At 37.0% G+C, this 288358-nt stretch overlaps 2 protein-coding genes across 2 annotated transcripts; both read left to right on the top strand.

Moving 5' to 3' along the window:
* The first annotated feature begins 84810 nt into the window (after positions 1-84810).
* On the top strand, positions 84811-88116 carry LOC125687411 (uncharacterized). The gene is made up of 2 exons (XM_048932539.1): positions 84811-86385; positions 86428-88116. The coding sequence occupies exons 1-2, from the start codon at positions 84811-84813 to the stop codon at positions 88114-88116; spliced, it is 3264 nt and encodes a 1087-aa protein (XP_048788496.1).
* Positions 88117-88424: 308 nt separating this feature from the next.
* LOC125687410 (uncharacterized) lies at positions 88425-212630 on the top strand. Its single transcript, XM_048932538.1, is given in 4 exon segments — positions 88425-88619; positions 212151-212227; positions 212229-212548; positions 212551-212630. Coding segments are annotated over 4 exon segments (672 nt in total).
* Positions 212631-288358: the final 75728 nt, after the last annotated feature.

The raw sequence follows: 288358 nt of genomic DNA, 5'->3' as shown, positions 1-288358 counted from the left end.
TTTTAAAATACTACATACTGAAGTAGAGTTATGGAGATCTTTTGCTGTTACGTGCTTTCATTTACTCCCCTTATCATAGTCATTAAATAATACAATTACATTTCATATTCAAGAGCACCACAATATTGGTATTACTATTCTGAATGTAATTCTCATTCAAACCTTGGAATGAGTTTTTTCCACCCAAAAAGGTACATTATATTTCAGGAGCATGGTCTGGGAAGATAAGGTTTTCAGACCCAAACAGAAAGACTAAAACAGTATTTCTTGATAGGCTTTCTGGAAAAAATGCTTTGTGATTTATTTATGGTAATTAGTTCATTTAACTAGAACAATGTGCTGTCTGCTCCAGCAAAAAATGAGACCAAATATTGCTCTTTACGAGAGTCAGGTATGATACCACACTTAAGGGCAGCTGCCACCCACCACCCATTGACATAGGGATCACTGTCTGCACATCATCTTGTAATAAAAGTAGAAAGTAAAGAAAGACTCAAACTGAAGGCAAATGGATGTTCAGATTTAACTGAGATGAAGTCACAGTATATAAGTGGTTTTACTATAGTATTGTGTGTCCCTTTATTATGGAAACCTAAACTGAGGTAAATGCAAAATAAAGAGGGAATCTACAACAGCCAGCACAGCCTTACCAAGGGTAAATTTCATCTAACTGATCTGGTGGCCTTCTCTGATAGAACAAAAGTCATCTGTCCAGACCTTCAATACAGTCTCACACCGCATCCTTATCTTTACATTGAAGAGAGATGGATTAAAAGGATGGACTAATCAGTGGATAAGGAATTGGTTGGAGGGCCACTGCCAGAGAGTTAGTGCCAGCAGCTCTATATCCATGTGGAGGCTGATGAGGAAACAGGAGGAGTAAGGAAGTGATCAGCCCTCTGTGCTCAGTCTGTTGAGCCCACACTGCAAGTACTGTGTTCAGTCTGGGGCCCATCACTACAAGCAAGACATGGAGGCCCTGGAATGTGTCCATAAAAATACAATGAAGCTGGTGAGGGGTCTGGAGCACAAGTCTCATGATGAGCAGCTGAGGGAACTGGGATTATTTAGTCTGGGTAAGAGGAGGATCAGGTAAGATAAGTGATGATAGAATGAGGCAGAATGTAAGGAAATATTTCTTCTCTGAAAGAGTAGTCAAGTGCTGAAATGGGCTGTCCAGGGTGATGGTTGAGTCGCAATCCCAGGAGGTTTTCAAGAAATGTTTAGATGTTGTGCTGAGGGATACAGTCTCGTGGGGAAATACTGGTGGTAGATGGATGATTGAACTGGTTGATCCTGAAGATCTTTTCCAACCTCAGTGATTCAGTGTATCTGTCTAATGTGAATGGTAGTTTGGACTCTTACAGTTCTTTTTGCAAGCCTTTGTATGTACTTTCTAATGTAGGTATGTAGATATTTCAGTTTATCTTCATTCATTTTTCTGTTTTCTTCTACACTCTCATATCTTTAACTTTTGTCAAAAGGGAATGGATAATGCAGAGCCACATGACTACCATCACAGCATATAATGATACATGTGATCTTTTAATTTTTTCCTCAGCAGAAATGTGGATAGAGATATCTATTCTGGAAAGCAACAAAAGGATACACATGTACAAACCAAACCTATAGGGGAGAAGGGAACTCATTCCCACTACTTGTGGTGCCCAAGCCCTAGCTTGTGGCCCTGACTTTGGTAACTCCCCGTAAGGTTCAACCCCTAGCACAGTTTTGGAAACTTAGTTCTGTTCTCACCTTTCTGCTTTGTAAATTAGACCTTTGATTAAGACAGCGGTTATATCTTTGTAATATAGTTTAACACTCCTTGTTTCTCTGCCCATAGAAATTTAGCTCTCTTTTAATCTGTACTGTGTTTTTCCCTTCTTTATTCCTACATATTCAAACTCCATCATGCTGGTGTATGTTAGCACTGGATAGAATCAACTGTAAGTGATTCTTTATTTCTTCTTAATTCCTTGAATGATACCTACCTATCTGGAAGAATTAATTTGAGGCCTGTAACAACTGGCGAAGAGACCCATAATTATGAACAAATTAGTTAATGTTTTAATTTATTAATACCAGAACAGGTGTATTTAAGGAGTCTTTAAATGAATAAGCAAAAACTTGGACAAGGGCAAATTATTTATGTGACTTTAAGGAAACACAAATTAAAAGATTAATTTTGCAGATAGAGCCACATTAATGAAAATAAAACTAGAAATCATATATTTTGTCATAACTACCATGTGTTCCACAGAACTGGACTCTATTCAGTGCACATACACTGCTGAATGTCAGCAGCAGTTCAAATTTACAAGCAATAATGCAGAACTGGGTCAAGTTTTGCACTGCCTTGCCATTTTCAATATGAAACTCTTCCCCTATCCTTAGATATCTCAAATTATTTACAAATTATTTTCTGTTTTTAGAAATATTGGCTTTGCCAAGCCTTTATCATAAATGGAGTCATAAATTATGTTCCAACAGCAGTGTCATACTTTTTCACTACTATTTGCTGATGTCTCGAAGTGCCTTCCTTAAAATATATTTAAATTTCAATTCATTTTATTCACTTTGATCAATTTATATATAGAGAAAATATTCTGTGGATAGACTCTTGTGACTCTTAATATGAGAGTCCCTAAAATAACTCCCTTCCTCCATGTACATATAGACAGAAGTTTGCAATAGAGGCAATTCCAGCAACTCTGTAATGCCCTAGGTGTGGCATGCTTATCACAGAAATGAAATACAGAACACACTTGTCTGCTTCCTAGTAGAATTAAGCACCACTTTACTTTATCTCGGTAATTCTGAAGCTCCTGCCTTTAAATGTAGCTCAGACTGAATGTATGCACATGAGTGTATATTGTATTTGTAATATATTTTCTACCAGACATGTATTTTCAACAGATTAAATGTTATACACAAACAGAATCCAATCCTTATGCTAAACAAAAGTAGAATATTCTTTACTGTATCTGAATTTCTGATATATTTCAAAAAACAATGGAATTATGTTGCCTCATTCAGTTTCATATAGGAATCTCTATAGGAGTAGCTTAACTGATGGTAGCCTCAAATTTTGAAGCAGTTTTATTACTTGGGACAGGAAGTCAGGTTGTTATAAAAGTTTCTGAAGAAACAAGTAATTTCCTATGGTATGCTTTTTTACGAACTCTCTAACATAAGAGCATGATTACGTTGTAGAACGTGCACATTAATCCACTACACTCTTCTTTGTTTTTCCTTCCTAATAATAATAATAATAATAGTATTAAAAACAACAACCGCAATATAGCACCAAAAAATGGATGTAGCTTCTTGTTCCAGATGGCTGACTTCTATCATCCAACTCACCGTTTCCAGTGTCTGTAAGCAGCTGTAAGTGGACTGATCAAACTTGGAGAATCTGCTTCGAAACGCTGAGCTGCAGCTGAGCAGATGGAAGGACTGTTGAAGCAGATGTCTCAGTCCCAATTGCTCTGCTCAGTAACATCACTGCCTAGAAGAGATCTCACTGCTTACACAGAAATCCTGAATCCTGCTTTGTCCATACGCAGGGCAAGAATTTCATTACAGTTTGGCAGCCAAACACAAAAATATCCATAAAAGCATCTCAAGCATTCATGAAAAGAGAACCTGCAGAGACTTACTTCTGCACGGAAGTAGTTTTGTGATTTCAAAGCATGAAACAGTACTTTCTAGTTTGCTTTTGTGATTTGTAATTTTTTCAGAATTTGGAGACAGCACTAATTTAACAATTCTCTTATTCACTGCTATTTTTTACTGTAAGGAACCAATTCTTAACTTGCTGTAAATAGTGCTAGTGTTATCACGTATCAATGGTTTTAGATTATATGCAATTATATGCATAATTGTTGTATGAATAAAATTAATGAGGATTTATTTATCTGCAGTCGTAGAGTTTTAATTAGGGTCATTTACATAACTGAATGTCTAGATTCCTTTCCAAATGACTTCATAACCACAAGCAATAATGACTCATTTCTATTTGTTAATTAACAAAACATTCTGATTCAGAATAGCATTTATTACTTTTTTTTTATGTGTGTTTGTGTGTTACAGTGATTTATAATCTTCCTGCCTTTGTTTCCCCAGACTTCAAGGTCTTCAGATTATCCCAGACCTGCCAGACAGATTACCAAAAAGATACAGCTATATATAAAATAGATGAATGATGCTGTGTTTGTCATGATTGCTACTGTTATTTTGATAAAACTGCAAGCATTCAGGGTAACCTTGTTACATAGGAATGCTTGTGTGAACAAAACCATTGAGGAACTGGAAGTCACTGGTGTAAAATGATTTCTAAAACATTCAGAGAAAAGATTTTTTCAATTATCCTCCAATTACAAGAACTGTGTGGAAAAAGAAATACAGAGAACTTATAGCCCAGATATGGAATCAGACCACAAACAAACAAAAACACAAAATAAAGCACAACAATTCAGTCGTAACAGTACTGAGGAAAGGGGGAAAAAGAAACAGTCCTGCCACCTGAACATATTAAAAGAAACTCTTTGTCTACCTTGAAGCTCTGACAGCCTGTAATACAGCATTTCACTTTTGTAGTATAATTTTGTGTTTTCTTCTTATGTAAAATCACTTGGCATAGGGTTGTAGAAAGAGACAGAGAGGCTCTAAAGACAGGAGAACAAATGGAAAAGATTTGATGATTCTGTGAGAGCTGCTGCTTTCATGATAATTTCTTAGTGTGAAGGTTCTTGGCAAGGGCAGAAAATAGGCTTTAAAACAAGGGGAATTTTAGTACATTCAGATGATTCTTTGACATATGACAAACATACACCTTTTTTCCTCGTTCAGTACTGCTACTGGGAAGGGAGGAAATGGACTTGGTAGCTGATGAGATCAGGCACTCCTCCCATCACGAATTGTGTGTTTGCTGACTTGCAAATAATACCCGAACCTGAACTCTTACCTGTCAGCTTCAGCAATACAGAGTGGTTTAATACTACTAAGCGTTCAATTTAATCTCTACGTGTAAAGAACTATAACTAATTTATGTGTAATCTAGTGGTCTTGAAATCATCTCTTGTGAGCATTCACAGACCTATCAGGATTTTCACACTTGTGCGATAAAAGAAAAAATAAAATGTTCACAGAACAAGAATTTTCCCTTTCATTACTGTAGTACAAGCACATTACAGTTTTTATTTTAGCATTAATGGGATAACTCAGGTTTGTTAGTGATAGATTCATATTCATCCTCTCAACAAGTAAAATACATAGATGCATAAGTCTGAAGAGCAACTGGAGCATTTTAGTCCCACTCTAAAAAAGCTGAGGAATGGACGATCTATTTAAGAAGCATAACATATGCAGTCTCCAAGAAAATCCAAGCCCCAGATCCTCAATGAAAATAGTGCAATTCTACAAGTTCCATGAAATCTGAAAGCTGAGCAGTGTTCCTATAACAACAAGGGAAGAAAAGAAACTGAATCAAGTAGGGTACTTACAAAGGGAGCCATGTTCCTGCTACATATTTTATCAAGCAGAAGTACCAAGCTGCCCCTTCTTACACCACCCTGCTTTGAAGTGGTGATTTGGCAGTAGTTTGCATTGACATCAAAACACATACCATATTATGCTATTTTTATTTGTGTACACCCAAGTAAAGTGCATCCAACAAAATTTGAAGAGGAGGCTTTCCATATAGGCACTGCTAATTGCACAAAAATCATTTATGCTACTACTCTAAATTAGCCTGCATTCAGTGTAAAGTTTTATGATAAAAATCAAAGTCTCCTATCATTGCTTATTAGGTTTTAATCATTTACATGTATACTTGGGCTGCAACCTGTGCATTATTCAGGGAAAAGCAGCTTATTTCTCTCTCCTAATTTCACAGGCTTGATTATTTTTCTTTTTTTCTTCAGTTCACATTACTTTGTTATTATATTCATTAACTCATTACCAGAACCTAGGATTTGAAACATCCATTAATCAAGGACTCTAATTGAACGTTAAACTCTGTATGCAGGGAAGAGAAGATTTTGCAGCAAACTTTTTTTATTACAATCTAAATTAAGTGAGATGCTAGCTAAAGAGTTGCTCAATTCCTTGTGAAATGAAAAGAAGAAAATAAAAAAGGAACCTCTGGTTCCTTGAGACTGCTAAGTCAAAGCATTTACATCCCTTGAGGTCACTGAAGTTCTGATACTAACGACAAGAATATTCAGTTTTCTTCCTGGGAATAGGCCAAAGGAGATGCTTACACCTTTTTTTTCTTATCACATGGTTTTGATTGCTATTTTATGAAGCGCAACTTCAGATTAGTTTCAGACCAGTTTCAGATTTCGTGTATTATAAGTAGTGCAAAAGAGTAAAACCTTTCACAGTATGGAAATAGTACCTTTCATCCACGTGAGATTTCAGTGATCTAACACAAGAATTTTTAAAGGCCAATTTAGCAAATCCTTTCTAAAATTATATATTTTATTTTCTCCTTTTTTGTGTGTGTTCTTCCTCTCCCCTTAATCATAACATGCCTATGCTGAACTCAACAGCACTCTGAAATTGGAATACATCAGTCCTATCTAACCATCAAGCACAACCTATTTCATGATCTCTTAACCCACTGACAGCATGGACTTATTTCAAAGCAGATCTGAAGTCTATTTCTGGTTATGTGAGAAGGAGAACATTCAAAGTTGCCAGCAACTTGGACATATCTGGAGAAAGACAGATCCTGGTCCCTCCTGTCTCCACCCTTTTCTTTCCTTTTTCATCCACATTTTCTGATGTGAGCCACATTTTCTGATGTGAGCCTTTTAGGAAAAAGCCTGCAATTTACAACTTAAAACTGATAAAGCAACTTAGAATAAATATCCCTTATGATCTACCTCCGCCAGCTGTAATCAGAAGTAAAACCATTTTTCCAAATAATACAACTCACTGTTTGTATCTCTTAATTAGTGCCTGCAGAAAGGATGGTGCAAATGAGATGGGAAAAGAAGAATCCAGCACATGTGCTGCAAAGCAAGAAGTGAGTCACTATCTCATTACCTCAGTAGTATGACAAGAAGCATTTGATTCAGTAAAGGGAAGCACTGTTTTCTTCACTTCTTTTGTTGATTCTATAAATCCAACAACATATAGGCCAGAATCTCTGTAAAAGTTTGCAGAACTATTATTCTGCTGTGAAAAACTTCGTTTTTGAGAGTGGAAGAACTTATAGGAAAACACTTTGATTGATTATTAAAGTTCTGGATGTCTGTAACCACCAATTGCAAATGCAAATCCTTTAAAACTCCAATCCCCTTTTTCTGAATTATAACACTGTTTCTCTCCTCTCCTCTCCTCTCCTCTCCTCTCCTCTCCTCTCCTCTCCTCTCCTCTCCTCTCCTCTCCTCTCCTCTCCTCTCCTCTCCTCTCCTCTCCTCTCCTCTCCTCTCCTCTCCTCTCCTCTCCTCTCCTCTCCTCTCCTCTCCTCTCCTCTCCTCTCCTCTCCTCTCCTCTCTCTCTGCATTAAAGTGCTGTAATTATGGAGATCAAATACTAGTATTTGAGCTGTTTTGTAATGATCTTGCTCTAATACTGTTTCAAAATGAATATTTGTTTAATAAAAGACAAAGAGCTTTCAAAAGATTGATAAGAGACCGTTCGGTCTTTTTCTAAAAAAGAAATATAAACTAAAAAGTGCATATATAAAAATCCTTTTTGTAGTCTGATATTTGCTATTTACTGTGAACTAACAGTGATCAGTGTCATCAGATTCATTTGACTTTTCTGTTTTTAGATAATGGAAATAGAGTGAATTGAGCAGCATTAGCAATCTCTCAGAGCCAGCCTTTATCTTTTTCTCACAACTAATGTTCATTGAAGCAATGGTTTTTTTTACAGAAACTTGTTCTTATGCCACTCATCTGTAATTGGAGTGGCCACTTCTGTGCTGCTGTGACTCACCATCTTCTCTGTGATGGATAGAACCATGATATTGCTCTGATTTGGTAGTGTGCTATGTTGTATTCAGGTGCACAAGTGAAAAAATAGCTCATGGATGGGACTGAGTTTCTTGAAAGTTCATTGCAGTGTTCTTCCCTATGCAATTGCAAATATTTTCTGACATTCTGCTGTAAGTATGTAGCTGTACTGACAGTATAATCCCAAATCTCCTGATAGAAAGAGAGGGGAACATATATACCTAAGCATTTGAACAGACAGAACAATGATCATTAATTCAGATGACAAGCACCCAATCATGAGGATTAATACAAAGGCTTAACTCTAATGACAAAAGATGACTTTAAACTGACAAAACCACTATTATCTTTGAAAATAAAGAAGAAAGAGACATTTTCAGGAGGAAGAACACACTCAGATATTTTCTTTTCTTTAAATTCTCACATAGAATATTTTCAGAAAATACTACTGTAACATTATTTTTTCAACACATCATCCCTGTAAATGATATTCTTATATATAAACACCAGTGGTTCTAAGAAAAAAAATAGTACTTGAGGGCTAAGTATGTTTAACTAGATCTATGTATAAAGCTGGATAAAGAGAGTTTACCCAACATGCATTCATGATAGTGCAGTATCTTTATATTCTGTACAAAGCTCTATATTCAAATGTTATAAAAAAACATTAATTGTATGCATCCTCTCTGAATTTGTTGCCCAGATCTGCAAAACTTCATCTCCACTTAGATTAGAAGTAAAACCATTCTTTGTTGAAGGACTTAAGTCAAGATTTGTTATAAATGTTTTATGTATGTGGAATATAACTAAACAATATATTACTATAAATTGATATTTTTACTTGTGACTTTTTTAAAGATACATTCTGAAGGAATATTAGAAGTAGAATAACCAAATCAACTTTCTAAAAATAAAAAAGCAGTAAAAATAAATATTTTTGTTTTGTAAGCAATTTGTTTTGAAGAGTATATTAAAAGTATTTAGTTTTTTAGGTATCCTCACCTAAATAAAAGTAAACATTGATGTAAGTTTTATGTAGCCATCAAGCACATTGCCAAACTACAAACAACTGTATCTATCTGGAGAGACAAAATCTATCAGTCTGGTGCATACAGCTAGGGATAATTTACAGAGGCTCACAAGAATGGAAAAACACAAAATAGCATCATAGAAAACTAGTGCTTTTAGACTATCTATACCTACTCTAACATTAAAGTTCTATGTATCAGGTAATACTTCCTGTATATCAACCATATTATGTTTAACTTTTAGCAGTCACTAATGTGTTGTAAAGTTCACCTTGATTATTTCTGAGGTTTAGTACTTTTTCTGAGATGAAAATTTAGGAAATATTACCACAGTTTATTAAAGCTTGAAAGTCTTCCTTAACAGTGGAGCATCATATGTAGATTACTTTCACTATCTATATCTAGCTAGTCAAAGACACATTTGAAAATATATGGTCACTTCAGAGCCATTTTCATTTATCCTCACAGTGTATAAAAAACCCCAAACTTTGTGTATTTATGTATAATAATGGAGAAAACAAACAAAATATACCTGCAGAACTTTACAGCACCTTTATTCCTACCTATTTGTGTATGTATGATATATATTCAACAGACTTCACCACAACTTGTTCACCTTTATTTCTGAAAAATAAATGAAAATTAATAGCTGGGTTTTTGGTGTTTTTCGGTGTTTTTTTTTTGTTTTTTTTTTTTTTAATTGGATTTCAAGCACTGAGCCTTAAAATCCTGAAATCTTTTAGTCTATTGCATAGGCTACTTTAGTTTATGGCATATGCAGATGCTGTGTCATTAGCATGTCATTTAAAATGAAAGTTACTACTGAAAGTAAAGTTTCAAATGTGTTGCAGCAGATAAAGGGAAAAAAAGGAAGAATTTGTTCACATTTTTCCAACTTTTCATTTCCATATAATACACTACAATACATGAGATCTGACTGTCGTAAAGGCAGTAATCCAAGTTAGTGTCATTAATATTCTGTTTTCCTTCTACTGGGTTTGTCCCATGTGGTATTGGGAAGGTCTGGTGTACAAATTAGTCTTAAATGTGGGGATGGCAGCTGCAACTTTTCTATTTTAAATAAAATGCCTTAACTGTGCACTTGAGTCCAGCCTTTGCTGGAGCTCAATAAACTATGGTGATGAAGAAAACAAAAAATGAAGAGCACAGGAAAAAGAGCACTGAAAATTGTGCTCCTGAGGATAGAATTAGGTCTAAGCAGCAAGCTGATGGGTTAACACAGATCAGTGAAAAAAAAAAAACAAACTGTCAGAGCAAAGGAAAAGTTTCTACATATCAGCAGACTTTGGATTGTACTCTTTACTTCTGGTAAACTGGCCTTAAAGTAGGACTCTCCAATTTCTTATTCTTCCAGCTGAATCTTGGTAGAGAATCCTGACATGGTAAAGGAAGATAAGAGTAAGCCTGAATGTTTCATAGCCACATTGTTTGTACATATGTATGCATGCATATATGGCATAGTTTCAAAAGAACAAGGAAACAACAAAGGCTATCACACAACTGCTTCAACTGCAGTGGGTGCTGAAGAAAAAAACAAGCAGATTTTGACATACATAGTATAACAGAGTGGACTAATTTGCTCAATATTTTATGTTTTTAAGAAGCTAGAGAAAAGTATCGTTCTTAGTATAGAAAAAAGTTATATGAAAGCTCAGTGGTAACTCAGATAGAGAACTTGCTTAAACCTTTCTACAGGCTAAACCATGACAAGAGAACTCATCAGAAAGGACATGGAAAACCTTCTTATTGCCATACCCAAGAAACACTAAGAATAAAAAAGAACAAAGGACCAGCTTTTCAAAACTATGATGACAAATATATGTGTATGGAGTTCTGTGAAAATATTTGTTTTAGTACAAATTCAGCTGAAAGTAGAATGTTAGAGTTTGCAATCTTGAAAGTATAGATGTGTTTGCCTTTTTGTCACTATTGTAATATATTTTTTGTTCCTTTTTCCCCTTTCACACATTAAATGTGTCTTTTTTACTTTGCTGAACAGCAGTCTTCATGAGTATAGAACTTTATATCTAAATGCATGTAGTAATAATACAGAGTTTTTTATTTGCATTTTCAGTTAGAGAATAAGGATTAGAACATGGGATGTATTTTCCTTGAACAGGAAGAACAGCAACATGTAGCACTGAGACACCAGAGAAATCCAACTCATTTCCATTTTATTTGCTAATTTTCGCAGACTACTTAACAAGGGTTTATTTTCAATTGTTATCACATATGTTTGTGTAAGCTACATTTATATACAATTTGTTAACATTCATACACCTTTTATTTTTGTTTTTGTTTTGCAAATTGAGTGAACAAAGTATTCAGACAAACAATTGCACATCTGGCCTGCTTCTAAGACTTCATGTCAACAGTTTCAATCTGTCTTCAGCACACAGAGTAAGAATTTCACAGATGAGAAGTAACAGGCAGTTACTGATGATCGCATGTTAGAACGTACAGAGTATATTGAACGTAACTGGGAAACTTCTCTAGCTGCTTGTTGATTATTCTGCTTACAACTACCTTCATCCTCAATTAAACTTTTGTTCTGTGACTATAGATTGATTTTAATCAGTCTAATCAAACACTATCACACAGTAATTGTTCATTATGATTTCAGAGTATCTTTACAATATCAGATTTTCAACTTATATGATTTTCAACTCTAATTGCCAAAGTTAATTAAATTAATTGTGAATTAAGTTACCTTGGCTAAGCTAATGACATACAGATTTACTATTCTTTCAATAAGAAGCTCATTAGCATTCATTAGATAGGCCTCATGATTGCTTTTCAGTATGACATTGATAGATGAGTGCATATCATGGGTTGTCAACAAAATGAAGTATCTAGTGGATGGCTTCCTAATTTTGAGGTGTGGTGCATGATCTGAACACACTATGCTCACCACTCAGACATGGATGAGCTAGTACTCATAGTGTTAATAATGGGCTAGAGTTCCCATCAATTTTCACTTTATTTGAAATCTGATTTTCTATTCTGATATTTCTCCTGTTGACAAATTTGAGAATTTTGCTGTGCATTTCTTAAGGGAATTAAAATGAGAGCTTAATTTTGTGGTTTCTTAAGTGAACGTTGTTATTTAGTGCAATGTAGCATTCTTAATAGTTTAGTGATGTCTAAACCTGTCAGATGAACTCCAAAGTTGCAGCAGAATGGAAAAAAAATAATTTTTTTGTTATTTAGAACCCTAGCTGCCAAATGGAATTTATCTTCCCATTTTCTTGGCCTCCTACTTTACATAAAATATGAGAAAGGCTCAGGAATTATGTTAAAATCATCTAACAATTATGTTAGGCTGGATCTAATGCAACTAGATAGTAGCTTTTAATGAATGAACTAAGCCACACTTTAAACCTCTAATTTTCAATGGGAGCTGATTGCAAAGACAGGTTAGAATTTGACTGATTTACAGAAATAAGATATAAATGATTTTCCCACACAAGACTAAGAGAAAAATGAACTCTGTGAATAAAGATGGAATTGGGGTGTAGAGGGGAATTTTCTCAGAAATATTGCAAAGTTACACAGTGACTGTCCCCTCGGTGGGACATACCATGTTTTAATTCTAATCCACTTCAACATTAGGCAGAAGTATCATCAGCAAAACATGTCAATTTGAAGCATAAGATGCTATAGGTAAATCCTCAAGTGTAAGTAACTTGTCTGTTTTGAGATTTTAGATACGTGTAGTGCTGTCTTTAAGCATGGACTCTCTACCCAAAATAACAAAAAATCAAGAATAGATTTTAGATAATGTGAATTTGCTGTTGAGATGCTGCCCAGCATGAAGCCTCACACAATACTGCCATCTGAAGAGCTGATGACAAAGAGTGATGATACAGATTGTACAGTCTGTTACGCTTTCGGGAAAAACAGGCAGGAGTTTGCAGCGCAGCAAAACAGAGACCGATACCTGTATGAACTTGTTGGACATTTTCAGCTTCCCAGATTCACAGGCTGTCCCCTGTGCCAAAAGATGAGGCTGGTGGGAAGAAGACTGACATGGCTGAACAGGGACTTTTTGCTCAAACTCTGGCAGAAAAAGAAAGCCTTCCTCCTGTGGAAGACACACAATTTGCAAAGAGTACAAAGATGTTGCTAGGATTTGCAGGGAGCAAATTAGAAAGGCAGAAGCCCAGCTTGAACTAAATGGCCACTGTGGTAAGTGACAAAAAAAAAATTGTTATTACAAATATATTATCAATAAGAGAATGGCCAAAAAGAATCTCCAGTCCTCACTGGATGTGGTGGGGAATGTGATCTCTGAGGACAAGGAAAAGTCTGATATTCTCAACGTTTTCTTTATGTCTGTCATTTACAGTCAGATCAGTTTTCTTTGGGGTACCCACCTTCCTGACCTACAAATCTGGGGTAGAGAGTAGAATACATAAACTACCTACAATTCAGGTGGAAACAGAGGCACCTGGAAAGCCACAAGTCCATGGGGCCAGATGGGATCTACCAAAGGACCTGAGAGAGCTGGCAAAGGTGACTGCTGTGCCATTTTTCATCATCTATCAATGTTCATGGTCAACTGGATAGTTCCCAGAGGCTTTCCAATGTGACTCCTATCTACAAGAAGGGACGTAAGGGGGATCTGAGGAAGTACAGGACTGTCAGCCTGACCTCGGAGACAGGGAAGGTTATGGAGCAGATCATCTTGAGTGAGATTACACAACACATGGAGGGGCAAACAAGGGATCAGATCCAGACAGCATGCGTTCATGAGTGGCAGGTCCTGCTTGACCAACTTGACCTCTGGTAGATGAGATCTGTCTGTGTGTAGGAAGGCCATACAAAAGGGCTTGGAAATGCTGGTTCAATGGGCTGAGGTCAGTGGGATGAAGTTCGACAAGACCTAGTGCTGGGCCCTGTGCTTTGGGCACAACAGCCCCATTCAACCTTGCAGGCTTGGGGCAGAGTGGCTGGAAAGCTGCACAGTGGAAAAGGATCTGAGGGTGTTGGTCAGTGATGAGCTGAACATGAGCCAGCAGTGTGCCCAGGTGGCCAAGAAGGCCAATGGCATCCTGGCTTGTATCAGATATAGTGCTGCCAGAAGGAAGGTGATCACACCTCCAGTCAGCTCTGGTGAGGCCATACCTTGAGTTCTGTCTTCAGTTTTCGTCCCTCACCACAGAAGGACATTGAAGGCCTGGAACGTGTCCAAAGAAGGGTAACAAAGCTGGTAATGTGTCCTCAGCACAAGTATTATGGTAAGCAGCTGAGGGAACTGGGTTTGTTTGGTCCGGAGAAGAGGAGGTGCTGAGGTGACATTATTGTCCTCTACAACCAACTGAACAGAGGATACGCAGATGTGGGAGTTGGCCTCTTCTCTCAGGTCAGATCACTCTAATTAGTGATCGGACATGAGGGAATGGCCTTGTCACGGAGTTAACTAGATCAATCTATGCCCATGACAGGGGGGCAGTAGGCCCCTGTCCCCCTCTCCCCCCCAAGGGGGGAGGCATGTTGTACATCAGAACTGAGCGATATACAGCTCAAATACTGGCAATGGTCTTTATTCAAAAGGGTGAAACTCATTGCTGCTTAATTTACCCTTCAACATTTGAAGATTTGTGCACTGCAAAGCTGTTTTAAATGATGTGCCAAGAGTTCTGTACAAACCCTTTGGCAGAACAAGACATTACACAGGACTGTTCTTCCTGTTTGATTCCCCTACCAGGTTGAAGATATTTTTGCCACAAGCACTCATAAGCTCAAGAATAACACATTATCCAAAGCATAACGACAATTTCCTCCTGGAGTCAGCAATTTTGTTATATTCTTAAAGTGATTAGACTGCAATAGGCCCAGTGATAACTGATCTGCATATTTAAAGATGTTGTGGTAATTTTCAGAAGTAAAAAGTATTGTTTCTGGCATTCATATATGTCAATTTAAAACTTCTGAGAATTTTTATTTCTATCTTTAGTTATTAAATTTGGATACAAAAAACCTTTAGCTTACTAAAAAAATGGGTGGGGATTATCTCATTTTACTGCTTTGATATGGACATGACGGAAAACTAAAATTTCTTATGTTATTACAATTCCATTAGGCTACTGGGAAAGTACTAACTGTGAGAGTATTGCTAGAAATCAAAGTACTGCAGCATGCATTTGTTTATGTGTATGTGAACACATTTTTCCAAAAGCAATTAAACCTTTCCATAATCTTTATTTCCTTAAATATTTATAAGAGTGAATATGCATCATTTCCAATTAACTTCTCTGGGTTACAACATTTACAGGAAAATGATAATTGCAGCACTATCCGTAGCAGTTTCACATACATAACACATTTTAATTTCAAAGTGCATTTTATTGCCATTATTTATTTGTCATGTATTTATTTTTTTCCACCTGATTTGAAAGTGTTCCCATGTATGAATAACTGTCAGATTCACATACACATTTAGAAATATGTACACAGATCTTTAAGAAGAGTACCTCAAATAAATAAGAGTACTTTGGTCATTTGTAGGCAGTAAGGGATGTATGCTTCTGGAGATAAAAAATAATTTCCAACAGTCTGCCTAAAGAGGCATTTGCACTTTAGTGTGTCTAGAAGTGAGATATAAGTTCCAATCTTCAGCCTAGATTATTGCACCACTCATCTTTTCTCATCTTTTCTCCAGAGAGTAGCAAGTCTCAAGCATTAGGGGACACAGTGATGGAGGTACTCCTATCAAAATAAGTGCTAAATTCTATTATATTAGGATTTTGTAGAAGTAATGTAATCACTGAAAGAAACACACAATTTTCCACTTTTAAAAAAGCCCACCATAAATTAGGAGGAGGAGCTATGCTACTATTGACTTTTTCATTGAATTTACCTATTGATTCTAATAAAGTTCTATTTAACTGACTCCCAGACTTAGACAAACTTATTAGAGGACTAAGTAAACAAATTATGTTTGCTTTCAGTGATCTGTTTCACTTTCTCTGATGATGAAAAAAGCCTTAGGCATTCCTAGGAATTATCCAAATCAGACTTATATAAAACACAGGGTGGTGAGGCACTGGAATGGGTTGCCCAAGGAGGCTGTGGATGCCCCATCCCTGGAGGCATTCAAGGCCAGGCTGGATGTGGCTCTGGGCAGCCTGGTCTGCTGGTTGGCAACCCTGCACATAGCAGGGGGGTTGAAACTAGATAATCATCATGGCTCTTTTCAAACCAGGCCATTCTATGATTCTATGATTCTACTATCTAGTCTGACAGACTTGAAGTACTAGCTAATTTTAAATGTTAGAGTTGTATCTCAGGTGAAGGTATAAAAAATAGAGAACTGAACTATTATATTAAAATATCCTGGAAAATAGCAGATGTTACATAACAACAACAACAAAAAAATTTAAAAAATCAAACAAATCCAACACATTTTTCTAAATTAAAATAGAGGGAGAGGGCATAGGAAGACCTTGCAACAATTATGCTTCAGTAATAGAAAAATGCAAACATACAAACAATTTCCATAATCACATTTTTATATAGTCATAGGAAACCATCCACTCTTAGGGGGATTATCTTCACTTAATGGGGATAATCAGTAATATATGAAATGACAGATATAGAAAGCCAACTAATGTTTCAACAACAACAGCAAAAAACAGTATCAGTTCACATACTTGTGGGTTTCTGAGTAATGTAAAGTCTAAAGAAATTTCTGAGTATCCATGTGAATAGAAACAATAAAATCTCTCAAGGGACATTACTAAGACCTATCTAAATATTCCCTGTTCAACAGTACTGTTTTGCAACCATTACATTCCTATATATACAGATGTTTTCTGCTCTGAAACACCAATTTACTGACACACTATCTATACAGAAACCATTGAAAATACTTAAAAAATATAATTAGTAAAGTAATTGGAGCACCTAAAATCAAAATTTTCTCAACAATCAAATTACCTAGAATTTTCTTTCGGATTTCAATGAAAGTGCTGAAAGAATATATTATAAAGATTTTTTTGCAATCTTTTTTGACAGTGTTTCAGAACTTCTGGCAAAATCCTCAAAACATCTTACATACTGGAAAAAATACTCAACACTTATTGAGCCAATAATTTGACATAGATAATGAAAGAAATAAGGCTGGGCTAGGCTAGAATAGAACAGTTCAGTTGGAACAAACCTCCAAAGTCCATCTGGTCCAATTGCCTGGCCACTTCAGGACAAAACAAACATTGACCATATTATTGAGAGTATTATCCAAGTACCTCTTGAACAATGACAAGCTTGGTGGATCACCTCTCAAGGAAGACTGTTCAGTCTTTAACCACCGTCTCTCTAAATAATTTTTTTCTAAATCTATTCTGAATTTCCTATGCTACAATGAGCCATTGATCACAACTCTCTGAGTGTGAGCATCCAGTCAATTCCTTATCCAGCAAGTGGTCTGATTTGGTGACCAGGATGTCATGCAGGACAGCATCAAACATTTTGCGTAAGTTCAGGTGGATGACTTCAGTTGTTTTTCCTTTACTTTATCCACTGACACTTTAAATCTATCATGAAAGCCCAGAAAGTTTGTCAGGCATGAATTCCCCTGGGTGAAGCAATGTTTGTTACAACCAATCACCTTGTCTTTATTTAACATGCGCCTTTGTAAGGCCTTCAGAAGAGTCTTCTCTGTGATCTTACCAGGCACAGAGGTGACACTGACAAACCCGTAGTTCCCTGAATCTTCTTTTTTTCCCTTCATAAAAATGGGGGATATTTTTCTCCTTTTCCAATCACTTCTCCAGACTGCAATAACCTTTCTAATATAATTGATAGTGGTTTGGAAACTTCATCTGCCAGTTCCCTCAGAACCTGTGGGTGGATCTCATTGGGTGCCACGGATTTGTGCGCTTTCAGGATCTTTAGTCCCAGATCTGATCTGCACTTACAGCACACAGATCTTCCTTCTCCCTGTTCTTGCCTTTGTGCACCAAAGCTTGGGAGGTGTGGCTAGAGTCCTTTCCAGGGAAGACTGAAGCCAAGAACTCATTGAGCAACTCAGCTTTTCTTCATATCCCTCATCAGGGAGCTGCAGACAGCAATGAGGTCACTCCTATCTTCCTCTTCTCCATACTGTACAGCTCAAGTGTCCTCAACCACTACTCATAGAACATGCATTCCAATCCTTTTACCAGCTTTGTTACCCTTCTCCAGATTCTTTCAAGGACCTTAGCATCCTATTAACATTGTGGAGCTCATTGCTGTAAACAGTACTCTAGGTATTGCACCAGTGCTAATTATAATGGGAGAATTACCTCTTTTGACCACATGGTCATGCTGTTTTTAACATACCCCAGGTTGTGCCCTCTTGTCTGCCAATCTTGAATGACAAGTATTTTCCTGAAAAATTTGTTACATATTTCTTAAGAAGTGTGAAAGACAAGCTTCTACCTCTTTCTCAGTCCTGTATGAAATAGGAGAGAACTTCAGCTAATGTCTTTAACTTCTACAATACAACTATCAGTGAACATATGCTGAGAATCCAGTTTTTCCTCTGTTATTTAATAAGCGGAAGGAATACAGTGTTTTGTTGATATGGTTCAAAAATCCATAACATTAATAAAATTTGACTTCAAATTCCTTAGTTTTACTGGTACTAGCACACTGATATTACCATGCTAGCTCACAGATAAGCCCAATGTGCAAAGAAAGTAACTCAATCAAAATAATAGAGAGAATTGTTTTCCACATGTTCGTTTTACTGTCGTATCATTGCTTACTGAATTTTTATGGAGCAAAGGAAATAGTAATCCTGGGTACTACTGTGATATATGGGAACTGCAACAATGTTCTGTACAATCACTCAGCCCATGCAGTCTGCCTACTTAACAGAAAGGCAGCAGAGATGTAAATAGTGTGTTCCCTAATCATGAGGACTGTGCCCACTAAGGACTCCAGAGTACTTTTGTAATGATTTTCTCTTTTGCTGGTGGCAAGCACTTCCATCAATGTGCTGATATGTCAAACTACATAGTACTAGACTTTTGACCTAGTCATACATTTTGACTGATAAATAAGCCTAAAGACACAATCACACAGGCATGAGGAATTTCCAGAACATACTTATTGAGCCTGTGATTTATGATCTTTTCTTACTAAATATTTCTTTAGAACCTTTCTTAATACTAAGAATACTTCATGGCTAGTTTACATTTTAAAAATATGTAGTATGCAATTGCAGCTGAAACAAGTATGCAGTCACTGCAAAACTGTAGGTAGGCATGCTGATCAAATCCTGTTTCTGAATGCTTACCTTTCTTCTCAAGTATGTTTTGTAACTTACAATAAGCTTTGCATGCTGTGGGAAAATTGATCCTGAGTTAAATCTCAATGTGACATGTCTAACATACATCCAGAAGAGTTTGTTTTCAAAATTTGATCACTACACCTTAGGTCTTCTCCGAAAAATATGATTTCAGTACCTGTCTTGTTCCGTATTTAGTTCAAAGAGACAATGTAAGAAATGTTAGTAGAATTTCCATATTTCTGATAATAAACAAACAGATGGACAAGAGACAGAATGCTGGTCATCTGATATTCAGTACTTTCATTCTTATGGATCAGCTGCATGGAAAAACCTTCTTCTGAAAACAAACCATCACCTTGGTTTCCGTAATTAGAATTCCCAAGTCTGAATCTTCTGCAAGGTATTTTGCCTGATTGCTTCCTCATAGCAGCATCTCTAGATTTTCCACTTCTAATCAATCTGCAGCTGAATGGGTAACATTTGCAGTCCTTGAGAAAATCCTCCACAGTACACAGTTTAGAATAAACTTTTCAAATAGTCTTGTCTATAAATAGCACCTAGTTTTTCTAATTAAAGTTTCTGACAGCTCTTTCACTGTTCTTCTATTCAATTCAGAAGCTCCTTCTAAGCAGCAGTTAGCATGTAAGCTGTTTTTCCTTGGTTGGACTTCATTTTGTGACTAATCTTGCATTTTACTGTATTTTCTGTGTAAATCTTTCCACTGTCTGGATGGTAAGCAACAAGCTCCAGATTAATTATCAAGCGTCTTGCTCAAAATATATAACTCCTATTAAAATGAACATAATTTTGAGCCCTCCAATATTTTATGAGGAGTTAAGAATTTTTAAATGCCAAGTTGTGCCAGAAAATATGATTTCCAATAGATCTGCTAATTTACCTACCTTTGCGTACCTATGCACATAAATACATACTCGTATTTAAATAGTTACATAATCATAGAAAGACATTTAAAGTCAGTGAAATACTAGAGCTGCTTGGCAAACAGACAACTTCTCAGAAGGATACTATGCTCACCATCCTGAAATACTTAGCAAAGGCTTGTCTGGAAAAGAGGCAAATTCAGGACTTCTGTTTTATCTCATTTGGTACCATATGGGATGAAAAAATCCTTACAAAAACTGAAGAGGAAGAAAAGTTGGAGTTATTCTTATGCTGGCTGACAGTACAGTCATTAGGATATGGTATGACTAGTCTTTGTTCTGGTGTGAGACTGAACACCTCTTAATTAAATGAGGAAATATGAAACTGGCATTCTCTGTGTAGTGTTGTTATCCCATTCTTTATCAAGGGAGTAACTAAGTAATATTTGCCTTTCATTCATCACCGGCTGTGGGAATACAAGAAAAACTGTTCAGAGCAGCAGCTGCTGAGCAAGATAAACAGCATGAGAACCAAGGACACCTCTAGAAGAAGAAATAATGTCTCACGGCTCAGACTGGATAAGTGCCTGCATGAACTGTTGAAGAGTGTCTTGCAGAATGCTCTATTGGCATGTAAAGGTGGATGGGAAAGTTATAGGGGTGTGTGGGAAAATTAGAAAAAGAAAACTTCTGAAGGTGTATAAATGATGTGAGAACTTGTAATAAATGATTTGGATCGTTCACAACTGAGTCCGTGCACCAGACCCTGCAAGTGGCAATGAATTTTTTATTTTATTTTTTTGTTAACCTGAGTGTTTTCTGTTTTGATTATATATTTCAAATTATTCTACAGTTCTTCTGCATTTCATTATTAGACGTAGAAATACAGTTTTCTCAAAATCAACTCTCATTTCAACGTCTGTGCTTACAACAGTGATTTATTTTCTTTCCTTTATGTTTTCTTTAAATGGGGAATTACATTTGTCAGACTTACAGCAGTTGCCTGTGCGTTTAGTCTGTGGTGCAAACACTCAAAGGTCTGGAGATGAGTGATGATGCATTTTCATTTATAACTCTATGAGTAACTACAAAAGCACAGAAATCAACAACATCTGAGCCATGTGTTCTTAAAGAGAAGATTCCCTTTCTGTGTTGTGAGCCATAAATCAATGATTTGTACAATATGAAATTGTAGTGGTGTTATCATTTAAATCTTCCTTTCATAATGTGATTTCATAGGAAATATACAGTATAATGGATTTGGGGAAAAAAAGAAAAAGGTTTCATGTGCAAATAAAGATTCCAGAAACACAGGACACATTCAGCTTCCAGCAACAAAATATATTCTTAGTCACTAAAGATTATATCGGCTATAATTTATCAACCTGCTTAATATTTGTTAGGTGCTCAAAAATTTAGTAGCAATGATTTCTAGATTAGCAGATACTTTATCTTATGTGAGACTGGGACCATTTAGGACAGAGAAAAATTAAGTAGGAGCACTGTTCTGAAAATAATGCCTCCTATTTTATTATGTTGGCCTACAATGTCAGAGGCAGATGTTAGGATGCTGGTGGCATGGCAGTAAATGCTGAACATTCTTGAAGAGCTGGGATTGCTTCTCTGGAAAGCTTCAGGAAAAAATGTAGCTATCCAGCTTCTCTTCATGCACCTTTCCAGATTTTATATGGTGCCAAGCAGTTTAATCTCCCTTTGAATTTAATAGCAGAGATACACAATCACACCTGCTCAACACTGGGTATCTCTGTGACCATCGGCTGTTTTTGCAGATGAAGAATTGACACATTGCCACTGTTTGGTGTCTTAATGGAGTTTGCATGAAACTTCATAAGAAAATAAATAAGGGAACCCAGGTCAGTGAGTACATCATCATCCTTCACTAATGCATCCCACTGCTGATCCAAGGTAGAGCAGGAGGTGATAGGAATATTACACAATAGTAAGCCATGATTTGACTTTTTTCTCATGTTAAGAGCATTCACTTTTTGCTCATTCTTCAAGTCATGAATTTCAATGATCACATCTAGAAAATGTTCATGTCCTGAAGAACTTGCTGTTACTGTCAAATTTTCTTGAGTTCTGGAGGGCTTACTTGTGTCCTCAGAATAACTCACTGTCACTTTAGCCTGTTAACTTTGCAGTTAATTGATAAATTCAAATTATTTGTAGTCAAATGCTGACCGAAAAGGACTTCACCACATATATGTGTGACATGTAAAGTTTCCCTTTGGTGCTTCTGAGTAGTGAAAACTTCTCCCAGACAGCATTCTGCATCCAGGAAGTACATTCTTCTCTTTTACATCCTGCAGTTTCTTTGCACATTTAAGCCCTAGTCTTGGCTGATGGGCTCTTATATCTGAGATGGATTCTGAAAAATTCAGCATTTTTCCATCTGATAAAAAATGTACAAGCCAAGATCTTTCTCACCAAATGAAGATGAAGTAGAAATGTATGTATCTATCAATCCAGTATCACTTCTGAACTTCCTCTTGAATATATATGTATTACAGCATACTGAGATATAGGAATTTATATGAAAAACTATATACAGAATAATGCAAAACATGTATGTGGGAGAAGAAAATTAGGAAAACAAACAAACAAACAAATGAACAAACCCCTCAAGCTTAGTCACATTTACTGAAGTGAAAATTGAGGAAAAATAGGTTTTTGAGCAAGGTGAAGCTTCTTGGGACAATCTCAGTGCTTTCAGTTGAACATAGACCTGTTTTTTCAGACTGACTATGTTGGCTTGATCTTTCAAGAGTTTTAATGGAACTTCAATGCAGGAACACATTTGTGGACATTGCCAAGTGTTTGCTGGAGTAGCTGAATAAAAGCTGCTGCCTAGCAATAGAAAGCAATAGCCTGTGGGCCATAAGCACTGTTCATACTAGTTCTGTGCTGATGGAAAAACTGAAGATGAACTTCAAGAAAAACATCCTCTGCTTCTGCTGAGCTGCCACTCTTACACATACCTTATTTGATTCTGCTTCCACAGAAGCTGTCACAAGCTTTTACTTCCATTGTTTTTGTCCAAGCTTGTTACTCTCAGTTAAAAAAAAAAAAAAAAATAAGTCATTTTTTATAATAATAACTGCTGTGTAATAATAATAATACAGATTATTATACATGCAGGAATACATGGGTATGAAAAGGAATCTGGAAATGCATCAGCGTAAGGAAGAACAGCATCTTGGAGTAGCGCTCGACTGGGAGAGATTGCATTTTTTGTCCATTGAGAACAAAAGAGTTGCCATGGTGCCATCTTCAGGGAGATAACATATAGTTTCCTTTATGTTTTTCAGAGTGAGAGATATGACAGGATGATATAGGCTTTCTTTCTTTCTTTTTTTTTCCTTACACCATTCTGCTTACGATAAAACTGTCATCAGCATTCGCAAAGCAACCCAGAGCAGCAGTTTAAACTTTGTTCCCAGCCAGTCTACAATGTAAAGAAGTGTTGCCTGTGTCTACAGCATATACAATAGAAAAAAAAATAAACAAATACAGAATATAACCACTATTATTATTTGGCTTCATGCTTTTCAAACTACCAAACTGCCATAATCCAGTTTCAGATGTTCGCAGAAAAAGGACAAAGGCAGTAAGCACCCTCAATGAAAATGAAAATGAAAAAAAAAAAAAAGGCAAAACAATAACAAAAAGCAACTCAAACAAATAAGAATATATGTTTAGATTTTCTGATATAAGATCACTTGAGCTTCAAGTATCCATGAAGCAATAAAATTAGTGGTTGACTTTCAGCTGAATCTTTTCTTACAGCCTAAAAAAAATGAAACAACAAATAAGTGAGTTTATCTGCTAAGAGGCCCTGTAGCTTCCCCTATTTCTGTCTCTCTCTCTCTGTTTTTTATAAGAAAGACAGGAATAGAATTAGTTCTGTTGGAATAATGGACACAGGTTACAATCTTGATCATGTTCCTAATACCATCTCAGCAGTGGTCTGTCAGTAAATCTACACATAGGATGAATTTCTTCTAGAAAAAAAAAAAAAAAAAAGGTTTTAAGTCAGTCTATATCAAATACACACAGCAAAGGAGATGAAAAAAATCAGAAGGCTTCCAAGAGTGGTTGTGCACAGAATGCAGTAGTGCTAAAAGCATTACATTTTCAGGCATGAACTTAGTAGCAGGAGTGTTAGATTCTGCCTTTTCTTTCCACGGACACACCTCTCCTGTGAGGACAGACTGAGAGATCTGGGCTGTTCAGAGAAGGGAAGGCTGTGAGGTGACCTGAGAGCAGACTGTATCAAAAAGGAAGCTACAACAAAGAAGGTGACAGATTCTTCAGCAGGGTCTGTGGTGATGTGGGAAGGAGAAATGGTTTAAAACTTAAAGAAGGGAAACTCAGTTTAGCTATAAGGAAAAAGTAATTTACCATGAGGGCTGTGAAATATTGGCACAGGTTGCCCAGAAATGTGGTGGATGCCCCATCCCTCCAGACTTTCAAGGCCAAAGTGAACCAGACTCTGAACACCTTGCTTTGGCTGTGGATGTTTCTGTTCACTGCAGGGGAGTTGGGCTAGATGATCTTTAAAGGACTCTTCCAGCTTGGATGATTATATGATTCTGACTGGCTCCTTCTCCTGGCCCTAACACCAAACTGCCATCTGGCTGTAGTAAAGCTGTGTCACCTCAGCCTGTGCAGAAATCCCTTTTTTATTCTTCTAAACGCTAACTTGTCCTAGATAGGAACTACCATTTACAAGAGGTTAGTATGAGAGATCAACTTCATATTAGATGAAGCGCCAGGCAGTTCAATAATGCAGTATTAATTATTGCTAATAGTGTAGAAAAGTTTTCCATACAGCTAATTCTCTGCCATTCCAATGGACAAAAAAGTATGCTTCTTAGAAGAAAGAGCAGTCAGAAGGGGCACATACAGAGATTTGTAAGGGTCTGTGAGCAGCAGTCCATCTTGATACTTTATGAATTTTTGTGTCACAGAACTGCTCTCAGTAGCTTAATGAGAAGATTTCTGCTTGTTAAAGCTAGCTATCACTCCTGGTGATTTTGCAATTATTCAAGCACCATATATCTTGAAACAACAGATGTCACTGAATTCATTATAATGGGAAATAAACTTCCAGTCTATTAAGTTTCATGTTACTGAAAGGGTATTTCAGTGGAGTAATATCTAACTTACCGAGTCTGCTGAATGCAACCACCTGCATTTTTTAGTCTGCATTTTTTAGTTTTATATAATGTTTAGATTTTAATTCAAACATCTGACCATAGCCGACACTTTCCCATTCTCCATTTCCATACTTGTCTCATAGGTGCCACATAATACTGTGCTTCAGTACATTTCTGTGTGGTCAGAGGGATGAGTAATGCAAAGAGAAGAATTAACTTTAGATGAGTAACATTTTATTTCCCTTCTTGCCTCCTTTGAATGAATGCAATCTATGCATCTACACACATTATTTCCCAAATTAGTCTTTGGTGGCACTTGGACTATGTTTTCAGTTATGAGACTTTTTGAGAGTGCATGTAATAAGCAAAAAAATAAAAAATAAAAAGCAAACATATTCCTATCTGGGAAAACCTAATAGGCCTTAAACCTGGGGAAATAAATATAAAATATTCATGAACAGTAAGTGCTTTAACTTCAAAGAATATTATTTTATTCCCTGCAGTTAATAGGTCAAAATGCTTTCCAAAAGGTCATACAGTGGTTTGTGTTGGAAGGGACCTTTGAGATAATATAGTTCCAAACCCCTTGCTATAGGCAAGGACACTTGTCACTAGCCCAGGTTGGTCACAACCCCATCCAGCCTGGCCTTGAATGCTTCCAAGGAGAAGGAAATGTCTTCACAGAGATTTCCAGGCTGGGCTCTTCTATGTTTGGCTTCTCCATGATGATGTAGTGAGAAATAGCACAGTTTCCTAATGGGTCTCTTCAAAGCGTAAATTCAGTACCAGGCTATCTTGTGTTGCATAGTCTAGTGTTGAGGTCACTGAAATGATGTCTTGCCATCTATTGGTTGTCTGTAAGAGCTCCACTCCTGCAAAGAAACCTCCAAACTCCTTTTCTAGCTGGGTGGATTTCTTCTTAATTTAACATCAGCTGAGTTTAAATGATAGATTATTGCTTTGTGGGGTATGTGTTTGTGCATGGCATGCCTAGCAAGTAGCTACAAGAAGTTTAAGTTTATGGAGAACTCATTACAAAATGTTTTTTACCAGATTACCTTGGAGCCATTAAAATATGGAAGAATAAATGTGAATAATGAGAGGTTAAACAACTGAGATCAGATGTGTTGTTAAGAAAATTACTTCACCAATGACCAAATATTTTGATGTGGCTCATTGGGAGAGGGAAATCATTGACAGCCACCAAACTGACATGGTCTATGTCAATCACACGGAGGGCATCTAGTACTGTAGTGAATTGTTGGAGGAGGCCTTTGTCATAGCTCTATTTGGTTTGACGATGGCTTTGGCCTAGAAGTATTTCCTTGCTCCTTTATACTCAGTGAGTCCTATTATTTTCAGAGGCAAAGGCTATATAGATATTTAAAGGCAGAGTCTGACTAACATCCTCAGCTCTGAGAGAATAATTGCTTTTTTAAGAACTAGGAAATAAGGAAAAATACAGTTCAGAGATGTCTATTTCCACCTATTTGAACTAGAACGATAATAGTCCATATACTTTATCCCACAAAACTCTTTGATGGATGTTTGTTTATTGTTGTCTTTTTCTTCGTACATTGTCAAACCCTTTGACTAACACTGTTTCTACGTATGCTTTTATAATGTGCAACCAAAACCTTTTCGTGATGAGTTCTGACAGTGGGAAACTAAGATTTTGTCTACTATCTTATCACTCAGACAGAATTGCATGTTGAGTGTACAGTTATACTCTATGTGCAACAAAACTTACACGGCTGTACAAGAATTAGAGAGATGAATTCAGCATTACAAGATTTATAGTATAATATTATAAATAATATAAATATTTAAATGTACAATTATATGCATTTAAATTATAAATATAAAAATTATAATATAATGATATAAATAAAAATAATGTAAGTAAAAATAATACTATAAACATCTCCAAAGTCCATTTTTTAACACTTTAAAAATTGCATCTCACTCTCTCTGGATACTATCTCTTCCATAGTCTGTGCTAAGCATTGCTTTATCCTGACCTGTAGAATTTTGTTTCCTACCAGCTTTACACTGCAATTTACTGATGGACCCAGCAAAAGTGTGGATTACTTTAACTGTTATAACATAAATGGAAATGCGTGGTAAAAAGGACTGCAGCACTGGAAATTCTGCTTGGGTGTTACAGGGAATTTGTGAGTTTGTGGAAGGAAACAAGACATTAAAACTTTTGAAAACTACTAAAGGAATCAGAAACTGAGAGAATGAGGATAAAAAGACAAAAAAAAAAAAAAACCCTTTAACATAGATTAAAATAATGGTAAATAATAATGCCAATATATAGGTGGATAAACTCCTCCTCTGTACGTGACAATAATTTAATTTACAATATGCAAATATTTCGGCATTCTGATTTGACACCAGACACGTCCTGCTATCTCTGCCTTTATGATGTTTAAATTACTGTCTGAATGTTTCACTCTGCTACAGGAGCTACATATGGACCACGGTATCATCCAGCTGTATGGAAAATAAGTGTAATCCTCTGATGGAAGATGTCAGAGAAATTGTTCTTTGTAGAACAAATAAATAAATAAGCAAATAAATAGATCTCTTTAATGCATTTTATATTGTTCTCCTTGTTTCTGGCAGGTGAGATTTTTGTGTGACAGAAAAGGCGAGATTAAGGCAGTGCTGAAAGCCATTGAATAGAGACCTAAGAAGAAGATAGTGAAAATAACAGTAAATGTTGATGCTTTTTCTGTATTCACAAGGAAGTGGGAGGAAGATGCTTTATTTCCACTGTTCTGTATTCCTGTCTTCCATGTATAGCATTTTTTTAATTATTATTTCTATTATTTTTGATAAGCACTGCTGCTCTAGCACCTTGATTTCTGAGTGGTCCTTCAGTTACAGAATTCACATGCAATCCTATATATAATTGCATGCAGCGTAACAAATAAGCCGATTTCATCAGTCTTAGGATGAGAAAATCTAAGACTTATGATGCTGGTTTTGATTCATTTTTTAAAAATGTAACCTCCTGAGTTCTTTGAGGAAGATATTTGTATCCAGTAAATAACTATCCATTTGTCATTTTTCTATTAAGTAAAAATAAATGTCAGCTATTGGACATTTGAACACAACGCACATACAAATCCATGGATCCATCTTCTCCTCTCCTCTCCTCTCCTCTCCTCTCCTCTCCTCTCCTCTCCTCTCCTCTCCTCTCCTCTCCTCTCCTCTCCTCTCCTCTCCTCTCCTCTCCTCTCCTCTCCTCTCCTCTCCTCGAGTCCTGACTGCCACTGAACTGTAACCTAAATCCAAAACATTACTGTTACATATTAATTGCATAAATAAAATAATTCTGCCTTTCACTACTTATCTTCTTTAACATTTCAAATAGTTACAGGTGCACTGCAGCAGTCCAGCAACAGAGCTGATATTCACCTCCTGTAAAATAACGTTTTGGGTTTTTGTTTCAGTCTTGCACAATCTTCAATGTCAGAGAAATTGCATTATTCTTCTCTCATGTGTCCTAAGCAATTCATTTCTAAATTATGGAATTATTTTTAGCATATATAGCAAGGCATCTAGGGATGACAATAACTGAGAGAGCCTTTACAATGCTGGGTTATACAGATGAGAAACAATATCATTTCAGGATTTGGAGCCCCACTCAAATTGCCTCTCTCTATCTAAGAAATGTATTTATAAGTTTAGTGTATAGTCTCTGATTTTTTGCTGATGTCAAGCTCTGGGAACCACTGTACTCTAACTCAAAAAAAATACTATTACAATTGATATTTTGATATGCTGAGTCAGAAAAAAATTGAGCCACTACTATGAAAAGAGTTATGTCACTGACATTTTATATTAAAAATATAAGAAATAAAAATCCCATAAGAAAATTACATTTGAGGAATTAAAAAATATTACAAAAGCAGTTTTGTTTTCCCTATTTCAAAGCATTTAACTTGTTTCTTTTCTTCACCTTCCTTATAATAGTATTGTGCTAGCAGAAATCAGAAAGATTTATCATCAGCATAACAAAACATAGTTTGAATTTCCAATTCACGTGTGTTTTCCTCTCTTCTTCCATTCATAAATAACTGTGTGCTTCTATCTGGGCAAGAACACAACTGGTAATATATTTTTCCTTCATTGCTTCATTCTGTATCATGTAAAAATGAACAAGTGTATGACGTGAATCCTCTGCAGTTAACATACAACCGCCCCAAATCAAATTAAAAAAACATTTAGGGGTTTACCTAATGTCTTGTTACATTATGTTTTTGTTTTAAATTAAGTTTTACTCATAAAGAATCCATGATATTACTTCACCACATCAGATTAATTGATATTTATTTATTTATTTATTTATTTATTTATTTTCTGAATAATTGTGTTGTCATTCAGAGATAAGGACTGCCTGGTTTTAGTAATAGCTTTCAATAAGCAATTCCTTAAGCCAACCGATTGAAAATTCAGCTCTTACAATTTGAATGCAGGGGAAATGGATATGATGAGTTACTGCAGAGGTTTTATGGCAAAGAGGTAGAATGTGTGGTGTCCTAGAGAATTTGGATTTTACATTTAGCACAGAGTGCACATACACTTTTCCAACAACAAAAAGAAAGCCCTGAAAATCAGTGGAACATGGGAATTATGGGGATCACAAATGAGGGTGTTACCAGAGTTTTGCTCTTATTGTGATGACTTTTTACAGATGCACTGCATGTATTCAACTTCTACATGGTGTGCTTGTGAAGAGAGCTCAGAGCTTTCCATATTTGAAAAGAAGACTGGTATCATCACTCCCATTGTACTGTGGGGGAAACAGGGACAACAAAGATATATATCTGCATTCACCCAAGAGTCAGTAACCAAAAAAAAATGAGTTGCATCTGTACTGAGGGTTAAGTACACCTCTGTATAATTTATCTTGCATGAAAAAGTGTAAATATCATTATGCTAGCAAACTTAACAGGTTATTGCTTTAGCCACCCTGACAGCAACTGAACTGATACCCAAGTCAATAGTGGTTTAAATCTAAGATCTTCAGATAAAGGTGTTTTTGTTGTTGCTGCTGTTTTTGTTGTTGTTTTTTTCCCAATATCAGAAAAGTGTTCTTGTCTTTTGCCAGTTTTCTGTCCTTTTTGTCCACTTGAATTTAATGAAATGCAGAGAGATAGTGTTAGTATTTTTCAGAAAGGTTTCAGCTGTAGCACATTCAGATCTAGTGATATAGCTGTAATGTGCACAGATGACATTCATACCTCCCCAACATCGCTGCGTTTATTATAGAGAGGTTGGCAGATTTGTTATTATCAGTGTTTTACAGACCAGTGTTATGCTGGATCTTGTTCTCACCATCAAGGAGGAGCTGGTGGGAAATTTGAAGCTCAAGGGAAGCCTTGGCTGCAGTGACAATTAAATGGTGGAATTAGAGATTGTTATGGCAGCAAGGAGGGCACAGAGCAAGCTCACATCTCCAGGCTTCAAGAGATCCTTCTCTGATTAATATTCAGACATCACCTCCTCTAATCTCATGAATAATGCACCCCAACAAGCTGGAAATTAGGCAAAATTGTCAGGAGGGCACTATAGATGAACAAGGAGCTCCCGTATAAACAAAAACACTTAAAGGAAACCTACAGAGGATGGAAACAGACAGGAATTGAGTAAGGAAGGCTACAGCATTAACAGAATTAAACCTGTCCATGGACATCAGGGGCAACAAAGGGAAGCTTCTGTTAGAATGTTGACAGAAGGATAAGGAAAATGTGGGCTCTCTCTACAAAGAAAAGGAATATTTGATTACCTGTGGTATGGAAAAGGCTGAAGTACTCACTGACTTTTTTTTGTCTCAGCTTTTACTAGGAAGTGTTCTGGTCACACTTCCCAAATTGAATAAGGCAACGTGTGGAATAATTTCTTGAGGTATACCATTATTCACTGGCAATTAAGGTATAGATCATTCACAGTGATGCCAGCACAGCCTGTATGTCATTAAAAGGCACGGAAGATGGAGCAGAGTGGAGATTCTGCAGCTGAGTCCTGCTATCTATTGTAGTTCCCTAGGCAACTTTAATGTTGGCAACATCAAGAGAACTGATACACTGACTCTGGGAAGAACAATACTGGGGTGGGAACTTGGTGATATCAAACTGCTTACCTGCTTACCATCATCTGATGGGCTGAGCCTCTCTTCTCCCACATAGGAATGCCTACTGGATAAGATTCACACGTATGGTTATGCTGAGGGAAATTTAGTGATTCCCTATAGAGTTTGCTTTATAACTTAGCATTTTGTGGCCAGGTGTAGTACACTTAGTTCTTTGCATATACTTTTTATTATTCTTGGTTAAATTCATTTCACTTCACTTATGAAAACAAGCTGATGGAGTTAAAATACTTCAGCCTAAAGAAGAGAAGACTCTGGGGAGACCTCATTGTGGTTTTCCAATATCAAATACAAGAAGGCTGGAGAGGGACCCTAGAGTGATGACAGGTGTCATGGTTCTATGTTTTTGTTTTTGTTTTTGTTTTTTTTTTTTGTTTGTTTGTTTTTGGATTTCAGTATTCCACATCAGTCAGGGGGGGGGAAAGGAAATCTGTCATGGAGTTGATCAGATCAATCTATGTCCGTGACAGGGGCGACAGGCCTCTGCCCTCCCCCCCCCACCCCAGTCCCACAGAAATGGGAAGGAAGAAAGGGAGGAAAAGAGCAGCGGCAACAATCTATGGAGGAAAACTTATTTTACTATAATATTGGAATACAAGATAACACAATAGATACAATTTAATTGAAATTGAGATTAATAAATCAGACAAGATGAGAGAGAGAGAGTTCCCGGGACCTATTCAAACCTGAAAAGCTTGGAACGGCTAGGAAAGCACCCTCCAGCACCCACTGCCAGGCAGCAAGAGAGCGCCCCCCCCACCCGGAAGGCCAGATCCCGTGACTGCTGTAATGTACAGGGATAGGCACCTGGGATTGGGGCAGTGACACTTTAATGCCCCGTACACTACATGATGTTTTGATGTGGAATACTGAAACCCAAAAACAAAACAAAACAAAACAAAAAAAAAAAACAAAAACATAGAACCATGACAACAGGACAAAGAATAAAGGCTTCAAATTAAAAGAGACTACATTTAGAATAAATACTTGGAAGAAATTATTTATTATGAGGGTGGTAAGGTACTGGAACAGACTGCCCAGAGAAGATGTGGATGCTTCATCTCTGGAAGTGATAAAGGCCAGGCTGGATGGAAATTTAAGTAGATTGCCCATGTCAGGGAGCTTAGAATTAAGTGATCTTAAGGGTATCTTTCAACTAAACTATTCTAGTATTCTTTGATAGTAACCAGAGGAATTTTCATGTATTTTTATATCTCATAATTTGTTCCCTCAGTTCAGGATCATAATCATGTTTAATTCTAACAATTTTTTCTTCACAACTTCTGGACCTCAAAGTGAAAACCACAGAGGTGATATCCTAACCTTTCTTTATTGCTAGTGGACAAAAAGAATTTCATTTTAATATTTGAGCAGTAGTCAGTTCTCCTGAAAAACCATAAATTAGCATGACAGTAAATTAAAGATTGCAATGGAAACTCCATTTTCTTTGACCTTCTTCCCTAAATGCCATCACATTTCTTTTGCCACAAGCTGTACTTGAAAACTCAAGGTAATATTTAGGAAGGTAAAATGCAAGGTAGAACTTGAGAGAATCTCTCACAATCGCTGGGGAAAAAATACCTTCATATAAATTACTATTTTAGAATTACATTATTATTTTTATTAATACAGTTATTGGTACTAATATTGTTATTTATTTTTATTGTTAATATGATGCAATGTGATACAGTACAATATAGAATCATAAAATCTAAGAATTGCTCAGGTTGGAAAAGACCTTAAAGATCATCGAGTCCAATCGCAACCTAACCACACTACCATAACTCTAACAACCCTCCTCTAAATCATGTCCCTGAGCACCACGTCCGAACAGTTTTTAAACACATCCAGGGATGGTGATTCAATCACCTCCCTGGGGAGCCTATTCCAGTGCTTAACAACCCATTCTGAAAATAAGCTTTTCCTGATATCCAACCTAAGCTTACCCTGGCACAACTTGAGACCATTTCTCCTCATCTTGTCACCTGTCACCAGTGAGAAGAGATCAGCCCCGCTCTGCTGTAAGCACGTTTCAGATACTGGAAGAGAGCAGTAAGGTCTCCTCTCAGGCTCCTCTTCCCTAGAATGAACAGCATATCAGATAATACATACAGAATTTTGTCACAGAAGCAGAATTTTCTGTCACAAAATGATAGAAAGCACTAATGAAGAGCAGCTAGATCTCTATAAATAACATTTACTACGTGATCTTTGCTTACTATTCATTTCAGATCCCTGGGACTGGATGGGAGCCACCTGATTCCAAAACTGGAGCAAACCAGAACAGAAACAACTGGTATAACTGTATAGATATATATATGCTTTTTTGCACATTCCCTTCTTTTTTTAATTAAATGAAGATAAATTCTCATTTCATAAAGGATTGAGAAGATAAATATTTGAATAAATATAACCTTTCAGACAGTCTGGAACTGAGGGAGGCTGAAAACAGGCAATGCCAAAGAAAGATATAAGATGCTGCATGTCCTTGCCTTATGTAACTAAAACTTCTAGAAAGTATTCTGGAATATCATAATGACAGGGAAAAAGAGGTAGGGGAAAAATATATAAATAAATAAATATAAGCAGAAGAAATGATTGTAATTGTTTACTTAGCAGTATTTTTCTTTCAGACTAAGATATTCTGAGATATGGCAGTGAAAGTTTTTAGGGGTTGAGGTGCGTGACAAGGGGATATCTCTCAAGATGCTCCTGTAAGACACTGCAGAAGAATGCAATAAACATAAGTCTTCATTTAAAACATTTTTTTTTCCTAACCACTGCAACTCCTAAGTTTATGGACAAGACTCTTGCCACAAAATATTATATTTAGAAAGCAATAAAAACAATAGAAGCTTGATTACAGAGCTTGTGTTGATTGCCTCAAGGTTTACGTTAACACAGATGCATTCTAAGAAAAAAGGTCAGATATGTCATACTCTTCTTGCTGTCTTGTTTAATAAACCTAAAACAATGTTAAAAATATTCTGTTTGTCACAAGAAAGTATTAACTTTTATTTTGCAAAAAGATCAGGAACAACAGAAAATGACTTATTCATATAGCAAATGAACAAGTTTTGTTTTGCTAAAAATACTGAATGCTCTCAGCAATATTTTGGAGTACTGTACAGTGAATTTAAAGAGACCCAGTTCTTGGTAGATGCAGATCACAAGAATTCTCTTTTAATAAGAAAAATTGATTTAGTAGTTTACAGTAGAAAATATTTACCCCTTCCCCCCATAAATTCCATTGAATATATATTTCCATATATTTTCTTTTATTTTCTTTTCATCCACATACAGTGTATAAATATAAATTATTTGACAAAAGCTTTTTTTTTCATGTAGACCTAATTGTTTATCCCAAAACTTTTGTATATATCAGTAAATTATAGTAAAACTCACAGTGCCTTCACATGCACCTATTTCACACACCGTTAATCTGACTTAGAGAAAAGCTGTTGTTATTAAACAAGTCAGCTACTGAAAGTGAAAGTGGAATTATATAATCATCACTCCCTATTTTCCCTTCCCTCCCCTTCCCTTCCCTTTCGTTTCCTTCCCTTCCTTTCCTTTTTCATGATTCCCATGAATGCTGAGATATTCTGAGACAGGTTCATCATACCTTTACAAGAACATTCAACCAATAGTATCTAGAATATTCTTCTGTGTGACATCAGAAAAATTGCATTTGCAGAGGAACTTACCCTGAGGCGTTCTGCAGGAAGTCCATGTATGGCATTCCATGCCATTTTTGACCACCAGATTTGAGAAGCAAGGAAGTTGCAATAGCCTTCATAGTCTTTGTTAGAACACAGCTATTCTTCTGTGAATATTTCATTAAGAATTGGCTCAGGAATTTTGTTCCCCTGTCCCAGTCCTAAAACACTCTCTAAGCCAGGACTTGAGAAAGGATAATTGGAAAAGAGAATATATTCTTGACAGACTGGTAACATTTTCCTGCTAAATTAATGTTCAGTCATTTAACACAGACGTTTCCAATCTGTCCCCTTTAGCCTCCTCTATATTTTTGAAATATTAACTTCTATTCTCCTTTATTTTGATTTGTAGTAAACATTATACCTGCAGAGAGAGATGTTACACTGTACCATCAGCTGGAGGTCAGACACACTGAGAATCTTTCTAAAATCTTGTCTGGGCCTGTGTTGCTATTGAAATAAAACCAGAAGCATCACTGACAGAAGCAATAGGGAGATGTATTAGTATACATAAAATGAGAAATCTATAGCATCTGCTGATGGTAAACTGGGCATTGTGCATATCCTCAAGCATTCTGAAACACTGAAACTGAAAAGATCATTACCCATGATCACTGACCACCTTCAGTTTTTCTTTAATAAACAGTAGACCAGCCTTGGAGTTTTTATAGTATTGTCTCTTGATGAGCCTTTCAACCAAAGACATTTTACCTTTCATGTGATTCTCTTTCAGGAACATCATCATTTTCTTCCATCTATTTCACAGTATATTGTTTTTTTCCAGATAATCTGAAGCTCTGTCAGGATACTTTTTTTCTGGGTTTTCTTAGAAAGCCTATTTGATAAAAGCTCTTCTGTTTCTACCAGTAAGAAGTATTTTCCATTTATTATGATGTTGTTACTAGGAAACAACCAGAAAGTGAATGTGTCTTACCTTCTGACAATTAAAAGCATATTCCAAAATGATTTATTACAAAAATATCCATCTGTCTCTCTTTCTTTTATTTTTTTTTCTTAATAGAATCACTCCATCAAAAAAAAAAAAAAAATTTCTAAAAAATGTTCTTAATTTTATGAAAAACCTTAATCCAACAACAGTTCTCCTCTTCTCTTCTTTCCTCATCCACTCTCCTCTGCCTCCTCTCCCTTTCCATTCTCTTTCCCCCTCTCCCCCTTTCCTATTCCTTCTCCTTTGTTTTGTTTCTACAGATTACTGATTCCTTATCTTTGTATTAACTAGGAGAGAAAGCCCCTGTCCTGGGTTGTAGAATGTGAATAGAATGGGAATATGTCTCATTCTTTGGTCTCTACAGTCTCTACTACTTTCCATGTGAGAGTTCCTAAGATAGCATCTATCCAGAGCAGTAAACTTTAAAGGTGTTCCATATGTTCATGCTCCTGCTTGTGATGTCTCCACTTTATTAAGAATTTATTCAGTGGAAGTGCAATTGGTATGTGCACCATTATAAGAGAGCTGGGAATCCTCAGCTTCTTTATTTCCCGCAAAATTCCTCATTTATTAATAATTAATAACCTTATAACATACTTTTTTGTCAGAGACTTTAAACATGAGTTGCAAATGTTAATTGATTCGGCATATCCATACAGCAGAAACTGATTGTGATAAAAATCTTAATTTTGTGGTTGTAGAAACAATGTGTGACAACTGAAATGATAGGAAAAAGACGCCAAGTCACTTCGTTTTCTTATTTTGTGGTCCCATGCTGCAATCCATCCATGAGAAGGCACTCTGTTAATTATGGGAATATAAACGCAACACTTGTAATTAATGTGATATTTTACTTTCCAGGAATACAAACTTAATTGTGGCTGTCCTGTTTGAACTGGAAATCAGACTACTTTTAAAAGCATATGATAATCATAGAATCATAGAATCACAAAGGTGAAAACGACCTATAAGATCATCTAGTCCAAACATCTTCTCAATATTAAAACATAAATATTAAAATGTTAGCTTTTGTGTTTAAATCCTTAGAGTATGCTCTCCTTGCAAGTTCTAACTCAGAAAGGAACAGATATCGGTATGAAACACAGAGAGAAGTTCTTGAAGAACTTCAAAAAGCAAACCTGGTAAAAGATTTAAAAAAAATAGCCCAGAAAAAGAGATCTTCAGAAAGAGGATAGCTCAAACTCATTGACTTAATAGAAAAGATATTAAGGAAAAAAAGATAGGGAGCACAAGGTAATGACAGAAGTGGCCAGGAAGAAAAAAGAGAGGAATCTGTGAAAAGAATGCATGAGGTTTTATCTGTAACTATTCTGTGATATTGTCAGTGTTAGAAAGTTTAAATTGCATTGCAAAACGTCTTCAGAAAACAAAATTGGGTTTTTACTGTTAGAATTAAGGCAATTTATGTATGTGCATATTATTTTCTTATGGTTTTCTTAATATTCATCATTATTTGTAATGAAAGTTTTTTTAGCTGTCGAAATCTCATCTGTTGTACTAGCAACGGTATTTATTATTTTCGTTAACTGATGTATTAAAGTCATTGAGAATTGTTTATCTTTAAACTTGTCAGTGGCTTTATTTATTTATTTCTTCTTTATGCACTTTATCTGTTTTCTGTCCTTTATTTTTCCATGTCTGAGTAATGCTTTGATTTCTTCAGGAAATATTTCTAAGAAAAATTTCATTGTCTGTGCTTTAGATCGGGGACTGACTTTATTTGATCTAATCTCAAGGTGCCAAATGAGCAAGTCACAGAGGCCCAAGATGCCCTCCTGTACATATGGAAAACTCTCATCCATCACTTTGAGTATCCAAGGTTCATTCTCATTGTGTTCTGTCTTTCATGACTAACACTTTGTCAAAATGCCATCATTTGCAAATTAAACCCATTTAGATTAGCACAAGTGAAATAAAAACCTCTTTTGTGGGTATTTTTAAAATATTTGTGTAATATTAAAAATGCTAATCCCTTTTTCCCTTTTCTTTAAAAGCATACATGGGGAAAGCTTTTTTTCTAAGAGGTATTCACAACTGATATGCTTCTATGAGACAGCCTTAATGACTGCATCCAAAGTAAAGGTAGATATTGAATGAGTAGCACATAATAACACTATTAGCATGAAACCTAAGGGAATATGTATATGCAACAGGGAAGAAACTGTTAACAGTAGCTGTGATTCATGTCATAAACTATGAAGAGGAGAATGCTATTATAGTAGATTGTTCTGGTAGTGAAGTGAGTCTTAATGATATGCATTAATTGTGCATTCTTTATGATTTTTAGCAGGTTTTTTTTTTTTTTTTTTTTTTTTTAAGAAAGTTCACTAATGCTTCATTCATCTGTTTGAAGTGTAGTTCTGTCATAGGAGTTACAGAAGAGTCTGTTGTTGAGAATCACATTGCCTTGTGCAGGTGCTTTAGGATCATCTCTATAGCAGAATCTGCCTAGAATCACATAGTCTCCATGTCTCACTATCTTCCTTTCATTCTGACTCCTCTAAATACCACTGTTGACAAAAGGGAGAAAGGAAGATAAAGGACAGGTGAATATCTACAGTATACATTGAATTTTGTATTACTTATGGTGTTTATAGTTGGGAGTCAAACTGATAGCAGAAAATTGTCCACATCTACAGTCGTAAGTGATAGAAGTGGAAACAAATCCAAAACTGCTACTTTCTAGAAAGAAGCTGATATTCAGCGGGACATTTTGGCCTTTCACACATAAGCCAGCAAAAGCAATGCAGATTTCTAAAAAAAAAAAAGGAATTTTACTAATCCAGGTTATGAAGGTTACTAGATGGTATATGTATTACCTTAATTTCGCAGACAACCAAAAAAAATTTTGGTTGCTCTTCTGGCACAAAAGGAATCACTGCTAGTCAGTCTTTGCAATGTATCTACAAGAAAATGTAAATAGGAAAAGATGTTCTGAATATCATTAAGCTCTTAATGTTTAAAGCCATGTGAAAATGAGTCTGACATGCTTTATTACTGAATGGTGATGGAGCAGCGTTTGAGTGAGCTAGAAAATCTTTCACTTCCTATTATGCTGTTATAGATGAAAGCAGTCTTAGAGAATGAATGTAAAACAGAAGCCCAAGTCACCTTTCTTAAAAATCTTATGTAGTTATCCTTTTCCACTTTATGCAGAAGTACAGCTTATGTATTTTTGCAACTATGAAGAGGGAAAATCATAAATCATGCCTATTTTCTTGCATCTGCCTGCTGAAGTAAATGACGCTGTAATGACAATTCTATAATTCTAAAGTACCATCACCATCACAGCAACAGAAAATCTGAAAAGTTTTCACTTGACTTTGTTTAAGATGTTCAAATCTTCTGAGTGTTAGATCCATACAAAATCACTTCTGTGATGAAGTACTTTCTTCGTTTGATATTTAAACAGTGAAACTTCAGGTTACATGTTAGTGCTGGAATTAATTGAGCCTTGACTCTCAAGAATGTTTCATTATGAATTTGTCTAACAGAGTAAATCTCACCACAGGTTTAGGTGATTGTCTACGATGGATTTTTCTATATTAGTGCAAAGTATAGAGTATGGAATGGAATGGAATTTAGTGGGATGGGATGGGATGGGATGGGATGGGATGGGATGGGATGGGATGGGATGGGATGGGATGGGATGGGATGGGATAGAATGAACTAGAATAGAATGGACTAGAATAGAATAAACTAGACTAGACTAGACTAGACTAGACTAGACTAGAATGAAATACCGACACAGATACAATAGATAATTCAGTTCAACTGTCTGGTTTCTTCCAGGATGAACAAAAGTTACAAAATTGTCCAAATAATTGAGGGAATTGTTCAAACATCTCTTGAACACTGAGAGGAATGAAGAATAAATCATCCCCCTAGAAAGCCTTCTCCAGCCTTTGACCACAGTCACAATGAAGAATTTTTTGTGATATCCAATCTGAACCTTCCATTGTGCAGATTTGTGCCATTCCCTTGCACCTCTTGTTGGTTACAAGTGAGAAGAGATTGGCACCTTTTATTCTACTTTCCCTCCCGTGGGAGCTGCAGAGAGGAAAGGGGTCACTCCTGTCTTCCTCTTCATCATACAGTACAGCTCAAGTGTTCTCAACCTCTCCTCATAGAACATGCTTTCCACTCCTTTTACCACTACTATTGCCCTCCTACGGATGTTTTCAAATATTATAGCATCGTTTTCACATTGTGTAGCCCAGAATTGCTCACAGTATTCCAAGTGGGACTTGCATCAGTACTAAATATGAGAGTCATCTCTTTTGACCATCTGTTTATGCTGTGTTTAATGCATTCCAAAATGCCATTTTCCCTTTTGGCTGCTAGGGCACAATGCTGGCTCTTACTGAGCCTGCTGTTGTCCAGAATTATCAGATCCCTTTCTACTGACCTGCTCTCCAGCTAATCATTTCCCAGACAATGAGTGGATAGAACCAGGAAAATATTGTTACTTTAAAAAAAAAAACAACATTGTTTCTCAAAGACATGCTGGGCAAGCAACAACAGATATATTCAGAATTTAGAATTGTGCGTTTGGGCTTGAATCTGTAATGTCACAAAAAGTAGCTTTGATTCTAAGCTGTCTTGATTGCTTCTAATTTATTATTTATATAAAAATAAATGGACACAAATCTAAAACTCAAATGTAATAGTAATTAATAGTAATTTTCTGTATAAAAATAAAAATAAAATAAATGAAAAATTAACAACAAAAAAGAGAAAGCAGATAATATTTCATCTAAATGACTGTCCTGAAATGACATGGCAAACTAGAATGCTGAGTTGATTTCTTTATAAAAAATTCACATTTTATTGATTCCTTAATTATCATCTGGAGGCTTAAGAAATCCAGCTGTGAAATATATAGTGATTGATACATTTTTATACATACTGGGAATTGATAGATTTTTATACATACATAGATATATGTAAAGTGACTAAAACACAGCTTCCCTCATACTGTGTGTTTGGTACCCTTTAATTGTGGAACTCATAGTGGGGAAGTGGCAAGAATAGGAGCGTCTCTCAGAACATCTTTCATAATTTCTAAGACTATGTGCAGAGTGTTTTCTTGTTTGTCTTTCACTGTGTGATATATAGTAAATCCTCTTGTTCCTACTTGTTTTATGATTTGGCTTCAGCTGTTTACTGGTTTATGTCTTTCCTTACAGGCTTTGATTTGATTTGTGGATTTTCAAAATGATTTTTTGCAGTTCCAGTTCCTGTCTGTGTTTTCAGTGGTATTAATGCTTTACTAAGTTGCCTTTGCTGCTGACTGCCTCCCTGCCTCTTTGTACATATTCACATCATTGTTCCAATACATCTGCTCATGGGACCAGGCTGTGACTTTTGGATATGTGAAAATGCACGTTGTGTAGACCTTTGTAGCAGTAGAATTAATATTGTGGAGCTTGTGAACTAAATAATCTTGTAGTTTTCAAAATCAAGAATTAAAATGTGGACCCAGCTTTGTTTTATGTCCTGATGACAAATACCAAGAAACAACAGAGAAGGAATAGCTGAGGCATGAAACACTCATAAAACTGTACTTGTCTGAATTGAGTGGCAGGTCAGCTTTGATTAATAGGATTGTCTGTGCTAAAATGTGTAACTCCTTTTAGAATGGACTAATGAATAAAATTTTTTACCAGAATATATGCCAATTGTATTGTTCCTCTGCTGAAAACTGCTAAGATTCACGTTTAGAATATTCACAATGGATCGACACATATCAATACACGATATCAACACATACACTGATTTCATATTCAATACATGAAAATATATTTTTAAAAAAATCAAGTTTTTTGAAAGCAGTGTTTTATTAAAAGTTTGCTCAAATATATTTTTTGTTATTTCTCCTTATGCGTTCTAATGTGTTTTACATTATAATAATAATAAAAAAATTCTTCTGGAAAAAGGTGATGTTGAAACTAATCGTGGTACAAGAGACTTAGAGTGGTATTCAGACTCCAGTTCATAAAACTCACATGAACAGGAACACATACTATACAACAAAGTGAAAGACATCAACAGACTATTCGTCATAGAAATTAACTCCCACTACAACTGATTCTACAGCGTATAATTGTATGGTTAATTCCTCTCCAAGTGATTAATTTATAGAGTTGTAAAAGCTACTTCAACTGCTTGATATACTATTTTCTTAGCTGCTACAGGGGATGCATATATCTATGTCAGCATTCATGGCTGAGTAGATACCTCTCCAGCAGAGGATAGTTATCACTCCCTGACTTACACTTTACCCACCCTAGTATATTATCGAAAGGAAGTCTGAGAATGCAGCTGGCTTTAAAGATTCTGCACAAAATAAAAGTGACAATCAAAGGCATTCTCATATGCATCCATATTTAAGCATGGTCTGTCACTTAATGTTGAAAGACAAATGCCAAGACATAACCATAGTTAAGTTTTTTAAGTCTGCCCTTTCTCCACTATTAGCCTCTAACCAGTACTGCAAAGGAAAGTGTCAGAATTCAGTACTTAGAAAATGATACTTTCACTGGGAAAGACAATACGTACTACTTCCATTTTTATGGTTTTTTTTAGATTTGTAAATGCTCTGTGTAATTACGCATATCATTTTTTTTGGTACCTCTGTTTTGCATTTTATTTATTTATTTGTTTATTTTTAATGGTTGTTTTCTATATAATCACTTCCATAACTCAGCCTGACAACATTTTCCATGCGTTATGAAAATCTCAAAAAGATTTGAAGGCACTACAGGTGCTCTGTAAATGACTACAAAGTTTATCCACGTATCTGGTGTATGAAAACAGCCATAAGATTTCTCATGTCTTTATTATCAACTAGAATCAGAGTAATGTGAAGCAATGTAAAGTATATATTCAAAATGTTTGTCAGTGTCATGCATAGTTTAAAACTCCTCAAAAATTACAAAGCTCTAATTTTATTAATATTATTAATGTTATTAATAGCAGTGATCTTTTCCACAGTAATTCCAGAGTATTTAATTAGGCATATCTCAGCTACAGTGAGGTACTGGAAGAAAATAGTACCAGCAACAGGAGGTTTGTGTAAGACTGGCACAGTATATTTCCTGTAAGAGTTTTCCTACAGAATGTTATAGACATAGTTTTGAAATGAATCCATGTGTTCCAAAATTTGATCATATTTTGTGTCAGGCAGAAATGTGAAACACACTTACCAAAAGTGATTTTTCTTCAATGTTTTTATACATCTATCCAGTAGTCTCTGTTATATGAACTCTTCCATTTGGTTTATCTTTTCTTGAATGTATTCAGAGAGTTTTCTCTAAAAGTGAAAATTAGTGTTGCTGATCTGTACTGTTTTGGCACTGCACTTCACTGCATTTCTCACTATGTATGTGCATTACATTACTATTTGGTGAAAACATGAAATAGTTAAAGAACAAAAAAAAACAAAAAACCTATTTCTTCTATGCACTGAAAATTTCTGTCCTAATGATGCTAGAAGTAATGGAATGATGGAATAATTTTCAAGAGCAAAAGGAAAATGAGTCAAGATATTCTATTATGCCTGGCCAACAAAGTATTATTCTTTTTGTGGTTGTGTTCATTTTCAAATTAAACAACTGCATAAAATGAATAAACTCTGCAAGTTTTCATTCTTTTTAGCAGGCCCAGTGAGTTTACAGTGTTTTCTAAATGAGTTTAGGAATGTTATTCACAGGTGTTTGAATATCTTTCTAGGTATATTCCATCTTCTTTTCTAGGATTTGTTTACATAATGATTGCATGATTGCAACCTTATACTGGCCCACATAAAGCAGAGTGAAATGATTGGATGGAAGAAAAGAGGGTAGCCTTAAATTTTAGGAAATGCCTTGGAAGGAGCAAATATGTGGACAACACACACAGTCAGAAGTTTCAATTCATGTTTGCATTTGTACTTGATAGCACTTGTCACAAGATACATTCATCTCAAATCAGCATTGGAAAATTTTTCCTATTAAAAATTAAATCTTACTATAATTGTCTTCCAAATAAGACCAAGAGTTGACAAGCTATTAGAAGATGGAGGAGGGAAGAGAGAAAAAAAAAATTAAAAAGTTTAAATGAACTTCTTAGCTTTTTAGACTAATTGCTGTCTGAGAACAGTTAAGTCTGTGTTAGTTAAAACATATTTATCTGTTAATATTTCTGTCTTCAGTGAAAAAGCTCCCCCTTGGGAATCTGAGACCCTGGAGTTTAGTGGGAGGATCTGGGGAATGGAAGTCCTCCCTTCAGTCAGGGAAGAGATGGTCCGAGAGAGCCTAGGCAACACCAGTATTCACAAACCCATGGGACCCGATGGGATTCATCCACGGGAGCTGAGGGAGCTGGCAGAGGTGATTGCTGAACCGCTTTCTGTCATCTTTGAGAGGTCTTGGAGGACGGGGGAGGTGCCTGAAGACTGGAGGATAGTCAACGTCACTCCGGTCTTCAAAAAGGGCAAGAAGGAAGATCCAGGCAATTACAGGCCAGTCAACCTCACCTCTGTCCTTGGAAAGGTGATGGAACAGCTTGTGCTGGATATCATCTCCAGACAACTGTAAGAAAAGGCTATCAGGAGTAGTCAGCATGGGTTCACCAGGGGGAGGTCGTGCTTGACCAACTTGGTAGCCTTCTATGATGTTGTTTCTGGCTGGGTGGATGGGGGGAGAGCAGTGGATGTAGTCTACCTTGATTTCAGCAAGGCATTTGGTACTGTCCCCCACGACATCCTTATAACAAAGCTGAAGAAGTGTGGGATAGATGAGTGGACAGTGAGGTGGGTTGAGAACTGGCTGACTGGCAGAGTGCAGAGGGTCGTCGTTGGTGGTGCAGAGTCTGGTTGGAGGCCTGTAACCAGCGGTGTTCCTCAGGGGTCTGTGCTGGGTCCGGTCTTGTTCAACATCTTCATCAATGACCTTGATGAGGGGATAATGGCCACCCTCAGCAAGTTTGCTGATGATACGAAGTTGGGAGGATTGGCTGACACGCCTGAAGGCTGTGCTGCCATTCAGTGAGACCTGTACAGGCTGGAGAGCTGGGCAGAAAAAAATCAGATGAGGTTTAACAGAAGCAAGTGTGGAGTCTTGCATCTGGGGAGGAATAATTGCATGCACCAGTACAGGTTGGGGGATGAGCTGCTGGAGGGGAGCTCTGCGGAAAGGGACCTGGGTGTCCTGGTGGACGACAGGTTGGCCATGAGCCAGCAGTGTGCCCTTGTGGCCAAAAAGGCCAATGGCGTCCTGGGGTGCATTAAAAAGAGTGTGGCCAGCAGGTCGAGGGAGGTGATCCTCCCCCTCTACTCTGCCCTGGTAAGGCCTCATCTGGAGTACTGCGTCCAGTTCTGGGCTCCCCAGTACAAAAAAGACAGGGATCTCATGGAAGGAGTCCAGTGGAGGGCCACAAAGATGGTGAAGGGCCTGGAGCATCTCTCCTATGAAGAAAGGCTGAGTGAACTGGGTCTGTTCAGCCTTGAGAAAAGAAGACTGAGAGGGGACCTGATCCAGGTCTATAAATTTCTAAGGTGTAGGGGGCAGAATGGTGAGGCCAGACTCTTTTCAGTGGTGAGTGGAGACAGGACAAGGGGAAACGGCCGGAAACTGCAGCATAGGAAGTTCCACACCAATGTGTGCAAGAACTTCTTTACAGTGAGGTGACGGAGCACTGGACAGGCTGCCCAGGGAGGTGGTGGAGTCTCCTTCTCTGGAGATGTTCAAGACCTGCCTGGATGCCGACCTGTGCGACCTACTGTAGGGAACCTGCTTTGGCAGGGGGGTTGGACTCGATGATCTCTGGAGGTCCCTTCCAACCCCTACAATTCTGTGATTCTGTGATTCTGTGTAATCTGTACCAATGACATTGACAGACAATTATTGATGTTAGCTAGCTTTCAGAGTCTAAATTGCATTTCTTCTGTCTATTATGGGAGAAGATTCTTGCCTATTTATTCAATACACATTTTTAAAGATGTGTTCCTTACATTTTGTATGCATCCCACAAACTGCATCTTTTTATGTTTTTAGATGTATAGCAAAGTGAAAACTAAACTAGAACTCTGGGTACCACACAACTCTTTTTTTCCTGTACATATACTTGTGTCACATATCCCTGTAAATGAGAGCCCATCATTTCTTCACAAGTCAAATGTAGATTCTGGCAATAGAATGACAACAAAAACCTCAGTCCTGTTTATCTGTAGGATTTGTCCAAAGACATTCTTAGTCTTCTGGCTGATCAGTAGACAAAGATAATTTTAACAGAGATACTGGGGCAATAATTAAATAAAGAGAGAGAGAGAGAGAGAGAAGGAGAGAGAGAGAGAGGGAAAACAAAGCAAACAACTGATAAAGCAACTAGATGTCTGCCCATTAACACACTTACAGGCTTTAATAAAAGTGGAGTTGGCCCTCTGTTCTCTTACTTCATGACTGAAAATAATGTGAATAATGAAGTTAATACACTAACCCAGCTCCTGGAATATTTCATTCTACCTTCTAAGTCTCTTTTTCCATACAAAGAGAGCACAACAATGAAGAAATTTAGTTAACACATGCAGTTAGTATCTATCCTTACTTATAAGTTCCCTCTAGGCAAAATGCAGTCCTCTTATACTTGGCAGGGATTTTGCTATTGACTTCAATGAATCTCAGATATACATGCAATCTGGCCAAACAGAACTTTATTATATACCTTTCCCCAGAGGTACCATTGACATTTTTCAAGCCTCAGTGTGCTAATTTAATTTATAAACCTGTAGCAATTGTTTACAGAAGAAAACAAACAAAACCAACAAAACTGCTTTGTTCCTTGTAAATATAATTTGATACACTAGAACTTGAATTAAGGCACTGATGCACTTTATTGCACTTGACATGAGTGGGACCTTCTGTGCTTCAAAAACCATGACTGTTTAAATGACGTCCTGCTGTAATTGGAAGCAAACTTGACTGAGGGGTATTAATTTGTAATCCATACAATTCCTTTCATGACGTATGCTGTTAAAAATCTCAGATGAGATATTTAGGAAGCTGATCCTGCTCTCCCTTAATGTTTCAAAATATCTTTTTCTTTAAGAAAAAAACAAAGTAATAATAACAATAATGGTTTTATCCTGAAACTTGACTCCATGCTATGATCTATGAGCATTTTTTGCTGTGCATGCTCATCAATCTCTGAGCCTTAAACTTATGCTGCTGGAGATAGTCAGTTACCAGCTGTAAGTAAGCATACCTTACTAAAATCACAGTTCAAAAAAGTGCTTCTCCATTTTGGAATGTAAACTGTTTTAACTGAACATTGCAATGGTCAACAAGTTCAGAAAGCTATTTTCCTTTGATACTAAAAGTCTATAACAGTAATACAAAGGAATGTATGTTTCATTTTCCTTACAGTTTTTGTTTTGATGTAGGATTTTTAACTAGAATTTACACTGTTTCTCCATTTCATTTAGATTTCTGGCTTTCATTTACATACACAGAAGGTATATTTCACACTTTATTGATGAAAACTAAGCAAAAAATCCTCTGTAATATTATAACAGGATGTTATGGAAAAAGATTTCTACACAATACCTAATTTTAAAAACTGTCCTCTGCAATTTTACTCTGCACCAGGTGCCCATTGACCATTGTCTAGTGTTCTGTGAATATCCAATTTCCAAATTCATCTTAGAACTACAGAGCAAGACTGAAGTACTCACGTCTGCCTGAGCAAACAGGCAGCTCGTAACAATCTGCTTTTCACCTCAGTAAAATATTAATTCACATCTTCAGTCAGAAGCTATTTCCTTCCTGATTTCTGGGACACAAAGACTACGTAAACATATGGAAGAGGTTCCAAGAAATTGAGCCATGACCATCATTGCCTTCTTACAATCACTGTCAATGCACCTATTTAAATTCCCCATTTATCTGACATGGGAGAGAGAGTACACAGATGGTCTTTCTGCTGTGTTTGGTAATCAATCAGTCCCTTCCTCTACAATGACAGATTAAAAGTAGGTTCGTAGCTTGTGTGTTTGAGGAATTGTTATACTGACAAGTGATAACAGAGTAGCATTAACTAGTACCTAGTTGAAGGGTAATAATTTGTTTAACAATGATGTATTACACTGAAACATTTCTGGAGTGATAGCACTGTTGGTAGTAAGTTACACTAATATTACAGTTTACCATAGCAACAGAGTGTTCTGAGGATGCATTGCAGAAAGAGCAATGGAGTCTTCTCCCTTTTCTCTAATTCAAACTTTCTATGTATCTGTGCTGGGAAGACAATTGTAGTATGTCTTATACTAAGAAGTTTTTTAGTGCACTTCTTAAGAATTTACACGTGTGGTTGAAAATTATATTATTTTAGTCAAGCTTGGTGGTCTCCAGGACCATTTCATGCCTTCCATCTCACCATTCCAGAGCTGGCTTTCTGTACACTGATCTTCCAGTTCCTGCTTATATGGGGTCCAATACCATGTTGTGTCATTATGCCATAGGATGAAATATCTCCTTTTACAGAGATTAATGATGTCTTATTACCTACCCATGTAAAAACTTCAAAATTTTTGCATCGTACAAAGATAAACAGAAGATAAGTTAGTCATAGCCAGATGGTCAGAAGAAAAAAATGCTAGAACTAAAACTAAGAGCAAACCTCCAAACAGACATACTTAGAGAGAGTCAGCCCAAGAAGCTTTAATTTTGACACCTTGTAAAATCAGCACAAGCCCTCTGGCATATTACCTGCAATGACATACCAAATTACAGGGTTGAGTGGTTATTTTTCCTTACACTAAAAATCTGAACTTGTGCTTGAATGATTTGTTTGTCTAGTAGTACTGATCTTTCATTGAAATTCCTGAATTATCTGAAATTTGTTTAGCTCCACATTCCCAATGTTTTCCACTTTACTAATTACTTTGCTCTTGATTTCCAAGGCCAAGACAGTCCCATTACACCCTAAAGCATGACATCTGAAATGGAACTGTAATGAATTCATTTTACTGTTTGCTTCTGAAATGCTTATCAAACATGTCAACAGTGCTGTTAGAAGATGAAGCAAGCATATGAACAACTTTGGAAACCACTGGATGAAAAAATACTGCCCACCAATGTCTTAATAAACTACTACAAAATACAGGAAGTAGGAATCATATATTGCAGAAAATGATCCTGGAGCTGAAAGTCCCATTTGGAAAAAGTCTATTTATTTGGCCTCTGTGTGGCTTTGATTTACCCAGCAAAGGAAGAGAATTTGCAGGCACAGCAGAAAAAAATAATGAAAATGTGCTTTATTTTGTTATAAAAATTTTAGGCTGTATTTTAGAGTTTGAACATGTAAAATACAAGTTCATGAGACTCAGAGGAACCTATTTTACACCAAATGTTATAATTTTTTTTTTTTTTATGTGTAAGTCATTAAATGCCCCTAGAGTTTAAAAGTTATTAGCCATGAAACAATAGCACAGTTTGCTTGATTGTTTTATTTAATGACCCACCCTTAAACACAGAAAAAAAAAAAAAAAAAAAAAAAAGAAGAAGAAAAAAAAAGAATAAAGTAGTCTTACTTTGAGGTAAATTTATGATTGTTTATATGTGGTGTATAGAAAGTTCTTTAGTCATCCAATTTCAAAGGAAGAAAAAAAATAGCAAGAAAATAAGGAGAGGTACTTCTGAGAATTCAGAACTCTGTAAATCAAGGTAGAATAAGTAGAGACAACAATTTAAAACTGTGTGGAAGTCTTGGCCACTAAGCTACTTTCCTTAGAGAATAGTATAGTCAGTAAACTTTTTCCTCAGAAATGAAAGTGTATAACAAGTAAGTAACAGTGGGCTCCAAATTCCTCGTTTAGCTTGCATTTATACCATTAAGCAAGAAAAAATTTTGGTACAATTATTTGACAGGACTGACAGGAAGCAGAGGTCTAGCAACAAAATAGAAGCGTAACAGGCCAAAAGTGGGGAATTTTGGCCGAGCTGCATGGGGGAGACACACCGTGCAGCTGTTTGCAAGTGAGCTGAGCTCTAATTAGCATCATTAGTTTCTTTTTTGGGGGGAGTCAGACAACCTGTGTGCAGATACTATATGATCCATGACATGCCAATAGCAGAGTGCCTGAATAAAGATGGCAGAGGGACCACAATGGCTCCTGCTGTGGGTGACTGGTGGGAAGGGCAAGTGGAGAACGTGGCTGATGTGCTGCAATGCACCTTCTTCTGTTTGGGGCTGCTGTGACTGCTCACCTTAGATACCATGTTCCTGAAGTCAGAAAGAGCTGCATCTTGTGGAAGTAGGTCCTATATCAATGTCCTGGGTGTCTTTGCCCCACCCCTACAGCATCTAAGTCACTGGTTCATAGAACCATAGAATCATAGAATCATAGAATCACAAGGTTGGAAACGACCAATAACATCAGCTAGTCCAACCGTCTCCTCATTACCACTGCTACCACAAGCTAATAAACCAGGTCTTGCAGCTCCTCGTCCAAATGCCTCTTGAACACTGCCAGGGACGGCGACTCCACCACCTCCCTGGGCAGCCATTCCAGTGCCTGACCACTCTCTGAGAGAAAAAGTTTTCCTCATGTCTGACCTAAACCTCCTCTGGTACAACTTGCAGCCATTTCCTCGGGTTCTGTTTGTTGCCTGGGAGAAGAGGCCAAATCCCTTCTCATCACAGCCTCCCTTCAGGAAGTTGTAGAGTGCAATAAAATCTTCTCTGAGCCTCCTCTTCTCCAGGCTAAATAATCCCAGCTCCTTTAGCTGCTCCTCATAAGACTTGTGCTCCAGACTCCTCATCAGTTTCGTTGCCCTTCTCGGGACACACTGCAGAGCTTCAATTTCTTTTTTGTAGTGAGGGGACCAAAAATGAACACAGTACTTGAGGTGTGGCCTCACCAGTGCTGAGTACAGGCTGATGATTACCTACTCCCTGCTCCTGCTGGCCACACCATTTCTAATGCAGGCCAGGATGCCGTTGGCCCTCTTGGGCACATGGGCACACCGCTGGCTCATGTTCAGCTGAGCATCAACCAACACCCCCAGGTCCCTTTCCTCTTCACAGTCATCCAGCCACTCATCCCCAAGCTTATAGCACTGCATAGGATTGTTGTGCCCAAAGTGCAGGACCCGACACTTGGCCTTGTTGAACCTCATCCCATTCACCTCAGCCCAGTGATCCAGCTTATCTAGTTCGCTCTGAAAGGCCTCCCTACCCTCAGGCATATTGACACCACTTCTAACTTGGTGCCATCTGCAAACTTACTGAGGGTGCACTCAATCCCCTCATGTAGGTCATCAATAAAGATATTAAACAAGATGGGCCCCTGTACTGACCCCTGGGGGACACCACTTGAAATGGGTCACCAGCTGGACTTAGCTCCATTAGCCACTACCTGTTGATCACGGCCCACTAGCCTTACCCAAAAAAAGGTATATCTATCCAGGCCATGGTCAACCAGTTTCCCCAGAATACTGTGAGAGACCGTGTCAAAGGCTTTGCTGAAGCTTAGGTAGACAAAATCGACCGCCTTTCCCTCGTTTACCAGTCTGGTCACCCAAAAACTGAGAAGGAGTTGTTAACACCTTTTTTTTTTTTGTTATTGTTAGAAGGTCGCGTTCCCATGGGTTCAGCACTTTACAACAAAGATTTGATGCAGATTTTAATCAAGAGCAGATTTTGATTAAAATATAGTTTACAAAAATGAAATGTGCTTGCTTGTGAATAGACAGAACAGTGCAACAGTGCATATTCATAAATAATGTTTTCTCCACCTAACTTAGGGATCAAGGCAAGAAACAAGGAAATGTGCACAATTACATGGAAATATGAACAGTGAGACATCTACAAACTGTTACTTGGAGACCATCTTTGGCCTGCAAATTCATAACATCAATTGGTTCAAACCAATTTTACAGAGAAGTTAACAACTGTAGTTGTTATGAAGCATGTACCTCTATTGAATATTCCCTTTCCTCTTAATAAATCAGTAATAAATTCATTTTAGTAAATTAATGATGGTGGGGAAAAAAAGAAACTGAACTGCAAGTCGATTGAGAGGACAATATTGTTAGCATTATTGTACATATATTATTAGTGTTAATGCAGATATAACATTAGACTGCCATGAAAGTGATATATAAAATTGATAATTTGTAGTATTATAAGCACCCAAAACCACAAAGAGTACTCAAAGTGAGACCATGTCAGTACAGAGTAAAGCTAGACAATAGCTGTACAATATATCAAATAGCCAATAAATTTTTTAATAATATTTTTATGTATGGGAGATAGGGCCTTCTGGGAAATGAAGATCTCAGTTGTTATAGACTATTATTACAGATTGTCTCTTTGGATTTAAAGGATATGGCACACATTCTAAACGCTTTTTATCCTGTCAGCACTGATTCTGGATCAACAGAGTAGTTAATTCCATGGTGGATGTTTCTGCTATAAAACCTTCTACCTGCCAGCTGCTTCACCCATCATCACCAACTTGCCATAACATTTGAGAAGGAAAAAAATGGGTAGAATAATCAAGCTGCAAATGCTTTTTAATTAGCTCATTTCAGAAATGCATTAAAAAAAAATTACTTACAGCAGTCACTAGTCAATAACTGCAGTTTTGCGTGCCATTCCAAGTGCAATGATCACAGGAAAAGACTTTCAACTAGCCACTTACATTCAGAGTTACAGGAAGTACCATACAGTATTATCACAGCAATCATGGTAGTTTAACTGAACAAATAAGAAAATGGCAAAACAGAACAAAACAAACTAATGCTTATCTTTCCAGTAAGATAGTGCATTGTAGACTATATATTTGCATAATATTTAATGCTATTTTTTAATCTAAGAAGGAAGCCATTATAAGATAGGATATCCAACCAGGATAGATTTTATCTGACTGGTTCTGGGGCAGATACAGTGAAGGCTTGACCTACATTTCTTGTAAAGTTTGTGTAACACTATTATTTTGTGGGCTTTCTGGTAAAATGTGTCTTGTTGTGGTGGCATATGCATGTTGAAAGACGTCTTGTTCTCAGAATAAAGTTTTGATAGTCCTTACTTATTTCTTGTGTTTACTTATTTCTAGTGTTGAAGGGGCGCCTGGATGAGGAGCTACGAGAGATGGTTTAGTAGCTTGTGGTACTAACAGGAGTGGGAGGGTGGTTGGACTAGATGATCTTGCAGGTCGTTTCCAACCTTGTGATTCTGTGATTCTGTGATTCTTGAGTAAACATTGCGAATAAGCTGCACTTCAGACTAAGCAGTTTAATATAAACATTTTGAGTTGCTATTTTCAAATTAAGAAAGCACAATTACTGTCAGTCAGATTCTACCTACTGGCAGTGGAAACTGAATTTACATTAGGCAGTTGGAGCAGTACAATGATTAACTTAAACCAAATTTCACAGTAAAATGATTAGCGAATCTCATAAACATTTATTTCTTTATAGCTCTGAAACACACATAAGTAAATGAGGGTGAATAAAACAGCTCCTTCTCTAAATAACAATTTTCATTATAAAATGTAGAGAAAATATAAGAAAATGAATTTGCTTTCCAGAGTGGTTAAACAATTCCTCAATCAAGAGCAGGTAACAAAGGTAATTAGCATGAGCATGCCTTCTTTTAAGAATAATGAAGGCTAAAGATTTAAAGGACTAAGCCACAAGAGATCTATCGTGTCTGAATAGCGTTATATACAATGCAAGAACAAAAATATAAATCCAAGATTTCAAGCCCTACTAAATGTTGATGAACCTAACAGAAAATCTGAGTTTAATTTGGAGAGAAGATACCTATAAATGTATTCTGGATATTCTTGTCAAAAAGTCAGATGTAGAAGACCTTCAAGTCGAGGAAAAATGTTATGTACTTATATATATAGTGGCACAGAACCTGTTCTTAAGCTAAAACTAGCCAAGCAATCTCATGAAGGTGCTGAGAAAATGAAAGAATGACAGACACTTTAAATTCAGTAAGCCATGACAGAAATATGCCTTCCTCTTTCCAGAAGAAAAGAATATAAAATTTTCTGCTGTGAACAAGCAGCAGTATGCTCTGATCCTATCACTCAACTTTACAGCACAGCTCTTTCCTGTTCCTCCCTGCCAGCAAGCCACTAACAACAGCAATCAGACTGAACAAACAGAAGCAGAGGAGAACATCAAGGAAAAGCAGCTTTCCACTTCAGCAATGAGTTTTGCCATCCTGCTGATAGGAAATGAGATTAATGTTTTCATTATCATCATTTTAACTTGATACTGAATTGCTGTTTATTGTATAGTGACAGCTTCTCCTATTACTAAACTGTCTTGGACTTAGCTGCAGACAGGGGCTTCTGATGAGCTTGACAAATAAAGAAAGACAATTAGATTAATTGGCAAGACTTTTCCTTGAATTATTCTTTTTGACTAAGTAGGATTGATCGTGTCCCTGAACCTTAAAGACCTAAAAATTACATCGATAAGTAGGAGTCTGTCATTCAATGTCTGGAAGAATAATACCTTCACTGAGTATGAAGATGGTCAACTCAATTTATGTGTAGCTACTGCTTTTTGGGTTTTTTCTTCATAGTTTTTCTTTCAGTTTTAGTGACCTCTTTCTGGCTTGTTCCAAAATTCTTTTGCTTCAGTGGAACTTAAAAAAAGTTCCTTGTCTTGAATTTTCTAAACTTCTAAAGATTTTCTAGACTAGCACAGCCAGGACTTTTTGTCCTAAGACAAAATAATTTTTTTTAAAGAGTTTAAGATAGCTATCATACCCTAACATGGGAGTCTTTACTCTTTTTTGGAATAAGTTTCTCTACATTTTTCTTGAAGCAAATCTGAATCCAAAGAGTCTAATCTCTGCTGAAGGCTTGTGTACTGAATGACATTTTAAAAGACTGTATATAAACTATGTTTTTCTTTCTGTATCTTTTTTCTTTTTCCTTTTTTTTTCTTCTTTCTTTTAACATGTATACAGCTATGATTGATGACCACCTGTAGTTGTTTTGCCTTTTTTTCTCTTTAAATTATACTGTTAAAATATAATAAGAGATCTCACCATCACTTACATAGCACAAATCATTCCCTGGGTAATGATTAGAATGACAATTAGTAAAATTTTGCTTCTCGTTCTTTCCTCTCTTTATGTTGTAAACTATGTTTGGTCTCTTAAGATGAAAGCTCTTGCCTGATGATCTGTCATGTTGCATGTCTCATGCTGATATTATATTTACTTTGTTTTAGTAATAAAGTGAATTGTTGTAAGTCAACATAGTCAGAACGTAGTCAGATGATTTGCATCTACAACAGCACTCTCACTTTAGTAATAATGAGAAACAGCAATAGTGAATTACAACTGATAATTTAAAAAGCTGCAGTTACTTATCTGACCCACAGTCTTTAACAGGTTGCCAGCACAAAGTATAATTCTTGCCTATGTGATGGATGAAATAGGCTGGATCCTTCAGACCTTTACACCTGAGCAGGAAGAGTATGACAATAAATTATGAGGTTTAGCACCACTATAAATGAAAGTAAGGAGAAAACGGAAGTGACAGTGGTGGTTTTATACTTTGGTAGACATAGTACTTTCTGATGCCAAAAGTACACATTTCTGCTACTAATATTGACTTTAAAAATGTACTGGGGAATTGTTCCCTAATTTCAGGTTTGATTTCAGATATCAATGCAAAATTTAAAAACAGTGTCACTCATTATTTCAGCACTGTTGAAAGCTATGGGCAGTTTAATGGTAACTTATATGACACACAAAGAAATAAAAACTACTTTAAAACAGAAAAGGAAGGTTTATGCATGCTATTGCAATTACACCCAAAGAAATAATAGTCCCATCCCCAAAGGACTCGGAGATAAGGAAAAGATAATGTGCAGGTAAACACACCTGAAAATAATAAATTTGCTTTTAAGTATCTATAAGTAGCTTTGGTTTCTCAGGCCCCATTAATACTTTATTTTCTGGTCAGGTGCACTATTGATTCTTCTGCACTGAAGCTATTTTTTCCTCATTAGCTTTCCAAACTTTTCCTTGCCTCAATTTTCTTCAGGTACAAAAGCTGAGCAAGATTATGTGAGACTTGTTGCTTGGCAACAGTCCTATTCCTAAAACTATAACGGCTGAGCACTCCTTGTCATCTTCTCTTTGGAGAGGTCATATTCCTCTCCTTTCTCTATGCTGTTTTGGATCCTTTCTCATTGTCTTTTTACTTAAACGAATGTGCAAAATGAGAATTACTCACAATTTATATTATTTATATTATGCTCACATATGCAAATGATATATATGTAGAATTAGGGGTTCTGTGTGCAAAAAAAAACAAAAACACCGAAACCAAACCAACCAACGAAACAGAAAAACTCCTAATATTTCAGAGGGGAAAGAAGCATCCCAAATCTACCAAAGTTTATTGAGGGAAGATGGGAGAGAATGGGAAAGATTTAGGAGACAGAAAGTTCTATCCTTTACTACTCTCAGAGATATTATTACTCTTAAAGTCCTTTTGGCACTGCTAGTCATAACAAATCACATTAAGCCTCATGGAATTAAAGAATGCAAATATGTAAAGGGGAATGAGCATCCCATCTAACAAAGAGTAAATCAAAACAAAGTCCTCATCCATTAATATCTCACAAAACAGTCCACTTAATTGCTGGTAGAGTTTTCAACAAGTAAGAGACCTTTTTAAAAAAGAAAAATTAACTCACTTCTGAGGGAAAGAGTGCACAATCTGTACAGTACATATGACAGATACTGTGGTGGAACCATATGAATAAACACTGGGAGAATATGAATGACAAGAAAAATAAACAGAGAACTGGGGAAAATCTTTGAAGTTGCTGAAGGGAGGCTGGCAGAGAAAGCAGGTCACTGTTTATGGTGAGTCTAAAAGACACCGGAAATGGAAGAGAGTATATGCTATGCATAAGCCCAAGGCTTTTAAATTCAAACATTCACTGGCTACACTGATAGTAGGCAGCATACATCGGGGTTGCTAGGAGTATATGGTAAAGGAAAAAAGGGTTAGGGAAGGAGGGGGTGAGGTGTGAGGGGAGGCAGGAGTGTTAGGCAGTGGCTAACAACAAACAGGTATTTTTGGTTCTAAGAGGGCAAATTAGTTTTAATTAGCCTTAAACAGTACTCCAGAGGTAACTGAAGTACTCTTGTTTCCAAAGAGATATTTTCTGCATACAGATGTCAAAGCCGTCCTTGCTGTCCCATTTGCTCTGTGATGGAAGAAACAGCATTCACTGACTTAAGAACATCTGCCAGCTGCAACCAAAGTGTCTACCCTGAGGAACACAGGGGAGAACAATTACCAGAGACCATTTATGATTGAAAAGGCATCTGTGCTTTTCTACTACCAGTAGTCCTCCTTCAAGAGTGGGCAAATTATTGAGGTCCTATCTAGGCAGTTTTTATCTGGCAGCAGAAAAGTGAAAGTGGGAAGATGTCATTAGAGACAACTTGGAGTTGCCTACACTATACTGGGTTTTCATCTTCAATACCTTTTCATCTCATGACTATTAGACTGAGATATGGCTCTGTATCCTCAGATGCTTGGAAGCCTGTAACAGGTTCCAGCATCTGACAGATGAAGCACTCCACACACCGCTGTAGAAGCTGCCTTTTCTCCTAAGTCAACTTCTATAAAGTCACCTGCAAATTAGCCAGTTTTAAAAAATGGATTCCTAAAAGTATTGGTATAAAACACATTCTTCCATGTTTCCTGCCTCAAATGTCATGAACATTGTTACTTTGCTAAGTTATTATCTTTGTAATTTTTTGTCTTCGTCAAATTCCTTTCTCTTCAAAGTGGCTCCCCAGTGCCTGCTTCTCTGTACCTTAATGTCACAGGTTAGGTTCTACTAAAGCAGAAAGGGATCTGATGGTGTTGGTCATCAGTATAGGTTATGAGGATCACCTGGAGAACAATTTACAGTACTGGGTTCCATAGTGTGAAAGGGATGTCAAAGTCAGTGAAAGAATGTAGAGAAGAGCAACAAAGCTGATAAAAGGAGTAGAAGGCATGTTCTATGAGAAGAGTTTGAGGACACTTGTGTTGTGTAATATAGTGAAAAGAAGATAGGAGAAGACTTCATGTATCTCAGCAAATCCCAGAGGGGGACAAAAGGAGAAGGAAATGCTAGTCTCTTTTCCCTGGTAGGGGAAGAATGCAAAAGAATGGCACAAAGCCACATCATGGGACGTTCAGACTGAATATTATAAAAATAAAATAAAATATTTAGAGGGAAGGTGGTTAAAGACTGGAGCTAGAGAGGAGGCTGATGTGCTAGTAGAGGTTGTCCAGACAGATTTTGAAGTCTCCCTCTTTGGAGATGCTCAGAACTAGTCTAACATGGATCTGGGTAACAAGCTCTAGGAGTCCCTGCTTGAGTAGAGAGATTGGAACAGCTGATTTCCAGAAGTCCCTTCCACCCTCAGACACTCCACGATTCTTAGAAATGGTGCAAGTTCATAGCAGGCTGTCCCTCTTGTTAGTTTTCCAGCTATGTGCATTCTGCCTTGTATTCAGTGTATGTATACCTGATTACCAAGAGGAAAGAATTCAATATTCACCTCAGACTCCTCATGCGACCTACAACCTTTCAAGTAGGGCAGATAAAGACCAGAGAATATGCAACTTCAGGCATAATCAGAGCAGAATCCTGAAACCAGCTAACATGGGAGAAGTGCAAATACCAAATTACTGAGCAAAATTTTGAGTGCTTGCTAGATTTTATGAAGTCCTTTGCTTCCAAGCAAAAGATTGTGGTAACACAAGGGAAGTTTTATAGCATTGAATCACAGAACCACAGAACCTGTATGGCCTGGAGTGGATGGAATTTTAAAGATCTTTCAGCTCCAACCTCCTGCCATTTGTAGGTTTGCCACCTACCATATCAGGCTGCCCTGGACCCATCTAACCTGGCCATGAATGCCTCCAGGGATGGGACATCAACACTGTAGAATGGTACTAAGTAATCCACTGCTTTCCAACCAACATAAGCATTTATTAGTTATTTCAAACGCTATATTTTTGTCCTCTTTCATACTTCTAATAGGCTGTCTTCTGTATGATGTAACTACTAGAGTCTAATATAGCCCAGAATTGAATGACTTATAAAAACTATTGGGGAAAAAGACCTTTAAATTATCTTCCACTGCTTGCCTGGAAGAGTACCCTACGTAGTTTTCTTGATTCTCTATCCTCATTTATTATAGAGTGAGACCAAGCCAACATCTCTTTCCTAAAAGACAGGAGTTCCAGCAGCATATACAGAAAGAAGACTTCAAAATGACCAAAGCAACACTTTCTCTTTGATCTATTAAAAAAAAAGGATGACATTGTAATACTAAGTGCACTCTATGTAGCAGAATCTTTGTAATCTGACAGAATTTAGAATGGGCAAAACAAAACAAGGCAAAGTGATTCTCAGGTTTTTTTTGCTGTTCAAATGAACAGCTGCAAAATGCATATCATTTTCTTTTTCAAAGGCAGAGAGAAAATCTTCCTCCTTTACTTGCTCATATCTGCATCTTGTTGGACTGTTTCTTTTTCTTTTGACATCTATTATGAACTTTCCTGCAGAGCTTTCATAACTAATGTTTCCATTTTGGCTATCTGCTCTCATACACTCTATACATCAAGTCTTCTGTTGCTTAAATTAATATTATATGATTCACACAGCTGCTTATTAAATGAGCCTCGACACTGTAATTGGTAGTATCATGAGCAGTTGAATGTACTGATTCAGCTCCTTTCTTACTGGCCTTTTCCAAGAAACTGTCAGGTTTATTTCAACATTTCCACCATAGTATTCATCTCTACTAGCTACTCATCCAGATGAAAAAAATTAGTTATGTATTTCCATGGAAAATAATGAATGAGTAAGAAAAAAATTGATAAAACTTAGTGGAGAAAGCAGTTGATTTTTGCTTTGTCTTGGGCTGTCTTGGGAAAGATATTTTTTTTTACTTAGTTTCCACAGCAGTTGTACAAACAGTGCAAGATGCTGCAGTGAGAGGCAGGATATAAAGAATGGGAGGGGAAGAGGCAAGTCAGGTTTTCTATTGTGCATAGGTTTTTCTGAATGTTTGAGACTGTTTTCTATGCGTGATAGAAGTAGGCTCAGAGTCACAGTTCCTCACTCCTTGTTACTTCCTTACAGGCAGTACATATTGAACTGACTGTTGAATGTACTTAACACATCATTGCCAAAAACTCTTGGGTGACCACAAAGCACGAGCTATTGCAGTGGTCAAATGAGCCTTCAGAGAGAAGTAATGTCTGTTTAGGGCAGGAATGCTATCAAAATGTTTGTTTTGTAAATGGCACATAAGCAATAATAATTTTGAAATTATTATAATACTCATGGAAATGATAAGATAGTCATTACTCCATACTGAAATCGTCCTGTATTTTACATGATTGCAAATAATGAGAAGACTTGTGCAATACATGAACTTGCAGCTGGTTTTGAACAAATTGTTTTCAATATCAGTCATAAACTCTTGTTTCAAAATCTGAAAACTTTTTTTGTCAGCCTCTAAGAATTTTTATCTTCTGGATAGCAAAGGGATCTGAAGGGAAAGGCTTAACTCTGTGGTATGGGTAAATATTGGTTGGAGAAGATTTTCAGGTTCACCAAGTCCAAAATCAAATCCTGCATTCTTCCTTCCTTCCTTCCTTCCTTCCTTCCTTCCTTCCTTCCTTCCTTCCTTCCTTCCTTCCTTCCTTCCTTCCTTCCTTCCTTCCTTCCTTCCTTCCTTCCTTCCTTCCTTCCTTCCTTCCTTCCTTCCTTCCTTCCTTCCTTCCTTCCTTCCTTCCTTCCTTCCTTCCTTCCTTCCTTCCTTCCTTCCTTCCTCCCTCCCTCCCTCCCTCCCTCCCTCCCTCCCTCCCTCCCTCCCTCCCTCCCTCCCTCCCTTGTTTGTTTTTGTGGTTTTTTCCCCCCTCCTTTTTTCCTCCAGCCTGTAGAATCATGATTTTAGTTTCACGCTTTCAAAGTTATTTGACTCCTTTTCTTGTTAAGAGTATTTTTTGCACAGTTTGCCCATTGGAATGTTTACCATATACATTCTTTTCTCTTGATCTTCTCTGTCAGTTCTTATTCTGTAAACATTTTTCTCTCTTATTAGTCAAAAACCTATTTCTTTCCCTGTTACTAAGGCCGCACTGATATCTCATAAAGCTTTGGCTCGTATTTACTTTAGAAGTGCAAATATTAATCCATTTATTCTCCTGATAATAAACACTGATTTTCTAAATGAAACGTGTCACACGGTCTCAGAAGGTATTTTATTTTCCTGAAGTCACTTTTTAGAGTCTTAGTTGTATTATATTGTCCCATGCAAATGAGTGTTTACATGTGGAAATATAACACTGAACCTGCATTTTTTTTGGCCCACTGCTCTGGTTGAGCACTCTTTCTTAGCACGATCTGAGTGGAGCTAGCAGATAATTTGGGGTCATTCATTGTTCCTTGTAGCAAGCTGTGAAAGTTGCATAGGAAATACTTAGTTTGAAGAAATAGAAAAATTTCTACAGTTCCCTTTTTCTCCCTTTCACTAAGAATAAGTTTTGAGAAATGTTAGAATTAGAAGTGTTTAATAACAGGTCTGGGAATTCTAAATTTTCCCTTGGTCCACATGAGCAAAACTCTACCTCCAGTAGTAGAACACTCTGGAAAAGGTGATTTTTTTTATGCTTTTGACTGGTTATGTAGCTGCCTATTTTCATATTGTCACAGAAGTAAAATAATTTTAATATGTTTGGGAGTTACATGAAGACTTTCTGATGCTGCTACTAATTAATTAATCTCCATACGTCAGCTCATATGAAAGCAACAAAGAAATTCTGACTTATTGCATGGCAATTACATAGAAGGTTATCCTGTATGTGATAGCTTGTGATTACAGTCTTTAAGGTTATAGCTATAGAAAATTTTCCTTTATTTTTACCTTTCTTACTTTCTCTTTCCCCTACAAAGATTACTTAACTCTAAATAAATGTGTATCAGATATATTCATTTGCATCTGCTTTCTCAGGCCTACTGAAGTTGAAAAGCTCAGGAGATATTCTGAAGAGTATTCCCCCTTGACTCAGCTGCCACAGTAAAGATGATTCAGGTTCCTACAAAGCTCGATTTTTTCTTAATTCCCTGCTGAATTGTGGCACTCAAGATTTCTCCTAGCTCTGGTTTAAATTCTAGTTTGAGACTTCGAAGACATCCTCAGAGCAGGGAATTTGGTTTCCTTTCACCTTTTCCCTTTATCCTTTTCCTTTTCTCTCTACAGTTACCAGTGCTTTCCTCTTCTTCACACTTCCATCCGCTTTGTAAGCAAAATTGTTACTTTTCTTACAGATAGCACCCTCAGCTTTCCTCCTAGTTCAGCTATTGAATTTACTTTTCTTGGACAAATGTGATGCCTTGTTTTTGTTTTTTTTTTTTTTTTTTTGTTTGTTTGTTTGTTTTTTAACCAATGAATTCCTTGAACTCTTGCATGGAATTTAGTGCAAAAGTGCTGGAGTAATGCACCAACCTTTGCTGTGCATAATGTATACAAAAAATACAGCTCCACACTTCTTCTACACAAGAAAAGTTGTCAACTTTTCTGCAGTAGCATAATCACAATAAGCCCCCTACAGTTTTCCTATTTTTTCTTTATCCTTCCCTAACCCTTGATAGGAAAATTGGATTGAGTGACTTGCCAAGATCCTATAATTAGACTGCAACCCTGTTTGAAATTCCCTTTAGTAGGTTCTTGTTGATTGTCAATCTGTTGTTCATGTTGAATACTTTCTCCCTTCACTACTGCATGATTTCAGGGAGGCAAATACCCTAAGAAGCTATGAGCCTGCATTCTGTGATGAGCTTTGGAAACATGCTGCTAATTGCCATGGCTGTGATTCTCAGTTCGACTGATAGCTCTAGGAATCAAAGTATTGTCTCTGGAGTTCAGCATGATTTACAAGTGAGCCCTCTGGCTTTCTTATTGCCAACCATTAGCAACATTTCTCCCTAAATGCATAACAGTCTACAAGCTTTTCAACTTTCTGTACAAATGAGTGTAAATGGTCTAATATACATTAAGTTTTGTTTAACAGAGAATGTATATTTTCCTTTTATTCTTAAGGTTAGGTATGTGCATATGAAATAAGTGTGCATATAACAATCAACCTGTGGGCTACTATCACATGCATACTGTAATTCTTTATGTGATTTACTATGATGTTTTTTGTTGCTCTTGTTGATGTGTGTGCCTTTATTTAAATGAGGTCTTATAACTTCATAAATTTAAATAAAAATCTGGACATGTTTTGTTTTCAAAATACCTCCCATATAACTCTGAAGTTTTTTTTCAAAGCCATTTCTATAAATCAAAATACCCACATCAGATCGAATATAAGAAAAAAAAAAGTTTTAGTAAGAAAAAGATGGATGTACGCATGTCCACTTTATGATAAGTGCTGAAAATATAATACAGATATGTTTGTGGAGTTTGTTGAGACCCTGTTATAAAAAATTCTCAAAAAAGTATCATAGTATCAAGTCCTTGCACAGATGCTAGTATGTGTGTGGTGTAGGAGTATATGTGCACATATATTGTGTATGTGTAATATTTTTCTGCACAAAAATCAGATTTCTTGTTTGTATTTTGCAGTCTGTAACAAATTTTTGTGTGACTGAAGAGCCTCACGCTCTTGTCTTCTTGCAAATAGGTTTCTAAAAGAAAATTGAAATATTAAATAAATATCGTCTTCATTAACTTCTCCACAGTTTTTCTGCTTAGAACAAGAATGTTCAGGGAGGAGAACGACTATCAGTAGGTGAGCATTGAGTCACGGGCTATTTGTGTTAAATCAGTCCATACAGATCTGTTGGACATTCAGATCTGCACATGATTGTGCTGAGACAACTGGTTTCACTGCTCTCAATTTTTTTTCAATGATGGTGAAGATTAAGTGAGGCTACCAACAGGAGAAAGGCAGATATCATACCCATTTTGAAAAAGAACAAGAAAATTGGTATGGGGAAATGCCAGTCACTCTGACTTCATCCCACAAGAAAATCAGACTATGTGACCATTTGGAGCACATTCCTGGGATCACAAGGAAATAGAAATTCTGACTAAGGCGGGCTGCACAGATGACGAAGGGTGAATCAGGACTTAGCTTGTTGGATATCTATGATGAAAAGGCTAGATTTGTGGGCAAACAGTGAACAAGGAATATCATTCACACTGACTTCGGTGAGGCTTCCAATACACTCCTAAAATGCCTGAGTGAGTAGAGTCTGGGTTGATGCTCTGTCAGATGGGTAAACCCTTGATTGGGTAATTTGGCTCAGAGATATCAGTTACTGATTTGGTGTCACAAGTCCTGCTCTGGAGCCTGTCTTATTTAATTCCCTAGTAATGAGCTTGAGAAGGAACTCTGGCAGGTGATGTCAAATGGGGTGACCAGCTGATGCACATGTGGGATGGGCCATACAGAGAGACCAGAACAAGGAGAAGGAAGGACCCAAGAGAGACCCTGTATCCTTGCGTCAAGAGGAACGAGCAAGTGGCCATAATCAGCTCTAGCGATAGGGTTCTGGGCCTGTGTTAGACAGTCAACTGATCAAGATCAAAGAGGCTGGAGTGAAGTGGATAGGTCCAGGCAGTGGGATAGGTCACAGGAAAGTGGTGTCACCTCTCTTCTTGGCAGGTTTCCAGCCCTCAAGAGGGAAAAGCCTTAGCAACATTGTTTGACTCCACAGCTCATCCCCCTCTGGGAATGGTATTGGAGTAGGAAGTTTATAAATATATTAGACCTTGTTTTTTTAGAAAAGCAAAAATATCATTTGATATCCGGTACAAAAAAGACAGGGACCTCTTGGAAAGAGTCCAGCAGAGGGCCACAGAAATGGTGAAGGGCCTGGAGCATCTCCACTATGAAGAAAGGCTAAGTGAATTGAGTCTGTTTAGCCTTGAGAAAGGGGATCTAATCCAGGTTTATACATATCTGAGGTGTGGGGGCCATAGTGGTGAGGCCAGTCTCTTTTCAGTGGTACGTGGAGAATGGACAAGGGGAAACAGACATAAGCTGCAGCATAGGAAGTTCCGCACCAATGTGCACAAGAACTTTTTTATGGTGAGGGTGATGGAGCACTGGAACAGGCTGCCCAGGGGGGTTGTGGAGTCTCTTCTCTGGAGATGTTCAAGTCTCGCCTGGAAGCCTACCTGTGTGACCTGGTGTAGGGAACCTGCTTTGGCAGGGTGGTTGGTCTCAGTGGTCTCTAGATTTCAACCTACAATTCTGTGATTCTGTGATTTGAAACATCATATATAGTACAAGGGCAAAAATATGGATTTTACAGATAAAACGTTCTCATCGTTCTTGTAGTGAACCTCAGCCTTAGTGGCTAAGAATTTTTTGTGGTGCAAAGTAAGATAATAGGCAGTGACCTGTTTCCAGAATTGTTTGGAATGAACAGCTCTAAAAATGTGAGCTACTGGAAGATATTTAACTGTGTTTTATGGTAGCTGTTTTCCAAGTTTAGGCAATAAATATCCACCTAGGAGAGACAAAGAGAGCTGAGATTTCAGTAATGGGTAGCATTCAGTGAAAGGAGCTGACATGATTTTGAATTCTTCTGGGATCAAGAGCAGGAGAAAGTAGGTTTATTTATTTTTGGAAATCATGCCTTAGCTGCTAAGAGCAGCTTTCACAGACCTTCTTAGTTGGCTGTGGTCCAGATAACCTTTACATAAATCAGCATAGCGAGTCTTAAGAATGAATTTCACTCCAACATGAAGACTCTTCAGAGCAATGAAGAATCCTTATTCTAATTCCTCATTAGTGCAGCGCATCTTTTTTGGGGGGAGGCAGGAAGCATTCACTGCTTAGACACACAAACACTGCCAGGTGGGATGAATCAGATCAGAGTATCGTGTTATTTAAAGGATGAGAGTTTGAAGGAAAAATAATAGTGATTTTTAGATTTTGCTCCTGAAGTATAGCTTTAGACACCTTTTTACTGTGTCTCTGAGCAACAGGACCTTTAATTGAGTATTAAAACACACCTAAAAAATAAGGTCCTCCTTATTAAAGAGGCTATATAACTTCACAGCTTTATAAATATTTCCAGTTTTACTTCCTTTTAAACACCTGTCTGACATGACTATCACTCTTTTTCTTTTGTATCTGAAGTTGTGCTGTCATTCATATTCTCCTAGCGCTTGGGTCTTCCTCTGGATTCTTAGAACTGAAAAGTTGTTGAGTTTTCACTCTTAAGTCCTGCTTTTTCATCTTACTGATGCTGTTCAGAATGACCCAGCTTTGGAAACTCCCCCATGTGCCATGGAAATGATTACTATCTTCTAATAATGAACAGGGGATGCTTTGGAATACAGAAAATAATATTAGCTTTGTAATTTATTTCTCTTCTCCTTTCATGCTCTCGTTTTTATTTTATTCCCTTATTTCCCTTTGGAGATGTTAAAGATGACTGCATATAGTTCTGTCCAGGCTCATATCCTGTGTTGGGGAAAGTCAGTGAAGAAACTACAAGTGTGCCCATGCAGAAAAAACAACTAATGAATATACAGACTTCTCCAAAATGGATTTGTTTATGTTCAAGATATGTTAATAGAAAAATTTTGAACTAAAATGTTTCTGAAAACAGATGGTGATTACGACAAGCTGGTTAATATGATTTAAAATATTTTTCCTATTTCCAATTAATAAATAAAAATGATTTCATTTCTCTAATTAACAGACTGGAGAGCTTGGGAACAAGGCACGGAGAGAATCTGAATTATCTGGAACACAAAGGGAGACATGTCATCCCAGATCCAATATTTTACTGTTCTTTATGCTTCCTTATGGAAACAATTTGGAAACAAAACACTACAAAATTCAATTTCAGAAGTGGTAAATGTTGTTAGATACTTAAACAGCTTAATTTTTAAAATTAATTGAATGAATTATTTAACTAGTGTTATTTTTGAAATTTTGATTAAATTTAAAAGAACTTTTTTTTGTCTTTAAGTTATTTAAAAGAAAAATTACAAAATATCGGGGTAAAATTCTTCATCTAGAACAAGTATTTCTCCATATGTCTGCTCAAGATTCAGGTCAAAAGGAAAATTTGAGCAGTGAAGGGTATTTTCTGTTGGAGAGAAATCATAACTATATGTAAAGTAGCAAGGATTCTGGTCTGTTATTTTTAGATAGGATGCTTTGTGGTGTCTTGATGGAGCAGTTATATAGACCAAGATGAAAACTGTAATCAGTGGCAAAAAAAAAAAAAAAAAAAAAAAAAAAAAGATAGTTTTTTATAGCATAGATTAACATGGCATTTTGAAAGTGTAGTCTTCAGAATAAAATAACAATCTTAGCAATAGTCTGCCAAAGAAATATGGTACACTTTTGACTCCTTTGCTCTAACTCATATAAAATCAACTCAACCTTCTTGGGCTATGCTGTTATATATATCATGGCCTTATTTCCACAAGTGTAGATCACTAATTATTTCACTGTTGCTTTCACATTCTTTCTGTCCACAACAAAGCCTCTAAACAAATAATCTATGCACTTGAATTAGATTTGGTAGAATTTTGCCAACTTTGTTTGTCTCAGCGCAGGATAAAGACAGAGATGGAAAATTTCAATAACACTGTATTTATTTTTAAACATCACGTAGAAGTTCCGTCCTATGCAGATACTGTACAAGCTGACCCTCGCCTCCTAGAGATCTCAGAAGTCATTTTTACACATGGTATTCAAAGTAATTTATTTTCAGCCCAGACTTAACAACTATTCAAAACTACAGCATTTTTTTTTTTCCACTTTTACTTCATTTTGAGAGAACAACATTGACATAACTAATATTTTTAAGATAGACCAATGTCAATTTGTTATTTGACGACCCATTGGTGAAGTTTTAAAAAGAAATCATTCTGAGTGTTTAAAAAATGCAAATGTTCATTGTCACATCAAGAAAAGGAAAAGGATGTGGAAAGAAAAAGGTATTGATCATAGTAGGTAAAAGCCATTCAAGTGTTCATGCATTCATGCTGGTATTTCATCGCATATTTGTCCCTGTTGAATCAGATCACAATTAAAATCAAGAATAACAGTGCTCTTGAAGATAAAGAAACATAAAATCTACTGCTCATTATATGTCATATGTTCAGTTGAAATCACATCTACCAAGTTATCATTAAAAAAAAAATCTGAGAGTAGAAAGCATTTTGGATTACATTGTAGAAATTACAAAAGACAGAGATTAGGGTGATTCCAGTGTCTGGTGTATAGTAAATTAATTTGTGGCTTTGTTGATAATAACAGGAGTACTGATAGAAAAATTTCTCAGGATCTGTAAAAGAATGCTTGCAGAAAAAATAAGCCAAATGAAAAGGCAGTAACAGGAAAGCAAAGCTCAAACAGGAAGGAAAAGGTGTCAGTTTAAAATTATTTCTTCTAACAGTTGGAAATAATTACTTTTCATTTCTGTGCTTTATATAGTATTAGTGAATACTGCCATTGGAATCAACACTATTGTAGAATCTTAGAATCATAGAATCACCAGTTTGGAAACAACCTGCAAGATCATCTAGCCCAACTGTCTCCTCATCACCATTGCCACCACAAGCACTAAGCCATATCACACAGCTCCTCATCCAGACGCCTCTTGAACACTGCCAGGAACGGCGACTCCACCACCTCCTTGGGCAGCCATTCCAGTGCCTGACCACTCTCTGAGAGAAAAAGTTCTTCCTTATGAATAATCTAAACCTCCTCTGATACAACTTGCAGCCATTGCCCTGTGTCCTGCTCATTGCCTGTGTCATGGCTGTTGAGGAAAATTTTGTTAGATAGCTCAGAAGTTCTCAGAAGTTATGATACTGGAGAATCAGACTCAAGGCCAGGGTCACAGGTAAGGTGTCAGTTTACAAGTGTAGCCCTTCAAAGGTAATTTAAAATCCAAATCCAGTTCCACCAGGCTACTTAGAATAAAGGAAAATGAGGATGATCGAGGAATATTTATTACACTTGCCAGGAATGTTAAAAGTTATTAACATTAAAAAATTTCTACCAAAAGAACGTGAATTACATTTCAAACTGTACATCTGATTGAAAGTATGTTCATGCTACAAAATTAGCAACAACTTCAATCTTGATTTGGAATATCCTAGAACGGGTGAGCTGCTAGAGTGAAATTCATAAAACGTTTCCCAGATCTAATGAAGTCTTTGGTAAGCAAGTGAAAATTCAATATTAAGTTTGATTAGTCTGCATTTTTCCCCCTTTTTTTTCCTCTTTTTCCTGCATGCTTTTGAAATCTTTCAACTGTTCTTGCTTTTAGCACTACTATTTTTTGCAGTATTATTGCAACTACTTTTACACATGTGTGCATATATATATTAAAAGGAACTCAGTGCAGGAAAAAGGTTTAAGAAGTATATATATATATATATATATAAAATGATATATAAAATCACTACAATAAAAATGCTGTGTTACTTCACAGGCATGCAGATAGTTACTTTGTGCAGCCATAGATGGTAAGGCAAGACTGCTACATTTTACGAAGAGCAGGTAAGTATCATAGTTGCCAGCAATGACAGGTGGCGACCAGCTCTGTGTCAAGTTAACACTTTACCTCAACTATTTTCATCAATTATTTAGAAGATAGCTGAAGAAAAATTTCGTATGGCACAAAGATTTTTCAGAATTATGAATGAGGAAGATCTGACATTCAGGAGAAGGTGAAAGCTTGCTTGATAGGCAATTCTAGTGGAAAAAAAAGGATATACACATGCAAAATTAATATTGTTTGAGTATGCAGTACACTGTATAGAGAAAGATTATATTTATAAAACACTGACTGAAAACAGGCAAAGTATCTACTTTAAGATTCAGCTCAGCAGGTTCTCTCAGTGCCCTGCTGTGATATAATGGTCCACAAAGGAAAGGAATACTGACTGAGATAGGAATAGGCCTTGCCTCCAAGAATGATGTTCTCTCAAATGAGTTATTATTCAGGTAGCTGCATGTTACTAGAAGCTGATATGTAAGAGAGGTTCAAAACTCTATCAAAATAATTAAAGAGATGAAATTATTAAGAAATGTTTAAGTGTTAATAATTAAATGAAACTTATTATTTGATACCAAAGAATAGCAATTCTCATTTTTCATCACAAGAACCCCATGTAACACTACGGGCTTGGGGAGGATTGGCTGGAAAGCTGCCTGATGGAAAGGGACGTTGGTGTACTGATGGACAGTCAGCTGAATATGAGCCAGCAGTGTGCCCAGGTGGCCAAGAAGGCCAATGGCATCCTGGCTTGTATCAGGAATGGAGTGGTGAGCAGGACTAGGGAAGTCCTTCCGCCTTCATACTCAGAACTGGTGAGGCTTCACCAAGAGTACTGTGTTCAGTTTTGGGCACCTCGGTACAGAAAAAACATGGAGCTGGAGCAGGTCCAAAAAAGGGCAACAAAGCTGGTGAAGGGCTTGGAGAATGTGCCCTGCAAAGAGCAACTGACGGGACTGGGGCTATTTAGTCTGGGGAAAAGGAGGTTGAGGGGAGACCTTATTGCTGTCTTCCAATATCTGAAAGGTGTTTACAACAAGAGCACAGTTTATCTCTTCTCACTGGTGACAGGATGAGAAATGGCCTCAAGTTGTGCCAGGGGACTTTAGGTTGGACATCAGGAAAAACTTCTTTACAGAAAGGGTTGTTAAGCACTGGAATAGGCTTCCCAGGAAGGTGGTTGAATCACCATCCCTGAATGTGTTTAAAAACCATTTGGATGTGGTGCTCAGGAGCATGACTTAGCAGAGGGTTGTTAGAGTTCTGGTAGTATGGTTATGGTTGGACTTGATGATCTTTAAGGTCTTTTCCAACCTGAGCAATTCTGTGATTCTAAGAAGGAGCCATAAGTCTTACAAGGGCTTTTAGATCAACCTGAGAGGCAATAGTTTAACAGGAACATTGAATAAGTTCAAATTACCACCAGACAAGACCTTTTAAATGTGGTGTAACTCCTGAAATAAGCTATTTAAGGAGGGGTTAAAATTTCCATTCCTGTAATATCAGGGAAAGGTGGTACCCTCAGAGAAAGCATATTTGTTCAAAAATAAGATGGAATCAATGACGTAGTAATTGAGGGAAACAGGAAGTGTATGAAATTCAATGTGGAAGACTGCCTGAGATGTAGCTCTTGATCTTCAGCTCATTAAATCTTTGAAAATACACACCTGTTTTAGGAGTGCCTAAAGGAGACTGCTTTATCTTTCTAGCATGTTGTCACCGAAAAATATAGAGATGTTATATTAGGCTTCAGAATTTCACTATTTCAAAGAATCATTTTCTTCCAGTTTGACTTTATGTTTCCCTACTTCTTTATTTGTTAACAAGTTGAAAATGTCACAGCCATTGCCTGCAAATATTGCCAAAAGTTCGTTGTTTTATTTTTGTGTGTGTGGCCCTGTTTCTGTAATAGTTTAGTTTGGGTTAAATCCATCTCAATCCTTTTGAGTGACAAAGGCAGAATATCTAGCTTTACTCTTTTTTTAATACTTAGTATGTTTCAGCGAAATAAACTGTGGTTCTCTGAGCAGTCAGCAGACATGAAGAATAATTCTAATATGGTCCTACAATTTGACACTTGCAATTCTTAGTTTTGTGTGAAAGGTTTTGTATTACTATAAAATGTTGTTTACTGATTATGCTGACAGTGTCAGTGAAGCTAGACCCGTTTGAGGTTTCAGAATAAGAATGAGCTTCATGCCAAATCATATTCTTACTTTTCCTGTTTTCATATTTGTCTTTGAAACCTCAACTAAGGAGATATTTTCTATGGTATTTTCCAATTTACTGATATCATTATATTATTTATTGCAAGAGAGAGTAGGAGAGACAGGAAAGGAGAAGTTGTTGAGCAAATACAAAAATGGACTGAGGATATATAATTACTGCTGCTTACTTTACATTCTAATACACTGTGCATCTTTTACCCTCAAACTTCACCTCTAGTCTGTAAGCAAAAATTGCATGGAAGTACTTCCTGTTCAGAGTCACTTGATCAATGTTCTGGTTATTTCTCTGTGCACAAGTACATATCTACTGCTCCTGTGCTTTTCCACATCTGGATGTGAAACATACTGTCGAATTTGATACACTCTGCAACAAGCTATTATTCCCTTTCCATTTTTAAATTTTTTTCTCTGTGAAACTACATTTTTAATTCTCTCTGCCTGTCCTTTTGTTATTTGGACTTCAACTGCACTTTTTCAAGATTCATGAAGACTTTTCTTAATCACTGTAATGCACGCCTCCATTTACTACCAACAAATTCTGGTTCATCAACTATTGCAGAGGTGATTTGAAGAAAGAGAGATTGGAACTCCCAACTCTTTTCTTAAATCTAACAGACTCCTTCCTAATACATTTCAATTTTGCAAGTTTATCTTCCTCATAATTATTATTTATAGCCTATCTTCAGTAAAAATTTTATTGGTAAAGTTATTGTATGGGTCCAACAGCACAAAGCAGCAGAACACTTGTGTCACTGAACGTCATTAAATAGAAGTGATGTTTGACATTAAGAATGGCAGTCAGCCACAACAGATGATGCAACAAGTTTCAGATAATTTATCCACATGAAAATAAAAGGTATTAGTTCTAGTTTCCGTGGAATGCTTTTGATACATTGAGATACTTGCTGTCATTGCATTCATTCAAACCAACAGAAGGAACAATCTGTTCTTACTGTGGTGGCCTAAATTTATATTAGCAAATGTATGCTCTTTGACAGTAAGAATTGTTGTTTGTAACTGTCTGCAGCAGAGCAATTCAGTCTTTCAAAAGCAATACCACATGCCTCAAGACCTAGTCCTAAGATAAATACAAAGTTCAGTTTTATTTTAATAGCTCTCATTCAAAATATAAAAAACCAGTTCGTAATGATGCATAGAGCAGAAAGGGAACATTCTGAAGTGCCAGACTCATCAATCACAAATGCACAGAAAAATGAATAGAAGACTGATGCAAGAAGACAAGAGAAAAGCAATAGGTTAAGGGACAAGTTTCTCCAGTGACAGTAAGAGGTGATTACTTGGGAACCACTCACTGCAGTGAGGGCTGCTCTGAAATGAATGCCGACTCTTTTATTATTTTATTGTATTACTCAACATTAGCAGCAGATGTTAGTGGTACGGAGTAGAGGTTGAACTTTCCTACCGATGCTCCATTCCATTTTGTTGCTATGTGACAGATGGCAGCAGAGAGGCAGTCTGACACAATGGCATCCAACGTGGAAGTGTATATGGAGCAAAAGTGTGTCACTGAATTCCTCCATGTGGAAAAAATGGTGCCTATTTACGTCAGTGCTTGCTGAGTGTTTATGGAGACCAAAAAGTCAGTGTGCGCACAGTACGGTTATAAATGGAATATTTCAACAGTGGTGACTGATACTGTGGTCACCTCCTGTGATGAAGATATTTATGAGCAAAGCATGCAGGTTCTTGTTCACTACTGGCAGAAATACATAGCTGAATATGATGAAAAGTAGCACTTCATAGCTAAGAATTTGCTGTATCAATAGTGTTATTTTGCTCTTTATATTTGTTGTAGTTCCCATGGAATTAAGCAAGAGGCATTATTTTTGGAGTGACCTACATGACTCTCACTGCTGATCTTTACCGTGAGACTTTAGTTTAGAAAGGAATTCACTAAGGACCATTTTATTTCCAAATTCTATTCCACTGTCAATTGTAGATACGCATTCAGGGTGCACTGGAGGAATAGCTGAATGCTTTTAAAATCTCTGTGACAGTGCAAAGTGTTTCTCTGGAGATGAAGCAAGTCAACAAGTGGGATTATCCTAACAAAAGTGAATCGAGGGACTTAGGGAAGCAGTCACAGCTGCTGTAGTCAAAGTAAGCATTATGAAATAAGAAAAATAAAGATAATGTAAATAGGCTGTGAATTCTTTAGCTTCTTGATCATCTTTACAATCCAGTGCATACAATGCTAAACATCAAAAAGAAAACTGGAACTAATGTAGTTGAGAAATTGAGGCAGTACTTACACATATAATTCCTTTTGGCAAACATAATTTTGTTCTGTTACATGTTGCCACTAAGAGTAGCCTGTAAAACATACAAACTGTAAGTTTTATCAATATTGTCAACATAATATTAACTTGATTTGAACACAAGGGTAGTGTGCTAAAATAGTGTAAACAATATGTGATAACATTGCCACATACTATATATAAATCTTTCCACTAAAATAGCAATGTTCCAACAAGGAGGTAAACAAAGTCTTGAATGGCTGTACTTAAGCAGTGTTAAGAAGCAGTTCAATTATTGAACTTCTCAGGAGGTAAAAACAGAGCAGGATAAGTACAAAGAACTGCAAACAGGCAGAATGTCCTGCTGAAAAATAAGAAGAGACTTCGCTAAAAGCCGAAGTAAGCTAAGTAGGTCAGAAGCAGATCAAACCTCTTTTTCTGGATGGGGACAGGTAGCACATCTGTATCAAATAATACAAAGGGAAAACAGAAGGAAAATGTCAAGACTTCACCTTCTCAGGCTTTCTTTGTTGGAGAACTTTCATGGCTGATCACTTCAGCCTCTGTAACTGGGGCCACATAGGGCGCAGATAGGGCACAGGATGAAGAGGACAGTGATAAGAATGGACAATTTTGTATTTTTTACAACAATGTTTAATAATTTGTAGCCATAATCAGAAAGTGCGTTCTTAAAAATTTTGATTTTCTCCTTGATAAATGTATATTATATATATAAGTTTAGTTGCAACAGTGTTTACTTTGAAATCAGCATGAAGCTGGCAGACCTGAGAGAGTGGTAGGTAGCCCTAAGGAAGAATGGCACTGTGTTCAGCCACAAAGCAGGTAGCCAGTGCTGCAATAAATTGAATCTTAGAAGGAGGATAATGCTGTAAATTCACAGCTCTTGAAGTCCGTGTCAGCCAAAGAAATGCAAATTTGATCATGTCCATATGTACTACCTGAAAGTAACAACTTGTCTTCCCAGTGATGAATAGAGAATGTACTGAGCAGTCCTTAAATGAGTTATGATTCAGGTATTTTACAGAGTTCCCTGTTAATTTAGACATAGAATAATCCACATGCTTTAAAAAGTCCTTTGCACCAACAGTGTTGAAGGTGGCAGCAGTACAAATGAGAGCTGGAATCATTCCTATTCAAAACAAAACAAAACCCTTGGAAAACCCTGAGACATTGGGCATGGTCTAGAAATATCATTGAAAATGAGTTAAAAAATAAAACTCCAGTAGTACTCTCTATGGAGAGTTTCTTTTAAATTTCTTAATAATCAAAGCAGAGGCTTCTTTCAGGTTGTTGGTGAGTTTTATTTTATTTTATTTTTTGCCCTGGGCATAATGTTGCATTTATACATTGTATTTTCTATAATCAGAATCACATTCAACCTACTGTATCTAAGTAAACTGATTAAAAAAAAAATCTGGAACTGATGAAATAGTTACATTACATTTTGATGTCTTTTGAATGTTTGTGGTATTCTACATTGACTCTCAGTGACTTTAGTTTTGAGTGGTTGGGAAATGCAATTATGAAAAATATAATTAAATGAAATTTAGAGGCCCTGAAGAATTAAATTTATCTTTCTGAAAAGCATGAATAATAATACCTAACTTCATAAAATGATGTGAAATTTGAAGATATGAAATGTTATCGGATAGTAATACTATTAACTTTTCCAGAAACGTAGTGTAAAATCTCATGACGTTGCATTCAAATTAAAAATATTCTGATTTAATGTTCATATTACTGCTCTTGTGAATGCTCCTTAATGCTTACAAGCAGATAAAAATTGCCTTTACAAAATTATATATCAGGTTGTAGTAGTTCAACGTAGCAGGCAGCTAAGAACCAGGAGGTTGTTTGCTCATTCCCTCCACACAAAGTGATGAGGGAAAAAACGGTAAAACAGTGGATTGAGATAAAGACAGTTTAATAAGAAAAAGAAGGAAGGGAAAAATATTATTATATAATGAATATACAAAACACGTGATGCAATCTTTAAATGCTCATCAGCTGCTGGCCAGTACCCAGCCACATCCTGAGCAAAAGTAACATCCCCAGAACACAGGGCCATATCAGCCACTAGGAAGAAAATTAACTCCATCACGAGTGAAAACAGGACTGTCATGGTTTTGTGATTTTTGGTTTTCAGTATTCCACATCATAACATCATGTGGGGCACTGGGAGTTTAACTGTTAATGCTCAAGTTCTGGGTACCTGTCCAGAAGAGAAGAAGAACTACATTCCCCAGGGGACTTTGCGGTCTCAGAGAGGAGATAGAACTCCTGGCAAGGTCACTTGATGAGCTCTTTTTCATCTGCTGTTCTTCGTTGGCTCTCCTCCTGTCTCCCCGCTGCTCAGCTGGACTGCTCATCTCACCTCAGCGTTGTGGTGAGGCCTATCCACCTTTCGGACATTCTCTCTATCATTATATTTGATTTATTAACTTCAATTCTCATTATATTGTATTATAGTGTGTTATCTTGCATTCCGATACAATATTTAGTAAATTAGTTTATTTCCCCTCAGTTGCCACTGTTTTTAATTATTTTGGCGGCCCCTGTTCCCCTTTTCCGGATGCGCGGATTTTGCGAAATCCCTCTCCCCCACTATTCACGAAACTGGGCTGAACCAGCCCATAAACTGCTGACAGGACACAGGTGAATTTTTCTTTTGAAGGCATATTTATCAGATTATGTTAATGTATTTACCAAAAGAAAGCCACTACTTGCTCATTTCTGAATAAAGGACACTACAGCAAGTAGACAAACAGCACGGTATGGCAACTGAGTTTTGCAAGCTCCAGTGGAGACACTGAGTAGATTAGACTTATTTAGAATCATACAATCACAAGGTTGGAAAGGACCTACAAGATCATCTAGTCCAACCATCCTCTCACTGCCATTACTACCACAAACTACAAAACCATATCTCACAGCTCTTCATCCAGATGCCTCTTGAACACTGCCAGGGATGGTGACTCCACCACTTCCCTGGGCAGCCATTCCAGTACCTGACCACTCTCTGAGAGAAGTTTTTCCTTATGTCTAATCTAAATCTCCATGGCACAATTTGCGGCCATTTCCTCGGTTCCTGTTTGTTGCCTGGGAGAAGAGGCCAAACCCCTCCTCCCTTCAAGAAGTTGTAGAGTGCAATGAGGTCTCTCCCAAGCCTCCTTTTCCAGAGTAAACAATCCCAGCTCCCTCAGCTTCTCATAAGACTTGTACTTCAATCCCCTGAACAGCTTCATTGCCCTACTCTGGACAAGTTCCAGGGCCTTGATGTATTTCTTGTAATGAGGGGCCCAAAACTGAACACAGTGGTGATGAAGACAAGGAAAGATGAGAAACTCTCAGAAAGGGAGTATGTAAATATATTGGAAAAAACAGTAAATTAACTGTTTTTACTAAGCTCACACAGCTGACAGAAGGGGGAATCCTCAGCACTGCAACACCAAGTACTGGACAGAAAAATTCCTAGGGAAAGCCCATGTGAATTCCTTGACCCTCAAGGGCCTTCCTCAAGGGAAGGCCGTGTATTGGAGTGAAAGTGGAGGGGGTCTCAAATTAGATGTTGAAATTCATTATATTTTATCTTTATTTCAAATTCCACTTTGCATTTAATTTTTGTATGCAGTGCTTCAAATGGTGAGGGCAGGCTGTGATCCTTCTGTGTCATCCATTCACCTCTGCTTGAGAGAGATGATCACTTGGAGAAAGGTGAGAAGGAAAACGTGTAGTAACTGCTTCACAGAATCACAGAATCACAGAATTGTAGGGGTTGGAAAGGACCTCTAGAGATCATCAAGACCAACCCCCCTGCCAAAGCAGGTTCCCTACACCAGGTCACACAGGTAGGCAACCAGGCAAGACTTGAACATCTCCAGAGAAGAGACTCCACAACCCCCCTGGGCAGCCTGTTCCAGTGCTCCGTCACCCTCACCATAAAGAAGTTCTTGCGCACATTCGTGCGGAACTTCCTGTGCTGCAGCTTATGTCCTTTCCCCTTGTCCAGTCTCCATGTACCACTGAAAAGAGACTGGCCTCACTACTATGGCCTCCACACCTCAGATATGTATAAACCTGGATTAGGTCCCCTCTCAGTCGTCTTTTCTCAAGGCTAAATAGACCCAGTTCACGTAGCCTTTCTTCATAGTGGAGATGCTCCATCATTTTTGTGGCCCTCCGCTGGACTCCTTCCAAGAAGTCCCTGTCTTTTTTGTACTGGAGAGCCCAGAACTGGACACAGCTTCAGTAATCTAATCACATTCATGCATGTGATGAAATGGTGCACTGATATCTTTTAGTGGCAATGCAGTAACAGATTATGTGTACATATTTAGGCACATAATTGCAAGAAGCATCTCAAATTCTCTCCAAAATAACATATCTTACTTCACAGCTTAAGGATGATACAAGAGAACACGCAGACTACTATTGTCTTTCAGTGGCCAGACACTAACTTCAAAATTACCGTGAAGGTGCTGTGATCACAAGTTTGAACATTCCACTCTCCAGAGATGTGTAATATTTCATGATTTCATGAATTCACTTCCTAACCTTAGTGACAAGCATTTAGCTGATGTAAATCAACACAGCTTTATTAACTGTGGTGGGTCTACATCTATTTATATGCACAAAGCATCCAGACCAAAGGCTATGTTTATATTTTTAAAAGGGTCTCAGAAAAATTTTAATATCCAGTGTTAAACTATGCTTGGTTTACCAAGTTCAACACATCCAGTATAAAGAAAATGAAGCACTATGCAGCAAGACCTTCCAAGACAAGCAAAATAACTTACTAAATTATTGATTTGTTATTTTGAAGTAGAACTTTTTATTTTTAACCCAGGAAGCAATCATCTTTTCTAGAAAGCACTTCTTAGACTAAATCTAATTTTTTTTCTTGTTGTTTTCTCCAGGTAGGCTGTTCACCTTTAAGGACATAAACCAGGCAGTGGAGAGGCATTTATATCTGCAATGTATTGGCAGACTGCCATCAACCCACGACTCTGACCACCAAAATGGCCATCTATCTTCTGACATTTTATGGCAAAGATATTTATAAAGTTAATTCCGGCAGTGTAAAGAACAACCATCTCACAGATCATGGAAAAGATGAACTGATACACTTTGGAACATAACTCATAGCTTACAGACATTGTCATCAAGGGTTGTGACCTTTTCATCTGCTACTGAGCATAGATGGACAGAACATAATTCTTCTGAGCGTTGTAACACAACAGCAATTCATCCCCATTATGTCAATCCACGACACAAAACTTATAATGTTATAATGTTTCATTATATCTTCCAGGTCAGTGCTGAATTTCCGCCCCCCCCCCCCCACCCCCCCCCCCAAAAAAAAAAAAAAAAAAAACTTCTGATTTCACCATCTTAGAGAGTTTGCTATATAAAAGAAAGAATATGCATTATTTAAAGTAAATTTCTTAATTTAAAAATTTCTTAACTTCCTATATTCTGTTTCCAAGTGAGTGTCATGAACGTCCTTAAAGAAAGAACTGCTGGATTCACCAATCATCAAGCGTAACTCAAATTGTCACATTAACGGAGAAGAAAAAAAACAAGGTGAAAGGGAAGCTGCTCAGCTATTTAGATATAATCCAAAACAAACTTTCAAATAATATAAATAAGTTTTTTGAAAAGTTTTCATAGTTTGTGCTTTAAGTTAGAGTAAACAAAATAAAACATTAGATCATATATGAAAAAAATTAAGTTCCAACCAAGCATCCTACACATATGAAGTTTGAAATTAAGGTTGACACTCATAGTTCATGGCTCATTTAAGATCTTAGGGGAAAAGAAAAAAAAAAAAAAAAAAAAAAAAAAAAAAAAAAAAAAGGCTGTTTTTAAGCTTTTCTGTCATTTGTCTGCTCTCTCACAAAAAAAAAAAAAAAAAAAAAAAAAAAAAAACCAGAAAAAATATATAAAACATTTAGCACTGTGAAGCAAGGAGGTCCAACAGAAGGTTGTCAAAAGGCATGCCCTTTACATGGATGGTAGGCTTATACATGCCCTTTATTACTTACCTGCAAGAGTGAGAACAGAAGGAATGAGTGCAGATGCCTCTTGTATTAGTAAGGTCATTCTTGCCCCCTCTCTTTTTTTTCTCTCTCTTTTGTCAGAATTCTTTCCCCAGTTATTTTTAATGATTCTGCATTGCTCACTCCCAAGGTCCAGGCTTAGAGACATAAAATACTTTAGCTGAATTAAATAGATGTGTTCATGACACTGGGCAGTTGTAAGCTGAGCAGTCCTTCTATCACAGTAAAACTGCACACAAGAGAAATGAGATAAGCAAGATAAACAAGATGAATCAGTTGACTGAAAAATGAAGATATTCCACTTATATTAAATTAAACCCAATGTAAAAAGTTAATATAATCTTTCCATCTCTTTGTCTCTCAGTGTTGGCCAGAAAGAACTAAGTATTCATTGATCTCCTTTAGTTCCATATTACTGACGCAATCTGAATTTTTGATTACTGTGACTATCTATCTTTAGAGGACACAGCCATCAAATAATATTTCAATTTTGTTAGTGCAACCTTTAAAATTCAAATGAGATTTCTAACTTGTATCTTTAAAAAATTAACCTAGACACACAGAAACCAATTATGTTCTCATTTACACTTCTATTGATTTTACCAATTAGCTTCAAGAGCAAAACTGTAAAATTACATTAAATGAAAGTAACTTCTGTTGTTCTCTAATACTGCCTTAGTTTATTTATCTGCTTATTTTAAAGAAATTGGAATAAAAGAATAGAAGGCTGTATATAAACAAATGCAGACTTCTGTAATTTACTTACATTTTTAGCATGTACATTATCAAATAATTTGATATATTTCACAATCCGTGTGTGATTTTAAATAGGAGAAAGGATGATGAAGCAATTTAAATGATCTAATAATATATGTTCTGTAAAAAGAGTCAGTCATGTTTTATTCTTTCAGATGTCTCAAACTGCACATTCAGTGATCAAAAATCTCACTATCTCCTTTTGCTTTGACTCATCTCTCTTGTACTGGGGCCAGCCTATACACAGCGAAAAATAAAGCAGGTAAAAGACATGTTCAACTTTTATTTTGTGGTAGGCAACAGATTGTAGGGGATAATTGCCAGTGAACAATGATGGCAGTTTGGTTTTGAAACAAGTCCTTGTTAAGCAGCAGTAAACCTACAGCAGAGGCTCTTGAGTTACCCACATGTTACAATAGTTCAGATTGAGGTAAATAATCATTACAGTCTAGAATGTTTCCAGTTTTGCTTGCAATTTTGTAATTGAAAATAATTATTCTCTAAAGCTTTTGCAGTTACATGTAGTGTTCATTGTTATTTTTTAGGTTGGGAGCTATAAGTTTTACCCATCCTCCTCTCTCACAAAAGTACTTACACACCTCAGCAGGATAGAAGAACTCGATGTTTCTCACCTGGGTCTTACAAATTGATGCTTGGAGAAGGATTTTATGTCATTTTCTGTCTATAGCACTGATCTCATTTGAACAAGGTTTGGAGGAAAGGGTGTTATCTTAAAAATGCAGCTGAGATTTGCAAATACTTGTGGGAACACAGAAAACGTCTTACTAAAGGAAAGGTCTAATTTCAACCTGCATGCCTTTGAAAATATATTATATATATAAATATATATGTATGTGTATATATATGTGCACTTAAATACATATGTATGTATATATTATGTATGTAAATATATCCATATACATAAATACATCCATTTAGTATGTATGTTACCCTTCAGTAAGATGTAAAATTTAGAAATCATCTTACCCTTTAGTAAGATGCTTTCTGCATTCCCAGAAACATTCACCAATTTCAGCCTTCACTCCAACATATATTATATATTATAACATATGCTCCTATATATGCACGTTATATGTGTATTTTTATATATACATTCATATATAATGTATATACATGCATATGTGTTAACATGCACATATGTGTACAGATACATATACATAGACTAATATATATAAAATATACAAACTTGGATGTCTTGGAAACTTTTACAGAAACCCTGATACCTTCATAAGTTATTCAACAGTAAAAACATACGTTTATATGCTTTTAATTTTATGCCCTTCACAGAAAAAATGTTTTGTACTACAGCTTTTAAAACATGTGAAGCATGTCTGTGTACTTAATGATAGAAGAAGCAGTGACTCAAATGCCACAGAAACTTGCAAATGACCCAAAGAGAACAGGTTTTTTTTCAGATTTAGTATTTATAAAATTGAAGACAATTTTTATTACGCACAAACAAGTTTTGTTAATCTTTACTTAGAATTTAGCTTTGAAATCACTAGCTTGATTAATTTCAATTGTCTGTCAACTCTAAGTAAAGTTTTATAAGACTGGAAAAATGTATATGTTTTGTCAGTGTTTTGCCAGAGCTCAAAGAAAAACCTTCCAACAATCATAGGTAGAAGCTGATGAAAATTAGAGATAAATACAGATTATAGAAATTTATTGATCTAGATTTTTTACAAAGAAATTAGATTTCAGATTTCGTGGTGAATTTTGTGTTAAACAGAGAGAGAATTCTGCAGGTGTAGCAAAATGAAATTTGTCTTCAAGAAGACATTGTAGTAACTACAGCTCATGCAGACTTCATTAGACTATTTTTATACCAGTTCTTTTGCTTACTGCTGTTGTGGTGAGATGCTCTGGGGGATATGTATGCTGAAGATCTTCCTGGATTCCTAATCTCTGCTTACCCAGGGTTCCTATACACACATTAAATATACACATTAAAACAAAAAACAAAAAACAAAAAACAAAACAAAACAAAACAACAAAAAAACCCACCACATTATTTTGCCTCTATAAGAGTAAATTTCTCACTCCTTTCCGTGCCCTGTTATTTACGTGTTGCAAACAAAACTATCCATTACTGTCAATAGTGGTGATTAGTATACTGGAAGCAGCAGAAAAATTGCTAAAACAGAAGGAAGAAGAGCATCATGGACTTTGAACATTTTCACATGTATTTGGTCTGTTGCCAAAATATTCTGCTGTTCATTATCCGTTCCTTGGCAATGTATATTCTATAATTAGTCAAACGTTTCAGATTCTTAGTACCTTTTATGAACTGCTATATAAAATCCTCAGAGTTTACACTTGTAGTTTAAAGCCATATTTTGTTTTGCAATAGGAATATCTTCATTCTTCTCTATGAATATGGTTACAAGACTACAACACTGTCTTCAAATGGAAGAAATATTTATTAATACAAAATATTTCTGTAGTATGCAATTAAATTCTCTTCTAGCAATATGTTCTATCTGGTTTTGACAATTCACTTCTTTGGTTCAGGCTGATTGCTTGCAATCCATATCAGTTGCACAGGAAATGTTGTTGATAGTCTTATACATTATTTTTTTAGAACCCATAGTTACTATTTAATGTAATTACTTCCTCACTGTAATTTTGTTTTAAAAGGAGCGTTTGGTTCATCTCTTCTCAGTGGTGAGAGGTGACGGGACGAGGAGCAATGGCCTCAAGTTGTGTCAGGGGAGTTTAGATTGGATATCAGGAAAAACTTCTTTACAAAAAGGGCTGTTAAGCACTGGAATAGGCTCCCCAGGGAGGTGGTTGAGTCACCATCTCTGGATGTGTTTAAAAACTGTTTGGATGTGATGCTCACAGACATGATTTAGTGAAGCTGTTAGCAGTATGGTTTGGTTGTGGTTGGACATGATGATCTTTAAGGTCTTTTCCAACCTGAGCAATTCTCTGCTTCTACAGTTCTATGGCTATTTAATTTATTTATTTTAATGTGAAGACTTTCTGTTCTGATATGTGTAGTCGAACAGGGTCGACAGGGGCCCCTTGGCCCCTGGGAAACCATGGCAACAAATGACCTGAAGATAAGGGAGAAGAACAGGATAGACCAAATAAGGAAGAAACAAGACATTCCACATGTCCATTGGTCAGGTAGTAGCCCTAAGGCATGGGGAAAAGTTTTAAAAAGGACGCGCTCCCTGCAATAAACGCCATTTTACCACCCACCACATTGGTGTGCACCGAGGTAGATGGACAGACCGTTGAGTCCCTAACAAAAACGAACACCTGTATGAAGCCTTTTGCAGGCGGAAGGCTTCATTTGGTGACCCCGACGTGATTCGTTAGGGAATAGTGGTCGGCCACAGACGGCGTGGCGATCCTACTCTCATCCGTCTCCCTTGGGGAAGGAGGCGATGACCCTAGAAGAGGGGGCTGCGGCTTAGGAGAGTGGAAGCTGGGTAGCGTCGGAGGGGGCTCTACGGCGCCTGGAGCCTGTTTAACCTGCCGAGGACCCAGGGAGCCATCGGAAGGGAAGCCCGGTGGCTGTGTGATCCGCTGGAGCAGAGGACGTCCGGCGAGGTGAATATGGAGGCCGTCATAAAGGTGATTTCGTCCGCGTGTAAGACCCATTGCGGGAAAACTTCTCCTTCTAAGAAGGAAATAGGGGCAATGTTGTCCCTTTTACAAAAGGAGGGACTGCTTACATCTCCCTCAGATTTGTATTCCCCGGGGTCCTGGGATCCCATCACCGCAGCGCTTTCCCAGCGGGCGATGGTACTCGGGAAGTCAGGGGAGTGGAGAACTTGGGGATTGGTCTTGGGGGCGCTGAAGGCAACACGAGAGGAGCAGATTACATCTGAACAGGCGAAGTTTTTGTTGGGCTTGGGGGGAGGGAAGGTGTCCCCCACAGGTCCCACAGAGAAGCCAACCGTGGAGCCTCAGGTCGGCGAAGAGAAAGAGAAAATGACCGCACAGCAAGAGATGAAGATGGCGCCGGGAGAGGCGACCACGCTTAAAACCGTTGGCACATCCGGTCATTGTTGCAGAACGGATGCTGGCTGCAGTCGCGCCACTGCTGCCCCCTCCGCCCCTCCTCCTTATGTGGGGAGTGGCCTGTATCCTTCTCTGGAGGGGTTGGGAGGGCCGGAGGGGGAGGGTGTAGCCACGTCGCCGGTGGGGCGGGACGGTCCGCCCCGAGGGGTGGGTCCGCCCCGAGGGGTAGAACCGCCCCGAGGGGTGGAACGAAGGGCGGAGCCAGGGTGCCTTGACTCGGCCCCTGGGCCAGCCTTGACTGATTGGGCAAGGATCAGGGAGGAGCTTACAACAGCGGGCCCGCCCGTGGTGGCCATGCCCGTGGTGATAAAAACAGAGGGACCGGCTTGGACTCCTCTGGAGCCAAAATTGATTACGCGATTGGCCGACACGGTCAGGACCAAAGGCTTACGATCTCCAATTACCATGGCAGAAGTGGAAGCTCTTATGTCTTCCCCGCTGCTACCGTATGATGTCACGAATCTTATGAGGGTCATACTAGCCCCCGCCCAATATGCCCTGTGGTCGGACGCTTGGGACGTCCAGCTACAGACGGTTATAGCAGCGGCTACCCGAGACCCTCGACATCCAGCGAATGGTCAGGGGCGGGGGGAACGAACTAACTTGGATCGCTTAAAGGGCCTAGCGGAGGGAATGGCCGGGAATCCTGAGGGCCAGGCTGCGCTTTTGAGACCGGGGGAGTTGGTTGCTATCACGGCGTCGGCTCTCCAGGCGCTCAGAGAAGTCGCCCGGTTAGCGGAGCCTACAGACCCTTGGGCAGATATCACACAGGGGCCATCTGAGTCCTTTGTGGATTTTGCCAATCGCCTTATAAAGGCGGTTGAGGGGTCGGATCTTCCATCTTCGGCAAGGGCCCCCGTGATTATTGATTGCTTTAGACAGAAATCACACTCAGATGTCCAACAGCTTATACGAGCAGCGCCCTCCACATTAACGACACCAGGAGAGATAATTAAATATGTTCTAGATAGACAGAAGGTTGCTCCGCTCACGGACCAGGGAATAGCGGCGGCCGTGTCGTCGGCCATGTCGTCGGCCATCCAACCCTTAGTCATGGCGGTAATTAACAAGCGAGGTGAGAATGCTAGAACCCCGATGCAGAAACATTGGAAGCCAACCATCCTTACAGAAGGGCCACCGGTCAAAATACGCACAGAAGCGGAAAGGTTAAACCAGACTCAAGTCACGAAAGTAATGTGACTGGAAAAGACGAGGCGAGCTCTCCCTTTGCAGGCATTTCTGATTGGATACCCTGGGGAGGCGAGCAAGGAAGACCTGAAGAAGAGGCCGTCGGAGGCAAGCAAGAAAGATCCGGAGAAGACGCCCTTGCTGCCGACGAGAATTAATGGAATCGCAGTGTTTGTCTGTTTATTAATCCTATGTGGGGTTACGGGGACGGCCGCTGATACACACTTCATTTCACAGCCAGGGAATTTGTGGGTTACTTGGGCAAATAAGACGGGCCAAAATGACTTTTGCCTTAGTTTGCAATCGGCAACATCGCCTTTCCGCACCTGCCTAGTAGGTATCCCTCAATACATGTTAGAAGCCTTTGCAGGGTACACCACAAACCATTCTGCTTGCCGTAACGATATCGATCTAGCAAGCCAAACGGCATGCTTGATAAAATCTCTGAATGTGTCTCTCCCATGGGATCCACAAGAATTAGATATCTTGGGGTCACAAAAGGTGCGGAATGGGTCGCGTAATGGTACACGTACCTGTATTACCTTTGGGTCAGCGTGCTGGAAGGAAGGTGACTTTTTGACCTGTGACTTGTTTGACGGGGTATTTAACGGCTCCGAGGGATTGAAAGGACAACTGCAGGCTTTAATTGCTCGATGGGTAGGCACAGATCCACGGCTGAAATCATACAATGAGACCTCCTGGACCGTGGTCAGTCCTATGAACACAAAGGCCTTTTCCATTACTTCGGGTTATTGTGGGTATACCAAAAATGAGACACGGATCTTCACACAGTACAATACGACCTGTCTATCAAAGGGTGGAGCCCTTTCGGGGTTTAGCAAGGGATCCTCATTTAACTGTACGGCAATTTGGGATTTTTATGGGTATGGATTCACTTTCAAAAAAGGGGCCAATGAGATGCTATGGAATAATAAGACGGCTAAGGCGTTGCCCCCTGGAATCTTCTTAATCTGTGGGGATAGAGCCTGGCAGGGTATCCCGCACAATGCCTTAGGAGGACCCTGTTACCTAGGGGAACTGACGCTGCTGTCTCCGAATTTCACGACATGGATGCAGTATGGCCCGAACATCACGGGTCACTATCGCCGCCAGAAGCGTTCGAGCCCTCTCCCGGAGAACTGTAACGACGAGGTAGAATTGTGGAGTGCCACGGCACGGATATTCGCGTCAATTTTCGCCCCTGGGGTTGCCGCAGCACAGAGCTTGGCTCAGATAGAACGCCTAGCGTGTTGGTCAGTTAAGCAGGCAAATTTAACAACATTAATATTGAATGCGATGTTGGAGGACACAAACAGCATTCGACACGCGGTGCTGCAAAACAGGGCAGCCATCGACTTCTTGCTCTTGGCACAAGGGCATGGATGTGAAGACCTAGAGGGAATGTGTTGCTTTAATCTCAGCGACCACAGTGTGTCCATCCATAAAGCGCTGAAAACCCTGCGAGACCATACGGAAAAGATCCAAGCGGAGGGCGACCCCATCGGGGACGGGCTGAGAGGCGTGTTCGGGAATATAGAGGGGTGGGGTGTGCATTTATTGAAGGGTCTGCTTTTAGGGCTTGTAGTTATCTTGCTTTTGATAGTATGTGCGCCTTGCCTTTTACAAATCATGTTAAGTTGTATTCAAAGGATGATTGACCGCACAATCAACTACCGCGTAGAGTATAAGAAAATGCAAACGGCTTGTAGGCAACCAGAAAATGCGGTGGCATAAGGGTAGTACGGGATCATTTTACGAATCGGGATGTAACGGGGCAACACTTAACTGAGAGGACAATGGCATGTATAGGCGCAATGCGGGGATTTCGGGTTGTACGCGGATAGGGTCCTCTCAGAATGTAGTAGTTACACTTATGCATAGGGAGGGGGAAATGTAGTCGAACAGGGTCGACAGGGGCCCCTTGGCCCCTGGGAAACCATGGCAACAAATGACCTGAAGATAAGGGAGAAGAACAGGATAGACCAAATAAGGAAGAAACAAGACATTCCACATGTCCATTGGTCAGGTAGTAGCCCTAAGGCATGGGGAAAAGTTTTAAAAAGGACGCGCTCCCTGCAATAAACGCCATTTTACCACCCACCACATTGGTGTGCACCGAGGTAGATGGACAGACCGTTGAGTCCCTAACAAAAACGAACACCTGTATGAAGCCTTTTGCAGGCGGAAGGCTTCAGATATGCACTGCAGATGTATCTACAAGAAGTCATGCCTACCAAGTATTTTCTTTTTTTCAGGTCTTGGGAATTGGGATTTTCACCTTTCCCTTATTTTACTTCCTGTTGCATAGTTGTTAGGAGATGATTTATTAGATTACAGCAAATTTACTTTCTCCTCATGTCATATTGTGCCATGTCAAACATTTAACTAGTTGCATGGCTCATTTATATCAGCTATTGGAGAAGAACATTTGCAAGGGAAGATTTTAATTTCCCAGATTCTTATTTCAAAGTTATATTTGCCATTTCACTTATGTGTTGAAGCAGCAGCAATGAAGAGCAGAAAATGCAGAAATAGAAAGCAGAAAGTCTTCCTTATCCATTCTGGAGCAGAGTGAGATGTTTACTCTGGTCATGTTCTGGTGTTTGTTTTAAAAGCAGCTACTCCTTTTTGTTTTCTGTGTCACACAATTATTTCTTCAGTATTCTTAGTATTGTCACCATTCTAAGTAAATATGATAGAAAAGTTGGTAATAAAGACAAAGGTCTAGTAAAAGTGGAATTTACTGAACTAAAACCTTAATTACTTACTCCCTCATTCTTCTCCCCCACTCCCTCCCCACCCCACATGCACAAATCCCATTTCTTCCTATTTGGATTCAAAACAAACTAAAATCTCTGTATTAGCTGCAGGGGTTTTTTTGGTCATCAAATACCACTGAGTACCATTTTATATTTTAATTAATTGTACTATAATATTTTACAACCATCCTCTATATGTGAGACTTTTAATATATATTTATATATATATAAGAATATACAAGTCTGAATTTTGATGTGTGATTTTTCAACACAACTGGATAAATTTTCGCAATATTTCTACATTGTTTCTATATAAATATATTATAGCAGTTACCGAGTAAGAAAATTACAAACTTGAATTCATTTGTTAAGCAAACTAACAAAAAGTTAAGTGCTTCTATGACAGTTTATCTTCAAGAAACTCAGTTAATTATATTTACCTCCAAAACAACTCAGAAAAGCATTCCTGAGTCATGTAGTATTATTTAGTCACATATAAATCCATCTGAAATGAATGACACAATTAAATATTAATTTAAGTAGGAAGTGACTTAAATGTAAAACTCACTGTCTTCTCAGTACTCCTTGATACAAACATAATTTTATTCAAAAAATTATTCTTCCAAATTTCTATATCTTGTTAATGCTTTATAAGAATACTAACGTGACTGAGTGCTCATGATGGGGTTTAGGACAACTTGTTCTTGTGGGAAGTGTCGCTGCCCACAGCAGCAGGTTTGGAACTCGGTGATTCTTAAGTTGCTTTCCAACCCAAATCATTCTATGGCTCTATGAAATTCTACTAAAATAAATGGAATTTAGATGAAGAAAATCTGTGAGGACATTGTTATATGTTATAGAATTTAATTGCTATCACATCTAGCTTTCATGTTTTCAATTGCTTTTCACTGAAATACACCACACTTAGTTACTTCTTGGTAAAATAAATCTCTATTTCTTAAAACTAGCTGTGTGCATACATTGTTTTCATACAATATTTAGTTTGCATAGAGTGAATATTTAAAGAGAAAATGTTTGCTAAAGCACATTCTTCTATACCCAACACACACTTTGGTGCAATGTTCACTTTGTGTTTTTTTTTTCACTGTGCCTCAAATAAGCTGCAACAATAAGAAGCAATTTTGAAGTCTAACTACTAAAAGTCAAGTTGAAACCTAATAAGAAATAACAAGTGCTGTTGATACTGTTTAAGGATGTACTTCCATATCTTTATTTCTCAGTTCGGGCAGCCCCAGACAAGTCAACATGACTTTGCTGGAAGAAGGACAGTAAAGAAGCGTGTGGTGAATTACAGTATCACTGCTTTTTCAATGACTCACTTATAGCTCAAGCCCAAAAAGTGCAAAAACAGAAAAAATATATTTTGCTGTCCAGGAACAACTGGGCAGCTTGTATCCCAGTACAATATTTTTTTTCCACTTCTAACACTTGCATCCTCTTTTTCACCTATTAACTCATTTTGCAGAAAGAAATTCTGTCAACAAACTCTGATGACTGACCTGAGAAGGAGATGAGCCTTAAGTAGCTCATCTACAAACAGAGCTGCATTTCACTCCTGTCTATTTCAGAATTTTCCATCTAACTTGGGGAGATGATTACTTTTTTCTTCAATCTGAGCTTCCTCAGCTGTAAAATAAGAATAATAACATTTGCTAGCGTTGGTTTTGTTTTATAGAATGTAAGCTCTTTAGGGTATAGACCAACCATATACATTTGCATAGCACATAGCAAAATCCTGGCAAAGGTCTCAAAATGCTAATAAAGTACATAAAATAATAAAAAAAAAAGAATGCATTGTCTTTAATTGGTTTTACTTTATGTTCCCCTAAATTCAAAGCAATAAGTTTAGGTGAGGAGCAGTGCAAAATACGATACCATTAGTGTCACATCACAACATGGGGGATTATTTTATCCCCTGCAAATAAAACCTGCAGAACTCTTAATGAAGAATTCTCTAGACGTACTCTTCCCTCTTGAAGAGTTCTCTCTTCGAGAGTTCTTCCCTTTCAAGGCACTACAGTAGTAGGTATATTTTAAGCTCAATCTGTCTCCTAGCTGTTCAAACCTTTTCTAATGCTAAAGAGAGGAGAGGGGAGGAGAAGAGAGGTGAAAATAAGGAAGATATTTTTCTACAATAAAAGCCTTGAGACACTGGAGCATATTTTTCAGAGGAGCAAGTTTTGGCAAAAGAAGTCTTTAAATAAACTACTACTTGCCAATTATATACTTTTTTACAATTATATACTTTTTTAAAGGCTGGATGTTGTGTTGAGGGACATGGTTTAGTGGGAGCTATTGGGAATAGGTGAACGGTTGGACTGGATGATCTCTTAGGTCTTTTCCAACCTTGGTGATTCTATCATTCTATGATTCTATGATTTTTTTTTTTCCTTTTATTGCTCTATGACTTTTCATTCTTCTTTTTTTATCCTGAGTGGAGCAGCCCTCGGTGCCTTCATGCCTTCATGAGGTTCCAAGCTATAGATTTGCGTGTAATACTAAGCAGTAATACTCTGTTGTTAGACAGGCTTTAAATTGAAAACTCCAGAAGCTATACATTTTCTCCATGTTTGGAGGTACCAACATTCATTGATGACAGCTAAGGCTTTTACCAAAAGCCTTCTTTGTTACCTCTGAAATGGGTAACAGGAAGCAATGAGCCTGAAACTAAAAAAATAATTCGGTAATTTAGAATAAGATAGTAATTGAGCAATCAGTGGAAGGGACAAAATTTATTTGCTGCTTAGTTATATTTATGTACTTTATACTTATATTTATTACTTCTTGCCTTCTGTCCTGAATTGGCAAACCAAATTAATAGTACAAACATGAATAAGCTAGATAATGTAGAAATCATTCACAGTGTTCAAGCTAATTTTGTAATGCACTTCAGAGCTAGTGTAAAGCTAAGCACGAATAGAGCCACAGAGTACAACTTACAGTTTCTTAAGAAATAGTGTAGTTTTTCTCCTATTCTGTGTAGCAATATAGAGAATGAATAGGCTTGAGATGTTTTAATGTGATATGGAAATAAAAACAGGGAGAAAAATGAAAGATTAAAAATGAACTTTATTTCCAATTATCTAAGAAAATTAAATAAAGCAAATCCACTTACAGAGTTTTCTTAGACAAGGAGATTACAGACTGTACTGTTCTGTACCTGAAGGCAATTTTTTTCTTCATTTTGTTCAATTTTTTTCCAATCTGTTATGCTTTTTTTGTACACCAATGCCAGAAGTCTGTAAGTAGTACTGATGTAACATAATCACAGAGAGGATTCAAATTGTATTATTCCTGATCTGGCCAAATTTTACTGAGCATTCAGAGAAGTGGATTGACCTTCCTTTTAGAGTTCGTTGGCTGAAAAACAAGTAATGAATAAGGTCCTTACTGCTTGCACACAGTTGGTTTTGCTGGATGGATAGTTCCTTCTGATCTCTATACTGTAGATATTTCTTCCTTGCAAAGGATATTTTAAAATGTTTATTTCCTATTTTTAATTATTTCCTGTTTTGTTTGTCAGAAGATTAAAGGCAAAAATATCTTGCTTCAGAAATGTTGCCTGAGAACTGCTAACTGGGTTTCCTGGTGGAACTGAACTATCCCAGATCTTAAGGAAAATACTGTTTGTGTGTTTGCTTGTTTTAAGAAAGGCATTGCTCATTTATGGAGTTTGCACTATGTGGAATCAGACTATACATTAAATGGGATGAAGAAATTTTAGCCCAGTATGAATTTATGAGAACATTTTGAAACCTTTAAAATCTTGGTCTTGGGTCCTTAACACAAGAAAGATGTAGAATTGTTTGAATAGGTCCAGGGGATGACCACAAAGATGCCCAGAGAGCTGGAGCACCTCTCTTATAAAGAAAGTCTGAGGGAGCTGGGCTTATTCAGTCTGAAGAAGAGAGGAAACTTAAATGCTTCAGTGACACCCTAGTACAACCTTTCAGTATTCAAAGTAAGCCTATAAAAAAGATAGAGAGATTTTTTTTTTTTACAAAGTCAGATAGTGTCAGGAAAAAAGAACAGTTCTAAACAAAAAGAGAAAAGATTTAGGTTAGATGTTAGGAGGAAATTCTTTGTTGTGTTGTGTGTTGTGCACTGTAAGAGAACTTGTGGGTGTCCCAAACCTGAAGATGTTCAAAAAATGTGATCGCTAAGCCGCTCTCGGCTATCTACCAGCGCTCCTGGTTGACTGGAGAGATTCCAGAGGATTGGAGGCTTGCTGATGTGACTCCCATCTACAAGAAGGGCCGTAAGGAGGATCCGGGGAACTACAGGCCTGTCAGCCTGACATCAGTGCCAGGGAAGGTCATGGAACAAATCCTCCTGGGAGAGATCACACAGCTTGTCCACGGGATCAGGCACAGCCAGCATGGGTTCATGAAAGGCAGGTCGTGTTTGACCAACCTCATCTCCTTCTACGACTGGGTGACCAAACTGGTAGATGAGGGAAAAGGCAGTTGATGTAGTCTACCTAGACTTCAGCAAAGCCTTTGACATGGTCTCACACAGTATCCTTCTGCGGAAACTGGCTGCCCATGGCTTGGACAGTTTTACACTCCGTTGGATAAGGAACTGGCTGGAGGGCCGTGCTCAACGGGTGGTGGTCAGTGGAGTGAAGTCCAGCTGGAGACCTGTTACAAGTGGTGTTCCCCAGGGGTCGGTGCTGGGGCCCATCCTGTTTAATATCTTCATTGATGACTTAGATGAAGGGATTGAGTGTACCCTGAGTAAGTTTGCAGATGACACCAAGTTGGGAGGTTGTGTTGATCTGCCTGAGGGCAGGGAGGCCCTGCAGAGGGATCTAGATAAGCTGGATCGCTGGGCTGAGATGAATGGGATGAGGTTCAACAAGGCCGAGTGTCGGGTTCTGCACTTTGGCCACAACAACCCCAGGCAGCGTTACAGGCTTGGGGATGAGTGGTTGGATGATTGTGAAGAGGAAAGGGACCTTGGGGTGTTGGTTGATGCTCGGCTGAACATGAGCCGACAGTGTGCCCAAGTGGCCAAGAGGGCCAACGGCATCCTGGCCTGCATTAGAAATAGTGTGGCCAGCAGGAGCAGGGAGGTGATCATCCCCCTGTACTCAGCACTGGTGAGGCTGCACCTCGAGTACTGTGTTCAGTTTTGGGCCCCTCACTACAAGAAAGACATTGAGGCCCTGGAGCGTGTTCAGAGAAGGGCAACGAAACTGGTGAGGGGTCTGGAGCACAAGTCTTATGAGGAGCGGCTGAAGGAGCTGGGATTGTTCAGTCTGGAGAAGAGGAGGCTCAGGGGAGACCTCATTGCACTCTACAACCTCCTGAAGGGAGGTTGTGGTGCAAAAGGGTCTGGCCTCTTCTCCCAGGCAAATAGTAGGACCCGAGGAAATGGCAAGAAGTTATACCAGAGGAGGTTTAGGTTAGATATTAGGAGAAACTTTTTCTCTCAGAGGGTGGTCAGGCACTGGAATGGCTGCCCAGGGAGGTGTTGGAGTCGCCATCCCTGGCAGTGTTCAATAGGCGCCTGGGTGAGGAGCTACGAGAGATGGTTTAGTAGCTTGTGGCACTGATAGGAATGGGAGGGTAGTTGGACTAGATGATCTTGCAGGTCGTTTCCAACCTTGTGATTCTGTGATTCTGTGATTCTGTGAAAACCTGTTTGGATGGATGAGCCCTGGGAAGCCTGATCCATTGTCTAATTTAATGGGTAGCAACCCTGTACATTTTCATCTTTAAGATCCATTCCAAACCAAGCCATTACATGGAAATATATTGCGAAGGTATCACCTCATATGTGACTTCTGTACATCCATCCTAGAATGTTTGCAACCAGATCATTAGTGCATTCACCCCAGAGAAGAAGAAGATATTGCTCACTTGCCACTGCCTATTTCAAAATCTCACAAATACCACAAAAAAGAACTGAGAGTAAATTAGAATTGAGAAACTTATTTATGACGATACCTCTAAAGTTAAGCATTTATTTGAACAAATTATACCCAATTTAACATAAAAAGATTGCAGTGAGAAACGTATCAATGTATTAAACTCTATCATGAGGAGACTGATAGCATGTGTAATCACAGTGCAAGAATATAGTCCTTTTAACTTAACTAAGACTTGCTACTACTGTAAGAACAGCAGTGGATTTTGGAGGTTTATTTATAGTTTTACTGGTGACAAGAATGATTCATATTCTCTTAAGCAATGAAAAGGAAGAAAAAAACTCTGCCATTTGGGTTCTGAAGGAGCTGGCTGAGGTGGTTGCTGAGCTGCTCTCCATCATTTTTGAAAAGTCATGACTGTCAGGTGAGGTCATAGATGACTGGATGAAGGGTCTCATCACTCCCATTTATAAGAAAGGGAACAAGGAGGACACCAGCCTGGGAACTACAGGCCGGTGAGTCTCACCTCTGTGCCTGGGAAGATCATAGAACTGATCCTCCTGGACAACATGCTTGATCACATGAGGAATAAGCGTGTGATCTGAGACAGCCAGCATGGCTTCACCAGGGGAAGGTCATGCTTAACCAATCCGGTGGCCTTCTATGATGGAGTGACGGCACTGGTGGATAAGGGAAAGGCGACCGATGTCATTTACCTGGACTTGAGCAAGGCCTTTGACATGGTCCCCCACCACATCCTTATCTCCAAATTGGAGGGATGTGGATTTGATGGATGGACCACTCGATAGATAAGAAACTGGTTGAAAGGCCGCAGACAGAGGGTGGTCATCAATGGCTCCATGTCCAGGTGGAGGCTGGTAATGAACAGCATCCCCCAGGGTGGGGACAGTCTTGGGACCAGTGCTCTTTAACATCTTTATCAATGACATCGATGGCAGAATCAAGTGCACCCTCAGCAAGTTCGCTGATGACACCAAGCTGAGTGGTGCAGTTGACACAGTGGAAGGAAGGGATGCCATTCAGAGGGACCTTAACTGGCTGGAAAGGTGGGCCTGGATGAACATTATGAAGTTCAGCACAGCAAAGTGCAAGGTTTTGCACTTGACCCGGAGGAATCCCACGCATCCATACAGTCTGGAAGGAGCAGTTCTTGAGCCCTGCAGAGAAGGACCTGGAGGTCCTGATGGATGAAAAACTTAACATGAGCCAGCAGTATGCTCTTGCAGCTTGGAAAGCAAATGACATCCTGGATTCCATCAGAAGAGGAGTGGCCAGCAGGGACAGGGAAGTGATTGTCCCTCTCTACTCTGCTCTTGTGAGGCCCCATCTGGAGTACTGTGTCCAGGTCTGGAGCCCCAGTACAAGAAAGACAGAGAGCTGTTGGAGAGGATCTGGAGGAGAGCCACAAAGATGATCAGGGGACTGGAGCTACAAAGGCAGGCTGAGGGAGCTGGGCTTGTTCAGCCTGGAGAAAGGAAGGCTTTGGGGGGACCTTGTTGCAGCCTTCCAGTACCTAAAGGGAGCCTACAAACAGGAGGGGAATCAACCCTTTGAAAGGGTAGATAACAGCAGGATAAGGGGAAATGGTTTAAGTTGAAGGAGGGAAGATTTAGGATGGATGTAAGGAGGAAGTTCTTTACAGAGAGAGTGGTGAGGTACTGGAACAGGCTGCCCAGAGAGATTGTGGATGCTCTGTCCTTGGAGATGTTCAAGGCCAGGTTGGATGGGGCCCTGGGCAGCCTGGTCTAGTATTAAATGGGGAGGTTGGTGGTCCTACCTGTGGCAAGGGAACTGGAGAGTCATGATCCTTGAGGTCCCTTCCAACCCTAGCCATTCTGTGATTGTTGGTATGTAAAACTATGTTCTGACTTTATCAATTCTAGACCAAACAAAAGATGAAGGAAAATAAACACAGAGATCTACTTTAAAATATCATTACTAAATCCCACTTTTTTTTTTTTTAATAATAGAAATTTTTTAATAATAGAAAGCTAAGTCAGCATTAGGTAAAAAGTTAGCTTGTTTGAATTCTATAGTGATGCCACAGGTGAGATTTTAATGCTGTAGCAAATGAAAAATATACATTAAAAATTGGTCTTGTGGCCAATCAGCCTCATGGCTGAGCTCTGCTTTCTAGTGACAGAGCTTGAGGGAATGGCATGGAGCTGTGTCAAGGGAGGGTTAGGAATGGACTCTGTATTAGGTGGTGGTGGGGACGGAATGGTTGCCTCAGAGTAGTAGTGGACAATGCACTCAGACATAGCATTTGAATTTTGGTAACCCTATTCAGAGTCAAGAGCTGGACTTGTAATTCCAACTTGGGATATTCTGCTATTCTATGTTTCTAAAGGGTGTATTCAAAATGATATGTCAGTCTTTAGATTACGTCCTAAATGGCCTAGACTTCATTTGAGCATGTCATCTGCTTTCTGCAACTGTATATTCAACTTTTAAATTTCTCTACTTTATATTTTCAGTCTTAATTAAAATCAGGACACTTTTAGGTTATGTAACCAAGCAGGGAAATAGCTCATGCACATAAGTGCATCCGAGAAAATTTGCTCCTGGAAAATGACAAACCTTGTCCAGGTGTATCTCTAAAATCCCTTTGCTTCTTACAAGTTTCTCCTTGACTTTGATGTTTTATTTCTATGGCAATGTGAGTAATACAAATAACAAAAATTACATCCTTAATACATCGACCACTGACTTAATAGATTCAAAAACAGTTTGTACCAAGTGAATGTCGTGGTACTTGTGAACTCTTACCTTTCGTAAACTAAAATCATCCCTTGAGTCAAGATGGTTATAACACCAATGGTAAATCATCATGTTAGCTAATAAGAAAACAGAAAAGCAGTAAGTTTTCTGTGAGAGACATTAGAAAGTGATTTCTTCCTTATTCATCTCTGTATCTGTTACATTATCCACCTGCAAGTTCCTAGTGTGGACTGTACTTTAGTTCAGATTCGAGGAAGCTTTATGATAGCTCTGTAATATTTTTATGCAGACTGAAAAGACACATTGATAAATTGATGACATCAAGGTACTCTTTCCTGTAAAAGTTTCTCCAACTCAAAGCAAGAAAATCTTTTGCTAGCAACACATATTTTGTAACTGCACTAAGCTTAACAAATTTCTGTGTATGCTCTGGGCAGATTACATATTTGCATCTTATATCCTGCTGGTCTCACAAGAAATTTCTTGCAAGAACTTAAAAATCTTTCCTCTTTATTTACTCATCAGAATGTTACTGCTGCAGGTAGGAGCAGGAGTGAAAAGGAGAACACAGGCCTGCAGGAAATATTTATAGGGAATAACCTTTAGTTAGCTAGACTCACACACATTTCTACTGACTACAGCATGCCTGTGTTCCTCCAAATTGAAACTTTGCCAAGATAATCAGTACCATGTTGGTAGACAGAAGATAAAAACAAAAGAAGGAAAAGCTTGAAATCTTTTCATGAAATCAGAACTAACTTCCTGTCCTGGCTTTAAATCCAGGCAGCCCTCAAAAGGGCTGTTGTTTAACATCCCAGTCTCAGGAGTAATAGTGTTTGTTTTTAACTTGTTTTTGTGGCTTATGTCAAAGCTGTTTTGTTTGACGCATTTCTTTCTGAGAAATATATGAAAACTAGGACATTCACCCTTTTTATCCTATTGAAATGCTATATTGGTTGAAGAAAACAGCTTACATTTTTGGCAACTTATATTTTCTGCATCCAAATAGAGATAACTGTGGAAAGTTATACCTGAGTACTTAGCTATTTATTTAATGAACTTTCCTTAATTCAAGAACAATAGAGAAATGGCCAGTGAAATCTCTGACGATAAAAGGAATTATTTAGGTCACCTTGCATTGCTGAGGTGAACTATTTCCACAAACTAGGGACCAATCTTTGTATGTTCCAATGATGATTACTTTCCAGGAAAAATGCTCTTCAGAGATTAGGTGTTTTAAGTCTAGCTATTGTTATAGGTTTCTATACCTCCTGTGCACCTGCAGAGTATTGACTAAGCATTGCACAATATGTAACAACAGCTAGAACATAACCAGTGCCTCACTGACTTGACAAAGTAATAGACTGGCATGTCAGTTTGGAAGTTGCTTTTTTCAGACACAAGACAAAATGGTAAAAAAATTTTATTCGAGGAAGGTGTAGGTGGATGTCCTGTTTCAGCTAAGACAGTGTTAACTGTACACCAATGTTCACTTTGCTGCAGAGTGATGGGCCCAGGGCCAGGCTGGGCTGCTCAGTAGGGAAAAACCACTGTCGTTATTGGGTAACTGGGATAGAAGAGAGCCAGGACAGCTGGCCTGAATTAGGCAACAGGTTATTCTGTATAACATGACGTCATGCAGAAAGCCATAAAGATGTGGGTATCTGGCTGAGAGTCACCTCTCAAGGACTGCTGTGCATCTATAAAACGGTGATGAGTAGATGCATTGTGGATATCTATGTTGTTATCATCACATATTTTTCTCTTCCTTTTCTGTCTTAGTACATAATGCTTATCTCAGCATGTATGTTCTAATATTTTGTCCCTTTTCTCTCCCCAGAACCACTGGGAGGGTGGAGAATGAGCAAATGGTTGCATGGTACTGAGATGCCTGCTGGGTTGAACCACAACAGTGGAATTTATAAAACACATCTAAATAAACAAGGTAGCTATTTCCCAAGATTTTCAAAAGCGTTTTTTAATTCTACTACAACATTTATCACTGGTTGTTGATAGATATTAAGCTATGTAAATCATATTTTAGTTCAGCTTGGAGTTTTCATTTTAATAATTCTTTTCCTTGAATATTCCATCAACTCTCTCAGAAAGGGGAGAGTTGTTAATGGAATCACTCCAACCTTTTCAGAAGAAGATGTAAAAGCCACTGTTTTCTTGGATTTCATGAATTGCTGCAGCCTTCACACATACTTATAATGCGCTGTCATGAGAACTGGCAGCTGAGAGAATAACATGCTATGACTTTTGGTGACACTTAGGCACGAGAAGCCTACTGTGCTTTTGAAAAACTTCACTTGGGCACTCCAGTCACTTGAGGACTTCAAAAATATTATCTCCTAACTTAATATGATAGGTAGGCAGAGAGAACTATCTGGAATTTGGAGGAAGTGTTCAAAACCAAGTAGAGAAGAAGTGGTGAAGTAGAAATCCCTGGCAGCCCTGTAACAACACCAATGTCATGACATGATGACTAGTAGCTTGTAGGAGAATAAATAGTAAGATATTAGAGAATAGATTGGATGGATAATTTTAACTTTAAAGCTGCATCTTCAGGTCATGAAAAACATCATACTGTTATTCAGTGGTCTCTCATATTCGTTGACATTATTTTTGGAAATTTTGTGTTAATTCCTGCAGCTACTATACCTGAAACTCACCACACTAAAAATAATTTTTGCATTAACCCCAAAAGCAAATAGCATCTTGTTTTACAACGAAGAGCTCCATGTTTCATTTACACACACTTCCCTTTTTTTTTCCAAGCCATTCACAAAGGTATATGTTCCAACATGTGTAAGCACGAATGTAGCGCAAGTATGAATGGAGACTGCTAGTAGAGAGTTGCAAAAACTGAGACCTGATGAGACAGCATCATGTAAGCAGCAGACAGGTAAAAATCCTTCAGTACAAATGGACAGAGAAGAAGAGGAGGGATGGTCTTCAATGTAATGGAGCAGCCCAGCCACGGGACTCTGTAAAGGACCAAAGACAGTGTAAGAGAGCTAGATGTCAAGGGATAAATATAAAGAGATAAATCTAAAGAGCACGGCATTTTTTTTTTACTTTGTTTTTCAGCAGCAAGTTCTCACATACTTCTCCGAATTAGTAGAGACTGGAATTACGTGTATTTTGGGCAGGAGATATGTCTAGCCCTGCCCCAAGCAGGTGGAGCTGTACCAGTGATACTAGTAGAGACAGAGGAAGCTCTGGGGTGAAGGCTGCCCAGTAAGGCAGCAAGTTAGGCAGGACCAGAGAGGCTGGTGTTAAAATTTTCCTATGATAACTATGATGCATTGTAACAGAGGACTAGAAGGGCTGCATGATGGTCTAGATCTAGTTATAAATTTGGGTATGATCCTGGTGAAGTACTATATTTATCTTGTAAAATATTAAAATATTTCTGTCTACATTATCGCACTGTAAACTTTCAGTTTGCAGTGAAGGAAAATAAATAAGTAAGCTGTTTGGGCATAAACTACATTACACAAAATAAATATAGTATTTCTGGTTTTTTTTTGTTTGTTTTTTGTTTTTGTTTTTGTTTTTGTTTTTGTTTTTTTAAGAGAGAAAAGAAACTATAATAGTATATTACAGCAAGAAACTGTTGTTTATATCCAATATTGAGTTCTATAAAAAGTATATAGGTAATTGAATATGTACTGAATTTTCACTGTGGAGAAAAAAAAAAAAAAAAAAATACCTGCTAAGACCAAACATCTCTGGTACAAGTATCAAGCTGCTAGCACTAGTGATGAGAACAGAGCCAAGCTTCCCATAATATATGTCACTGTGGTAGCTTTTTTTTTTTTTTTTTTTTTTTTTTCCATTAGTTGATTTATTTCCTTTATCTTTATATTTTTGAATTATATTAAACTTTTGACTTCAGCAATCTCCTGTGGCAATGTATTGCAAATGTTATTTGTTATTAAAAAAAAAAAAAAAAGCTTTACTTAAACAGTTTTAAACCTACTGCTTAATCAACATATTTAGTACCCTAGTTTGATTCTTGTGTTATGAAATCCACTGAACAATATTCCTTCCAATCATGATTTTATAAAATTCAAATCCAGAGAGAACTAGCTTATTTGATTTCAGTAAATGTAGCATTTACAGAATGTGTTAGTTATGCAAGGATCTGCAAAGCAGGAAAATAACTTTCAACTCATGGACTTCTTTTAAACCGCCCCACAGCAAGAGCTGTGTCTTTTGGTGACAAGTAAATCACTACTTTTTACCTGACAAAATAACTAACTGGAACAAACCAAAAATGAAAACCTCTTACCAACAGCACATTGTAAAGTGCTTTATAAGCACCATGTTAATTTAAAAAATATGAGGGCTTTTTTTTTTTTTTCTTAAAGTTTCTCACAGCAAATACACATTTTGCAAAGCCATTTTCAGCTCATTCCTTGTGCAGCTGTGATAAAAAGATCTGAAGACCTTCAATTAAATCGAGTATAATTGAACCACAGCTTCCTCAACGATTATTCAGCTTATTTGCTTTAATGCATTGAAGATCAAGATACAAATCTCTTCCCAATTCTTGGCCAAAATTAAATGCTGCTAATGAAATGCTACCACCTATTGAGAGTCAGTGTTTGACAAGATACAGTATCTATGTGAAAGGCTGAAGAATGTTTCCATACACAGAAATGTTCTCAATCTGCAGCTTCTGTGCTAAATGTGAAACTTCTGCTGGCTACCCTGATATATTGGCTCTCATGAGTTTTGAATATGACTAGAGTTCATGAAAATATCCAAAACGGTTTGAAAAGAAGGAAGGTGACAGAGCAAAACCACACACCTGTATTTCCAGAGCTCTAACTTTTAAAATGTAATAAATGCTGCAGTGTAAAGCTCAAGGTTTTCATACTAAAACTGTCTAGCAAGGTTTATATAGTGGCTGATAGATGGTTTAAATCATATGTTAGAAAAGGGTAATGCATCTTATCCACCCGATGGATGCTTTTACACCTAGCTCAGTCTCTGAGTAAATGAGAACAGAGAACTACCAGAAAGTGTGAAATGTTTTTTTGTACGGCCTGATATGAAAATTTGAATATCCTCTCATTCTGAATATGTGTTCACACTGCCACCACCAACAAAAGCACCACCTCCAAAATACACACACACACACACACACACAATATCTTTTATGAAAATACATCCCACAGTTTGTTTCAATAATAGAAAACAGAACCTTCCATCCACCAGGTTTTTCAAACCACACTGTCCTTGATTTCCATGTATATTAGAAAGGGGAACATGAACACAACCTGTCTGCCGGGAAGACAGAGTTTGGTTAAAGCTCTGACAAATGTTCATGAAGACTGTCTTCATGACACCATGCCTCATGTATTACTTTGACTTCTAACACAGCAGAATACGAGCAATCCACAGTTTATGTTGCCTTCACCCTGACCATAATTTTCACAGGTACCATCACGTTACTACATAAAGGAAACATAACTGTTGGTCAATTTCTTAATTTCTTTATGTTATTTTAGAAATTTCCCCTACAATAAATGAATTGTATCTTTTCTCAGTCAAAATCAGCTTCACTTTTCTTTGTTGTACTATGTAAGTCATACCCAAATAATAATGGACCCATTTAATCTTAGCATATTTTTTGGAAATAAAATCTAAAATCCTAAATCTTAGAGCTGGTTTCTTTAAAATAATCCCAACGTGTTAGCCCTTGCACAGGCTCTTTTTTCTTTAGGCCTCTGTAAATGTGAGTGTCATGTGCACCTCAGTCAATGCCAGGGTGAAAGAGCTGCACAAAATCTTCTTCCCATTCCACTTACCCACAGTATTTTCCATTGGAGGAAAGCATTGGCCTGTAACCCAGAAAAAGAAGTCACATTTTACTTCATCCAGATCTTCAGTCTCAATAATCATGGATTGATGAAACCATCTTCCAGTACTGTCGCTTCACTAATTCCCAGCATTGCAATCAATGGGCTCTGTAATTCCTCAGGCAAGAAGAACTGGCAACCAGCAAGCTGCTTCCTGTAGTAGAAGAATGAAAACTGTAGTAGAAGGACCATGTGGAGGAGAATATGACTGGGAGCTTAAACAGAATCTTTGTTTCAGGTTTCTTTGTTGGCTTCTAGATGATGTGGTACCGTGTTTGACATTTGTTCATTCCTTTCCTCTTCAAAAATAAGTCACAGATTAAGTTCTAGTAAGCCACTCATCTGCTGCAATAGAAACATGAAAAGGTCTTTTTATCTTCTTGCATTTACAGGATTCACATGTAAATTTGTACTTAAACTTCTCAACCAATGTTATAGGAGAGGCTTCTGAACCTCTCAGGAATTAATTTTTTACAGAATCATACAATCATAAAATTGTTTGGGTTGGAAAAGACATTAAAGATCATCTAGTTCCACTCCTGCTGCCAAGGGCTGGTTGACAAACACTGGTTCAGACTGCCCAGGGCCCCATCCAATCTGGCCTTGAGCAATTCCAGGGATGGGGACATCCACAGCTTCTCTGAGCAGCCTGTGCCAGTGACTCACCAACATCTGCATAAAGAATTTCCTCCTAGTATCTAATTTAAATCTCCCCTCTTTTAGTTTAAAAAAAATTCTGCCTTGCCTTATCATTATCAGACTCTGCTAAACTTGCTCTCTCTCCATTTAAGTTTCTTTTAAGTACTAGAAGGCTGCAATGAGATCTCCTTGGAGCCTTCTCTGTTCCAGGCTGAACAAACCTGGTTCTCTCAACATCTTTTCATAGGAGAGATGCTCTGCATCTGGTCATCTTCATGGCCCTCCTCTGGACCTGCTCCAACCACTCTGTATCCTTCCTTACTGGGGGCCCTAGATGTGGATGCAGTACTCCAGCTGGGGCCTCACAACGGTGAAGCAGATGGGAAGAATCCTATCCCTCTCCTTTCTGACCTCTTTTGGTCCAGCCCAGGATGCAGTTGGCCTTCTGGGCTGCAAATGCATACTGCTAGCTTGCATCAAGTTATTCACCCACTTTTCATCAACTTTTGGTGGCAGTTTTGTGTGTCAGATAGTGAAGCATTGCCTGTGAAGAAAAGATGCATACACTGAGCATAGGAGTTATTTCCTCTTCCACTGAAATATTCCAAAGATTGATTTGATATAATTAATACACACAGTCATATAAATAATTAAAATTTCCTGTGTTGAGTAACAGTTTCAATCTCCTCATGACTATGAATGCATGTTATATAATGCACTGTTTATGATAATTAATGTAGGAGGCAATGAAGGAACAGTAATTAGGCAAGCTTTCTAAATCATTACATTCTCAGGTTAATAGTGTAAGATGAAGGAATACAAGCAGACCCTTTTTGATAGAAACTTGATATACAGAGAATATAATGGTGCAGAAAGGAGAAGTTAGATCAAAGTGCAATGAGATATCCAGAGTAACATTCAGGCTGACTTAATGTCAGTGATATTGAGTGCCATATCACATTGTAAATCCTTTAAAGACTTAGGACTGTGCCTAATGACAATTAATATCCAGCATTCCCTACACTGATTTATTGTAAAAGCATTGACATTTTTTTCTATTGCATACTGGCATAAAAGTGGCTCCACTAAAACTTTCATAAGGTAAAGAAACATAAATCTAGAAATCAGGTAATATTTTGGGGGATGAGGAGGACCAAGGGGAAAACAAACAAACAAAGAAACAAAAAATATAACCCAAGGTTTTCTTAATGACAGGGCATGTGAAAATTTTTTTTCAAGCCTTGGAAACAATCACATACTGAACTAAAAACCTGAAGAGTCTTCAGGTGGACGTTCAGGAGCCTCTGAACACCATTATATTCACTATAGTAAAAACGAAGGGAATAATCTGGAAATACTGACAATAGTAACACTAAAAGCAGATCAAAGACCAACTTGATATTCTATTTCTGTTGTATCAGAGGAATGTACCCATAGATTTTCCATACTTATATGCACTTCATAATATAGAGGTACACTGGAACTCTGTATGGATCTCATATCATTTAAGCTAGATATTTTAATTGATTTTGTGCACATGTGGAAATCACCTAGAACAAAACTTTTGTTTCATGAAGTATAAATATGGTCTAATATGCTATTTCTGCCATCCCTCAAAAATATAATAGAAATGAAATAAACATGAACTACCAAAAGAGAAGATAAAATGCCAAAAAAGTGAAAGGATTTGTCTTGTTTACAGAACAGAATTTGCCTAAGAATAAGCAAAAACTAAAAAACCTTTCCTTTTCCTCTGTCTTAAGACTTACAATCTAACTGCATGCTCAATATTCTGCAGAAGATATATTTTACTTTGTGATCCATTACTGTGTTGTACAAGCTGGAGAAATGCATATGTATATATTGATAAGAATTAATTACAAATCTGGAAGTCCAGTGCCAGGGAAAAGCAATGAATTCCAAAAGCTGAGTTAATTGAAAGTTTCCACGGGGCAAAGCATTGGCATTTAATTATCCTGGCTACCTCCCCATCTCTTTCTTCTCCCTTTGGTTATAGAGCGTTTAGGAACAGTTTTTACAGTCCCCTTGAAAGTCTTATTCTAAATTATGAATCAAAATTATTTAGCATATTTCATTGCTAAGTGTTACTTATGAAAACCACTCTCAGTTGTTTAAGAAATGATTTAAACATAATTTAAACTCTATTATTTATCTCAAGTATTTGCTTCAGTAATTTTCTTTTAAAATGTTCTTAGCTCCTATTGATTATCAGACTAATGTTACAAAACAATCCTCTGGAGTTGGTTTCTGCAGAAAAGACACTTAGGTGTACTGCTAAGCTTTACTATGTAATGTAACGTAAAATTCTCTGTCCAGAGAATGGCAGATAATCAAGCTGTATATCAACTAATGAAAAATAAGTTTTCCTTTTAACTCTAAAGGAGAAGATGTTTGAAAATGAACAAGTAGAAGCTAATGGAATTAATCGGTAATGAGAACTACCTAAGTGGCATATTTACTAAGTGTATTTTAAATTTTTTTCCATCTCAAGAGTGAATACAGGCACATACAACTACCTTTTGACTAAGAGCTTCATAATACTTGGGTTGAAGTCAGAGAAAGGAATCAAAAAAAGAATCAAAATAATTGAAATGATTTACATAATTCACTATTCAAGATGGTCTCTAGCCTTTCTTTTTGGCTAATTTAGATATGTTAGAAGAAAATATGGTTGCATATCAATTGTCTTTCTGGAATTACCAGGAATTATGAACTTTTCACTTGAAAATTTTTTGCAGAAATAGTGGTGGTAGGTATTTCTTCAAGGGCTGAATTTATGGCATGTACCTGAAAATATTTACTCTAGCTTTTTTTTTTTTTTTGTCAGAAAAACCTTGCTCTGCCTCACAGGATAATCACTGCTGCTAGCACTCTTAGACATGAGGGGTTTTTTGTTTGTTTTGTTTTATATTAAAGGCATATCCTGTAAAATATACCTGATATATATTCTACATGAAGCATGTAGCTACAGTTAGGAATGCTCATCCTTATGGCATTGACCAAGGTAATTGCTTTATGAGGCTCTTTTTGCAAGAGCTGCATCCTTTGAACTCCAGAAGAAAGTATTTCTCTACCTCAGTGATGAAAGGGTTTTCCTCTGATAGTTTTCATGAGATGGCTGTTCTTAATCCCTGTAAGGGAGGTGTTACAGGAATTTTCAGAAAATCAAAGCATTTGAACCTGTGACCTCCTTACAAAGATTAATAACAGTAGTCTTTGGATTTCAAGGTTCAGAAATTTTACCAATTGAGAAAAAAAAACTAGAACAAATATTAGCAAAACAATCTTAGTTTCCCAGGTGCAATGACTTTTATGAAAGTATTAGTGTTTGCTGTGATAGCCTGTTTTATTCCCTTTAGGATGAAAAATACTCATGTAGGGGTGAGAAATTACAATATTTCTTCCATAAAAGCAAAGTATTTATATGCAGATATCCACATATGTGTGCTCTTCATAACGTCTTGTATTTAAATCTGTCTTGGAGATTCGTATATCTCCTGCTCAAAATCCTATTTTGTTAGTATGAACATATGTGAGTACAGCAGAAGACATATTCAGAAACAATGATCTGGTGTTGCTTATAAAAGTAATATTTGTATCAAATATTTATTCTGTTTTATATTCCTGGAAATTTTTGGGTAGCAGGGACAGATTTGGTTTGCTAAATAGAGGTTTTATCTGTTTTATCTTAGTCACTGTGTGTATATCACACAGCATCACCTGCTCCAGAAAGGAGGTACATTCTAAATGGTCCTTATCTATGAATATTTGATATTATAGAATAATAGAATCATTAAGGTTGGGAAAGACCTCCAAGATCAAAGACCTGGATAGACTGGATTGATGGGACAGGATGAACTGTATGAGTTTCAATAGGGCCAACTGTTGGGTCCTGCATTTTGATCATAACAATCCCAGGCAACACTACAGGCTTGGGGAGGAGTGGCTGGAAAGCTGCCTGATGGACCAGGATCTTGGTGTACTGATGGACAGTTGGCTGAATATGAGCCAGCAGTGTTCCCAGGTGGCCAAGAAAGCAAATGGCATCTTGGCTTGTATCAGGAATGGAGCAACAAGCAGGACTAGGGAAGTCATCCTGCCCCTGTACTTGGCACGGGTGAGCACTGGCCTCACCTCTAGTACTGTGTTCAGTTTTGGGCACCTCAGTGCAGACAGAACATAGAGTTGCTGGAGCAGGGCCAAAGAAGGGCAACAAGGCTTGTGAGGGGCTTGGAGAATATGCCCTACTAAGACAAACTGAAGGAACTGGGGCTGTTCAGTCTGGGGAACAGGAGACCTTATTGCTCACTTCCAATACCTGAAGGGTGATTGCAGAGAGGTTGGGATTGCTCTCTTCTCACTGGTGACAGGATGTGTGGAAATGTTGTGCAAGGGGAGTTTATGTTGGAAATAAGGAAAAACTTCTTTACAGAAAGGGTTGTTAACCACTGGCATAGGCTCCCCAGGGAGGTGGTTGAGTCGCCATCCACAGATGTGTTTAAAAACCACTTGGATGTGGTACTCAGGGACATGATTTAGTGGAGGGCTGTTAGAGTTAGGGTGGTATGGTTTGGCTTGTTTGGTTTGGTAAGTGTTTGGACTTGATGACCTTGAAGTCTTTTTCCAATCTGAGCAATTTTATGACTGTATGATTTTATCACCAAGCCCAACCTCAGTTCATCCCCATCATGTCCACTACCATGTCCCTCAGTGCTCCATGGGTATCTCCATGGGTCTTGAACACCTACTGAAATGGTGACCGTGCTACCTACCAAGGCAGGCCATTCTAGGACCTCTTCCTTGAGCCTCCTTCAGACAGAACCATCCGAGTTTCCTCAGCTGCTCCCCAGAAGACTGGTGCTCCAGACCCTTCACCGGTCTTTTACCTTTTCCTAGACATGCTCCAGGGCCTCAATGTCTTTTCTGTAGTGAATAACCCAAACTGAACACAGGGCTTGAGGAGTGGCCTCACCAGTGTCAAGTACAGAGGAACTATCACTTGCTCCTGCTGGCTGAACTGTTTCTGATATAAGCTACATTGCTGTTGCTCTCCTTGGCCACCTGGACAGACTGCTGGCTTGTGTTCAGCCAGCTGTCAGCTAACACCCCAGATCCACCACACAACTTTCCAGCCACCACGAAGGAAACTCCTTTGTTAAAAAAAAAAAAATCACAGGTTGAATTTTACTTTGGGGAAGAAACATTTTCTTCCTATACAACCCAATCATTTGGCTGGGTATCTGAAAGCATTCAGTCATGAAAGCTGAAACTAGTTTCGCTGCATTAAGAATCTAGGGTATTAAGTGTTTTAATCAAAATTTCATCCAGTAGAACTTAGTAATTTATGAACAGATGTTTACTGAGCTACTGCAGTTCAGTGTCCTACGGGACAGGGATGAATATTAAATATTCTCTACAAGACCTGCTCAACCTATCTTTATTAGGATATTGTGTTAGAACTTGGAGCTCTTAATACCAGTTCAGAGCTAATGGGCAGAAGTGTTGTAAATCAACTTCATAAGCATAGCTGCATTATTCAGGCAACAACAGCTACACAGCCCTCTAGTAAGGATTTCAAGAATCTAGTCAGTGTAGCGCTCTGAACTTGCACCATCACCATTAATATGAACGATGCAAGGATACTCCTAGAGACATGCTGCTGTGTAACTAATACTACATAAGTATTTTCATCTTTTCAATATTTCGGTATTAAAATTACGGAAGCAATACTAATTGAGTCCATGATGACATAATATACAGGAATAGTGTTGTGAATCTTAAGTCATATCCTTCTTCAAGACAGCAAATACATTCAAAGTAAGGACAGCTGTCAAATTTACATTCTGCAAAAGACACAAGCAGTGTCATACCAGGTAAATTCTAGTAAAGACATATACATATTGTTTTAATATAAATATTAATAAATATAAATAAAATAAAAACAGCCATACAGCACCAAGATTTCAGAAAGGTTTTTTATTGTTATATGAAACAAACAACTGTTCTAAAAACACTATAATTTTGTTATTTTTCTTTAGCTAATGTTATCATACATTCTTTTTTCTGTGTGTGTGTACTTGCTTTGCAACACATGTACTAAATTGATATTACAGGTGTTTCCAACCACCCCGGACAATCACATTTTTATTAAAGATTCATTTCTATTGTGCAGACTATTCTCCTCCCAGTACTAAGATAGTAACATATTTTCTAGAACCTCGGCAGTAAAATGCATTTAATACAGTAAATAAAAGTAAATTATATTTAGCTTACTCAGTATGCTATTAATTTCCTATGAAGAGTGCTTGCTATATAATAATATTTATATAATTGGTAATATATAATAATAGATAATATTATTATATATAGATAATAGATAATATATAATAATAGATAATATATAGTAATAGATAATAAGTTTATCAAGTATAAATGTGACTTCATCATCTTTTCTGAGATACATCAAAAATGTTTTTTTTCTTCAGAAGTTCCAGTAACTGTGCACCTCTTCAGAAAATAAAATATGACAAAACAGTTAAAAAACTTAGTATAGTAAGAGTAAGTATGTTCTGAATTTAGTCCCATATAAAGCACAATTATTATTTGTAATTGAAGGCTGTAATCCTGCATCCAGTTATGTAAGTATTTTTAAGCTTATGTATCTAAAATATCTTACAAATGCAAAAAACACACGAACAAAAAACTCCACAACTTTAGAGCTGTAGATATTTTTTAACATGAATTTTCCTACTTTTGTTAATATGTGTTTTGATTTCAGTCTATTTGCCAAAAGTAGCAAGATACACAACTAATACTGGGAAAGGGGATTTGTTTCTTAGTTGATTGGTTTATTTGGTTTAGTTAGTTTTGGTTTTGTTTTTATTGTGAATGGCACTACGTGATTTCATGTTCTGGTGACCCTATCCACTTACTCAGAGCATAAGTCTTAACATAATGGAGCATCAGATATGAAAAATAAAATCATGTATTTGAGAATGAGAATGAGAAAAAAAAGAATGAGACTAATAATTAGCCCAGTCGTTTTGTTCTAAACAAGTGATATTCATAATACAATGAGCATTACTTGAACATTATTGAGAAAATTGTTTATTTAAAAACGACCTGGCATTATATGGCTTTGTAATAGCAAAAGTGGTAACCCTCAATCCATGTGATTAGTCTGTCAACCACACAGGGCAGCCTACATGAAACTACTCTTTCACATCCTCTATTATTTATTTTAATTATCTTTTATGAAGTTAAAGTAACATGTAATTTAAACTGAAAAATTCTAAGGCAAATATGGGAAATACTGAAATATCGAAATTAAGGGCACTGGACAGTTACTGAAAATTCTTGTCCTGGTTTTATCAGTATTCCCTTCCATTTCCCCTTCCCCTTCCCCTTTTTTCCATTCCCCTTTCCCTTCCATTTTCCCTTCCCCTTCCCTATTTTTTGAAATCATTTTACTGCAGTGAATCTTTTTCATACTGAATCTAGATTGGGTTATTCTTGAACACGAATGTCTTCAGAGTATAACTGTGTTCATCAATGATAGTAGCATCCCATAAAATCAGTAATCTTTCCATTCTTTCTGACTAGGTCTAAAGTTCTGTTTCACCTCAGCCTTTGCACACTGTCATAGAAATAGTGTCCAAAAAAAAAAATGTTTTTGATGGGAAAATAGGTTAAAATGTCAAAGATTCATATGTAATAGAGTGAAAGATATGCACCACCTTTTTCTACATCGAGTATTGAATGTTGGATCAGATATACTTCTAAATGAGAAGAATGGAGTTTTCCAACTAGTTCAGTGAAATTCCATTATCAAGATTTCTAGTTAAAACTGCATTAATAATTCGTATATTTTCCTGCTTAAGAAACCTTCATGCTGGCCTATTTTCACTCTCTTTCTACCTATATGGTGCTAAATGGAGACCAAGAAAAAAAAAAAAAAAACTCACTTGTGGTAGAATTGTAGAATCATAGAATGGCCTGAGTTGAAAAGGGCCATAATGACCATCTAGTTTCAAACCCCTGCTATGTGCAGGGTTGCCAACTGCTAAAGTTCTTTGCAACTTACTTTCTTGTTAAAGAAGTTAATCCAAGATACATTTGCTTATTTAACACTGTGTGTGGCACTACAAGTCATAGATTAATGCTATGCACAATATAGTATTGCTTTTACTCCCTAGATATTGAATAACTATATATATTATTAGCAGCTTAAATAATCCTTAATAACTTCAACGTCCCTTCGATGAAGAAGAGTATTTTCCTCCAAAACAATTTTTTTTTGCCTTATGTTTAAGACATTATGCTTCAACTCAAACTTTTATCTGACAGTTGTGGTTTTTTGTTTTTTTTTTTTTTCTATATCATCTACCTTCAAAACTTATGTGATTTTCCTCTGTGCATCAGTTTAATCTTTGTGGAATACAAAATCAGAGCCTCCGCTGCTTATTTCAATAATGCATTTCTCACTGGCACCACAGCATACTTTCTTAATGTTGTGGTAAGATTCTGAGTTTCTGATATAAATAAGTTTTTTTTTCTCTTGTTCTTGCATCTCTTTACTTTTGTATTTCAGGCCAAATAATTTGAATATGACAGTTCTTTTAGAATAGAATGTATTCACAATGGAAGAAATCTATAGAATATTTTAAAAATGAAAGGGATGCTTTCCCTAAATTATAAACTGGAAGTTATTCTATCTAGCATTTTCAGTAAGATTTAGTCCCTAAGGATTCAAAGCAACTCTAAGTTGTTCTTTTTTTTGCCAGTTACACTGAATATATGGGTTAATCATATGATAGAAAATGGCTCAAAATGCCTGAATATAAGATAAAATTGTAAGATACATTTTGTTTCATTGTTTTTCTGAGAATGAGACTTTAATCATGTTGCCAATTTTTGGAAATCCCATCATTAGAGTTAATGGTAACAAATGCATTTCTATTTCAGCTTTAATTTTATAGTAATTTATTTTTCTTAAAGAAATTGCAAACACATTTTATACATATTGGTATTTAACCCATTATTTAATTCTACTTATGGAAAATGCATTTATTTATGTTCCCAAATAAAGCTATTTTACCAAGGGTGTGTACAGTTTATTTCTGTATTCAAGCTAGAAATAGCTGTTCTAGTTTTTTTCCAGAAATTGGAATTGATTTAGGAAGACCAATTTGTGCATTTTTAGCACTGAACATAACTCTGAGACTTGATGCAAGGAAAAATACTAATATTACTAAAAGTTGATTTATGCCTTCAGCCTTGATAACTATCTTCACTAAATTTAAAGATCAGATGTGTGGGTCAGAAGGATACTCTAAGCCTGAAATCCTGGTTCAATCCAATATTCATGGAAAGTTTGTCCACAATTGTCCTTTCATAAGATTTTATTCTAAATATAAGTAATTAATACAAAAGGCTCAAGATGGAATATCATTGACTTTTAATTTTTTTTCTCTAAATTAAGACAAAAGTGACAAAAGGTCACTCTGAAAGTAATGCCTCTTATTTATTTCCATGGAAATTGTAGCAGATACAAAAAGTGAAATAACACTGATAGTTCAAATTCTCAGCTACAAAACACTATTGTTCTGTGTAATCACTGACACTAGCTGTGCACTTTCATCAGCAACAAACAAGAGCATGTATACCACTCTCTTAGAAATCTGCATCAGAAGAGATGACCCTCTGTTTCACAGCTGTTGTGAGAGCATTGTTGGTAGGAAAACATTGCCCTTCTATCACCTTGAACATGTAGAAGTCAGAAGATGACAAATCCAAACTATGTGGTGGATGTAGTGTGACAGTCCAGCCAAGATTGGCAATGTGCTCCACAGTTTTCAGATTGATATAGGGCCTGCTATTATTGTGTTGCAAGACAAACATCATCTTCTTCTGTGAGCTTACTATGAAAGCTTAGTCAGCAGCACGATGCAATGGTCAGAATTGAGGTCCTGGTTCCAGGAAATGCAGAAGGATCCCCCTATTTCCTAGCCAAAAAGGCAGCGTACATAATTTAAGCTGCTGAAGGCTGCATCTTTAACATTGTTTTCATTGTGGAAATTCACATGCTGACACTCCCTGGGCTGATGTTATGACTCTGATTCACTGTGTGATGCTCATCACTGATTGAAGCCAAGAGTCAACTCCATGCACAGTAACCTGGTCATAATCCTTCAATTTGTGTAAATAAGCTTTTTGAAATGCTCTTCCTGGCTTGTCTTTCACATTGCTGTTACCACTGCTGAAATGCACCACCTACTGTCTCACTATGTTCATATCCATTTTTGGTCTCCATTAATTTTCAGGAAGCATCAGTGAATATCAGTGGGTGCTGTTTTTCCCAAATGGAGAGGTTCAGTGACACAATTTTGCTTCACAGACACTTATACGCCAGGTGAATTCTGTTAGACTACCACTTAGCTTCCATCTGTCACGTGGAAACAAAATATAATGGAATATTGGCAGGAAGGTTCAACCTCTACTTTTTTATCACCAAAATCCACCTCTGATGTTGTGGCCCGACATAATTAAGTAGAAGGTATTATTTCGAGAGCTACCTTCATATGTAACTTAAGCTCTTTTTTTTAAGAACCTTTAGAGCATTCTTTTATCTGTTCATGGAAAATTTATCAGGATATCATTTCAGTATCTGTACAGTCATATATTTTTAGCTGTGCTTCAGTCTTTTGCAGTCATAGAATGAGCTAGCTAGGACTCTATGAAGTCAATTTAAGACTTTCCTATAACAAGTTACATTAGAAGCAGTTGTGCAAAACACTATGACAGTATTTTTCAAGTTATCAAGTACGTGGTAAGTAAACAAATAAGTATCTCTTAATCATGTGAATTTTGCATAGGAGAATAGATAGGGGGATGCTGGGGATAAGAAGCCAAAAAAAAAAAAAAAAAAGAAAAAGAGAGAGAGAGAGAGAGAAAGAAAAAGAAGAAGCTGTAGTCCTAAATGAAATTTAAGTATGAAAATGATATTTATGTAACTGTTGAGTAATTCTACTGATTATAAAAAAATTAGAATATCTGATATAAATAGTGTTTAAAAGGTATTTCAATAACTCTACAGTAGATCTTTTAATGTATTTTAAAAGTCCAAATTTATGGAAAATGCATTGTGAAGAAGAAATCGTGTGGACCAATAGATGCATATGACTGGTGCACTCTGAAAAGTAAGAAATCCAGCAAATGCAGCATGAATTTGCAAGGAGCTCATGGAAAAAATCAAATGGAAGAAGACTATGAAATGTCAGAAAAGGGATGCATCAAGTAAAGCCAAGGCCCACTTCAAATTAAATTTGGTGAGAGAGGTGAAGTACGAGAAGGGCTTCTTTAAGTATACAAGTATCAAAATCAAGACTAGGAAAAATGTAGGCCTGCTGCTGAATGAGGTGGGTGCCCTAATAATGGAGGGCACTGAGAAGGCTTTAATTTCTTTACTTCAGTCTTTACTGCTAAGACTGCCCCTCCAGAATTCCAGACTTTGAAGAAAAAAAGGAGAAAGTCTGGGGAAAGAAAGATTTCCCCTTGGTTGAAGAGGATCTTGTCAGAGATCATCTAGGCAAACTCAAGCCGTTCAAATCTGTTGTCCTTCATGGGATGCACCTACAAGTACTGTAGGAGATGGTAGAAGTGAGAGCTGAACCACTCTGTCATCTACGAGAGATCATGGAGAATGGCAGGGGTGCCTGAAGACCTGAGGAAAGCCAATGTCACTCCAGTCTTCAGAAAGGCAAAGGAAGAGGACCTGGGAAATCACAGGCCAGTCAACCTTACCTCCGTGTCTCAGAAGGTGATGCTGCAGCTTATTCAGAATCTCATCTCCAAGAAAGTCAAAGAAAATTATATTATCAGGAACTTCTTTACTTTGGGGCTAATAAAGAACTGGAACAGGCTGCCCAGAGAAGTTGTGAATTCTCCCTTCTTCTCTGGAAGTATTCAAAACTCGCTTGGACACCTTCCAGTGTGATCTGCTGATTTAACTTCCAGAGAAGCTGATTTAGCACCAGCGATCACCCTATGACTGTGATTTTGTGATTCTGTGAATATACTTTCAAAAATTATAAGTCCAACTATTCCCTCCAAAGTCCTCTTTGAACTGAACAGGAACATAATACAATAGATTTGCATGAAGTCCATTCAGAGAGCAAAATTTTCTTCTCTGGACTACGTTCAAAAGTTGCACTGATAATTAAATACTAACTAAAGAGCTGATATTAAATAATGCTAGTTAGAGTAATCCAAAATGAGATTGAGAAATTAGCAGGAACAGTTCTCCTTGGAAAAGCAAAAAGGCAAGGACTGGAAGGTGATGGCAACTTCTGTATTTCAAAGGTAGTAATCTTACAAAACAGGTTGTGCAACAGCAAAGAAAACATCATATTTCAGACTTCAGTGAGCTAAAATAATTTTATTTCTATTTTTTTCTTATAGTATTATTTTTTTGTAATGAACAGTATATTCCTAATGCATATTTTCAGTTTTCATGACTTTACAAGATAATGAACTCTGAATCTACCTGAGGGCAGCACAGCTGTGAGTGGCAGCTGTGAAGAAGATGTTGCAGTGCTCCAGGATGAAGATTAAAGCAACTAATCCATTTTGAGTTATGAAGCATTTCTGCTTCCATAAGATTTTTTACTTCTATATGCATTATTATACAAGTTCTTATGGTGAATCAAAATGATTTAATTAATCAGAATTCTGGTTATCTAATCTAGAGATAAAATCCTTTGTAAAATTAATTTAAGTTTTATATCATAATACTTCACAGCAGATAAATACATACACACCCCCAAGAGCAAGAAGAGGAAGAAAACTGGAACATTTATTATACTCATTAAGCTCAAATTCCCCAAATACAACACTGGTTATGCACACAGTGTAGATAAGAAGGTGATACTGAAAGGTTAATTATTACGAATAGCTTCAGAAACATCAAGGCCAGAATCAAGTATCCTTTGCAAGCATAAAAATTATACAGCCATTTCATAAAACATTTTGAGAATTTAGAAGGCAGATTTTCCAAGTGAAAATTCAAGTGCCCAAAAGACTTAAAAATTTTGAAAAACTCAAACGATGCTCACTCCTCTCTGGAATATGCCCAATATTCCTTTCAGTAACAGTTTTTGTTCCTATAGTTACCTGAGCTAAAGAAAATAACAGCAACAACAACAAACAAACAAGCTCCAGAATTTATTTTTTTCTTTGAAAAGAAAAGCATTCAATGAAATTTGACTAGTGATAACATTTCATTTATTCATTCGTGAAATTAAACTGCATCATGCAGGAACATCATTTCTGAATGCGGAATTAGATCACAAACTACTCCTGACACTGTATTTCAAAACATTATTTCATAACATAATATGTTATATGTAATATTTTTATTTTAGTTCTTCCAAGTATTAAATGTTTATCAGGGAGCAAATATATCTGACTGAATTAAATCTCCTTGGCATGACTTTAATAGGAATGTCTCTATGAGCTGTTTCTTCTTGTTAATGACTTTAATGCAATGCAAGTACCTAGGAGCTGCGCAAACATTAATGCATGAAATTAAAATTCATTACATTTTCTGTTCAGATTTTGGTAGTATGTCTCCTCTTGCAAAGAAGAGGCTCATTATTTTTGTGAGCCTTGTTATCATGTCCCAGTGTTGTACCATGTCCTTCAGTTACCACCTCTTTAATGCATTTTCACATTTCAGTAGTAACATTGTCTTCTATTACTGGTTTTGAAGCACATTTTGTAAGGTGGTGGAGTTTTTTGTTTTGTTTTGTTTTGTTTTCTCTCTCTCTCTCTCTTTTTTTTTTTAGCTCTCCAATCCATTTTTCAGTGCTTTAGTTCACAGATTACAATATTGCCAGAAACAGTCAACTGATGTTCAGAGTTATCTGTCAAAACTAAGCAATCTCAAAAACTTGTGTCAAAAATATAAACAAACAAACAAACAAACAAAATTTGTTCTTTTTAAACCTAATAATCATATATTTACATTTTGGAGTAATATATGAATTTACTGGAAGACACATAAATAATTTAAAAAATGTTTTTTTAGTCCTACTCCCAGTTTACTTTGGCTGCAGAAAATAGTTAATATTTAATGTGAGTGGTGTTAAACAACACTATCATGTATTCTGTAGAGAAAATAAAGTATGTGAATGATCTTTCTAGATACATACATAGAATTTTTGTCCTGTAGTCTCAATCTTTATGTCCACAAAAATAGAATTTGAGTCATTATTGGAGCTTTAGTTCTTCTTAAATCCAGTTTCCTTTCTTTCTTTCTTTTTTTTTTTCTTTTTTTTTTTTTTTTTTTCCATCTTAAGGTGGAAAAATAGAAATAAATAAGAAAAATGTCTCAGAAAATGTATTGAATATGGACTGGAATAACAAACACATCAACTACTTGCACTAATGGGACATGCAGGAAGAAGGGGTGATGGTGGTTTGCAAGCATGTTACAATAGTTATGAAGGTCTTATAAACACAGTTGGAAGGCTTTCATACTCAATTCCCTTTTATTGTTTTCTTCCTCATATATTGCTGTTGTTCATTCTTACAATAAAAGCTGAACTTTTGACATTACCTTGTTCCTAGGAGAAATGATCAAACTGTTGCTGAAGGGAATATACTCTGTCTTTCACAACTCCTGTTTCTTTGATTGTTTGCTTCTTTTTACATTTTTCTGTTATCATTGACAGCTGCTGTCTATCATTTTTCTACAGGAATTTGTCAGTCAATGTTTAGTGTTTAAATTATCTAGTAGCACGAAACAAAGAAGCTCCATACAAATTAGTGCAGAATTTACATGTAAGACAAAAAATATAACACTATTTTTAAATGAGAATTGCCCATGAACATACATGTTATATGTATAGCAGTTATCCAACATAATTAAGCCTATTCAATTTACTGTAATCTCTGATACTCTAGCCATCTTGTTTACATTTATTTTTAATACTTCTTTCAAAACAAGGAAAAGCTGGCTTAATTTTTTTCTCACTTTATTTAAATTACTTTCAAGTAAACAAACCTGTGACATGGATGTGTGGAATCAATACTATAGTATTTTTAAGTACCAATTAAGATTGAATTCTTGGTAAGATAGCAACAGCTCATCAACAAAGCAGGCTAAATTTAACAGCTACTTCAGACATTTGTTTTATTGAGTTTGATCAAAGGCAAGCTTGTCTACCTCTGCTAAAGTTCAGTGCAGGTAAAATTTAGATTTGTATTCTATGCTGATACTTTGAGCATAATGATAAAGTCTGGAAAGGGTAATAGATTAGAAAAATAAATATTATAAAAAAAAAAAAAAAAAAGAAAATGTATGCATAATCTTTTCATAAAGCATGTCCCACCATTCATGAATAGTCATATTTAGAGTCAATCCACAAGCAGAACCTTGTACCAGTTACCAGTTACCAGTTATGGAGAGTATTCCTCTAAGGTACACAATTCAAATGTGAGGCTCAGAAATGTCTGCTCTGGCATGCAAGAGGAGATAAATGCAATTTTCCATTGGTCTTTGGCTGCATAAATGTCTTGCTGATTCTTTTCTGCTATAGTGACATGAACAATGCTTTTCTGTAGCTCAGCTAATGGTAATAGGTTAAGACCTCATCTTCCTTTCCTACTCCCTGCAAGAACTGAAAAGCTCCAGAGTTTTTGTTGGTTGGTTGATGGTTGGGTGTTTTTTTTTTGTTTTTTTTTTTTTGTTTTTTTGTGGGTGTGGTTTTTTTTTTTCTTTTTTTATTATTATTTTTTCATTTTCCATGAAAGGACCATTTATGAACAATTTTTTATACTTACTGGGTATATGCTAACCTCTGTACTGCGTACATAAGTACAAAATGGAAGGATTACCAAATTGGAGTGGCTAACTGGCTCTTTTCTGCCCTCTTCTTGTATTACTCAGGTGTTGGCAGAGTGTAAGTGAGGTCATCATTTTGCACTTTTATATTCGTTAAAGTCTAGCGTGCTGCAATTTGTGCTCTGGAAAGAAGGCAAGTGTTTTTTCCTGTATAATGATAACAATTTTTTCTTGAATAATAGTAACAATCTATCAAAATTTAAATAGATACTAAGATGCTGAAATGTTAAGCACTATGAGGTCTCAAGTGAGAAAAAAATTCTTGTTGTAATTATAGATTTCAAATGAAAAGCTGAAAATGCAAACATCCCACCTCTACAACAAATACTCCATTCAGAATAGACCTAGCATTCTTTTTTACTCAAAAAGTAAGTGTTGATAGATTAGTGTAAAGCAATTAAATCCCATTAGAAATACCAAATTATATATATGCCAGAAAACTCCAAGACCATATATTTCTGTTAAAATCAGTGCGTGTAAGAAGGCATCTGAAAGGTCTAAAAGCAAAATATGAATTCTTACTTTGTGTCTGATGGATTATGATAATTAGTTTCTCCAGAGTATCAGTTTCAATGTATAAAATACTCTTTTTAAATCCCTGGTGGAGAAAATATTACTGTACCATTATTCTTATGCTTGAGGTCATTAATAAATGTAACAGTTGAGGAGAGAAACATTTACTTGCCAAAAGATTTAAAAGTAACAGTTGCAAATATCATGTCTAATTCTACCTTTACTGACTTGAAAGTGTGGTGTAGGTAAAGGTATATATGTTCTCTCATTGTAATGAGTGTTTAAGTCAGTATAATAATTGACACAATAATGAAATATTTTATTCAGAAAGACCCTGTGTTCTGAAATGGTTTGACTCTGCCAGTATGTTAAGGCCCTTCTGAGATCTGAAATGGCTAAACTAGATTGGATGGGGATAGAGGATGTATTTCTAAATGTCAGAGGAGCAGCATTCATTTTAAGAAGCAGCAGAGAAAACCTCAGATTTGTCCCATACAAGCCTGAGGGCTTCTTGAAGAAGATTATACTGCCCATAGCCCAGCTCCAGTGCCACGGCAGCAATGCATGCATCATGGAAATAAGCAGCAAGAGTTGTTGGAAACTATGGTGTAATTAAAAAACTATGACCTAATTGGTAACACAGGACAGTAGTGAGACAAATCACACATCTAGAACACTGTGATTAAAGACTACAAGCTTTTGGATTTAGGATGAGAATAATTTGTATAACATATAGATGTTTTAGTTATCCAAGAAGGACTACAAGGTTTTCGGAAGAGACAGGCAGGGAAGGAGAGGTTGTCTTCTGTGTTAAGAAGTGAATAGATTGCAAAGAGCTGACTCTGAAAAGCTTGGTCAGGTTGAGAGCTTGTGGATAAAGATTAGGGATCAGAGCAGTAAAAGACAGATGCTGATTAGAATTCACTACAGTCTGCATTATCAATGGCCTGATTAAGTGCTTGTCAATCCTGCCCAAGGCAGGGGATTAGTACTAGATGATTTTTAACGTCCCTTCCAGCCCAAGATATTCTATGATTACTCCTCATCTTGAAGATAAGTTTATCCACTGTAATTTTCATTAACATTTCTACATGGCCATGGTACTGCTGATAAAGCAAGTTTTACAGATTATGTCTGTTACATCACAGAATCACAGATTCACCAAGATTGGAAAAGGTCTCCAAGATCGTCCAGTCTAACCATGCACTTATCACCAATATTTCCCCACTAAACCATGTCCCTCATTGCAACATCTAACCATTTCTTGAACACCTCCAGGAACAGTGGCTCAACCACCTCCCTGGGCAGCCTGTTCCAGCACCTGATAAATATATATTGCACATGATTGCCTAGACTTACACTTTTTCAGTCAATACATCTTTAGCTGAGTAAAGAACTATTTGCTCTCCATGACATCATGCTGCTTCTGACATCATGAGGTGTAACAGTCTCCAGAGAAACTGAATGTTTAATTCTCTCCAAAGACAACAGATTCCCCGTCATTCCTAAATTTCTACAGACAAGATCCTTCCCAACTATGCAGTAACTAACATTAAAAATATATCTTTCTTAGTTTATACCATTTCTCCAATTCTTTTTCAGTAATCAATAGTTAATCATCATTTTGCTTTTGCTCAGATGACTAGTGGCTACTTATTCTAGTAAAATCGTTTCATAAAAAAAATCACTTCGTAAACTTCGTTTTTGAGTTTTGACATTCACAAGGATAAATACATGCTGACTTTGTAAGTTTTCTATTTTACTGCAGCAGGGGAAATAAGACATTCCTAGGCAACTGGGGAGGATCTACAACAAAATTATGTGTATCTTCCATAAGCAGGCTGTGATTACCATTCAGTTCCAATATCAGCACCACTGCTTGTGTGGATAACTGTTTTCAGCATCTGACAGGGAAATATATTTCATTCAGATCTGAAGGCCACAGTAAAGAAGTTGCCACAGGAATTTACTTAAGTTTTGTGTTTTACCATCATGGAAGGTAAGCGTGCTATAGAGAAGACTTGGGTGGAAGCTGCTACGTGCCAACTAGAGAGCAAATTTCGATTTTTTTAACTAAAAAAAAGTTATTCAGAAATAATTGTAAACAACAATCAACAACCCATTCCCTTCATCTCTTTTTTTACCTCACACAACGTGCTTAATCCTTCTTGAGAAACATGTTTAGGGAGCTCCTACTATCACTGTATAGGCACATGTTGGATAGCTAATATTGTGAGCTAGTAAATGAAGTATGCCCACTTATAATTTGAACAATTTAGAATTCCTTTGTTTCTCACATGAACCAAAAAGGTAAGTTGGTTCACTTTTAAATTATCACTACACCCAGGAGAACTCAAGCTATTTGCAGAAATGAGCAAAAACACAGTATAAAAACAATTCTCCGAAACATGTTGTAGGCAGTGGAACAGAGCATTCTACGTGTTCCAGATAATTTCTCTGCCATTAATTCAGAACATAAGTGTCACAAATTCTTAATTATTTTTGTAATTAGAAAAGGAGATCAACAGTGCTTAGAAAAAGATAGCTCCTCGCAAATTTCTTCTAGAATGCTTAATATAGCGTGTGTATATTCCTTAATCTCTGAATGGAGAGCAAAAATAAGGCAGGTGGATAAACAAATTGTGTTTAATGCACTATATATTTTGATCCCTTGACTTCCTCTTTCTCTAACTGTATATGATGGGAGTACTTATTTCCTCTTGCCCTTACTGATTCCAGAGGACTAAGTGGACACTTACTTCTTGATATGCAATTATAAATACAGTATTTCGATTAAAACTTAAGAGTTGTTGTACATCTCCAGTCTTTTATAAATTTTTCTTGCTCTTTTCTTTATCTCAGTGCCATTTATCAAACAAGACAAAAGGTAATATTATGAACACTACACATTTCAATAGCACATATGAGTACCTGGGGAGTCAAGCATGTATAAAGAGACAAGAAGCCTTTTTTTCAAGAAGGCTTTTCTTTTAAAGACTGGAATGTAAAGACTCTAGAGGGATAGACATTGTCATTCTTTCCCATTGCTAAATAACAATCTTGAGTGCTCATTCAGGACATGTGATGGAAAATATCAACTCATTAACTCTCATGCTGTTCACCAACTAAATAACAACAGAATGATGGGCAAAGATTTGAAGTTTCACAGCAAGGAGTAGAGTATGCCACATGTTTTGTGTACTGGATTGCTGATAGAGAATGCAGCAAGAACTTTCTACTTCTCATTGCCCCTTGTAGAACTTTTCATAACAGTGGAATATTTTCTCAGTGGAAGAGGATTAGAAATCAATATTAGGAAAGGAAGAAAAGGGGGAAGGACTGAGATAATTTCCTTTTAAAGCCTCATGAAATCAAGCAAGACAAGTGTATTCTTACTTTTACCTAATTCACATCAAATTCTCCAGCCATGCATACTAATATGAAAACTGTACTTGCTTGTTTGTTTTTCCTTTTTCCAACTTTTCAATTTTGCAAGCAAAATTTACTTAAAAAAATTAATTTAAATCATTTTTATGTGATAAAAATAAATAAAAAAACTAAAGCTTCCACTTGAGATAGCCCTATCACATAAGAATTCTACATTTGCCACCTTTTTGGAGGTGTATACGCTTATCAGTTTGTTTGTGTGCTTAAGTATGTACGTCTGTGTAAAGTGTGGGGAAGTAAAGATTGCAATAATTTTAATCAATTAACATCTAAAAGACCAAATTAACAAAATTCAAAATGCTATGCACTGTTTAAGCTGCTAGTGGACACTATTCAGTGTGCATACCTTCGGTGATGACTGTGCCTTCTCCTGGAATGGCAGCTTGCACTAATTCTGTCACAAATTTAAACAATGTGAAACCTCTTAAAAAGCTCTGTTAATTACGTAAATATTTTCTCATTAGATGGGTGGAGATTACTGTTAATTCTTTTTTTTTTTTTTTTTTTTCACTTTCTTAAAACTATAAACAACTCAGATTGCAAAATTATACTTATTTGCTTTATTTGCTATTTGGTAATTGGCTTGTTTATCCCAGTAGATATCCCAGTAGCTATTCTTCACTGTAGATAACACGGTGCTGTGTTTTGGATTTTGAAAGTATTGTTCGTAGCATACCAAATTTTTAGTTCTTGCTGAGTAGTGCTTATGAAGTCAAGGACTTTTCTGCTTCTCATGCTGCCATGACATTTCTTGTGGTTTAACCCAGAAGGCAGCGAAACACCATGCAGTCATTCACTCACTTCCCTCCCTCAGTGGGATAGGGAGAGAACTGGAATAAAAGTTAAAACTGTGGATTAAAACAGTTCAATAGGACAGGAAAAGATGGGAAAATAATGAATAATAACTAAAAAATAAATAAAGAATATTCAAAACAAGTGATGCACAATGCAGTTTTTCACTACCCGCTAAACAATGCCTAACCATTCCCTCAACAGTGGCTGCCCTCCACTTCTCAATGCACTCCCACCAACTCCCCTACTTTTACTGTTCAGATTAACACCATGTGATATGGGACAGTTTGATTCAACTGTCCTGGCTCTTTCTCTTCCCAGCTCTTCATGAACCACCAGCATCCTCGCTGTCAGAGCCATATGAGCCAAAAGTCTTTTACTTAGTGCAAGCACTGCAGCAATAACTAGAACATATATGTTATACAAATTATTCTCATCCTAAATCCAAAGGTCAGCACCATACCAGATAACTAGGAAGAAAGTTAACTCTATTGCAGCCAAAATCAGGACAACATTGTAGATAACTTCTTCCATTCATCAGGGTTATCCTTCTGTCTCTGCTTTTCAAAGATATCAAGTAGTGGTCTTGCAGTAATATTCACTGTTTCTCTTAACATTTTGAAGTGGATTCTATTTGGAATTTATACGATTTGAGCCTGTGAAAGAGGTCTCAGAGAAGCCCTTCCTTCATCACTGATAGCTCAAATTGTTTTAGCTACCTCATCCAGGGATACAGGGTCCAGCTACACATGTAAAGGCATTGCTAAAGAAGATACTAAGGGTCTCTACTTGATCTGTTCAGCAGTGATCTGTGTCATCCCTATGCTTTTGCTTCTTGCTGCTCTCATGGTTGAAGAACCCTACAGTAGATTGCCAAAGAAAACATCTAGGAGGATTTTGAATATCTCCAGAGAAGAAACAATAACCTCTTTGGACAGTCTGTTCCAGTGCTCTGTCATCTTCAAAGTAAAAATCTTTTCCTCATGTTCAAATGAAACTTCCTGTGTTCCAGTTCCTGCCTAATACCCCTCATTATGTCACTGGGCACAGCTGAAGAAAGTCTGGACTCACCCACTTGATTCTTGCTCGTTAGTTATTTATAAGCATTTATAAGATCCTCCCTCAGACTTCTCCAGGCTGAAGAGTTTCATGATGCTGAGTGTGTTGGGTGTCTTTGGAGAGCAAACCTCACTTCCAGAACAGGAAGAAGACCAATTCTTGACTTCTGAACATTTCAGAACAGTTCAGATTATCTGCATGTACTCGGACAGACCACATTTCAAAGATAAGCAATACAAAATAAAGAGTATCATCTATTTCAGAATAATTCTCATCAAACTGGATAATCCATTTACATCTTGCATTACCAACAATGTTTGAGTGGAACAAAACAGCATTTTTTCACTTCTACTCCCCTGACTCATTGTTTTACTGAAAGGCAGTTCTCATTCCTAGTGTTCCCAGCAAAACAAATGTGTAAGAGAGGTAACAAAGCAAGATGTTGTGTCTAGTAGTTTGAGTGGTATGTGAAATAAGAGGAGAATACATAAGTGGTGTTCAACAGTAGTAAAATGCATTAGTGAAGTGCATAGATAGGTGAACAGAAGTAGCAGTCCTAACTATGGAAGCACAAATCTGTACAGCTTGCTAATGTTGAGTTACAACTTCATACGTAATACTATCATTCATCTCTGTAACTCATATTTAAGAGTGGGTTGTGCTAGTGTGGATGTTGATTAAAATATGTTTATAACTTATCAATGGGTTACTGAAAAGAACAGGCTTCATAATGTGAACTGCAGTCCTTTCATTTGCTACAACAGTACAGCCAGAGAGAATGACTAGTGAGAAACCGTACAGAAAATAACACTAAACTACATTACAGGTTCTTTATTTTAAAATAAAACTTATTAAAATATTGGATTTGTGCCTCTGGAGAGAACAATTTGAATCAGAGTAATAATTGTGTAGGTTACTCTGAAAGAAATGGAAATTTATATCCATGGAAACTATAACTGAGACAAAGAGTACAATCAACCCATTTGATAGAGGAAATTCTCAACTACAAAACACTGTTTTTCAGCATAGACACCACCACTAGCTATGCATTTTCACCATCTTGCCTCTCTTGAATAAACCTGAAAAAGAAGAGGTGAACCACTGTTTCATAGCTGCTATGGGGACGTAATTGCTAGGAGAATATTTCCCATGCAGTACATAATTCATTGTTCACACAGACAGCAGTGAGAAGGCATGAAATCCAAACAATACTGTGACTACGGTAGGACAGTCCAGCTAAGACTGGCAAAGTGATCCATGGTCTTTAAACTGGCATAGGGCCTGGAATCATCAGTTAGCAAGAGAAAAGTTGTCTTACTCTTTGGACTCATACTGGATGATTGGGCCTTCAGTTCAGTCATTCTTACAATGTATTGGTCAGAGTTGATGGTTACTTCATGTTCACAGGAATCCAGAGGGATCACCCTTTCCTATCTCATGAATAGTGTACATCACTTTACCAGCTGCATCTTGAACATTTTCTTCATTGTGCATGTCATTACTCCAGTGACTCAATCGACTCATTTTGACTTGAAGTCGTAGTAGTTACAACATCTCATCACTTGTAATGGTGCAATCCAGGAAACTGCCTCCTTCAGGTTTGTTCTGATTCAACAAGTCCTGACCAATCTGCATTGGATCAAACTGGTGCAAACTTCATGATATTTCAATGTTGCCACCACCATATCCAATACACTGAAGCCAGTTTTCTGCTCCATGCACAATGACCTGGTCTTAATCCTCCAGTGTTTGTAGATGAGCTTATCAAGACATTTTGTGGTGCGAAAACCATGTGTGGTCATCCATACTATGGTTTGTCTTTCATGTCACTGTTACCAATACTGGAACACACCACCCACTGACTCAATGTTCTCACATCCACAATATTGCCTCCATTAATGTTCAGGAAGTGTCAGTGAATGTCAGTGGATGCCACTTTTTTTGCATAGAGGAATTCAATGACACACCTTTGCTCCACATGCACTTCCATATCAAATGACATTCTGTCTGATTGTCCCTCTGTGTCACGGAAAAAAAAAAGGAAAATTGGCAGTAATGTTCCATCTACTGCCATGCCACCAACATCTTCCTCTGATGTCACGGACAAGCATAATTAAGTAGGAGGGATTATTTTTGGAGCAATCCTGGTTCAAAATTATTACAAAACAAATAAACAGAAAAGATTTTCAAATAAAAATAATGCAAATAGATACTGTATGAAAGGAGCAGAGGAGATATTCTTTCTTTTTTTGGAGAAATAATCTAGCTCACCACAGAGTACTTGAAAATGTACTATTCAGAGTTCAATACTTTGAAAATGCTTCTATTTAATAAGAAAATATTATGTTTTCATCTCCTAGAACACAGTTTTCCACTCCTTGATTGTCATGTTATCTTTTCCTATATGGGTAAAGAAGCAATTCAAAAAAGAAATGCGCTCCTAAAGAGTGAAATAAAATAAGTCTATTTGACTAATAAAAAGTTAGAAGTGGAAGTTGGACACACATTGGACACACAGTCCAACTTCCAATTAATGCCAAATTTTCCCTAGTTCACAGTTCAGGATTTTGTTCAGTATATTTTTAAGTCTACTTGAAGCAGACTCAGCCTCAGGTGACTGCCATTGAGAGCTCATCACTCCTGTCTTTACAGAAGGAAATTTACAGGGAACAGGACTCATGCTGTTCGGCCAGGGGGTAGCTGAAGAGAAGCTGATGTAGCTATATTGTGTATGATACAGTCACAGAAGACCATACTGTGCAGATCCTAGTGTCTTTCATCTTTACACTTATGATGTATAGGAAGAAGGGTTGGCATAATGATGAAGAAATCATGTTATTCACAAAGACCACTGCAAACTCAAACACTGCTGAAGTAATTACTACTTGGCCAATCTCTTTAAGCTAAGACAACTCCTGCTTTACTCTTGCTGTAGGAAGCTTTACTCTGAGGAAAATATTTTTCATAATCAAAAACACTGTTCTTCAATTTCCAGTTTTATATTCTTACTTTCATCTTATTATCACATTTATATTCCACACTCAGTGATGTGGAGTGAAACCTCACTTTTTAAATGTGCTCCAATATTACCTCTCAGCACCTGTGGAAGTAATACATCTGTTTCAACTGCTGAAAGGAACATGGTGGAATATTTGTAAAACAATAAGTGAAGCAAATCAATATACATTGTGTGCTATAGGCATATTCTTTGAGGCTTGTTTATAACAAATTGCTCTGAAAAACTGATCACCAATTTCAAGAACTAAAAGTAATTAGAGTGTATTTCAGATAGTATGTATAGATGTAGGGGCTTGTATTAAAAGATCCCTCATGCAAACCTTTATTTGTAAGTAAGGCAAACTTTATCTCTAAACTTACTTTCTGTAGGTTTTGTCTAGAATTTTATTCAACTCAGTCACAATGGTGTTAAATGAACAGCTGTATTCTTGAAATGTATTAACATAGGAGACTAAAAGAGTGGAGGTCTGTTATCACTGTGTCATGTTATGAAAAGCCATGTATCTGCCACTAAACCACTTTTCATTTAAGGTGGCTACTTCTAATAAAAACTTGTGAGTTTTTTTTTATTAGTCGCATTTTAAGTGAAGAAAATGTCATATTCACTATGTTTAAACATAATGAAAACAATTGGAAGTGAAAAAACCCCAAGAGTTTCTTTGTCAAATAAGCAAGATTATAATCTGAAATAGATATATAAGATTATATAATATATAGGGCTATTTTCTGAAATAGAATTAATCTGTTTTTCTCAGGGAGCATATAAGATCTTTACTGTGTTTTGTTACACATCCTGAAGAAAATTGAAAACAATTTTTTGGAAGAGATGTTGAATTTTGTGTATTTAAACTGCCAAGCTCTCTTCTAAAATTGATCCAGTTTAATTCTGCAAGTATGTTAGATAGATCCAACAGGTAAAGCAGCGGGTTTGAAGTGTTGAAGTGTGGGGTTAGCCATAATATGTGAAAAACATACCTTAATTTTTGCCTCTGAATTACTAGGGGTAGTACAGGAGTAGCAGCAATAGTTTTACAGACGGGATTCAGAGCGTGCCTGGTGTGATCATGTGTACTTTAGGGGAAAATTAGCACAAAAGGAAACTGCAAGGTTGATGAACTGTGCTGTAAATTGGCTACTTGGTGCTTAGAACATGGAGGGAGAGAAAATGTTATTTAGCTTTATTCTCCTTTTCACAGAAAAAGCCTTCAGCCTTGTTTGTGTGAAGGTATCAGCTTTCAAAGTCAAGTCCTTCTGTAATTTGCTAAACTCTAAAAAAATTATTCCAAAATAAATTGGCAGCAGTACATTTACAAATAACACCCTGAGTTTACTGCACATATTTTATCATGGAGAAAAATACATCTTTTAAGACATTTCTTTCTGTTTAACATCTGACACTTCCATATTTGGATATTATTGGTCAAAATGGAGTAGTATTATTCTTAGAAATAATCGTTTCCATGTTTTTCAAATATAGATACATATATATTTACCTAAACTATTTTAAAGGCATGCTAAGCTTTTATGCTACTATACTACTATATCACTCAGATATGCCTTTCTGTACCGCAGTCAGACATGAATTGGTGACTCATTTGCATATTAGCAGGTATCAGGCTATTTGAAACAATGTATTGATTTTTCATTTCTAAAGGTCAACATATGCTGAAAGATAGCTTGCATATTAATAATGTGTGCTTGCAGAGTTTTAGCCTAAGGGGGAAACATACTTCATGTTATACAACAATAATTTTCATTGACATATGCTAAAAATTGAAGTATTACAATTCTGATTAGAAGACCAAAATGCATTTCCTGAATAATTATGCCTGATAAACTCGTGTCATAATTATCTGTCACTCAGAAATCTTATACTTTACAAATCAAAGCTGAGATGCTACAGGTACATAAAGTGGAACACTATTCTCATTTTTTTCTTCTCTTTTTTTCTAAAGAAAATCAATAGCATTCACAGCTAGAGAGAATTTGGATTATCATAAGATTTCTCAATTACTTTAATGATAAAAGGGTAGTATTCCTTAATAGTGTGTACTCAGAACACGAAATGCATATACACATACATACAAATGTCCTTCGTGTTATCCTTTATGTAATCAATTCTTGGCACATGCCTCCACCTCATATAATAAAAGAGGCAAAACATTTTTTGTGTGTGCAGAACTGTAACAATTCACCAGAATAATTCACAAATGCATGTAAAATTCTTCAACAATCTTCATTAAACAGCAATATAGAATCCCAGTCTAATTTTTGGAAGTGACATCTTGATATCTTCCGTGGAGAAAAGAAGGCTGCAGGGTGACCTAATTGCAGCCTTCCAGTACCTACAGGGAGCCTACAAACAGGAGGGGAATCAACTCTTTGAAAAACTCTTAGATAACAGCAGGACAAAGGGAAATGGTTTAAGTTGACGGAGAGAAATTTAGGATGTATGTCAGGAGGAAGATCTTTACAGAGAGAGTGGTGAGATGCTGGAACAGCTGCCCAGAGAGGTGATGGATGCCCTGTTCCTAGAGTTTTTCAAGGCAAGATTGGATGGGCCCTGGGCAGCCTGGTCTAGTATTAAATGGGAAGATTGGTGGCCCTGCATATGGCAGGAGGGTTGGAGATTCATGATCCTTAAGGTCCCTCCCTTTCAACCCTACCCAATCTGTGATTCTGTGATTCTGTGATGTCACCTGTGCCAACATTCTATCCTCCAGTACAGTCCAAGCACATGACATCATGTTGCACAGGCCTTGTCCAATTGAGATTGGAGCATCTCAAGGGAGATCCTGCCCCCTCTCTATGAGCCTGCTCTGACATGTTACCGTCACATGAAAAAAGGTTCTATTACATCATAAAATCATAGAATGGTTTGGGTTGGAAAGAAACTTTAAGATCATTTAGTTCCAGCCCCCTCCTTCTAGACCAGGTTGCTCACATCCTTATCCAGCCTGGCCTTGAATGCTTCCAAGGAGGGAGCATCCACAACATCTCTGGGCAACATATTCCAGTGTCTCACCATCTGACCATAAAAAATTTCTTCCTAATATCTAGTCTAGCTCTAACCTCTTCCAGTTTAAAATCGTATCCCCTCATCCTGTCACTACATATAAAGTCCCTCCCCAGCTTTCCTGTAGGCCCCTTTCAGGCACTGAAAGGCTGATATAAAGTCTCCCTGTAGCCTTCTCCAGGCTGAAGAGCCCCAACTCTCTCAGCTTTTTCTTGCAGAGTAGGTGTTCCAGCTCTCTGATCCTCTTTGTGTCCCTCCTCTGGATTTGCTCCAACAGCTCCATGTCCCTATTGTGATGGTGGCCCTAAGATTAGATGCAGCACTCCAGATGGGGACTTGTGAGAGCAGAGTAGAGGGGCAGAATAATAAAATTGTTAGAGTTGGAATGGACATCTCAGGACCATCTAGTCCAAATCCCCTGCAGTGTACAGAGACAACAGAGCTAGATTAGGTTGCCCATGGCCTTATCAGCCTCTACTTGAAAGTCTCCAGGGACAGGGCATCAACCACAACACTGGGTAACCTGTTCCAGTGCCTCACCACTCTCACTCTCAATGTATCAGATTTTTTTTAATCTAACCTAAATCTACCCTCTCTGAACTTTAAATCATCTTCCTTGACTTGCAGGTCACAACTTCCCTTGATGTAACCCAGGATGTGGCTGGCCTTCATCTAAGACTTGTTCTTGCAAACTCTTTCTGTTGTATTTTCTCCTTCATCATGCTTCTCTAATATGAGTCTGGTTCCCCATTAGGCATTTAAGTCCTCTCTTTCACCTTCAATATTTTGGCACGAGCAAGTCTCTTAATGTCTGCTTGTATGTGCAGTGATTCAGGCATCCAGAAATCTCCAAGATCCTCCAATGACTTGCTCTGGCACATCAGTATATTTCTGGAACTGCATATGCCAAAACTGGATAAAGAAAAACGTCATTCTTAGTGAACAATTATTATTATCATGCACACTTAAACATTTAAACAATTCTTGATCAATAGAGGAAAATTGTACACATTTGCATACTGGAATAACCACTGTTCTAAGGTAAAAGTGTGAGGTGTAAAAATTCTAGCAAGAGAAATGTTCCTAGAATTATTGCTTTACTTTTCAGTTGAGATGAGAAGAATGTTTGATTAAGGTTTAAAGCTGATTTCTTCATCTTACAAGTAGAAATCAAAACTCCTATGAGAAAAATTATGGAAAGTCAACACAGTTTTCACTTCAGTGACAAAGAAGATCTGAGTGTAAATGCTCAGATCTTACATTGTGAAGGATCTTTTCAAGACTTTTCAGGTTATACATTAAGCTGTTAAACAGAATGAATCAAAACAAAGTCTTTAGAGGTCATTTACAGTGGTTCTTAATTTAGTCTGAAAATGCAACATGATAAAACTTTCCCTGATGTGTTCTTTCTGAAAATTCATGCAATGTACAAACATTCTAGTTCGGCATCTTAGACAGTCGGGTCTTAAAATCTTAACAGGAGCAAATATACTCCAGTATTTTGTGCAGCAGATTATCTCAGCCTTTTCAAGCATGTTATCCACACTAGATTCTGATAGTGGAATCAGATTCTTTGAGAAGAGTAGCTTGTCCACGAATACTTCCCATGTGATGAGGCTGCTCTGAATGTTTGCATATGACTAGAACTAGCTCATAGTTCTAGTTCTAGCTTATTGATTAGCACTCTTCTTGATGCCAAGAACAGATCTCGTAACTCTTTTCTTCCTACAGTGAAATTTATTAGTAAATGAAGTTTGACATAAAGACAACAGAAAAATTAAAGCTCTAGGATGCAGCTTAAAAAAATACAATATGAAACACTATAATTGCTGTCATTGTTATCCATGCCCAGTGTTACAAGCCTTCTCATTCTACAAACCCAAGTGGAAGCACTAAGTAAAATTATATTTTTCCGTGAGATATAATAATTTCAAATGTGAAAAATCAAAGCTATTTTGTTGTTGAAGAAGAAAAAGCATTATCAGTAAAAGACGGGCTCATCAAAATGAAAATGACTTGTAAAAGAACACAGGTGGTAGCAGGTAATAGTGTTATACAAATGATAAAAGTTGTAGCAGGTTAGCAGCCTGACCTGAGAACACGGTGCTGCTGAAGGCAATTTTCTAAGTAGTCAATACTGGATAAAAGGGAGAAACTACCCTTCATAGCGAGAGTCTCTGAAAAACTGTTTGTGTGCCACATGCAAACTGAAAGCTATCAGAAAACCTTTAGCTGCATAGCTCACAGTACAAAATAATGTTTTAAAACATATAATTATAGTTTCTCATTTTATTTTGTTTTGTTGTATTTTTTTTTTTCAGCATGCTTCCATGGTTGCATGAAGATGGATTATTTGGTAGATGAGGAAAGCTCCTAATATAGCTCTGCATGATGTTTGCTGAAAGCTGTTCAGAGGAATAACAACAACAACAATAAAAATTCCCTATATTCTCCTTGCTATGTTCTGTGCAGAACCTACAGACCTCTTTCGGAGAAGTATTTCCATATTGGCACAACAGTTAAGGCACAAGAGGGGGTGTACATCCCTATCAGTATTGTTCATTAGAACTGGAACATCAGTTTGTGAGTAAAAACAGTGTTGTGACTCTGCACTTTACATACATGAGTTACACCAGCTTTTAGCACCACATCTGCAGCATTTGCTTTACTGTTTATGAGTTTCTCTACACTTTCAATCTGACTTTCTTCCTATTGCTCTTCATCTTCTTGACACCCCCATCTTATATGAAATTTATCTCTATTTGTGTATGTACACTTCATATGAAATATTTTGTTCCAGAAACTCATTCCAAGTGCCTTTCTTGAAAAAGCTGGGTCACGTCATAGACAACATTTCTCCTGAGTGTCTTCCAGGTAGAAAACATAGACCTTCATTACTGTTGAAACAGCTCTCCTACAGAATCACAGCAAGCCTTAGGCCGCCAGATACTTTAATGTCTTCTGAAAGTTACAGGTATGATCAACTGCAACTGGGTCCTCCCTACCCATCCCCATTTCTATATCTACCTTACTTGTGACAAAATAACTTTGCATGTTCTGTCACACAGCATGTAGAATTCCATCAGTAGGGATGAGCATACAAGAGGAATAGAAATGGCAACAGGTGATAAGTTACTGCTATGTGTACTGGAAGAGCAAGATTTGTGTTACATTTCTTATCTTCCTAAAGAACAGAGAGGGTATGGAGGACTGAAAGAAGTTAGGAGAATAGTCACTGTGCTCTCCTGGTTTCAGAACATGGTAACCTGTGGTTTACAGGCTGGAGGGTCTGGGTTCACTCCTTGATGTTCGTCACTGAGATAATATAATGCAGTCTCATAAATTTAATGGAAACCTTAAATGAATCTCAAGGGAAGGTTTATGCAGTGATACGAAAATAAACAATGAAAAAACTGGAAGTTTCAAAATATGATTAGAATTAATTTAGAAGGATGACTTTCAGGCTATGAAAGTCCATCTAACAGCACTTTGACAGTAACTCAAACCCAGGTTTAAGAGTTACTCACAAAACTAGCTATGTTCTCTAATATTTTTCCATAAATAACCTTACAAAAAATTTAATCCTGCATTCTTCATGTAATAAAAATTCAATTGAATATGATTAGCATTGGTCTTGGCATTTTTATGTAATTGTGCATGTAATTTTTATGGCACCTGCCACAAATCATGACATTGTTGATAGCTCTCTATTTTAATCCGTGTATCTCCTTTACATAAACTTTGCAAAGCAATTGTCAAAAGCCTTCAGGCTTCTTCATGTGCAGAAAAGTATGCTACAGATATTTTCCGAAATAGTTTTATTTCTACTCAAGTTTCATTTATGATGAATTTTTCTAAGTTATAAGTTCTCTTACTAATTTCTCTATGCTAATTCCTCATCTGTAAAAACATGAGAGCATATATTTCTCTTTGATTTTCATCTAACGTTTTTCTGTTTACAAGTCCTTCAAGGCCATGACTTTTTCTTCAATGTGTGTGTGCAGTCTGATGCTATAATAAATGAAATAATTTGAAACCCATACATGTATGGAAAAAAACCTTCATATGGAAGATGAAGCACTTGAGGACATGTAAAATACCCCTCGTAAAATAAACGTTCTCTCATTTTCCATCCCATTGAAAAGAAGGAAAAATAATTTTTCCAACACTTTATCACTTCAGATTTCATTAGCTTGCTTTTCAGCTGTGGCAGGCAGATCCTAGCATGTATTTTTGTACCTGGAATGCATTTTAGTTCATTACCAGAATCATTAAATCATTCCTTTCTGTTGCTGCTGAGAGAGAAATGGAGTAAGTAACATGGATCTTTCACCTCACTACTGTGAGCATTTCCTTTTGCAGAAGGGAGATTGAGTCTACAGACTTTTTAAAATCTAATCAGTTTTGTGTAGAATTTTTCTGAGATCTCAGTGTATAGTCTACCTTCCAGAGGTATTTGTGGTTCTCTCTGGTTTCAGAGATGATTCATAACCTGCTTAGTAATTGGTTAACAAACTTCAGTTTCTCAATTTACTGTAGTAATTCTTCATGAGGCCTGATTTTTATTTTGCTTTCTGAAATTCCTTTACTCTAATTTCAAACGCATGCATTACTAAAAAGAACTTTTCTATAGCAGTCATGAGCACTCCTAATGCATTTTTTAATCAACTAGAGAACAAAAAAAATGTCCTACTTGTCATTAAATTTCAATCTCTGATACCTTAGAATGAGCTCTTACTTCCAAAGAAGGGAGAAATTTTCCAAAGGATTTTTTACAAATGCTGTTTCATATAACTACGTTGCCAGAGAGCAAATCTTGGTTAATAACTGAACCTCTGGCCACGCACTGTGGTGATGCACTTTAAATCTGCCAAAGATGAATACTAGGACTATTTACATTTTGTCCCAGATAAGAGAGTGGTAAATTTCTTATTGTTTGAGGAGAATGAGTCGCGGAATATTATTCTCACTTTGCCCACAAAGACTTTGAATTTTGAATCATAGACCTTTTGAATGATAGACTTTGAATCATAGACCATTTCTGGTCTATGAGAGCAATATTGCGGCAAACACTGGATCAGTGTCAGGGTCCAAATAAAAGAAAGAAATAAAAGAATAATCTGATGTTTAGAGCCTGACACCATACATAAAAAGGAAGAAAAGGAAGAAATGATTATTTATTTCTCCAGCTGTAGCCTACCTAGCTGTTCTCTCAGTTCCCAACAACAGTGCAAAGTTTGTTTCTAGCACACATCGGAAACGTAAAGGAAATTATATAATAGAGGACTACAAAATCACTAAGATATACCTGAGCTATTTTAAATCATCTTTTAATTTTCCATAATGCAGTTCAGAACCAATGAAATCTTGCATGATGTTACGTAGGAATGGAAGAAGAGCATGACACTCAAAATTTCTAAGCTCCTAAGCTTCTTTTTTTGTTGCTGTAATATTTCATCCTTCTCCAAACATTTAAGCACTCATTCAGTCAGAAAGGTAACATTGATACACCAGCCAACAGTAAACTCTATTCTAATTACTGTGCTCCTTGTATGCTGAGCTCATTTTTTTGTTTTAACATTTATGATTGAAGCATCTGGCAGTTTTATTCCAGTAAGGTTATCTGATCAGGGGCCCTGCCAGTTGGGAAACTAAAGGCCTGTGTTCGTACCCATTCACACCGTAATCAAGTCTTCATTACCATCAAAATTGCATCAATAAGGCACAGAAAGACAGAAAGAATGTGATGTTTACCTTGGCACTAATACTATGAAATCCATACAGTTTGATTTATTCAGGAAACAAACTAAAATATTTATTAAATATGTATATATATATAAAATAAGCATACAATAAAAGAAGATTGTCAGAGCACAGTGCAATTAATACATGTCTGTCTATATACATTTCCATGCTACATCAGGATTAGCTTCATCCTTCTTTCATAGCTTGTGAAACCACCTCACATATGTTAAACATGTTTCGCACTTACTTTTGAGTCAAGAAATCTACTTTCTTTGTGCAGAGACTCTCTCTTCACAAACTGTAGTGTCTCTTCAACACTGTGGAAATTGCCAAACTCTGATAAATGTTTATGATCAACACATGTACAATATAAGCTATGATTCATCATTGTGCAGTAACTGTTTTGAACATTACCAAGTGTGATGAACGTTTCCTGGCAGATTGTTGGCAATAGGATTTATTTAGTATTGACATTTATTTCATTTAACTCTTTTAAAGTCAGCACTCTGTAAGATGTGTGTGCTACATACAAATGAGAATGGCAGCAAGGAGACAGGGCTTGGACCAAAGCTATGCAGCATGCATCTGTGTAGCTGTGTGCTGCAATTTAGTTTTCTAAATGTTTGACTCAGGTAGCTTTCCTCTGCAAAACAGAAGATAATCACTACACCATAAGCTTGCAGAAGTTACTTTCAAACTCTGTTTTTTTTTCCCCCATTTCCCCTAGTATGTCTGTTTAAGGTAAAAACCCATTTTTGGGCACGTAGACTAGTATCAGAGCATCCAAGAGTGTAAATGGGAATTGCAAAATAAAATCCTGTGACATCATTTTACTGATTGTGAAATTTGACCCATCAAGTAGCTGTATGAAGGCAAACTGGAAATGATATATCTTCAGGAGTTTATCTTGACTCATCCAAGTGAGAAGTTTGGGTCTCTAGGTGTTACTATGTCAGCTTTAGGCTGTGTTAATAACAAAACAACGTCCTCTTCTTTGCCAGTTCAGAACTGCAGATTGGATCAAGTTCTTCACTTCCACCAAATATTTGGCTAAAGAGTATCTTAACTTCCTCAATCTCTCTTTTCCAGTCTTCATGAAATATTCCATGAATACAGTAGAAGAAAAAATTTTAAGATAACTACCAAAAAAAAATGGTCCCAGATGAAGAACTTGCTTGCAAATTCTAGTTTCAAATTTAACAGAACTTGGTATGTTCTGGCATATTTCCTTCTCTGAAATATCAGTAGTGACTAAGAATGTTTTTTGAAATGGAAGATTACAGGCTCAATTTCCCTCATATTGTCAGAATGATGTTCTTTTGGCTGAAATATTCATTACAGCTGTTGCAGAAAAGACAAAAAGGCAATGGAATTGTGTTTTTCTGGTACTCATTTAAAAAAAAAAAGAAAAAACACTATTTTGAAGAAAGTCTAGAGGCCCCCTACAATAACTTTGGGCTTGAAACAACCTCAGCTGGTGGTGTGAAGTCTGGACAGTGGACACTTCTTTCTTTGTTGCTGTATTGTGTTTACTGTGAATTAACATAAGAGATCCTTAGCTTCCCTTACATATTATATAAAGAGATAGCATATCAAAAATACAGTTCTGAATTCCAGCATAGAGACCAGGTGACTAAAAGTTCTATCAGATTTACCTTGCAGGAACCCTACGGCAAGGCACTCATCTTGTTTAAAATTAACCATCATTTTATGCACTGGAGAGTTTCAAATATGAGATTTTTCTCTACGTCTGATATTCAAGGATCAAAGGCTATTTTAAAATTTATTGCATGACACTAACAGTCAGTTTATTGTATCACCTGGTGCATATTTAGGATTATTCTAACACTTCACAGAAAAGAATTGTCTGTTAATTTTAGTGTGGTGTTAACATATATGTTCAGTCCATATGCAAAAACAGTACTTGCAGTCATATATGAAAATTCAATTAAAATTAAATTATATGGGATGAATATTAAATTTAAATGAAGCCAGAAACCATCAGTATTTCCTGCACATGGTGTTAAATGCTCATGACTTAATTAAAATGCAAATAGTGTACAACCCACTGATTTTTGTAATTTACCCATGAATAAACTGTGACTCCTTTTTGCTTTAATTTGCTGTACTAATCAAATTAATAGTAATTAGTGAATACTCAGAAAAATACTCAGACAAATAAAGGAAGGTAGGTTGTTGTTTTTGTGTCTTCTAATAATGATATAAACATAGACAGGTTCAAAACTTTTAACATCTACTGAAATATGGGCATAGAAATAAAATTGATGTAAACCTGTAATGCTAGATGCTGCCTGCAAAACTCATTAGCTAAAATAGAACATCTTGAGGCCACACATAAAGTATAAAAAGTGAAATAAAAGGAATCTAAAGACATAAAAAGTAACATACATTTTTGTTTGCCTGGCAAAGGGATGTTTTACTTTGGGTTGTACTTTCTTATGCCAGCTATAAGATCACTTGCAGGAAACATCAAAAGCCTTCTAGTCTGTAAACATAACATTAGGTGAAAGGAGGCAGTAGATATAGAAAATACAGAAGAGACATCTCACAGAATTTCAGTGTGCAAGTGCAAGTGCAAGCAACAACTTTACATTAATCGTGGTGGGATTGTATGGTCATAATTTGGCAATAAAAAGGAACGTTATTCAGGCAATTATTGAGATCCATGATGACTGTATCTGACTGCACAAAACTGAATACTGATACAAAAGTTACAATATTTTTAAGTTTTTGATCAATGGACATCCAAAGGTACAAGGGAAAGAAAGTTTAAGGACAAAAAGCCTTTTTATCTTTTTTTTAACTCCTTCATTTCCTCCTCCTTTTCCTCCTTTTAACAGTTAAAAGATGGGGGATTCCTTTGCAGATATTACTTGATGCTGGAGACAAGTTAAAGGTAGCACTGACAATGCTGCAGATGTTACTTACTTCACACTTCCAGGGCCATAGGACTTTTAAGCTGAAGCCCGCTTAAAGATGCTTAAAAATGTCACCCAGACATCTCATTGTCCACTGAAACGATATCCACGGTAAGGGAAGCATTACTGGTGTCTTGCCTGAAGGTAATGCTACCTCTTCCAATAGCAGAATCTCTGGCAGGACTGCTTGAGCTGTGGGAAAAAGTCTCATGAACAACCTGCAGGATTTATTCAAACCTTTCATTTGAGGAGTGGTTTAATAGTATAGGACCCATCCTCTAATCACATCAGGAAAACATTTGGAGACACAGATGCAGATTGCATTTGGCCACAGCAATTTAGATTTGAATAGACACTTGATGGTTGAGGGAAGACTATGTGATTGGATGCATGGTCAGTGATACAAAAGGATAAATAGAATTTCAAGACAGATAAAGAATTTTTTTTCCTTCCCCTTGTCAGGAATGTTGCTTATGTTTGTTTTCTTTCACTTCCCTTCCTTTCATTCCTACTTATGATATTTTAGCATGGTGCTCTCCTTTGTCTGAGTCACACTCATTTCACAGAGTTAGTAATTGTAGGGATTGGAATGGACCTCTGGAGATCATACTGTCCAACCCCCTGCTAAAGTATGCTCCCTACAGCAAGTTGTCCAGTAAAACATCCAGGTGGGTTTTGAATATCTCCAGAGAAAGAGATGCCACAATCTCTCTGAGCAGCCTGATCCAGTGCTCTGTTACCCTCACAGTAAAGGAGCTTTTTGGAATGTTCAGATAGATCTTGTTGTGCTCCAGTTTGTACCCATTGCCACTTGTATTGTTTCTGCACATGACTGAAAAGATCTAGGGAAAATTCACTGAATCTCACAATTTAGATATTTCAAAAAGGCCTTTCCCTTCTCCATCCTGAACAGCCCCAGCTCTCTCAGTCTTTACTCATGAGGGGGGTGCACCAGGCCCATCATCATCTTTGTGTTTCTCTGCTGGACTCTCTCCAGCAGTTCCCTGTCTTTTGTGAACTGACTAGCGCAGAACTGGACACAGTATTCCAGGTGTGGCCTCAGCAGGGCAAAGTAAAGCTGAGAATGATCACCTCCTTCAGCCTATTAGCTACGCTCATTTTAATGCACCTCAGGATAACATTCCCTTAAATTACAGGAGAAAAAAACAGCCCTAACTTGAAACTATGATTCATATGGATAGGCATAGAGAGCTATTTTAAATGCAACAAGAGAAAGCATATTCTGATTTCCTTCAAAACTGGACCTACTGATTTTATTTGCCCAGGGTCAAAGTGAACATAATGAATAATATATAGATACTGAATAGGTGATATGAACCTTTTCATGCTAATATCTTCAATCCAACTAAATTGCAGTAGCTGAAGCAATTAAAACTAGTCCTTCCAGCTTTCCCTGCTCCAGCACTCAAAGATTACATATATAATATAAACAGTGTCTACAACAATCAGTCATCATAGTGTCACATAGCTTAGGGGAATTTTAGCCAAGACCAGACTACTTACAAACTTTAAGAAAGTTTCAAATTACACAAACAAAGAGAGCTACAATAACAGAGAGTTTGAGCCGCAGCACTTTAAAGGAGAACATCAAAGAAGTCTATTAATTATGTCAGATTAATCCCACCATACTAACCTCCATGATTGTGAAGAGAAACGTAATTAAGTGATCTGCATGAACAAGAATTTACAGGCTTGCAGCTATGCAGGAGATACAAAACACTGCAGCCTCTGCTTCTTTAATAAATTATTTTATAGCACAAAATTGTGGCCATCACTTGAGAATTTGTCAGATAAGAAAATCAAAATAGATTTATATAGGTTTACTTGTTTTCAGAAGTAGTATACATGTAAGTCTACAAATGTTTGTATATCAGACAATTAATATCATACAGCCTTAACTCAGTAATATTGCTTTACATCTTGCAGGCTGACAACTTCAGCTGTAGTCATCCATAGACACAACACTCCATTTAAACAACTTACATCCTTTGCTTGAGTCTCGTCCTCCTTCAGAGAGTCACAGAGCATCTGTCATGGTTCTATGTTTTTGCTATTAAGCGAAGCAAAGTGAAAGGACCTGCCAGGAGATTCAGTTCCTAGGTATAAAGTGGCAAGATGGCCGTCGTCACATCCCGACAGATGTGATCGACAAAATCACTGCTATGTCTCCACCCACTAGCAAAAGAGAGACACAATCTTTTCTGGGTGCAGTGGGCTTTTGGAGAATGCATGTTCCAAACTACAGCCTCATTGTAAGCCCCCTTTATTATGTGACGCGAATGAGAAATGAGTTTACATGGGGCCCTGAGCAGCAGCAGGCTTTTGAACAGATTAAACAGGAGATAGCCCGTGCCGTGGCCCTAGGGCCAGTACGGACGGGACAGGGTATAAAGAACATCCTCTATACTGCTGCTGGAGAGAATGGTCCCACTTGGAGTTTGTGGCAAAGAGCCTCAGGAGAGACCTGAGGCCGACCCCTGGGATTCTGGAGTCGGGCGTACAGGGGGTCAGAAGAGCACTACACTCCAACTGAGAAGGAGATCTTAGCTGCATATGAGGGGGTTCGGGCTGCTTCTGAAGTAGTCGGTACTGACACACAGCTCCTTCTGGCACCTCGATTGCCAGTGCTGAACTGGATGTTTAAAGGAAAGGTTCCCTCCACCCATCATGCTACTGATGCCACTTGGAGTAAGTGGATTGCGTTGATTACACAGCGAGCACGGATGGGGAATCTCAGCCGTCCAGGAATCCTAGAGGTCATCATGGACTGGCCTGAAGGTAAAAAGTTTGGAACACCACCAGGAGAAGAAGTATCACGTGCTAAAGAAGCCCCACCATACAATGAACTACCAGAGAATGAAAAGAAATATGCCCTGTTCACAGATGGATCGTGTCGTATTGTGGGGAAGCATTGCAGATGGAAATCTGCTGTGTGGAGCCCCACACGACAAGTTGCAGAGGCCACTGAAGGGAAAGGAGAATCAAGCCAATTTGCAGAGGTAAAGGCTGTCCAACTGGCCTTAGATGTTGCTGAACGGGAGAGGTGGCCAGTGCTCTATCTTTACACTGACTCGTGGATGGTAGCGAATGCCTTATGGGGGTGGTTACAGCAGTGGGAGCAAAATAACTGGCAAAGAAGGAGTAAACCTATTTGGGCTGCTGAACTGTGGAAAGACATTGCTGCCCGAACAAAGACTATGGTTGTGAAGGTGCGTCATGTAGATGCTCATGTGCCCAAGAGTCGGGCTACTGAAGAACAGCAAAATAACCATCAGGTAGACCGAGCTGCCAGAATTGAGGTGGCTCAAATAGACCTGGACTGGCAGAACAAGGGTGAATTATTTCTGGCTCGGTGGGCCCACGAGACCTCAGGTCATCAAGGGAGAGATGCAACATACAAATGGGCTAGAGACCGAGGGGTGGACTTAACTATGGATGCCATTGCACAGGTTATTCATAACTGTGAAACATGTGCCATCATCAAACAAGCCAAGAGGATGAAACCTCTGTGGGAGGAAGGGCGATGGCAAAAGTACAAATATGGGGAGGCATGGCAGGTTGATTATATCACCTTGCCACGATCTCGCAATGGTAAGCATTATGTGCTTACTATGGTGGAGGCAACCACTGGGTGGCTTGAAACATATGCAGTACCCCATGCTACTGCCCGAAACACCATACTGGGTCTCGAGAAACAAGTCCTGTGGCGACATGGCATCCCAGAAAGGATTGAGTCAGATAATGGGACTCATTTCAAAAATTCTCTTGTAAATACTTGGGCCAAAGATCATGGCATCGAGTGGATTTACCATATTCCCTATCATGCACCAGCCTCTGGTAAAATTGAACGATACAATGGATTGTTAAAAACGATGCTAAAAGCACTGGGTGGCGGAACATTTAAGCACTGGGAGAAGCATTTGGCAGAAGCCACCTGGTTAGTCAATACCAGAGGATCTATCAATCGTGATGGTCCTAACCAATCCAGTTCCCTACATACCGTAGAGGGAGATAAAGTCCCTGTTGTACGTGTAAAGAACATGTTAGGAAAGGCAGTTTGGGTTCTTCCAGCTTCTGGAAAGGGCAAACCTCTCCGTGGTACAGTTTTTGCCCAGGGACCAGGATGCACTTGGTGGGTAATGCAAAAGAATGGGGATGTCCATTGTGTACCACAGGGAAACTTGATGCCAGGGGAGTGTAGTTACTAATTCTATGTATTATATATATATATATATGCCATGTGTATGTAATGCATTGTAATCATTTTTTGTTTGTATATATGTATATATATTTTAAGCATGATGTAACGATGTAGAATAAGGGGTGGAATGTCATGGTTCTATGTTTTTTGTTTGTTTGTTTGTTTGTTTTTATTTTGGGTTTCAGTAGTCCACATCAAAACATCATGTAGTGTATGGGGCATTAAAGTGTCACTGCCCAATCCCAGCTACCTATCCCTGTACGTTACAGCAGTCACGGGATCTGGCCCTTCCGGGTGGGGGGGGCGCTCTCTTGCTGCCTTGCAGTGGGTGCTGGAGGGTGCTTTCCTAGCCGTTCCAAGCTTCTCAGGTTTGAATCGGTCCCGGGAACTCTCTCTCTCATCTTGTCTGATTTATTAATCTCAATTTCAATTAAATTGTATATATTGTGTTATCTTGTATTCCAATATTATAGTAAAATAAGTTTTCCTCCATAGATTGTTGCCGCTGCTCTTTTCCTCCCTTCTTTCCTTCCCATTTTTGTGGGACTGGGGTGGGGGGGAGGGCAGAGGCCTGTCGCCCCTGTCACGGACATAGATTGATCTGGTCAACTCCGTGACAGCATCTAATAATACTCTAGGAAGATCTACTTATTTTCTTATGAAAAAAAAACAGAAAGAATTATTATTATTATTGTTTTATTTACCATTATCATGAGTTTTATTTTGTATTGGGTATACAATATATATATATAATATATATATATGTATTGGGCTTCTAGAATTGTATAGTAAAATTGGAGTAAACTTTATTATTATTGAGTGAATATAGAATATAGAATATTGGGTATACAAAATAAAACTCATGATAATGGTAATTAAAACAATATATACACTGGCAGGCTTGCCACAGCTTGCTGATCCCTTTAATATTTGAAAAACTTGGGAAGCTTAGCTCTTCCAGGAGCACAGATTCTCTCAATAATAAGCATAGCATGAGTATCTCATAGGTAAATGATAGTTAATCAGGAAAAAAGAAATGCAGCTTGATCATCTCTTTCAACATCCCTTCTTCTATGGTAGTGTCTGGACGACACATTATAACAGTTTTCCAAAGCTGCCCTTAATTGATTTATCCCTTGATTATGATTGAAGTGGGTGATCAAAACCACCAACACATCAAAGAGCTGCTGACTGTTACAGCGCTCAAAAATGTCTTGCAGTATGTGTGATACAGGACGTAATATGAGGATAATTAGGAAATAAAAAGAGTATAAATATGATGTACTTTTTTTTCCCATCTTTCTCACTTTACTAACAACCAACTGAAATGTTTATTTTTCTCAGTGATAGGATGAAATATTCATCTGCTTGAAGTATGAAAGCAGTCCAAGTTTATTGTGTACACTGGGCATAGCAAATATTTTTTCAGAGTAGGTTTTATTTTTATTTTACATAAATGATATTTAAAACACTGAGGAGAAGACTTACTCTCAGTTTTCAGTCAGCAGTCTCTTTATTGATAATGACTAAATTCCTTTTGGTAATGATAAGCTTGTTTCATTCCTCTCTTTAAAAATATCTTCAATATTCTTATCTGCTAAGTAATTGAGTATTCTGACACTTCAGATTCTGGTTCTGCTTCTAGAATTATATAGTAAAATTGAAGTAAACTATTATTATTGAGTGAATATAGAATATAGAAAATAACTTTATTATTATTGAGTGAGTATACATCCTTGCCAGTTTCTAATTGGGAAGAATCATGGAATCATAGAATCAAAAACTGGCCTGGGTTGAAAAGGAAAACAAAGATCATCGAATTTCAAGCCCCCTACTATGTGCAGAGTCACCAACCAGCAGACCAGGCTGCCCAGAGCCACATCCAGCCTGGCCTTGAATGCCTCCAGGGATGGAGCATCCACAACCTCTTCAGGCAACCTGTTCCAGTGCGTCACCACCCTCTGTGTGAAAAGCTTCTACTTATATCTAACCTAAATCTCATCCTTTCTTCCTTTCTTAAAAATGGAAGTAATGTTTTCCTTTTTCTAGTCACTGGGGATTTCATCTGACAGCCCTGATTTTTTAAAAAAGCATGAATATTTTTCTCTCAGTTTTGCATTAAATAGTTTCATAACTATTTCATAACTAATTCTATCTCTTCCAGTTCATTGTGATTCATCTATTTTTAATATTTGGAATTAATATATCATTTGAATGGTTGGACCACTGTCATATGTGTTTGTTTGTTTGTTTGTGTATTTAAAAAAGGAATACAGATATTTTAATCAAAGGTCAGATAAGATTTATTTTTGCCTATATCTTACTGATCAAGAAATCCAGCTCTTAGAGTACTCATCAAGCTAAAAACAGAAAATCACAATCCAGAAGATATACCAATTTCTTCCTCCAGAAATTTTCTTACGTTATTACAAAGAGAAAGCTAGTATTATCACAGCCCATTTTGCAGGTGGACTGGAATAAAGCTATGTGAAGGAAATATACAGTGAAGTTTTCATTTGGGAAACCAAATGACTCAAAGAAGGGCATTATATCTATTTTGGTTTTTGAACTTTGTGATAGTGTTTTGATGCATGCATAAAACTTAACAAAATATGCTATGATATAAAGTAATGACATTATATTTGGGAATATATCAAAGTAAAGAAAGTTTTACTATAATCTAAACATGAAATCACAATTGCAAGAACTTGGTCAGAAAAAGGTACTGCAAGATTTCAATATGTAAGAAGAAAGCTTTAGCAACATCTTCAAGAATAAATAGATTTTCCAACTACATAATTAAAACAAATATTAGGTTACTTGAGCTGAAATTTCTACTGGAAATACAGACATGAAAGCAGATATGAAAGTGTATTTCATGGCATAGTGTCTCTCCCAGTCATTTATCACATGGCTTGAAAACTATAAGTCTATACTTAAGAGGACGCTAGAGAATTATCTTGGAGATTCCCTCCCTCTGCCCCTCTCTCCCCCCAAAAAGAGGAAAAAAAAAAAAAAAAAAAAGATGCCAAAATAATGCACACTCTTTGAAGTCCCCAAAATAACAGCATAACAGCTAGTAGTGTTGGCTATGTGTTACAATACTAATGTACAACATCCTGCCAGCTGTCCAGATCCCTCTGAGAAAAGCTATCAATGTTTTAAGACAATTGGAATATGTGATATAGAGGTTGTTTCCAACCTTGAAAGTGGGAGTAAGTGTGATTTTGCGGAGGACATTTGTAACAAGACATTCTAAAATAAAAAAAATAAAGGCAAATAAAAACTTGCCTTGGAACTGAACGCTTTGAAGTAGACATTGACGTTGGTCTGTTGGTTCTAATTTTGCATGTACTAGGTCAAGAAAAGTAGATCAACAGCTGGACCTTATTTATGCTGATCAGGTAGCGATGATAAATGAACTCTGAAACAACTCATGCATTGAAAACATATTGGTTTATAGAATCCAAATTTTTACAAAAGAAAATACTTTTGTCTGAATTCATTTTTCACTTCTGTACAAAACGCTATAAAATGCAAAATATGAATTAGCGTATGTTAACAAGGATGTTATTGTTCTGTCAGGCCACAAGTGAGATTAATGTCCACATGGGAAAAACTACATATATTTTCCTGAGGGTGACTTTTCCAAGTATGCATGTAGAATTCTGACACTCACATGGACACAGAAGTCTTGGAAATGTCCATGATAATTCAGATTCATGGAGACACTTTGCAGTATGTAGACAACAGCAGGATCAGAAAACATGGGCATAGAGCCAATAGTGAAGATTAAAGAATGGAAGAACGAAAGAGATAGGGAATGTAGAGAAGAAATAAGGCAAATGCAAAGTTGAGAGTTGTTGACTGAAATCACAAAGTCAACTGGATAAAGTAAGTAGGCAGTAACAGGGAAAGCAGATTAGAAAAAAAAACAACAAATACAGAAGATGTGAGGGGTAGAAAAAGAACTGTAAGGAAGAAAGATAAAAGAAGAAAAAACCTGCAGTATAAATGCATATGACCTTCTCTAAAAAAAATAATATTTTTAGAATATATATTTCACTGTTCTAAATGCTTCACACCTCTGTATTTCTCTTCTCCTTTCTAGAAGAAAGCTTTCTGGAGCTACCCTGTTTGCTTCTATCAGGTTAAAATCTGTCACTTATCACTGCTAAACATCTGAGAGCCACATAACTATGAACTTCCTCTCTATTGAGCTGCATAAAGCAATATTATTGTTATTTTACAAAAAGGGAGATAAAACAGAGATTATATCACTTGCCTGAGGGGAAAGAAGTAAACACAGAATGAAATTGCACTAAGAATTCCTAAATAGTAATCCAGTGCATTACCAATAAGTCATCCATTCTCTGCTGCTGCAGTACTATCTGAAGGTGAATGATTCACTGTCTACCAGTACAAATTCCCAGTGAGATGTTCCTCTTGCTTGTTCTTATTTTTTAAATTTTCACTGACCTTGGGAGCGGAAAGAGGAAAAAAGTCCAAATGTCAGCCTTCTCATCATGGTGGTTTTATGCACTTGCATTTCAAGCTTCCACAAATCAAAGGCATAATGTATGCATCTGACAAGCAGACAGAATACATTTGGGACAGGAGAATTAGCCATTGGTTATATATCAAGTTCACCCAGAAGAGTTCTCATCCTTTCTGTGCAGAAGTAGTTTAATGCTAGAAAATCTCTTACAACTACACTGGGGACAAGCAAGAACAGTGAAACCCGCCTTCAACTTAAGCTTATATATACTTTTGAGTATTTTGAGAAAGCTCAAAATTATTTTGAGTATAGCTAGACACTTGCAATTCAATATTTTGAAGCCTGAATAGTGTGGCAATGTAATAGTTATTTTACTGATTTGGATTTTTTCTTCTTCATTCGATTTGGAGGGTTTGTGTATGAGTGTGTTTGCTTGTTTCATTTTTAGCAAAATGTAAATGAAATGCTCTCATGGATGCATTAAACAATCATAAACAGCGTATCACAGTTATAGGGTAGATTCCTAGGGAAGAGAAAAAAAAAAAAAAGGAGAGAAGGAGAAAAAGCATTAGTGTTTAACTATAAGGACATTTACAGGTAGAACTGTTTGCAGTCTGTGTATGAGTAGAATTGATCTGACTAAAGGGCAAAAAAGAAATCCCAGCAGATTTCCTGTCAGGAAGAACCAAGCAAAATAATTTAATTTAATGTATTATCTCACAAGCTAATGCATTCAATGAAAGATTTTGCTCAAAATATTTTACAAATATTTTGCAAAGAAGAAAATTAATTTTACTTTTTGATTAACTCTAAGATTGACTATAATGTTCTACCTTAGCATTTCAAAAATTATAACAGCAAAATAGTTTCTACTGCAAAATCCCATGCATCACTTAATTCAAATGGCCATTTTTGCAAAATGTTTTAGTGGAATAGCAAATTTTCCTTCTTCGTATGATTCTTTATAAGTATGTATGCTGTGTGCATGCTACCTGTATACATGTATGTATATACAATGCTTCCAATGAGAGTCGCTTTAAGCGGTAGTTTGATTCAACTGCACATTTATCCCGAGTATGCTGAGGTTTTGGGGTTAAAGAGAAAATAGTTTAAAGATGTGTGAGTAAGGCCATGAAAATAATCAATATTCCAATTTATGTGCTCAACTGGAGTGACAGAAGAAATAAAAGCAAAAGATATTCTGACTGAACTGAATATAGGACTTTTAATGGTTTTACCTCTGACTAAAATAAAAAAAATAGATTAAAAAAATAAAATAAAGAAAGGAAAAGAGTCCAGAGACACACTTCATCCATTTTAATTTATCTTTGACTTACAATTTGGAATATGTTGCTAGCTTTTAAGATCAAAATATTATAAGTATATTCTCTTCTCTATCTGAACATTAAAAACGCTATATAGATTGAAAACAAGATACTACTCAGAACTTCCATTAGAACATGAGTTTAAGCTATCAGAACAGCAGAAAAGTCACTTAATATTACTATAAAATTATTCCCCCCCAAAAATAAGTACATATCTGAATTGATTGGGCAAGAAGAGAATTAACATGAAACTAAGGTTAATTCCTTTTTTTCTCTCCCATCCCACTTTAAGCAGAGAACACAATACAAATCAAATCAAAACTAAACTTAAAAGAACCAAAAATGGAAGGATATGATTTTAAAAGTTTGCAGTGTTGGATGATATGCAGTATGGAGGACGGAGCAACTCCCCTATGGACACAGGCTGAGGGAGATGGGCTTGTTCAGCCTGGAGAAAAGAAGGCTTTAGGGGGATTTCATTGCAGCCTTTCAGTACCTAAAGGGAGCCTGCCAACAGGAGGGGAATCAAATCTTTGAAAGAGTAGATAACAGCAGGACAAGGGGAAATGATTTAAGTTGGGGGCGGGAAGATTTAGGTTGGATGTCAGGGAGAAATTCTTTACAGAGAGAGTGGTGAGGTGCTGGAACAGCTGCCCAGAGAGGTTGTGGATGCTCCGTCCCTGGAGGCGTTCAAGGCCAGATTGGATGGGTCCTTGGGCAGCCTGGTCTAGTATTAAATGGGGAGGTTGGTGGCTCTGCATGTGGCAGGGGAATTGGAGATTCATGATCCTTGAGGTCCCTTCCAACCCTGGCCATTCTGTGATTCTGTGATTTCGTGATGTCTCCTCCACGTGTGGTCTTCAACTTCTCTCACATGGTGTCTGAAGTCCTTCCTACGTATTTTTATAGCTCCAGAACACTTAGCTGCAAGAGTGCATGCACACTTTTTGATGCATTTCTATTTTCCTTGATTAAGCTATCTTGGGCAGAAACATTAGCATTAGAATATATAGGACCTTATCCATGACAAGACATTCTTCAACATACCAAATTACAACTAGCTCTGGAGTTTACATTGCCTTTCCAAACAAGTGAACTGAATCTAAAGTCCAAAAGTGTGTGCATAAAAGCTTACACTGTGACCCTTAAGGAGGGCAACAAAGCTGGAAAAAAGATTGGAAGGCATCTTCCTTGAGAAGAGGCTGAGGACGTCTCAGTTCTCCAGACTAGACAAAACAAGGATTGGAGCTGACATCATTGCTCTCTGCAACTTCCTGGGGAGGCAAAATGGAGAGAGAGGTATCTGTTTCATCTTAGCAGAAACCAATAAGAGGATGAGCAGGAATGGCATAAAACTGTTCCAGGGGAGGTTTGGACTGGACACCAGGAAAAGTTTCTCTGCCAGTAGTGACACACTGGAACAGGCTTCCTAAAGAGGTGATTGATTCTCCACATCTGATAATGTACATGAAACATATATAATACCTTCATTAATGTGTTTTAGCTTTTGGTAAAGCACAAATAAATCAGGCAGTTGGACCAGATTATCTTTGAAAGTCTCATCCCACCCTATCCTATCCTATCCTATCCTATCCTATCCTATCCTATCCTATCCTATCCTGTCCTGTCCTGTCCTGTCCTGTTCCGTTTGTACACAGCAACAATGGCTTAGAAATTTTTTTTAAAATCCTACTCAAAGGCTAAATGACTGGCCGTATGCAATTTGCCTATTTATTGTGTGCAACTGACATAGACTCATTCCACATCAGCCTGCACTGCATCATATAATGCTTGTCTGTAAAGAGGAAAAGACATGATCCAAAAATAACATATTCTAAGAGGAGCTTGCATTACGGAAGTGAGTGTATATTTGAAAACTGTCATATAGAGAGTGACTGCAGATGTGCTATACAGGGGCTAGAAGTATACGACACTATTTGCTCAACAACAGAAAGAGAAGATATCTGGCTGTAACAAACTACCTTGCTGAACCTTGGTGCTGCCAGTCTGAGGAAGCATCCAGCAGCCTTTGCTGTGCAAGAGCAGTCAGCAGCTGTACAACATGTCCTCACCTCTGAACTGTGAAGAGGTTCTCTGCTCTTAGTGCAATTAATACTCCACTGTTGGCAATATGAGACATCTTTTGTAGGGGAAGGCAACAGTTTCCCAGACTTATTTACACATATTTTGCCTGATTTTCTAAGTAAGTGAGGGAGACAATTGCAGATTTCATTGTACCAAACGGAACCCCACATACAAAGCATTTGGGCAACACATCGACAAAAACATGTACAAAGAACAGGTGAGGTTAAGCAGTCTGTGCATTCCTAGCACAAAAGATTAAAGTGACCAGGAATGTGATACTGATAAACCCTGTGTATTTTGTGGAGTGCAATTGTGCAGCGGTGCCTGGGCTGTTGTAAGAATCTGAACTTTCAATTTACATATTTAAGTGCTTTTGTTCTATTGTGAATAGACCTTTGGGACAAATGCATAAAAAGGAGCAATAGGAAAAAAAAAACAGACTTTTATACTTTTTTGAAGAAGAATGATTATTTTTTAAATAAGTATTTTAGGAATCAAGAGAATGAGAAAAAATTTTTGAGCTGTCACTGTCTGGTTACCTGCATTTCAATACATACATTACATATATTACATTACATATATTACATTATTACATATATTGTATTGCAGCAATACCTAAATAAAAGTGACAGTATTAACATGTTTGCTTCTTTTGAGAAGAAAATGCACTTTGTACTGAAACAATCAGAAGAATAACTGAAAGAGAGTGTGTTATAATTATCTCCTGCTGAACAGATAACATAAATTTTTATACTTCTTCTGAAGTACCAAATGTATTTTGCAATCATTTATCATTCCGGGTATCTGAGAGGAGACACAGCATTATCGAGTTGGAAAAAAGAGGTAATTCTTAAAGAAATTTAAATGAAGATGATGCCTACTGATCATGGATTTTTATTTAAGAAAATACATTTATTGAAATGGCAGTATTGAAACGGAAGTAAAAACTCAGTTTTTTTGAGGTTGCCACTTTGTAACTGAAGTCATCTACATAGCAGCAGGCACCAAATTCCATGCAAGATTGAAACCAATACAGAATGCAAAATAAAACTATAACAAGAAAAAAAAAAGTGATATTCCAGTTTGTATCTAAATCAATAAACCCCAACTTCTTAATCTAAGGGAACTATACATGTATTTATGTTCACATTCATAGTCATACTTACGTTGTTATTAACGCATCACTGAGTGCTCTTAGCAGTGAGTCAAACCAAATTGCTTAAGTTTTTTATATTTCAAAACACTTTTAGTTAATGAGATATCCAGTTTGGATGAAATGATTGCGTCTCAGCAAATCTGGAAGGGACACAAACTCAATGTTTCAACTTGGCTGACTGTTTCAATGAAAAGTGTTTAAACCAGCATGTGCAAGCTACTTCAGTCTGCAGGCCTATGTGCCTTCATATCCATAAATTAGGATGGAACAAAAATATAAGCTATCGGCATCATTGATTTCCTCAGACCAGCTCACTTTTGCAAAAAGCAGACTTCTACTTGAGCTAGAAGGATACACTCTTTACTTTGTTTATGGAAAATGTGCATATTGAAAAGACTGCATTACAGTCACTTCTCTTATGTGTTCTCTTTTCTCATTGTTTTGTTGACTGATGTTTTGTTGACTAAAAACCTGCTGTATATTTCTGCATGTGGAGATGGACACTGAGTTGCTTTAGTAAGTGCCAAAGATCTTACTGACAGTGAACATGTCTTTGCTATCCGAAAGAAAACCCATGCAATGCCCACCTATGCTCTTGTACAGATATACTCTGTGTAAGAGGTTCTCCACTAGTGATAAGACATTCAGTCCATCCTTAACTTAATCTAGAAACTATTTACTTTCGTATGATCACCTTCACAGACCATATCTTTAATAGCAGATGCTTAAGAAAATCAACACTACTTATGACTTGAAATCATAAGATTGTACAGGATTAAAGAAAAAGTTGATACAGGTGTACCATGAGATGATCTCTAATTGTTCACATATATTGAGTCAGTCTTCATCTCTCTAAGTTTCATGATTGTTTTGGAAGTACTATGGATTATGTTTCAAATATCAATTAATTTATATTCAGTGAAGAATGATGCCCTCACAATGAAGACATCTACTAAAAGAGAGTGCTTAGAGTCTTCTTTCATGATTATTGTTTAGTTTGATTTTATATTGAACTAGAGATTAAATTCACTAATACCAGTAATTTAATAATAGAAAATTCTGGCAGAGAGAAATTTTTGGCTATTACTATCAGCTATTTCCTTCACTAATTCTGAAACTAATGAATGCAATCATATATGAGTAGAACAATTTACTCTTTGCAAATTCCCAATTATAATTTTACATCAAGTCTCTGAATGAATAAACCAGAGAACATTATCTCCTCCTAGGTTATTAGGAATTCAAAAAGCCTTGCCTGATGTCATTTGAAAGGTAATTTTCAATAAGGCCTTAACTTTAACTTACAAATATGAAGAAATATGTTGTGTTTTCTGCATACTGGCAAAATGAACATGGGAAGGTGCTCAGAGCTGGAGAAATTCGCCTGAGTCACATCAACAAAAGCTGAGAAAATTTTGCCAAAGACCACTGTAAGACAATAATGACAGGAAAGATTTGGGATAGCATTTCTACATTATAATTAATTCCCTCATCCACTTATCTACTGCTGCAGGAAGAACAATTTAAAATAATTGAATGTAACTCTTTCCAAAATATTAACCAAAACTTTTTATAATATATCATTAAGGAACTACCATTTTTTTCTTCTTTGGCAGCAGAGACATAAAATGCTGGTTAGGAATACTGCTTTGTTTAAATTGATTTCAACATACATTTTCAGTTAGTGTGTGCAGTCTCTGTAACACTTGTCTTGTGGTTCTCCTTGTAACAGAGGAAGAACCTCATATGCCAGGAGTCCAGCAGCAATGCTATAGTTTCTCCTAAGCATGGTTTTTCCCCAGTTTGAGTCTTTCCATTTGTCAAGGACATAAATGTGCTTCAAGCATCTCGACCTAAGATTTGCAGATGATATCTTCTCAAGAGAGCACAAAGCTCATAAAAGTGATGAAATATGGCGAGGAATATATAATGTGGGATAACACAAAGAAATATGATGACTTTGCAGCTTTCAGCCTTGTAGTCTTAAAGCCACAAGACTCATTTAAAGATGAGTTTGAGCAAAGTGATAAAATACTGCTTTCAGTTTCCCAACCTAGTACCAGAGTTTGTCACTGAACAATTTAAACATATCTATAACAGCAACAGGATCGGGAACAGGAGTAGGAGTAGTAATAACAGTAATAATAGCAGCCAGCATAAAGATCAAAAACTGGTGCAAAGTGTGAGCAATCATTATAAACAGAAATGGCTAAGAGGCAATTAAAACTATGGTTTTGGGGACCTTTTTCTACTTTCAAGAAGTATCTTTGGTTATTTCTAGTGATTTTCACTGATGTAACAATACTTCTTGCTGAATGCTATCTGCAAATCACAACTATTCCACAAGGTAGACTATAACAGTATAATTATTAGTAATGCATAAGGCTGAGTTAACATCCTTGAGTTCTACTTTGTGGCGAAGCATCTGCAGTCGATTTCAAAGATTAGCTCTGCAGCTGTAAATAGACACCTGGACGTTGTGGCTTTACTCAAAAAGAAGCTGAACACCACACAACCATTTGCTCACTCCTCTCATTTTTGTAGTTTTCCACATGATATCACATGGCATGGAATATCCCTTTGGCCAGTTCAGATCTGCTGTTTTGGTTCTGTACTCTCCCAGCTCCTTGTAACTCCCCATATCCCTCACTGACAATACAGTAGAAGAAGTGAAAAAACTGAAACATCACTGGCTCTATACACCACTGCTCAGCAACAACTAAAACATGAGTGTGTTATCTACATTGTTTTTGCCCTAAAGGTAAAACACAGCATCATACCAGATACAATTAAGGAAGTCAAATTTGTCCAAGCTGAAAACGGGACACTAGAGAACATTTGTCTTTTTGTTTAAGTGGAGCTGACATACAGTTGGTTGATATGAAGTGACAGGAAAACTCCCAGAAACTGAGCAGTGTGACTCCCAGCCCTGTCAAAAACACCACCTAAATTTGATAGTTTGAAGGAAATTTTACTGACAGTACTTAAACCAACTCCCACGGTATCTATCAAAGTTCCAATTGTAACATTCACCTTCTACATAAAGAAGTTCCAAGACTGTGAGAAAAACATGCTGCTGCCTGCCAGGGGTCCATATTTGTGACATCAAGCAGAGGCTGCTATGCCTGATAAAACCAGAAGACTATTACTAGTGATTCCTATTACTTCAGGTTGGATCACACAGGGCTGCAGCATGGAGACTACAAAATAGCTTATCAATAAGGGTCCAATGCTTATTAATATCTAAAGGGTGGCAGTGGATATTACTTTAGATAATATCTAACATGGATGAGGCTAGGCTCTTTTCAGTGATGCCCATTGACAGAAATAAGAGGCAATGGGCACAAACTGGCACACAGGAATTTCTATGTGAACATACAGAAAAACTTCTTTACTTTGAGGGTGATGGAGCACTGGAACAAGTTACACAGAGAGGCTGTGGAATCTCCTCTGGAAATACTCAAAACTCACCCGAATGCTTTCCTGTGCCTTTACTTTAGGAAACCTGCTTCAGCAGGTGACATCCACATGCCCTTTCCAACACCTACAATTCTGTGATCCTGCAAAAAGAAAATTTGTATCCCTTGGAATGTTTTTAAAAGGATCAGAAATGCAGGTAGTGCTCTTCTCTGACCCCCCAATGTGAGACTGGGAGCAAGGAACAAGGAGGGGAGTGGACCAGGCACCATTCTTAGGGTTTTGGCTTCTGCAATCATGGATGCGCCTTTGATAGACTGAACAGCAACACTGATGTTGGACAGAACTGACTGGGATGGGAAAGATGGGGAAGGAATGTTCTCAACAGCTACCTAGCTGCTGATTAGAAGAGCTTTTTTCTAGATTTGATGGGGATTTGAGAGGATGTTCTTCTAAGTGAAAATTCTGGGAGCACTGACTCTGTAGGAAGCATAAAGAATAAATCAGTAAATTGTTCCAAAAGAATTAAGGAATCCACTTAAATCTCAGTTTCTTAATTGTAGTGATCAACATGTAACATAGATACATGACTACATGCAAGAAACAACATGTAGCACATCTTGTTATCCAAGCAGGTATGGGCAATAATTCACTTTTGAAATTATTTGTCACAAACAGAAAAATTTTTGTCCACACTTAATATGGCAATGTACCCTTTGTTGGACAACCTTTCCAAAATACAAGAGGATGATGAATACATCTCATGTTTCATTCTTTAGGTCCTTGCAGTGATAGAATTTTCCTACTGTTTCTCCCTGATTACACAGAAGAACAGTATCTCAGTAAGACTGAGATTTACAGGCAATCTTTTCCTGCTCTGTCAAGTGATTTTTTTTTTCAGTGGAACAGTTTTTCTTGAAAATTTCTCAATTTCTCTGAGAATTCTAGATAATGCTAGATGAAAGAGAGGTCCAAAGAGAGGTCCAAGCTGTATAAAGCTGAGTTGGCTAAGATTGCTGAATTTTCACTGTACGTGGCATAAAGACTTCTTCAAAGTTTAAGAATCATTCCATGCATGGAGAAAGTCAGAATTGTGTTCATACTTATGATGCCTTTCAGTCTTTGGTACATGCAGTACACTACACCTTTGTTCATAGTGTGATATATGCATAAACCAACCTATTTTATAGATATAATATCAGGAGTAGAAGATAATAAGAGGAGAACCATGTTAGGTGTTTTGATAACTAATGTACAGCTAAGTACAACCAGCTGTTTTCTCAGCATGAGAAAATGCAATGAAAGAAGTCTTGTGGGTTTGAAAAAGGAGCAGTATTTAAAAAAAAAAAAAAAAAAAAAAAAAAAAAAAAGGCCACATGGAAGAAAAGGAGGAAAAATTACTCTCCTCTTCCCATCAGCAAATAATTTTTACCCATTTATTGGAAAGCAGGTCTTCAATATTCATTGTGGATTTCAAGAGATCCCTTTTACTGTCAGCATGATGCCATACACTCAGAAGTGTCTCTTTGGTCAGCTATCCTAGCTGCGTTCCCTCCCTAACTCCTGCCCACCCCAAGCCTACTGACCTTTATGGCGTCTGTTGGGAAAATTAACTCTGTCTCAGACAGATTGGGACAACCATCACGAACTCTAATGGACAAAAATAGAGTTGACTAAATAGTAATGAAGTTTGACTACACAGTATCACCTTACGAATGAGTAACAGAGATGTAGAAAGCCCCTTTCTTTCAACACCAGACTGGATGGGGCTGTGAGCAACCAGGTCTAGTGGTATGTGTCCCTGCCTATAGCAGGAGGGTTGGAACTGGATAATCTTAACAATCCATTCCAATACAAAGCATTGTAACTATTCCACGATTCTGGTTCTTGAGATCTCAGAGATGGCATTGGTTGCTGATTATGACAGAAACTGCTTCAGATAATTTCAAAGTGATGGCACAGCCAACAAAAGAAAAACAAAAATCCTAACCCAATAAAACTAAATAAAAATAAAATCAGTGGGGTGAAAGATGGAGAAACTGTACTGGTTTGCACAATAATACTTACCTACAATTGCTGGAGGATACTGAGAGTGAACACAGCCTAATGTGTTCAACCTCATTAAATTTTTTTGTCGTTGTTTAAAATATTATGCCTTCCTGACAGAATTCAATTCACATGATGCACTTCCATCATCTTTAGTGAATACAGTGATGGACAGGACTGCTCTGTGTTTTAAGACTCTTCATATCACTCAATTTAACCTTAAAAGATCAGTAGGAAGAATGTTACATTTGACAGTGGCAAGAATTCCTAGCCATGTAATGTGATTGGTCCTGAGGCAATAACAACAATCTCATTCTGAAGGTTATACACATTTTTCTGTTGCCCAGTCTTGAGAGAAGGTCCAGTTCATTCACTGAAATATGTCCAGACACACCAGGACCAGTAAATATTAAAACTATGGGAGCTTCTTGCTTCCTTCTTTTTCTGTTTCTTCCAGAGAAAAAGTCAGTTTCTTCAAAGTAGGAGATAATAACAGTGTTTTGCTATTTATTTAGAAAGGCTTCTTAATTTATACTGTACCATCAAGTATGCAAAATAGTACATCTGTACATTTCTGCTCTACTGCCTTTGCATTTTAAGTCACCTAGGCTTTGCTTTTGTAAGACATTAATACATGTGAATAAAAAGAAATGAGCAAACGGAAACAACAGCAGCAGAATAATAATTGAATTTTTTTCTTATGAATGAGTAAAGCAATCTAGGGTATCTCACATAACTGGATATACTGAGAACATATTTCTAAACAATAGTAAATAAACACTTGTATTATTTTGAAATAAGATAATTTATAATTTTTTTTTGCACACTAACTTCTATTTCTAGTTTCAACTGAGATGTTTTATTTATTAAGTATACTAATGAGTTTGTATAATATAGGACAATACTAAAGTGCTCACTTAATATGACAGACTTTGTCATGTTTCAACTCATGAAACAATTTTGATAACTCTCCTCTGTCCCAGATCTAACATTACATAAGATTATTAGCCATGATAATCCAGGTATATCTTCTGGATATATATGACGTGTATTAGGATGCTCCTGACTGTAATTCTATCTTAAATAATGACTGTGATCCTAGCAGCATTCAAAGTGGGAAAGCAAAAGCATCTATGTTGACATGAATTGTATTAGCATGTGTACTGCCTATGTGCTGGAAAGGTTGCTGCATCTATTGGTTCTTGAACTACTAAATAACCTAATCAAGCATGAGAATCATTTTTTAATGAGAGTGAAAGGTCTCATTTTCACTTTACACTGGGATATCAAATATGTAAGTGTTGTTTTTCTACACAACTCTCTCACATCTAGCTGCATCCTCAAACATCTGAGGATTCTGACGTACTTTTTTTACAGGCACTGGATTGCTCTATCTGTTGTATTTCTAGGGAGTACAGAGTTGCATTCTCGGTCTTGACTTTGGGCGTAACTTCAATGATTTATCATTAGCTGAGGATCAAGTCTGTTAAATGATGCATCAATTTGCCAACCATTTAAAATTCTTATTCCAGTATTATTTTTGAAAATTCATTTTAAATGAAATTGCAAGACAGATGGCAAAAATTTTATTAGGGTACAATATTTTAACAAGAGTAAGCAACAAGTAAAAAATGTATGACATTTTATCTCTTGTAAAACACAGTTCTTCCAGTGAAAAGAGCTAAGCAGATTAATAAAATGAAAGTTCTGATTCAAGATTTATTTCAGGCTAAGTTAATGAACCTGCAAATGCCTTTTGACATATGCAGTCAAGGTGAACTCCTTTAAGTTTAATAGCATAAGCAGCTAAATGGGGCACTAGAGAGGAGATTGCTCCAGGCATTCACTCTGCCAATAATCTCTGTCATGCCCTTGAGAAAATTTGCAACACTTCCTGTGACAATAACTTGTTTAGTATAATGCTCTGAAATCTGTGAATGAACAGTGCTATATATGAAACACTATTAACATCTACATTTTAAATAAATCTAGCAGAATTTCTGTGATATGTACACCCATTACAATACAATCATACGCTCAATAATATTCTATTACTGAATAAAAAACATTTCCTCTGGAAAAGCTGCCACTGGAACATTGGTTATACTTCTAAAAATAAGATATGAGCACGTTATCTACTCAACTGTGGTCTCTGTGTTTCTCTTTTTTCAGACTGCCATATCTGCAGTCATCCAGAGAACCTACCCACTCCCATGTGAATGGATGAAGCCAGACTGCTATTCATTGGGGAAAAAGTCTCCATTCATCTACTCAGCTAGAACAGAACCAGACTATGGACACCTCAGTCAAACAGATACCACAGCAACTATTTTATCCATGAAGCGGATCACTATTTGTGCCAGAAAATGTACTGCTATTTGAGACTCCTCCAAAAAGTCTTCCTTTCTAAACTCTCATAGCAGATAAAAAAAGAAAGAAAAAAAAATTGACATAAACAGTCTGATCATGAAAATGGGCAGGGCTCCTGTAAATTTCTATATACACGTAAGGAAAGGAAGCTTAAAACATGACATCTGTCCATACTCAATCTCAGTAATACTGTAAACTATGTTCTTGTGGTGAGCAAAATTAGTAACAAGCCATGCTTCAGGTTTCTCCATCTGCTGTGTACTTTAGCTTCATCTGAGATGTGAGGAGGGATGGAGCTGCCATTCATACAGGCATGTATACACACATGGGAGAAGGAGGCTGAGGGCTATATTGGTCCAAGTTTGTTCACAAATTGATTAGAATTTAAAGTATTTCTAAATAAAGAAGAACTAAGGGATTCTGACAAGAATAGTGGAATCAAGTTAGCAATGATAGCAGAGGGTTGCAGTTGATTACAGTTGAGTGCTTGTGAGTTCCTAATTAGAATATCCTAATTAGAATACTGCACTCAGTTCTGGGGCCTGTAACATAAAAAGGGCATGGAGCTGTTGGAGTGAGTCCAGAGGAGGGCCACAAAGGTGATCATAGGGCTGAGCACCTCTCCTTTGAAGAGAGGCTAAGAGAGTTGGAACTGTTAAGGAAGAAAAAGCTCCAGCGAGACATCACTGCAACTTTCTGGTATTGGGCTACAGGAGAGAAAGGGGATGGCTTTTTATTAGGGAGTGTAGTGACAGAACAAGGAGGGATGGCTTTCAACAAAAACGAGGGAGATTAAGATTAGATATAAGAAAGAAATTCATTACTATGAGGATTATAAGGCACTAGAACAGCCTACCTATACAAGGTGTGGATGTACCTTCCCTGGTGGTGATCAAGCTCATAATGGCTGGGAATTTGAGCAATCTGATTTAGTGAAAGGTGTGCCTGCCCCTGATAGGGGGCTGGACTTAAATAAGCTTTAGAACCCTTCCAATCCAAATGACTCTTTGTCTAATCTGTGACTATTATCAATCATCAGCATTGTCATTCTCGATATATATCAGTGACCAAAGCTTGTACTTTCTGTTAAAAGTGACAAAACCCATTCAAACCTTTTTTTTTTTTTTTTTTTTTTTCCCCTGTGGTAATGGGAAGATAAGGAAGCAAAAATTAGTTAAATAGCAGAATTAACTCATTTCTCTTTGGAGTATATAAATTTGAGTATGTAAACTTGAGACAGCCTGCGTCCAGAACAAAGGGTTACAATCCAAACCTGGATTCAAACCCAAGTCAGCTTCCTGTAGCTTCAGCAACTCTTAGCTTAAGTGAAACATACTTTAAAGGGTTACTTTCTCCTCAAACTTATTAGTAACTTATTAGCATTTTTCTGTGCCCCAGAGGATGTTTAGCAACATCCATTGAATGGTAGCCAGGAGCTTCACCTTTGGGAATGGAGGGAAAGAGGACAATCCATCGCTTTCTGAAATTATTCTCTTCCTATTGTCCCCACATGGTTCTGGAATCTCAGAATCAGAATCAGAGAATCACAGAATATCAGGAATAGAAGAGACCTTGAAAGATCATCTAGTCCAATGTCCCTGCTGAAGCAGGAACACCTGGATCAAGTCACACAGGAATGCGTGCAGGAAGGTCATGAATATCTCCAGAGCAGAGACCCAACAATCTCTCTGGGCGTCCTGTTCCAGTATTCTGCCACCCCCACTGTGAAGTTTTTTTCATACTTATGTGGAACCTTCTATGTTCCAGCTTGCACTCTTTGCCCCTTGTCATTTTTCTGAGCCAAGATCTAGGAAATGGTTAGCTTTTTTCTAAAAGCAAACAGCAAGTGATGATTTCTTTGGACATGAAAGGACACCACAAGAAAGCCTGAGGTCCAAATTTTTACATAATTTATAGTGGAGATTGTAAACAAAATAAATAATTTTTAAAATGATGACATGAATAAGGTGTGACTGTGAAAAAAAGAGATATTTTATAATGCATATAAAATTGGTAGGGAGAGATGATCACATTTTTTTGAGTAGTTCTCAAATTCCTTCATCAGAATTAAAAGCATGATTGCATTTTTTTTTTCTTTTTTTCAGTTCTCAGGACTGTGTTTAGCCAGTGTACTAAATGCATAATTATTACTTATTTATAATACTTATTATTTTAAATTATTTTAATTAATTAATTAATTAACTATATCTTGTGATGGTATTAGACTGTGTCTCAATTCATTCTTTCAGCCCAGGCAGGGTTAATAGAGCATCAGTGTTCTGTCTGTGCTGATTCACTTGGTGGGGCAGAGGTTGGTCTCCACTTCAAGCTGTGGTTGGCCGCATGCATGGCCTACCATAAGTAATGTAAGGGACTTGTGACTATGATACAGTCTGTAATCAAACCAGTAAAATATCTTTCTTACATTTATTTCTCAGAAAAGCCCTTCACAAACAAAAAAAGCCTTGGGAAGGCTAAAAGTGAGGAATGGTGGAAAATTTCATAGGAAACTGGATGAGATACAAAATTATAATGAGTACTTTCAACAGGAGAAGCAATTCATTGTGCAGCATAATGATATGAGTGAGCTTTCCTATAATGGGTAAATGTGGTCATGAATATTTACCAGAGACAGAAACAGCCAAGTGAAAAGCAGATTTTCTTTCAGGTTACAACCAGGTCACAAGTACTTTCTGATTTTCTATTCATAAAACTATTTTGCCTGTTAAATAGAAAGCAGATTAAATAGATTAAATAGATAGAAAGCAGATTAAACAGATTAAATAGAAAGCACCTAGCAGCCATCTTCATTGACAAAATGAGTTTATTTGTTGTCACTTAACCTTCTTACTTCAGGAGTATATGTAAAAGATTATTATTTAGCTTTTTAAGTGAAGACACATCTTTAACACTGGCTGAAGATACCAGAATTCTTCCATCATTTTAGTTTCTTAGGCTTATCCAAAAAGACTGAACAATTTCTATACATGCTGAAAGTGTATAATACTGTAAAACCAAATATGTCCTCGTTTTCTGTAAATGATAACATTTAGACTTAAGACAGAAAGAGTTATGATGTGCCATTATTATAGTTAATTGTCATCTCTTACTCTCATACTTGCTTTTAAATTGCTTTTAGAGTTCGATATATTGTAGTTGGGAATTTTCTAAATAGAAATGAATTATTCCCTTTTGCCATGGCTGGAAATCTCGGACTCAGAGAAAAGGTCGACATTAATGAGAATAAAATATCTAAGTGGTAGAAATGCAGCATTTTTCTCATTTTAAATGTGATCTCAGCCTTTAAAGTAGCATGCCCTTTCCACTGGAAAACGGAAAGTTATCTCTTATCATGGCATAAAATAAACGTTTCAATAAAAATTTGCTTTGGATTGTGTGTACATACATATACACATACACACATATGCATATCAGATACACACATGTTTATATTTCAGTATATGTAAGTCACAATAATAGACAAAAACATTTAAAATCGATGGCTTGAACCTGGAATGGAAAGCTAAATTCATGTGGATGCCTGAAATGCATATGGTTTTGTATTTCAGGATTTCTTAAAAGCTGTGCAGAGTGAAAACCTCAGTTTACTTCTTGTCATTTTTGACATTTTCATTTTTTGTGAGTCATTTTCCACATAAATAATGCTAGCAAAGGTAGACTGCAAACACTATCCATTTCTTATATTTTCAGTCTGTTTACTGCTCTGTATGAATTCAGTGAAATGGACAGATTCAGAAACATTTAGCTGAAGATCTTACTGTTGTCTTCAGCATGTGTCTTGAAGCATTTTTGTTTGGTGAGATATGGATTTTCTGAACCTGTTTAGTTTTAAATGGTTCCTTTGGTACAACAAAAAGGCAGAAAAAAGTTTCAAAAAAAGAAAACTGAAGTATTTCAATAAATTCTGAACTCACAAAATTAGCAAGTCATTTTAAAAAACTGAAACTACTAGATGCATTTGTTGTCATAGGACTTTTATTTTGAAAAATAATAAACTGATTAAGAATATAGATAAACTTTTAAAATGTTGTGGTAGATTTTTGTTTATGTGTTTGTGTGTGTGTGTTCATACAATGACAGAAAAATTATTTTCCAGATTCTTCTATGTTTTCAACGTGTATTTTATTCTCTGGTGGTGTCCTAAAATTAGTGTGCTAAATTTTCAGTGCCTTGATACTTAGCTAAATGTATAAATTCTCAGATCTTTTTTCTCCTTTAATTTCTGTTGCTACGTTGTCTTCATTTCCTTTCTTCATTTCACATCCCTACTCTGCTCTTCAGCAGTATAGAATGAAAAAACAGACAATTATTCAATTTCTGTGTTAAGACTTGCCCTTAAAAAATGTGAAGCATCTGCTTGTCAGTCAGGCTGAAGGAACAGTTCAACCACTTTTTTCAAAGCATAATAGCAAATTGTTATCGTGTGACTCCAGTCCTCTAAGAAGGATCTCTATTACTTTGGGAAAATGAAATCACTTCCCACCTTGATTTCTCTGATTACCACCACCTTTGAAACAGAAGTCATCAGCCTCCCATTGTTTCTTTCTTCCTGATTGTAATGTCAGGTTTAAAATATCCCTTGCCATGATAAAGTGCTTTTCATCTCAAATCAACAGAATGGAAAAATATTTACTTACGCACACAAAATAAAACTTCACTTGCTAAATTCTCCTAGAGAAAAGGGTCAGTGAAAATATCAAGGGACTAGGAGACAAGAATCTTAGAAATGAACTGCAAAATGCAAATATGTCACATAGCCTTAGGCACCACATAGCTGCCTCTGCCAAATTTTACATGTTCAGCTCTTCAATCAAGACATCAAATACAGACAATCCTACCTTTTGTCTTTTGCATCCAGTTCTGGGGTCCCAAATGCAAGAATGATATCGAGTTGTTGGAGCAGGTCCAGAGGAGGTTCACAAAGATGATCAGAGGGCTGGAGTACCTCTCCTGCCGGGAAGGCAGAGAGAGCTGAGGCTTTTTATGAGAGCATGTAGTAACATGGTAGGGCTTTAAACTGAAAGAGAGTAAATTTAGACTTATTATTAGAAAGAAATTCTGTACTGTGAGGGTGTTGAGACACTGGAGCAGGTTGCTCAGTGAGGTTGTGGAAGACCTCCACTTTCTATCCTGAATTAATTCTCTCTCTCATTTAATGTAATTATTTCAATGAACATGGTAGAAAAATAATAATAATAATAATAATAATAATAATAATAATAATAATAATAATAATAATAAGTAAAACAATTGTAAAAGAAAGAGGAAGACTAATTTGTTTCCAATCTGTCAGGGCAGATACAGCCATTTCATAGGTGACTGCTCTGGAGTAGATTCTTGTCTCTTTTATGTGCTTTCTTTCTTAAAGAATATGCAATAAAAATACTTGTGATAACATCAGAATCTCACAAAATGAAATTGATACTACCAGAGAAATCTAACGTAGATAGGATGAATGCCTGTACTAAAAATTATCCATGCATCTACTAACTTTTGGTATAGAATATATGTCAGTTTAGACAGTCCTTTGATGTAAATTGCTTTTAAAAATGTAATTTCCTAACTTTTTGTCTTATTTTTCCTTGTGGATAATTACTACTGGTTCAATGGAAATATTTTGGCCTCTAAAGTAACACAGCAGTTCTACCTCAATACTATTCAGTTCATGCTCCTACACTGCTGAGATGAGCTGTGCCCATTTTCTTCCTTTGTATCAAGGCAAAAACAGAACATCAATTGATTGTAGGTGCTATTATACAAGCTAGCAAGGAAATTATTAATGAAGAAAGTTTTTTGGTTTTTGTTTTTTGTGGGTTTTTTTTTTGGCAGGCCTCCAAGTAATAGAGTAAATTTCATTACAGCTTAATGTTTAGCTCCTAAGCAAATCCCTCTGACACTTCTGGGACTTCTGTCACAGTTTCCGAGAGAAAATAAATCAATATATACATGTCATGAACTGAGTCAACAGCCACAAAACCAAATGCTATGTAGGTCTTTCATTTATTATTTATATATTATTATTATTATATTATATTATATTATATTATATTATATTATATTATATTATATTATTTCCATGGAAATTACAATGGATACAAAAAGCACAATAACACTATTTAGTAGAGGAAATTCTCATCTACAAAACACTGTTTTTCAACATAGTCACTGGCATTAGCTATACATTTTCACTAGCAATGAAGAAGAGATTGGATGCTGCCCTTGCAAAAATCAGCAAAGGTGACCCACTTCTTCACAACTGCTATGATGGTAGCTTTGCTGGAAAATGTGGCCCATGGAGTCACAGCGTGTCATTGGTCCAAACAGATGGAAGTCAAAAGGCACCAAATCTGAACAATACAGGATTGTGGTAGGACGGTCTAGCCAAGACTCGCAATGGGCTCCATGGTCTTCAGACTGGTCAGACTAGTTTATTTTTCTAAGTCATAGCCTTAATATTTGTATTTATAGTTTAGTGGTAAAAATGAAGTAAAGATCTAGCCGTCAGAGTTGATGATTTGACCAGGTTCAAGAAAATCCAGGATAATAATTTTACCACCCCAAAAAAGCTTTGTATATTATTTTACCTGCTGGGCGTTACATCCTGAAATTTTTCTTTGATAGTGGAATTCAAATGTCACCAATCCATGCACTGTTGATTTGACTCCGTAGTCATGTCATCACACTGCATCACTGGTAATGATGCAATCCAGGAAACTGTCATCTTCATCTTCATATTGGTTCTATAAGTCCTGACAGATCTGCATATGGTGTTCTTTCTCTTCTTCTGTGAGTACTCATGGGACCAATCCAGTACAAACTTTACAATATTCCAGTGTTGCCGCCATCTTTTCCAACTTGCTGAAGACAATATTTGTTTTTCTTCACGTTCTGAGCTTGTAATCTAGTGATGGATCCATAGATGTCTGGTGAAAACACTTCATTTTGTGCTGTGACTGCTGTGCATGGCTGCCTGGAACATGGCTTGTCTTTCACACTGTTGTCTTTTCTGCTGAAATGCACTACCCACCACCCCACTGTGCTGACACCCACAGTTTGGTCTCCATAAACATTCAACTTGTGTCAGTGAATTACAATGGATGCCATTTTTTCCACTTGTCAGAATTCTATTCCACAGCTTTGCTTCATATGTACTTCCATGTCATGACTGCCCCTCTGCTGCCGTCTGTTGCACAGCAACAAAATTTAATGGAAGGTTCAACCACTACTGCCATATCACCAACATCCACCTCTGACACTGTGGGTCAACATAATAAAATAGTAGGCATTACTTTCAGAATAGCCCTTCCTTACATGCAGGAAATACTTTCTAAAAAAGTATACATTTCAGAAGATTGGAGAGACTCTTGTTTTTCCTGTACACAAAGGTAGTGAAGAGCAAGAAGTTACACCCAATGCCAAAAATCATCAACATTTGTCCTACTATAATCAAAAGTTAGATTATATTCCATCAGAAACAGAGCCATTAAACCATATTTTGCATTCTATTTTGAATATTTTTATTTGTACCTTTACTTAGTGATAAAAATGAAGTAACCAAAACTGTTGATTCCAGTCTTTCCTTTCATGCATACAATTCAAAGAGAACATAAAGTGCTACTGGGAATAATTAGCTCCCAATTACCAACATTTACATTTCCACTTGTTCTGCTTGTAAAACTCTTAAAATTATCTCTTGCTCAATTAGCAAGGCCTGTTTTTCCCTTCTTTCCTGTTTTCACCAGATCTCTGCAGGAGAAAATCATCTCTCCACTGAGAAATAAATTCTCAATCTAATAACTTTTCAGGTGGGGTTGGAACAGCCTTTTCAGACACTCAGTTAATGTACCTATTTCTTCCAACAAATGTTCAGGGTATACCAATTATGACTGTGTCATCACAAGCCCTCTTACACTCAATTTCTTTATGTCCTAGATAGAAAGCACTTTCATATGTCTAAGAAGTGCAGCCAAAACTGCATTTTCAGTACCTTCAGTGAAACATATTTGAAACATACTGAAGAAAATAGACATTAGGTAGGTAATTTCAGAGTAGCAAGGAATCTGAACAAAAGGAGAGATCATAAAATTGATACTGAGAAGTGAAGTAAAGGAAGTGGAACAAAGTCTGTTGTGGAGTTTCTCAGGATTTGCTTTAGAACCAACCTTGCTTAACTTCGTTAGGATCCTTTTGATAAAAATGGTAAATGCTGACTAATTTTTTTAACGAAATGGAACATTTCTTCAATACAGAAAAATCAGAGTGATACTCAAATGCAGATACAGAAATAGCTGAATTACACAGAGAATGGGTTTCTCTGTAGTACAGAATTAAATCTGTACTACAAAATATAGAATACATTAGTAAAATATATATATATACTAAAAAAAATGCTAAGTAGCAACTATTGGGAGTTAAAAAGGCCTTTAGAGTAATAACTGATTATTAGATGAGCAAGTCAACAGTTTGACATACTTAAAAAACACAGTGCCTTTTACCTTCACATTCCCAACAAGCCCCTTATTGCTGGTAAATATGAGATCCAAGTTAAAGTTCCCATGAGAAACAGGACCTGTGAATGCTGTTATTCCTCCTACTTGTAGAGGATTTCATATTCATGTTTGTCATGGCCAGGCAGTTTCTTAAACTAAATTGCACAAAAGTAATCAGAATAATTTTTCTAAGTAGAAGTGCAGCTATATTTGCTAGGAACTTTTCAAATATCTATTCATTCCCTTCATCTTAAAAGATTTGTTTGTTTGTTTGTTTTGGTTTTGTTTGTTTGTTTGTTTTTGGCAAAAAATTCATGTCAACTGTTAAAAAAAAAATTGCATTAAAATATTTTCATGCTCCTGTCAGAAAGAAACTGTCAGAGTTAGTTTTCCTGTGACTGGGACACAGGAATACTTCTGCTGCTTGAGTTGGGTTAAAAACTCAAGTTCGTATCAGAGAAATAATGATGAAGATTTTAGTAGGCCAGAGTGCATTTTTTCCTTATAACTCTTCCATTAGAAATGAAAAATGTACCTTCAGCATGGAAAAAAAAAAATAAATCAGAAAACAAACAACAACAAAAATAGCAAACAACAGCAATAAAAAGAAGAAAACCCACCAAAGCACATAATATTGAGGTCTCACAAAGTTCAGAATGGAATGCTAAGAGAAACCAACAAATCTAAACAAAAGTCTTAATAAAAACTACATGCTTTACCTTTTGAGATGATGTTGGAAATGAAAGAAAATGTTTTGACTTACAGTCAGCCAGTCAGGAAACATTTGTATACCAAATGTAGTTGTCTTCAAGTATGTCAGCATAATTGAATCTTATCATAAGAAAATAAGTTTTAACACAATCAGAAGAAATTAAGGCAAATCTTTGAATTGCATATGCAAACATTGCATGCACAAATACATCAAAAACTACATGAAATTCTTTGAATGGCCTTTTGGTCACACAGAATAACAAGAATGTTTTAAAAACATTTGTGTATTAGAGATGTACAGAAAAAATTGATTTATGGAGAAATAAATTTGCCATATAACCATGCATGGGCAGACCAGGATATAAAGCTCAAAAACAATGGTATGTTTTCTAAAATTATTGGCTTCATATAGAAATCCTGATGGACCAAAACCTCAAAAACCAGGTTGTCAGTAGTAAAAAATCTTAAACAGCAAATCTTACTGAAAAATTGCCAGTGCACTTCACTGTAAGCCTGCCAGGATCTCTCCTTTTTCATTGATAATGATTGTGGATTGTGAGGGCCAAAGAAATTGTAGATTGTGAGGGCATTTTGAGCCACACTGCATACCCTCTCTAGCTGAAAATGTTCCTTTACCAAACACATTGTTATTGAAAAAGTGAAAATTAGATAAATCTCCAAACCTCACAATTAAATAAACGTTTTTACCTGAAAAGAAACCAACACAAATTGAGTCTGTGTGCTGTGGGAGAGAGTAAAAAGAACACACAAGTTGTTACGTGTCTGTATTTTAAAAATGTAATAATAATAATAATACTCTCCTCTGACAGATAAGATCAAATGGCATTCTGTCTGACCTTCTAAAAGAATGTGTGCAATTTCTCTGCCTTACAGAAAAATGTAGTTAAATATATTAACACAGTGTTCAAATAAAACTTGCAACGGATGAGGCGTAGGCTCAGATCTATCATTATAACCCTCCCATCATGTGTTGCACCTCTAAGAAAAGACTGACTACAGCATTCAGTTCACACCACAGAAAAGTTAGCTTATTGTACAACAGTATCTGAAAAAAAAAAAAATGGACCTTCATTTTTGTAAAAATACATAAACACATTTGTGTACAGAAAGAACATGCCTTTAAAGAGGAGTAAAGCAAGGATGATGAGAATTAAGTCACTATAATTTGCTTAGTATAGGAACTAATAGTATTAATACAAATGTATCAGCCTATGAAGGTTAAATGAACATTGAGAAAAGCTGGATAGAGTAAGCGAAGGCATCACATCTGTGATCTCAGATGTGAAAGCAGATATAAGTACACAGAAGCAACATTTCCAACCAATTGGTTTAACGTGGCAGTTACTTCCCTTCTGAATTTAAAACATCATTATGTCATTAATCATGTCAACAAGCTTGACAAGAAAGAAATAAATAATATTTAAATATTATTTAATTATATTTTTATAATGTATAATTATATTTTATATATATTATAATATTTTAATATTATTTAACTTATTTTTATAATTTATAATTATATTTAATTATATTATATTAATTATTTAATATTTTAAAATACTATTTATGGTAATAATCTTATGAAGCATACCACAATATGAGGTTTGGGGAATTTTATTTCTTTCTTTCCTTGTTATGGAAAGTGGAAGGTTACCCTCAGTCAGTAAAACAGAATTGGAAAAGAAATAAAACATAAATACAAAAAAAAACCAAAAAACAAACAAAAAAAAAACCTACCATGTTCATATGCATGCATACACTTATATCTACATATATGCAAATGCTGCCTTGCAGCATCCGATGCATGGACTCAGATGTGAATGATCCGTTTATAAGAAGTTCTCACGTCACTTATATACCTTCACACATTTTCTTTTTTGAGCTTTCTCATCTTTCTACATCTGCTATTCATCCTACAACTTTCCATCCACCTTTACACGTCCACAGAGCTTTCTACAAACACTCTTCAGCCGCTCACACAGGCGCTTATCCAATCAGAGCCATGAGACGTTCTTTCTTCTTCTAGAGCTGTCCTTGGTTCCCATGCTGTTTATCTTGCTTCACAGCTTCTGCTCTGAACAGTTTTTCTTGTATTCCCACACTGCTTGTCTTCTACTAGGGGAAAAACTTCAGTGCAGAAATCAAGGTGCATTTCAACTGAAGTACTCCCTCCAAAAGCAGCAAATGCTCTTGATCTCTTCATTATAAATAAATGACTTTCTCTGTGTTACTTTCTCTCATACACATACTTGTCAATTTTGCGTTTACCACTGAATTCTCAGAATTTCATAGCATCAGAGAATGACTTGGGTTGGGAGGGATAGGGATAGGTTGGGTAAGTGGGTGCAATTACACAGAGATGCAGACACAACAACACAGACACAGATGTAAATATCGAAATTCTGACAGTTCCTCAGCTCGTTGATTATTAAAATATTCTAAGAAATCCTTATAGGGATTCATGAGGTAAAACAGTGACTCTGAGTTTGCCTTGGGGAGGTTGATAATTACATGGTGAGGAAGCTGTGATTATCTCAGCCTATAATTTTTCATTATGTAGTGCAGTAGGGAGGTGTCACTGCTGATGCTTTGCTGTGATGGATTTACTTGAAGACAAATCTCTAGAGACACAATGTTTGAAAAAATAAAAAAGATATGAAAGCACATTAAGAGTTTTCACAGTTCTGAAAGGACATTTAATGTATTCAGTCAAATGTAGTAATAGATTATTATTCCATGGCAATGGGTCAGAAAATTCTCTGACAATATCTACTCCATGTTTTAGGGACAATGCAGTAGTATTTAAAAGTGACTTTTTCATTTGAATTTAATGCTTTTCCAGTTTGATTCACCTCAGGTTACAATAATATTTTGCCTTGAGAAAATGCAGTTCTTCTCCAGCTAAATAAGTGCCGTGCTGGCCTTCCTGCTCCATCAGCAAAAAAAGTAATGTAGAGGCAGTGTAAGGAAACAAAGTAGTGCATTAGAGCCATACAATTGCAAAGGAACTCTCTTCCTTCAGGCAAGACGTCTAGCAATGTAGTAATGCATACTTGTCTTGTGAGCCAAAAGAAGAGAATAAACATTTCATCACATATTATCTGCTTCATTTAATCCACAGTGGCTTTAATAGATAATATTCTGAACATAGTGTGCTTGAATGAGCGTGGCATTTATTGTCCAACTGCACTTATTTGGACAGCCTGGAAGCTATATGAAGGCAATTAACATTTATCATAAATCAAACACAGCTTTCATGGCAACCAGAAAAGCACTGCTGAAAATGCCATTTTACAGACCACTAGTAGGAAATGAGAAACAGAAAAGGTAGAAAAGGCTTTTTTGTTATTATTAAGTCTTTCAGGTAGATGACTGAAAGTCAACTGGGTACTTCTGAAACATTTAGCAAATCGGTGTGACACAACATCACACACATGTAGGTCAGATATTATCACAGAAATATAACCAAGATCAAAATTTCTAGATTCTATTCAAACTATTGCAAGGAAGATGTTGTCTGTGTGCCTATTAGTAAATATTTTCTAAGATATCAGCTGCACACAGACAGTGATTTACACAGCTTGTAGCAGTGAAACTGCTACAGTGAAGAGGAGAGGAGAGGAGAGGAGAGGAGAGGAGAGGAGAGGAGAGGAGAGGAGAGGAGAGGAGAGGAGAGGAGAGGAGAGGAGAGGAGAGGAGAGGAGAGGAGAGGAGAGGAGAGGAGAGGAGAGGAGAGGAGAGGAGAGGAGAGGAGAGGAGAGGAGAGGAGAGGAGAGGAGAGGAGAGGAGAGGAGAGGAGAGGAGAGGAGAATTCTTCCTGATTTTCCTCTTGTTTACAGTTTTCTACAGAAATTCTAGTATGTCTAAGATGGATCAGAAGAGTTTCTTGTCATAAAGCACATGGCTTTAATTGGGCAAAGAGTAAAAAGGGTAGTGCAAATACTGAAATCCAATATTCAAGGCCAGGCTGGATGGGGCAGTGAGCAACCTGATCTAGAGGGAGGTGTCCCTAACTGTAGGAGGGGGTTGGAACTAGGTGATCTTAAAGGTGCCTGGAGAAAAAGAATTATTACAGACACTCCTTTTCAAGAATAGGGAACGAATTTTAGACAGGCCTTTCTAGAAACATAACTTCCATTACAGAAACAGTTTTAAAGCTTACTATGTAATAAGAGATAAATTATTAATCTCAATCACTTCAATGAAAATATAAATATATACTATCTTTCCCAAACAAAATTTCTGGACTTTATTTGAAATGCCATGGAAAAACAAAAATAAAAACAAAAACAAAACAACAAAAAAAAAGAGCCTCTGTCACTAAATCCATTCCACAAATAATAGAGAATTTCATTTATTTCATTTCATAGAATTGTCAGTTTCTCTGTAGACACAAAAAAGAAATAAAGATTTGTAATTCTAGTTAACTAAGAACAAAAGTTTTGGCATGTATTTAAGATTTGATATTTTTTCTTTTTGCAAAAGTTCATCAGTTAAATGCTCGTGCTTCTTCATGAACAATTGGGTAGATAGCAGTGAACTACTAGCTGGAATTCCAAACCTTGGAACAGTTTAGTTCTGCCTGTTGTTTTTTGTAAAGAGATTGTTTGTTTTTTTTTCCTTAACTTTACAGTAGGAAAGATGGGCTACACTGATTTTGAGTTCTTAAATTTAAGCAGCTGAATATTTAAGGGGCTAATGGGACATATTTATTAACAGTCTTAGACATTTGCCAAAAGTCAAGACACAGGAAATAGTGTAAGTCTTGTCATTTTCTGGTGCGTCACCTCCTTCCTTTTGCGTTCCATCACTCCTATTCCACAATACCAGCATCAGACAAAGCATAAAAACATTCAGAAGTCTACCCTGATATTTCTTGCATTAGGAAGAAGCTACTCACATCTTATTATCGTTCACTAATTGCACTGAAAATGAAACAGTCTGTGTATTAGATAATTATGCTTTGCTAGACCTAGATTTAGCCTCACAAAATTACAAGAAGATATTTTGGAAAATGTCAGGGGGAAAAAAAAAAAAAAAAAAAAAACAACCGAACTGTTACTTAACCGGATTCATTTTGGGGGTGGAAAAATAATGCCCTTTTATAGACACAATATTCATTTTGGGTTTTCACCTCACAAGAAATTTTTCTTGTTTACTGTTATTCACAGACACTTAAAAACTGAAATTACTAGTTCACACAAATCACTGGCTGATGTTCTTAGCCAATAAATAAAGAGTGGACCCCAATTTAAGATGGATTTACAATCACTTTTGCTATGATTGATTAGGTGCTCTTAGGTCTCAGCTAAAGTGAAGTCAATAGCATTGTTTTATTACATTAGGTAAAGTTCAGTGCAAGCATTAAATAAATTTTGATTTACAATTGGCAAATGAGTGCACTGCAGACAATCAGGACTGCACAAATCCCTAAATATTTGGTTCCTACCAAGTAAGTGCTTAATCCATTCTGCTTAGACTCTTTCCACATTTATTTCAAGAGTTGTTATGCTACACCATCAAACAAAACCGGAAACTTAAAATTCCAGATAGAAAATGAACAAATACCTCTGATTATTGCAGTTTATTTTGTTTCCATCTTCCATCCAATTTTTCAGTGTCAGAGAGAAAATGGATGTCATTAGTGTATTCACTTTTGCCATGCAATTTTGAATTTGTCCTATTGACCTGACAAAAAGAAATATTTGTATATAGACATTATAAAATGTTATGGAACCAATTTTATTGATACAAACTGATGGAATCCATCATACTTCTTTAGATTAGAGTCTGAGAGTATAATAGGTAAAAGTTGGTTTCTACAGTGCTCTATAATAGAAACATTGTCATATAGCTGGAACATGAACAAAATCCAGGAAATCTTAACCCCTAACTCCCCAGAACTAACTAAAACATTTCCATCAGACATAAGGACAAAATTATGTCCTTTCACCCTCACCCATCTCACCTATTTTTCTTAGTACGAAAAATTCTACCACTAAACAAATTTACCAGTGAAAAAGAATAGCATGACAGAAATATTTCTTTAAGTTTCTAAAATATAATCAGCATTGTCAGTTTCAAATACTGACAGAAATTTGAATCACGTGACCCAGTATCATAAGTTTGGATTAAGTTTATCAGTATGTTAAAGTTCCAAGTTTTTTCTGCCTATCAAAACCACTTCCCACTGGAACCTGCCAGCTTATGTTTTTCAAAGTTTTCTTTCTTTTTTAACATTCTGTGAGGAATAGATATATATATTTTAATATATACCCATAAGTAATTTCTTTTTAGTTTTCTGAGGAAAATGAGAAACAAGACATAAAGTACAGATTACAATAACAATGACAGAAATGTCTTTGAAAATTTATAGTTGAAATAAAAGTATCTCTGATTCTCTCAAAATTTGCTCCATAATATGTGTGAGAACAACTCTGTCATATGCTCTATGGAATTTAATTTCAGAATCAACAAGCTCTGAAAGACTTTACACTGAACACTATGTTCTTCTCAATTGGCAAGGTCATATTGCTTTGTCCAGAGAGAAGTGCTTCAGCAGGAGAAAATGAATATGGATAAATCAATCTCAATCTAGCAAATACTTGAGAGAAAAATAATTGTACCTCTAAATTTTAAAATACAAACACTTGTCCACACCCCTCACAATAGCCAACTAAGATCACACCAGGAAATTCTTTCATTTTTTCTTGCAAAGTAATTAATTACTGACAACCTCAGTCAAACATATGGTAATTTAGAGAATTTACATTTCTATCCAAACAGATTAATGCTTATTTTCCCATGATAGATGGGGACTTAAGTGCACTAGACAATATATTATACATTAATTTTTGTGCAGAAGTTCAACAAAGTGTCTGTAGATGTAAAGCACATGCTAAAAGCTCCACTGTTAGCTATTTTAACAGTTAATCATGTAAGTGAATGCAATACAAAGTTTAACTTTGTGTGTTGGTTGCACTGGTAACACACTGCATTTCCTGAAAAACATACAGATATAAAAGGTTAGAGACTTTGCTGTAAAAATTGTTATACTGAAGTATAGAATTGGGATTTGGGAACTCTTAGGAAGCCAGAGAAAATGGCTTCCAAAAATTGATTTACATGTCCTATTTGTACTAACGTGGTGATCATTGTGTCTGATTCTGATCTCTTCATAAAATAGTTTTGAGTAGGAAAGAATCTTAAAGATGATCCAGTACTTCAAAAATCTGTACCTACTATTCCTATATTCTTTAGATTGGTTTCCAGCTGATCAAGCAGGGGATAAATAGGTGAGCATTCAAGCACACTGGAAACTGGCTGAACCCTCGTGCTGAAAGAGCAAAAGGTCTACCTGACAGCCAGTCATTAGTGGACACTAGGGTCAACGCTGCCTAACCTTTTCATTAATGATGTGGAAGGCAGGCCAGAGTTTATCCTCAGCAAATTCACTGATGATACAAAACTAGAGGGTTTTGTTGATAAGTCAGAAGGATGTGCTGTCATTCAGACGGAACAGGACAGAGTGGAAAAGTGAGCTTATAGGAATTTCTTGAAGTTCCACAAAGGCTAATGCATACACTTGCAACTGGATAAGAACAACCCAAGGAACCAGAACAAACTGGGCCCACTCAGATCAGATCTAAAAGAAGGCAGTATTTTGCAAGAACAATTTGAATTATTTCTATAAGCACAACATGTGGCATCTTGTTCTTCACCACTGAAAATAAAAAATCTAACGGCTGTGACAATGTTGAAAAATAATGTTTTGCAGTGGAGAATTTGTTCTGTAGTAATAGTTAACTCTTTTGTCTTTGTTGTAGTTTCCATGGCAATACATAGAGGCACTACTTTCAAAGTAACCTACATATCTGCTCATGAGAACATGAACCGTGTACGCCGTAGCCATATTCAAGAAGGTATATGTGAAATAAATTGTGTAAATAGAGAATGTCTAATCCAGAGAGCCTAATATCTATAGAGAAAAAGGGCTGGGAGACAGGAGGGTGATGGAGCACTGGAATGGGCTGTCCAGGGAGATTGTGGAGTTTCTTTCTCCAGCGGTATTTGAGACCTGCCTGGATGCCTACATGTGCAACATGCTGTAGTGGGCCTGCTATGGCTGGGAGTTGGACTCAGTAATCTCTGGAGGTCCTTTCCAACCCCTACAACTTTGTGATTCTGTGAATCTGTGATATCAAACAGGGAACATGAATATAAAGAGATTATCAAAACAATATTGGCAAAAAAAAACACTGTTTACCAAGCTTCCAGAATACTATATAAATGTCCAGACAAAGCCATTTCAACTTTCATAACTCCTTATGAGACATTTTAACAATTTCAGGATTCTCAGTGTTTAATGCAAAATGGAGAAGAAATACAAAACAATTTGCTATGTGTGCATGAGTAAAAAATAATTCATTGGGTTATATACACATAAATAATCCAATAAACCCAATGGAAATAATCTCTTATATTGATGAAGATTACCATTGTGAAGATCAACATTGTTGTCACAACAGTGAATGCTCTAGTCTTAGAAATTTATAAATAATAAAAGCTGGTCCTTTTTTTGTAATAGTATTTCCTGTGATATTTCTTTTTTATACTGTTTATCAACTTCAGTGTTATTAATTTAAGACTTTTCAAACCATTTTCTTTCCAGTTTCAGAATTAAATTTTTATGAGCTAAAAATCTCAGGATTTTTTTTTTTTCATATTTATGTTATTTTCTCTTAACATATGTTTAACATAACCTGTGATCATGTAAGCTCCATTTTGCAGACAAAGCCTTTTTTTTTTTCCTCACAAGCGTGCGATATTGATTACTTTAGATTTTCAAACTAAGATATGTACAGATCTGTGGTTTAAAGAAAGCCACTGCAATGAAATTAGAAGGCTAAGAACTCCATCCGTTTTCAAACTGGGGGGACAAGCAAGAACGGAGGAGATAAGTAGATGTCTTAAGATTTGTAAAAAAAATTATTACTGTGTGTTTTCTCTTTCTGTCTGCACAGGGCTAGATAAATGCTGTAAGTACTGTTTTTGTTGAGTAATAAGGAATCCTATCTAAAAATATTGTGACCAAAAATTAAAGCATAAGATAAACAGAATTGCAATTGTTACACTGGGTCTTATCTTTTCCTATATATTGGGCTTCTGATACACTTTAGTTTTCATGTCTTCTTTGTCTCTATTATCAGAAAAGAATTGGCCTCACAAAGAGGAATTTTGAAACTTACACAGCTACATTCTGAAATGAGAATAAAGTTCTCTATTCAAGACAGGCAACACTAATGAGATCACAGCAAACCTCACTTATGACCATATGCATATGACTCGTGACAGATGTGCTCCATTCCTCTATTTTTTTCTATCCTTAAATCTGTCTTGCACTTGTGTTACGGACAAGATTATGTTCAATCCCTAAAGACCTAGGAAGAAAGCTATATTTTATTACATCTGGTCCAGTATCCTATAGAAATTTCATCATATTCCCTGATGAAATATTTGAAGACAAAATTTTAAACTTCTGTACATTCTTTATATTCTTACATGGATCCTTTTTTCTCATAATAGCAATGAACTCACCTTTGTTTTCTCCACTTTTAGCAACTATTCAGCAGTTAGATCCTCGGGGACATGGTTCTGAGGGTATCTGACTCAGATTCTGGTTTGAAAGCAAAATGCTTTTTGAGATTTAGGCATTGTAAATGAATGCAGCAGAAAAACCTCTGCCATTTAAGTTCTAGGAGAGCAATGACTTGTATTTCCAGGAAGAAGGTACACATCTCTGGATGCTTACATTTTTTCTTGTTGAAGAAATTTGGTTAAGCACCAGAAGATCATGGCAATCACTTCACAACATAATATGCAGACTTTGTGAAAAATGAATTACCTGCTTTGCCTCTTTCCTCACCTGTAATGTTGGGCTACACTTACAGCCTCCCATGTTTACAGCTTTTATAATTAAACTTAAGAAAAACAGAACTGTGATTGCTTTTCATGCAAATTATTAATCTGGCACCAATAAAGAAAAAAGTAATTAAGGTCACTCTGACTAGGTGGTTTGGTTTTATTTTGTTTGTTTTATTCTTTAGTCAAAAGCATATTTCCTCAGATCGTCCCAGCTCTGAAGGGAATAGTTACACAACCATGATGAATTATGTGTTCTGTTTTTCTGCAGCTTGATTACCCTCAAATGGAATCAGGCACAAAGAGGCTTTGATAGGCCAGCAGTGGAAACTTTGTATTGTACAAAGCGGGAGAAGACTAAGAAACTAATAGCAAACTTAGGGTCACTGCATAAGTAAAATGCCTGAACATGGAACTCAAATGGCAAAAGACTGTTCAGTAGAATACAGCACAGTCTGAGCTTAGAATAGCACTCAGTCTTTCAAGTGTTGTACTATGACAAGAGGAAACAAAATGGAAAAAAAGAAAAAAAACAAGAGATGCATTTGACTTCCGTGAGGCTAAGAAACGGTGCAGCAAACAAGAAGTAAACCTTAATTTTTCATAAAAACAAAAATGATTTCTACTCTTGCCTATTTATCATTCTGTCAACTTGTACTGCATTTCCTAGTAGTCATCAGTTCTCCTATAAATCTGTGGGTTTACCACAATACTTCAGCTTCTTCCATGTCTTTTTCTAGTATGCAATGTAATAGCAGTAAGTTGTGAATAAGAAAGTAAGATAAGTGATGTTGTTGAGTAATCCAGAAAGCAGTATGGCAGCAGACATCAGATCTATATATGTGGAAAAATCCTTCCTATATGTGGAAAAAGCCTTCTTTTGTCCAGGCTGAACAAGTCCAGCTTCCTCAGCCTGTCCTCATAGGGGAGGTGCTCCAGTCCCCTGATCATCCTAGTGGCCCTCCTCTGTATTCTCTCCAACAGCTCCCTGCCTTTTTTGTACTGTAGGCTCCACACTTGGATGCAGTACTCCAGATGGGGCCTCACAAGAGCAGAGTACAGGGGGACAATCATCTCCCTGTCCCTGCTGGCCACCCCTCTTCTGATGGAGCCCAGGATACCATTTACCCTCCGAGCTGCAAGAGCGCACTGCTGGCTCATATTAAGTTTTTCATCTGTCAGGACCCCCAGGTCCTTCTCTGCAGGGCTGCTTTCAAGGACCGCTCCTTCCAGCCTGTATGGATGCCTGGGATTCCTCCAGCCCAAGTGCAAAACTTTGCACTTTGCTGTGTTGAACCTCATCAGGTTCACCCGGGCCCACCTTTCTAGCCTCTCTTAGTCCCTCTGCATGGCATCCCTTCCTTCCACCGTATCAACCGCGCCACTCAGCTTGGTGTCATCAGCAAACTTGCTGAGGGTGCACTCGATTCCTACATCGATGTCATTGACAAAGATGTCGAAGAGCACCAGTCCCAAGACAGAGCCCTGGGGGACCTGGCTGTGCTCCTTCCCATCCTCTTGTGCATCCCCAGCTGACACCCTTTGAGGGCAATGGGGGAAAAAGAAAACCTTGAAACTGCATACAACTGTGTAGGAACAGTGAAAATATTGTTGTGTTATCAAAATTGGCTTAGTAACAATCCAAAACACAGGCTTCTCTGAAGAAAAATAACCCCATTCCAGACAGACTCAGTACAGTGCTGAAGGAGGGCAAGAGCTTAGAATGAAAACCACATTTGATTTTGCTATATTATAGCATATTTGAGAACTCACAAACATGTCAAGGTGCCCCTGACATTTAAAGACTTCGAAGTAAGAGTTAATTTTACTAGTTCTGTTATAAGCCTTAATGCCATGAGTTGCTCTTAACAACCATATATTTTGTAGGTCTTCAGCTCCACAGAAGTACAAAGAAAAATCAGTTCAACAAAGCCATGTCTGCACAAAAAGGGCACTAAATTTAAGTTACCCCTTTGCAATAACTTTCTTTCTACAATATTGTTTTTCAGGCATTCCTTACGGTATAAAAACAACACCTGATGCCCAAAAGACTAAATATTATACTTTTTTTTTTTTTCTAAAAATGATTAAAGAATATTAATTTGTATTTTACAGCATAGTTTTCATCTAGTTTCACCTGATTCCTCCCTCCCCAGATAGAATACATCTCTTGCATTATGCGATTTTCCTCCTCCTGGTGAGAAACAGCATCACTCCTTTCTGTAAGTACTATGCCAATCAGAACAAGCATTCTGTGGCATCAGGTTTTAGACAGAACAAAAAAATGTCCAGTGTTTTCACAATATCTATTTCATTCAGGAGGGAGAAGAGAATTTATTTATTTTTTTTTTTTTCCTCACTTGAGAAAAGGGTAACTTTCACAAAGACCAACAGTTGCTTTGCAAAACTAAACTTCTAGAAAGCTTTCTTGATAAAATCATCCAGGAAAATGTCTCTGCAGAAGCAAAAATCAGGTTATTGAGCATAGTCTTATTTCCATATATTCCATTGCTTGCACTTATATTATCAGCTTTACAGGATTTGTTATGCCAGATGCTTGAAGTTGAATAAACATGACATATTGCTTCAATCAATGATTGCATCAATGATGGTGCAGACACAGATTCATGATTAAAATCAGAGAAAGATCTAGTTGCAGGCTGAAAAGTCCATTTACAGTCCAATTCCAGACATGCAAAACATAGATCTACTCTCCATATTCATTTCAGAGTTATTGCTTATTTGCGTATAAAAGAGGAATTGTAGAATGCTAAGTATTTTTTTTTTTTAATTTCAGGCCAGAGGGATCAAATTTTTGATCCAAGTAAATCCAGGTGTATTTTCATGGCTATAGCTTAAGAAGCTATAATCTGAATTAATTTTAAACCAGTATTTCAACCCTGAACAGAGCTATGTCAAGGAGTTTGCGTATGAGAAGCCTGTTTTGAACAATGTAGAGAATTTTCAAGTCTGCATAATGCAAAAATCAAAATAAAATTTATTACTTCTGAGTCACAGAATGGTTAAATAATACCCAGGCCTGAGTATTAATCATAAATGAGAAATTTCAGCTCTGTATGTGTTTTTCTTCATTCAAGTATAGTCATAAGACCTGATTCTACGGTATCTACAAAACAGTTTCTCAGTGGCTAATAAATTCTTCTGCTTTTAACTTTTGAAAAAGTAGCAGTTTAGATGATGGATTTTTGGTTTTGTATTTTCTGCTTTGTATCTGCATTTGTGCTCATTAGGAGTAATGGTGTCACCTACTGACGCATGCATAGGTTATGCCCAATGGTAGCTGTAGCTACAGTTTTCCAAAATAGCTATGTTTACTGATGTTCACTGTTAACACAGTTTGGCATACAGCGTAGATTCGTCTCTCAAACCACATCAAGAAGAACATTTTGGAAACTGCAGTTAAAAACCTCATTTAGTAAAAGAAAATTATAAAATAAAAACAACCTAAATAGCTAAAAAATAGCTTAAATTAATGGAAAATACACACAAACCTTCAATACGGTATCAATGTGCATAAATGTCATTATACTCATCCAAATAGAAAGCTCAGTGTTATATGAAGTGTGTAAACAAAACAAAGCTACCTTGGGCAACTGCAACTTGGCAGATTTTTTTTGTTAAGCCTTTCAAGGTGAAAAAGAATTCTTACTGTTGGGAAGATGAACACCTGGGGTGTTCAAGGAAAGGCTGGATGTTGTGTTGAGGGACATGGTTTAGTGGGAGCTATTGGGAATAGGTGAACGGTTGGACTGGATGATCTTGAAAGTCTTTTCCAACCTTAGTGATTCTATGATTCTGTGATTCTAAGATTATGGAATTAAGTATCTGGAATTAAGATCATTAAACTGCTATTCATTACAACAGCACAGTATCTTTGATATCTTTCAATTCTGCTTTTGAATAGGTTGTTTATGAAATAATTTTCACTTCAGAAAAAAAAAATTCAAAACATGATCAAAATAACAACAACAAAAAAATGACAAGATTGCCATACCTGCTCTCTTTCTGATTCCCATTATGTCATTATTCTTGTACTTTTTTCCTGAAAGCCTGTTTCCTTATATGAACTGTCAAAGTATGAAACAATATTTTTTTCTCTGGAGCCCTATCTAAAACTGCTCAGAATATATATATATATTATTATATATATATAATTATATATATATGATATTAGTATTATATATATATATATATATATATATATATATATATATATATATATATATATATATAATATTAATATTATAGTATAATAATAATATTATATTAATATTATATATTATTTATATATATTATATTAATATTATATATAATTTATATAATATATACTATATTATATATAATATAATTATATATATATATAATATATATAATATATACTATATTATATATAATATAATTATATATATATATAATATATATATATTTTTTAATATATATATATTTTATATATAATATATATAAAAATATATTATATTATATATATATATATATATAAAATAACAAAATTATTAGCTATCTGCAAAGAACAGAGTTGTTGAAAACCATGCCTCCACTGAACAGCCTGAGACTCCTTTTATACATAGATCTGTGCATGAACCATAGCCCTATCAAACTATTCTTTGATTTACAGCATAACATACCAATTTGGCTCCAAATAGGTATTACATTCAGAAATTCCTTAAATTTTCACTACAGACCAGCTGGAAACTTCCTCCTGAAACAAAGAAAATCATGTGTATGCATTTTCAAACAAACTGATTATTTTATAGGGTAGGAGATATCTAGAAGGAACTGAAGTGTTGAATCAAGCATTCATATTCCAGAATCATCAATAGTAACTGCTTTCCTGATTCAAATGTTCTGTCAGAAGACAAAATACAATAAAGAACTATGTTTAGTCATCAACAAGTATGTTTCTCAAGGCTGAGATTTCAGGAAAATAGCTGTCCTCAGCAAACTGTATTCAAGAGATGCAGGTTGCTTCTATGCAGAGTTATCTATGCTCTTGTGTTTAGATCTCTAAGAGGAGAAAATGTCAGATAGACATAATCCATATGCAGCAACATGTTCCTTTGTCACCTATTACCCTTGGCTACTGTGTAGGATAGTTTACAACGTTGATTCAGGTAGGGAATTCAGTTCATTTAGTCTGTATGGCAGCAGCTCATAATTTTTGCTGCGCAGATAAAATGATTCAATGCCTGTTGGTGGAAATCTCAAAGCATTACACCACAATGCATATATGTGAGACAAGGATATCTGAGAGGTTGAATAAATCAGGTTCACAGGTGCTATTTGGTACTTAGAAGTATTTACTAAAAAATAAACTGCAAATGTTTATTTAATTCTTGAGATTTCATTATACTATCAGGAAACTTGATAGCTATATAATCTGTTTCGTGTCAGTCTATCTCAGGCATGTCCAACCTGCTACCCATATTGCATGCCAAAGTGGTGCATCTCGACAGTGGGGACAGGGACAGTGTGTCACCTCCACTGGTGCAGGTTCCTATGAGCATGCTATGCAGGCTCTTGTTCATTGCTGGTAAAAATGCAGAACTAATGGTGGTTACTCTGTTGGAAAAAACAACATTTAGTATCTGAAAATCTGCCCTGTCAAGCAGTGTTGCTGTGCTCATTGTATCTGCTGCAGTTTCCATGAAAATAAAAAGGGGGTAGTAAGTTCAGAGCAACCAATGTATGCGCAGCCCAAGACAGCTCCTGATCACTCATTGGGGCCTGGGCAAACAAAAAGACTGGACACATGATTCATATCCTTCTACAAAAGTGTTGTGCCTGACTGCATGTAATTAATCTTTGTTTTCACCATAGGAAACTGCTGTGAAATGAAGAGTTTGTTTAAATGTTTTTCTATAAAACTTGAATCTTACACATAAGATATTGAGAGAGTAGAATCTGCCTAATAAGATGACATGCTTGGTGAATGTTGCTAACATCTGTAATGTCCATACAAAATTTTGATACCCTTTAGAGAATGGTACGTTTCAGCTGTTAAAACCACTGTTAGGAAACATCAGGACAAGAACAGTAGAATGACACATCTCAGATTCTTTGTCAAAGCTAGATTAGAACAGATAGTTTCTTAGCAGGATAATTTATTTAACAAATGTTTTATAATGAGGTAGAAGAAATAGAGTTAGACAGTGATTAGGCTGAGTCCAAAACATTCTCAGTCAAAATTCAGGTGATGCTTGAATTTTATGACTCAGGACCATCTGTGAGTGCAAATCTAATTCAAGGCTATTGAATGTAAAAACACTATTTGTGCACAGCCCAGAGCCAGCTGAGCACACCTTACAGTGACTGCAGAAGTGCTTGGAGCTTTGTTACACTGACAATGTGAGCCATGGTTATTCGTCAGTACTTTTGTTGGTTCAGTCCCAGCAAAGTAATGCTTTTGCAATTGTAAAATATAGCAAAAATTAGCTATTTTTCTTAAATTCAGTTGAGCAGATAACATTTTAGAGTCATTACCCAAGCTTTTTCAAGCAGTTTTTTATTTTTGTTCTTAGTACAGAAAAGATTGTTGGAAAAAGCATTTGTCACAGTGGAATTAAATTGCCTACATGCCCATGTGTTCATAGTTCTGAAAAGCATAATTTAAAAATAAACAGTGAAGACATTTTGCTAGTTCACTCTCTGCACCAGCACTGTAAGCATATGCTATGTCCTCCGTACAAAATGTTGTTATGATTTTGGAAACCAGGCAGTGTAAATCTCTGAGAGAGTTATCTATCTAATATTTATTAGAAAAAAAGCAACGCATTTCTCAGTGAGTAATGCATAAAGTTAGGCACATAGGCCTCATTTTGTAGTGCAAAAGTGAGCATCTGAAGAGAATTCAGTATAAAAAGCCTTCACACTAACATTCAAACATGTTGTAAAATGTTTAATGAGGGATTTTATCTAACTTGAACTGATTGAAATGTATGGCACTCTTCTAACATAAAAAACCATTTAATTGATCTTTTGTTGTCATAATAAACAGTGTTTTGATTTTCCGTTCTGAGTACAGTGAATTAGAATATACTTTAAAACTTTCCATCAAAATTTTGTCATATTGAAGATGTATGACAGAATCATACACTCATGGAGGTCAGATGGGACCACTGGAGTTTATCTGCTCAAGCAGGGCCACCCAGAGCAGATTGCCCAAAACCACATCCATGCAGCATTTGAAGAGCTCAGAGTATAAGATTCTATAGCTTCTCTGGGCAACCTCTGTCAGTTTTATCTGTGATGAAGCAAGATGATCTAACATCTATCATCTTGTTTTCTTTCTTCCAATATTTAGACCTTGATAAGATCCCTCCCAAGCTTTTAGTTCTCTAGACTGAGCCCCAAATCTCTCATCTCCTCATAAGGCCCTTTGTCAGACTCTCTCCAGTGTGTCTGTCTTGCACCATGGAGACCAGAATTGAAGTCAGCACTGCAAATGTAGCCTCATTAGTGCTGAGTGGAGGTGAAGATTCACTTACCTCTGCTTGCTGGCAATACTTTATCTAATGTAACACAGGATGTCATTAGGCTTTTCTGTGGCAATGGCATGTTGCTGGCTCATGTCCTGATGTGGTGATGAATGCACATTCTACATCACCTCATATAATTACGAACCTACAGAAAATATAGTATTTTCTTCAGTGTTTAACACTGTTCTTAAATGGTTCTAACATATTTAACATATTTAAAGCCTCGTGATTTACAAAAGGAATATTAGTTTTATTAAAACTATTCTGTAAAAAAGAAAAATAGTTTCCAGCACCTCGTTTTCACAAATACTGTTTACTGTCTGTCAGTAGTAGAAGATCTAATTAAATATGTATGGATGACATTGTGTTCAGGTGCTGCAAAAGAAAAGATAGTGCTGCAGAAGAAAAAATGAAATGTATAGAAATAAAGAAAAATCACTAACTACCCAAAAATGTCATCCTAACTCACCACATCTCTGAGACTCAGCACACAAGCAAATGTAATGCAAGAACATCCATCCAGGACACAATTTTGCCAAGTGCAAATACTCAGGAGAGTTCAGAGCCCAAGCATTGCTTTCTTTTCTCAGCTGATTTGACTTCAGTACTATTCAATATATACTTCAATACTATTTTACTGAAATCAGGAGAGGAGCCAACAGGTAGTATAAAACTCATCCTTTTTTTGGGATGAAAAAAATCAAAGTGCAAATTTGCAATTAATTTTTTTTTTTTAAATCTGTTTTCAAATCTTTTTCTTCTATACCTGGCATTTTATTTGCTTGTTGGTTTATTTGCTGATGTTGTAGATTTTTTTATTTTTTATTTTTATTTTTAGCAGCATTTGTCCTAAGCACATTCCCATTGACATTTGGCTTGGTTTTACCCAGCTGCTACCAGGGTATCAGTCCCAGATTTCCAATTGCATTTATAATTACTTACATATTGCTGCTGTTTTATATATATATTATTATTTTAAAAATACTCATAAAGGAATCACAGGTGTTGGTAATACCTAACTTCAGAATAATTAATGTTTTGCTGTTCTGTAAAGGTTACAGAACTGATATTGATAGTTGTTATGTCAGTATAGGTAATTTATTAATTATTGTGCTTAATGGAAGAGAGAACTAAACTAAAATAGTCTCCCATTTCTTTAGGGAATATTCCTCTCACAATGCTAACATACATTCTATCATGAGAGACAAATATTTTCATTTTCAAGCTTGTGGCTTGCAGCTCTACTTAGTTACAGTATGTAAAGAGTAGGATGCCTTTTTAAGGCCTTTCTAGTAAAAACATTATTACTAGGAGTACTTTAGTTTTCTTTATTGTAGTATTTAATATAATACTATTCATTTTTTTCTGGAAACACTTGCTAAACTATTTCTATCCCAGCCTACCACTGACTAAATATCCTGCTGCATTAGTGATAGAGACCTGTACCAAATATTTTGCAGCCCTGAAAAAAACACCACATGTAAGCATAATCTCTGGAAAACATTTCAAAAATGTCAGCTAATTTGTCTTCCCACTGCCCAAAGCCAACATCAATTTTTGCTGCTTTTATGCAAATGGAGAGAAGGACAGAGTTTTACTGAAATGTGCAAGAGGACATGGCATCTGAGTTGGGATCAAAACTCATAAACACCTGAAATTCAAATCTCCTGAGGAAAGGAAACTAATATTGTTATTTTTCTTCTCTGGAGCAGCTGAAGCAGCCACAGAGGGCAACTTGTCTGCGTGCAGGATTTATCATCCTGGCAAGTTTTAAAAAGCTCATCTAAAAGAAGCTAGGAAAGCCTGACTGCTCTAAAACAGTTTGCAGAGTTAATATGTTATTCCCATATAAGTATTGGAATATGCATTGATGCCACTTAAAAAAATCAGGGAGCAAATATTTAATTTCTGCATCAGCCAGAGGATTTTGGTCAATTGCTGCATGTCCAGAAGGAGTCCCAGGATGAGTGGTATCCCCCAGGGTTTCAGTCTTGGAATTCGTGCTCTTCTACATCTGTATCAATGACACAGATAGTGGGAATGAGTATACTCTCAGCAAGTTTGCTGTTGACACCAAGCTGCGTGGTACAGGTGACACAACAGAAGGAAGGGATGCCACCCAGGGGGACCTGATCAGGCTTGGAAAGTAGGCACGTGAGAACCTAGTGAGGTTCAGAAAGGTGAAGTGCAAGGTATTGTACTTTGGTCAGGGTAATCCCAGACTGGGAGAAAAACTGATTGAGAGCAACTCTGCAGCAAAGGACGTGGAAGTTTGGTGAATGAAAATCTGGACATAAGTCAGCATTGTGCCCTTTGAGCTTGAAAGTCCAACTGTATCCTGGTTGCAACAAAAGAGGAGTGGCCAACCGGAAGATGGAGGTCCACAAAAAAGCTCAGAGAGCTGGAGCAACTCTGCTATGAAGAAAAACTGAGGGAGCTGGGAGTGTTCAACCTGGAGAAAAGAAAACTTTGGAGAGATGTCATTGTGGCTTTCCAGTGCTTAAAGGGAGCGTATAAACAGGAGGGAGACTGTCTTTTTGCATGGGCAGAACGATTTCCACTACAGGAAGCAAGATTCAAATTAGATATTAGGAGAAAAGTTTTTATCCAGAGGGTGGTGAGGCACCCCAGCTGCCTGTAGAAGCTGTGGATGCCCCATTCAAGGCCAGGTTGGATGGATACCAGGGAAAACTTATCTGATGGATGGTAGCCCTGCCCATGGCAGGGGTTGTAACCAGATGATCTTTAAGGTCTCTCTCAACCTAGGCCATTCTATGATACCATGATTCTTTTCTAACACTTACTTTAGAGAGACTAGCATAGGAAATGTCTGAGGAAGAACAGGTTTTAGAAGGAACAGCAGTTCCATGAATTCCAGAGAGACAGTGTCTGAGGTAATCCCCCAGATTTGGGATTCCCCCTGCTACTTGACCACAAATGGCTTCAGCTTTCCTTGAGTAACCTTCAAAATGTGTAGAGTAAAAAACGCTCAGGATCTTGAGGATCAAAAATCCAAGGTTGTCATGGCTGAAATACAGAAGACACATAGATGTTTAAAGTTTTTAATCACCTTTTCTTTAAATTTACTAATGAACATATAAAATGGTAATCACTGATGTACATTAAAATCTACCAATGTATTTTACCAAGACTGAAGTATATCATCTCTCATTACAGAAGCTAAATGAGATACCAATCATGTTGCTTTGCATTATAAGTGATATTATACATGTAGATGCTGTTAACTATATCAAAATGCAGACTTTTAATACTGATTTTTCTCCCTGTACATGCAACCATCCACTCACAAACACATAGGAACAGAACACAGTTTCTCAATCTAAAGTACAGTAGATCAGAATAGAATTATTAGCACAAAAGTTTGCTGAATGCAGTAACAAAGCAAAAGACTTGTTAAACCTAAAGTCTCATTAGAAAACATTTTATAATGCTCTGTCTGAGAATACAATGTGGTTTTTTTTTAATGTCACACAGAATATAAAATCCTAAATCCTAAAGAGAGGCATATATGAATGTCCTAAATAAATTCTTTCCAGGAGAGAAATAGATGATTAAGGAAAATGCTTATGTGAAAAACCTTAACTTGTGTGGGTTATCACCCCAAAATATTCATGGTAAGCATAAGCCATTCATTGTTGAGCTTGTATACATGGCTGTATAGAATGGAGTAGTGTGGCGCAGATGTACATGCAATGAGTGTGTACATTCTTTCTTACAGCAGTGTGGAAGGATGGTTGTGCAGACTCCAGCCTGCACCAAAGACAAGAAAAAGGGCACAGCTATACAAAACTTGTCATGCACATCTCTCAGGCAGTAGAAATAACTGCAGAAAAGCAAGGGCTAAGTCTGTACAAACACCAGTCTGTAATGCAATGAACTAAAGAAATGTGCATCTACCCAGCATTGTTAATCCTCAGTACTGGAAAAATTACTTAAGAGGAAAATATAACATTGGAACAACTGTGCAACTGTGTGTTCTGTTTATACCAGTTTCTCATTTTAAACAATTCAGTATTTTTATGCCAGTTTTTTTGCTTCTGTCCAATATTCCTAACAGACTAAAAAGCACTAAAGTAAATCCAAATGCTTATGCTTTATGTAAAAGATAAATCTGTAGGTGGAGTTGGGAGCTTAAAACATATAGAAGAAATTATTCTTGTCAGGAGTAAAAAAGAGAATTATCTTTCTGTTATGATAAAAATCTAAATGTGCTTTACCATTAGTCCAAGACTTTGGACTTGAGTCTGCATTTGTGTTAGCCTCAAGAGCTTGTTTTAGGTTTTCTACACCTAAGATATGTTTATAAATGTACCTTGTAGTAGATTAAATTCCATAAGATGAACTTTAGTACTTCTCACTAAAATCAGCAGGTCAATAATAAGCTGAGAGTTATTACTTTCTAAACATTTTCCTATGTTATTTTGGAAATGATCTTGAAGGTCCCAAGTCAAATCAATGCCTTTGGAAAAGCTTGGCTTCATCTTTAGCTCTGATTGTAAAAAAGACATACTCATGCCTTTCAATTTACTCTCCTGTAATTCTATTCCTGACTGTCAGGTAATATTCATTCTCTCCATTTCTGAAAACAAGTGATTTACTGCTCTGTTTAGTCAAAAAAAATAGATATATATTTATTTATCTATTTTATTTATTTATTTATCTATCTTTTTATTTATTTATTTATATATCTCCTTTTGAGGTAGCTAAGAGACATACACCAGCATAAGCATCACTCCATGATTTGGAAAGAAACGAGTCCAATGTTCTGTTGTCTGTTACTTCATTTGCTCATTTTTCTTGTGTCAAACAGCCATTTAATGAGACAAAAAAAAAAAGAAAAACTGGAAAAAGAGTTTTGTCTCCTGAGTACTTCAGTTTAAGTAGAGAGGATTTTAAACACATGGAGACATTTAAAAATGAGACTATCAAGAAGAACTATATATTCTCGCTAATGGACTCTATCATTCTATCTAGATGATTGACTAATGATGCAGGGAATGTCATACTGCTACACACTTCCTATTTGAGATTAGTATATTTATTCTCACAACATTGGCATTTGCCTTCAAAAAAAAAAAAAAAAAAAAAAGTGCCAGAATATTCTTAGAAGATTTTTGTTGCCAGATTAAAAAGGGGAAATAAAAAAGATGAAAAAAAGAAAAATGAAATGCAAAATTAAAGAAGGAAGAATAACAACACATAGAACAAGATGGAATATGAATTAAAGGAAATGTGCCAAATGGTTTTCCTTTTTAACCAGATTACAAAAAGTAAAAAATCCCAGAATAAATTATTTCAAGACTGTTTTATATTTCATGGTTACACTAGAAGTGCTCAACTGTAAACATACATGATACATTCTTAGGATCTGAAATTAATTTTAAAAGTCTTCAATGCAATATTAAAACAGAAAACTTTGCAAAAGTCTTAATTAAAAATAATTAGCAGGTACCTTTCTAGTATAGTAAATACTTGTAAATCTTTCATAGAGGTGTTCTATAGAAGGAATGAAATTTGACATGTAACAAACAGATGTAGCTGAACATACCATTTATGAAAGGAACATTTCTAAAGGAAGGTCTCAATAGTCTGCATCATGGAGAACTTTTCACTCTTCAGGTTCATGTATATTACAGGCTTCCATTTTTGAAGGGAGATATTTCAAGCAGGGATATGTTTTGCAGGAAATAGATAGGAAAAAAAATTATATAGGCAATAGATAAAGAGACACAAAACACTGTTAAAAGGTGTACCAATGAAATGGAGATTGATCCACACATGTGGATATATTATCACATGTTAGGTGATTTTTGGAGTATTTGCTACTGAAGTCATTTCACTGGTGCAGCTAGTCTTGAAGCAAGAGGGCTTGTTTACTAAAGTATATGAGCATTTCTTTTTGCCCATGTTACTGTCAGGCAAGAGTTAATCAAGTTCCCTGTGCTTTATCTTCCCTTTGCTCCTCACTCTTTATTCAGAGCTCCTGGTGGGTGCATTTACTCTTTTCAGGAGATGTGAACATGTTCTCCCAATTATGCATACTTGAAGTATAATATGGGGAAAATAGTTTGAGTTTCATATATCAGAGATAACATTTTCCAAATCATTTATTTAGCAGTTGGGTTTCTAGATGGTGCATCTACTCTGTGGGATAGATATAGTGTGCCCTAGAAAACTGTTTCCAGCCTAGACATAATGACTACATGTTGACTGCACATCAGGATGTGAGCCTTGTTCATGGAAAGAAACTTAAAATACAATCACAGAATTTAGCCAAAACGTCCACTGTTTTGGATACTGCAAAAGAGCAGGGCTGAAGGATGGTAAAATTAAACATGCATTGTGAGTAGAATAGGCATAGTTTCCTGCTTTTGATAGAAAATATAATCTGATAGGCCGGAAGTACTTCATGAATAGCATTAAATCAATAAGATTTAGTTATCTGTATTGTCTGAAGACAAGCTGGAGCTAGATATCTAGTTTGGCTTAGAATGCAGGATTAATACATATTATCATACATTCACTGCATCAGTAACCTGCCTAAATTCAGTGTTTGGATTCAGACTCACATATAAAATTAATGACTAGAGTTCAGCAGTCTAAAACACTTTTCAGTCTTATAATGGTCACCTAAAGGGTCTAATGAATTAATTAACTGCCCACAGAATAGCTCAGGAATCACCTAGGAATTAATTAAAAAATAAGAAAAATATATATGTACAGAAATTTGTCAAGGTGTAACACTATTTACAGATGTGTATATGTCCATGTTATGCCTTTATTTGTTTGTTTATTCTTGATCATCAGCATTTCTAACTAGAACAATATAAATTCTAACAGCACATTTGAGTTTTGTGCAAAACACAAGTTACTAAACCTAAATGCTACATACTCTATAAATTACCATCCCTCTATTTGCTTAACAATACTGCTAAGTTCCAGTGAAGTGGTTCATCAATAATAAAAGGTTGAGTAACAATGCTCTAGAGAAGAAATTCTTAATCATAAGGGCATCTGAGAGGACAGAAATGTTAACAAATGCCAGAATTTTCCTGTCTCCTCTATCCAGGTTATTCAGTTCAGTAAAGGAGTTAATATTTTTCTTGAAACTGAAGGGCATGCTGAATTACCTATTCATTTCAATTTAACTAATATGATTAATGTATTTATTAAATTAGTTTGAATTTAAAATACCGAAGTGCAAGCGTATATTAATTAAATTTAGTTAATGTAATCTTGTCTGCTGCAATAGTTCTCACCTCTTCTCCCTTCGTGTTTGCTTATTGAAAAAAAACTCTGTTGCAAGATAAGAAGGAGTCTGTAAGTGCTGGGCTACTTTTGATGCCACAGTGTTGATTTAATCAGAACAGATTTGTTTGTGCCTGGGAGGTGAGTGGGAGCTCTGATGTGAGGCAGCCTTTGTAAAGAAAGTCTAAGCTGAACCTGAGCCCAGGACCAGACCAACTGATGGCCTGGCACTAGTTTGGTCGTATCCCTTGGTAAGTCTGATGACAATTACCATGTGCATCTCAGATCCTTCCCTCTGATATAGTTTCTAGGAATCCTGCAGGGTGATGACAATCACATCCTCAGCTATCTCTTTTCCCATAATGTATGGAAGCATGTACGCAAGAAAAACAGGAAGTAATCCAAAACTAGAATATGAAGAAATGCTATTTTATGTCTGATACCCATTTTAAGGTAATGAAATCACCAGTAGAACACCCAAAAGAGGAGATTAAATTCTTACCCAAATACACCTCAAGTTAAAATTTTCCAGAGTACTTTTCCTTTGGAAAGCAGTACCATGGATACCAGCGGGTGGAGAGGAACATGGCTTCTTCATTCACCAAAAAGGAAGTGGGACGCTGCTGGACTAGCTATCCCATTCCCTCCTCTCTGAATTTCTTTGACAATGCTGATCAACATACAAGCTGGTCTAAAAGTAATGCCTCAGATTTTATTGTGTTGGCCTACGTCAAAGGCAGATGTTGGAGATATGGCGTTCGAAGTTCAACTCTCCTGCCAGTATTCTGTTACACTTTGTTGCAGCAGAGGGGAAGTCTGATACAATGGTGGCTGGGATGAAAGTACGTATGGAGCAAAGGGTTGGAACAGAATTAATCCATGCACCCACTGACACTCACTGAATCAGAATATGTGTGGAGACCGAAGAGTGACTGCATTTGAACAGTGGTGACAGCAATAGTGTGTCACCTCCACTGACGCAGATTTTTATGAGTGTGGTGTGCAGTGTCCTGTTCATCACTGGTGGAAATGCATAGCTAACGCTGGTGACTGTTTTGATACAGAGCGCTTTGTAACTGAGAATTTGTTCTATCAGTGTTATTGTGCTCTTTGTATTTCTTGTAGATTCCATGGCATTCCTTTCAGAGCATCCTACTTATTTTAGCCAGTGGTTCGTAGAGAGTATTGCATCTGAGTTCCTGGTTTTCTAGAGTACAATATGAATTAACAGGCACCTGTTTGAAGATTAAACTAAACACTCCCCTTATAGCTGGAGTTAAATACAGGTAAAGATTATAAACAACATGGACGTAGATGTGCTGTGAGAAAACAAAACAAAACAAAACAAAACAAAACAAAACAAAACAAAACAAAACAAAACAAAACAAAACAATAAAACCCCTGTGCTCTCAATTGCTGTTCTTCAAAAAAAGGCCATAACATCCTGCCACTCCAAGGACACTCAGAAGAGAAATGGAATACCCATCATTAAAGCACATAGTTAGATGGAAGAAATTGAATAAATCCATTGTCAGAGAAATATCTAAAAAACTGATAGAAAACAAAACACAGATCATTCACTGACCAAAGAAGAATAGAACAAAATGCAGCAAAACATCCCATTTTATTAGCATTTGCTCTGAAATAGTAAGCAAGTAGTTGAGGGTATTGCGAAGCTACCAGTATAAGCCAGTAAAATCAAAACAAAGTAGGCAATTTAAAAAAAAATTCAAAAATTTTGAGTAATTTTTCTTTCAAAGTTCCATTTTACATGCTGAGGTTTTTATTACTTTCTTAAGTGTACTATATATAAGGTTGCATCCTACCAGTTTTCATGCTCTGAAATGTGGTTTACTTCTGTAACAGCACTGGCTGACTTAGATCCTAAGGCAGCATAGAATCAGCTCAGCCCTGTCAGTATCAATAGAGCTGCACTAATTTACATCTGTGAAGTATGCGACCCTAAAAAATGTTTGGACTTTGATGGCAATACATAAGTATGCAATAGAAAATAATCTATCAGGTCTCAACATTATCCCAAGTCCTTCTTTTCTTCTTATTTAGCTCTCCTGCTTCTCTAATTCAGTCACCCTGAATTAATCAAACGCACATTTTTCCCAAGATCAACGATGTTCTGTATGTGGTGCCTGAAGCAGAAACACTTTAAATAAAGAAGAACTTGAAATACAGAGTCCTAGCATGAGAAGGGAAACGGACTTAAGATAATCATGTTCTTTGTTAATAATGTACTATAAATGGTCCACCAACTGTGAAGATCTCAGTTCTGTAAAATGAAACTCATCTCTTCCCTCTGGAGACAGAGCAGGTTACAAGTAAAAGTGGGAAATGTATGATTTTTTAAGTATTTGTGCTGACCAAGGATAAGTCACTAGCTCAATATTTTAGTTTTTCCATCTTCTTAATAAATTCAATAATCCTTTCCACATTTTTAATAACATCTGAGATCCATGGCTAAATTAACTACAGAAGAGCAAAGTCATACCACTTCTGAGAAGCTTAGTTATTCAAGCAGCTGCCTGTGTGTGTGGGAGATCTTTCCAAGGTTTTTCTCTTGTTCATAAAGCATGATAGAGGCAGAGACATACAACACTCTACTCGTACAATCTTGTGTACACAGGAACTTTTGACACAAACTCCTCATTCAGCATCATAAAACTTTGTTGAATTATCTAATAAGGAGTCCTTTACAGCCATTATCATCCAAAATAGCGCTCATTTCTTCTACCTCCCTGCTAATTAAAAAATTATAAATAAATAAATAAATAAAAGTAACTTGACAATAACTTTGTAGAGTTGCTACTCATTTAGCAGCTTTGTATGAGCTATTTCTTTTAAAAATATTTCATTCTATGTTATTGCTTAATAACTGATAAGTGACAAACTGCATGCCATCTCTCAGTGTTTCGTTCCAAATGTTAAAATACAATTTTTAGAAATTTTGCTTTAAATAATAAATTGTAAACCTCATTTGTGATTGCTCAAGGTTAAAGTATTGTGAGAATCCTTCTTTTTTTTTTTTTTTTTTGGCTCAAATCTTGCTTTCCATGCTATTTCTTGTTATAAGACTCAGATTGATTTATTGAGGAGGCAAGTGATGGGTGCTACCATGTGACAATTGACATCACTTTTTGTAGACATTTGAAAGCACCTTTCTCTAGAGCTGCCTGCCTCTGGAAGAGAGTGCTCAGGAGTGTTTACTGGCGGAAGATCTGGCCTGTGACTAAAAAGATTGGTATGAGGAATGATAACATTATGTCCTGTGAAAAACAGGATGCAGGTGGGCATCGCTGCTCCCTCTTATCTGCTGGCAAGGCCCAGAACATGGAAACAAAGGAGTTTCTGCTGAGATCCCAGAGCCAGAAGCTGCCACTCCAAAGGCAGCTGACTCAACCACTTTGGATTTGAGCTGTCACTCCAAAGGCAGCGGACTTGACACTTCTGACTTATAAGTAAGTTGGCACTACCATTGAAAAGTGGCCATCATCGCCGTCGTCGTCAACAGAACAACAATGCCTGATGACCCACCACTACTGAAGATCAATGGCTGAACTACAAACCACACTATGATTCTAGAATTCTAACCCATGGACGTCCAAACTTTTAGCTTGACTGGGCAACACTGAGTGAAGAGGAATTGTCAAAGGCCATATATAAAAAATGAAGGTTCAGACAAAAGTAATGCTAAGATGAGGCTTATAAACTCTGGTAAACAGATACAAACAGATTTTTGAGTTGAACGTCTGATTGCAACTGTATACCTTCCATATGACAGTTTGTAGATCATGTATTTACGTTGACTGAAATTGGAGTGGCAACTACAGCATAAGATTTACAGCTTTTTCAGCAATCTGTAAAACCTCCAGTTCTTATAAACATATAAACAAAAAACAAGGCTGTATATTTTTATAACTATTTGTCATAACTTGAGCAAGCTCTGTCCTATGCCCTCCTCGTGTTCTGCTTTCAGCCCAAACAATGCTGACTGCACACCAAGTTTGGTTGTTGCTGAGTGATGGTTGTGTGCCGGGGGCCAGGCCACACGACTTTGCAGGGAAAAGCTACTACTATGATAATGCTGAGCAGGGAGCAGCTGCAGGACAGCTAACACCTGAGTAACAGGATACACTGGAATAGGCAAAATGCACCCTGTAGGCCATTGGTTGAACGTGCTTGCTCTTAATGGAAGAGGATGTCATAGACATATTTGTTATGAAAGATGTAAAGGGTAAGCATTCAGGAAAGCTTAGGCTTTCTTTCCAATTCTATCAAGTGGGCTAACAAAACTTAGCACTTTTCCCTACAAACTATGACACTGCGCAAAATGTCAGTTTCCCGATGAAGACACAGTGACAAATGGCACAAACTAAGTAACAGCCAGACTAAAGGCCTATCTCCTCTTTTTCTTCCTTCAAAATTGTAGCAGTTAATTAGGGCTGAAAACAAACATTACTTCTAATGATATCACAGGTGCATTCATTCATATACAAACATGCACACAGTCACACAGATTCTTCTAATTCCATTTTACTGGCCATCCTACTCATTGCTGTCAAGCTGCAGCTTGCCTCTCATTTGTCATGTCCATTTTCACTTCCTGCTGTGTTCTTCCAAGAGGGTGCTGATATTCTGTCTGATAGGACAGAATTCCTATTCTGCCATTACATTTTCCAATAAAACAAAAAAAGACAAATCAGGGAAAGAAAAAAAAAAAAAGAAAAAAAAAAAAAAAAGAAAAAGGAAAAAAAGAAAGAGAAGAAAGAATAAGAAAAAAAAAAAAAGAAAAAAAGAAAAAGAACAAAAAGGTAAAAGGAAGAAAAGATACCACAGCAGACAATGAAAACAACTTCAAGAAGGTTAAGAATTAGTCAGTCTTCTGACAGTTTTATATTATTCAGTGACAGTTTGGAGGGCAGGAGGAAGGAAAGGAAGGAAATTCTTCAGTTTTAATCTGTTGTATTAGGCATTCCACTAAAACTCTTTGTATCAGGAATATTAATGGGATGCAGCAAATAGTGTATGTGTGTGTGAGAGAGAGAGAATGTAGCATGATTTATGTGAATTTTTTATTAACTGCAAGGCATTGTAGCACTCCTCCAGATATTGAAGAGTATGAAAAGCAAACCTGTAAAGTTTCCGTCCAGTTTAAACAGCCAATATGTCCCTCACTCCAGGCTGCTAAAGTTATACAAAATGTCTTAAAAGTCAAAAAGGTCTCAATATTTAGCTTACATATTAAATTCATAATTCATAAATGAAAGGTTTTGTTTACTTCAGGATTTACAAGGTACAAACAGGTGACCAAACAGGGTTGACATAATCTCTTCTGTGATATTCCAGAATACATGATTCTTTGCTGAAGTGAGTGAAGGCACAGAAACATGTTAGTCAGAGGAGAATAGACTATGAATGCCAAAATAAGTTTGCCCATTAGTCAATTCCACATTCTCAGTCCTATTTCTCATTTTGTTACGAGGCATATTTGTCCTGCCTTTCCACAGAATTACAGGTTTTGCTTTTAGTCCTGGGACTGCGAAAATCTGCATTCCTAAACTCCAAGCCAATAGTCTATGTCTAACATAGTTGGAGAGAGTCTATTGCAGCACAATGGGAAAGCGTTGCTCATCTCTGCCACACCAGAGACAGCTTGTTGCAACAGGGTTAACACTTAAGGGGCTAAAGTTCCAGGATTGCAGACTGCATGGGAAGACATACTCAAAAACTCTGAGTTAGAGCTATATTTCCATATTGCTATTTAACTAGCTTATGTGGTACTAGCTGCTTTATATATTTTCATGTTTTCTATGTGCAGGTACTGGATGTCTCATTTTCTTTTTTTTGTTTCAATTGCCCTGTATCTCAGATAGTCAGGTTTCAGCATGTCTTGGATTGTCAGGTAATAGCTAAAACTGTCTGTTGTCTATTTGTGACACACTAAGAGCAGTGAATACTGTACAAAATGCTAACTGTAAACACAGATATCTTTCTGCACTTCATTTTAAACCTGTCAGAGACCTCAAATCCTCAGGAGTGTTTGAAAGCTCAGGTTCACACAGATCTTCAAATAAACTCTTTAAAAACTACATCCAACCCTTGAAACCTTGGATTTTAATTTCAGAAAACGTGGGGATAGGACAGCACTAAAGGATTGGAACATGCAGTTATATGGTAGATTTGGCTTAAGCCTCCTCAACTAGAATCAGCCTCTTCTTTTCTATTCACTTCGTGAAATCCTGCAAGAAGGCTTTGCATACACATCTACCTGCCAGGTCTCCATGTGTGAGTGGTAGGTTTTCCTATCATAAATGAATGCTGTGTCTGCCTCCTCTCTTTAAAGTGCTTAAGGAGCCATCTTTTCCTCACAGGAAAGAGAGCATATGTTCAGCATTTTACACTAGTGCTCAACCTTCTGTTACCTAAGAATCTGAAGGATAATCATTTTTTTTCCTATGCATGAACCGCCTGAATGTAATCTATGTAGATTGCTCCAAAAGTAGTGTCCCCTATTTATTTCCATGGAGATAACAGAAGATTGAAAGAACACAATAACATAAATTCTAAGCTAGAAAACATTATTTTTCAACACTTACAACCATTAGCTATGCATTTTCACCAGTGATGAACAAAAGCCTGCATGCAGCACTTGTAAACATCTGTACCAGCAGATGTTACCCACTGTTACTGTTGTCAGTGTTGAAATGCACCACTCACTACCTCACTGTCAGTGAATGTCAAAGGGTCTAATTTTTTCTGCAGGGAGGAATACATTGAAACACTTTTTCTTTATAAGCACTTTCATTTCCGACACCATTCTGTCAGACTGCTCCTCTGCTGCCATCTGTCACATAGAAACAAATATAATGGAAAATTAGTGGGAAGATTTAACCTCTACTGCCATACCACTACCATTTGCCTTTGACATTGTAGGACAACATAGTAAAATAGGAGACATTACTTTTGGAGCAGCCCTCATATCCAGATCCTGCTGGCTGACATTCTTTCTTCCATCAGATTTGTAGGACATCAATCACTCTTTAAGACAGACACAAAAAGCAGAAGAGTAGCACTGCAATTCTGAAAAGCTGCGGTCATTCACTGTGAAATGTTAGGAAGTGATACAGTTACTTTCCTTCCATTCCTCTTTACCAATACCACTTATTTTAAAGGGCAACCTGGGTCACTTGTTAAGTGCTGTCTTCAAAAATCCCACATCCTTGATTGCAGCTGGCTACTGTAAGAGGCATATAATATTCAGAGTAGACCATCAGATCATAATACTTCAGTTGTACCGTCCTCTGAAATGAATAATGGAGGTGTAGATCATGAGGAGCTGTGTTTTTCAAATAAGGATGCTTGGCCACAAAGGTCAGATGGAGACAGCTTCTCCTACTCAGGAAGCAATATGGTACTGTTTTGTGAGCAAACATACAACATCCAAGGAGAGAGATTAACTTAAATTTCTATGATTTCTGTTGGTAATTTTCGATTTTATTATTATATGAATCTTTTCAAGAAGCTTTCACTGGATCTTAGCAGATACGCTTCCAAATGGCTCCCAAATCAATGTATTTGAGTCCCTACTCTGTTACAGTGACCCTGGGGCGGGAGATAAGAAGTCAGTCTGTTGCTTTCATTTCATGTCACACTAGAACTTAAGTTTCAAAAGTCGGCTGCTGGTGACAGTGAACTTTAGTTCTTCCTGTAGAAATCTATTAGCACAGGGAAATATTGAGGTGCTGACAACCTGCTATTTAGCAAGTAGAATGATGGTGTCAGAATGATTTATTTCTAATGGGTTTCTGATAGTTTCCTCTATGTTAAGACAGTTCTCACACAAGAGAACATGACAGTCATTTTGGCATATCTCTTATAATGTGTGTTATTAATAGAGCTTCAGTTTATTGATTTCCCAGATAATCATTCCTGAGTGGCTGTATAATGCTGTCTGAGGTGAATAGTAGATGGTACCAAGAATTAGTGGGCAAACTACAGTAAGCCAAAGCATGTAGCACAAAGAAGCTCTGGCTGATAAAGATGCATTCAAGAGGCTAGACCTGTCAAACCTGGAATACTGTATGATTAATTACTCTATTATATTTGCATGCAGATAGAAAATAGAAAAGAAAACTTGGGGAGGAAAGGTGAGAATAAACATCATACTGCAGTCATTTACATACACTGTCCTCAATCTTTGCATGAGTGATGGTTTACACTAAGCTAAAAAATCATTTTGTTACAGCTGGATGCAAAAACAATATCTGAACTTCAAACATACTGTTCCAGACACACAACTACTGGAAACAGATATCAACAATAAGAAATGTAAGAACTTCTTTTCTATGTTTGTTGTTTCTCCAAAGATCTGCTTTATCCTAAACTGAATCCTGGAAGAAGATTCAGAACAGCATTTCAAGGAACTGCACAGAATGTGTATAGTTCTGTCATCACATAAGCTCACTGTCTTCGAACAATGACTGAAATGTCATATTTATTCATTTTGTGACAACAGAGCAAAGTCTGGTGTGTGCAAGTAGACCTTGAAAGCAGATTATTTGAGATTGTTACTGGTGACTTACAGCACAATTTTTGGTGTATGGATTACAAGCTGGTTCAGCTGGTTCAGCTCAGTTCTGTGACTAATAGGGCAGGGGGACCCATGGACCCAAGCCCTGGGAAAACGGAAAGGTGAAAAAGGGGAAGGGTAGGGAGATGGGTGATAGGCCTAAAAACAAAACAGGAAACACCTGAGGAGGAAAGATAATTTACTAAATATGATATCAGAATGCAAGGTAATACAATATAATACAATATAATTGGAATTGAAGCTAACAAATCAAGTAAAATGAGAGAGTGGCCCAAACCAAAAGCCTTGCTCTAATGCTGAACACAAGATGGCTGGGGAGCACACAAACTGCAGAGATGAGCAGGAAGGGAAAAGGGACATCTCATGAGCTGTGAATAGTTTTATCTTTCCCTCCAAATGCAAAATGTGAACAGTCCTCTGAGATATGCAATTCTTCTCTTCTGACACAGGTATCCAGAACTATCGACAGTCCATGAAACAGGAGCATTTACTCTTTAATACCTAGTGAATACATCACGTTATGACGTGGAATACTGATAACAAAAATCATAAAACCATGACAACAATGAACTATGCGATGAAAACCATCTATTTCTTTAAAAAGTCGTCTTTGCCTCTAAAAGGAAAACTAGTTTTCATTCATTCTGGAATGAGTGATACTATTCAAATTAACACCAGTCAGTGATATCTGACTTCCATGCTTTGGGCAACAAGGTACTGGCTGAATGCTGTACTTGTTTCTGTGGTACAGACACAGAGAGGAGGCATGTAATTCATTTTGTACGTTAGCTTGACTCTGATTATTGTTTGTTTTTGTTTTGTTTTGTTTTTCCCCAAGGTGCATCATACTGTATTATTTTAAAGCCAGAACTGTATGAAATGTGATTCATCTTGACTTCTTGAACAAGGCTTTTGACCAAGAAAAAGCATCCTAAAATTTAGGAACATGTTGCGTTACCTAAATTTTTAATTTGACAACTTCAGCTGAAGACCAAGTCAGTAATGTTAGAAGTTCCCACCATCTGAGAGTAAAAACAGATTTGCTGGTGCCAAGCCAGTTCCTATACAAATAACAGATGCCTGGAAGTACTGTCAGGTGGCCTGTATCTTTAGCTTTATTTTTAAGTTGGTGCAGCTTGGCTAATTAGCACTGGCTGTAGATCTATATGAGGAGCTCCAGATATGAATGAAAAATGAACAAAAATCATTCTCCATGGACATCCTTTGGAATTCTGAAGATTATGTTACTGCTTTCTTTTAAGTGGTATTCAGATAAAGGCAAAAGATCTCTGATTCAGTTTGACAAGGGCTCAGTGACACTGAATACATCTACCAGCCGACTTCACCATGTGTTGGATGTCTGATACTACACCTCTGACAGACCTACCCTTACTCATGCAGGTGAAGTATATGGCTAGTTTAAGGAAAGATTTCTACAAAAGGAAGAAATTCATTTGTTTGCTGTATGGGAACTGCTGAGTCACGGCCTGAACCTCTGATTAATCACCTGAGGTGAGCCATGAGTCAGCCAGAGGAGCACAGGCGAAGGCAATTCACCTGTGCTGCCGGAAGGGGTGGAGCCTGGCTCCACCCCTCCTAGACCTATTTGAGAGCTGGCTACCAGGGGGGAAGGATCTCTTCTGGAGATCACCTCTCTTGGTGTTTTGTGGTGAGCTCAGCCAAAGGGTAAGCTCTTCCACTTATTCTCTTTTGTGATCGTTGTTTACTTTGCCTAATTCTCTTGATTATAATTGAGATTATAACATCTAGATATCTATTGATTATACAATTATATTGTGATTATAACATCTTGATTATACACTTGCTAAGTAAAAGAATAGGCTATGAAAAGGCCAAAATATTCAAATTTTCCACATAGATGTAAATAAATAATAATTAAAAGTAACAGATAAATTTCTGGCTATATAAGTAGCTTTAAATTTTTCTTTCTAATCCCCCACTTAGACAGGCACAACTGCTGGCATGGTTTCCCAGGAAATCAAAAAAGGGACTCATTAAGCAGTCTTGTACTCAAGAATCAAAACTATTCGTTGACTAATTTCTGTTTTTCCCTTGCAGTCTTTAGGATGCAAGCATCCCACTGCTCAGCAAGTTTAAATGTCAAAAATGATTTCATGCAGTTTGCATAGTCTTGTGTAAATATCACATACTCCCTAGGGAGTAGGATTTTCAGATAGAGGCAACCTTAGGCTACAACACCTTTTCACAATTAGCTGAAGCTTTAGGGTGTCTCGAAACCTTTTCTTCTATTTTTTATTTCTCCCATGTGTACATGTATTTCAGAAATACACGAACATTCACTCCTGAGTTTTTAATAAATTTTGATTTCTGGCTGTGAGAGAAATGAGTCTATCAGAAATCTCAGAGTCCCAAGATACTGTTCGCTGCATAATTATAAAAAATATGACAGCAAATATACTGTAATCTTTCCTTAAGAGAAATATGAGATTGTTAATCATACCTGCTAGAAATGCCAGCAAAACAATCTGTGTAGACACAAGTATTTTTTGCTAGAATTTGCTAATCTGCTTAGCTTCAGTGAATCTATTTAAATTAGCTGATATCCTCCAAATCAAATCTGTGAGGGACACACCACATGCTCCAAAATGTGATATTCTAGTTATCTGTTTTAAAATATTTTAAACTCACCTTGAAAAGAGGTAATCACTTCAGAGCGGAGTAATTGCCTCTGACAGCAAACATTAGCAATTGCTCACCAATTAAGTATATGCACATGTAGTCTTACTCTCCTTACAGTATCTAAAAAGACCCTAAACTTGGCGCTATAGTCACAGTAATTTACACTAGACTATTTATTCTAGTTACATTATTGAAATATAAATGAAAATATGTTCCTGTATTTTTACCATATTAAAATCCATTAAACAAACAAACAACAACAACAAAAAAGTAGGAAACTTGGGTTTTTCTTCAAAGCATTATTGTTTCTACAACTTCCTAATAACTTTCTCCTGAGGAGTAACGGGGTATGGTGATGTAAAAGCATGTTTGAAAAAATGCATGTTTAACATAAATCAACTGCTTCAGCAGTTTTCCATCAAATGAAATGAAAAAGACAATTTCTGTCATTTCATAGTCCAGCTTCCCCTGCAGATCTTATGGTCAGGTACTTTTTCAGACAGCTCTTGTTTAGATCCATTAAAGTCTGGAGTTCTGCCTGTATCAACGATGCTCAGATTATTTTAGTTTTACTTTGTATCCTCAGGATGAACTATGTCCATTTACTGAAAGAGGATTATTTTTTCCCTCCTGCTTCTTGCTTCTGGAGGCCTGAAATTAACACTATTACAAGGGTCACCAAAAACTCCATACCAAACTGTATGAAACTCTGCAGTGCAAATATCTGCAAATATATTTAGTTTGTTCTTATTTAATTTTAAACACACACATTAGGAAAAAAAAAAAAGTATTGGAAGAAATTCAGAAGTTGATCACAGATTAGTGCAAAATAATTTTTCTTAACTCTAATTCAGCAAAATTTCTCTTTTTATAGAACTCAAAGACATGAGTTTCCCAGCTGGAAACTTTTGCATGGATATTTGGTAATTATAACAACTAACACTTTAAATTTCTACATCCTACTGTGACCTGTGCAAATAAAGTCTGAGCAGCAATCCAGATAAGAAAAGGGGTTAGTTCTTATAATAAATGTAGAGAAATCTTAATATAGATATCTAGAAATGCCTTCAGAAGTGCTATGTGCTAAATTTTTTTCTCTGGCCACATAATATGTGTTAAATATTTTTGACCACTTCCTAAGATTTTACCACGGTTCAATGGTAAAACAAATAAGGAATTATACAAATTAAATTCCCAATGGTGTATAACAAGCATCTTGAATTTTATTGATGAAAGGCTACTAATGTCAATTTCAGATGTGCATGAGAGGCACATTATTCTGAACTACATAAAGTCTTTTCCATTGAGGTGAATAATTTAGAAAGTCCCCAGGAATGTTAAAGAAAATGAAAATAATTCTCATTTTAATGGTATGAAAGCTACCCACAAGCTTGTCTGAATAAGTTAAGCCTCTGTCCTCTTTTCATTCTCTCAGCTTTATTGGTGTACAACAACAATGCTGGCAGTAGTACTGAACTCCAGTTGAAGGGAAAAACTGATTCAAAATCTGCAAGCAAAGAAGCAAGTAGTTTAGGAGCCAATGAATGCATGGCTCAGAAGGAGGGGTGGTCTAAGTATGTACTCCCAGGAGGATTTCTAGGTAACTTAGAATCTTAGTAAGTCTAAATATGATGGCAGTATGAAATAAGGCTTTTTTTGTAGTTAATCAATCAATTACTCAATTCATTAAATATGCAAAATTTATCTACCTGGAAGCCTGAAGAAAAAAAAAACAACCCTTCCTTTATGCATGAATTTTCTCCGGAGGACCTCAAGATTTTGACTGATCTGCAGAGATTCATTGTTGCTTTCAATTGCATTTTTACATGCACATACAAATACATTCTCAAAATTATACATCACATTATAAAATAAGTCACTTTTACAGTAGGTGTGTATTTTATTTGAATACTGAAGTATTTCATGAAATCAGTTAGCATACAGTGGCCAAGACAGTGACTGTACTTCAGGGGAAAGAAGGGAAAATAAAAGGCATTTAATGCTTTTATTCTTTTACTGTAAGGTGAAATAGAAACTTAATGGAGACTAAGCTTAAGTTAGACAAAGTAATTATGTGAGAGTGACTGAAATAACCATTGAATAAGTAAGGAGAATTGTAGTGGATATATTTTGGAAACAAAATAATAAGCACCTTATCTACTAAAGGGTTGCATTGCGCTCAGTGCAAACAGTTTTCTGAGGTTCTTTAAAGATTTTTAATCTGTATTAAACAAAGAAAAATTAATTCTTTCTCCTGCCTAAGACGTGAATTATATTTTTGCTTTATAATTAAGATTACTAATTATAAGTTTTTCTTCACTGAATAAACTGGTCTGTGTTATTTTATTGCACACTTTGCAATCCCTCACTAAGCTGTGGATAAATGAATACCAGTGATCCTTTCCACCTCACCTCCAGAATCAAAACAAATAGGGAACCATGCTCTGAACATGTGGCATAACTGGAGACCCCATCATTTGTGAGACACATGTAGATTTTACAGATTGTCAATATTGTCTATTTGTGCATGTATAAACTTTTTAGCAAACTGCAACAGCAACAATACATTAAAATAATGCACACAGGCTTACAGCATCTTGCAATATATATATGCCAGAAAATATGTAATCAATTTCTCTGTCTGGTATACTTCTTACATGAAAAAATAAAACCAATATATTCTGCAAAAGATGTTTTTGGGTGTTTTTTTTTTATTGTTGTTTGTTTGTCTTTTAAGAAATAGATTCAGATATTTTTAAAGATGGTGGGATCAAGAATAAATTTATTTTGAAGTGTAAACAAGGCCTTGAAGCAAGTCCTATCATACAGCATGTGGAAAATCACTGCAATTTTTTTTGCTATCTTTATTCCTGTTCTTACTCAGCTGATATTTGTACAGTAAAAGCAGAAATAAATTTAATCATCTACATGCCAGCGAATGAATAATCTTTCCCATATAAATGAGTGAATAAGGTCAATTAACCATGATGTGTGTCACAGGAGAGTGCTAGATGTCATTTTGAATGGTGCCAGCGGGGGCACAGCCAAGCGTTCAGGCTCTACAGATGCATCACCAGATCGCTGTGCAGCTTCTTTCATGATTTACTACATGCAGAAATCTATACTATGCACTCACTACCAATGGGTTATTTTTCCCCAGCACTTCTTTTCCTTTCTAACCCAGTAAAATTAGTTTTGATCAGAATCTCCCCCATTTCACAGATAAGAAAATTTCAAGTTCTTCTTTTTTCGTTTGTTTTCTCTCTTGCTTTCTCTCAAGTATCATAATTTCTTCAGAGCTGAAGCCTAATAATGGAATTGTTCATCTTCTCCCCTGTATAAGCAATCACTCATGCTTGGCTATTTATTTCCTGTTTAAAATTATTTACTCAGCAAATTAAGTGTAGTGGATCCCACGGTAAACCACAGTTCTTCCTTTTATTTGATGCTGCTGAAAAGCACATCTAACCAAATGTGATTAAGCAGAGGTGTGTTTCTCTAAGTACCATAGTATTTATAATACAAAATATACATATATATACACATACGTATTTATATATATTTACATGTACAATTGCATATGCAGTTTGCATCTATATGTGGGATATGTAAGGCAGGAAGTTATCTGAGACCCATTTTTATCCTTGCTCCTAATGTAGGTGTGCACCAGTGTTATTCAGACACTTAGCTGCACATGTACTACAGAGCATTTCCACTGTTAGGTCGCAATGCTTTTATAATTTTTACAGTACTGAAGCAATGCTTGCAAGTACAGCCTCCACTCCAAGCTCTGTGCCTCCCTATTTAGGCTATTCCACGAGTCTGTCACTTTGACTAAAATATAATAAAAATAGGAAAATATATATTTCTCCAAAATCTTAAGACAGTTCAGCTGCACTGGCAAAGCACAATACTTCATACTTTAGAAACTGTCACACAAACATGCCTACACATGTTCTGCCAATTTTCTTACTCAAAATTAGGAAAAAAATCCAATAAGATTGATGTTAGATCCAGGCCTGTAAACATGAACTGGATTTCTCTGTACTCTCCCCAGAGGTATCTAATTATTCTTACTCCTGCCCAAGAACAGCAAATGCAATATTTTTTTCATAACATGGGGTTTCTGCTCTCTGCTCATCTTGTGTGTCAGATACAGAATAAACAAAAGCCATGGCATACAGATAATGAATGTCTCCCTAATAAGCTCTTTGGGTTATAATCTGTTCAGTGATATGTCAGTTAAGTTTTGGTTTTGAGGTCTACAGGCAGTAAGTCACAGTCTTCTTGTCTTTTAGCTGTAATAGATATGCTCAGATCATATTATTTTAACTGTGATCCATGGGGGGGGGGTCCTGGTGGATGATAGGTTGGCCACGAGTCAACACTGTGATCTCATGGCCAAGAAGGCCAGTGGGATCCTGAGGTGCATTACAAGGAGCGTGACCAGCAGGTCAAGGGAGGTGATCCTTCCCCTCTACTCTCCCTGGTGAGGCCTCACCTGGAGTACTGTATCCAGTTCCGTGCTTCCTGGTACAAAACAGACAGGGATCTTCTGGAAAGAGTCCAGAGGAGGGTCACAAAGATATCAAAGAGCCTGGAGCATCTCCCCTATGAGAATAGGCTGAGCGACCTGGGTTTGTTCAGCCTTGAGAAAAGCAGGCTCAGAGGTGATCTTGTTAATGCTTATAAATATCTTAAGTGTGGGAGTCTAAGAGACATGGCCAACATCTTTTCAGTGGTCTGTGGGGACAGGATGAGGTGAAACAAACAGAAACTGCAGCATAGGAAGTTCCGCACCAATATGCAAAGGAACTTCATGGTAAGGGTGACAGAGCACTGGAACAGGCTTCCCAAGGAGGCTGTGGATTTTCCTTCTCTGGAGATATTTCAGACCTGCCTGGACACCCACCTGTGCAGCCTGCTGTAGGGAGCCTGCTTTGCAGGGAGGTTGGACTCGATCTCTGGAGGTCCTTTCCAGCTCCTACAATTCTGTGATTCTGTGATGTGTTGTGCATATATATATTTATATATTATTATATTTTATATATTATATATATAACAGTGTTGCAAGCAGGAGAAGATAGGTGATTGTTCCCCTATATTCAGCACTTGTGAGGCCGCACCTCGAGTACTGTGTCCAGTTTTGGGTCCCTCACTGCAAGAAAGATATTGAGGCCCTGGAACGTGTTCAAAGGAGGGCAACGAAGCTGGTGAGGGGTCTGGAACACAGGCCATATGAGGAGAGGCTGAAGGAGCTGGGAATGTTCAGCCTGGAGAAGAGGAGGCTCAGGGGAGACCTTACTGCTCTCTATAACTTCCTGAAGGGAGGTTGTAGTGAGCTGGGGGTCGGCCTCTTCTCTCGTGTCATTAGTGATAGGACCAGGGGGAATGGTTTCAAGCTACGGCAGGGGAGATTCAGGCTGGACATGAGGAAGTATTACTTTTCAGAAAGGGTGGTCAGGCACTGGAATGGATGCCCAGGGAGGTGGTGGAATCACCGACCCTGGGAGTGTTCAAGGAAAGGCTGGATGTCGTGTTGAGGGACATGGTTTAGTAGGAGCTATTGGGAATAGGTGAACGGTTGGACTGGGTGATCTTTTAGGTCTTTTCCAACCTTAGTGATTCTATGATTCTATGATTCTATGATTTGCTTATACATTTCCTGGATTTGAATAATGGGTTAAAAAGCTGAAGAAAAGCCCTGCAGTTATTTGAAACAAAACAGAACCCAAATTCTCATATCCAGAGAATAGTTTGATCCCAAATTTATGTTGCAGCCACTATCACCAATTCAGTCCCAGTTTAGTAACATTACCAGAGTTTAGGCAGAACTGGAATATGATGACCAGTAAGAGCACATGATTATTACATATAATGCAAAAGGAAACTGATTCCAGAGCTGAGACAGAAAAAAAGAATAATTTCAGGAAAACTATGAAGCACCACATAAAATTATTTCAATAGCAGAAGTTGAAAAGCAGAACTTCATTTTTGTTTCAGAAGCTCTGTGAGTCCTTCTCCAAACCTCAGATTAAAGTCTAATTTCCTTTGTTTCGGTAAAAAAGGAAAGAAAAAAAGTGTAGCAAAGAGACCTCCATGACTGCTGGAGTGTAAGGAAAAGCAGATGTCCACAGGAACCTTTGGGAAGTTCCCTGCAAGCAGAGATGAGAAAACCTCTCTAGTGTGGCATGAAGCAAGGAAAAAAGCTGCTACAGCATGCCCATTTCGCTTCCTACAGCTAATGTTTCCCTTTTCTCTGTGTTATTTCTAGTTCTTCTCTTCCCTGCTAAGAAGAACTTGAAAGAAAACAGGAGCATCTGAAAACAAACATCACAGAAAGAAACATCAAAATCAGAATGATATCTCAAATTTAAATTCTTCCCTGAAGATACTGTCATATGCTGTTAATAAGTTTAATATTCAGTGCCAACAATATCTTATAGGCATTTAATGTTAGCTGTTGACTTTTTCTGTCCATGGAAACCTAAAAATAATACAATCAGCTCCTGCAAATTAAGTCTTTAAAGCCTTTACTTTTTTCAGAGAATTGCATCCTATATATCACAGATTTTTCAAAGCAAATGACATATTATCTAGGCAAACACTGCCTTGGAGCAGAGCATAAAGTCAAGAGCTTTGGTGTCACTAAATATAAATAATGTTTTGGTAGAGGCATTTAGGAGAGCTAAATGTATAACAAAGGCTAAAAAAAAAAGCCTCCCAAGTGATGGTGTGAATTTAAAGGATATATGACATTTTTTTGGTGAAAGGATATCATTAGTGAGAAAAATTTTTCAGCTTGAAAACAATCCAATATATATTTTTCAATCCTTTAGAGAAAACAAAATGTTTGCTCTGAAACAGAAGTAAGAATACAAGTAGCATTTTGTTTTGTACCTCGGGGGACTGAGTTACATGGGACTCTGAGACATCAGTGCTCCAGAAAGAGAAACGCTACAGATGACGGGCAGTTTAGCCATTAGGGAGACCAGCATTACTACCACTCTATTAATGCATCATTCCTTTTTTTGAAAACCCAGAAGATAGAGGGAAATGACAGCTGTTTAATGTGCCTCAAATTAAAAACTGTAGATAGCACAGTTACAGGAGTACATGTTTGATGAACAAATTCATGACGCATGCAGGAAGGCAGCAGAAACACAAGCACAGAAATACAGGCATAGAAAAAGTCTGAGGGATTTGACTTGGCTGTTAGTAATGAACTCTGTTCAGCTTTCACCACTGCAGCTGAAGTATCTGCATCTCCCCTGAGAAGAAGATCTTCAGGCAGATTCTGGTTGCAGAAGAGCATGGCTGGGCATCCACAGGGGCAGACTCCTCTCTGAGGGAGGAAATATACTGCTGCACTTCTGTGGGCAGAAATTGGAGTTTCCTGCACTAACAATGAACTGTGGTAGCACATACGATGGAGACAAATCTGATGGAAAATGCAACTGAAATTCCCACTAGTGTTGGTGACACTTAGGCAAAACTCTGCCCAGGATGCCGAGTTAGTTTGTACATAGGTTGCTCTGAAAGTAATGCCTCCAATTTATTTGCACTGAAACTACAGTAGATACAAAGAACAGAATAATACTATTTCATAGAGAAAATTCTCAGCTACAAAACAGTATTTTTCAACATAGTCACCACCATCAGCTATATATTTTCACCAGCGATGAACAAGAAACTGTACATTGTACTCATAAAAATCTGCATGGCCATCCAGAACTTGTTTTGCCTTTCATGTCACCACTTTTTCCTCACAGTGCTAACACTCACTGGTTCATCTCCATAAGTATTCACCAAGTGTCAGTGAATGCCTGTGGGTGCCTTTTTTTTTTCTGAATGAAGGAATTCAACAATATACTTTTGGTCCATACACATTTCCACATCAGACACCATTCTTCAGACTGCCCCTCTTCTGCCATCTGTCACACAGCAACAAAATGTAATGGAATATTGGTGGGTCGGTTCAAATTCTACTGCTATACCACCAATATTGGCTTTATATGTTGTGGACACACATAATAAAATGAGAGGCACTACTATTGGAGCAGTCCTCTCATTCACTGCCTGATCTCTCTAAGATCTCCAGCAACTTGGTGCAGACAAAAAGCAAATGATGCAGTCACATGCTCTTATTACTGCATTCGAGCAAACATACGTTGTCAACAAACTGCTTCTCAAGCACACTGTGACACCAACCTTTGTTTTAAAGAAAGTTTGTGATCTACTTCAGAAGTCTGTAAATCCACTACATTTTATGGTCATGATCTCAAACACACACTGTCTCCTCTAATATCCTCCTTCACAAATTTTTCTTTCTTGCAGTCAGAAATGCAAAGAAGATCTGCTTCAGGATTATTATATTACTAAAATTAAGGAATTGGTTTCAAACAACAGATACAAACTAAAGAAGAAAGTTCTGTTTTAATCCGTAGGCTTGAAAATCAAAATATGAAGAATGCTGAATTAATTACAGGAAAAAATATATCTTTATGCTGGACAGCCAAAGCAGACAGACAGCAGGAATGTCTCACAACACCTGGACAATTAGATAAGCAAAATACTAAGTGGTTTTAATAACTTTATCATCAAAATGTGAGATTTTAGCCAGCAGAGTTGAGCTATAAAATTAAACATGTCTTAAAGAATACAGAATCACAGAATCACAGAATTGTAGGGGTTGGAAGGGACCTCCAGAGATCATCGAGTCCAACCCCCCTGCCAAAGCAGGTTCCCTACACCAGGTAGCACAGGTAGGCATCCAGGCAGGTCTTGAACATCTCCAGAGAAGGAGACTCCACCACCTCCCTGGGCAGCCTGTTCCAGTGCTCCGTCACCTCACTGTAAAGAAGTTCTTGTGCACATTTGTGCAGAACTTCCTATGCTGCAGTTTCTGGCCGTTTCCCCTTGTCCTGTCTCCACTCACCACTGAAAAGAGTCTGGCCTCGCCATTCTGCCCCCCACACCTTAGATATTTATAGACCTGGATCAGGTCCCCTCTCAGTCTTCTTTTCTCAAGGCTGAACAGACCCAGTTCACTCAGCCTTTCCTCATAGGAGAGATGCTCCAGGCCCTTCACCATCTTCGTGGCCCTCCGCTGGACTCTTTCCAAGAGATCCCTGTCTTTTTTGTACTGGGGAGCCCAGAACTGGACGCAGTACTCCAGATGAGGTCTTACCAGGGCAGAGTAGAGGGGGAGAATCACCTCCCTCGACCTGCTGGCCACGCTCTTTTTAATGCACCCCAGGACACCATTGACCCTCTTGGCCACAAAGGCACACTGCTGGCTCATGGCCAACCTGTCATCCACCAGGACACCCAGGTCCCTCTCTGCAGAGCTCCCCTCCACCAGCTCATCCCCCAACCTGCACCAGTGCATGCAATTATTTCTCCCCAGATGCAAGACTCTACACTTGCTTTTGTTAAACCTCATCCGGTTTTTTTCTGCCCAGCTCTCCAGCCTGTCCAGGTCTTGCTGAATGGCAGCACAGCCTTCAGGCATGTCAGCCAATCCTCCCAACTTCGTATCATCGGCAAACTTGCTGAGGGTGGCCATTATCCCCTCATCAAGGTCATTGATGAAGATGTTGAACAAGACCGGACCCAGCACAGACCCCTGAGGAACACCGCTGGTTACAGGCCTCCAACCGGACTCTGCACCACCAACAACAACCCTCTGTGCTCTGCCAGTCAGCCAGTTCTCAACCCACCTCACTGTCCACTCATCTATCCCACACTTCCTCAGCTTTGTTATAAGGACGTCATGGGGGACAGTATCAAATGCCTTGCTGAAATCAAGGTAGACTACATCCACTGCTCTCCCCCCATCCACCCAGCCAGAGACAACATCATAGAAGGCTACCAGGTTGGTCAAGCACGACCTCCCCCTGGTGAACCCATGCTGACTACTCCTGATAACCTCCTCTTCTTCCAGTTGTCTGGAGATGACATCCAGTACAAGCTGTTCCATCACCTTTCCAGGGACAGAGGTGAGGCTGACTGGCCTATAATTGCCTGGGTCTTCCTTCTTGCCTTTTTTGAAGACTGGGGTGACGTTGGCTATCTTCCAGTCTTCAGGCACCTCCCCCATCCTCCAAGACCTCTCAAAGATGACCGAAAGCGGTTCAGCAATCACCTCTGCCAGCTCCCTCAGCTCCCATGGATGAATCCCATCGGGTCCCATGGATTTGTGAACATTGGTGTTGCCTAGGCGCTCCCAGACCACCTCTTCCCTGACAGAAGGGAGGTCTTCCATTCCCCAGATCCTCTCACTCACCTCCAGGGTCTCAGATTCCCGAGTGGGAGCTTTTTCACTGAAGACAGAAGCAAAGAAGGCATTCAGTATCTCCGCCTTCTCAGCATCCCCCTATGTATTGCCTTCAAAAAGCATAGCTTCAGGTAAGCTTCCCTCCCTGCTTCACATTTTCTTTTCAGGTCGGGGTTATTATTACAGACATCATTCCAAGAGAGAAAGGATCAGCAGTAGGAAGAGTATTTGCTCAGTGTCATGCTGGAAACATGCTACAAACACAGATCTAACATCAACACATCTAGCAACTAGATTTATTAACTTCTGATGCAGGCTTTTGAAAAATGTATTCCACATTTTTGCTCATCTATGATATTGCTTGATGGTGGTTTTGTTACTGTTTTTTCCATTCCCAAGAAATTCCATGTTATGGAAAAACAGTATTTGTACAGAGAGAAAAAATTCCTTAGAATGAGTGCATTAAGATTATAAATGAAGAAAACAGAAAAAAGAACAAAACAGAACAAAACAGGACAGTACAGAACAGGATAGAATAGAAGGGAAGGGAACTTCAGAGATCTTCTAGATCATATGTATCAGGGCTAACCAAAAGTTAATGCATATTAATAAGGGCATTAAACAAAAACCTCTTGAACGTTGACAAGCATACAGAATCAACTACCTCATTAGGAAGCCTGCTTCAGCATTTCACCACCCTCATGGTAATTTTTTCCTAATATTCAGTCTGAACATCTCCTGCAGTTCTGTGCTACTCCCTCAAGTCCTGCCATTAGTTCAGTTGCTCTGAAGGGTAAGGAAGTTTGGCACAAAACAAATTCCAGCTTGTCTTCTGGTGTGTCTTCAGATATCAGAGAGGTTGAGGACAGCTGGGCTTAGTTTTTGAATGATGCCCAATTTGGCACTGAAAGTCCAATATCTTGAACTATCATGGTTATGGATGCACAAATAGATTCACTAGTCGTGTTCAATGAACTAACCCAGTCTTCCTGATAGCCATGTTCAGTGAGAGCTCTCACAACTAAATTAGTAAACAGTGCTGTTTACTGAAGAAACAGATTGCAGTTTTTTGGATTATCTGTGATAAATATACTGCAAGCAGAGCATGTCTGTGTACCAAGAATGTGACTAATACAGTCCACTGCAGATGGATTGAATCATAGCATCACTCCAGAAATGTCTAAGTTTTATAGGAAAGCACTCAGTATAACCAGGTGTGCAAATCTCACCCAGTAGAAGTCCTCAGGGGAAGACAGTCTGTTAGCTGGTGCTAGCAGCCAGCAAAAAAAGTCCTCCTGAGTTGTCCATGACAGTATCTTACCTAAAATTTATTCTCTTTTAAGATATTTTATACTAATTTCTTACTTTCAGGTAGAGCTTGGTTGACTGTAGTCAAACATACTTTTGTTACAGTTGTGCAAATTCTTCTCTCTTTGTTTTCAAAGGTAGGGGCAAAAAAAATTCAGAGTGTATTCTCAGTGAGTAGTAGTTGTACCTTGAGGATGGCAGCCTCTGGGATGGAGGTGTGTTTTTGAGCTAAGATCACCCAGGGATGTACTTTTGACATAAAATAGAAAATTTTTGGGTAAGGGATGGCTCAGGGTAACAACTGTGCAATTTATCAGTTCCATAGGTCCACCGAGCTCCCAGCTCTGCTGTGTCATCACAGAGCCTGGCTGCAGTGTTTTCACTCAGCTTCACCTACAGTGCTGCTCCTCTCAGAGTCAGCACCCAGAACCCCTGGTACTGCCAACATCTAAGGTTGCAGGTTGTGTTGTTTTGGGAACTACAGTGGAACAGATTATTCACTGAATTCTACCCTGGAAAATTTCTCAGTGCTGTACTTTCTCTGAAGAGCAGACTTATCAGTGAGTCATGTCCAATAATAATTGCACAGGTCCCAAGGAGAAGAGCCTGCCACCTCCCCATTCCACTTCCCCTGCTCAGGAAGTTATAGAAAGCAGTGAGGTCACCTCTGGGCCTCTTTTTCTCAAGGTTACACAACCCAAGCAACACCAGACTCATTAAAAATGTTTTCCTCAAAAATTCACATCAAGTTTGGAACCATGTATATTCTTACATTACTTTTGTCAAATTCAGACATTCAAGGCTCAAGGAAAATTATAGTTGAAAATGAGATTTTCTTTTAACTGTAAGTGAATTTCTCTTGTTCACATCAGTCAGTACTACTTTTATAAAAATGACAGGTTCCTGAATTTTTAACCTTTAAATTCTCTAACACAATAAAGTGACACCTTGAATTGAATAATTTTTGTAGGAAAAATATTTATTGTTTAGTCTGCCAAGTGGTTGTTTTGTTGCTGCTGTTTTTCAAGAAAATAATAATAAAAAAACTTATTAATAGTATTTATAAATTATGTAGAAATTTATTTCTTTTTTTTACATTTTCTTCTGAAAAGGGAATTTATACGAAGAAAAAGAAATCCCCATATCATTTAACTTGTGCAGGAGTGACCCATTTGATTCAATCAAAAGACTTTTTCACATATTTAGAAATGCTAAGATGAGTGAATGTAACAATGAGTTACAGTCATTATCACATTGATAGAAATTCAACAGTGAAGCCCCAGAAGTGCCTGCAGCAAACTACTCTCACATTTAACAGCTTAGTTCAAGAGGCTGCTTGACCATTTCTGTCTGCTTTCACTCTGATTTTACCAAGGTTTAAATTTACTCTTAAAGTTCAAAACACTTACATATTACAGTTCTTACTGGACACTTCTGTAACAGTTGAAAGGTTTATCTCCTCTTTTTTTTCCCAGCAACAGCCCAACTGAGGATGGCAGTAGTGTAAGAGTCCAATTTCATCCCTTTTCTATCATCCATAAACCAGCTGACACTGCAAAGTTATACCAGCAGTAATCTGAAACAGAAAGGAATCATCCAGGCATGCTATTGCAAGACTGAAATCTGTACAAGCCTGTCTTTACCTTCCTATATTTCTGTGTAATAATCTTGCATCCTTTCAGGAGAGCAGTCAAATTACAGTTTTCTATGTCATAGCCACTGCTTGTGAGGATTAATACTAGGTTGAAGAATGCCCATATTAGAAGATTTTTTTTAGTGTTATAATTTCACAAATACTCACACTTAATCCCATCAATACCAGAAACAATAAGAGTAACATGTTTAACAATCTGAAATAATTGATATTTTTCTTGGACATAATGAAATGGCTCCCCAGTACAAAAAGGCAGGGATCTCTTGGAAAGAGTCCAGAGGAGGGCCACGAAGATGGTGAAGGGCCTGGAGCATCTCTCCTATGAGGAAAGGCTGAGTGAACTGGGTCTGTTCAGCCTTGAGAAAAGAAGGCTGAGAGGGGACCTGATCCAGGTCTATAAATATCTAAGGTGTGGGGGGCAGAATGGCGAGGCCAGACTCTTTTCAGTGGTGAGTGGAGACAGGACAAGGGGAAACGGCCAGAAACTGCAGCATAGGAAGTTCCGCACAAACATGCGCAAGAACTTCTTTACAGTGAGGTGACGGAGCACTGGAACAGGCTGCCCAGGGAGGTGGTGGAGTCTCCTTCTCTGGAGATGTTCAAGACCTGCCTGGACGCCGACCTGTGCTACCTGGTGTAGGGAACCTGCTTTGGCAGGGGGGTTGGACTCGATGATCTCTGGAGGTCCCTTCCAACCCCTACAATTCTGTGATTCTGTGATTCTGTGATTCTGTGAAATTAATCATAATAATTGTACGACAAACTTCTGCCTTTAATAATCTGATTTACTCCTTCCTTTTCCTGATGTAAGGATTTGTCTATCACGTCTTACTGATGTATACCAATGATTTCAACCTAGCACCTTGGGAAAATCAGTAACTTTCTTGCCAAGTATAAATTTTCAATATTGTCAGTAGTAGCAGGGATGGCTGTATAAATTCCAGTTGCTGATTTTCCATCTTTCTGTGCTCTCATTTTGTTTTTCAAATACGAGGAATCTATCAAATAAGCAGACCCTAATCTGCAGCTTTCACTTTCCTAAAGGGACCAATTTATTGACATAAATGTGCTTTTCTCTACATGCTCAACCTTCCTGTCTTTCTGAGCATACCTGTCTGTGACCTGGACGAAGCCTACCTTTGATGCAGCACAGAGACGTAAGCATATCTCAGAATTTTGAGGGAAACGCAGTAAGAAGGTTCAGTGAGAAAATGCCCATAACAGATCCACTCAAAATAAAGAACAGAAACATTCAGAGATAAGAGATAAGTTCATAAAATCATAGAATAGCTTGGGTCAGATGGGACCTTCAAGATCATCCAGTTTCTTAACTTCTGCTGTGTGATCAGAGTTTCCAGCTGCTGAATGAGACCCAGCTTTCAATATCTCCAGTAATGAGGCATCCACACCTTCTCTGGGCAGTAGTGCCAGTGCCTCATCACTCTCTGAGTGAAAAATTTCCTCCTAAAATCTAGCCTACTTCTCCCTTATTTTAGTTTAATGCTCTCCCTCCTTGTCCTATCACTTTAAGACTCTGTAAAAAGTCTGTTTCCATCTTATTTATATACACTTTCAATGCTGACAAGCTGCAATGAGGTCTCACCAAAGCCTTTCCTTCTACAGACTAAGCACTTCCAGTCCCCTCAACCTTTTCCTGTAGAAGGGCTGCTCCAGCACTCTGATTATCTTTGTGGCCAAAAAATGACAGTTTAAATAGATAAAAATGGTGAGATAAGAAAACAAATTCACAGAAGAAAGCAACCACCAGATGTTTTGCATTGCTGCTCTGGGTTGCATTGTCTCTGTCAACGCTGCTCACCACTATCATACAGTTCCAGTGCTTGAATGCGCAACACATCCACATGAAGTTCTGTCTAGCGCCCAAGTCATGAACTGACTTAATAATCACTTCAGTGGTTCAAATCAGTGAGGAAGAAGGTTCATGCATTAGTGGTGTCTTAGGCAGATACATAGTGAGGATATTCACCAGTGCCTAAATCTCTGCTTGTGAGTATGAACCACTGAAGACAAAGAAGAGATGGAAAATTAGAAATCATTGTTCCACCCATGTCATTTCAAGAAAGTTGTGCAAGCTTTGAGTTTGTGACAAAGTCATAAAGTTTACAGTTAGAAATACAAAAAAAATCTTCAGTTTGTGGCTTTTGTCTTCTTTTGGAGGAAAGGATAGGTTCTATTTTTAGCTTTGTATCAAAGCTTCTGCTTCTATTTGCACTGTTAATTTCTACCATAATATATTTTTGTCTACAGTTGAATTATTTTACCAGAAGGGGTTATCTTGTGTACAGACTTAGGGCCAAAGTTTACTAGGTAGTCACATAAGGCAAATAAATAATTTGATATTAGAAATGCTGTTAGAAATTGTACAAACAAACCAACTAATATCTGTATTTTTTTGCATAATTGCTATTAATATTAACTTCTCTAAATGTGTTGTATATCATTAAATCATTCAATAGGGTTTAAAGTAAACCACTTTTATCTTTCATACATTAGAGTGGCAATAACAAAATTACAGGTATTTTTCATCTAGCTTGTTGAAAAGGTAATCCTCTCAGTGTTACAATAAACATTCCAAGTTTCAGACGTGGCAACTATACAAAAACCATTGATGACACTCCACAAAATGCCTTCTCATAGAATACTCTGAGTTAGAAAAGTTAGAACAAATTTTTCAGTAGTTAGAAGGGACCCACAAGAATTGTGTTGTCCAATTCTTTTCATATGGGAAAAGAAGATAATGCAAGATGGGACATATCTTAAGCAGTGAAGATATTATAAGAAATGACAATTTGTACAAATATCAAACACTTTTTGTCTTTTACAGCAGTTAGCACTAAATCAGTAAACATCTAAAACTACTTGCCTGGAGGTATAAACAATTTTCTAGAGTAAATTAAGAAATATGTTTCTTCACAGCAAAGGATATAGAGAAGTAAAATAGAATTCCACCACAAGAACAAAATAAAGTCACTGCCAGGATATTTAAGTAATCTGAGCCAGTCTTCAGCAAATTATACGTGAATTTGGGTGAGCAGAATCTAATTTCATGGTTAGAATCCAAATAGCTTTAAAAATTATAACGAAGAGAAATAGCTGAGGTATAATGCTGGATCGATTTAGCTATATTGTTTTGCAGCTCAGGTAAGTGATCACAACAAAGGGAATAGCAATTGTACAGGCAAAGTGTACAACTATTTTTGCAACCAGTTCTATTTTTGAGAGGTAAAGAGGAGAACGGTAATTTTTTTTTCTGCTGACTAAACCAGTCCTAAAACAGAAATACATATGCTGGAATATTCCTAGCATTTTACATAACTAATCTGAGTATCAGCTTTAGTTTTTATTCAAATACCAGTACCAAGTTCTTTTAAAAAAAAATGGCTTTCACCTTCCATTCCTTATTTCTTTATGGATGAAATTAGCAGTTGCATAATTTATGTTAGGAAAATTATGGGTAACAAAGCATATATTTTTCTGAATTTATGAAGAAAAGCACTACCTAATATTTTTTTACAAAATTAGTTTGGTACAAAACTACCAAACAAGTCCAATAATATTTCTGAAACACTTTCGATCTGTAGTCTAATGGCACAAATGAGAAGGTTTGGGTTAAAAACAGTAACAACAGCAAGAAAGAACTACTATTACTGCTACTCTGGATTTTTAAGTCAGTGAGTAGTTTCCCCTACTAATAAAAAGTCAGAACCTCCTGAATTTACTCTTTGCTTTATATCTATAAGTCTACTAGATTAGTCAGGCATGACTAGTCCTTGTTGTAGGCTATCTATGTTGGCTATCTGTGATCTTCCTGTCTTATTTGTGTTTTGACATATGTTCTAGGAGGATCTGTTCCATGATCTCACTGGGCATTAGAGTGAGGCTGACAGGTTCTCCTTATTATCCTTAAAAAAACATTTGTGATGACTCCTTTAATCAGTCATGGACTTCAGGTGACTGTGATGAATTTTCAGATACAATGGAGAGTCACTTCGCAGTGGCATCTGCCAATACACTCAGGACTCCAAGGTATTGTCAAGTTTTCTTCAGGTCTTGTATAATCTTGTATTCAGGTTCTTCAGTGATGGAGCACTGCAACAGGTTTCACAGGGAGGTTGTGGATTCTCCTACAGAGAGAACTGCCTGGATGACTAGCTGTGCAGCCTGACGTAGGGGCTTTCTTTGTAGGGCAGTTGCACTCAGTGATCTCTGGAGGTCTCTTCCAGCCCCTACAGTTCTGTGATTCTCTGATTCTCCATTGTCTCCACTGTTGTCACTAGTTTTCCTGTCCTATTCATCGTTTTTGAAGAAGAATGAAACTTAAAAAGTGTTCTCTAGCAGGCACAAGCTAAGTCAGGCTGGAAATATCAGAAGAAATGTTCAGCTGTATTTCTGTCTCAGAGGATGCCAGACAGTTAGCTCACAGCTTCTGTGAAGAAATCATCTCTGAGACTCCTCTGACATATATAAACTTCATTCACAGATAGAATTACTCTCTGAGAAGGAATATAATCTTTTCATTGAGACCATTCTGTCAAAAATCCCCTGTAGCCTAGCCCAGGTATACTCTGAATGAACATTACTGCATCATTACTTCATAAGACAACAGGCAATTACACCCTACCTATGCTTTTACAGTGTAGCATGTAAGTAGATTGCCTTAACAAATAATTTTGCACAAACAGCAGGGGAGGTTCAAAAGCCTGTAAAATTTTCCGGAAAAAAAAAATAATAATAATAAAAAGATTAAAAACCAACCAATTAAATCCTTCCATCATTATTTTTTCATTAAAAAAAAACAAAAAACTGAAAATACTCATGATGGAAAATGGCATTTTTTCTTTACTTAAACCGCCTACAATAACTGCTTTTTTCCAGTTCCAGAGGGAGCAATTAAAGAGGCAAGGTCAGCACCTGCATTTGAGTTTTTCCCCCATTACCTGAGCTATCTTCTAGAAATGCCATCCCACAACTACTCCTTCCATTTTACCTTTGTATGAGAGAGGCTTCTCCTGTTTGGAGAAGTATAACTCTCAGAATGTCGACTGTACTTTTTTGTTGATAGGGAAGATGTTTTAGAAATTCACTGAAAAGACAGAGAAGCTTGGAATGTAGATAATAGGTGAGAGCTGCATTTTATTAGAGGAAAAGAGAGAGAAAGCAATAATGCATTTAAAAGGAAACTCTACATGACTTATTTGAGAGTGTCAGTAAAAAGCTTCCCAGAGGCTTATTCATGAAGCCCTGATACTGAAATATCACATTATATTTATGGTTATTACTGTTTCTCTATGAAAATTTTGGTTGAAAACTTGCAATATAGGGACAGTGTATTTTTTCAGCAATCGCCCACTTTTTTCATCATTCATCATTCATCATGAAGTTACTGACTTTAAATATTCATTTAATTAAGAAACAAGAATCTTCATTTGGAAAATTCTGATAGGAAGAAGGGAAAGGTAACTTTTCATTCCACACCATTAGAATTTGAAGTTGTTATCACACAAATTTTACATCATGAAGTGATTATTTTATCATATATTTAAGAGGTTTTCATCACCATAAAAAAAATAAAGAATGGCTGGGGTTAGAAGGGACAGTAAAGACCATCTAATTCCAACTCCCCTGCCATGTGCAGGGATACCACCTATTAGACCAGTTCAGGCTTCTTCCAACCTAGCCTAGAATATGCCCAAGGATGGGACATCCATAGCTTTGGGAAATGTGTGCCACTGCCTCATCAGCTTCTGAACAAAATATTTCCTCTTGTAGTTTAAAACAATTCTTCCTTGCCTTATCATGATCAGACCATGTAAAAAACTGGCCTGTATATTGTTTACATGTACTTGATCCCACTTTCTATGTTATTGATTGAGATGTTGAAGTGAACTGATTTCAGGATGAAACACTAAGGAGCACTACTCATCACTACTCATCATCTCCACCTGGATATGAAGCAATTGATCACAAGCTTCTGAGACCATTCAATCATTACTTTATCCACTGAACAGTCCACCCTTCTAACTCTGTCCAGGTAAGGCCTTAACAAAGGCTTTGGGACCATATCAAGGAGTTTTCTTTCTTTCTTTTTTTTTTCTTGTGGAAAGCATCTCTTGTGGCTTCACTCCTCAGATGCATTGTTTCTAAAACAACTGAGAGTAATAGTATAGTATCAATACATACTATCTGTACATATAAAGTATACACAACACATACATATTCTTGCAACTTCAAGGCAGTCTACAGCTTTGTCACAAAGGAGAGCAGAATACAAGGCACCAATCTCTCTGGTGACCAGCAACAGGACCTGAAGCAATGAAGTGGAGCTGCATCAGAGAAGGTTCAGGTTAGATATCAGGAAAAGGTCCTTCACCAAGAGAGTGGTCAGCCACTGGAATAGGTTTCACAGCAAGCTGGCTGGAGATCAAGAAGAGTTTGAACATTACTCTCAGAAATATGGTTTTAATTTTGATCAATTCTGGAGTTGGATTCGATGAATGTTGTGGGTCCATTTCAACTCAGGATATTTTATGATTTTATGATTCTTTTCTATGATTCCTGCCATAGGAGCACTAAGTTTGAAAAAGCAGTACAAAGAAAGGCAGAACATTTCTCTTTCACACTGTATTGTTACTCATTAAGAGATTTTTTAAATTTGTTTCAGTTAATTCCTCTGTACTAGGCTTTAAAAATAATTGCAATTTAATGAATCTGAACAAGATATTTAATTTGAAAAAGAAAGCAAATTTTTCAACGCTTATTAATTTTAGAGCTTCTACATAGTAGTTATATAAACAGCTAAACTCTTAGCAAAATGGATGCTTATGGAAGGAAAGCATTATGCATAAATACCTTAGGATTGAAGGAATTTGATTTCAGCCGTTGTGTGAAACAGTCTGCCGGTGAGAAAGTCATGCAGCACAAAAAAAGGTATTTGTGAATATCTTGAAACTAGTTCAGCATGAGACTGTTTAAATATAAGAGATACTTCAGCTCCACTAGCATTATATTCCTCTGATACATGACTTAGCGGAGAAATGAGCAGGCTGAAAAGCCATACAGGTCACCTATACAGAGCTAAGTTCCTACACAGCTTCCTATTTCGAGCCCTTTGTCAACTTACTGAAGTCAGCCTCACGTACATTACACACATTTCTCCCTCCGATTTCAGTTTTTTCTAGAGTAAGTGCCAATATTTATTTACTTACCTTTTTTTGTATGTGTCTGCACAGAATATACTGTAAAGCCATAGTAGAAAAGTCTTCAAACAGTACTTTGTCATCCTGTGAAATTATGTCTGCGCTCACTGCACACTATTGAAAGGATGATCTAAAAGAAGAATCACCTTTCTGGTTTCAGGAAAGCAAACTTCAGAAATTCTGAATTGTGGAGAGAACAAAACAAGATGTAAAAGATAAAGAGTGGCTCTTACTTTTCTCACATTTCATGGGCGTTTAATTCGTAGAAAAGTATATTGATATACTTTATACAAAAGAAAAGAAGGAAAGAGAAAAAGCTAAGTGTAATGAACAGAAACTTATGCAAAGAAGAGAAGAATATAAAGTGCCTCACTTTTGAATTATTCTCCATAAATGGAGACTGCTTCTAGATTGCTATTTTAAGATTGTTGGCTTTCTGTTTTGAGATGGATCTGTATTGGTAAATGAAGTAAACTTCATGTATATCATAGACCATCACCATGCAAATTCATTATTTTCCTGGGGGAACATTCAAGGTTTTAGAATTGTGCTGGAGTATTCTCCAGTGATATAATTCAAAAGCTGCAATTTGGATACATAAGAATGCTTTTCAATTCCCATTACAAATGCTTTTGCCACAGTGATTTCAGTACTTTCATCTGGGAACAAGAAAAAATGTTTGGTAAATAGTTATGCATTTATACAACTACTAATAAACAATGAAGTGCGAGCAGTTTTCAGGAAAAAAAAAAAAAAGAAAGCCAAGTAATTCAGAGAAGAAAGATAAATTAAAGTAAAATTGATTTTAAAATATGTATAACTTAAGGAAGTGACTAACCAAAATTATTTTTTGAGCAGCAAAACAGCACACAATCAGCTCCTCAGTTAACAGGTTTTAACTGTTATATCCAATGTTCTTGAAACTGAATGTAAATTTCCAAATGTCAAGAAAAATCAAATATTTTTGTAAATGTAAAGCAAATAGCAAAAATATAGTCAAGAAAAAAAATAAAAAGAAGAAAGAATTACAGGAAAGCTTAGCACAGGATCTGTAAGAACAGAAAAATCTGGTAAAATCGAGCAGAGAACCACACATTTAGTAATAACACTTTCTTTGAATGTGAACATTAAAAAAGACCATCAGCTTAGTTGCTAATAGCCCTCACTCACAGAATCCCCTTATAAAAACAAGAACAGCAGGAACCAAGATGATCTTTAGGATCTTGATTTCTCTGTTTCCTACAGAAATATGTCCATTTAAGTAGCAAAAATTTGCTCTATTTTGTACATAATATCAGTTTATCTTTACTTTTGCTCTATTGTTTAATCACCAGGTGAAGTGCAATACGCAAATCATGGGGTGTGTTTTACACTCAGCATCCTAACAGGTCACGTTCATTGGATACTATTGGCTATTATACTATTCTGCCTGCATTCTTGTCTACTATTTTTCCCTGTCCACATAGAAACCACATAATGGCAATATCTGAATGCTGACCACTGCTTCAGTCATTGCCAAATTTGGCCTTCTACTGAACCCAGAAATATCATTCTGCCTTATGTTTGGTAGCAATGATCAAGCTTGAAAATACCAGTAAGCCTACAATTTTCCTTGCCAAACAAATTGAGTAATTATTTGTTTCTTCTATTTCTGTAGCACGTGTATGGACAAGACTTACTATGAAGGTGCATGTATTGGATCTTGAAATCTTTAGAAGGCAAACAGATACTTTTAAAGTGTGAAAGATAGATATGCGATGGATGTTAATTTCTTCATTCATTTTCTTTACTCCACTTTCTTTCTCTCATAGTTCTATTATTCAACATTGCATAAATAATGAGAAATACTTCCCAGATGAGTCCTTTTCCTATCCCTATCTACACATATATCGGCAGAACACAATAAAGTTTCCATGCTTATTGAGAAATTCTTATGGCACTTACTCAGGTGCTAATACATTTAGGGACAGATATCTTACATTATTTGCCGTTTCTGAAACTCATTAACTGTGCCATCTCAGTTCTTTGTCGTATAAGGTGTCAAATTTTTATTACACAAAGGTTACTGTATTGATTTTATTTAGGATTGCTAATAGAAATTGTGAATGTGCTTATATCATCTGAATACTACTCTTGTAGATTAATATGTTTATGACTTAGCTGTAGGATTTTAACTTTCTCCTCTCACATTCTTTTTATTTATTTATTTTAAGCTTGCAGAATTGGATAAATTCCAATAAAATTGGACATTTTATCTATTCAAAGTTACATGTGTAAAAAATACATCAATATATATCATCCCACTAAATCTCAAAGAGTGCTCACTATCCAAATGAATAAAAACTTCCTAAAATAAAAGCACAACTGCAAAAGGTTGTTTCTTCAGAATTATTTCTAAAAAGCATTTATTTTTTCCCTACAGTCTAATTTCAGTAAAAGTCAGATTTTCTGCTAAATGAAATCATTTCTAGATTATATCTAGAGGGGTAGTGGATACGCAAGAATCAATGAGAGAGGGAATAAAAATAAACTGTGAGAAAGCGGAGCTGCTGTTTAATCCCCTAGCGTTTCCCTTGTAGAGCTGTATAAACCTGCTTGGTTGCTTAAGAGTCAGAAAATTGCTGCAAGATGCATTTTTATACTTGTTAATTTTATGTATCTATGTATGCTCTTCGTTTTGTCTGGGATCCAAAAAAACTTTGTCAGAAATGAAAAATGATCACGAAATCTAGTACTACTACTCTTTAATTTAATATGTCTGAAATTTGTTGTATAAATGATACTTGATAAAGAAGGATTTGTAACAAAATTGGGAAATAAACTTTAAACTTCAAATGTCTAAAGGGAAAAAAAAAAAAGTTTGATATTGAATTGTAAATAAAATTTAGTCCTCTGCAGTCTACACTACAATGTTCAAAGTGAATTATCTGAATCTTGTCATCTGAAAAGTATTTAAGATAGTACTTTATCAGATAGTGCTCACTGTGATTCTAAAATTTTTCTTTTTTTTTTTTTTTCCTCTCACCTGTCCCTAAATTGTAAGATTTTATTTCAATGGTAAATTAAATACTGTATCTCAAACACTGTCCTGCATTTTAAGGCTGCATTTCTGTAACAAGCATTAAAATTCAGATACCGTAGCAAATTATTTGCACTGCCTTAGGGTAGAATGCTAGTTTTTGTTACTTTGGAGGCATTGGTTATGCATGATTCATGCAGATTCTCCTCTTAGCTCCTCATTTTTCCTCTTCAGTTCTCCAAAGCACACTTGAACAGTCTAGGAAGCCATAATCAAAGTCAGAATTGAGAAATGACTATTTCTTTATTAATCTTAAGAAAAGTACCTTTATTTTACTTTAATTCTTTTGGTTTGACGTGAAAATCCCAGTCCACTAGTGTGGGTAAAGGGGGAAACTGAAATTTACATGTGCTGAACTTGTACTGCCACATTATTTTGAGCATTCCACATCTGCTTTTCAGCTATGATGTCTGGGTCACTGAAGTGATTGAGCACAACTACAGCAGAGAGGCCCAAATGCTGCAGGGCTGACAGGATCCCTGGGCTGTTAGAAACTGGAATGACAGCCCCACAGACAGACTAGATGGTTCCTAACTTGTACTTCTGCACAGAGTCATTTCTCCCCTGGTGCAGGGATTGGCACTTCTACTCGTCAGACTTCATGAAGTCCTATTCTATTTGGTAGACGTTTCCAGAGACAGTCCACTTTCTTTGGGTTATAGTTAAAACCATCTTGGGAGATAGGATTTAAGCTTTTGAGCTGTGCTAGTCACAGCCCTGCCAACCAGCACTTCCTGATCCCATATGCTGGTATGCTCACCTTCAGCTTTCCATCTTATTAAATCACAGAATCATAATTAATCATATTAAATCATAGCATAAACTAAGTTGGAAAAGACCTTTGGGATAAACAAGTCCAACGGTCATCCTAAGCTAACAAATCCCATCACTAAAACATGTCTCTTTCTACCACAATATAAGTGAAATGAAATAGAAAGAGAAAGCTTCCAAGACACTGAGAAATCTTTCTAACCCTGAAGCTGGAAGGCTGGGCATAGTTCTCTCTTCCCAGTGTTTTGCTATTTATCTTGCAAACCTTAATCATAGAATCATAGAATGTCAGGGATTAGAAGGGTCCTCAAAAGATCATCTAGTCCAATCCCCATGCTGGAACAGGAGAACCTAGATTAGGTCACAGAGGAAAATGTCTACATGGATTGGGAATGTCTCCACAGAAGAGACCCTACAACCTCTCTGGGCACCCTGTTCGAGTGTTCTGTTACCCTCGCTATGTAGAAGCTTTTTCTCATATTTATGTGGGATCTCCCATGTTCCAACTTGCACCCCCTGCCCCTTGTCTTATCAGCTGTTACTCAGACAAGTCTGGATCCGTGCTCCTGACACTAAACCTTTACAAATTTATCTTTAGTATGTATTTAATACACATATTTAATATCATTTCCTCCCACACATGACAATTTTCTGTTCTTGACCTCTTTGGGGATTTGCATTAGTCTGATTTCCATCTTCAGCACAAACCACCTGTAATGTTTCTTTCACCTTAAAGATATTCCTTTAGCACTTAGAAACATAGGACTAATGCATACAAAGCTGACAGACTGATCTTTGAATCCTCCATGAAACCACTGCATCTGTTGTGTCTGAGGGTAAAACTGTCCCTGGAAAAGTTCCACACAGAATAATGAAATACTGGGAACTGAAAAATCATATCTAATTTTCAATGTCTGTAAGTCCCTTTCTGGAGCCAAACTATGCAAGGGAAATTGTTGAGTACCTACAATTCCTTAGCAATAGGCAATTTCATTCTTTAGCTATTCTTGTGTTGAAAATCGCTTTCTTTCATAAGGACAAGATGGTTTCTGTATAACTTCTGTTCACCAGGAAGCACTGTAAATACACTAACTATACCTGCGTTATGAGTGCTTATCCTGTAAAAATTATTTGCTAATTGTGTCTGGAGTTATGGAAGTTACTGTGCTAGGAACATATCTGGCCTCAAGAGCATCTTAAAAACAGTCAAAGATGCATCTATAGTTACTAATAGTTAATACACAAGTAGAGGTGATGTAAGCAGAATTAACGCTAGAAATTGTAGGATTTAGTGTACAAATGTTCTCATATTCCCTGAAATTCAATGCTGTTCTGTTCTTTATCATTTGTCAAGTTATCTGATATGTGGTTGTTTTTCCCATAAAACTTGAACTTTTCTGAATCCTGCAAACTAAAATACTGTTCCTTTAAGTAAATATGTTGATGAACTGCTCATGTGCCTGAAAAAACAGTGTGAGGAAAAAGACCATCCCTGAAATCTATCCTTTTAAAAGTCTGTTAAAAAAAAAAAAAAAAGATAAGTAAATAAAAAATCCAACGTTTAATGTTATTAATAGTGTTGGCCTTTTAAATTGGAGAACATTAATACTGAATGAAACAGATGATGCATGAAAAGAAGAGGAAAGCTGCTACTAACTGTGGTTAAAGCTATCTTTCTTTACAATCTTTCTGAGTAGACAGACAGGAGTCTGGAGGTAGTTAACTGAATTGGCTAGCTGACTGATTGATGAAGCCCTTGATGTTTTCAGCTGGGATTTTTCATAGCTGACTTATAGTTTCCTACTGATGCTTCAGTACAGAAGAGTCCCATAACTCTTTAAGTGTTAATCCATTTACATGTCTCTCTGACTACAGAATTTCCAAGAGCATCACTGAAAACTCATAAAGGCAAAGGCATTAAGTGTAAGGGAAGTGCATATTTTTTTTCCAAAGTACAAAATACATGGGGAAAAAAAAGGTCAAGATAAATTGTATGCTACCACATGTAACTTCAACCACTTTAGGCTGTTTCCAGCTGCTGCAATTTGATTGTCATCAGTTTTATGAGGGCATAAGAAAGCTAAAAAACTATGACAACAACAAATCCATTATTCATTAGCATCAGTTTCAGTTCCAGATAAATGTATGGTTGAGTCATGTTAATAAAAAGTATTAGCCTCAGATGGTCTGTGAGCAGTGATATCTTTGGACAGCTTTTTCCCTTTTCCATGAAAATGACTGAAACAAGAATGATCACTCACAACTTCAGGTGATCACTTCCCCTGTCCTTGTTTTCCTGTTTAAGAAAAGGATTCCATCAAATTTTTGACAGAAAAAGATGGACCAGAGAATGACTGATGACTGCAGTGGCAAAGCATAAACTGCAAATTATGCATAGTTTAAGAAAAACTGTGAAGTTCTGAAAAATATTTTTCCAATATGGGCTCACACTTTATTTAAAAATGTTTGGGTTTTTTGTTTTTTATTTTGTTGTTGTTGTTGTTGTTGTTGTTTGTTTGTTTTGCTTTTGTTTATCATGAAACTGGTAGAGCTCCATGTATACCAACAGTAGTGAATACAAAGAGAAAATTTTTGAGGGGAAAAAAACAGCTTATGGAACTGATATCACAATCAAAGAACAATATAATACGGAGTGCTAAACTATTGCATATGAATTTTATATGAAGAATTCTGAGTTGTACCAGAAGAGATGAAAGCAAACGTAAATCCTTCCTGCACTGTTTGACAAAGATCCACAGAAACCACACTGAGGAGGATGTTGTCGAAATACTGGATGCTCTTTGAATAGTGATTTTTGACAGAAGCAGCCAACAGACACAGCACTGTATTTGCATTGAAAGAATCTAGAAAATCTACTTAAAATGTGTATTTGCAATGGTGAACAATAGTGGTACACAACTGGTCATGGTCCCCAGCACTACTCAAAGACATCACAGACCTCAGCATGGACCAAACTCTTGAGGAAAGATGCAGGTCTTCAAGCCAAGTGGTGGAGACCATGCAAAAGCCTTGAGCCTTGCTGAATCTGAGCTAGGAATGATGGTATCTTCGCTCACAGAAGGTGTGTGCTCATACCTCCTGGTTTCAGTAGCATTATTTTTTTTCCCTGTAGCTCTCAGTTATTTCACATAACATCTTTCTTCTTGCATAGAATCACAGAATATCCTGAGTTGGAAAGATTATCTAGTCCAGCTTTTGACTTTACATGGGATCACCCAAAATTCAAATCATATTTCTGAGAGCTTTGTCCAAATGCTTCTTGAACTCCACAGAATCAGCACCGTGACCACTGCACTGGGGAGCCTGTTCTATGCCCACCATCCTCTGATGCAGAATATTTTCCTAACAGAAGAGAACAGTAGAGGACAATCATTTCCCTTGATGAGCTAGAAATGCTGGGTCTAATGAATCTTATAGTGCAGTTGTCCTTTCTAGCTTCTAGAGTACACTATGACTCATTTTCCCCTTGTTTTGAACAGAACTCCCAGATCCCTTTCTGAGGGTCTGCTGTCCAACCTCTCATCCCCCATTCAGTAAACATATTCAGGGCTGCTCCATTGCATGTACAGAATTCTGCATGTGCTCCCTATTCTGTAATTTATTGTCTCTGAGGGAAGGGTGAAGGACCTTTTGGTTTTATCACTTTGCTGTACTGTGAAAAATTCACTTATGATATGATTAAAGCATTGGCCATGAGCCTAGTCTGATATTTTTCCCTCAGCACTGTCACCATACTTACACCATCTCTTAAGAATTATTAACAACAACTTTTTCTCCTCAGAGAGCTTATCTGTGAAGGAGGCAAGGAATTACACTTTTGCCTTTTCCTTCACAGAATCACAGACTAAAAGAATGTCTAAGGTTGGAAGGGACATCTACAGGTCATCTGGTCCAACCACACTGTTCAAGCAGGGCTGAGTAGAGCAGTTGCCAAGGGTAATGTCAAGAAATCTTTTGAAGATCTCCAGGGATGAGTATTCCACAACATCTTTGGGCAACCAGTGTCAATGCTTCCTTACTCATACAGTACAGAAGCGCTTCCTTATTTTTCATGCATTTTCTTGTGTTTCACTTTGTGCCCAAAGAATTTGGCATGGCTCCTCCAGGAAGGTAACAAGGCTGATAGCCCAGTGCCTCTACACTGGTGCATGCAGCATGAGAAATAAGGAGGAATTGGAAGCTACAGCGCAATTAGAATACTAAGACCTAATGGCTAACACAACAATGTGATGAGACAAATGGTGACACTGCAGTCAAGGGCTACAAGACTTTTGGAAGAGGTTACTAAAGAAGGAGGTGAAGGAGTGTCATGGTTTTATGTATATCTGAAACTGCCCCAGGGGTGGAAACACAGTCCGACCATTTGCCATGGGTTGATCCAAACTGTACTGGAACAGGGAGGGCTCCTGAGCACCTGCAGTATATTGATGATATCACTGTGTGGGGCGATACAGCAGAAGAAGTCTTCACAAAAAGAGGGTAAGTAATCCAAATTCTTTTGCAAGCTGGTTTTACTATTAAGTGAAGCAAAGTGAAAGGACCTGCTCAGGAGGTCCACTGAAGGGAAAGGAGAATCAAGCCTGTTTGCAGAGGTAAAGGCTGTCCAATTGGCCTTAGATGTTGCTGAACAAGAGAGGTGGCCAATGCTTTATCTATACACCGACTCATGGATGGTGGAAAATGTTCTATGGGGGTGGTTACAGCAGTGGGAGCAAAATAACTGGCAAAGAAGGTGTAAACCTATTTGGGCTGCTGAACTGTGGAAAGACATTGCTGCCCAAATAAAGAATATGGTTGTAAAGGTGCGCCATGTAGATGCTCATGTGCCCAAGAGTCGGGCTACTAAGAACAGCAAAATGATCATCAGGTAGACCGAGCTGCCAGAATTGAGGTGGCTCAAATAGACCTAGACTGGCAGAACAAGGGTGAATTATTTCTGGCTCGATGGGCCCATGAGACCTCGGGCCATCAAGGAAGAGATGCAACATATAAGTGGGCTAGAGACCAAGGGGTGGACTTAACTATGGATGCCATTGCACAGGTTATTCATAACTGTGAATCATGTGCCATCATCAAACAAGCCAAGAGGATGAAACCTCTCTGGGAGGTAGGGTGATGGCAAAAGTATAAATATGGGGAGGCATGGCAGGTTGATTATATCACCTTGCCACGATCTTGCAATGGTAAGCATTATGTGCTTTCTATGGTGGAGGCAACCACTGGGTGGCTCGAAACATATGCAGTACCCCATGCTACCGCCCAAAACACCATATTAGGTCTCAAGAAACAAGTCCTGTGGCAACATGGCATCCCAGAAATAATTGAGTCTGACAATGGGACTCATTTCAAGAATTCTCTTGTAAATACTCGGGCCAAAGATCATGGCATTGAGTGTATTTATCATAATCCCTATCATGCACCAGCCTCTGGTAAAATTGAACGATACAATGGATTGTTAAAAACTATGCTGAAAGCACTGGGTGGCGGAACATTTAAGCACTAAGAGAAGCATGTGGCAGAAGCCACCTGTTTAGTCAATACCAGAGGATCTTTCAATCACGATGGTCCTACCCAATCCAACTCCCTGCATACCACAGAAGGAGATAAAGTCCCTGTTGTACGTGTAAAGAGCATGTTGGGAAACACAGTTTGGGTTTGTCCAGCTTCTGGAAAGGGCAAACCTCTCTGTGGAACTGTTTTTGCCCAGGGACCAAGATCCACTTGGTGGGTAATGCAGAAAAACGGGGATGTTCCACAAGGAAACTTGATGCTGAGAGAGTGCAGTCAATAGTTCTATGTAAATATATATGTATATAGCCATGTGTGTGTAATGCATTTTAATCATTGTTTGTTTTATATATTCATGTATATTAAGCATGATGTAGTGATGTAGAATAAGGGGTGGAATGTCATGGTTTTATGTTTTTTGGTTTTCAGTATTCTGCATCATAACATCATGTAGTGCACTGGGAATTAAAGTGTTAATGTTCCAATTCTGGGTACCTATTCCCCTATACATTACAGAAGTCAGGGGATCTGGCCCTTCTGGGTGGTGCAGTCTCTTACTGCCTGGCAATGGGTGCTGAGGGTGCTTTCCTAGCCGTTCCAAGCTTTTCAGGTTTGACTTGGTCTCAGGTACTCTCCCTCTCCTGTCTTATTAGTCTCAATTTCAATTAGATTGTATTATATTGTGTTATCTTGCATTCCGATATCATAGTTAGTAAAATAAGTTTTCCTCCATAGATCTCCTTCCTATCTTAGCAGAGAGAAGTATCACTTTCTTCACATTCAGGCCTTATTCATGTCACTGCTTTTAGGCTGTACACACAGTTGTGAACAACGGTTTTCAAGGAGGAATCAAAGGAAAATCTCATCCAAGATATCTGATGGACAACTTGAGACCTCACTAAGAATTGCAGCCACTTCCATCCAATGAAATGTCCCACTGGTTTTATGTTCCCTTTTAGCCCCCTGAATGCATCCCTCAAGGAGTCACCATTACCACTTTTGGGTGTCTGCCCTGCCCCTGCCCAGCTGCTGGCCCTGGAAGCCATGTGTGCTGGAAACTCCAGCTCCAAGCAGATCTGTTAACATACTCTGGTCTGATCTGCTGTTATCTCAAGAATTTAATCCCAGCTGAAATCAAGACAATTTGTTAATTATGCACAAATGATTAAATTGTTACATTTTGTATATTTTTGTAATTCAATTTCTACATACATTCATATTGAAATGCGGGGAAATACAGACTGTAATGTAGCTGAAATACTTCAAACACTATTACTGTGAGTTCATAATGACTCCTCTCTAGACATTTTTTAAAAATGGTGCTTGGTCTCAAATTGCTAATGACATAGACAAACAAATAAATAAATCAATTGCAATACTGCTCCCAGTACATAGCTGTATTTTGAAAAACAAGGTGAAAAACAGTGATGCTAGCAACTTACTTCAACTACTTCAGATGAGCACAGTGACAGGAAGTAAGTAACAGACACCAAAATGTAACATAAGAAATTATAGTTGGGAATATAAGAAAATGTTTTTTAACACAAGGATCATAAGTTTCTGAAGGAGGTTGACCAGAATGTTTGTGAAATTCTGTCCTTGCAGGTATTCAAGGACACACACCTCATATTGTGAGGTAATTTGATGTATTTTGAGCAGAGATGGACCATATAGCCATCTCCAGAGATACAGTCTCAACTAGTCAGTAGTTCTTTTATTCTGTAAAAAACTATTCTGTATTCATTCTCCTACAGAATTCTTCCAAACAATAAAGTACCAGAGATATTTTCAACTGAAATAAATTAAACATTCAATTGCAGTTCCCTTCATTAAAATTTATTTTAAAATATTTTCTTCACTATTTCCTTAACTCAGAAACTTGTAGCTATACATAATCCTCTACACAATATTAGGAATATGTACTTGTTATTTCAGTTGATTTTTTTTTTTTTCTAAATAATACTCTTTTGTAGGATCTAATTAAGTCTTTTGGACAGAACATTATGAGATTTAGGATTACAAAAGCTGAAGCGTGTCTTTAAATTCATGAGTATGCATTCCTGTTTGTTCTTTGAGGGAGAAAAAAACTGCATTAAAAGCAAGCTTAAAATGTGACTAGCTTTATTTACTTCAGCAGCATTACTCCAGTGTTTCAAACAAAACATGTGCCTGTGTGCCTTCTGAAAACAAAGGACAAGTTCCAGGCAGTTGCTGTATTAAAACTATAACTTTCATGCAGCCCCTCATTCATATATTACATCCATCACAGAGAGAGGATCCATTTCAGTGCTGACAGGGAGGAGTTAATCAAGGAAAGAAGATCAGAAGGAACACTGGTAGAGCAACTTCTCAGGTGGGAACATCCACAAACCTATGGATGATTTCTGTTACCTTTCTCTGCTGAAAATCAGAGCTATGGCTCCTGTGAACTGAACACCAGCACATAGACATATTTTACTGCAAATTCCAGATGTCGACAATGCTTTCCTACAAGATGCAGCTCATTGGCCTTATACTAACTTAACAGACAGAAAAGTCATTCTGGTAGTGGATCAGCTTGACCTGAGGCATTATATGATGGGAAAAGACAGACAGGATCCCTTTTATTATGACTGCCACAAACAAGCAAACTGTTCTCACTGATTCATTATTTGACTGTCCAAAGTATCAGATCATATATTAGTTATGGGCTGCATTGTGTGAAGAGGAATTGTCTCAGGCGGCATATATGTAGGCTGCTCTGAAAGTAATGCCTCCTACTTATTCTACTTATTTCCATGAAACTACAACAAATACAATGAGAACAGCTGCATTTTTTGATAGAGCAAATTCTCAAATATTAAAAAAATAAAAAAAAAAAAAAAATCAGCATAGTCACTACTGTTAATTCTCCATTTTTGTCAGCAAAGAGCCTGCACGCTGTGCTCATAAAAACCTGCATCAGTGGAGGTGAGCCACCACTGCTGAAATGCACTGTCCACTGCCTCAGTATGGTCACATCCACTTTTTGGGCTCTGTAAACATTCAGCAAGTGTTGATAAATGTCAGTGAGAGACATTTTTTTCTACATGGAAGAATTCAATGACACGTGTTTGCTCCATATGCACTTCCACGAAAGACGCCATTCTATCACACTGCCCCTCTGCTGCCATCTCTCACATGGCAACAAAATGGAACAGAATATTTTTGGAAGGTTCAGCCTCTATGGCCACACATCCAAGATGCACTCTTGGATGCACATCACGGGCCAACTTAACAAAATAGGAGGAGGACTTTCACAGCAGTTCTTATAAAATATATGATATAGTTCATTATATACATAACAAAACGTTTTATTTTTAATATTTTTTATTAAAACAGAAAAAAAGAGAGCAACAAAATCATAAAATCAGTGGAATAGTTGAGCTCTTTTTTGTGAAAGTAATCTATTGGTTCAGCTGGATGGAAGCAACTGCCATTTTTAGTGAGGTCTCAAGTTGTTCATCAGAAATTTTTAATGAAATTTTATTTTTCCTGTGTTTCCTTTTTGAAAACAGTTGTTCACAACTGTATGTGCTGCCAAAAAGCAGTAACATGAATAGGAAGTGACAGTGAAGAGAGGGATATTTCTTCTGCTAGGACAGGGCTCATAAAGGTGTAGTAAAGGAACATGATCAGATTTTTGACATGGATGTCTTTTTGTAGCTCTGTACATTCCATTTGAAATGTTGTAGGTAATGTATTTAAGTCCAATGAAAATGGATTCACAAATCCATTTTCAAATTTATGTGAAACACTGTCTATCTGATTTGGGTATATTTTATGCTTGCTTACACATGTCAATGACTGCACAATAATAAGTATATAAAAAGGTGCTCAGAATATTTCATATTCCTGTCAGAATAGCTGGAGGGATCTCTGATCAACACTCTGATCAAATCTTCTGTTAAAATGCAGCAAATGTAAAGGAGCTTTGTTCCCGAACAGCACAGTTGGCTCACAACATTCCCAGGTAACACCAGGGAAATGAGAAAAGTCTATTCCCCTACATTTGACATAGAATATTTTTTTGTTAATTAGGTAATGAAACAAAGTAGTCCTATATTACTTAATTTGTTGGACTGAAACATTTTTAAATTGGAATGAGAAATATGTAATACTTGTTGAGTAGCCTATCCAGTGAGAATTTTAAGAGTGTGTCTCTTGGATAATTGGATCCATAATGGCACTGCTAATATGGAAGTGATGTAAATGAACAGTCATTCAGAAAACAGCGTAAGTGTCAAGTGCACAGGGGGATGCTTGGTCAAATGTACGCTATCATTCAGGGTATTCTGGCACTTTTTCTAAAGCATTATCTTAGACATCTGTCAGTAATTTTGTTCTGTGAGGCCAAACTAGATTGGAAGCCTGAAACTGATAGGCACCATACAATCAGTAAAGTTGCTTATGGACAGGTCAAGGGCAGACTAACTGGCAAAAACAGTGTGCTACTGAAACTGAGCTGCTCCTAGCATGGTATTCCCTGGTCTCCAAACACTAAATATGCTTCCTGGATTTTTTGAAAATACTCAAAATTTTGACGTTATGCTTAAAGTCTAAATTCACTTGGAAAAAAAATGATATTATATATGAAATATAATGAAATATAATTTTAAAAAGAATTCATATTTCAACATTAGTAACATACTGACCAAGCCTAATTTTTTTTTTTTTTGCATATTCATTGAATCACAATTGGCCATTGATCCATACTTCTGCACCTGAGATTAAAAAAAAATTAACTGTTTTTTTTCTGCTACTCAGTTTAGTGCTTCATTAAAGATTTACACATCATAAAAGATACTGAACAAACATCCTTTCACTTTCCCTTTTCATTTTGAATACATGTAATAATAGATACCTAGGAACTGCTCCAGTCTACTCAAAATCAAAGTATGTAGATTGGCCTTATTACCCATTTTTGAATACATGCAATCTTATTTGGTATACTGTTACTTACACTGCATTATTTTATTGTTAAAGCAGGAATAGGACATGAGGAAATGGGTTCAAGTTGCAGCAGAGAAGGTTTAGATTGGACATTAGGATGACTTTCTTCATGGAGAGTGTGATAAAGTATTGGAATGAGTGCTCAGGGAAACAGCGCATCTACCACTTCCAGCCATGGAGGTTTCTAAGAGATGTGAGGCACTAAGAAACATGGTTTAGTGATGGAACTCAGTAAGTCAGGTTGATTTTGAAGGTCACTTCCAACCCAGATGATTCTATGATCTACATTATGCTAAAACACTTCAGTTTGGAAGTTGAGATAAAGCATTACAAAAATTTCAAGGCTCATTTGTAAGCATGTTAGACATCCACAATGATTAAACAGATAAGAAAGGAGTTCCATTAACATTTTTTCATTCCATCTGGTGAAAAAAAAAAAAAAAAAAAAAAAGATTAAAAACAAGCAAATAAAAAACAACAATGAACAGATTTTCATGGTCATTATCTCACTAATCTTGCACACAGTTGGAGCTTTTCTTCAAGTAAGCTGCTAAAACAAGATGGAGAATTTAGATTATAAAGCTTTTCAAAAAGAAATTCTCATATCCCTCTCAAGGTTACACATAGGTAAGAAAATTATCTCTATCTCCTTTTGACTAAAATCACCACATGGGTGCTCTGAGAAAAAAAGACAAAAATATTTACACATGAGTAATGGCTATCAAAACGTTCTTTGTTTAAACAAGGGCCAGAGATTTAGCTAGTCTTATAAATTGCAGTTGCCTACTACTGGATATAAAGACAACTTTTCAATACCTACTGTTAATTGATTAAAAATAATAAAGAATAAAAAATAATAAAATAAAATAAAATAAAATAAAATAAAATAAAATAAAATAATGTCCAAAATAAAAAAATGCGTACACCAATTAATGTGTTTTAGATTCATTAACAAAGAACAGAAAAACAAAGAATTTTATCTTGCTTATATCTCTTTAAAATTAAATTCTTATATAATTATTACTCAGTTCATTTAAAATTCAGGAGTATAAAAAACATTCCCACTACAATCAGATTGCTAAAACTGACACATTTTAAGTATTCAAGTGCAATTCAGCTTCTCACCCCCTAGATCCTTATCTGTAATTGTAAATCCTCATGCTCTCTATTCATAAGTCTTTAGGGAGTGAACAGACAGTTCAAACATATGCTCACTCGAAGCCAGTGACTTAATTAATTAAAGTTATGTTACATAAATAATGTATTTAAATTAAACCAACAAGATCATAATGTCTTTATGCATGTAGTAATCCCTATGGATACATGGAGGCTGACAATGCACTGTTCTGGGTAGAAAGCCACCATAAGGACAGAGGTTTTTTCTGAGGGGTGGTGCAGGAGGCTGCTTCCTGTAGTATGAGAACCCTATAATGGAACAGGACAACTAAAGGTGGGTTAGTAAAATCTTTCTGTTACTCCTTAGCAAAATCTGTGTGGAGTGAATATTTAGACCACAAATGCATACTTTTTCTATCACCTCCTGCTACTGAAGATTTCCAGGATCTCTTTTCACCACAGAATAAACAACCATGATATCTTTTCTGTATCTCTTCCTTAGCTGTTCCTCCTTGATCTAAAATCTTCTTGTGAGCAAGCAAGGATTGTTGACTGACTCCACTTTTTCAGAATTTATTGATAGAAAAATAGTTTTGAGCAACCAAAAGATGTAATTAAGATATACATCTTTCATTTCTAAAAGGATTGTCTCAGGTATTTGAGTCTAGTTCCAGGGACAGACATGGTAGCTTTTTTTAAAAGAACTGCACTCACTGAATTATAGATACAGTGAAAACAAATTTGAAAGGATTGCATGGCATATATTAAAAAAAAGCACAAATGAATTTAGATCATAACAGATACGGTGATTTCTTTTTCCAAACTATTCAGATCTTTGGCTGCAGACCAAAATAAAGAAGAAAAGAAGAAAAGAAAGAAAAGAAAAGAAAAGAGGAAAAAAGAAAAGAAGGAAAAAAGAAAAGAAAAAAAAGGAAGGGAAGGTGAGGGAAGGTGAGGGAAGGGAAGGGAAGGGAAGGGAAGGGAAGGGAAGGGAAGGGAAGGGAAGGGAAGGGAAGGGAAGGGAAGGGAAGGGAAGGGAAGGGAAGGGAAGGGAAGGGAAGGGAAGGGAAGGGAAGGGAAGGGAAGGGAAGGGAAGGGAAGGGAAGGGAAGGGAAGGGAAGGGAAGGGAAGGGAATTTTAAGCAGAAAAAGCAAAGGCTAAAATCCTTGCTTACACATATCAGAATATATTACGTGCCATTTAGCAGCAGTTAGAATGTATGGAGAGTAAACATACCAATACCAATTAAAAAAGAAACCTTTACAAGATTTTCAATATCCTTCTACAATACAGTGTTATTTTAACAGTAACAGATTTGCATTGTACAGGCTCTAGCTAGGAGGATTACTTTGCAATTTGTTTTCAATCAAGTTCAATAAATGATAATACATTTTCCATGTCAGAATAATCAAGCAAAGACTATGTGAATTTAATTTGTTTAACATAGGAACAGTCAGCATTTGATTGATTAAAAGTGTGGAAAGATAGTAAAGCTCAAAAAACATATATTAATTTCAGGATTAAACAAGACAGGAATCCCAGGAATTGCTTGTGGTCAAACATTATATCAAATACATTTCCACACATACATAAATAAGACATCATTTGCCACGTTTTGCCTTCAACAATCTGGTTAATTTAATCATTAATTGTTAGTCAATTGCATCAGAAAGAAGTCTTGTAGGAATAGCTTTTAACTTTTTTAATCGATTCTGGAAGATAGCATTTGGAAAAAAAAAAACACTACACTCATGGATTGTTTTTCTAACTGCTACTTAACATGCCATTAATATTTATTGCTAGAGGAACATAGCATTAAAAAAATAGTAGAAGAACAGACTTGAGAAAGTAATAGTAATATCTAAAAAGAAATTCCTCATAGTTTTGACTAAATCATTTTGCCACAGTAGAAAAGTAATGTAAAATTACTACAAAGGCCAAAGATGTGATTCACGGGAATGAATGAAGGACAAAAATATGATAGTCCTTTACTAATACTTTGTATGACTTTATCAGTACTTAACAAAGTCTTGATTTATCATGAAAAAATGAATTGAAAGGATGATCCCTCTGACTTGTACTTGACCTCCTATGTAGATGCATTCACTAGGTATAATAGTTGACAAGTGCAGAAAAAAATTGTTCTGCTATCTGGGCTGATCTGACACAAGTTTCTGTGCTACTAACTGCTGTTCCAGAAGTGATGTTGGAAAAAAGCTTCTCTCCAGCTCCAGCTGTAAGATCACGACAATCCATTTATGCTATCTGGAATCCATCCCAAAACATCAAAGCTGGAACGAATAAATACATTCAAATCAAACAACTCAACACAAAACCAACTGCAGTTCATGCTTATACTTTTGGAAATCTGGAAGTCTCTCAGGTTTTCTAAAATCTTTCTTGCTCCCTGTTTATTTTTCTTGGTACTCAAATTGTACTCAATTATGGCTTTTGAAATGCTCATCTTAATTAACTGTGTCTCACACACACAAATAAAGGAAAACAACAAGCAAACAATCAAAAAACCCAGTTCTTATTTGCATTACAAGGATAGGAAAAAATGACAACATTTTTTTGTTAGCAGAGATTTATTTTTTTTTCCCCCAAGGTAGACTGAACACCTAATTGACAACATATCACGTTTTGAAGAATAAGCCTTATTGACAACTAATAAATTTTTTCCTCAGCTTTTTGTTGAGATCTCCTTAGTAAAGAAAAGCAAGTAACTGATGTGTGTGGTAAAATCCCACCCAAACAATGACTGAATGAAGAAAGAAAACGGGATGCATTTAATGACTGGTATCGGAAAGAAGCACGATACTTACATTAATACCTCTAGCAATTAAAAAAAATAATAGTGTTGTCTTCTGAGGAGCATTATTTCTCATATGATACGATAAAAGTGATGGCTGATTTTCTTGAAAGCTGGGAAAGAAACAAGATTTTATGAGCAAACAGTTTCCACATTGGGAAATAAACTATTCAGGGGACATAAGAAGAGCTTTTCAGAAATGTCATTTTTGCCTTATCTTATCCAGACTGAACTGTGGCAATGCAGTGTAGTGGAACAGATACAAGTTTTTCAATTGTGGCTGTTACTGCTATGATTAACAAGAATACTTGCCCACTTATGTACACTTAACAAATAAGTGAAGGCCTAAGACTCTGAAATATTGTCCAAAATTGGATCTAAAAAAAGCCATCACCTTTTTTAGATCACAATTTTTAGACTACATTGCAAGACCTCCTTCATCATTCAGGTTTTCCGGAAGGACCAGAGTGAAGGCAATAAAGCAGAACTGTAAGACTGCAGTCTCTCACTAAATTGAGAGCAGGAGCTCAGCCATCATTTTCCTCAGAAACAGGAACTTATCATTTCATCTGGTGTACGACAGACAATTAATTACCGTTTTTTAAATATTTATGGTGGCATTTTAATTCTATACAAAGATTAGACAGGGCTGTGACAAGCACTTGGGAAAAGTTAATAGACTGAGTACGCAGAGACGTGTGTGTGTATGTGTGTTTTATAGACACATTCATTTAGTCTATACATAAATGTGTGGGGGTGTTATGCTTATGAGTTCAGAGATGATTTATTAACTGAACATAACAGTTCAATCTTCTTGCTAGTTTTCTTCTATATACTTGTCTTTGCCAGAGTTTATTGCAGTATTGCAAATGCCAGAGATTATTTTTCCTCCAGCAATCAGGAAACAGGAAACCTGTGAGGATTTCTTTCTTCTTCTTCATCTTTTTTTTTTTCTCTATGTAGACACCCCCTTCCAACTCCTTCTTCCTCAAGTTGTACCTTCCTGAAGCCTGTAGTGGAAAAAAATTTTGCATTCTCTCCTATGCTTTTACATCAATATAGCATCTGTATCTAATGTCAACATTAACGATAGGAAAAAGCAATTCAATAGAGTCTCTGAATTTACCACATTGACTCAATGCTTGCTTCTGAGCACTAATAGCTGCTACAGATATTCCTAAGGCATTAAAAACTATAAGTTAATGTAGCTTGTTGTTTAACCTTTGACTACACTATCTCATGTTCTCTGAAGATCTTGTTTAAAAGACCTAATAGGAGTGAAAAACAGATACTTTAAAATGAGAATACATTCAATTTTCCCACGTACTACTGACAGGGTAAGAAATAAGGTCAAAAAATTGTTTTTTTAAAGCCTTTCCCAAAGTGTCCACAGTGACATGTTTTAGGGAGTGGTATAATGAGCAGTTTCCCATGAGTTTATAAAAACCCACCTGAAGTAGCCTCATCTTACAGATGTGTTTCACTTACTCCGAACATCCTACGGCAAGACCTTCCTATCACCCCCTTGTTTAAGTCATGGAAACAAAGAGAATGCTGGGGAATAGCTGGAAAAAGCCTTCCATTTTTGGAAGCTGACTGCTAATCCAGTGCCTAGGGTAGTCAGAAGCAGACTGGAACCTGTGTTTAGTTACAACAGCAGATACAGCAGTTCTGAGGGACAGCCATATGTAGCTAAGACATTAAGGGAGAGGAGTAGTACCACAGATCTATCCACAGAGGTAGAAAAGAAACGGGCAATGAGCAGGATGTCATTTCTGACGCAACATACAGCCTTCAGAAGGTTTTAACTAAAACATGTCTCTTTCTGCTGAAGCTATCAGGCAGCCTGTACTGGGTTAGTTGTTTTTTTCTGAGGACAGGTGGAAATTTAAGCCAAGTAGCAAGACAATTCTGTACTTCATGAGGGCGCAATACAACATGAGATAAAGAATCTCTTTAAAGGTTTACTTCTTCTTCTTCAGCAGACCATTCCCCACATACTCCACTTAAATGTGTTAATATCTTCACACCACCTTCACATCACCTTCACAGCATTCAAAAAACAATTGCCAAAGAAGGATTCCAAAATCCCTTTTTAATTTAATCATTTTCTCACCCTCACTGTTTTGTCTCTGTACTCTTGCTGACCTCTAACCCCACTTAGCATCACTTTGTAATTTCCCTTTTAAACAGAATGCTAATGAGCTGCCCTACTGCAGTGTGTACAGCAACAAATAGAAAAAAAAAAAAAAAAAAAAAACAAATAACAAAAAACAAAACATGCACATATTGCCTCCTTGAGTTATTTGTTTCACAACAGCTAGACAGGGAAACCCAAGATAATTCAATTTATTTAAATATATGTCTGGTGTTCTCACCAGCATTTCACCCCAAGGTCATACAAACCTCCACTCTTCAACAGTGTTTTCTTGTGATAGTAGGCCTATGTATAAGTTTGCATTCACAGCTGTGCTGACCATTACAAGTTATAACTATATTAAAAAAAAAATCAGAACCTTCAGTATGGTTAAAGATACATGACAAAACTCTTGGTATTCAAGGCCAGGTTGGATGGGGTCCTGATCTACTATTAAATGTGGAGATTAGTGACCCTGCTGAAGTAGGGGGTGTTGAAGCTTGATGATCCCTGGGGCCCCTTCCAACCCAAGCCTTTCTTTAAAGACAATATATATACATATTTATATTGTCTTTAAAGAAAAAGATATATATATATATAAACCACATGTTATCTCTATATATTCTGCAATTTGGAAATCACATGCACTAAGTCACGAAGCCACCTTGGACTGGCCATCACAGTGGATACAAACAAGACAGATAGCGTATACAACCTTTTCACTTCCTCATTTAAATGACTCAAGCACGAGAGAAAACAGGAAGCAAATCTTGATAATACAGTTCTGGCCACATATTCTATCATATTCTATCAAAGTACCATGCGCCAAAAGAATGTTTAATCACAGTGCATAGATACACTGTGATTATAATTAGTCTCCTCCTGACATCACCATTGTAGTAGGCTTAGCAAGGGGCTTATTTTATGCAGTGAGGTTGAAAACAGAAAATACAAGAGGAGATGAGTTGAGGGAACTAAAGCTAAACATTCTTAATGAAAACATCTAAACACTGGAAACTAACAATAACCTGAAAGGAGCACTAGAAAAAAAAAAAAAAAAAAAAAGGAGTAGATATGAATGGTCCAAAACTACAGCCACAGAATCAGTCGGCAGACTGGTAAAGATTCAGTAGAACACAAGCTATGGACAATTTTATGATATGTTTTAGGAATGAGAGAAATAAGATCATAGTGCAGGAAAATTTTTCACCAAGACTAGAAGGAATACGTAATGCATGACATGTACAATGCATTAACAGTGAAAGGAACAATTCTGTGAATAGGCAAGGAATGGCTCTTTTTTATTCTTTGTCCATTTGCTTGTAATACAAATTAGGAATCATCAGCATTTTCAGACAGAACTTCCGTAAGTTATGAAACATATTTCATATGTTTCTCTCACTGAAAAATGTTTTAATCAGAATTGAAAACAAAGCTGGATCAGTCTTCCTCCTACCATCAATTTTACAATGCCACTGTGGTAACTTAGAGAAACTGTACTTTGGGTGCTGTTTTTTCATCTGTTACAAATGGAGTCATGCCATTCTCCCATGATTGATGGTGTGCCACAGCTGCTGAGTAAGACTGGCAGGGGTAGTGGTGGTGTTACTTTTCCCTTAAAAGATTTTTAAAAAATTAATTAAAAAAATATCTCTTTCTCACTGAAAAATAATTAAAAAAAAAAAGAACAAAACAAAATGATTTATTTATTTTTCTATTGAAAATTCTACATTAAAGTAGAAGAAAAAAGGAACAGGAAATGTGCATGCAGCTACTCCTTAGAGACATAGTTTAGACATTTCTTCCTGATTGTATTTCTATGCAAGATCCTCTTTTTCACATATACATCCAATAAGGCAACTGAATTTCCTTCCTTGCTGAATCAGGATACATTTTGGAATTTTCTAGTTAAATTTTCCTTCATCTTATCTGAAAAAAATTGTGTCTGAGTGGAGAGTGAAGATAATATGTTACTTGAAATAAAACTAATATAAAGCAAAATCTACCAGGACAAAAATCTGGAATAGCTTTTTCAATGATACCAGCAGATAAGTTATGAGATAATGATATATATGAACTCTGAAGCAAAGAGATAGAAATTAGGTGCAGGAAATGCTCAGCAGTGCCAAAATCATGCGACAAGTAGGCAGATGAATTGTAATGCTGCTGAAGAGTACTAGGTATGCTGCTCTGATGCAACTCATCTTCCATTAAATCCAGAGGGAGTTCCTAACTGATGATATCATAACATACTTTTCAGAAAGACTTCTAAAGACACCAAGCCCTCCTGTGGGCTTAGAAATTTTCACATTTCACAGTAAATTTTTTAAAAAGCAATAGTATTAAGAAATAAATAAAAATAAATGTTAGGGCATGTAGGGTGTTAGATTGCTGCTGCAGAGTTCTGCTGAACAGAAGTGATAGCTGATGCATTTTAAAGATGATTCAATATTTAGGTAAGATCAACCAAAGCAGAAGACTAGTAGACACATCTCAAATGCTACTTGTAGTACAATGATTTATACCCAAAAGATCTCATGAAATGAATCAAAATATCATCAAAATGAAACTCAAACTAGAAGATGTTGAAACATATAAGTTGAGAACGGCAGTAATTTACACGTCCACAGGTATGCAGGAAGGGTTTGCTGGAAGTGCCAGATATCTGAACAGAAACATTTTGTGAAGGATCAGAACAGTAATACAGAGCCTAAAAAGGATTGGTCTCAGTGGCTGGAGCTTGAGAGGCATATTTTGGTGAAAGATGTTGTATGTTTTAAAGTGCTGCAGTAAAACACTGCATGGAGACTTTAACCAGAAAGAAATAGTTCATCAATTGATTGAAAGTTTTAATAAAGGTAATATTTCAATATCAATCTTCTGAGGAAAAATTACAGCCCCTCCTTCATACTTGTGCTTCAGATCAGTGGAAGTGTTTAAGAAACTTCTGTGGGGCTAGCACATCATAAAGCTCCAGAAGGAAGGTAACAACAATCCTCTGAAAGTGATATGTGGTCGTAATTTAATCTGATTTTCAGTTATCTAGTACTATATTCAGTAATGCAATGTCTTCTACTCAGTGTAGTGTCTATATTTCGAGATCTAAGAACAGTGAAATGACCCCACGTCAGCTTCTTGAACAGGACACTTGTTGTCATTCTTCATTACTCACATAGTATTCCCATTCTTTCCTAAATGAGGATCTGGTGGTAAGAAACTGCAGGCTAAGCTAAGATTAGCTGAGATCCAACACACTGCTCTTTCACTCCCTCTCCTCAGCAGAGCTTCAGGAGAAAATATGAAGAAAAAATCGTGTAATTGAGATAATGACAAACCACTTGCTGATTAGCATCACAGGCAAAACAGACTCAGTGTAGGGAGATTAATAAAACGTATTACCTATTATTTACAGACTAGTGCAGAAGATACTACACACGTCTTCCAGCTATCTGCCTCCCACTGAACAGTGCAGGGGAACAGGGAATGAGGGCTGCCATCAGTTAGCCCAAAGCGTTCTCTCTGCCACTCACCCATGGTCACCCTCTGTCCCTATTCCAAGAGCATCCCACCTACGGATGCTATCCTCTCCTCACCAGCCCTGTGTGGGCTTCCCAGGGGCTGCAGCTCTCCCAGCACCACTCCAGCACAGTCCCTGCAAGTGACACCCCTGCCTGCAAACCCCTCCTGCCAAAACCTTGCCATGTAAACCTAATAAAGGTAAACCTAATATCACTCCTGCTGCCACATCCCGCTTGCAATACTTGGCAGCTTAAGCCTGATACAACTGTATTCCCAACTATTTGCTTATGGCTACAGTTTTAGTAATAATGTTTTCATCTCAATTCTGTTCTGCAAATCTTCGTTCATTGTCTGAAATATCTTAAAAGGATTTGCTCTTGCACAGGAATCTGGGCATCACGCCTGAGATATCTTCAGGGTCCACTTTTTCTCTCCCACTTCTCATGTGTGTTTTAGTTTCTAAGCACAGCTCTAAATTGGAAGTGACTTTAGTATATATTTTACAAAGACTTGCACTACATCCTGTGCCAAGTGAAGCACCACATTCTGCCAACGTTTAAGTGCATCTAGCCTATTGCTGAAAGTTAAGCCTGTCTCCCCAGGTGTTCACACTACTGCAGCTAAAGTATTGTTTGAATCTTTTTTTCTCTTTGGAGCTATCTATATTCTGCCAAGTCCATTTTCACTCTCACCTTCTGCTGAAGTGTGACCACATCTGAAAATCTCCACCTCTTCTGTTTCATTTATCCCTGAATTGTATAAAAGCCACGTCTTTATTCAACTGGCAAAATTCTAATGCGAAGGGAGCAGGGTAAATACTGTTTACTTCCTGCAAGTTTTTAATTTGCAGCGACTTTATAATTTAGAACAGCGATTTTATAAAGTTTTACTGTACATGTTTAAGCCTTTTATTATGAAGTACTTCACTGAGTCTTGCAAAATCAGTCAGTAAGATGTTTTTACAATTCTGTACCCTTACCATTTTGACCTTTTATTCCATCAATATTCTACTAAAATATATGTAATCATACATAATCCAGCCTAGGGTAATAACACAAACTATTTTGCCATTTTCATGTCAACAAAAGAAGAAAAGAAGAAATAAAGCCAAGAGAAACAAGGAAGAAGTGGAGGGAAGAATTGAATAAGGAAAGAGAGAGAGAGAGGAGACTATATATCTCTATTATATGACTTATTATATAAAATTCTGATATGAAACACTTTAAATTCTTTTAGACAGGAATCCATAAATGATGTTAAGCCTATTATGTTTTATCTAGTTGATCATCAGACATTTATGTTCTCAAATCCACATATTTTTTGCAATAATAGTTCGTCAGTTTTCAGGAACTTGTCTCTCATGTCCAGGAATCAACTCAGACATATTCTAGAAGAAGTGGACTTGGTAAATATAAAGAGGTTGAACAGGAACACAAAAATCTATGAAGGTATACAGAGCAGATCTTAAATTCTGCTTTTTGTTTTGTTGTGTTTTAGCAGCTGCACTCTTCATTCATCAAATTCAGCCATAAAATCCTCTCAATCTTACACAGACATAATGAGGATGATTTGGCTCTGTTAGGAAGAAACTCAGCATGTAAAAATATCTGTCAACCACTTAATTTGAAGAAAAAAAAAAAAAAACTCTACTGAAATTTGTGAGGATTCATTGCCCCAAATATTTATTGAATAGAAAACTAGCGGCTTCAAAAGTAGCATGTATATCATGTTTGTTAACCAAAGTCTGAAATACTGACTCTGGAAGGGACGCATTTCAAACATACTACTTAGAGTAACAAACACGGTGCTGATGTCCTCTACTTTAAGAAGAATATTTTGAATTGCCCTTCAAATATTTAGACCAGACATACAGAGAAATGCCACAAATTCTTACTGCAAGAATAATTTATGCAACATAGTACTGATGTCTCTTTGAAATTTTGTATTAAAATTTCACGATGCACTTTCATTTTTCTGGTTCTTTTAGTTCTCAGCATGGGAGCCAGAGTGACTACTGTCTTATAAGTACACTGGTAAATTGGTAAATTATTCTCCTTTCTCAGGAGGATTTTCAGTTCTACAGGAGAAACCTCCTCTGTTGCTGGCATAAAATGAGACCTTTGTGATGTGGCTAACACAAACCCTTAGAGATAAAGCACAGAAACAGTAGCAGAGTGCAGGGTCCCAACCATTCCTACTGGTTTACATAATTAGATACTAAGGAAGATAGGAGCACAGAAGAGACCATTAAAACTGAACACAAGCTTAGATGAGTAAAAAATTATTAGATTAAGAGCAGAAGACAGCTGTCAAATTGACACATATGCTTAAAAGATAGAGAACACAAAGAATGTTAGCAGCTTTTAGAGAAAGGAGAGAAAGAAGGTAATGTCACAGTTCTCAGGATAAATGCCATTTTCATTGCAGATGAGATCACAGGGCTTTAAAAGAGGAGGAAAAAATCATGATGTGACTGCAAAGCATACTTAAAATATTTCCTCCATCAAGGTGGTGAAGACAATGTGGACTTTCATCCAGGCTTTAAAAATAGAAGGAATCTACGATTGAATCGGTTCATTAAAAAGAAAGAAATAGGACAGTCGACCAAGACGTGTGCATCATATGTCTACACAAAACATGTTTCTTTTGGAATGCACAGACACAAATGCTCCAGATACGTTTCCAGACTGGGGAACTCATTGAGAGCAACCCTGTGGAGAAAGACATGGATTCTGATAGATTTTACTGGAGTCAGCAGCTTGCTCTTGCAGCCCACGAGGCCAGTGGTATCCTAGGCTGCATCAAAAAAGGAGTGGACAGCAGGGACAGGGAGAAGACTTTGCCTATCTGAAGTGCTGTGTCCAGGCCTGAGACCCCTATGAACAAGAAGTATGTGGAGCTGTTAGAGTGGGTCCAGAGGAGAGCCACGAAGATGATCAGCAGTTAGGAAAACTTCTCTTTTGATGAAAAGCTGAAGGAGCTGGGCTTGTTTAGCTTAGATGAGACTCCAGGGCAATCTTTTTATGGCCTTACAGTACTAAAAAGGAGTAAAAGTTAAAAGCTTATAAACAGGAGAGAGACCGAGTTTCTACATGATCTGATAGTGATAGGACAAGAGGGATGGCCTAAAACTAATAGAGGGGAGATTTAGATTAGATATTACAAAGAAGCTTTTTACTTAGAGGTTGGTGAGACATGTTACCATGATGGGGCTGTGGATGCCCCATTTGTGGAGGTGCCCAAGGCTGGATGAGGCCCTGGGCAGCCTGATGTGCTGTGTGGCAGCTTTGCTTTTAGTTCTCATGGGTCTAGTCTCTTATCAGTTTATGTTAATCTCTCTGTGCAAAGTCTGTTTCACCACAGTGGTAATAAGTGAGCTACCTCCCTGTGCTTAGCTCAACCAGAAAGTTCATTTTTCATCCTACTTTCTCCCTTTATTCTGTTCAGGGGGAGGAATGAGAAAGTGTCATGACAAAGTTGATTTACCTACCAGTGCGAAATTACCATAGAGATAAGTTATCATCAAAAATTGGTATAATTTAAAACTTAAAAAAATACAAGCATTTTCAAGATACCTTGTCATTATGTCTACACACATCTGATTGTTTTTATCTGTGTAATTAACAGATAGATAAGGCTGCTCTCAGTCATAGAATCTGTGAACCATAGGAGTTGGAAGGGAATTCTGTGAGACTTGGAGCTCTGAACAAGGCCTTCATTTGGTTGTGCTGTGGGGCTGCCAGCAGCAGTTCTTGGTGCCCACAGAATAGAATTGAGCCCAAAAATCTGTTTAATATAAAGTCTTTTCATTGAGGATATATTAGATATTAAATTGGGAAGAACAGATAATATACTCAGTTTCAGCCAAAAGGCCTGCAAGTAACTGACAAAGTAACTGACACAACCATCTCTGGAGTTAGGAGGACCTACGTTAGCATAAATTATAGGTTTGTAGGAAAGTTTTCAGAAAGAGGCCATCTTCTTTGTGGACTGACACACTGTGTAGTCCCTGGTAGACTATAAAGAGGCTAAATCAACAGCATTTATAAAAACAGCTTGAAATAGACACAAGCACTGATCTCAGGACACAGCCAGGGATGGCACAATATAGAAATCTGCACTCAGACTTGAGGTTTTCCTCATGTAAAAAACAAGTGTAAAATGCAGGTGTAAAAACCCTACTCTCAGCTCAGGCCAGATCAGTAGCAGGACACCAGATCTATGAGGTAATGCAGCACTATCTGAAGACTCAGGAAAGCAACTTTGAAGGAACAGCATGGTCATAACATCCTTGGTGGTCTGGCCTGGCTCCAGTTGAATTACAAAGTCTTCCAAGAGTGAGGAAACAGGAGCTTATCAACATAGCTGGTTATCTGACCTGAACTAACCAAAGAGATATTCTTTATCGTATGATGTAAAACTCAGAAGTAAAATCTGTAGGAAGAGGGAGGAAGGAGGGGGACATCTGGTGGTGTATCTTTCAAAGAAACAATTCTGCTTGATGGGCCCTATTTCGTGGAAGTGGCTGGACATCCACCTGTTGACAGGACATAGTGAATGAGTTCCTTGAGCTCCATAGCCTTTGCTTTACCTAGTAAACAACCAATGAGTTCTTACACTGTCACCTTTCCGATTTTCTGCTTATCCCACCTGGGGAGAGAGCAGATGCATGGTACTGACTGAACTGCCTGCCACTGTTAAGCCACATTAGCCTTTCTAGGGATGACCTTTCAAACAGGATGGAAACATTTAGATATTTCTATCTGCACGTATATGAGGAACATCTCCCTATTAGTGTAATCTATTAGCTTCCTTTTCTGTTCTTAAACTGATTTTGTTCTTTTTCTTCTCATATCAGGCCACACTGAAGACAGAACAGAGTCTTTATAGGCATTTTGCTGATGACTGTCACTTTCCAAATTCACAAAGGACAAAACCTGTGCTCTTTCACAGCAGTGGGACAGCAGGAGTGCAGGGTGGATCCAGGTCACCCAGCAGTTGAAGGAGACAGCGTGAAGACTTGAGCAATTTGGGGCAGGAACCATCAGCCCCAGAGAAGGAAGAAGGATGAATAGATTTCTCCCCTTTCCTGGAAGCTGGAAGAGCCAAACAAATGAGAGCAGCAAACCCTGAGGAGGAGGTCAGGAATCAGGGGGTCCACACCACAAGCAGACTGTGATGAAAATGGAGAGCCTTCAGTTGGACAGGGCTGGTCAGACATGGGACTCCTGGTCTCAGAAGTGGGGAAGGAGGCTGGATAGGATCAGTAAGGCCCTGCCAAAATGGTAAGAAGAGAAATTAATTTCATGCACTAGAATACAGAATGCAATTTATTTCTATAATCCTTCCAGAGGAAAACAGGTGAATAAGGCAAAGATTCTTACATAATAATACTATAGAAAATGTGAGATAGAGACAAAATTTTCTTCAGAACATGAGTTAGATAACCTTTATCTGCTATAAAAATATCATTAAGCACAAAGCATAACAAAGGATTTTAATCAATTTCAATATTAATTACACTAACTGTGCACATTAGGAACAATATGTATTTCAAGAGTTTAGTTTAAATCTGCCTGAGATGGAGCAGATAACTAGTTTGCTCATCCTGTAGTATAGCACAGTAGCTTTGCTTTTATTGTGATCTCCGTGTTGGTGTTTAAACTATCTGAAATTAAATATGATAATTTTATGTTGCCAGAGTCTCAAGAAGCATAAAGTGCAGAAGAACTACAGTTTACTTGAGCAGTCAAAACTCAGCCTTTTTGCTGATGTACATAAAATGAAACCAAAAAGTCACAGCGAAAGCTCTTTTTTTACAGTATTTCACAGTACATCCAGGTCACTCTTCTTAACATTTTTCCTTCCTGCACTGATTGGGTCACATGTAAGCTGGATTGTTTTGAAGACGGAAATGAAGAGTGCATTTTCTTGTCCTTTTTTGTTGTTGTTGTTTGTTTGTTTTGCTTTGTTTGTTCTGTTTTTTAAGTTCTGTGACTCTCTGCTTTATAGGAGGGTTCTGTTCGCATTCAAGATTTTTAGTAAGAAGAGCTCAGCTTCGCACTTGATAATATAATACAAATAATACCTCTGCATATTCAAAATTAAAATCCCTATCTCAATGAAAATAAAAATAGATCTATAGCAACTCCAGGCTCAATTTGGCTCCAGGAGAGTATTTTAATAACTACCAAAATAAGAAAAAAATACTTTTAAAATTAATTCATTAAAGGAAGTACAAGTGATGGCAAGATTTAACCTTTAAGCATGTCAGTCAGTATACAGCCTGACTAAAATGCTGTATTTTCAAAAAGCCAAGAGGATTCTTCCTGGAATTTCATATAAGAGTGAATAGCTATTACTTCAGTTTTGGTATTTGCCCATTTTTCTATGTATGGAGATACTACCTTTAACAACCTCATGAGCAGTCAGCATCGTTGTCAAGCATGTTAATAAAAAGCTACCTTTATCCTAAGGAGTCATAACTGTCAGTTTCAGCAACAGCCTTTTAAGGACTCTGAAAAAGTCACTCATCTAAAAACAAAAAAGTTACAGAAAAAATATTTCCAACTATGAGGATTTGCTCTTCACTGCCTAATTGCAAAATTGCCATTTTTTGTATCAAAGCTACAGAGTTCAGAACAGGAATGAGTCTTTTCCCCAGTGCTGAAGGATTATCCAAGATTGATGATGACCCCTTTTGGATCTTATTCCCACAGCCCTGGGGAGCAAGACAGACTGGAACTCTAGCCTTGTCCAAGACTTTGCTTCCAACCAAACATATTTCACCAATCCTGGCATCTTCAGTTCTGGCAGCCAAATCAGTAATACTGCTGTCAAATGTATCTCCTACAGCAGCCAGAATCAATGTGACTCAATCATGAAGACAGAAGAATAATTTCTTTCACTATGGAAATCTTGAGCTTACTTATTGTATGGAAAAATTGTATTTATTTATTTCAAGCTGGGGTGTTTTAATGAGAGTTCATTGGTTTTGAATCAAAACTGAAAAATAGGATATGAATAAACTTATACCCTTTATTGAGAGGAGGAATCTGAATCACCTTTCTCCAAAAACATCCACTTCACAATTTCCTTGTAACTAGAAAAGCCATATTAACATTTTCATAGTTGGCCCCTGGCCTATTTTCTGGCAGGATTGCATTAATTGTTCTTGTGTAAGTATAGAAGGAAATCCATTAATTTGATGAAACTACTGCAGTGATAGCAAAGTGAGGTAAGGGTATAGTCCATTATATAAAATGAAGGGAGTGCTTTCCGGATGTCATTTGTTATTCTCTAGGTATAAGTGAGATCTTAATTTCTGAATGTGAACAAAAATCAATAACTTGCTATATTACAAGAAATGTTAGGAAGAACAACAGACTTCCTGCCGTAAAGAGTTCCTAATTAACTGAACAATTTCAGTGCCATTAAACACTTCTCACTCAGGAAGAAAGACCCATTCTTTTTCTCGAGCAATCATGAACGAGCCCTTCTAGGGCAGCGTTTACAACACTATAATGTACTCTGCACAGTCACTTCTCTTGTGAGTTTACTGCATTCCTATTCCCTGTCCTTTCTCAGGACTTTCTTGTATCCAGTCAGAACAAGAGACCATAGTTTTCCAAAAGTATTACCATAAGATTTTATTTTTTTCTGACTTCCTCCTCTCCAACATCAATTCTGCAGCTTTCTCATGTCACGACTCAAGCTCAGATCATTGAGAAGACAATTTGATTCATTTTCTTGGGCTTGGAAAAGGCTTTGCTTCTTCATGTCTTCTGGATGTACTTTTCTCTATCGTTGAATTCTGCTTTTGCTTCACTCAAGGATGAGAAGGCATGAAAATAATTTCTCCTTTAAACTAATCTTTGGAAATTGTTTGGAGAAACCATTTCAACTTCTTGATTTGTCCAGTGTTTCAGAACAGTTCAGCAATCTTCAAAAATATAATTAGAAGAACAGATGAAATTTTATGGAGCTGGAGGGAATTAGTATATTAGCTGAAGGATTAATTACTATATTATCTGAAGGAGTTATTCAAAATGTGTGAGCTTCAGTTCTCCAAATTCTGTGCAATCTATACAAGGTCCTGGTAATTTATAACTAGTAGGGGAAAAGTTAAAAAAAAAAAGTGGAAAGATTAAAATAAATACATTGAACTTGACTCTTAAATAAACAGATAAATCAAAGTCTGTGGATAATGATTAATGTAGGGCTAACTGAATGAAGCGCAGTATCTTCAATTTAATAGAAGTCATCCTGAGAAGTCAGCTGTTTGCTTTGAAATGTTTGCACTGCCTTGATTGGAAAGCTTTCTCTCAGCCTTGAAAAATGGAACACGATGCTGTTTTCAGGGAATATAATATTGAAAACCTAACATGTTTTTGGGTCTGATGTCCATTTTAGAAAATATTACAAAGAATGAAGATCAGATCCTTCTAAAAATAATTTGGACTATATTTGGACTACATATAGAATATTCTGCAAACACATATAATATATATTCTTCAGGCATGCTTTCAAGGAACTTGTGGAAGGAGAGAGCTTCTTTTTTTGTTTTTATTGTAGGCATATAAACACAATGCCCAATATTAGAGAAACAGAACTTCAGAAACACATTATGGTTTTGTGTATAATTCATATGCTTGAGATAAAAACCAAACTGAAGTATGAACATAGAAAAATGAAATATATAGACCCACAGTAAGTATAAACTTTAATGAGCACTGGGAGCTTTGGCAAAAGAACATTCATGCTATCTTTTCTACCAGTGCCAAAATTTCAGTTTTCAAAGAAAACCACACTGATGTTCTTCATCTGCTTATTTCAGATCAATTTGAACCTTAAATAGCAACTTGAAATGTAAATAGCAATGGAAACTACTCTGTTGCACCATGAGCTTCACAGATTTGCATTCTGATGTTTTCTGGTGAGAACAGAATGCATGTAGCAACTACATAATTACTGCTATGATCCTATAATCTGTTTTCTTTATTACACTTTATAAAAAGGAAAAAAAAAATGCAATGAAAACTTAAGTATGGGTAAAGGAAAAAAAGCAAAAACAAAAAAAACCTAAAAACCTTTCAATGACTATTCTTAATGCTTTTGCCTGATCTTTTTTTTGTTTTTTTTCTTTTTTTTTTTTTTTGTCAGCATCCTTAGTCTGGCCAACATTTAATTTCATTACTGAAACACAGGGTCAAAATCAAGTATTTGAAGGGGACACACAGGAAAGCTGGGGAGAGACTTTTAATAAGGGCAGGCACCTACAGGAAGAGGAGACATTGCTTTAAACTGAAAGAGGATAGATTTAGTCTATATATTAGGAAGAAATTCTTTACTGTGAGGATGTTGAGACACTGACACAGGTTGACCAGAGGAGCTGTGAATGCCCCCTCCCTGGAACCATTCAAGGCCAGGCTGGATGGGGCTGTGAACAATCCAGTATAGAGGGAAGTGTCCCTGCCTATAGCAGGGGGGTTGGAACTAGGTGGTCTCAGAAGTCCCTTCCAACCCAAACCATTCTAAGATTCTGTGACTGTGAAGTTCCATCCAAACATGAAGAAAAATTTCTTTACTGTGAAGGTGACAAAGCACTGGAATAAGCTGCCCAGAGAGGCTGCGAAGTCTCTTTCACTGGAGATATTCAAGACCCACTTGGATGCTTTCCTGTGAAACTTGCTGAAGGGAACCTTCTTTAGAAGGAGGGTTGGACTGGATGATCTCCAGCTGTCCCTTCCAGCCCCCTACAGTTCAGTGATGATGTGATTCTGTTTTTCTGTAATTCCGTAATTCTGTGATAAGGATAAATGAACTGGTCTTTGCTGAAGTTAAGTATTCATGAAGCAAGTTGTACTGTTTTTAATTAGAAGTGAGTAAATAAATTGTAAGGGATAATTTATTTGGTCAGGTTAGCCTCCTTTCTCTCAACACAGTTATCTCTGAATGCATTAGTAACTCAAAATTATTCACAAGATAATTTCAGAGAAAATTCTTTACTGCACATTTAAAGGCTATTTGAACAGAATAATAAATGCTGCAATTTAAATGTTTTTTAACTGGCCACATGATACAAATCTTTTTCTTCCTACATTTTAATCAGTAAATCAAGCTGTATTTATTAATTCCGAAATTACATTGATTTCCTAATTTGTTTTAGGTTGGCTTTTTTTGATAGCATGGCATAAAACATAAGGAAGTAAATGCAAATATCAGTTATTTTGTAACGTCTAATAGGAAGTGTATGCACCCTAATTCTACTATTTAATATAAACACTTGAAGAAAGATTGAATGAAAAATATGATTGAAATATATATGTATATGAAGAGAAAGTAACCATATATTAAATACTCTTTATTTCCAGTCAGAATGGAATTAGGAGTTGATGTACGATTTTCATTTTATTACTCTTGTGAGAACTTTTTTTCAAAAAGTAAATAAACTAGAAATTGAAGTGATGTTATTATCAATAATTTAAACTCCAGAAGATCCTAAAAGTGATTAGAATAACGAAGATGGTTTTATCATCTAAGTTCTGAAGCTGGCACTGCTATCCCATCTCTGCAGAAGAGATTACCATGTGCTGTGCTGTTGCCCTTTCAAAATCACTACAGTGCTGCAAAAGTACAGAGAGGGCTTCTTCAACCAGCTGGCAGCACATTATGCAGCAAGGGGAAAGTGAAGGATTGATACAGAAAAGCACAAAACAGCACAGTGTTATCAAGATTGATTTAATTTAAGGGGAATAGGATCCAACATGCTGCAACTGATGGTGTTGAAAGAACTGGATGGTGGTTCACAAGATTGTTCTGTAGTATAATTGAAAGGTTGTGGTGATCAGGTGAGGTTCCTGATGACTGGAGAAAGACAAATATTGCACCCATCTTCAAAAACAAACAAACAACAACAACAACAAAAAAACGGGTCTGGAGAACTAGAAGCTGATTAGACTCACTTCATCATATGGACAAATCATGGAATGAGTCCTCACAGATAAAAGTTTTGAGTATGTTGTGTTTTGCCTCAAGGAGGAGACTCAAATCGGTGAAATGGAAGGGTTACAAGGCATACACTCACCAGGTTTGCAGGTAATCCCAAACTAGGAGCGAAACAGTTGAAGTGCAGGGCCACTGTGCAGAGGAACTGGGAACACGAGGACATGCTGAAAGCATGAAGAAGGTACAGAGAGGTGGTGCTCCCTTCTTGGAGGGTTTTAATCCACCTTGCTTTGAACAACCTGGTCTGACTTCAAGGCTGAGCCTGTGATTTTGGCACTGATAGCCTGTAATAGCAACATCCTTTGATTCTGTTCCCAAATGACCATAATGGATAAGTACACAAAATTTGCTTCTTCAAACAGAAGCTTGATCACTGCTCATGTACTGAACTGCAGTTCTCTGCACTCTGAAATGAAACTCATCTCTGTAGCAACCACCCCCAGAAGATTCATCTCCAAAGGATTAATTTCCCATGTGAGTCCTGTTCTTGATGCTCATACTGGCAAGATGATTCCATACCATACTGGCCATCTGCACAATTTCATCTTCCAATTTACATGCTTTTGTGTTACATGTTTTTGTGGAGATCATTCCTGCAACTACGTGACAATCTCTCTTTAGTCTTCCCTCTATGTGAGCTAGTTAGATTTTATAACTTTGTAAACATAAGTCTAAAGATTACAGACATCATAATGTTGCACGACTAACAGAAGTTTTTGAGTTTAATAAAAAAATTTTCTAGAGAAGCTTTGATAATAGAATTTTTTATCCTGCTCTTAAAATTGTACAACTCTCCCATTCCAGGCTTTATCCAAATGAAGATAATTCATAAGATTTCATATTTAATTACCAAAAATAGTTTTCTTGTATTGTGATGGGAAAGAGGAGTAATGGTAAAATAGTACTGAGTAAAAATTTGTAATCTCTACAACAGAATATCTGGTGCTAATTCATGCTAGCTTCCACCTCACCAATAAATATGTAAAAGCTACTGATTAACTCCTTTTAATGACATCTGGAAGTACCTGTTGTTTGATACAAGCCTCTTGTTAAAATTTTCTACCTAATGTCATCCTTAGAATTACAGATAAATAGAAAAGGTTCTTTTTAGTGATCCTTAGTTTGGAGGAAAGTGAACGTCAACAAGAGTTCTCATCTGTACTGATAAAAAATAAAAAATAAAGTTAAAAAAAAAAAAAAAAAAAAAAAGACTTACTTCTGGTTCGCAAATCTATTTCCTTAACATATGTTTCTGAAGATCTGAAATCACATTGTTTTAATGGGACAAGCTTTGGGTTTGAATAGCAGAGAGCCATCCTCTTTTCTTCTTAAAATCACAGTGCAGGAAAGAAGGAAAAAGTGTTGGCATTTATATATTGGAGCAAGAAGGCAGAAAGGCTACACGCTAGCCTTTCTGAAGTCAGTGGCAATTTGTCTCAGATTTCACAAGCTAGCATAGTCAACGTCCTTTCATTATATGTTCAGTGAAGGAGTATTCTGATTTTCTGCTTTTCCAGAAAAACACACAGTTTTTGCCATCAATTTTTCTTTAGCAGTAACAAGAAGAATCAACTTTCCAACTCATATGGTACCTCCATGTGTTGAATATTCCCTGTTGTTTTCAGTAGTATTCCTGTGAACTTAAGCCAGCCTTGGATCTTATCCAGCAGGAAGAATGACCATGTCCCATTGAGTATAGTGGGACTTTCCAATTTCTCTAGACATAAAACATTTGTATTTAAATGTATTTTCTTTCCCTCACTTTCTTGCTCGTATAACTGCTCTGGATGTGCATGAATTTTTATTCGAAAGTAGTGCAAAAACTGGACCACTATGCAACTCTTTTTACAAAGTCAAGCATCTGGCTTCCAATACTGTCAACAACCTCAGCTGGTCTGTTAAAGCCCTCATGGTCTAGAGAATTGTGAAATACTCATCACACATCTAAGTTTGTGTTGATTTGTAAAATTCAGCATAGGTGAAGAAAGAAAACATCCTTGTCACTTCTGATTTATAATCTGTGTATTTTCCAAGACACTGATATTCCTCAGTGACCACCACTTGTGTGATTTCTAAACACCTCTTCAGGCATGGCCAATTCCTCTCCTGACAGGGTTTCCACTCTGATATTTGAAATGTTCCTTGCACATACAGAAGTACAGTCTGCTGTGCACTTCCATTTCCTATTTCAAGTATGAGCTTTCCCACCTCACTACTTTTCTTGTCATCAGTAGTTTCTCTTTAATGTCTAGATCAAACAGTTCACAATATGGGAAGAGAATGAAAGGGGTGATAGCTGCTGCTTTCTGCTCAGATTCTGTGACAAAGCAGCTTGCTTCTGCTGTATCCATAAACAGACCATCAAAGCCAACTGCACAAATCCAACGTCAAGACTGTGTTTACCATCACTAGAGTAAAGCTTCTGAAGTGCTGTTGACTTCAATGGGAGCCACAGCTTTCAAGTTTCCGATGCCAGCGAGTTTGCACTTTTTTTTGGTCAGGGTTAGTTCCATGTCTGAATTTTCACCACAGTTTTGGTTGAGCTAAAAATTGTCTTGTCTGCAAAACTCTTCAAAACAAGAAGATTCTTATTTCTGAAAGACTGACTAACTGCCTTTTAGACTCATTCATTTATTCTTAATTTATATTTGAGCACAAGTCACTTCCGCAGATAACACTAAGAGTTCAAAATGACAATTATTTGCACCCTTATCAACAACTCAGTTCTTGTCAGTAGTTTCTCCAGTAAATTATCTGCATGTGCCACTGAACATTAAATATTTTTGCACTGTTTGGATGCTTATTTTCCTTGTTTGAAACTTTCCTTTTCCTGCATTACCTTAAAATTTACCTTCTGTTTTTTTCTGAGTCTTGCTTTTGATAACAATGTACCAAAGGCCAGGCAGGAGCTCCAATCCAATCAATGCTTGGATTCTCCCTAAAACTGAGGGACATCTTAGCTAAATCAGCTATAGTTATGGTTTCTCCTGAGTTTTTGGATTCACAGCAGTATGCCTGGCTGCTAGCAGTGTTCTCTAGCCAAGTTCCACTCCATTGTCCCTCAACAAGTTTGGCTGACGTTATTTAAGGCTGGGAAAACAGTAACAATGGGACAAAAGATGTACAAATTGTACGCATTAACTTTCTGAAAGGATTCATGTGAGAAACATAAAACCCAGTTCACAAAGATGGATGGGTGTTTGTTACCTGATTTTGGCACCGTTAGCATGAAATCAAACCAAATCAAAGCCACATCCCTGGAAAGCAAGACACAAAAATAATTCATAGTGCTATCATATCCTCTTGTTCTGGAAGCTACGGAACTGGATCCACTCCACCAGCAGCAACTTGCTTGCTAGCCAGGCCTACTCTATTTTTTCACCATCCAGCATCACCAAGTAATTTCATGGAGATTTAAACTGTCAGCTTATCCAGATGAGGGAGAGCAAGCTTCCGAGCACTGAGAGGAATATTCCACAGAGTGAGGAGCAAACAGGCTCCTTAAGAGCCAGAGAGAATGCTCTAATGTAAAGTATGTATGGAGGAACTGCTGTGTTTCAAAGCAATTCTCAATGAAGGTACATGAATATAGCTAAAAACGGAAAATGTAAGTGTGTGAAAAAGCAAGCCAGAAAAAGCAGTGAAATCCAGACTAGGCTTAATTTCTCAGTATTGGATTATTTTAACTATATAGTCTGTCAGCATTTTCTTATGTTTTAATTCTTCAAATAAAAAAACGTATAAAACCATATTCATGTTAATTCAAAGGTGATTGTATGGAAAATTGCTACACAGTTCAGAGGATAGAAGAGTCACTTAGCAGGGTTCTTCTTACCACCATGAAAAAAAAAAAAATAAGCCTTATAACATATGGGAGTAGTAAAATTAGATGGAGAGGGGGATTTATCTGATTTATTACTGAATAGTATTAAATTGACCCATACACCATAAAAAATAAAAAACAAAAAAATAGGCATACAGATTTCCCCCGTAAATTTGTGAAAGTGACATTGTCTCCAGTGGACTAATAATCAAAGTTTTGCCCAACATGATTAAATATAGTCAAAAAGGTTAATTATCAACCAACTGCACAGTATTTGCAAAGTCCTAATTATACTTAAATCAGAAGAAAAGATTTCCAAACTTTTGCCTTCGAACAGTACAAAGGATGGCTCCTTAAAAGTGCTAAAGAAAGAAAAGTAATACATCAAGCTCCACATCTGCTTATCAATATGTTTAAAGATTTGTATCTGTTGCTAATTTGAAAAAGTTGTAAGCACTATCAATAGGATATTCATCTATGCAAATGTACTAATCCTCATACAGTACCAGGAAAAAAGCAAACTTTGTCACTAAAGCTGTACCTGAATTGGCATTTTGGTTGGAAAACATCTATTCTCGCTACAAATTCAGATAACTTGAAGGCGACATTTTCAAGGGACTGAATACAAAGTCTTTGGGGATTTTCTGAGTTAAGACCATGGCATCTGAAAGATATTTGCTATTTCAGCTGTATCAATTAAGGAGGTTTGCAGGGATGAAATGAAGAGTGAGAAATACCTCCTTGGCGCAAAACTACCAAATTATTGTCATGAAGCTTTCAATAAGTCATTCATCCCAGAGCATATTAGCTTGCCAAAATATCTCTATAATGGAAGTCTTTCACATGGCTCAGAACTGGGCTTTTAAATTATAATTTTGGAAACACTTCAGTATCAAACTGTCCAAACAAGAAAAAGTGTAAAATTTTTTGATCCCTTATCACAGAATCACAGAATCACAGAATGGCCAGGGTTGGAAGGGACCTCAAGGATCATGAACCTCCAAAACCCCTGCCACATGCAGGGCCACCAGTCTCCCCACTTAATACCAGATCAGACTGCCCAGAGCCCCATCCAATGTGGCCCTGAACACCTCCAGGGATGGGGCATCCACAACCTCCCTGGGGAACCAGCACCTCACCACTCTCTCTGTAAAGAATTCCCCCCTGACATCCAACCTAAATCTCCCCTCCTTCGACTTAAAACCATTTCCCCTTGTCCTTCAGCTATCAACCCTTTGAAAAAAAAAAGGGTTGATTCCCCTCCCCTCTGTAGGCTCCCTTTAGGTACTGAAAGACTGCAACGAGGTCACCCCAAAGCCTTCTTTTCTCCAGGCTGAACAAGCCCAGCTCCCTCAGCCTGTCTTCGTATGGGGAGTGCTCCAGTTCCTGATCATCTTCGTGGCTCTCTTCTGGACCCTCTCCAACAGCTCCCTGCCTTTTTTGTACTGGAGCCTCCACACTTGGACACAGTGCTCCAGATGGGGCCTCACAAGAGCAGAGTAGAGGGGGACAATCACCTCCCTATCCCTGCTGGCCAACCCTGTGGTGATGAAGCCCAGAATACCATTTGCTTTCTGAGCTGCAAAGGCACATTGCTGGCTCATGTTAAGTTTTTAATCTATCAAGACCACCAGGTCCTTCTCCACAGGGCTGCTCTCAAGGACCGCTCCTTCCAGTCTATATGGATGCCTGGGATTCCTCCAGCCCAAGTGCAAAACTCTGCACTTTGCTGTGTTGAACCTCATCAGGTTCAACCTGTCCCACCTTTCTAGCCTCTCTTAGTCCCTCTGAATGGCATCCCTTCCTTCAACTGTGTCACCACTCAGCTTGGTGTCATCAGCAAACATGCTGAGGGTGCACTCCATTCTGTCATCGATGTCACTGATAAAGATGTTGAAGAGCACTGGTCCCAAGACAGACCCCTGGGGTCGCCGCTCATTACCGGCCTCCACCTGGACATAGAGCCATTGATTACCACCCTCTGTCTGCGGCCTATTAACCAGTTTCTTATCCATCGAGTGGTCCACCCATCAAATCCACATCCCTCCAATGTGGGGATAAGGATGTGGTGGGGGACCAGACCTTATGAATGCAGTGATTCCTTTCCATCTCTGAACAAACTAAATGGACTGCACTACATAGTGCCAACTCACAGCTTGGGGAAGAAACAGCACAGTAAAACGTATTTGCCATCCTACCTGAAGGTGAACTCCTCCAAGCTACGTCTGCTGTTGCACCAGGCACTCCTCAGTGGCCTCATGTGGAGATGTGTCCATGGGCCAAGGGGGACAGCTTACTCCACCATGGGCCTCTCCTGGGCTGCTGGAGCTCAGAGCCCATGGGGCTACTTCTCTCTCACAGCCCCAATCTTCCATCTGCTATTGTGCAGAAGTTTCCCCTTTCCATTTTCAGAGTTCAGTGTTCCAAAGAGACTGTATGAATAACACACCTTCTGCTCAAAAAGACTTGTTTGGAATTTTTTGTTGAGGAAACATCTACAATTCTGTCCTTGCTTGAAGTCATTGTCGTGTTGTACCACCAAAAATCAAAGTAGAACGTAAGCCCATTGCCACATGGAACATGAATGCTATTACCTCTTTCTCCTGGAGCTGCCAGACTGCTGAGAAGATCCTGCACCAACTCAGGAGATCACTGCAGTTAGCAATGCTGCGAATGTTTGCCAACAAAGTCTATTGCAGCTGAAGCGTTAACAGTATGGATTGGTTTAAGAATAATAGTCTTCTAAAGCCTTGTATCTGACTAGAACTTATGTGTCTTAAATTTTAAGCAGAAACATACTGATTAACAGCAGGTTGATTATGTTCTGTTCTCAGTCCTGTTTGTGTTCTCTATGAAAGACCTTTTCACACGTTAATTCATTAACATGCTATATTGCATGCAGCTCAGTAATCATTAGATTATATAGAGGAAGTACTTTCCTTGATCTGTTCTCATTTACTTGTGTTAGTGCAGTGCATGAAAAACTGAGTACAGTCTCTGATGCTGCCATGAATCCAGAAACATTCTTAAAGAACAGATTAAGGATAAGAGCCAACCACGTCTTCAATTAATTTCAGATTTCAGGAATTCTAATTTTGCTGAGTTCTGTAAGAATGAGTATGTATATTATTTGCCCTTTTCAAGCATTGAAGAAATTACCAGGTATCATAAGCAGTGTCTGTGTTCAACCACTAATGACTGCAGAGTTGCTTATTCAAGCAAAGAACATTTACATGCAGACTTCAGGAATTGAGCAAGACTTTGTTACTTCTCTGATTAAAGGAATTGATTTGACTGTAGGAAGACTGACTTTAATTAGCTGTGCAAATGCCATTAATTCCAATTAATCTTCTCACAGTGTCAGGACCAGAATCCAGGGAGAAAATAAATTGCAGTAAATCAATATAACTCTTGTTTCTACCAGGAGCGAGTGCTTACAAAAAGAGGAATGTCTTTTACAGTTGTCTGCCTTGAGAAGTATTTAAGCATGACAGTAATTCAATGTACCAAATCTCTCAGTGGTTCTGTATAGACTATTTATATAACTTTTTGATTTTTTTTTCACCTGATAAGGATGATTTTACTTTGTATTTTTTGAGCAGTATTCCAGCAAGAAATTTGCTCAAAACACACACAAGTATAACCAGGTTTTATATTGCAGAGAAAGCTGAGATACGGATTTACAAGGTAATCTGTTCTATTTGCCAACCTTTGTGAAATACTAACTGCACTAAAGTTTCATGGAGCAAATAAAGAAAACTGACCTGCCCACAGAGTCTGAAGTGTAACTTCACCTCTTGCCTCAAAGAAAGCTTTTGGATTTCTTTTAGGACAGCTCATTGAGGTCTGCGACCAAGTAACTTTAACCCCTGTTGATAGTAGCAGTGTGCCAGATCTGTCACAGCTTCTCAGGTTTTGAGAGCCTCAAAACATCCCTGTTTGAGATACACTCATGTTTCAAAAAGAGCACACACTACAGCCAAAAGAATACCTCAGAGATATGCCACTGAAATAACCTGAAAAGAACAGTCTGTGGTGTCGGGTCAACACAAAACATCTTCCATGCCTGAGGCACACAGTGGCTACCCTCCTGCAGCAGCCTACTCCGCAACTTTTTTGTGTTGTGTTGTAAAACTGTGGTGAGAGGAGATAGGAAAATACCAAGCTCTAAAATCAGGTGAGAAAATAAGGACTTCAAAGAAGTAATCCCATATATCATATTTGAAGAAAGCCATGTGGCTTTTTTTTTTTCTCCTAGTTTATGAACATCTAATGCTGACAAAATTTCAGTGAAAGTAACATGGCAAACTGAGCTACAGAGCATAGCCTCGCAATGTGTTCTAAGTCACCACAAAATAAATTGCCCCTCCAGCCTTCAGGTGCAATCATGCTGAAGTTTCCTACTCACAGTGCTGGACAAATACCATTATCAGAAATTACACCACAGATCCCTCAGTTACAAAATGCCTCAGGCTATTGACATTTCCAGGTGTGTTTCCTGCTATTATTTACCTGCTCACTGAACGGAGTGCATTGGAAGAAAACATACCAAAAGCAGGAACAGGAGACATCTCTCAGGGACTGGAAAGCACCAAGAGCCTCATCCCCAGGGAGATGCTACTTGCATACAGGTTGCTGGCAGCTCCCTGCCTGGTGTTCCTGGTGCCCCTGAGGCCCATCAGGAGCAGAGCATTAACCAGGAGCATCAGCCCTAGCTTGCAGCTAGCCAGTAGTCTCCTGCTCCTTTCCCTGTTCTGGCTGATAATGCCTGGAGGAATGCCAGGCAGCTGTGTCCTAAAATGTCATTTCACCACAAGAACCACCTAAAGCCCAATATACACTGCCTGCCCTCGACAGAACAAAGTTCAAGGTCTAGGCAGAAAAGCCAGTGTGATACGAGAAGCTTCAGCAGGGATATGATAGCTATTTTCCAATCCTTTTGAGCTCTATGAGGATAGCAAAGGATTGAACCCATGCACAGAACTGAGCCTTTCAGTTATGAACTGCCACTCATATAAATCACTTGAGCAAAGCACTGAAGAATAGACAACCTGCATCCTTCTTGAAATGTCTACCAAAACACAAGTAAAACCCTCTGCAACACAGGATTAATGGGTCCATTAAAGCTAAATTAAATAATTTTTTTAAAATACTGCATTGAAAAGTGTTTCTTCCTCCAACAGCAAATATAGTGGCTTCATCAGATAAGTACTGTTAAAAGTGCAATATTAAACAATCAAGATGAATGTTCCTGTCCGAAAAGAGCAAAATCAGAACTTTTGCAACAGAATTTACAATAGTTTGTTGGAAAGATTGTGTATTACACTTTGTTTTCCCTTTAAAAAATACTCAACTTCAAATTATTGCTTCATCTTGACCTGTTTCCTGTATGTTCAGACCTTCATGAACCTATCCAAATTCATCACTTCCATAAAGGCTTTAACTCAGATCTCAGCAGGCTTTCTCTCCTTTGAAACAGCTCTCTAAAGTGGAATATTGGTGGCTATTATATTTGCATGTCTGTCATCTTCTCTGATGATATACCGGCAAACATCTTCATTGAAGGCTCAGTTTTTGACTTTACATGGGAAAACTCAACTAATCCCATTGTGGCAAAATTGATAGGCTTTAGAAATTGTGATGACTGTAGGAAGTGAACAGCTTTTCAGTGAGAGTAACAGCTTCTTTTCTTTGTAGTTGATAGATGATAGCATGTCGGTACATGCACAAAAAGTTGAGAGGAGTTTTGAGAGCCATAAGTGATACCCATGTCACCTCTTAAAATGGTACAGGTGATCCTCTAATGGGGATCCACTATTTCCTTATTATTTTTCTGTAGGTAAAAAAAAGAAAAAAAAAGAAAAAAAAGAATAAAAAGTAGATTATATTCCTTATTCTCCTCCACCTCTTCTTAGGGTTTGTGAAACATTATTACTTTTCTCCCATCTTGTCTGTGCATTACTAAGGTTGTGATTGAATCATAGTTTCTGTGGCTTGCTATTAAACCATTAGAAAATCCATCTTAATATCAAATTGACCCTGCATTAATAGGCTGTGTATTTCTCAAGTTAATTTTGGCAATGCCTAATTCTGTCATGCATTCAACAATTTTGACTTTTTTTTTTCTTTTTTTTCAGTATTCAAGAAGAAAGACCTTATTTTAGAAAGGTAGTGCAGGACAGCAGCTACTGTAATAAATTCTTTGCAAGAAATATATTGCTATCCATTTCTCTTCGGATCTCTACAATGTCAGATAGATTATACATCTTCTAGAGAACACTATAAATCACCCTGAGTCTAAAAGCAGTTCCAGTTAAGCTGAGTCCCCCAGAGCTTTAAAAGCGAATCAGAAAAAAATTCAAAAGATATAGAAAAAAAAAAAAAAAAGGAGCATGATGGCAGATATGTCGTGTATTTTATGCAGTCTACACTGATGCTGAAAGCAATGCCATATAGATACTACATGATATCGATTAGTAAAAACAGGCACTATGTCTTGGTTGCCTGTTGCCCATAACACAAATGTAGCTAAATTTTAAGATTAAAAGATAACCAAATATAGCAGCTAAGCTTATTTATTTTGGTGCTCATTCTTTAGAATGAATATACAGACTTGGAAACCGCAGTACCACTCATCACCAACTTCGCTTCATGCTCAGTTTTAATCACTAGCACCACGTAATTTATTGATCATAAACAGAATTATCATTATTTTTCTCAGAGAGGAGCTTATTCCTTTCTACCTTTTCCTCAGCATGTGGCTTATATGCTAAAATATGTGTATTTCATACAATAACCCCTAACAAGAACAACATTAAGAGCTTAGGAAAAAGCAGTCACAGTGCAAATTAAAAAAAATACATTAAAAACACTGGGATGTTTTTCTATTTGATCTGTGAGGAGTAACTGACAAGTGGTCCACTCAGAAAGCTATTAACAAAATATGGTGTTGTATCACACCATAAAACTTTTCTAAAATGTATAGCTGTGAGATTATTGGTGGCCAGTAAAACTGACAGTCAGGACATGGGGACACAGGGCCACGGTAAGGAAAATAAAATGTTAATTAGAAAGTATTTATAATAATCAGATGGGACTGATGATATATGCACTGGGAAAGGAAGGGAAATAGGTTGAGAAAGTGAATGGGGAGTTAGAGGTCAGGACACTATCTTTGGTTGCTAGAAACTCTGCAAATATTAAGCAATTCATTTGTGCTCATCTGAAAGGTGACAGGGTGGAAGAAATAATGAGCAGAGCCTGGGAAAAAAAACAACAGTGTTTAACTTCACGTGAGAAGAGAGGCAGCTGTCTCACAGCTGTACGGATGCTGCATGGACAGGATGTAAACCCTGATGACATTTTCAGAGGAAACCCAGGAAAACACTGGCCTTCTGACACATGTATATTAAGCAAACTTATACTTGTTTTAACTGTGGAACAACATTTTCTGGATATACCAGAGTAAAAATTCTTAGCAGTTTCGTGTCAAAGGATGCAATTCAAAGGACATGATTTATTAAGAGAGGTCTTGAGAAAAAAATTTCTCAAGAAATAATTATGGACAGAAATGGTCATTCTTGGGGTGATGGGAAATGCTGTGGGATTAGCGCCTTCTAACGTAATTTCAGTTTTGCTTTCTTCGAGTTTATAATCATTACTATTCTTACCTATGTGAATATCAACACATTTTAAACTTAATCCCTTTAAATTTTCAGGGATTATCTTCTTGCAACATGTTGATAAGTCCCTTCTAAATTTTACAAAAGAGCATTTCCTTATATTGATGTTCATTTTTTACAGATAAAAACCATGAAGAGTGCTGAAAGTACTTGCTTACTTTCTCGCTTAGATCTCATTATCCAGTATTATTTTGAAAAGACATGACCAAGAAGGTCAATTAAGCCTAGGATTTTTGTTCTCTTTATGATAACTTTATACTCTCTGTTTGATGTATCACCATTTCAGCAATAGAGCATTTATTTCACTAGTTAAGTAACAACACAGATTATATTCAAACTTCATACAGATTATTACATATACTCTAGCTTTAGAGCTTGCTAAGATTTGCTTGATATATCTTGGACAGATATTTTCATTTTCTGCATGTAATATTGTTCAATTTTTTTAGACAATAAAAGTGATTTAACATTTCTGAATATCGTACTGGTTTTGTTTGGAAATTAAGTGCTCTTTTCCAAAACTATTTAATGCTTTCTTAAGAGTTTACTGGCGCTATCTAAGCAATAGAAAACAAGAAAAGAAATTTCTTACAGAAAAACAAAACAAAACAAAACAAAACAAAAAAAAAAAAAAAACAGAAGCCAGGCAGACAGCTGGCATCGATTAATTTCTATGCAGAGTTACTCTAGCTTTCTCTGAAGATTTTACACTGTATGCAGGAATGCATTTGCAGTGCAATTACATTTGCAGTGCAATTAGGTCTCAGGTATGTGTTTGGATACACACTGCATATGCTCAACTTTTCTTTGTGGGTCCACAAAGAAACTAATGGCAGTTTTTATATATAAGTTATATTCAATAGGATGAAAGATAATTTAGTATTACTTTCTATTTATGTACCAGAATGAATACAGTATGTGTCCTGGAAGTTGAGAGTCAAATTTTATGTGTTGTAACCCCCAAAAAAGGAAAAATGTAAAATGTAATTCAGAAAGCAAAGGCTTTTGCATAGTGTTCACTAGTTCACAAAGACAAATCCGTGTAGAAAAAGAATGTGAAGTAATAGCAGATCTGAAGTTCGTACTTTTACTAAAGAGAATGAAGAGAACCAACACTTACAGCACTGGAAAAAGATCATCGCTGCATATACAAGATGCTCCTAGGATGGGAAATGTTCCAGCTTGGGAAACAAAGCATAACAATTGATAGCAATCTTCAGTTACTCTTACCTTCAATAGGTAAAGAAATAAGTATCCCAATCTGGTCCCCTAGGCACTGATTTATGTACGTGCAAATAGTTGTGTATTTATGAGCACCAGTTCCTCCATTTAGAGAGGATTTTGCACTATGCTGAGAGAGAAGATTTCCTGTTCAACAAGCATACACCCACCAAATAATGCTGGTGCATGGTCATAGGGCATCCAGTATCACCATTACCTTCCTCATAACATCACTGCAAATAAGAACGGATTTGCACAGCAGTCAAGAAATGAGTGAGGAGGTAAACCATCACAGAAGAATTGCTTGTGAACAATGTTATAAACAGCCTTTTTTTTCAAATTGTATCTATTCATAAACACATCGTACATCTAAAATAGTTTTCCTCAGATTGCACCCTCAAAGGCTGCAAAAGCTCCTAGGTGTGACAACACATCAGTTATCACAGTTCATGATACGTTGATTTCAGTTTAGTTACTAGTGGTGTACCAGACAGTCTTATCCATGAGCAATCGGTTGCTGTAATGAAGCCAGGAGATCTGTCTCTGTCTGGTTGCATTCAGAGGAGGTTTTGAGAAGTTGCAGGATAGACATCATATTAACATTGCTGACCCCATTACATATTTCAGGTCAACACAATCAGAAGTGTGGAGAGTGATAGACTGAAGGTCAACAAAAAGCAGAATTCAGATGGAAAAAAAAAATCACAAAAAATGTTAAGCTTATGAAGTACAGCCCTTAAATCTGCAACCCTAAATTATGAAGTAGTAAATTACAGCAAATAATTAATAAATGGGGAGGGACTTTTCATAAGGGCATGTAGTGACAGGACAAGGAGAAATAGCTTTAAGCTGAAAGAGGGTAGATTCAAACTAGATATTAGGAAGAAATTCTTTACTGCGAGGGCAGTGAGACACTGGAACAGGTTGCTCAGAGAGGCTGTGGATGTCCCCTCCCTGAAAGCATTCAAGGCCCAGCTGGATGGGGCTGTGAACAATCTGATCTAGAGGGAGTTTTCCCTACCTGTAGCAGGGTGTTGGAACTAGATGATCTCAGATGTCCCTTCCAAACTAAACCATTATTCTATGAAATTAATTTTTTTTAAAAAACAAGCCTGTATGTTTCACACTCAAAGTATAATCCCATGAAATAGATGCAGAATACAGCTCTGCATTCTTGTATCTGAAAGAAAATTAATAATCCAATTTTAAGTGTCTATACACACCTGAAGTGAAAAAGGTTAATTAATTAATTAACTGCATCATTGCAGGAAAATAAATTTTGATGAAGGCTCTTCTGAATGAGAGTTTGCATCAGAGATTGTGCTGAGACGTTAAGGTTTGCTGAAAGGATTATTTCTGTGGTTTTTTTTCCTTGCAATTGTTTTGCTTGATTGTAGCATTTGAGAGAGCTCCCAGAGAATTAAAAAGTAAAGTTTAGTGTCTATGTAAAATAAACCCTCCTGTGCACAACAAATTAGGAAGTCAAAAGGTGTAATAAATACAATTTCAAGGTGGTATCTATGTGAGAGGTCACTGCTGGGCAGACTTTGTATTGTTTAAATTGCTTGGTCACTGTGACCTTCTGGCATCATGAATACATAAAACAGAAAAGTATCTAAATAGTGAGAAACTGTAGAAATTATATAATGTCTACAGTGGAAAAATCAGTATCAGAGCCCTGTTTACTTCAATAATCAATTTCACAACACGGCAGGTACAAGATTTTTTTTCTGTAAGATGTCTTAAACCCACCTTCTACTTTAGCTCTTTTTTGCTTCTCCTTGTAACCTGCATTTGCATTTTGTTGCTTCATCCTCTTGAGGAAAATCCTTTGCAAGTATTTTGGACTATGAATAGTACTTGTAGTAAGATTGGTATGTTTTTCATCACTTTCACCTGAAGAAAAAAAATAAAACTAATTTATTAGGCTGCAGACAATGAACAATTATTCACCATTTACTCCTGTATTTTGTATATCCCATAAAGAAGAAGAATTAAATATAAAATGACTTTTTCGTCTTCTCTGAAGTGTATCACCTCCACTGTTGATACTTCCTTCTCTGCAGAAAAGAACATGTAAAATTATGAACAGTTGATGCTCCTTTCTCTTTATTCAACAATTTTATTGAAAATAAAAATGTAATAGAAAAGATAATTTCTTTGTGCAAAAGCTTCCATTGTACTGGAATAATAACCTCTTGGAAATTCCATGAATGAAATAGGAGGGAAGATCACATGGGCCTAAAAATTTAGGCCATCTAAATTGGTCTTCAAATTAAAGGAAGGATAATCAACAAAAAACTTGAAGGGAATTCACATAAGACATTGCAGAAGTCATTAGATCTGTTATTTAATCTAATCCAGCTATGCATGCAGTACAAAATAAATTCATTCAAATTGAAGTTAACAGTATTGGGTACTTCAGTGATCTGATGCTGTTTACATCCATTTAAATGAATTTATCTTGTATTGTATGCAGCACAATAATACCTAATGCAAGCCATAAGGAGGCAAGCCATGGCTGACACCCCCATAACCCCTCAAAGTCCTCTGTTCCCCTGACCTATCAACTCACTTTCTCATAGCCTCATATAAAAAGTTTCTAGGGTTTCCATAAAATCTATTGGCTCTATTCTGGTCCACACTTCATATCTAATATCTAGAACGAGCTGCAATCATCATCAGTCCTCTAGTCTTTTGTTGTAACCAGTCCCAGTAAGATATACATGGTTATTTACTGCTTTGGAGATGCAATTTTTTTTTTTTTAATAATTCTTCCTTTCAATAATAAATATACGGAGATATCATGTGCTTCCACAGCACGAGCTCATTCATTCTTTCTGAAAACAAATGAAAGTTGATGTCCACAATCCAAGTGCAATTTCAGAATGTCATTGCAGCAAAATTCTAGATTAGAAGAAAGGACAAGAAAGGACAATATTTTATCTCAAAATACTCTCAGGCGAAATGCAGAGAAATAAACAGAGTTGACTTCCTTTGCCTATCAACTCCTGTTACTATAACCTGGTTGGAAGAAATAGTCACATGACAACAGTCAAAGGTCTTAATCACTGAGAGAAATTAGAAATTTTCTAAGTGACAACAATGACTGCATTGGAAAGACAGAAAGAAAAAAAAAAAACAGTTGAGAGAAATGGTAAAAAAAAAGGTAAAAAAAAAATAATTTGATAGAATAAAATGAGATAAAATAAAATAAAATAAACTTTAAAATCAGTAAGAAGAGTGGATATATGAATAGATGATACTTCAGCTGTGCTTGTGTTCTCATTTGTCATCAGTCACCCAGTGACTGATGTTTTGAGTCAAAACTCAGTAAAATGCCTTGCTTACTGAATGCTTTTAAGGAAAAGGACTTTTTTCTAAGAACATCGCTAGGAGACCGTCTTCAGTGATGGGATTTAGATTTCTTTCCAGAAGGCAAAAAAGGGGAACAGATTTACTTGAATTGCTATGTAATTTAGATTGGAAAATGTTAAAAGGAGAAAAAGGAAATGTTTAACAAGTATGTCTGCAAGCATGACAGATTTATGTCCATGAAAACTGTCTATCCATGACAGGCATGACAATTTATATGCAGCAAATGCTCACACAGGTCTGTTGACAAAATGGTGTGATAAACACAGGCAATGACTGAGCCGGTGATGCATGTATAACAAATTTCAGACATCCTTTCACTACGTTTATGTACTGAAAACTGGTCACTTCAGCATTACCTCCCTGCTCTGCACTATAAATCTACGTTCTGTGCTCCAAATCAAAGGAATAATATTTAAACAAAGAAAATCTAATCATTGAGATGCTAATGGGGAATATCTCAGGCTAAGGAATGATGGTAAGGAAACATATCTTTTCACTCTTTGCGTTCTCTGTCATATTTTCACATACACAAAACTAAACCTCTAACTTAGGATCCTTTCTTACATTTCTTTTTTCTCAGTTTTCAGATATTTTCAATGTCTGATGGAGGAACGTGATATTTTGATGCTATGATATGGTGGCAGTAAGAAATATCTAAAATGATCGTTGCTTCTCAACAGGGATTTATTAACATTGTACTTGTTAGATTGGTTTGAGGAGGAAGAAGTGATATATCAGCAAGAGAACACCTCATTAGCAGCCTAAAGAATAATTCACAGAATCACAGAATCACAGAGTGGTCAGGGTTGGAAGAGACCTCAAGGACCATGAATCTCCAACCCCCCTGCCACATGTTGGGCCACCAACCTCCACCTTTAATACTAGACCAGGCTGACGATCCAATCTGGCCTTGAGCACCTCTAGGGATGGTGGCATCCACAACTTCTCTGGGCAGCCTGTTCCAACACCTCATCACTCTCATAGTGAACATTTTCCCCCTGACATCCAACCTAAATCTTCCCTCCCTCAACTTAAAACCATTTCCCCTTGTCCTGTTATCTACTGTTATCTACTGTTATCTACTGTTATCTACTCTTTTGCTTCATGATGCCACCCACATCCGTCTCTCCAGCACAATAAAAACCTCAGTTGAAATTCTGCAGATATAGCCTACTGAACTTGCTTAATTCTTAATATAAGTCATGATCAACTGCTTCTCCATTTAAATCAAACATAAGGCTGTCTTGCAAAAAATCTCACCTTTCCAGGTTTGTGGTTAAACAAAACCAAGAACAAACCAGGACAGCTCTCTGAATGTTTTATCTATGATTTTCCTCCCTGAACCTGTATTTTCTTCCTTGGACAGGAATCAAGGGAAACATTTCTGAAGTTAGCTGTAGACAACAGAGAGAATAGACATCAAGCAGCAACAGTTTTTGAATGATACTTTCATTCTTCTGTAGCTCTCCCTCTCCATTCATTTAAAAGCAGAGCCATCCTCAAGTGCAATATTTCTTCCATTCATTTTTTCTCTCACTTCCTTTTCACTCTAACAATGTTCATACAGCTAAAATGACTTTTGGGGTTATAAATCTGTTTGCTGAGAGTTCAAGGCTGCTGAACAGTGGAAGAGTTTCCAGATTACACTACACTGAGTAAACTCTCTTCTACAAAGATAATAAATAACTCTAGGTCATATGACAATATTTAAATTGGATATACATAACTCAGATGTGGTGATAGCAATATGTTTCAAAGCATCCACGAGAATAAATGTACTCCAATACCACCTAGTGTCAGCTAAGTACACTGTCCTTTACTGAACATGAAGTCAAAAGGTGGAATGTACTATGTACTATGCAGAAACTTCTGAAGACAATTTTGCAGGGGGGAGGATCCTGCATATATGCAGAAGAAAATGCAAGGCATGCCTTAAAAATAGCTTTCTAAGATGAAACCAGTTAGCAGAAGTGACTAACATGAAAGGCAGTAGACCTTGCTTTTGAGACTTTTCCAATAAAAGCTAGCTTTTTCTCAACCTTTTGACAGCAAGATAATGCAAAAGGACAAAATCATCTTGAATGCTAAAATGCAGGAATAATTAAGTCTCTGCTTTGAATTCAAAAACCCTGAGCTGAGTCTCGTTACATTAGAACCTATTTGTGAAATCTTGAACAAATTAATTAACCCAAAAAAACTGAAATACATAAAAATTAATTTTTCCTCTTTTCCACTGTGAGAATGCAGCCTTGGTGAAAAAAAGATTGATACTCTTTCTTTTAGATGACAAGGCGTTCTGTGCAAGCAGGATTTCATGAGCTTCTGGAGCAAAACAAAATAGCTGCCTCCTTCTGAAGATAATTTGCCATATTGTCCTTATGTTTGTGACATTCTTGCTAACTAGATAATTCATACTGCAAATCCCTGTATATTCTAGGACTTGTGCCACTCTATATACACTATTCCCCCTTTTAAACAAATATATTTTTTATTTTTTCTACTGTGTAACTAGTTGGATGCCATAAACATTTCAATCCTGTGTGAAAAAAATAGACCCAGAGATGGAAGGTGTCACAAAACACTCCCCACTCTGAGGGACTCAGAGACAGATTATCCGTGCTGACTCACAGTTTTCTCTTTCAGGATCTTGCTATGCTTTACAATTGAGTTGTGTCTTAATTATTCCCATATGGATAAAACTTGCTTCATGCCTCTGAATATCCCATTTTCTATTTCTTAGGAAAAGACAGCTGACAATGTATTCTTTAAACAACACCTTCCTGCTATGAAAGGAAACAAACAACACTGAAGTAGAACCAACTCGAAGCATCTCCTCAATCTGTAGGAGACAGATTTCTATACAGCACTGCAAATGTCCCATCCAACACATTTTTATTTCCCACAGAATCTGCTTAAGATGTTCTATCTGTGCCACTTTGTTCCTCAACTCCCAAAATGTGAGTGACCGCATGGAAGGACTGGCCTGATATCTAGATTCTGTAAGAAAGGCTCCCCTGTAGGGATACATAATTCATAAGGAAAACACAGAAGATAGGCAGAAGAGAAAAATGCAAGTTAATTGCAAAATTCAAATACTTTCAAATCTACGCAATAAAAAAGAAATTCATTTCACACAGCGTAAAAATAAATCAATTTAACGTTGAAGTAGAAATGTTAGACAATTGGAAAACTTTCTCAGTCTCAGGATAGGGAAGTTCCGCAGAGTTCTTATGAACATCCTAGAATTACCAGTGCTGAAAAGTTTTAAAAGCAGGACAAAAAACCCTAGGAAAAAAAAAAAAAAAGTGTAGCACAGTTTATCTTTCCTTCGGGCATAGCTGAAATTACCATAACAAACATATATGCTTTGGAGCTCCCCTACAACCCTACTATTCCTTTACTCTATTACTAAATATACGAAGCTATTTCTGCATTAAAGTGTCTAAGTGTGGTGAAAGAATAATAATTATCAATCTAATAGTACATCAGCAACCTGGCAGGCACATAGGAATGATTAACATCTAGATGATTCAAGCTCCATTAGAAACTAATCAAAATCAAGCCATTTCAAAGTTATTTTAAGGTAAATTATCCAGGTTAATGACCTGCATAAAATATTCATATTTTAAAGTATTAACAGTTCTTTGGGTGACATTTTTAAGCAATCTATTATGGCTCTTATTTTATTGTAGACTTATAAATTTGTAACAGTAACAGTCATTACAGTAACAGAGAAAACACTAATTCTCCATTCTTGTATTACTAGGTACTTTCAATAGATGACACTTTCATTTGAATAGACAATCAAAGTATCGTAGGATGATAGAATGGGTTAGGTTGGAAGGAATTGAAAGGATCATTGAGTTCCAATCCTCCTGCCACAGGCAGGGCCACCAAACTCCAGATTTGGTACTAGACCAGGCTGTCCTGGGCCCCATCCAACCTGGCCTTGAACACCTCCAGGAATGGGGCATCCACAAGGGCATCCATAACCTCTCTGGGCAGCCTGTTCTAGCACCTCACCATTCTCATAGTAAAGAACTTCTCCCTGACATCCAATCCAAACCTTTCCTCCTTGAGCTTAAATCCTATCACAGTCTATCCTTAAAGCTGATTTCCTTCCTGTCATTGATGAAGATGTTGAAAAGCATCAGATCCAAGACAGACCCCTGGGGACACTGCTCATCGCCATCTTCCACATGGACATAGTGCCATCCGCCACAAACCTCTGTCTATGGCCTTCCAACCAATTCCTTATCCACTGACTAGTCCACCCCTGAAATCCATAACTCTCCAATTTAAAGATAAAACAATAATGATTTAAGGTCACAAAAAATACTATAACCAATACAGTATTCTCCTTAAATTGCCCTCTAATTGCCTGTAAGATACTGTCAGATTCTTTGAAGCAGAGACAAAATTAAAATTGTGGTGACACAAAGCCTACCTAACAGTCATCCACAGCACATAGGAAGCATTCCATAGACCTGTCAGAACATTTTCTTGCTGAAATTGGAGGAGCCCTTGCCTAGCGTCACTGTAACATCTTTCAGCACTGTAGAAGGTAAAAAGATGAGTGAATATAAGTACGTCATTTTCAGCTAATTTTCTTATTAGGTTTTCAGTTGTGTACCAGACCAAAATGGCCTATATGTAAAATGCATTTTCAGAAAAAGTTGGTTGCCATCAGTCTGCCGTGGCAAATAAATCAAACCATACTTTACAAAACTTAACTTAAGAACTTAAGAATGAGAAAAAAATGGAAATAAATAAATAAATAAATAAGAATTGAGGGATTAAAACAAAAAAATAGAACAAAAAAAAAAAAGATATATGGTGTTCTGTTCTGTTCCATTGCTTTGAAAAAGGCAGGACAAAGACAACTCAAAGTTAGTAAGCAGAAGTTCTACAATAAACAGGAGACTGACAGATACTTCAGTAGCGCCAATTTGTTACTGTAACGATATTCCAAGTAGAAAACATTAGAAATGCCTCTTACTTACATTCAATATGATGCTTTTATAAGAATCACATTAATGCTCTGACTAAACAAGCACTAACTTGTGCAAATGAATTCCCACTACAAACAACCGTATTGTATCATTCAAAGGGTAAAGAATTTTCACCCTTTGTATACAGTCATGAACTAGAAATAGAAAAGAGAAAAGACAGAGAGAGGAAGAGCACAATGATTTAAACATCAGTGGCAACAGTGATCCACAAAAGGCAAGAGGTAGCAGAGGTTCAGACTGCACCTGGGACTTCAGGTTTAAAGTACTATCAATACTCTGAGTGTCTGGATGAAAGGATATGAAGTTTTAAGTGAAAAGGCAAGCTAAGGAGTTGCAAAGGGAGGTCCCACAACACTACAAAGACTAAGACACCAAAAGCACTGTGCAAAAGAGATGCATGCAGCAGTCTCATCAAAATAAACTTTTCACCACACACACTCACATACACACTCACAAATATGATGAAGAAGACAGGAGTCATCTGAGATCACCACTGAAAATTACACCATGGGACTTCTAAAAAAAATACAGAAAAATAAAAATAACAGGTGATATTAATTTTAAAAGAGCTTGATTCAAATACAGCATCCAGTGGGGATATTTGTGATGTGTACACACGTCAATGACATAAGCTCTTTTCCCAAGTAGCAGCATCCCAGTGCACAACCTAACAGAAAAGACAGAAAGTCTGAAAAGTTAATTAGAGCAAAGCTGTCTATCCCTGGAAGATGGAAATTAACCTTCTGTTTTTGGCCTGATCCGTATCACTATAAATGTCTTTCTCTTACTTAACAGAAGTTTGCATTCCAGTTGCACAGCTGCCAAATGTGATGGCATTTAAGTTTGATGTTCCTTAACATAAGAGAAAAGGAAATTACCAGAAACAAACTTTCCACCAGAGGAATATTGCTATTTGAACATCTATCTCTTCCAAAGAGAAACAAGGGATCTCTTTGGGGTAGATTGGAATGATAACCTCATGAGAGTGATGGCAGAGGGAAGGCTGCCACGGAGTTGTTATTTGAGTCAATAAATTGGGAATTATGCAAGTGACACCAAAGAGTATTCCATTTTCCTTCTCACAACATTCTTCACCTCTACCCCTTCCATTTCCCAACCTTTCCATTTCTTTAAGATTGGGAACGGTTCTGTTACATACTTTGTTTTGGTAAAAAACAATTAAGTGAAGGTGATCTATGAATTTCAAGAACAAGAGAAATGATCAGTGGAATTATCCCCTCACGAAACATAGGAGTTTCTTTTTGGAATTGTTCTGAACGTATTTTTTTTCCCGTCTAAATTTATTGCATTTCATTTTGGCTTGGAGCCACGTGCAGAAAAGTAAGAGGGGAATTTGATATTTGAGAATAACTGAAATTCCATAAACCATAAATAAATAAATAATCCCTACATACTTTCACTGGCTTTTGGGTTTCTTTCATTAAAATGCCATTTTAATGGAGTGGAATTGCCAACTTATTTTAAATATCTCCTCCCATAGAACAAGTGTCAGAATTACTGAAATTACTGAAAAAGGAAGGAACCGATGCTTCTTTCTCCTCCTCCTCCTCCTTGATGTAAACTCCTTCACATTAGTGGATCATCATCAATCACTCATATCTGTTGAAACTCTCTACATTCAGTTTTTTGCTGCTAAGCAATATCAGACGAAACATGCAGGGCCACCTTGTGTTCCAAGGCTTTCTTGGAAGTGAAAATTCAAAAATCACTTTTGAGAGAAGCATTAAGTTACATACTTTGTTCCAATACACCAGATGTTAAAGCCAGACTCAATATCTATTACCTGCAAAATTACAGAAAACTGTAAAATTTCACAAAAGTTAGAAAGTTATATTAGAAATATAACCATCTAAAAGCTTACTCATTACAGCTATTTTTCTATTAGGATTGATGAATTTTCTTTTGTTAGTTCTGAAACTACCATAACAAATCTGTTGCCCAGGAATAAACTTGTTTTGTGCACCAATTTTACGCCATGGTTATGTAAACTCAGAAAATGAGCCACTGCATTTTGTTTTTAAGAGTATGACTTAATGCAATTGTTAACAGAGTCCTTGTCGCTGCCTCAATCATAGGGATATAAATAAAACACAGAGTATGATTGTACTACGTGTGATCATAGTAATTCTCACACCCAAAGGTCCTGCAAATAGTGAGTAAGTGTTTACAAAATTCTGACCAAAGGAGGTGCAAGCGTTCTCCTAGAGCTAAAACTCCTAGGAGACCAACAGAGCTAAGGTAGATTAATGTTGAATCAGACATTAATAAGCTCAGCTCAGCAGAGCATACTGTTGACTTTGCACAGGAAGAAGTATTAGAATATGTGAAAATTCTTCAGAATTTAATGTGCCTTTTTGGATAAGGATAAAGGATACCCATTAAGTCAATCAGCAGACACATTCTAAAATTCTGAGTAAAGACTTGATAGAGCAGTAGAACTAAACAGCAGCAAATGAGTGAGCTAATCATGTAATGAAGCAGGATTAAAAATGAGGTTGTGTTCTGAAGAAAGAATACAATCACAAAGTCCTTATAAGAACACAAAGAGTACAGAGACTTTGCATATGTAATTCTTACTTCCATAGCAACTGCAAGATTTCAGAAACATCAGACGTAACTGTGGGTTAAGTTATCCTACCTTTACAATCTTCTGTCTGCCTCCAGAAGGTCAAACACTGCACAACCAAGAAAATAGAGGCTATGCCTGTATCAAGGTCATGCTTCCTTTGCAGCTATGCCAACAGCATCTTTGCAATGCTCAGCAAAAACAGGAAGGCACTGAGCCAGAGACCATCATCCACATTTCAACCTCCCAGGACTAAGTGTCAGTTGAGAACATATGACATCTTTCAAGACTGCTCCCTGTCCATAGCTGGATCCCAGGACTGATGTAGTGCCCACTGCATTGATTTCCATGCCCTTCAGCTGCCACATGATGAAGTGTAACATCATGAAGTACACCTCATAGGCAGAACATGAAGTAAGTTGCACTCAGACCTCATTTTGTCATCTCAGACTCTGACCATGTAAGCTGTGCAGATCTGGAAAAAAGGTCCAATAACTTTCCTCTTTCCACTTGCTCAGTGACAGGACCATATGTGTCTAGAGACATGAACAGAGCCTCTCTCAGTTCCCAGTCAGTCCCTCTTCCCCAGCTGAAGATACAGTTAGTGTATCAGGCTTGCCTTGTGTAGCACAACATATTACACAGCTGTCACTCTGTAAAGAGGAAAAAGGGACTAGGTGCCTTTTCATTTGTACCTAGATGTGGGCAGACAATTGTTCTCCCTGACATGTGTCATCTATAAGTGACTGCAAAAATATCAGATTATTTGGAATTAGAAGAACTTGCTGATAGCATGAAGAGCTATTGAATATTTTTCCATTTTTGTAATATTACAAAGTACAATTACATATGTAATAATGTACACATTACATAATGTAATATTACTAATTACAATGGGTAACGTTCAAGTCTTATGTTGAAGGTAATTCAACAGACAATGGGAGTATGAATAATAGATGTCTTCCTCTGTACATGCGTTTTCATCATTTTAAAAAACAACAGAATTGCGAAGTGAAGTCAGTTTCATTGATTCATAATTCCATTCAATCACTTATGGCTTGGTTTTGGACTCTTTGTTTTAACTGGATATTAATGTACTGACCTGTCTTCTCCCAGTCCTCTCCCTAATGCTAACCCATTGTTTTTAAAAACACTACCACACATGAATTTTCTATTAAAATTGGTAACATCAAATATTTCTTGTTCTCCTATAAATATACCAAAAGGTATATACATGCTCAAATGCAGATCATATCACCTTTGCCAAAGCTGCTTGCATCTCAGCAAATCAGGCAGATTATATTTAAATCATTTGAATTTATCTCATCTGCCACCTAAGTCAGTCAGAGTTCATCCTTGTAGCGTAGGAGATACTGATAAATTTATACTCATCCCATTGCACAGGAGTGTGTTCCAAGAGCACAAACTATCTTGCTGATGATTTTTGCCTTGTGCTTGGTAACACAAAATGGAACTAGCTTATTGCTGCATTGAATATGGCACACAAATGATGGATGAAAGTAAGTTTCTTTTCTTCTGTTTTTCAAAATGTAACTGAAAATGATATATCTAGTGCCAATTCTAATTGCTGAATCAAGTGACAACTGACTCATAAAAAGGCATATACATTTTCTCTCTTTTCCCCCTAACTCAGTGTACAGAATGGTCTTACTGTCATATGCATTGAGGCCAGATGGATTTAAACAGGAATGAGTGTACAAGGGTAAATGCTGCTATCTGCTGATAAATCTGCACAACATTTGGCTCTTTGAATGAACTCCTGGTCCCGTTTATAACAACAGTGCTGGCCTTTGCCTGGTAATACAAATATACCTTCTCTGGATGAACAGTAATAACTACATAGACAAAATCATTTAGCGACCTCTGGTTCATTCACTTCCATATCAAGAGGTAATCCTTGTAAATTTCCTGGCAACCAATATGACTGTGAGAAAGGTAACACAACAGTAAAAACTCCTGGAATAAATGGGCTGTCCCACAAATCTGTATTTTTATATTGTCTGAGATAAGAATGTTTCATCAGCTGGCATGGTGGAAGTTCATTCATTTTTCTATGTATGTACAAAGCCATGAACCTATGAAAAAGTAAGAAACAAACAAACAAACAAACAAACAAAGAACCCTGTAAAGCTCACCTGAGTTTCACTGATGAGATAGCTTTG

This window comes from Lagopus muta, chromosome Z, assembly GCF_023343835.1.
Source record: "Lagopus muta isolate bLagMut1 chromosome Z, bLagMut1 primary, whole genome shotgun sequence".
Lineage (NCBI taxonomy): Eukaryota > Metazoa > Chordata > Aves > Galliformes > Phasianidae > Lagopus > Lagopus muta.
The sequence above is the reverse complement of the archived record's forward strand: the minus strand, read 5'-3'. Positions and strand labels throughout refer to the sequence as shown.

Excerpts from the sequence above, each read along its gene's own strand:
- LOC125687411 (XM_048932539.1), top strand. The coding sequence starts at position 84,811 with ATGTTGTCCCTTTTACAAAAGGAGGGACTGCTTACATCTCCCTCAGAT. Across the intron at positions 86,386-86,427 it reads ACCAGACTCAAGTCACGAAA|GCATTTCTGATTGGATACCC; the intron begins GTAATGTGACTG and ends CTCCCTTTGCAG.